Here is a 288,358-nt window from a genome sequence, read left to right on the forward strand (position 1 = left end):
AGGTAGACTACCTACATGATACATTCCTGTTATGGTGCAGGTAGACTACCTACATTAATAGATTCCTGTTATGGTGCAGGTAGACTACCTACATTAATAGATTCCTGTTATGGTGCAGGTAGACTACCTACATTATGATTCCTGTTATGGTGCAGGTAGACTACCTACATGAAGATTCCTGTTATGGTGCAGGTAGACTACCTACATAATAGATTCCTGTTATGGTGCAGGTAGACTACCTACATTAATAGATTCCTGTTATGGTGCAGGTAGACTACCTACATTAATAGATTCCTGTTATGGTGCAAGTAGACTACCTACATTATATATTCCTGTTATGGTGCAGGTAGACTACCTACATTAATAGATTCCTGTTATGGTGCAGGTAGACTACCTACATGATGACATTCCTGTTATGGTGCAGGTAGACTACCTACATGATGACATTCCTGTTATGGTGCAGGTAGACTGACCTACATTAATAGATTCATGTTATGGTGCAGGTAGACTACCTACATTAATAGATTCCTCTTATGGTGCAGGTAGACTACCTACATTAATAGATTCCTGTTATGGTGCAGGTAGACTACCTACATTAATAGATTCCTGTTATGGTGCAGGTAGACTACCTACATGAATAGATTCCTGTTATGGTGCAGGTAGACTACCTACATGATGACATTCCTGTTATGGTGCAGGTAGACTACCTACATGATGACATTCCTGTTATGGTGCAGGTAGACTACCTACATGATAACATTCCTGTTATGGTGCAGGTAGACAACCTACATTAATAGATTCCTGTTATGGTGCAGGTAGACTACCTACATGAATAGATTCCTGTTATGGTGCAGGTAGAGTACCTACATGATGACATTCCTGTTATGGTGCAGGTAGACTACCTACATGATGACATTCCTGTTATGGTGCAGGTAGACTACCTACATGATGACATTCCTGTTATGGTGCAGGTAGACTACCTACATTAATAGATTCCTGTTATGGTGCAGGTAGACTACCTACATGATGAGATTCCTGTTATGGTGCAGGTAGACTACCTACATGATACATTCCTGTTATGGTGCAGGTAGACTACCTACATTAATAGATTCCTGTTATGGTGCAGGTAGACTACCTACGTGATGACATTCCTGTTATGGTGCAGGTAGACTACCTACATTAATAGATTCCTGTTATGGTGCAGGTAGACTACCTACATTAATAGATTCCTGTTATGGTGCAGGTAGACTACCTACATTATGACATTCCTGTTATGGTGCAGGTAGACTACCTACATTAATAGATTCCTGTATGGTGCAGGTAGACTACCTACATGACATTCCTGGTATGGTGCAGGTAGACTACCTACATGAATAGATTCCTGTTATGGTGCAGGTAGACTACCTACATGATGACATTCCTGTTATGGTGCAGGTAGACTACCTACATTAATAGATTCCTGTATGGTGCAGGTAGACTACCTACGCGATGACATTCCTGGTATGGTGCAGGTAGACTACCTACGCGATGACATTCCTGGTATGGTGCAGGTAGACTACCTACATGAATAGATTCCTGTTATGGTGCAGGTAGACTACCTACATGATGACATTCCTGTTATGGTGCAGGTAGACTACCTACATTAATAGATTCCTGTTATGGTGCAGGTAGACTACCTACATTAATAGATTCCTGTTATGGTGCAGGTAGACTACCTACATGATGACATTCCTGTTATGGTGCAGGTAGACTACCTACATTAATAGATTCCTGTTATGGTGCAGGTAGACTACCTACATTAATAGATTCCTGTTATGGTGCAGGTAGACTACCTACATGATGACATCTATTAATGCAGGTAGACTACCTACATTAATAGATTCCTGTTATGGTGCAGGTAGACTACCTACATTAATAGATTCCTGTTATGGTGCAGGTAGACTACCTACATGATGACATTCCTGTTATGGTGCAGGTAGACTACCTACATGATGACATTCCTGTTATGGTGCAGGTAGACTACCTACATTATAGATTCCTGTTATGGTGCAGGTAGACTACCTACATTAATAGATTCCTGTTATGGTGCAGGTAGACTACCTACATTAATAGATTCCTGTTATGGTGCAGGTAGACTACCTACATGATGACATTCCTGTTATGGAAAAAAGAGGAAGATTGATCTTTATGGGATAATAATGATTACAAAACCCTGTGAGTTTTTATTTTGAATTCTGTGGTCACACATTGAGATTCATGGTTGCAAGTATGATTCCTCTTCAAGCTACTTCCTGAGATTTAGTGAGTTTGAGTTTACCGACATATCAGGCCCGTCTTTAGAAATTGTATCCGAGATGTACTTTACCGGCATAAAAGGTTTTATGGAAGCCTGGTTACATCCATGTGTTTCTCAACCTCTACTTTACACACACGTTTGTGGTCGACCTCCATTAACTTTTTTCACTCTCAATCGTTAATGAAAATTCTTCCCTGCAGCATCTCTGCATGCCAACCAGTTGATCTCAATCAGTTCTTGAGTTTTGTACAGTGCTGTGTCGTGTCTTTGGCATCATTAAACTGAAGACTTATTTGTAGTTTATTAAATCAATTCTCTGTAATTATTAGTACGTGATTAATCAGGCAGATGTCATTTATTTATTTATTTATTTATTTATTATTTCACCTTTATTTAACCAGGTTGGCAAGTTGAGAAAAAGTTCTCATGTACAATTGCGACCTGGCCAAGATAAAGCAAAGCAGTTCGACAACATACCACAACACAGAGTTACCCACTGGAGTAAAACAAACATACAGTCATAATACAGTAGAAAAATAAGGCTATGTTACAATGTGAGCAAATGAGGTGAGGTAAGGGAGGTAAAGGCAAAAAAAGGCCATGGTGGCAAAGTAAATACAATATAGCAAGTAAAACACTGGAATGGTAGATTTGTAGTAGAAGAAGTGCAAAGTAGAAATAGAGATAATAGGACACGCGGAGTCAATCACCACCTCCGGAGACACCTGAAAACCCCACCTCTTTAAGGAATACCTGGGATAGGATAAAGTAATCCTTCTAACCCCCCCCCCCCCCCCCCCCCAAAAAGATTTAGATGCACTATTGTAAAGTGGTTGGTTCCACTGGATATCATGTAAATGTAATGTAAATAATGGGGTGCAAAGGAGCAAAATAAAATAAATAAATACAGTAGGGGAAGAGGGTAATTGTTTGGGCTAAAGTATAGATGGGCTATGTACAGGTGCAGTGATCTGTGAGCTGCTCTGACAGCTGGTGCTTAAAGCTAGTGAGGGAGATAAGTGTTTCCAGCTTCAGAGATTTTTGTAGTTCGTTCCAGTCATTGGCAGCAGAGAACTGGAAAGAGAGACGGCCAAAGGAGGAATTGGCTTTGGGGGTACCAGAGAGATTTACCTGCTGGAGCGGCGTGCTACAGGTGGGTGCTGCAATGGTGACCAGTGAGCGGAGGATAAGGGGGGACTTTACCTAGCAGGGTCTTGTAGATGACCTGGAAGCCAGTGGGTTTGGCGATGATTATGAAGCGAAGGCCAGCCAACGAGAGCGTACAGGTCGCGTGGTGGGTAGTATATGGGGGCTTTGGTGACAAAATGGATGGCACTATGATAGACTGCATCCAGTTGTTGAGTAGGGTATTGGAGGCTATTTTGTAAATGACATCGCCGAAGTCGAGGATCAGTAGGATGGTCAGTTTTACGAGGATATGTTTGGCAGCATGAGTGAAGGATGCTTTGTTGCGAAATAGGAAGCCAATTCTTGATTTAACTTTGGATTGGAGATGTTTGATGTGAGTCTGGAAGGAGAGTTTAGTCTAACCAGACACCTAGGTATTTTGTAGTTGTCCACATATTCTAGGAATTAACTAGGAAGTCGGGGCACCAAGGAAAAAATTCAGATTACAAAGTTGTCATTTCCTAATATAACTTTCAGATATTTTAATATCTGATCAATTAGTCTTCTCATTAATTAATTAGTCTTAACCCACGTTAGTCTCATTCCGAATGTCGTAAATTGTTGGTTATCTGCACGAACCCAGTCCTTCCACTATGAGTCATCCATACATAAATTGTCTTAGTTAGTAAATCATTTATTTACTAAATAAATCACAGAAATGCTCAAAGAAACAGTAGATATAGTTACAAGGAAATGATAGCGGATGTGGGCTAAACCGGCATCGCAGCTTGGTGGACAAAAGGGAAGTGGGGGTCCACTGAGATAAGACACCACAAAGTTGATAATTATAACAATTGAAATGCTAACCCTTTGCACATGAACGCTCACTCATTCGGGAATAATTGCAATCAATATATATATTTACGCTCAGTGTGTCGTCCTGATCTCTGTTGGAAAGTTAGTTTCTGTTGGAGAGTTTGTCCGCCCTCTCTCTCTCTGCCGTGGTTAGGATGGATAGTTCAGAGTAACATTCAGCAATGTCGTTATAGAATAGATGTTTCGACAGTTGTCGGTCTTTCGCGTTCACTGATATCGAATTCCTAGCTGCAGACTAGTAATTAGTATCAAAGATTTGTTCTTATTCTGTCGGTTAGATAGTCTAAGAGTTTAACCACGTGGTATGGTTAAGAATTCAGAAATGGGCTCAAACCTTAGCCCTCTCGTAATTGAGGTAAGCTTGTCTCTACTCAAACCTTAACCCTCTCGTAATTGAGAAAAGCATGGTCTGAAGATAAAATCCCAAGTTAGGGTTATATTCGGAGGAGCAGAAAGGGGCGGTCCCATGACGCCAGCTCAATGTCTGCGCTCATGGGCGGGCCTCTGATTTAGTTAAACTCCAAAAAGAATTGGAGTTTCCTTCATTAAACAGTCTAAAATCCCATTACATAATTTCACAAATAGTTTCATCTTTACTCATTCATTTTATACAACAACTAGATGTAAGCCTCATAACTGAGACTCTTGTATAAACAGGGTTATGGTAATGTGGCTGTATTGTCTCTCATGAGTTTCACAAAATTGTACCAAACTGACCAGTTCGTAGCTGGCTACGTCACCAACCTTTTATACATTCTCCAGAACATGAATATTGTTCGGTTCTCAAGTTCTGTGAGGTGGAAGAAATTCCTTTTGTTCTCTCTATGAAAACTCTCTTATACTTTGGCCATGAGGAGAGAATCTCCTCCAGGAATATATGACCTGCCTAACAGAGCCTGGTGTAGGGAGTATAGAGAGAGGGGGGATGGTGCTCACTGTACCCAAAGAGGGCAACGTCATGACAGCTGTTTTGAGTGAAGTACAGTGAGTGAATTTTAGAGGAGATGGTGTTAACAACCTGCAGCATACGTGTGTTTTGATTCAATCACAGCACATATTTTGTCTAGTGGTGCTCTGTTGGGTTTTGGGCGCATGAGAAATTTGACCATTCGCACAGTCATCTTAAAATCTCATAAGAAATGTGGTGTTTTTTGTCTTCCAGTAATGTTATGCTATTATATTATATCTGTAGAATACTATCAGTATGTAGACATAGATCTGAATCAAACTTTATTTTTTAACATTCATCACTGAAATCACCAGAGTACTCTGTTTTCTGGGCAGTGAATGAGTCGAACAGAGACTACGTCAAGTACAGAATCACATACATACGTACGTAGGAGCTTCTGTTGTTTTGCGATCTAGAAAAGGCTTCCAGAGGATTCAGAACAGCAGCCACTCAGTTTTAAGATACATTAGGACTTAAGTTAAGCTATGTAGTTGTTGATGTGATATTGATGCTCTATTGATGAAGTGATCTGTCTCCCTGTTTTGTTGAAAGTGTCCAGAAGCCCAGAGCAGAGTCACCTTCATCCAGCCAGGAACCTCTGAGACATGACAAAATGTCTGAACAACAATGAAAAGCTTTGACTACCAGTTGGACTATGAAAATGTTCAGAATTCAGTTGAGACGATGGAGAGGACTGGCAACGAGGGTGCTGTAATGTTCACCCACAGGCCTCTGGATATGAGAAGTAAGACTGGGAGTTACAACATCCCCCCCCGTCCACACCAACACACACCTTTTATATCTTTCTCTATTGATCAAATTAATATTAGATCATGTTGATAAGTTTTAACTGTCAAAAGCTAAACCTTTTAGGGCTAGGGGGCAGTATTTTCACTTTTGGATGAAAATCGTGCCCAGAGTAAATGGCCTAATACTCCGGCCCAGAGTCAAATATTTGCAAATGATTAGTAGATTTGGATAGAAAACACTCTAAAGTTTCCAAAACTGTTTGAATGATGTCTGTGAGTATAACAGAACTCATATGGCAGGCAAAAACCTGAGAGAAATCCTTAGAGGAAATGAAAGTCTGGTTCCTGTAGTTTTCTTAAGTCCTTGCCTTTCTGACACACACATAGGACTCAAATAGCACTTCCTAAGGCTTCCACTAGATGTCAACAGTCTTAGAAAGTTGTTTGAGCCTTTTGCGGTAAACACAGACCAAAGGAGAACGCTGGTAAGCAGGTGCCCTGAAAATCCATTGAGTTCATAGGGCGCGTTCATGTGAGAAGTCCACTTTGTTTCAAAAACGTTTTTCAAGGCAATGCATGGGTCCGGTTGGAATATTACTGAAGTTTCACGTTCTCAAGGCCCTAAAGATTGATGCTATACAACGTTTGACATGTTGAACGAACGTAAATAGAACTTTTTCTTGACTTTCGTCGTCACATTTCCCTCGCGCGTCCTACATTTTGAGTAGCCTACTGAACGCGCAAACAACATGGAGTTATTTGGACATAAATTATGAACTTTATCGAACAAAACAACATTTATTGTGGACCTGGGATTCCTGGAAGTGCCTTCTGATGAAGATTAAAGGTAAGTGAATATTTCTAATGCTATATATGAATTTAGAGTCTCCAAGATGGCCGGTGTCTATAATTGCCTGCTGTTTTTTTTCTGAGCACAATACTCAGATTATTGCAAAGTGTGCTCTCCCAGTAAAGTTATTTTGAAATCTGTCAGCGCGATTGCATTCAGGAGATGTTAATCTATAATTCTTTGAATAACAGTTTAATATTTAATCAACGTTTATGACGAGTATTTTTGTAGATCTTTGTGCTGATTCACCGGCATTTTTGGAGGCAAAATATTTTCTGAACATCACCTCCATTGTAAAATGCTGTTTTTGGATATACATATGAACTTGATAGAACAAATAATGCATGTATTGTCTAACATAATGTCCTAGGAGTGTCATCTGATGAAGATTGTCAAAAGTTAGTGCATAATTTTAGCTGGTTTTCTGCTTTTGGTGACGCCTGTTCTTGCATAAAAAATGGCTGTGTGTAATGTTTTGTCTATGTACTGTCCTAACATAATCTAACTTTATGCTTTCGCCGTAAAGCCTTTTTGAAATCGTACAACGTGGTTGGATTAAGGAGATGTTTATCTATAAAATGGTGTAAAATAGTTGTATGTTTGAGAAATTTGAATTATGACATTTTGTTGTTTTCAAATTTGGCGCTCTGATATTTCACTGGCTGTTGATAGTGTGTACCGCGGGTGGGACGGTGGCGTCCCACGTTGCCCATAGAAGTTAATCTTCTAGTTTTATGGTATTCATATCAATCTCATTGTTTTCCTACAGGTGAAACTCTGCTGACAGTCCAACAAGACATTAAGGCTAAACTGAAACACAAGTATCAACACATATCTGAAGGAATTGGACACCATGGAAACCAAAGTCTGTTAAAGGACATCTACACAGAGCTCTACATCACAGAGGGTGGAAGTGGAGGGCTCAATAATGAACATGAGGTTAGACAGATAGAGATGGCATCCAAGAAACAAACCACACAAGAGACACCAATCAAATGCAATGACATCTTCAAGCCTTTACCTGGACAAGACAAACCTATCAGAACTGTGCTGACAAAAGGAATCGCTGGCATTGGAAAAACAGTCTCTGTGCAGAAGTTCCTCCTTGACTGGGCAGAGGGAAAAGCAAATCAGGACGTTCATTTCATGTTTCCTCTTCCTTTCCGTGATCTGAACCTGAAAAAGGACCAATACAGTCTGATGCAACTTCTTTCCCACTACTTCTCAGAGCTGAAAGAGATTGACAGCATTGAAGATGGTGAAACCAAAACTGTTTTCATTTTTGATGGTCTGGATGAGTGTCGACTTCCTCTAGACTTCAAAAACAATGAGAAGTGCTGTGATGTCACGAAGCCAACCTCAGTGGACGTGCTACTGACAAATCTCATCGAGGGGAATCTGCTTCCCTCTGCTCTCCTCTGGATAACCACACGACCTGCAGCAGCCAATCAGATCCCTCCTGTGTGTGTTGACCAGGTGACAGAGGTACGAGGGTTCAATGATCCACAGAAAGAGGAATACTTCAGGAAGAAAATCCCAGATCAGAATCTGGCCAATGAAATCATCAAACACATGAAGACATCAAGGAGCCTCCACATCATGTGCCACATGCCAGTCTTCTGTTGGATATCAGCCACTGTCCTTGAGATGATGCTGAAAGAGGCAGAGAATGATGAAGTCCCCAAAACTCTGACCCAGATGTACTCACACTTCATTCTCATCCAAATCATTGTGAAGAACAGGAAGTACAACACATCCACAGAAACAAACCCAAAGGACCTGTCTCAGTCAGACAAAGAGATGATCCTGAAACTGGCCAAGCTGGCTTTCCAACAGCTGCAGAAGGGCAACCTGATCTTCTATGAGGAGGACCTGAGAGAGTGTGGCCTTGATGTCACAGAGGCATCAGAGTACTCAGCATTGTGTACAGAGATCTTTAAAGAAGAATCTGGGCTGTACCAAGAGAAGGTCTACAGCTTTGTGCATCTGAGCATTCAGGAGTTTCTAGCAGCACTGCATGTTTTAGAATCATGTCTGGACAAGAAGGAAAATGTTTTCTCCCCCACTAGTGATGAAGAGAAGGAGTCAATCCAGTTGTCTGACTTACACAGGAGAGCAGTGGACCAGGCCTTGAAGAGTGAGAATGGACACCTGGACCTGTTCCTCCGCTTCCTTCTGGGCCTCTCACTGGAGTCCAATCAGCATCTGTTACGAGGCCTTCTGACACAGACAGGAAGTACAACACAGAACAATAAGGAAACAGTTGAGAGAACAGTCAGGTACCTTTCAGACATGATCGAGGAGGAATCCTCACCAGAAAGGATCATCAACTTGTTCCACTGTCTGAATGAACTTGGTGCCAACTCTCTAGTTGAAGACATGCAGACCTCCCTGCGATCAGGAACTCTTTCAGGAACAAGACTAAAACCTGACCAATGTTCAGCCCTGGCCTACCTGTTTCTGATGTCAGAGGAGGTGCTGGAGGAGTTTGACCTGAAGACATACAACACATCAGAGGAAGGTTATCAGAGGTTGCTGCCGGTAGTGAAAACCTGCAAGAGAGCACTGTAAGTTCTGTTATTGAGTTGATGTATATATTATCATTATAATGAAGGATTTGTACATATAACAGATTATCTCCTCTCTTCAGACTGGATGGCTGTCATCTCACATATAAATCCTGTGAGACTCTGGCCTCAGCTCTGCAGACACCAAACTCCCCCCTGAGAGAACTGGACCTCAGCAACAATGACCTGGAAGACAGAGGAGTGGAGCTGCTCTGTGTTGGACTAACCAGTCCACTCTGCAACATACAGACACTAGTGTGAGTTAAATATCTTCAGTATTAGTTATTATGTGGATGTTTTAAACATGTGTTAATCATGTTGTCGTGTCTTTGGCTATGCCGGATTAAGTGATATGACATGCTAACTTATAAAATGATTTCTCTGTAATTAATATTACCTGATTAAGCTAATCATGTAAATGTAATTAACTAGAAAGTCGGGGCACCACAGAAGAACGTTTATAGAGCTGTTATCTTCCGAATAAACTCTTAAAATACTTAGTAATATTTTACATCGATAGCAGTCAATATTAACCCTTAACTTATTTTCAGTCTCATAATGAAAGTTGTAAATTCTTGGTTATCTTCACGAACCCTGGCTAACAAGTTGAATCAGCAATACAAAATTGGGTTTAATTATTTATTTACTAAATACCTAACTAATCACACAGAATTACAAATACACAGAATACCAATGATGTCATACAGAAAACGTCCCGGTGGACGGAACCTGGTAACACAAAGGAAAGGGGGTTGGGCTTGAATGAAAGAGCGGGAAGATTTAGGAACAGAGAAACAGCAGCTATGCCATCGTAAATACATTATCTTATGCATTCTAAATTACCGCCCATTTGGAAAAGGAATATGCAATAAATATTTACTCTGAGCTGCGCTTCGGTAGATTGGTCGTAGATGCTGGCCGGGTTGGCCAACAGATCTTCCTGTACTCGGAACAATGTCTCTGGTGGTAAATTGGATACGTGGTGGTATCTTCGTCCGTCTGTTAGACTGGATCCGTCGTCCGTCCTTTCCTAGCCCCCGTCAACAGCGGCCGCTGCTAACTCAACGGCTAGGAAGTATCACTTCTGTAGTGAATAAGCTCAAAGTTCATACCAGTTCATACCATAGCACACGCCGAGGTTGGCTTAGTTCTGTCCTTGTCATGTGTGTCCTTCTAACGTAGAGGCTGCAGACCTCCCGTACTGGAACTACTGGTTATCTTTTCATCAAAGGCTTATATAGTGGAGAGGGGGGAAGGAGGTGTTTCATCGTTTATAACCCCTGTCTCTTCACAGGGTTGGGCCACTGATCGAGCAGGGCACTTTCCTTATGAAAACCCAATTCTCTCATTTGGAAGCTAAAATTACATTTAATCTCCTAACAAACAATTTCAATATCAAACATTTCAATTGCATAACAATTCCATGTGACTCTGATAACTAGAGGGTGTATACTTTCTCAGGTACAGTTTATGTCGTCCTGTCATCAATCATAATGTCCCAGATAACAATGAACTGACCTCCATACTCATTACGTTATCAAGCATATTTCCAACTGGTTTTATTACCAAAATATGGTTCCTTTCCCCATTTGTTTGATGTTCCCAGACTCTCTATATTTAACAGGACAGCAGTCCTTCAGTAGGGTCAGTAAGAGAGGGGAAGGGAGAAAGGTATTTATGGGGGGGGGGTCATAAACCTTACCCACAGGCCAACGTCATGACAATGTGATCTTCTGCCCTCTAGTCTAGGTCAGTGTGGTCTGACAGAGGGTTGCTGTTCAGATCTGGCCTCAGTCCTGAGTTCACCCAACTCACAACTGAAACAACTGGAGCTGAGAGACAATGACCTGCAGGACTCAGGAGTTATACTGCTGTCTGCTGGACTGGAGGATCCAGACTGTAAACTACACACACTGGGGTAAGTACAGCTGTTTCAGTCAGCTCTGTACTGAGCTGAGTTACACTGCTGTCTGCTGGACTGGAGGATCCAGACTGTAAACTACACACACTGGGGTAAGTACAGCTGTTTCAGTCAGCTCTGTACTGAGCTGAGTTACACTGCTGTCTGCTGGACTGGAGGATCCAGACTGTAAACTACACACATTGGGGTAAGTACAGCTTTTTCAGTCAGGTCAGTACTGAGCTTAGTAAAACAAATACTCTGAAAATCGGATGTTTCATGTCAATGTTTGTGTCATGGACAAATGAATGGGTGACCTACAACATGATTGACACCAGTACATCAACCTAGACAGCTGTTGTGTCTCTCTCTGTAGGCTGTCTGGCTGTCTGGTCACAGAGGAGGGCTGTGCTGCTCTGTCTTCAGCTCTGAGGTCAAACCCCTCCCACCTGAAAGAGCTGGACCTGAGCTACAATCACCCAGGAGACCCTGTAGGGGGACTGCTTTCAGCTGCTCTGGTGGATCCCACATATAAACTGATGAAGCTGAAGTAAGTCAGAATAGATGTCCTAATAGTGTGAGCAGTGGTTGTGTCATAAGTAGTGTAGTAGGGTCAGTAACATGAGGACATGATGGTAGAATTAACCCCTCTAGGACCGGCGGGACGAATTCGTCCCACCTACGTAACAGCCAGTTGAATCCTGTGGCGCGATTTTCAAAACCTTTGAAATGCTATTACTTCAATTTCTCAAACATATGACTATTTTACAGCTATTTAAAGACAAGACTCTCGTTAATCTAACCACACTGTCCGATTTCAAAAAGGCTTTACAACGAAAGCAAAACATTAGATTATGTCAGCAGAGTACCCAGCCAGAAATAATCAGACACCCATTTTTCAAGCTAGCATATAATGCCACAAAAACCCAGAAGACAGCTAAATGCAGCACTAACCTTTGATGATCTTCATCAGATGACACACCTAGGACATTGTGTTATACAATACATGCATGTTTTGTTCAATCAAGTTCATATTTATATCAAAAACCAGCTTTTTACATTAGCATGTGACGTTCAGAACTAGCATACCCACCGCAAACTTCCGGGGAATTTACTAACAATTTACTAAATTACTCACGATAAACGTTCACAAAAAGCATAACAATTATTTTAAGAATTATAGATACATTACTCCTCTATGCACTCGATATGTCCGATTTTAAAATAGCTTTTCGGATGAAGCACATTTTGCAATATTCTGAGTAGATAGCCCGGCATCACAGGGCTAGCTATTTAGACACCCACCAAGTTTAGCCTTCACCAAAATCACATTTACTATAAGAAAAATGGTCTTACCTTTCCTGTTCTTCGTCAGAATGCACTCCCAGGACTTCTACTTCAATAACAAATGTAGGTTTGGTCCAAAATAATCCATAGTTATGTTCCAACAGCGACGTTTTGTTTGTGCGTTCTAGACACTATCCCAATGGTAAATAACGGTCAAGCGCACGGCACATTTCGTGACAAAAGATTTCTAAATATTTCATTACCGTACTTCGAAGCATGTCAACCGCTGTTTAAAATCAATTTTTATGCCATTATTCTCGTAAAAAAGCGATAATATTCCGACCGGGAATCTGCAATTGGCTAAACAGCCGAAGGAAAATACTGCCTGCCATAGAGTTTTTGCCTGCCATAGAGTTCTGTTATACTCACAGACACCATTCAAACAGTTTTAGAAACTTTAGGGTGTTTTCTATCCAAAGCCAATAATTATATGCATATTCTAGTTACTGGGCAGGAGTCGTAAACAGATTAAATCGGGTACGTTTTTTATCCGGATGTGAAAATACTGCCCCCTAGCCCAAAGAAGTTAAGGGGAAGTATATTCAGCAGGCTGAGCACTCCAACACAGCATACATCACCACATGAATACTCTTCTTCTGCATCTCTGATATCCTGTTGGAATTGTACTCTGTTCTGTATGCAGTAGGTAGGGTAGAATACCTGTATGTCTCTAGTAATGAATTATACTCTGTTCTGTATGCAGTAGGTAGGATATAATACCTGTATGTCTAGTAATGAATTGTACTCCGTTCTGTATGCAGTAGGTAGGATAGAATACCTGTATGTCTCTTGTAATGAATTGTACTCCGTTCTGTATGCAGTAGATAGGATAGAATACCTGTATGTCTCTAGTAATGAATTGTACTCCGTTCTGTATGCAGTAGTAGGTGCAACGGTTGTCGTATGTAGTTACACAAAACAAGAAAACGAACAAACTTGACAGTCTTGTCAGGCACACAGCAAAACAAGAAACAACTTCCCACAAAAGACAGGTGAAAAAAGGGCTACCTAAGTATGACTCCCAATCAGCAACAACGATGTACAGCTGTTCCTGATTGAGAGCCATACCAGTCCAACAAAGAAATACACAACAGAAAAAACATAGAACAATACCCAAAAACCCCGACAACACAAAACAAACACACCCCTGCCACACCCTGACCAAACTACAATAACAAATAACCCCTTATACTGGTCAGGACGTGACAGTACCCCCCCCCAAAGGTGAAGACCCCGGATGCACCTGACACAAAAACTAGCAAAACAATAACCCACAACAAAAAAAACCCAAAACTACAGGGGAGAGAAGGGAGGGTGGCCAGCGTCACCGACGGTTCTTCTGCAACACCCCCCCTTCCCAATACTCCCCCTACGGAGGTGGCTCAGGAGCGGGACGCAGACCCCGCTCCACCACTGGCTCACCCCACTTCAGTGTCGCCTCTAGAGCGAGGTCCCTCTCCGTCGACCCCGGACTGGAGGGCGACACTCTGGCTGCGTCGGACTGGAGGGCGACACTCTGGCTGCGTCGGACTGGAGGGCGACACTCTGGCTGCGTCGGACTGGAGGGCGACACTCTGGCTGCGTCGGACTGGAGGGCGACACTCTGGCTGCGTCGGACTGGAGGGCGACACTCTGGCTGCGTCGGACTGGCTTAGGAGGTGCCAGACTAGGGACACGCACCACAGGGCTAGTGCGAGGAGCAGGAGCAGGACGAGCTGGTCTGGGCTGACGCACTGGAGGCCTGGTGCGTGGGGCTGGTACTGGAGGTATCAAACTGGAGACACGCACCCCAAAGCTAGTGCGAGGAGCGGGAACAGGACGTACTGGACTGAAGGCCTGGTGCGTGGTGCTGGCTTTGGAGACGCCAGACTGGAGACACGCACCTCAGGGCCAGTGCGGGGAGCGGGAACAGGATACACTGGACCGCGGAAGCGTACTGGCGGTCTCAAGCGCAGGACTGGCACCACCCTTACTGGCTGGGTGCCCGGGTCCCCCCGGCAAATGCGGGATGCTGGCACCGAGCACACCGGCCTGTGGATGCTTGGCCTCGACGCCGTGCACATCACCCCATAGCACGGGGCCTGACCAGTACCACACTGCCTCTGGTAAGCACGGGGAGTTGGCTTAGGGCTCAACCCTGGCCCAGCCAAACTACCCGTGCCCAGCCAAACTGCCTCTCAGGCTTCCATGCCAACTGTGTTCCAACATAACACTCCCGGTCCTCTCCAGCCTTCCTTCATGGTCCCTCTCCGGCTAGGATCTCCTCCCAGGTCCACGACTCCCGATAGCTCCTCTCCAGCTCCTTACCCCGCTGCTTGGTCCGGTGGTGGTGGGAAGTTCTGTAACGGTTGTCGTATGTAGTGGACCAAGGCGCAGCGGGTTGAGTGCTCATTATTAACTTTATTATGAACACTTACACAAAACAAGAAAACGAACGAACTAGACAATCTTGTCAGGCACACAGCAAAACAAGAAACAACTTCCCACAAAAGACGGGTGAAAAAGACAGGTGAAAAAAGTAAAAGGCTACCTAAGTATAACTCCCAATCAGCAACAACGATGTACAACTGTTCCTGATTGAGAGCCATACCAGGCCAACAAAGAAATACACAACATAGAAAAACCATAGAAATACAGAACATAGAACAATACCCAAAAACCCCGACAACACAAAACAAACACACCCCTGCCACGCCCTGACCAAACTATAATAACAAATAACCCCTTATACTGGTCAGGACGTGACAGTAGGATAGAATACCTGTATGTCTCTAGTAATGAATTGTACTCCGTTCTGTATGCAGTAGGTAGGATAGAATACCTGTATGTCTCTAGAAATGAATTGTACTCTGTTCTGTATGCAGTAGGTAGTGTGTAATACCTGTATGTCTCTAGTAATGAATTGTACTCTGTTCTGTATGCAGTAGGTAGGATAGAATACCTGTATGTCTCTAGTAATGAACTTGGATAGTGCACCAGAACACAACAATGTGGTTTAAATGTTGACTGCTTTATTAGGTCTTTGTCAGTCAATAACCTGTTTGTCCTACAGTGTGGATCATGGTGGAGAGTGCAGGCTGAAATCAGGGCTGAGGAAATGTAAGTCTCTTCAGTCCTAATTAACTGCATTTTCAGAACTGTAGTAACATAGTAACTAATCAATACTTGCACTGTTCCTACAAAACCACATTTTATATGAAGATGTGGTTTGATTAAACTCTCCTTTTGTCTACAGATGCCTGTTATCTCACCCTCGACCCAAATACAGCAAACCCACACCTGATTCTGTCTGAGGGGAACAGGAAGGTGACATGTGTGGAAGCGAAGCAGCATTATGAAGACCATCCAGACAGATTTGACTGTCTTTACCAAGTTCTCTGCGGAGAAGGCTTATCTGGATCTCGTTATTACTGGGAGGTGGAGAGGGATGGTGACATGGCTGATATTGGTGTGGTGTACAAAGGAATGAAGAGGAAGGGATGTGAGGATGACCGTTGGATTGGAGGCAATGGGGAGTCCTGGTGTTTAGCCTGCTCTGATAGAGGCTATCGATTTTACCATGCTGGAGTCAGCAGATCCATCTCTGATGCTGTTCCTTACAGAGTTGGAGTGTATCTGGACTGGCCAGCTGGTACTTTGTCCTTCTATAGTGTGTCCTCCTCTGGTACACTGACACACCTTTACACAGAACACACCACATTCACTGAACCCCTCTATCCTGGGTTTGGGATTTCCTTCTCCTCAGTGACCTCAGTGACCTTGTGTCAGATGGATTACCTACACACTCAAAGGTGAGTCATAGCAATGTTTCATCATGTGTTTTCCTCTGGAATCATTTGTATAATTACATTAGTAGTGGTGTGTTTTAATGTGTTCTGTTGGACCTACAGACAGTTAGATTAGTAGTAGTGGTGTGTTTTAATGTGTTCTGTTGGACCTACAGACAGTTAGATTAGTAGTAGTGGAGTGTTTTAATGTGTTCTGTTGGACCTACAGACAGTTAGATTAGTAGTAGTGGTGTGTTTTAATGTGTTCTGTTGGACCTACAGACAGTTAGATTAGTAGTAGTGGAGTGTTTTAATGTGTTCTGTTGGACCTACAGACAGTTAGATTAGTAGTAGTGGAGTGTTTTAATGTGTTCTGTTGGACCTACAGACAGTTAGATTAGTAGTAGTGGTGTGTTTTAATGTGTTCTGTTGGACCTACAGACAGTTAGATTAGTAGTAGTGGTGACTTCACATCTCTAGGGGTTTTCCTCAAGATATGCAATGTCACCATCAGTATTGATTTTATCAAAGTTGACATAGAGGGTTATGTCACATTTACATAATTTAGCATATGCTCTACCCCGGTGGGAATCGAACCCACAACCCTAACATTGCAAGCACCGTGCTCTTCCAACTGAGCTACACAGGACCACATTTTGAAGTTGACATAGTATGTTATGTCACATTTGACAATGCACCCTACATAGGGAGCTGTTCTGTCACCATTTATACACATTTTGTATTGCTTATGAAGACTGTATGTATGCTATATAAAGCCTTTATAAGTTGTAATTAGTTTTATCACAGTCTATCCTTCTGCTTTACCAACACCAGAGACCATGGTGGAGAGAGTTGTATCAAGCCTGGACCTGAGAACACCAGAGACCATGGTGGAGAGAGTTGTATCAAGCCTGGACCTGAGGACACCAGAGACCATGGTGGAGAGAGTTGGATCAAGCCTGGACCTGAGAACACCAGAGACCATGGTGGAGAGAGTTGTATCAAGCCTGGACCTGAGGACACCAGAGACCATGGTGGAGAGAGTTGGATCAAGCCTGGACATGAGAACACCAGAGACCATGGTGGAGAGAGTTGGATCAAGCCTGGACCTGAGAACACCAGAGACCATGGTGGAGAGAGTTTTATCAAGCCTGGACCTGAGAACACCAGAGACCATGGTGGAGAGAGTTGTATCAAGCCTGGACCTGAGAACACCAGAGACCATGGTGGAGAGAGTTGTATCAAGCCTGGACATGAGAACACCAGAGACCATGGTGGAGAGAGTTGGATCAAGCCTGGACCTGAGAACACCAGAGACCATGGTGGAGAGAGTTTTATCAAGCCTGGACCTGAGAACACCAGAGACCATGGTGGAGAGAGTTTTATCAAGCCTGGACCTGAGAACACCAGAGACCATGGTGGAGAGAGTTGGATCAAGCCTGGACATGAGAACACCAGAGACCATGGTGGAGAGAGTTGTATCAAGCCTGGACCTGAGAACACCAGAGACCATGGTGGATATAGTTGTATCAAGCCTGGACCTGAGAAATGTGAGTGTTAACTGATAATTGTTTGTTAAATCAAAATACTTTTAAAGCGTTCATTATAGTTGAGTCCCAGACAAAGAACACAATCCACAATCATGATCTATTGTCAAAACAAACTTAAAGGTAGAGTCAGCGATATGACGTAGATGCACAAATCAAACAGCTTAGAGGGTCAATTTCTACAACAACTAAGAGCGTTGTACCGCAAGGCTAGACGACTGTTTTGTTTCCGTGGTTACCACTCTGTGAGAGAGTGAAGAGAACCTTTCCACATGGGCAGGTACTGTGTGTGACTGTGTGAGAGAGAAGTCAGGCATCTTGCTCATCACAATATCTGTGGTGCTGCTCATACGTCATCATTTAGCTGACTCTACCTTTAAGCTCTCATCCTAGGATCTACCAGAAATCAGACCCCCAACATCTACAAAACATGGACCAGAACGATGTTGTTTCCTGCTTCCACAAACATTCATTAATATAACACTAATGTCAGATTATTGTATGCTAATGAGTGTACATTCTGAGACTGTTGATCACTTATATTTATTTTATTAGAAGTCTATTTAATAATTATTAATTCATTATTACATGAGATTGTCCATTTTAAATAACAACTTATTTTCACTTTAGGGATTCCTCAGAGCTGTAAGACTTGTGACCATGTTGAGGTAAGTCATAATGTCAATTCTTACTTTTACATACCTGCAGGAGTCAAGCACAGTCTCAAAGCCAGGTGGGTACTGACCAACCATTCATACTGGGATATAGACAGTCCTGTGTTCTGCTTTAGTAATATAAACACAGTCTCAAAGCCAGGTGTGTACTGACCAACCATTCATACTGGGATATAGACAGTCCTGTGTTCTGCTTTAGTAATATAAACACAGTCTCAAAGCCAGGTGTGTATTGACCAACCATTCATACTGGGATATAGACAGTCCTGTGTTCTGCTTTAGTAATATAAACACAGTCTCAAAGCCAGGTGTGTACTGATCAACCATTCATACTGGGATATAGACAGTCGAGTGTTCTGCTTTAGTAATATAAACACAGTCTCAAAGCCAGGTGTGTACTGACCAACCATTCATACTGGGATATAGACAGTCCTGTGTTCTGCTTTAGTAATATAAACACAGTCTCAAAGCCAGGTGTGTACTGACCAACCATTCATACTGGGATATAAACAGTCCTGTGTTCTGCTTTAGTAATATAAACACAGTCTCAAAGCCAGGTGTGTACTGACCAACCATTCATACTGGGATATAGACAGTCCTGTGTTCTGCTTTAGTAATATAAACACAGTCTCAAAGCCAGGTGTGTACTGACCAACCATTCATACTGGGATATAGACAGTCCTGTGTTCTGCTTTAGTAATATAAACACAGTCTCAAAGCCAGGTGTGTACTGACCAACCATTCATACTGGGATATAGACAGTCCTGTGTTCTGCTTTAGTAATATAAACACAGTCTCAAAGCCAGGTGTGTACTGACCAACCATTCATACTGGGATATAGACAGTCGAGTGTTCTGCTTTAGTAATATAAACACAGTCTCAAAGCCAGGTGTGTACTGACCAACCATTCATACTGGGATATAGACAGTCCTGTGTTCTGCTTTAGTAATATAAACACAATCTCAAAGCCAGGTGTGTATTGACCAACCATTCATACTGGGATATAGACAGTCCTGTGTTCTGCTTTAGTAATATAAACACAATCTCAAAGCCAGGTGTGTACTGACCAACCATTCATACTGGGATATAGATATAGTCCTGTTTTCTGCTTGTAGGCATGCAGGATTTTAGATGTTGTCACCTTTGTTCATTAGACAGTGTAATCAATATATCACCAGCATTCTATGTAACATTGAATAAATACATTAGATAAATTACTGTTTATTTAATGGGCCAGTTTCCCAGACACAGATTAAGCCTAGTCCTGGACCTTAAAGAACTTTCTATTGAAACTTCCATTGAGCATGTTTTAAGTCCTGCACTAGACTCAATCTGTGTCCAGGAAACAGGCCCCATATATATTACTGACATGCTTGTCCTTGTTCAGGACTCCACACACTGGCTTCAGATTGAGCCCTTGACTTCCACTGTCCAGGGAGTGACAATGTTCAGGTAAAATAACTACTTTTAACATTTCATTCCACCTGCTAGTGTATTTCCCCATTACCTTTGGGAATAGTCTTCTAATCCAACCTCTCCATTTGACCATTGACCCTCTCTACCATATCTTGTTGTTGCCCTCAGACACAGGACACCCAAAGGGAGTTATGAGTGCACAGTGTCTGGGCTCCGCTGGCTGTGTGAGAGAGATGTCATTCTGAAGTATCACTTCAGGAACTGGGATCCCTACAGTCAACTTCTGAAAGACATGCAGTACACACAAGGTGGTCCATTGCTGGACATCACTATGGAGTTAGGTGAACTGGAGGAAGTTCATCTGCCACACTGTGTCTGTTTAGGTAAAACCATATAGAAATAGTATTCAGAAAGACATTTCCATGTAACTGAGTTTCACTTCCTGAATGAATGAATGAATGAGCTATTCTGGGAGTTTGAGTTTACTGTGATCTGGTACTGCATATTCTTTGTGTTTTAGTTGGATGAATAATACAATATTTGTCTTTCTGTCTCCTTTTTATTGTGTTGTTCAGGGACCAACCCTTCCCTGAGGAATGAGATGAAGATTCTTCATGTAGAGGAACATGGAGTGTCTTTAGAGGAAGTGCATGAGGTCACCAGATTCCATGCTAAGATTCTCCATCCCAAGTTCTCAACTCTCTCTGTTATACTGAGCTATGTCTTTTCTTGGAACGTAGATGTCCACTGTGACGTGGTCGTCTATATGGCAGTAAAAAAGGAAACAGTAATTTCAAGGCTGTACCTGCTCCTCAGAAACTCCAGTCAGAAAGAGGTGATACACTATCATTGAAGTGACAACATGTGTATGTTGAAACTTACAAAAGGAAAGCTGATAATCTCTAGATTACAAAGAAAACATGCAGCTCTGTGAGAAATCTATTTCTGTCTCATTAATTTGAAGAGCCAGTAGATGGCACACTTATCTCTGGGCGAAGGAGATCCCAATGCCCCGGGGCAGTGAAGGGGACATTGCCCCGGGGCAGTGAAGGGGATATTGCCCCGGGGCAGTGAAGGGGACATTTCCCTGTGTAGGGTGCTGTCTTTCACATGGGACGTTAAACAGGTGTCTGTGGCCACTAAAGATCCCATGACACTTATCGTAAGAGTAGGGATGTTAACCCCGGTGTCCTGGCTAAACTCCCAATCTGGCCTTCATACCATCAATGCAACCTAATCATCCCCAGCTTCCAATTGGCTCATTCATCCCCTCTCCTCTCCCCTGTAACTCTTCCCCAGGTCGTTGCTGTAATAGAGAATCTCTTCTCAGTCAACTTACCTGGTACACCTTTAAAATAATATCCTGCTAAAATAAAGATAATAAATCAATAACGATTATGTTGACAAAATTGGATTGCTCAGTGAGCTGCATGTTGTGTGAATTTTGAGACTACATTGTTCTGACTACTACATTGCTCATTTTGTAGGCTGTTCAGGAACGGGAGAAAAATCAGATGTCCCAAGGATATTCAGAATTTCTCCTGTCAAGTCCAAACGGGTCCTTAAAGCTGAACAGTTGGTTTGCGTTCAAGAATCCCCACTCCACTTCCATCTATCCAGAGGTGCAGTTTTAGCAGGCTGAGGACATTAATCTGTCATATTGTATATGAATAACTGGAATATCATTCTATTTCACTCTCTCTCTCTCTCTGTCTGTTGTCTCAATCGTTGCACCATATGGCCTTCTACAGAAGATTCAGCTGTTACCTGCAGACACCACACCAAGCTGTTGTCAGATGATATTGGGAAACACAGGGGTTGACATTGAGATGGAGTTAATCGGGGAAGATGAGAGGACAGTATGGAAATCAGTGGTATCAAAAGGTAAGAAATACTAGACATAAACAGTATGTCCATCATCAATGTCCTTTTCTAACAGATGCTATTAAAATGTTTTATGATATTTGCTATTGTTTGTTTTTCAGATGTATACAGCAACGACTCTCATCCAATATGTAAGTTTGTTTTTGTGGATGAGGTTCCAGAGCTAACGTCTCTTCAAGTTGTGATGAAGGACACTGATGAAGGTCTTCATGAGTCATGTTCAGTGGGGTGATGAAGGTCTTCATGAGTCATGTTCAGTGGGGTGATGAAGGTCTTCATGAGTCATGTTCAGTGGGGTGATGAAGATCTTCAATGAGTCATGTTCAGTGGGGTGATGAAGGTCTTCATGAATCATGTTCAGTGGGGTGATGAAGGTCTTCATGAGTCATGTTCAGTGGGGTGATGAAGGTTTTCATGAGTCATGTTCAGTGGGGTGATGAAGGTCTTCATGAGTCATGTTCAGTGGGGTGATGAAGGTCTTCATGAGTCATGTTCAGTGGGGTGATGAAGGTCTTCATGAGTCATGTTCAGTGGGGTGATGAAGGTTTTCATGAGTCATGTTCAGTGGGGTGATGAAGGTCTTCATGAGTCATGTTCAGTGGGGTGATGAAGGTTTTCATGAGTCATGTTCAGTGGGGTGATGAAGGTCTTCATGAGTCATGTTCAGTGGGGTGATGAAGGTCTTCATGAGTCATGTTCAGCGGGGTGTAATGATATAGAACATTGACAGTTTTGCAGGGCTCTGTATATCTATCTACATCACATTTTATTGTGTTACAAAGTGGGATTAAAAGGGATTTCATTGTCATTTCTTGTCAACAATCTACACAAAATACTCTCTAATGTCAAAGAATATATATATATATTTAGATATAAATTAAATACCTAAAATAGTGTTTCCATAAGTATTCAGCCCCCTGAGTCAATACTTAGAAACACCTTTGGCAGGGATTACAGCTGGAAGTCTTCTTGGGTACGTCTCTAAGAGTCATTACAGGTGGGAGTCTTCTTGGGTAAGTCTCTAAGAGCTTTACATACCTGGATTGTACAATATTAGCCCATTTATTATTTTCAAAGTTCTTCAAGCTCTGTCCAGATGTTGGAGATCATGGCTAGACAGCCATTTTCACATCTTGTCATAGATTTACAAGCAGATTTAAGTCAAAACTGTAACTTGGCCACTCAGGAACATTCAATGTCTTCTTGGTAAGAAACCCCAGTGTAGATTTAACCTTGTGTTGTAGGTTATTGTCCTGTTGAAAGGTGAATTCCTCTTCCTGTGTCTGGTGTAAAGCAGGCTGAACCAGGTTTTCCTCCAGAAGTTTGCCTGTTCTTATCTCCATCCTGTTTCTTTTCATCCTGAAAAACTCCCCAGTATTTGCTGATGACAAGCATACCCATACCATGATGCAGCCACCACCATGCTGGAAAATAAGGAGGCAGTTACTCAGTGATGTGTTGGATTTGCCCCAAACATGAGGCTTTGCATTTGGGCCAAAAAGTGTCTTCCTTTGTAGATGTTTTTTACAGTATTACTTTAGTACCTTGTTGCATATAAGATGTTTTGGAATATTTTTATTCTGTATTTTTTTATTCTTCTTTTCTCTCTGTCATTTAAGTCGTTATGATGGAGTCACTACAATGTTGTTGATCCATATTTTCAGTAGATTGTTGACAAAACATTACAATTAAATCCATTTTAATCCCACTACGTAACACAATAGAGAAATCCAAGGGGTGTGAATACTTTTGCAAGGCTCTGTATGTTATGTAGAATAGACAATCGTGTCAGCCAGGGTAGGCGTCAATTCCAAATAAGTCAGTCAATTCAGGAAGTTAACTGAAATTCCAATTCAATAACCGGAAAAGGGCATCAATTTTCAATGACTTATAGGAAGACCATTTTTATTTATTTGTTATTTTAATTGACTGACTTGAATGTGAATTGACTACAACCCTGGAGTCAGCTCTATTCAATAAATTACTATCAGGGGAATGATAACTGGAGAGACTGTTAGATGTAGAACCAGCTGCTGTTCACCCTAAACACATATTCATTTAATTCACCCCCCTTCAGCATTAACACTCCCTGGGATTCCTGCTGAGGAGTTTCTGAAGAAACACAGAGCTATACTCATTCAGGGAGTCAAAAACCCAATGCCAATAGCAGATGATCTGTCGTCAAAGAGCATGATTGGTGATGAAGAGTACTCCAGAATAAAAGCTGAAACAACTGAACAGGACCGAATGAGAGAACTACTGAGATCAGTCCTCCCTAAAGGACCAGAAGTGACGGGAGCTTGTCTCAAAGCTCTCATTGAACATGAATACCATCTTGTTAAGCACTTGAGTGGATCTAGGTAAGACAGTTTAATTTGATCTCTCCCTTGAATATGTGGAATGATTAAATATAGGTCAAATAAAAACATAGCTACCCAGATCAAAGAGAAAGTATTTTTCATAATGGAAGCATGTTTTTGTGTTGCTGTCCGTAATAAATGACTCTTATTATAGTTCTATCATAGAACCACCATCACATCATTATCTCAGGTGTATCATAGGACCATCATCACATCATTATCTCAGGTGTATCATAGGACCATCATCACATCATTATCTCAGGTGTATCATAGGACCACCATCACATCATTATCTCAGGTGTATCATAGGACCATCATCACATCATTATCTCAGGTGTATCATAGGACCATCACCACATCATTATCTCAGGTGTATCATAGGACCATCATCACATCATTATCTCAGGTGTATCATAGGACCATCATCACATCATTATCTCAGGTGTATCATAGGACCATCATCACATCATTATCTCAGGTGTATCATAGGACCATCATCACATCATTATCTCAGGTGTATCATAGGACCATCATCACATCATTATCTCAGGTGTATCATAGAACCACCATCACATCATTATCTCAGGTGTATCTCACTCCTCATTCTTCTCCATACTTTCTGATCTCTCTCTTCCCTTCTCCTCCATCCTCTGTCTTGTAGCACGTAATCTGAAGATGCTGAGGCCTGTCTCCTAGTCTGTGGACAAAGACACTTCCTCACCTAATCTGAAGGTGCTGAGGCCTGTCTCCTAGTCTGTGGACAAAGACACTTCTTCACCTAATCTGAAGATGCTGAGGCCTGTCTCCTAGTCTGTGGACAAAGACACTTCTTCACCTAATCTGAAGACACTGAGGCCTGTCTCCTAGTCTGTGGACAAAGACACTTCTTCACCTAATCTGAAGGTGCTGAGGCCTGTCTCCTAGTCTGTGGACAAAGACACTTCTTCACCTAATCTGAAGGTGCTGAGGCCTGTCTCCTAGTCTGTGGACAAAGACACTTCTTCACCTAATCTGAAGATGCTGAGGCCTGTCTCCTAGTCTGTGGACAAAGACACTTCTTCACCTAATCTGAAGATGCTGAGGCCTGTCTCCTAGTCTGTGGACAAAGACACTTCTTCACCTAATCTGAAGATGCTGAGGCCTGTCTCCTAGTCTGTGGACAAAGACACTTCTTCACCTAATCTGAAGGTGCTGAGGCCTGTCTCCTAGTCTGTGGACAAAGACACTTCTTCACCTAATCTGAAGACACTGAGGCCTGTCTCCTAGTCTGTGGACAAAGACACTTCTTCACCTAATCTGAAGGTGCTGAGGCCTGTCTCCTGGTCTGTGGACAAAGACACTTCTTCACCTAATCTGAAGACACTGAGGCCTGTCTCCTAGTCTGTGGACAAAGACACTTCTTCACCTAATCTGAAGGTGCTGAGGCCTGTCTCCTAGTCTGTGGACAAAGACACTTCTTCACCTAATCTGAAGATGCTGAGGCCTGTCTCCTAGTCTGTGGACAAAGACACTTCTTCACCTAATCTGAAGATGCTGAGGCCTGTCTCCTAGTCTGTGGACAAAGACACTTCTTCACCTAATCTGAAGATGCTGAGGCCTGTCTCCTAGTCTGTGGACAAAGACACTTAAATGATTGTAAGGGAAATTTTAATGTTTGCTATTCTTTTAACAAATGTCTGTGTTTTATTCATGTGCTGTTCTATAAACCAATGTGTGTGTTCATCAAGTGGCTGACTGTACAATCCTCACTATCAGTAGCTGTAATTTGGCAGTAAGCCCAGATGTTGTTTTGAGAAGGAGATATCTCAGTTTCAAGGTCTCAGCTTAGAGAGAAGAAGACTGGTGAGGTGTTGGTCTGTTAAATGCTATGAACCAGTATTGGTCTGTTAAATGCTATGAACCAGTACTGGTCTGTTAAATGTTATGAACCAGTACTGGTCGGTCACATGAATGAAACAAAACGGTAATGATTCATTAATTATCCTAAACCATGCAAATATAACTTGTCTGTGTATAGCCGTTTATAAGACAACTGCTGGGTCTGACCAGGGAGAGCTCCTGATTGACATGTGTACTATGGTACATTGAGTTGGGTCTGACCAGGGAGAGCTCCTGATTGGTTGGAACCTCTCCGGCTCGCTGACAATAAACAATGATTCATTTTAGATTGACATCGAGTGTCTCTGTGTGGAAGAATTTCATCGACATGATTTTGAAAACTGGAATGATCTCTTGTCCTATACAGATGGGGAGGCTGATAGTCAGGCTAGTCAAAGAGACACATCACCACGTTGACATCTTGACCAAAGACCTTCCTTAGATTCTTTATGGGATTACAACTCACTCTGTCTGAACGAAGTGAGGAAATGGACTCACTAAAGGGGATAGCTGAGAGGACAGAGAAGGCATGTGACATCATCGACATGGTGTTGAGAAAAGGAAATGAGTCATGTTCCAGGATGATCAACCTTCTTGGGGAGTTGGACCCCTGTCTTTGTTCACAGCCTCAGATCAACAGTTGTAGTCAACCCCTGGGTGTGGGGAGACCAGGCAGAATAGACAGGCAGGATGTTTCAACATGTTCTTACTGTCTGTTGCTTTAACCCCTGGGTGTGGGGAGACCAGGCAGAATAGACAGGCAGGATGTTTCAACATGGTCTTGCTGTCTGTTGCTTTAACCTGTTGGGGCTAGGGGGCAGTATTTGCACGGCCGGATAAAAAACATACCTGATTTAAACTGGTTACTACTCTTGCCCAGAAACGAGAATATGCATATAATTAGTATATTTGGATAGAAAACACCCTAAAGTTTGTTTCTAAAACTGTTTGAATGGTGTCTGTGAGTATAACAGAACTCATATGGCAGGCCAAAAACCTGAGAAGATTCCATACAGGAAGTGCCCTGTCTGACAATTTGTTCTCCTTCTGTGGCATCTCTATCGAAAATACAGCATCTCTGCTGTAACGTGACATTTTCTAAGGCTTCCATTGGCTCTCAGAAGGCGCCAGAAAGTGGAATGACGTCTCTCCTGTCTCTGGGCGAAAAACAGCAGGAGATTTTGTGAGTGGTCAGGCTGAGAATAGTGACACTGGAGATGCACGTTCATGTGAATTCTCAAAAAAAATTCTTTCAGCCTTTGAATGAATTCAACGTCGCCCGGTTGGAATCTTATAAAAATATATCTATTTTTTTTTCTTCTCTGTGGATTATTCTGTACATATGTTGAGTGTATCTGTACCTGGTATGTTTGCACAGTGTGGTTTTGTATTTTTGTTATTTTTCTTTGCAAGTGGAATTCAGTAGGGGGGAGTGTGACAGGGTTATATTGGTGATTCCCCTTGCCACTTTATTGTTAAGCCAATGGGTTTTTGTGTTTTATTTTTGTCTTGCCTTCACCTACTCAACATGGCATCTTATTGGCTGGTTTGCGTAGCTTGCTTACGAGGGAGGATGTTTCAGTTAGAATCGTCCCAGTGAACAAGCACCAAACCAGCGGTAAGTTGTTGGTTGCAAAGCACTGTACGTCAAAAGTGATTTTTATACTCCCAAGTGATGATTTAAATGTACAATTTATATCAATTTGTTTGGAAATGTTATTGGAACATCACACATAAGATGCAGTGTTTTTTTAGGGAATATTTGTTGTGCATTTTGTTGTAGAGAATTCCAGCTAATGCTAGCTAGCAACTTACTGTGTCTGGTGGGGGGGTTGTATATTTTGTACAGTGCCTGAGTGCAGAGTTGGATGGTGAGCCGTGCATTACATGACGTGCAATTTTGTGCTGTTCCTATCAGAATAAAGCTCCATGACTGGTGCTACAAGTTGGAGTTCGTGTCGATGATTGATTGTACACAACGTCAGAAGAGTACTGTTACATATGCATGTTATAAAGTTAGCGGGAAGGAGAGTGTGTGTGCGTCAATGTGTCTGTCTGTGTCTGCACTTGTGTGCGTCCGTCTGTCTGTCTGTCTGTCTGTCTTCACATATTTCTATATTTCTTAATTCCAATCTTCTACTTTTAGATTTGTGTGTATTGTTGTGTATTGTTAGATACAGCTGCACTGTTGGAGCTAGGAACACAAGCATTTCACTGCACCCACAATAACATCTGCTTAATATGTGTATGTGACCGATAAAATTTGATTTAAATAATAACAACCATACCCAAAGGCACAATATCCACAACCCAGGGAAGGTAGTGTAGGAGGGGAGCCGTTTTAAAATCGATACCCAAACTCACACAGTGCCCAAGGGCAGAATGAGCACAGAGTTCGCGTAAGGGAGGCTCAGGGTGGCCCGGGTTCGCGTAGGGGAAGCCCCTGGAAATTGACTCCACTTAGGACTTGATGATGACGGTTACTGTTCTGTTTTATGTTGTTATACTCTGACTTCCTGAATGTCTGTGCTATCCATGCCAGAGGTAATATAGTCTGTTGTGAAATACAGTGATGATATTGAAATGTGAAAATTAGGGGCTTCCCTTACAGGGGCTTCCCCTACAGAACCCGGGCCACCCTGAGCCTCCCCTACACGTCGCCTATACACAAACGAGTGCACTCCAAGTGAAAGCTGGGCGCTCTGGTGTTTGCTACGCAAACTAAACCGAAATGTTTTGTACCCTGACATGTATCTATGTATGTGTATGTATACAATGTGCTTTGTTGAATAAAACACCAAAATACCAACCAGAATATCGTTATGTCTTTTATTTCACATTTCAATATCATCACTGTATATCACAACAGACTATTACCTTTGGCATGGATAGCACAGAGATTCAGTAAGGCAGAGTATAACAATATAAAACACAACAGTAACCATTGCTGACAGTGCTCTGTTGGAATCCCAGACGTTGGAGCATATGATCCCAGTGCTCTGTTGGAATCCCAGACGTTGGAGCATATGATCCCAGTGCTCTGTTGGAATCCCAGACGTTGGAGCATATGATCGCATGTGTCTTCATCAAGTCGTATATCCTCTGGGGTTCTTGACATTGAACTGTTATCATCTTGGTCAATGACCCAGTCAGTACAGCAGTGACAACTAGCCTTTCCTAGGGGTGACACATACAAACAATTGTTAACAAAGGACAACATAACACATTTCATGTTTACTGTGATTACAGTGTTTAAGAACTTCCGTTCTTTAAGAACTTACGTGTTGACAGTACAGCTTTATATTTGTCCCATTGACTGCAACAGTTGAACCCTTCCGTATTGTCCAGTCGTACCCTTTCACTAATGCCACTGTGTTACTCAAATGTTTATAGAAACTGAGTCCTGGTCTACTGGCAGTGTAGGTGACACAGTAGGTGTTGCTAACAAGACCCAAAGCATTTTTGTTTCCCAACAATGTATCCACATCTCCACACTCCATCATATTGACATTCGGTTCAACCCAGAGATTTTGCATCAAACATACTAACTTGGTTATGTAGCTGGTAGCCCTTTTAGGTTCAACCTCAATGCAGATAACTGTCAGATGTCTAGTACCTGTTCATATACCACTTTGTGATGTTATCCGTGATGAGGTTGATATGGTCCAGTGGGGTACAACACCATCGAATGACTATGGTAAGGTACAACATGGTAATAGTGCTGAATGTAATGGACGGACATTGTAGCTGAGCTACACTTCTTATACACAGACGAGCACCACTTGTCCAACATGGATCATTATTTCACCCAATGGTGATGCTCCGTGGTTGTAGTATCCACCAATGCTCAGTCATCACAGCACAGCTGACCCCTCCGAACACAACACCAGTATACGACAGTGCAGGAGTCCAATATGACAGTGCAAGACTCCAACTGTGTCTAACCTATCCAGGCACTGTTAGGAATCTATGATTTTTAGTGTCCATTTATGCCTACGCCACCCGAAAACAGCTGACTCTTCCAACCAAAACTCCAGTATACGACAGTGCAGGAGTACAACCTTGTCTAACCCATCCACAGTCAATGAACTACTATATTTATGTGGTAGTAACAAACAGGGCTATGGTCAGACAGCTCATATTGATGGTGAGCGTTCACCAGTTTGAAAAGGGTCAAAGTGCCATAGCCTGAAGCTATTGTCAGCTCTAGAACTGAGATTTAAATGTCAGTGTAGATTGAATTGAGATAAGTAGGTGAGCATTTACCTTCCTATATTATCTATAACACATAGACACAAAGGGAACTCACGCTATGTGTCCTTGACACTATACCACAACATCAAATGACATATACTGTGTTAGAGTGATCAGACTACAATTACAGCATGCCTTTACCTTATCATTGTTGATGTCCAATATCAAGGCCTAGGTACTAGTGTGAAGGTACCAAGCTGATACAGCAGGTTCTGAGGCTCATTCGAATGAATGAAAGTGGTGCTGTGGAACCGCGGTGGCTCTAAGAAAACACTCATCCTATACAGAGGCAGTCTGTCGAGGAAGGAGGACAAGCCATGTCTGCCACTATAAGCAGCTTTCCTAATAACAGTACTTTCTACCACTCAGACATGGGTCTTAATAACAAAGATCTGTGCATATGGAGCATGGCCATGGTCCTAATAGTGGTTTTGCTGTCACTTATCTATGGCTTGTGTTACTTCTATGGGCTATGTGCAAGGAAGATAAGATACAGCAGCCTGCCTTTGATTTCGGTGTGATTCTATTATGTGCATCATGTCATGTTACTCAGATGACCTGCTAATAAACAGTCACGTGGTTTTGTGGTAGTGTTCTTTATTTGGTCAGCCAAACAAACAACACATGAACTATACAATGAAATAGGACATGTGTCTAGATATTATATTATATTAGTTACACAGCTGAAGTGATGAAGCGTGTTGTCTAGAGATGACCTAATGTCACATGTTGCAGAAGGGCTCCTCTGTCACTCTAGCTGGGTCCCGGTGTCACAGGCCCGTTGCGGATCGGTTCTGGTTCTATTCAGATGTAGAGGATGAGTAAGAAACAAACAGTAGAACCCAGTTGTATGTTTCAGATGTAGTTGTAGATGTAGCAAGGCTATGGTTTATATATATATATACGGACTGGAGATGTAGTTACCTTGTTCCACAACGCTAATCACAGAAGCCTCTGAGGTCTCCACGACATTACCGTCACACCGACAGTTCCCATTGTAGCTCATCCCGTCACAGGAGCACGTTGTGGGCACATACACGGTGTCATACTGTAGCGAATGTACACGCGAACATGGTGTGTAAATAAAGGACGATGAATGGCCTTCTGCTACAGGTCCTGTGAGTTATCAGTATCGCCAACCCAAAAACAATCATCAACGGAGCCCCCATCAAGGACATGTTATTAAGCCAATCGTCCTTGTTGCTAATCCACCAGTAACTACTACTGTAGTACTCCTCATAGTCGACCATTGTGACGGAGAGGTGGGTAACCGATCCGTTGATGTACTCTACTGTGTAGTGTACGGTTATCCACAGATCACTAGCTAGAGGTAAATGTGTGTTTTAGCAAATGACTTTCCTTTAACACTTCTTTCTTGGGTATCATCAAGAGGGAACGTGGTTACATTTGTATAGCACAATGAACAGACACAATGCACAGACTCAATAAACAACAAGTATCACTACATAACACTGGTATTGTGTTTATTTCACATACACAAACCATGGGTTACATATAATAGTTACATGACAGAGAATTAAACATGTTTCAGTTATGTGGAGAGCAGTCCAATAGGTTGTCACTGGTGATGATCACTCTGGGGTTCTGATAGGCTGGTTCTTGCCTCCTTCCGGTTGATGCTGAGGTTTAGTTCCACCACCAGGTCCATTTGCTCTATGTGTGTCAGGATCAGAGTCATCACCAAAGTAGGAGTGCATTATATTTATCAGAGTCTCGGGGTATTTCACATAGGTGTCTGATCTCTGCCTCTTGAGCATCAGGCGTAGTGTTTTTCTTAGTCCACTATCTAGTGTCAGGTTTTTGTGGTCTTGTATTGCTGCCATGAGCTTCTGGAAGATGTCTTTGTTTCTCATGAGGTAGTTGGCCATCTTAAATTTATTAGTCAGCTCCATTTTGTGGCTCTACTCTGGTCTCTCTCTGATCTGTGGCGATGTGTAAGTGTATATGCCCTTTGTGACTGTGTGTATATATATGCTTTCACCAAGGTCTATCAGATGGACATTGCATCTCGGATCACGGCTCATGTCTTCAAATACGGCTGAATCAGCCAACCCACGATGTGTCTATGGGAGCTGTAATATTCAATCCGAGCTGAATCATTGACCAGGTCTATGACATCCGACTGGAGCCGACTCACCGACTCGTCTAAACAATCTGACCGGGTCTACCTTGTTCAATCTTGGCTGATGTCTCCAACCAGGACATTGTAGTCAAAGTGGATAAAATCTACATATCCCAGAGATAGTTTCTATTTAACATTGTATACATCTCAACATAGGTTCCTATACATTAGCCTCATCTGCAAGTCATGGCTGTACAGTCCTATCTGACGGAATGGGACCAATGTTGTCACTGTGACAACTTCAAGCATGTCACCTTGGATAGGTTTCTAGCCATCCCACACAGAAAGCTGAGGGATGACTACGGAGCATCTTTCGCTACACAACATCGGAACCTGTGCGACACTCTATGAAAGGTGTTGATGAAGAAACTACTGGTAGATCGGATGCAACGTACTCCACCTGCCCCAAGGACAGCACGACCCTTGGAAGTCGATAGCCTATCCTGCAAGATAAAGAGCCTATCATTAAGGGATCGAGTGGGAGTCAAGAGCAAAGCTTTGAACTGTTCTCCCTGTATCACAGCCCTAAGTGTCTCCAAGTGCTAGGAACGTGTCTCCGTTAAGGATCACCTGGGCGTCCCTGTGAGAGCAAAGAAAAGGAGACAAGGGGTGCGATTCCCATTGAGAGCTGTGCACAGGATGTATAACGGGGAGTCTGAGTGTCCTGGTACCAGCAGGCCCACCCCTGCACACTGCAGCTATCAAGCCAAAGGAAATCGAGACGATTCAAGCAGAATCGACTACCCTGTGTCCGGAGCTACCTCTTTCAAGAACGCTTACAAATGTCGCCGCACTCTGGTGTATGTGTGAACTGTTCCTTGTGATGTTATGTAATGTGACAATAAAAAAGCATAGTCTAACACTTTGTCAATGTCCGGACTTTATTTTTATATGATACATCGACACAATAACCATAATACCAGGTATACCAAATAGCAAGTAGTATCAAAGAGAGACAAAGGTGATATAATTGTAGGAATAAAGGACTTTGCATGTACAATATATGACAACAAATGCCTATTACCAATAAAGACAGTCCATTCCTAGGTTGTGGCTTTGTCAATGATAGCCATAGCTCTAAACGCAGCAGAAGTGTAATAGGCTGAATATGTTCAATTGTCATCAGCCAGCAACATGAGCAACATTTGATTCAGGTAAAGCGGGTACCCGGTCTCCTCTTGTTCGGTCTCAGATGGCAATGGCCAGGTGTAACCGTTCTCGGTCCACACCATCGTCCACATTGGATGGGACTGGAAGTTTCCAGTCTGGGACTGGAAACTGTGGGTCTGGACTCCATCCTGGACTCCCTCCTGGACTCCCTCCTGCCAGTGGTGTTTGTAGAAGCACTTTGAGCCGAAGTGGCACTTCCCAGGACCTTGATGAAAGTATCGACACGGTTTACTGGCCAGGAAATCTTTGTACATATGTTTCAGTTTCAACTTGCCGTCTTTATCTTCGACCCAGTAATCACACGGGATGAAAAAGTGCGATCTAGTTCGGCACTCCGGGCACAATTTAACGGTTTTGATATCGCGACATTTCACCGTTCTCCACGTGCGGATACACTCCAGGCAATAACAGTTAGGCAGAATTCCGAATCGGCGCTCCCTCGGATTGTCCTTTTCAAGCACCACCTCCAAACACACACCACACACCATGTCGCTACTGCACTTGGTGGCAACGGTGGGACCAGCTGCAGCCTTGATATGTGAGGTAATGTAATCTGTGTTCTGTCTCTCCACCCTTATCACCTCACTAGTACAGTCCATTGCCTCTGGTCCTGTGGATGCTGCTGCCATTGCAATCTGTGGTGATTAGCCTCACTGAGGTGGGCAGCACCACTGCTAGTGTTCTTAAAGAAACAATATCCTCCAAACACGGACCGTGTCTCCAACCATGCTAACTCCGGGACTGATATTGTAAACTGTTTGATATTACATAAAACACTGACCGTTTTATTAACCAGGTTAGCCCAGGGACTGATATTGTACAATGCTTGCTATTACATTCCCTACCATGGTGTAGAGGGTGCGTTGTGTCAGTAAGGTATATAATTGTCCATACACACTCCACTACTAAGTATCAGAACTATGGTTGCAATGGTCTACATACTGTCAAATGTCCTGGTAAGTAAGGCATATGGTGGTCTACAACACTCAATAATCCTCTTCACTGTTAATGTTTGAGACACTCTATTACAGAGCACAGGTACTATGGTTATGTGGTGTACACACACACACACACACACACACACACACACACACACACACACACACACACACACACACACACACACACACACACACACACACACACACACACACACACACACACACACACACACACACAGTCAATAATCCTCCTCACTATTAATGTTTGACACCACTCAATACTCCTCCTCACTGTCAACGTTGGAGTCATAACACCCTTTCCTAAACAGATTCTTTGGTCTAGGCTTAGTACCTGGACACCTCATGGGCTTCATGTGTGAGGATTCACTAGCTTGGTGCTCAGTCAGAGCTGGATATAACTATTTCGTGGTGCATTGCAAAGGGAGGCGTTGATCCTGCGGCTTGGTACAGTCAACCTCTCCATTATACTGTCGAACATGCTGCTGTGGCCCAGGCTGAAGATGTTGCTGCTGGGGATACCGATGATTCTCTAGAGGTTGAGGTGAATTCTGTGGCTGTGGCTCGGGAAGGTAATACGGGAACCTCTTCGTGAAGCTGCCTTCTTGGCTAGGTGGAGCTGAGGGGAGGTTTGTTGACACTGTAGACAGGAGCCAGCTCCTGTGTATATCGCCTAAGGGAAATGTGGTTGTCTTTGGTTCACACGGTCATGCGGTTACTCATCATAGCCTGGTGGTTGTATGTCGTTGGGCCAGCTGAAGTGATACAGTAACGAAACAACAGATATATGTAGTATCTGGAGAATTTGCCAGGCTCCGATAATATCTGATCAGGGATAGGTGCTCCGCAACACGCAGTGCTACAGCATTCCATGTGATGGAGAGATTCTACATCACCTCTGGGTATATACAAGGCATCTGCCCTCTTCCACATATCTCTCAAGACCTGCAATGTCATCTGGAGAGTTTCTCCACTCTTCAATCCACTGTCTTGGAACAGCCCCGTAGCTGGCGCGCCTGCCACGATCAGGCACTCGAACAGTGATACGGAAGCGTGTTCAGAGAACACGATCTCGCTACGAGCCAAACCATTCATCTCCTATTTACGACACCTGATGTGTTACAGATCAATAGTCTATGTCATAGATGTCACAACTATCGGAAGGAAATGGCCCAGCTAAGGATCCAAACCACAAGCAACACCGAAAGGCTGCTAGGACTGGTAGAGCATTGCAATTTGTTTCACGTTAAGACCTTGTGTTATAACGACGTGCAAAGCGTGCTGTCGTGGCTTGGGATAAAACCTGGAGACTTCACCTTCAGACAGGACGAGGACAGAGTCACAGTTCTCAACAATGTTATCACAGAGCATAGTCGCACAACTGTCGAAGTGATGAGAATCTCTGAAGAACCTCGGATAGAGGGTAAAGATCACGTAGTGGTGTACATAAAACGATACTCCGACCCAGCGATCATGAGCTGTAAATACGACTCAATCGTATTGTTCAGGGTGATACGATGCCATGTGAGGGCCCCTTACTCTCCAGAGCTGACCAAGTTGATAAAGGACACACGGATCTTAGTCGGCAGCCGCAGGACGTCCATATTCCCCAAGTTCGCAAGTGTTACACCGCAGGTCATCCAAGCAATGCCTCACCAGGAACGGCCAGTGATAGATGGATGCCCGACTATGAGCTACAACACTCAACCCAGGACACTCAAAGTGACCATAGACAACTTTGTGTGAATATTCAAGCCTCAACACTCTACAGCAAAAGGCAATCTGTGGAGCATATACGCAAACATAGCGGGGCCGAGGGGGTCAAAATGTAATTTTGTATCCAGACCGGACATGGTGCTAGGTCGAGGAGGCTTTGGGGTGACCGTTTCGGTTAACGATCACCTAGTTGCAAAGACCAACCTGTTTCCGGAAATGGTGGACTGGAGTGTTCCTTTCATAGACAATGAATTTAGTCGCTACGCGCACATTGCCTCCCAGGTGGAGGAGGTGATGATCGGCGTGTCAATACAACACGCCAACATCCTCCGCACATTCGGAGGTTTTTGGTGTGACATCCCCGGCTACCAATTGGGAGGTAGAGCAGTTATCATCATGGAACGAGCACTGTTCTCCATGTGGCGTATAGATGACACCTCAATAGTCCCCATGGTAGAACTGGACACTCTCCGAGGGCTTGAATACTTGCGATCGAGAACCATCCAGCACAGGGACTTCACACACAGGAACGTGTTGGTCTGTCACCAGCCTGATAGAAAGGCCATACCTTTTGCTTTCAAGATCAGCGACTTTGGCATGTCATGCAACTTCTCTACCCCAGATCAGCCTCGGGGCAACTGCACTAACATGGCTCCCGAAGTGCTGTGGTGCTTGAACTCAGCCACGGGGAGTGACATATTCAGCTGGTACTGTGTGATGTGGGAGTTACACAGCAACCTGCCCTTGTTCAATTACAAAGGTTCGGAGCAAAGTTATTGTAAGACGACATACGCTGACAATCTTTCTAAAATGGTAGGGGTGTACAGATCGGATTACGATGATAGTTTGGACATACGCTACATGAGATCGATAAACGCTAGCTCCCTCCAAGCTAAATACAAACACACAAGGCCCACCGCAGCAGATATAGGCAATACACTCTCTCTCATAGGCTCCCACATAGTGGACAAAGCGTTTGTCTATATGGGAGTGCTATGCATTACCCTGTTTCCTCAAGAGAGATGGTCTCCTTCCACACTGCTTAGTCTCACACGATACCAGTGTTTGGCGCAAGATGTCACGGATGCGCAGGTACCTTCCCCACAGATGCCCTTGTCCGCACAGGTAGGGGACTACAGGTCAACCGATATGATAGTGGACAAGGAATGTGCCCCCAAGGAACTCACTAAACTGGTGGAAGAGAGATCTGCGTCACAATCCCTGGTTACAGTGATCGGGTCCGATTCGAAAGTGTACTACGGAATAGACCTGATCAGGTTGGCTCCTGGTCTTATCCAGCCGTACAGCTGGTACTCGAGCAAGGTCAGAGATCTCGACTGAGTATACAAGAGCAAGTATAGCAAATGCAAGGTTGCTGAAACAGACAACCAGATCGGGGTCAGACCTTGCAAGATGGCTCCCGGAGTGTACCTAGGCTTTCCAGATGTGGGTACTTCGATCCTAAACTGTCCACAGCATCAGCGCCATCCTCAACCATCCACACTGGCAAACGATCTTCCTCCTGTCCAATCGAAGGAGGCTTATGGTATGGAAAGCTCAGTCACACCCGATGCAGGGCACGTGTCAAGGGAGGTATCTCTCCTAGATCTCAAGAACCTTGAATGGAGTGACAACTCAGCCGAAATGTTGAGCTGTAGCAATTTGGGTGATGGGATAGTCATCAGCGGCGATTGTAATATAGCGTCTGTGAGTAATAACTCTAACAGGGCTCTAGACCTCACCACAGGCCAAGCGGGAGCCAGTGTGGCCAACCTCATTGTCAGCCTGACCCAGGGGCACATTACTGAAGCCAGTGGCAAGGACGCACCAAACCCACCCAGCTGCATACCAGCAGCAGAGACAGTCCAGGCTATCGTTGATGCTATAGAGGGTGGAGTGATTATGAGAGGCAAGACGATCGAGGCGCTAGACCTCACCACAGGCCAAGCGGGAGCCAGCGTGGACAACCACATTGTCAGCCAGTCCCAGGGGCACATTACTGACGCTAGTTGCCAGGGCACACCGAAACAACCCAGCAGCATACCAGCAGCAGAGCCAGTCAAGGATATCTGTGATGATATAGAGGATAGGGTGATAATGAGAGGCAAGATGATCGAGGGGGAGATAAACACAACCATTGTCATTCTGAAGAGTAAGAACGAGCAGGAGATAGCACGCTTCAAAGAGAGCGTGGTAATCCAGTCACAGAGCATAACCAGAATGCACCCTCTTGTTTTTGCTGGTCCCAGGGACGGCTTGTGTAAGTGCTCTAGTCGCAGGGATCTTTTCATCTTCCAATACGCTCAGTTGTTCGATGACTGCAAGCAAGTGTGTAACTGGACCATTGCGGACTCACCTAACTCGGTATATGCCTTCCTGCTACAAGTGTTTCTCACGCTCAAAGCGGCCCTAGACATGCATGTGTTGCCTACTCACATGACCGAATGGAGATATATCCTGATTGGTAAAGGAGCTGTGATGATCGACATTGTCCCTTAAAAAAGCCTGAAAGCCTCTGCTCTCTCTGGGAGTACCACGTTAGATCAACTTGACCGGTCAAAGTTACTCACTGACCAGGGCAGCTGTTTCACACACGACTTAGTGTCCCAGACCGATTCCAAGTGGACCCCTGTCATAATGTTCTCAAAGTGTAAGCAACAGGGACCCGTGTAGGAGTTCACCTTTGACTATTACAAGATGTCAATAATCTACTGAGCCCGCAGGGGTCTGACATATCGCTCAGAGAACTGTTCAATAGCGTGACTACATTCAGCGTGACCGAGTACTAAAGGTCATCAACTGCTGTTGACCGTGCCACATTGGACTCCGTGCCGTTGTTCTACCAAGCCTGATTGGGCTCCCTGTCCACCTTACACCATGCGTGGCTTGATCAATTACGGGGCCCACTGCAGCATCAACAGCGTTGTCCAAGTGCTGTGTGGGACACATGAGCTACGGGACCTCATTTGGCTGGTCGATGAACACCACCACCGGTCTTCTAATACGGTGGCAGTGAGGCTTAAGCGTCTCATCTACGATATGACCAAAGGCAACACTTACTAGTATACGCAATGGCATTTTACAGAGGAGCCCCCTTCGACGGTCAGGAGGACTCAGACGTGGTCTTCAAGTGCATCATCAACGCTTTAGCAGACGACTGTGGGATAAGTAACAAGATAGGGCGGTTGTGGGACATTGAGAATGAGGATCGTATGCGCTGCCTCCATTGTAACACCGTCCAGTCCACGCTCAATAAGTCCAACACGATCACCGTGTTGATAGGCGATAATCTCCCCACAGAGCTGCAGGACTACATCAAACTGTACACTGACAACACGTTCACCACCTGTGACTACCATTGTACACACTGCCACACAGGAACTCAGATTGAAATCACCAGCAAGGTAGTGACATTGCCGCAGGTTGTGTGTATCAGGATCGAACGTGTTAGGAACATTGGCAGAGATACCACTGATATAGTCAAGACAGGCACAAGGTTTGCTTTCCCTGAGAAACTGGACCTGAAATATATCATGAAAGACCCTGAAGCACCGGTAGCTACTGTATACAAACTGTACACTGTTGTAGCCCACCGTGGTACTCACTACTGTGGATATTACACAGCTTATGTGCGAGACGACGACATTTGGTACCTCGCAGACGACTCTCACGTCAGAGTGTGCTCTTGGGAAGATGTCAAGTCAACGTACGAAGCAGGATCTATGTTATCCTGTTGGGGACCCCTTCCCGCTCTGATCCCGGTAACGGGATTGCTTGACAAGATACCATGGCGGGAAATTCAAAACTGCAAGAATCTAATAATTTCAATTTCTCAAACAATCAACTATTTTTCACCATTTGAAAGATAAACATCTCCTAAATCCAACCACATTGTCCGATTTCAAAGAGGCTTTACGGTGAAAGCATAAAGTTAGGTTATGTTAGGAGAGTACATTGAAAATAGCTGTGTGTAGTGTTTTGTCAATGCAAAGACAGGCGTCACCAAAAGCAGAAAACCAGCTAAAATTATGCACTAACCTTTGACAATCTTCATCAGATGACACTCCTAGGACATTATGTTAGACAATACATGCATTTTTTGTTCCATCAAGTTCATATTTATATCTAAAAACAGCATTTTACATCGTCGCGTGACGTTCAGAAAATGTATCTCCCCCAAAAACTGCCAGTGAATTTTCAAAAATACTCATTATAAAACGTGGATAAAATATTAAACTGTTATTCAAAGAATTATAGATTAATATCTCGTGAAGCAACCGCATTGACAGATTTCAAAATAACTTTACTGGAAAAGCACACTTTGCAATAATCTGACTACTGCGCTCAGAAAAATACACTAGGCTAAACAGTTAGCCGGCATGTTGGAGTCATCTAACATCATAAATAACATTAGAACTATTCCCTTACCTTTAATAATCTTCATCAGAAGGCACTTCCAGGAATCCCAGGTCCACAACAAATGTTGTTTCTTTCGACAAAGTTCATAATTTATGTACAAATAACTCCAAGTTGTTCCATGTTGTTAGCGTGTTCAGTAGGCTACTCAAAATGTAGGGCGGGGGAGGGAAAAGTCACGATGAAAAGTAAAAAAAATATCTATTTACGTTCGTTCAAACATGTCAAACGTTGTTTAGCATCAATCTTTAGGGCCTTGAGAACATGAAACAGATAAATATTTCAACAGGACCTCTCCTGTGTCTTGATAAACGTTTGAAATACAAAGTCTCATCTCACATGAACGCGCATGTGCGCACAATAATGAAGTGACGACATCCCAGGGACATCAACTTCCCTTCCTTCTCATCCGGTCTCTGTTCATCATAGACGCTTCAAACAACTTTATAAAGATCGTTGACATCTAGTGGAAGCCGTAGGAAGTGCAAAATGAATCCTTTGTCACTGTGTGTTCTATTGGCAATGACTCGAAAATAGTACAGCCACAAAATTCTAATTTCCTGCTTGTATTTTTCTCAGGTTTTTGCCTGCCATATGAGTTTTGTTATACTTACAGACACCAGTCAAACAGTTTTAGAAAATTCAGAGTGTTTTCTATCCAAATATGTTAATAATATGCATATCCTAGCTTCTGAGTTGGTGTAGGAGGCAGTTAAAAATGGGCACATATTGTTTTCAAAGAATTCTCAATACTGCCCCCTAGCCCAAACAGGTTTAAACAATAGCGTAGCTTATGAAATTAAGTTAGAATCAAGCAAAAAATATGTACACAGTCACATCTTTAAAAATAAACTTTATATGTACAATTTCAACATGAATAAAATCTTTACTCTGCATAACGTCTAATGAGGTGTTGCAGCAGGTCCTCTTGTTGAGGAACAAGAGGACCAGCTCATGTACCATAAACAGCTGTCAGTGAACCCCGCTGTGACATGAAGGATCTGTACATATATAATACTACATATCAGCATGTACCTATTATTTCCCTAGATGAAGTAATACAAATTGTCATAACAGTATACTTGTAAGTACCATAAACAGCTGTCAGTGAACCCCGCTGTGACATGAAGGATCTGTACATATATAATACTACATATCAGCATGTACCTATTATTTCCCTAGATTAAGTAATACAAATTGTCATAACAGTATACTTGTAAGTGTCAATTGTTATAATATAGAAGGACCATAACTAAATGCAGGTACAGACAGATGCAAAGACAATCACAAAGACATCCTGATACATGTATCGTGTTTAACTCAAGTTTATTATGTCACACAAGGATGGTATAACATTCGGTATAGGGCAGTCAAACAGGGCAGTCAACACATTGCTTTAACTTACATAGCAAACTAAACACATTGTTATAATTTCTTCACAAGATACCTATCCAGGGTATTGACAACTACCTTGGGTTCCTTTGCTTTACACCTCAAGGTTGAATACGTAGCTGACAGCACTGCAGAAGACGTGCACGGTTTGTCTAACTGTGAGACTGAGACACTGTTAGCCAGCCCCTCTAAATATCGTATCACGTAAGCGCTTTGTGGTCCACGTATAGGCTGCTTCTTTGTTATATGGGAAGACATAACTGCTCTCACATAGAAACAAAATATTCAGGCTCGCCAGAGTCCGTGTCAGAAGCGCTGTACCTTGTCCTTGTACTTCTTTTGTCCAGTTGAGCATTAAATTCTGATTGGGAATCGTCCTCTGACTGAGACCCTGTGTCGTCTGACTGACACTCTGACTCGGCAGCGGATGTAGGCTCACCCGGACGGGTAGGGTGATCCTCGCTGTTTAGTCTTGTACGGTCACATCCCCAATCTACGTATTCCTCCTGATCTGAACACTCCTGTTGAGTGGTGTCCGCTGGCCAGGCAGCTTGATCGGTAACACTGGCTGCTTTCCCAGCCTCTACATGTAATCTGTGTCCTTTGAATTGTGACACCTCAGACCTCTGATGTGAAACTTTAACACCTGTGAGGGTGCCGGGTTGCTGGTTCTTGGAATCGTCCTGCTGGACTAGGGCTTTATTGACAATTTTGCCTTTTTGTGTCTTCTTCAGCGTGCATTTATCCTCCTGCTCTGATTCGGTCTCGATAACCGGAGAGCGAGTGCCTTTTGGCTTGGAACAGGGTAACCTTTTTATACTTTGCCTGGGGGTTCCCTCCTCTTCGTAGTCATAGTCTTCATTATCGGACACTTTGTTTTTGTATTGGTGTGACTCTCGATTGTGGGTTTGTATCTTCTTAGCAGTCTTTTCAGCTTCACACCTTTTCTTAGACTTGTCCAGTCTGTTTTTAGCACAGGCTTTATCTTGCCTTCCTAAGACATTGGGATCCATCTCTTTAACCCCCTTGTCACTCCTGCTCCATTTAGATTCTCCCTTGTGGGACCTGCGGGTGTCTTTCGTGCGTTTGACACGCTTGTACTCTGGCTTGATAGAATCGTCTGAGTCGGATAGCAGTGCGCGCTTGTAGATGCTCCTTTCCTCTCTCAAACCCCTACAGCCAGGCATAGCGGTGTGGGCATCCTTGTCGGACTCTGAATGTGACCTGCTCCTATGGCTACATCCACGATTAACATTCTTGGTTTTAGACTAACCCTCCTTTTCACCTGAGCACAGAATGCATCATCCTCCTCTTCCTCTTCACTGCTATATTCAGCACCACTAGATCCGTAGTTTATGAATTTGTCACTGTAATCGTATTCGTCAACAGCCTCACTGTTATCGTAGCACATTGTAGCCTCCATCTCGTCCCCGGGGATGTTACCTTCATCCACATTACACTCTTCCCCTTCACTTGTGGCTTCCTCGGCCTGGCTCAGCCAAGGGTGGTCATCGTCGCCACTGTACTTGGGGTGCGGTCTGTTCACTCTTGATTCTCGGTGTTTTATGTAACGCTTCCACCTGGATGACTTAGTGCCCAATGACTTATTTGACTTATAAGCAGAGCGATCCCGATTTACCACTTTGGTCTTGTGAAAGGGCCTTTCTTTCTTAGTACATTTGTCAATAATGTGTGCGCTACCCGAATCACTTTTCAAATCGTTTTTCTTCCTCTCAGCTCCAGGCTTCATCCCTCTGGACAGTTTGGCCACCGGTTGAGCTGAACCACCCCTCGATTGACACCGGCTACCCTGGAAGGATAATAATATCTTGTGTCTCCAGTTGTCCGTGGCTATAAACTCTAAGCTATCAATCAGGCCTTTGCTGAGTCTGTCCTGCAAGCCGTGACTCTGAAGTGTATTGACAATGGCTTGGTTGTTGCTGACCCAATCGGCGAGGATGTCCCCGTGTTTTTTTCCAACAGGGTGTTATCCAATCCGAGGAGAGTACAAACAGCATCTCTCCTGAGACTATCCTCTTTCAACCAAGGTTCACTCAGCAGCAGAGTGGGAAGGTTCTTGATCCATGTCGAAATGGGAATAGTTTCGGGTGTGACTATTGAGAACGCAGTGTCAGTTGTCTCACTGGCAGCGGGCACAGCTTCGTCTTTGCTGTACTCATCAACATGTGCCGGACTCTTAGAGAACATATCAGGGTCTTGCACTTCGATAGAGGGTGGTGAGTTTGATTCACTCTCTAGATCACCTCTCTCTCCCTCTCCTACCTTCAGGTATTTCTTTAATTTGTTGTGATAAGTGCGAAGTTTTAAAAAGAGCACCTTGGCAGTGTCATACATCTGTACCAACTCCTTGTCCTTGATCTTGCTTGTATCATGTTTGATCAGGGAGTGCCAGGTCTTCTGGGCTTTGGCTACAATTGTTGGGTGTGTTGGGGTTGAACAACTCTTCACAAGCTGAAGCCATTTCAGGATTCCCATCGTTACCATATCTCTGTCGCCTGTATCTGGACGTAATTTGAGCCAACTCTAACCAGTCCTTTCTCATCTGCTGCTCCACCATGCTGGCACGCTTCTTTTTTACGGCCGTGTGAATGATCATGTCAGAGGAGTACATGTCCCAGAACCGTACGTAGTCTTTCACCTTCTGAAGTGGGCAATGTAGTAGCTCTGCCACAGCAAAAGCGTTGGGGAACTTACAGTCCATATATATATAATGGCCAATTCTACCACTTCGACCATGATGGAGTCACTAATCATACTCTCCACATGCTTTGGTATGTAATTGCACCAGCTGGTTGGATTCACACGCTTGATGAACGCTGCCAATGTGGGATTGTGTATCTCCTGATACATTACAGGGCCAGTGATAAACGTGTCTCTCCCCAGTTCCTTTAGCGTGTAATTCCAACAGCTCACCAGTTGACCATTGCCCTTGACGCATGATTGCTTCACGGCCCTGCAAAACCTCACAGTAGTAGACACGTACAATTCATGAGCCAGAGTCTGGCCCTTTCTCAGTACGACAACAGGTACCAGGTTCACCCGCTTGCCATCCAGGAACTTGCTGCTCCTTCTAAAGTAGACAGTACGAGTGTCATGGTTCTCATAATGGAAGTGCTTCAGGTCACATATCACTTCACTTTCCGTGAAACAATCAACCCTTGTCTCCCTCTTTTTCTTCAGCATGACCGCGGACGCAGTGCCTAGTACGCAGCACATGGGGGCTATCTCTTCCATGTGAGAGACTAGAACATGGGTGGACATTGTGTTGTCCTCCGTGCGTAACAACTGGACAGGCTGTATCTGTTGAAAGGAAGGGGTGAGTGCTGTGGAGTGCGTGGGCACCTCCAGGGTCATGTCCCAGAATTCAAATGTGCTACCGGTGACAGTTTTCAGCAATTCGAGGCTCCCAAGTCCTGGGACAAACAGTACCTCTTGAACGAAGTATGACTTCGCATTGCCTTTCCTGGTTGTCGGGATAACGACGGTGTACGTTCCCGATCATGGACCTGCTGCTGTCGCAGTAGACAAAGTTGTCTTTTTCAGAGTACTGGGTGACCACTGGAATCACCTTCTTACCTTTGGTACTTATCAGTTCGCTAGTCGGTATATAGAAGTTCGTGTAGTTACCGTATGCCAGTAGCACGTGCTTGAGACCAGCCTTGGACTCAAAGCCTGTCCCGCTTTCAATGTCCACTAGGTCCATCAGTGCAAGAAGTAAAGAACGTGACGGTTGTTGCTGTATAGTGTTAGAGTCCTTGATTACCATATCCCTGACAATCTGGAATAAGGTTTTTGGTTTGTACCTTTTCTCTCTCTCCGAAAGTGCCTGTTGCTTACACATCATCAGGTGGACAACTTTATCAAACAGTCCTTGTGTACTTGTACAAGCGAAGACATCTTTGTAATCTGATTTGTAATACCAAGGAGGGTGGTCAGCGACAATATATTTGGTGGTTACACCGGCCATCTTCGGTGTGTTGAGTATGTATCGATGACTATCACCTCTCATAGACAGGTCTTGTTATCATATGAACCAGCTTTTAAACAAGTGTAGTCTATGGGGTAGAATGGGAGCCTGTTAGACATCTCTCAGAGACTCCAGGGTTGTGAAGTGGATGTGCCTTGAGTAGGGGCTTTTACATGGCAGTCTGTAATGACATCACCTACCATTGGCTGGATAACATAACCTTCAACCACAGTAAACTCAACACTGGGTGGTTATTGGACCATGACTGATATACCCCACAAAGACTATGTTATCAGAGCATGACTGTATTATCCTGATACCGCTGAGCTATCCAACCATGCCTCATGTGTCCTACTGGACTTCTATTATACATTTGTAACCACAAATTAACCTGTAACCCAAGCTGCACTATTTATCCAATCGTGACTCATGTATCCATGGGAGCTCTGTTGTCTAACTGTGACCAGCGCAAAGTTTACCAAGCGTGACTGATGTGTCCAACGGGGACAAGGTTCATGTATCCAACGGGTGCTCTGTTGCCCTCCCTTTCTCTTTCTCTCGCTCTCCCTGTTTCCATCTTGCTCTCACTCTCTCTATTCTGAAGATTAGGCAGCTGGAACATACAGATTCTCAGCAGACCGAGATAACGGGCGATCTATCTTTGGCTGACATGGAAACGAACACGGTGTTAAACTGTGAAGAGAAGCTAACCACCAAGTGCTGCTCGGGGTCCGGTGCACTTGAAAAACTTCAAGCTTTGACAATTTTTTAATAATTAGACAAGGGAGAAGTTCACCCTAGCCCGGTCAAAACTAAATGGTTTGTACTCTGACATGTAACTATGTGGCTCACTTGGTAGAGCATGGTGTTTGCAACACCAGCATGATGTGTGCAACGCCAGGGTTGTGGGTTCGATTCCCACAGGGGGCCAGTACAAAAAAAATTACAACATGCCTAACCTGAGATTGGGCTTGTCCTCAGACATGAACGTAGGTGCTCCTTTACCCGTTAGTGAACACATCATCCGGAATGCTATCGAGAGGGTTAAGTTTATACCCTACGGTGCACAGGCTATCAACTTGAATTATAAGGATACTGTAGCCTTCATTGATCAGGATAGGGACATGATATGCATCCATTCACATTCTACCATTGTAAGGAGCAATGGCCTCCGGTTCCCTTCATTTGGTATACAGAGTGAAGCACACGAGAACCTTACAAAAGGTTGCGACAGCTACATTAGCGGGGCTGAGCATCGTGCTAGGCTATTGGTGTCATTACCTGTCACCAGACACTCGAGACAGGCTGTTATCCAGAATATAGTTGACTGGAGCCGCTGGCTCGGAACACCTTCACTGACTAGAGAGGAAGAAGATTGGCTGTCCAGCAAGCAAGTAATGACAAGTAGCATCACCCTGCCCTCTCACCAAGGCTCAAAGGGCTTGTCAGCAATCATTGACAGTATGTACTTGATATCGAAACCTGTTGAGTGCATCAGAGGCTCCAGTTCTTGCATGGAGCTGGGAGACTACGTTGATAACAATTGGCCACAAGGGGGCACCGGGTATCCGATTGCAATCTCTAGCCATATGGAATCATCAGAGGAAATCTTTATTAAAATCAGAATCCATGTTAACCACAGTGCGAAACGCATTACAATCCCATGTGAACTCAAACCATTCTCCTTTGTATCGGAGAAAATGTCCTTGCCTCAGCCCAGGCCGGGTTACTACATGCACACAGAAGAGCCTCTCGTCTCCAAGGTGAAAAGGTATATTACAACAGTGGGACAGCTCACCACACAGATTGTGCAACCCCTAGCGTTACTCTATTGCCCTGAAATGGACCTGATTCTTGCTGACCACTTACCGTACTCAGATGAGTTCTTTCAGAACACCTACAATTGCATGAACATGATGAACCACACAGTCAAGGCTAGGAGTGATGTCTTCTCTCAACTCAGTACCTTGATCGAAGAGAATGAGCTGATGACAGTGCAGACAGTGAAGAACGTAATGTCTATATCAACCCGCACCTCTGCACTATGTCTGAGCTCGACTGTACTAGCTGTACTAATCAACATTAGCATACTCACAATGCTTTGCTGGATGTGTCAAGGGAGTCTCTATAGCCAACAACGCTATAGGAAAGTGCAGTGAACCCCACCACCATCGCCATGATGAACCCCAGTGCAACCTTGTTCAGATCCATGTATATGCTACTGTTAGCTCTGCTTCCTATTGTTTACCCTGTGTCTAGTCAAGAATCACCTTTAACCGCAGGTGCCGGGAACCCCAGGAGGCAAGGTCTAGCTTCACGACCGGGTTGTTTAATCAGAAACGGTAACGTGTCTCCCGACACCCTCGACCACAGGGTGATACTCAACCCAGGCAGATGGAAGATACGCACATGGGAGAGGCGCAGCTCCTATACTGCCTCCCATTTCTTTATAGGCCTCAACTGGACCCAACTTGAAGTAAAGTACCCAAACTGTTCCCAGGTGGCCTGCAGAGGGTTACCTCACTCTCATAAAGGTTGTGATCAATTGTGTTCCTCTGGCACCTGGCACGTTGCAACTAGTACATTGTCAACAACCACACTGGAATATAATAGGGTCATGCCATTGCTCAACTCAGCCTTTAACGATCTGGCTGCTGTCATGGACACGCATATCAGCAACAACCAGAACTTGGCCATGTCTGATCCCGTGTCCAAATTCTTGTCATACCACGGTAAGGTCTTAACTTCGGATCCTCACGTGGTGGATGTGATGCAATACTACAGGACCCTGATCGAAGGAGCACTGGAAAATGTAGTTAACAATTTTCCCAGCACCTTATCATACGCTCCCCTAAATGCAGATCCTCTCCCGTACAATCAGCAGCAGCAGGAGTCCAACGATACCATTAGGTTAAATGGGTTGCTTGACACCTGGAAGAGCGGAGCCTTCAATTTGGCCATACAGCTCAATGCCATCACGTTCGCCTTCCAGGGAGCCCATCAGCGCTTACTCTCATGCGCTCAAGGTGTACTGAGGTCAGATATGACTGGGTGCGAACCGGGCTTCATAACAGAATCTTACACCGATATACCAGTTGCAAGCCGTTCCCTGTCCTCCTCTAGGCTAGTGATGGTAGTCAGGAGGGACACTTGGAAACCCGTTGTGCTCTCGCAATGGTACATGGCCTTCATAGATTCCTCACGGGGCAACAGGATTTGTTGGCTGGACAGGCACATGAAAAACGACACAAACTACAACTACAGGATGCCCCAGTGTGACCTGAGGGGAGTATTTGAACATCTGAACCCGGAGGAGGCTATTGTGTCAGCCTGTGAAGTGAACTACAAGGGCGAGATAGACTTGGAGTGTCCCCTGGTGTGTGGCGCCCAGACCTGGTGTGTGGCGCTTCGGACCTATCTGCTACAAGGCAAAAGCAGACATGTCCACCCTGAGGAGCACATCAGCTGGAAACCCTGATACCAACACAGTAAACGATGTGAGTGTGGTCCGGATGACCAACAGTCCTAGGATACTATCGAAGGTCTACGCTCTCTCCGATTTAGACATTCTCAAGTCTATCGCTAGCATTCGAAACCAGGAAAGCAGTTTGATGTCGCTGTTGGAAAAGCTGGAGCCTGGCGAGTTCACACAAAACGAGCTGTGTGACCTTAGTAAGATATTGACTCAGGGCTGTGTGGTATGCAGCAGTTCCTTTGTCAACCCTGATGTTTACAAGGCTCTACGCAAGATATCATCTATGTCTTGCTCCAAGTGAAGGAAGATCGCTCTTGTCAGGGGAAAGAGCGGTGACTATTGGACTAGGCAAACAAAGGGCAAAGGGGTACCTGATAATAAAGTGGCACGGTACTCTGTGTAGTGTAATGACACTTGGTCTATACTGTGACTATGTAACCTATGTAGCTAATGATGATATATGTCAATGTCTATATTCCTATGAAATAAAGTCATGTCATAACAGACCCTTACACAATGTTTCAAATAGAATATTTTATTATTCCCAAAGTACAATACAGTCACATCACATGTATATAGATAGTGTCAACAACTCCAGGGAGGAAAGTTGCACCCTGACATCCCTCAGACCTGTGTACCTTTGTCAACATATATAGTGCCTAGGTGTGTTCGAATAAAATAGCTCAGTTGGATGCCCACCCTGAGTGTGATATTGGCTCCGTGGTTGTACGTTCCGTTCCCAGTCCTATGGCTTGCCTTAGGTTGGATATCACGCTCTTGGTTTGATTCACCCTCCTCACCGAGAGCCCTATATAAGCAACTAGGATTGCCACTTGTGGACAATGTAACCAAGGGATACTAACACTAAGTCTACAACTGATTTAGCTGTACCCGAGCCTCAACAGAGAGATGGGTCTATACACAGTGCCATGCTCTGCAGTAGCACTGACTGTGATTCTAGCCCTAGTGTCTACGGGACTGACCCAAACTCAAGACACGTTATACTTCACTACGTGGACAGGTAACTCGGAAAATCTAATGCCCCACATGAATGCTATCAAGGAACAGGCAAACTTCTTCCATAAGAACAGACTGGTTTTGGACGCTGGGACAATGGATCACCTGAAAAAGACCGGTGTTGTGGAAGACAGTAGAGTTGTCATGGAACTGGATACAGATGTGTTCACTAAAGCTAAAGAAAGGATGATAACGATGAAGGGGCCCAAAACAACCAAGGCATTTGAACATCTGAACGACAATCTACATGCGGCTTACCAAGAGTTGAGAGGCAACCACTTTTACACCTCTGCCTCTGATATCATGCGCTTTGTCGCTTTCACGGCATACTCCGATCAAGCTGATCACTTGGTGTATCACGATGCCGATGTTCGTTTCAAACCCTTAGACCAGGATCATCAAACGGACCTGGGATCGGGTGCAGACATGAAGGTGGTCATGGTAACCTCAACCAAGCGTACCAATGAAGCCCTAGCCAATCAGCTCTCGTTTGTGGAACCGAGTTATTTCTATGACCACAAACCGTACGAGTACCCACAATACACCCAGTTCAACTCCGATTTGATCTTCATGCGGAAGGCAGCTGCTACACGGTCCGCCGTCGATGTTGGAGTGATGCAGTGGAAGACTATAACTGCAAGCCGAAGAAGAAAAGTTGAGAAAACCCTCGGGACCGAAACAACTACAATGACCTTACATGAAGCACTTGTGACACCTCACCCTGAAGAGACTATATTTGCAATACCCCCGGAAACATCTATGTTGCTCTACAGACGACGTGACCCCTTATGGACTGAGTACACTCCAACAGAGCTGAAAAGTGCCTACATTGGCGCTGTAGGGCTGAACCCTTTGGACGTTCTCCTCGAAAGAAAGATGGATGCCTCGTACAGAGCTACCGGTCCACAATCGCCCTATGTAGAGATGGGAGGCGAGAGCTACTTTAGAATGGAAACGAGTCCTTTACTTCGTACCCTAGAACTGAAAGGCGATAAGGATACCAGGCAGATGTTCCTATCCGAATCTGCACTCAACCCAGCCGATGTCGGAGCCGTAACACGTCAAGACGCTCAAAATTTGTACGGAGCTGGGAAGTGTGATCATCCCGATGTGCCAGTGTACACTCTGAAAGAAGAAGCCACCATCACCGGCTCAGACGGCTCCCCGTTATCTTCTCTGGAACAGTCGAGACCCGCCAGTCTCGAACTGCTTGAAGTCGATACCCCTGTCGAAGTTAATCGTCTGCTCGAGGCCGGTCCCGTCGACGGCCCCGCACCTGGAGTGGACGGTCCTGCACCTGGAGTGGACGGCCCCGCTCCCGAAGTAGACGGTCCCGCTGTGGTCGAGTTAAACGTGGACATGAGCATGCTCTCATTCGGTTCCAACAGACAGCCCCACCATGTTGATCCAGAGACGGAACCCGAAGCGTTCAAGCACAGCATAGGAGCTTGTGGGCGCCACAGCAAGCGTAGACGCAGGGCAGCGGCGCGCTGTTCCCTCTATGACGAGGAGAACTTCTCTACCACGCATGATGGTGAGTTCTTGTTTAAAGACAAATGGCCCGTGAAATTTACAAGAGAGGAAGGGTCTCTGAGGATGATAGTGAAATCCATGTTGAATGCGAAGAATCTCTTTACTCGAGTCGTTACCAAGATTCCAGCCGCTCTGGTCAAAGCGTTTATACAGAAGTGGAAGGCAATTGTGGAAATGGCCCGCACTCAGTTGGAGTCAATGATGAACAACCCCGAAGTGGAAGCCGCAGTGAACACCATGATGTCTGAGGCTCACAGTGCCATTCCCAGTGATCAACGCCGAGCGGTGAAGCGAATGGGCGCTGCTTACGCTCACGCTGCCACAACCGGTCCTAAGTGGCAACTAGCAATCAAAACCTGGGTCCTTGGAGCACGGGCCTACGGGGTGTTCACTAACATTGGAGCCCTGGTGTACGGAGACCCCTTGGTGAAGACGTTTGCTGCCATAGATCTTAGTCAAATAGTAAACGGTTACATGGCTCACAAATTGGGCCAGTACGCAAAGACCAAGGCTCTATCTGAGACTTTGGAGCTGTTGGCTAACAACCCTGTCATGAATATCGCCGGTGCAGCAGCTAACATCTTCTTCTTTGCTCAGAACATCCGCAACGTCGCCAACGGACACCACAGTCCTAGTGACTACTATTGGCTGACAAGATCCTCTATGCAGATGATAACTCTGGTATTTGAAGGTCTGAACCCTGCAATGTTACCCATGGTCTCGGTGGATGTTCTAGTCACGCTCATAACACAGGGGGAATATGCGACTCACGCGGTGAGGTCAGTTGCTAACAAACTGCCTCTTAGCACAAAGGAGATGTGGACATTGGGGGCAACGAGTTTCTTTGGCTCTACATCGTGGTTGGACTACTATGAGAAGGTGGCCGACCTGGAGCGTGTCAACAGTGGACTTGCAAACTCTTTGCTTCAAGCCTTACGCACGGTAAACGTGGTAGTTGGCTTCCCTGTATCTACAGTCATCAATGAATTTCATAATCAGCAAGGCCACCAATGTGTGGAGAGTGCAGTCGAGGTGTGGCCCGCTATTTTGGATGCAGCTACACCAGACCTGTCTCCACACCACGAAATATTTCAGGTGAAATTTTCAATGGAGCACAGTGTGCCCCTGAAAGCGGTATACATAGGGAACATTGAGACTCAGCAACTGTGTTACCAATTGGCCCGTATACACTGTAACAACCCCAAACAATCCCGGATCCAGATGTTCATGGAGGCATTGAGTCGACAGGTGGCTGCATTGCCGACCAACGAAGAATGTGCGTTTTACGACCGGACTATACCCAACGCCACTGATCCCTGTGGCAACATGGATAGATATATAGAAGACGCGATCGAGAGAAAGAGGTTCGTGGCAGTAACCACAGAAGTAGGTGATCCTCTTATGGAACCGCAACTGAGAGCCCTGACCGTCAATGCGTACAAAGCCGAAATGATTTCACGGCCTCTCGGATGGATGAAGGAATCACGCAAATGTTCCAGATACATTGATGTACCGGGAAACGGCCGTCCATCCTTCCTCACAACCAGAACCACAGATGCTAACATCTTCAAGGGTAAATGTAGGAGCTTGAGACAGTGTATTACTCGCAGGTATATTGGCACAGACAAAGAGGAGGTCGTCAAGCCCTATGTTTTTAGGAAACGGGGCCCAGTAAGCCAAGACATAGTGCTGTACGCAAATGCTCCTAGCGTGAAGATGCCCACACGTAAAGAGAGGAAGCTTGATGACATAAGTAACTATGTTAAGATGTTGGTGGCTAAGACCGATATGCCTGCCTTGATTATAGTGGATGGTGCAGGCATTTATAAAGGTGCCACAAACGCTACCAACGTCTTCCTGGTATCCGAACACACTAAGGCTTGCATAGTTGGCGGCCTAGGTGTCGATACCGTGATAATCGGGAGTCCAGAGAAGAAGCTGCGGATAAGTATGATGGGAGATGTGAAGAGGAATAAGATAACAGGCCGTGATATTACAGTCAGACCCGTGTCCATAGAGTGCATCAAGGCAGCCAAATCATCTGCTAACGTGGTGTTGGAAACCCGAATGGACCTGCATCTAGGTGACAATTCCCACGTAGAGTTAAAGCAGGGGAGTCAGTTCAGTACACTGGAACTGGGTACAAATTCATCTGTTACGGTGAAGGATCATATGACCCTGTCTCTTCTGGTAGCACATGGCACTACGGGGGTGACCGTGAGTGCTGCTCAACAGTTGGATGTGGACGAGATTACATTACTCCTACGACCACAGACTAGATTGGTGCCTGAACCAGAGTACGTAAAGCGTGCATGCTCGGTGGCGGACAATGGACTGCTGTTGCACGGAGCGGTGCTGTACAGGAAGGGGAGCTCAGTCGTGTCCATTGACCCAGAAGGTATTATGTTGACCTGCAGTGTGACCGGTGACACAGTATATCGAAGTGCCTACAAGGATCTCACTACCAAGGAAGGAGAGAACTTTAACGCCCAGGTGTGGAGGGAGAAACTGGATTCCCTAGTTCGTGCTGGTCTGGATGAAATGACTGTAACTACACCTAATGGGGTTAAAGTTGTGTCCACAGCATCCCAGCAAACAATACTCAGGGTGGATAATAACACTAAAAGTATCCACCAGAGCCTTGCTCGGGGCTCGGTTGTAATGGACTTGGTAGTGGATCATGACATATCCCACAGTGAGATACACTTGCACGGGTCTGGGTCAACTATTACTTATTGCTGTACAGGGTTAGACTGTTTCCCGGTTGAGGGTAGGAATGTAAGTCACTGTGACCTGTTGATGTCCGGGCTATACCACACGGGGTCCAATTCTACTACCAAGGTGACCATTACAGCTAAAGGGTTCGGGCTAGTTGCCTTAAAGGTTAGAGAAAGTGGTCTGTATGAAACACCAGCGGAGTTGGAACTTCATTCAAGGTTCGACAATGCCAATAGCCTTCGAATGGTGTTATATGAAAATGTGATTGTGGTGTTCCGAGATTACTTTTCAGGAATGGAAAGGGCTATACCCGCTCACTATGGAGAAATAGTTTTGAAGAGGGAGTATGATGAGGAAGACATGTTGATGTACGGTGTGGAAATGATGACACCTAGTTGGTAGTAGTAGCCACAATGCGTTGATCTATGTACCGTACACCCACACTGACCTAATGTCATATTGTGCCATAGTGTTTGTGTCACATTGCCAATAAATGTAATAAACATTGACCCACTATTGTCATCCTTTATTATGGTTCATGTACACATGTCACACATTGTATCATACCTGAAACCCCCTAGGGTACCAATCCCAGGTTTCATCAGGCCAGTGTTGCTCACCAGAGTCCTTGTTATCCTCCCATTCTCCTTTATCCACCAGTGTCCTTTATCCACCAGTGTTGTTATATCCAACCAGAGTCCGTATATCCAACCCGAATACCCTTAGACAACCTAGGGACATGGCTACTTGTGGAGTTGTATAAAGGACCGGAGTATGACCCCTCGATACACCACTCCCAAACACTGTTGCAAAGGTTCAAGGAATGAATATGACTTACTGGAAGACCCTAATGTCATGATGCACGTGGATGGGACGTACGACACGTATAAGTGTATCGATTGTAACATAGTACTCTCCGGATACAAAAGAGGTGACCCTGGTTTAAATGAACACGTGCAGAGCGGGGTATGACAGTATCGCTATGTGAAGCTCAAGTGCAGGGGGCGTGAAAAGGAGCGTATCATCCTACAAGGGATGCTGAGGTTCCAAAGCGGGCTGCTAGCATTCCCCGAGTTCAAGTTGTACTCGAATGTTGGGTACGTTACAATCGCAGGTACAAAACATTGCATTATCTGTGCATCGCCACCAGGCCAAGATCATTACATCGCGTGCCCTGAGATTGGTAACCTCCTCAAAACAAAGTTGAAGCATCTGAAACTGTCAGGGTCTATCGACAGCACTCCTTTGTTCACTAGGAGAGGACCCGGACATGAGTACAGCTGGGGAGGCCTCGAACCCGATAGCGCCTTAGCTTACGACACCACAAACTTCGGTGTACTCCTTCCACATACGGTTGACACACACAAATGTTTCATGTGTAACCTCGAAATCAACAACTTTGTTGAGAACGATATCCTACTCGGTGAGCACATCTACCACGTATACAACACAAGAGGACGCTGTAAGTACTTTGCAGATAGGTACACCAATCGAGAAGACGAGATAATGCTCATACTGGGGAAGGAACGGTACAGGAAGGGAACAATCGCGTTCCCTGATACCATCGTCACCGAATCGGCTTACGGGTACACTTCAATCAGCGGCCTGAACCACTGCGTTTTCTGCAGCGCCCTCACCATCCAGGGAAGGTACCTACCCTCCCAGGGACATCACCCGCACTGCGATGAAATGACCAAAGAACTTCGGATGAGGCTGAAGACTTTCACATTTATACCTTGACATGATACCTTTCTATGTTGTTGCAAATTACTTTTTACTGTAACAAACATAACACATTCTATGAGCCTGTTTGATATCGCGTACGGTGGTGTGTAGTGTTGCTGTATTTAAATAAACGTAACATGAAGTACGCCTTTGATATCGTCTTTTCTCTTTTGACGTTGCAGACTGCATAAGGCATATGTTACCCCGGTGTAATAGTTGCACTCTGTCAGTGCTAGAGCTAGGGTGAATAACTCCCATCTTGTGTATATAAGTGTCAACACTGTAAAGGTATCCTGTGTTGTTGTGAGCCTTCAGACTATCATTGAAGACATAGGTTACCATCCACGCGTAAATGCACACAATGAAGATATCACATCAGGAAACATACCATCACCAGACCGGAGCCCTGGACACCGACACCAGGCAACTCATTAAATGTGTCCTAGGACAATGTACGGGACTTCTGAAACCTAGGTGGAACGAAAGCAAAGCTCTGTCAACAATGAGTAGAGTTGTTGGTCAATTACTGGAGAAGCACAGATACACATACAATGGTAGGTATTGCGTTATGACACCAACAGCTAACACTAGCCAGTGACAAAGTCATTTAACATGTTTGCGCTATGGACGTTAAAGGTATGATCAACACACTCTATGTGGATGACAGAGGGGATGACGTGAAGTTCCTCAGTGCAGTAGCCCATATCATCTTTCAAGACGGGACCGTCAACTGGGGCCGTGTTGCCAGCCTGACATCTTTTGGAGCTGCGGTGTGCCAGTACTTGAAAGACAAGGGGAGAGACAACTGTGTGGAGGTGGCGGGAGAGGAGATATCAGCGTACCTGGTCACACACCACAAGGACTGGCTAGTCAAACATAACTCCTGGGTATGTTCAGTAATGACTGAGAGATGCCACCATTGTCCTGGTCTACCTGTAATCTAATATTTCTTTTGAAGTGTTTCCAGAATGGGTTCGTGGAGTTCTTTCCAGTAGCAGAACCGGAGTCCAGATCTAGGAACATTATTATGACCCCTGTTGGATTGGCTGGTATTGGAGCAGCAATGACCTTGTTGGTTATGTGACCTTCACAAGAGTCCTTTACCTGTTACTACTTCCTGGTTGATGCTTCTCATCATAAAAGAGATTTGATTGAGAATGATGTTAGGAATATGTACCGTAAAGGCTAATAAATGAGTCAACCACATTTGTGTTTGGTGTCTAACATAAGCCGGTGTCATTGGTACAAATAACACATGAGTACAGTACACAACTACACAAGACAAATACATCAAGGTATAGAATTGCCATTGTAGACGAAAATACGCCTCACATCAAAGTCTTGATCCAGAGCACCTCTGATAACATAGGTGAAATAACCGGGCATCTCCATCACCATAATCCACGGAACAACACTCTCGGACATATACACCAAACTCATCCATGGGCTGAGGCTTGCGGAGGGATGTGAGGAAGAAGACATTGACAGTCTTGCTACTGTCACACAGTTAAGCACCGAGGTGTTGATCAGGAGAACCCAGTTGAAGTTTATGTTGAATAATCATATGTCCTTAAAGGATTGGTATAACTTTTACTATGGGGCGACATGTATGGGTTAACACCAATGGCGTGATATGTGCAGGAGCACTATGTTATACAGTCATGTTTCATATATATTATGAATAAAAGCACAACACACATCTCTGACTGATCATTAATTTGGTTTTATTCATGTCAAGGCAAACTACACTCTAGCTGTAATGGCATAATACAATGCCATTGTATAATAGCTTACAGAGTATGGTATGAAAAGAGTTCACTATTCATAACCGGAACACGGCTGCATTACGACACCAGCGAAATCGATGAGCAGCTCTACTATCTCGGTTGTAGCTCGGCGGACGAGAGTATTTCACTTCTTATTTCTGCATTTCTTCTGAATCTCTCTCCCCACTCAGCTATGCAGGTGTGTAGGGGGTGAAGTTCTCAATGGGAGCAGAGACTATCGCACAGTGCCAGTAGAGAGACACCGATGAAGTGTCAGTCATGCTGGTGGCTGGCAGCGACGGCAGAGCAGAGCGTGACATGCCAGTGTTTTTTCCTGAGGGGATGTGTGTTTTCTTGGTGTTGGATCCACGGAGTGATAGCAGAATGTTCCATTTATTCTATGGTTCTTTCCTTCCCTTGTTCTTTCTGCCACCATGGCATGATCCAGAGCAGGGCGGTGTAACTGGGGGATTCAACATCACTGTTATAGTGATAGGAAGAGACACGGAGGATTTTGCAACAAGTGCAAGTATGAAAACCGTAAAGGTTATTTTCCCCTTCATAATCAACGCAGTTCTCTCTGGCAGTGTTCAAGCCTTAGCAGCAGTCAATCTGAGTGTTTCTGACTTCTGGCTGATTTGTTCTTCTTCTGATGATGACAGTTGGCAGCTCTCTTCTGGTTTCTTCGGACAGCTCAGTGTCAGTGAGTAGAGAGGCAGTGCTGGTTTTATGGTGACTTGTATTTCCATTCACTTACAAAAGTGAGACATACATTTCTCCAGTAGATTAGTAGTATGCTTCGTCAGGGTAGGATAACTTACTGTCTACTATTTTCTATCCAATACAGCTTGGTTTTATAGTGACTTGTATTTCCATTCACTTACAAAAGTGAGACACATTTCTCCAGTAGATTAGTAGTATGCTTCGTCCGGGTAGGATAACTTACTGTCTATTTTCTATCCAATACAGCTTGGTTTTATAGTGACTGACTTGACTTTCCATTTCATATCCTAATTTATTCGGATAACCTTCCTAATAAGTGTTATTGTAGATATTGAGAGATGACTGTATCCTACTAGAGCACTGTCGAGTAGGGAGTCTTGTCAGACCGAGACACGGTGCTGTGATAATACAGACATACAGCATCCTGAATATCTAAACATATTATTTGAAAGACTGAAGACGGAGCGTTCTGCATGAAATATGTACATTATTGTCAGTGACATGGCACACAACCATTGGTTGATGCAATGTGGCGTGTCAATTGTAGGCGGCCTCGTAAAAATTCAGTGGGCTGGGCTGCAGAGGAGCTCAGCATTTTTTCCGTTTTATGCAACCAAGGATGTTTTATCCAGCCAAGCGCGTTTTATCCAGCCGAGGTCGTTTTATCCAGCCTAGCGCATTTTATCCAGCCGAGGACGTTTTATCCAGCCGAGGATGTTTTATCCAGCAGAGGTCGTTTTATCCAGCCGAGTGCGTTTTATCCAGCCGAGGTCGTTTTATCCAGCCGAGTGCGTTTTATCCAGCTGAGTGCGTTTTATCCAGCCGAGGACGTTTTATCCAGCCTAGCGCATTTTATCCAGCCGAGGACGTTTTATCCAGCCGAGGATGTTTTATCCAGCAGAGGTCGTTTTATCCAGCCGAGTGCGTTTTATCCAGCCGAGGTCGTTTTATCCAGCCGAGTGCGTTTTATCCAGCTGAGTGCGTTTTATCCAGCCGAGGACGTTTTATCCAGCCGAGGTCGTTTTATCCAGCCGAGTGCGTTTTATCCAGCCGAGGTCGTTTTATCCAGCCGAGTGCGTTTTATCCAGCCGAGTGCGTTTTATCCAGCTGAGGTCGTTTTATCCAGCCGAGTGCGTTTTATCCAGCTGAGTGCGTTTTATCCAGCCGAGTGCGTTTTATCCAGCCGAGTGCGTTTTATCCAGCCGAGGTCGTTTTATCCAGCCGAGTGCGTTTTATCCAGCTGAGTGCGTTTTATCCAGCCGAGGACGTTTTATCCAGCCGAGGTCGTTTTATCCAGCCGAGGACGTTTTATCCAACCGAGGTCGTTTTATCCAGCCGAGGTCGTTTTATCCAACCGAGGACGTTTTATCCAACCGAGGTCGTTTTATCCAGCCGAGGTCGTTTTATCCAACCGAGGACGTTTTATCCAGCCGAGGACGTTTTATCCAGCCGAGGTCGTTTTATCCAGCCGAGGACGTTTTATCCAGCCGAGGCCGTTCGTTCCTGCCTCTGACTACCATCATTCTCACAGAGCCCAGCCTCTCTTCTCCGTGCCGGCAACACTACAGCTGCTCCTCGGAGTGAAGCCGCTTTTTGAGCGTCAAACCAGCAGACTAATCCAAGTAGCATAACCATGTCCCTGTGTCCTCTGTCCACTTTTCTTAAATATCATAATATCATCGTACGTACAAAATATCATTATCTAGTGTAACGACCCTGGGTTTATAAGCGCGGATAGCGATAATTCCGCTTGAGCATGTTTTGGGGGCGCAGTCGATGACGCGCTGGACTTTTGTGTTTGTGTTTTATTCAAGTAGTTTAATCAATTTTATTGAAGTAGTATATTTGCCTTTTGCAAGGACCTATTAAAAGTTATACATTGGAATTATTGTTTGGAGCTCTCTCACATATAATAGGCCTACACAGCACACAGAGGTACACAGTAAAACAGTCAAATGGAAGAAATAAAACATTTCTAAAATCCTCTATGATGTTCTTTCTTTTCTTTGTGTTCAGCTCCAGGTTGTTTCCACTGCACATCGCTGTTAGACACTGCGCTTCTTGTCTGTCTATAGGCTGTCTCGTCGTTGTTATTGACGAGCCTCATGAAGTTTTTAGTCTCACAATGGATTTTGAGGAGCCCCTTTTATTATAGTGCTGTGATAATACAAACATACAGCCTCCTGAATATCTAAACATATTATTTGAAAGACTGAAGACGGAGCGTTCTGCATGAAATATATACTTTATTATTGTCAGTGACATGGCACACAACCATTGGTTGATGCAATGTGGCGTGTCAATTGTAGGCGGCCTCGTACAAATTCAGTGGGCTGGGCTGCAGAGGAAGTCAGCATTTCTTCAGAATCTCTCTCCCCACTCAGCTATGCAGGTGTGTAGGGGGTGAAGTTCTCAATGGGAGCCGAGACTATCCCACAGTGCCAGTAGAGAGACACCGATGAAGTGTCAGTCATGCTGGTGGCTGGCAGCGACGGGCAGAGCAGAGCGTGACATGCCAGTGTTTTTTCCTGAGGGGATGTGTGTTTTCTTGGTCTTGGATCCACGGAGTGATAGCAGAATGTTCCATTTATTCTATGGTTCTTTCCTTCCCTTGTTCTTTCTGCCACCATGGCATGATCCAGAGCAGGGCGGTGTAACTGGGTGATTCAACATCACTGTTATAGTGATAGGAAGAGACACGGAGGATTTTGCAACAAGTGCAAGTATGAAAACCGTAAAGGTTATTTTCCCTTTCATAATCAACGCAGTTCTCTCTGGCAGTGTTCAAGCCTTAGCAGCAGTCAATCTGAGTGTTTCTGACTTCTGGCTGATTTGTTCTTCTTCTGATGATGACAGTTGGCAGCTCTCTTCTGGTTTCTTCGGACAGCTCAGTGTCAGTGAGTAGAGAGGCAGTGATGGTTTTATAGTGACTTGTATTTCCGTTCACTTACAAAAGTGAGACATACATTTCTCAGGTAGATTAGTAGTATGCTTCGTCCGGGTAGGATAACTTACTGTCTACTATTTTCTATCCAATACAGCTTGGTTTTATAGTGACTGACTTGACTTTCCATTTCATATTCTAATTTATTCGGATAACCTTCCTAATAAGTGTTATTGTAGATATTGAGAGATGACTGTATCCTACTAGAGCACTGTCGAGTCGGGAGTCTTGTCAGACCGAGACACGGTGCTGTGATAATACAGACATACAGCCTCCTTCATATCTAAACATATTATTTGAAAGACTGAAGACGGAGCGTTCTGCATGAAATATATACTTTATTATTGTCAGTGACATGGCACACAACCATTGGTTGATGCAATGTGGCGTGTCAATTGTAGGCGGCCTCGTACAAATTCAGTGGGCTGGGCTGCAGAGGAAGTCAGCATTTCTTCAGAATCTCTCTCCCCACTCAGCTATGCAGGTGTGTAGGGGGTGAAGTTCTCAATGGGAGCCGAGACTATCCCACAGTGCCAGTAGAGAGACACCGATGAAGTGTCAGTCATGCTGGTGGCTGGCAGCGACGGGCAGAGCAGAGCGTGACATGCCAGTGTTTTTTCCTGAGGGGATGTGTGTTTTCTTGGTCTTGGATCCACGGAGTGATAGCAGAATGTTCCATTTATTCTATGGTTCTTTCCTTCCCTTGTTCTTTCTGCCACCATGGCATGATCCAGAGCAGGGCGGTGGAACTGGGGGATTCAACATCACTGTTATAGTGATAGGAAGAGACACGGAGGATTTTGCAACAAGTGCAAGTACACAGTAAATTTATCTGAGTACATTTTTACTCAAATTGAATACAATTATACTTTACAAAAGACAACATTTGGTCCCAGTCTAAATACAGTTTAAAGTACTCGTTGCAGAGTTCAATGTTTAGAGTTATTTCTACTCTATTCAGTGTTAATTTAACTTTACAAACTGTAATTTACTCTATTTAGAGTAACATAGAAACAACTCTACTTCAATCAGTCAAGAGTAGCATAACTAAACGTCAACAAATCAGAAGTAAATATTTAACAAACCACTTTATTCTTAAATGTAAGACATTTGCAATACATACATCACAATACTGATAAATAAAATAGTGGACTGAAATGAAGGCCTTTGTTCAATTTAATACACGTTCATAAAAAAAAGCTCAATATTGCAATTCAATACATCTAACAATGATATGGAGGATTTCCTCTAAAATGACATTTTGGCATCTGTCCCCCTTTATTAAAAGTAAAAAAATAATAATAAACTTCACCTCCAAAAAGCCAACATTGCAATACATCTTGGTTTTAAAGAGCTTACTATGCAGTTTTGAGTCACAGGAAACAGTATGGCACAATAAAAAAAACTTGAATCATCACAACTGTAAGACATCTGTATATCAAATGCTTTGTGACAGAAAAGCTCTTTAACAACAACTAGTGAGGGAAAAAAGTATTTGATCCCCTGCTGATTTTGTACGTTTTCCCACTGACAAAGAAATGATCAGTCTATAATTTTAATGGTAGGTTTATTTGAACAGTGAGAGACAGAATAACAACAAAAACACATGTCAAAAATGTTATAAATTTATTTGCATTTTAATGAGGGAAATAAGTATTTGACCCCCTCTCAATCTGCATGATTTCTGGCTCCCTGGTGTCTTTTATACAGGTAACGAGCTGAGATTAGGAGCACACAAAAGACCTGTCCACAGAAGCAATCAATCAGATTCCAAACTCTCCACCATGGCCAAGACCAAAGAGCTCTCCAAGGATGTCAGGGACAAGATTGTAGACCTACACAAGGCTGGAATGGGCTACAAGACCCTCGCCAAGCACTGTATGGATGAATGTGAAGCTCTAAGCAACTCACCATCAGGATTTGTGTCTTGGGGTAAACAAATCTCCAGCACACCAAGGTCTTGTTTCTTTAGAAGAACCTCAAACACCTCATCAACTTCAGTCTTCGATTCATCATAGACTTTTAAGTCCAAGTTAGGAATGTCAAATTTATTGGCAACTGTGAAGACAAAATAAGATTGCACAACCTAATTGATTAAATAAGTTGTCTATTTTTTAGAGAAAAACCAGAACAGAAGACAGAAATCAAGAGGTCATCTTTACGTGAACATCGTAATCCCAAAACTGACTTAGTGCTCCTTTCCACGGCAATTCCAATTATATACAGTCTACAGGCTGTCTACTACTGCCACATACTGAATTATTATAACAGCAGTCTGAGTATTATAGCAATACACCACAGATAGCTATCAACACTGAGATTGTAGCGACATACAAATGTTAGTATCACTTATTCTTTAAAACCATTAATAACCGGCAAAGACAATGAGCGCAGCTACAAATGAGCATAATTAGACAACTCCCAAAACATAAACCAATCTTTGACTGATCTGGGATTTGGGTAGGTGCAAGTTTGCTTTGTATTCATTATCAGCAAGGAAATCGGCAATCAATTTGACAGTAAATATAAAGTAAGTATATTTAAAGTGTGTCAGTATAAGTATGTTGTTCCATAGGATATTGTGTGAAATTTGAAACTTTTCAGTCACCACAATGCAAAAAGGATTTGAAGGTCAGTTGCCCCTCATAACAAATGTACTTCTGACAAGCCCTGTACTTCACGCGTACAGCCTGCATCCTTGATGACAAGAAACAGTTCATTCAAATCGCATTAACACAAATACGTACAAATTACAAGAGAGCAGTGCTCTGTTTAGAGTAAAACACATGTTGCACTGACTAACCTGCTGGCAGTAGTCAGTAAAGTCCGCTGGCTACGGATAATAGCTAATACCACTCTGTTGAAAATGTAAAACAGGCGATGCACCGATCCACCGGGCGTACATACGGTCCATAAAACACTACAAGTGGTATAACTTAATGTTACTGTAGCTAGCTAATTAGCTCTAGCTAGATGCTGACATTAGCATCTGACTATGCAAATCGTGCAGTAACAGTAAGCCTACACTACAATGCCAGCTAGCTGTAATGTTGCTCAACAGTTTTAATTTGCACACAAAGTTCACCAATAACAGTGAACTTACCTGGAATTCTAATTAAATTTAGAAATGAAGAAGTTCTGTGAATGACTTCTGATGTTGGACGGATCCAGTTGTCGATCTGTCCATTCTTCCATTCACCAGACACTTGACAATGGCGGCAACATCTAAATTTAACCAACATTAGTGAGCGTGGTCATGCTGTTTTACTGCAATATAAATTCATCTGTATTTTTGCTCCCACTCTAGAGGCCGCTGGTAATAATTACACTCTAAAATGATTTCATTTCACTACTTGAGAGGAAAATAATTTTAACTCCAGAAAAAAACTCTCTCCAGTTTTTACTGTGTGTCAAACCTGGTTGGTGTCACACTGTCCTCTGCTGGTAGCACTGAAAAACATCACCCAATCAAATCTTGAAATAAAATCTAAATTCACTTTTACCAGAAATTCATATTATATGGGCTGAATACTTGCATTAAGTGAATGAAGACTTTATATGACATAAATATGAATATATAATATAAAAACCAACACCTGCTGAACCCGCCCACTGTGTTGAAACAGGAAGTACATTTAGATGAATAAATAAACACCATCGGTCAAAGAAAAATGTTTCTGAGGTTTGTAGCGTTCTTTTACAATTTGATGTAGAAACGTGTTTTGGAGAAGTTAGGCCAGGATTTGTCAACTAGGTTTTTCTGAGCTAATAGTCGGGGCGCCAGAACATAATTATTATATAATATTACCACAATTAATTGGCCTACACTACAAATTGACCAACATTTAACACATCTGATTAGTACATAATAAATTCACTGATAACATCATTTCGATCTGATTACGCTCATAAAATCACCATGTCTCTATTCAATTCTTATGTTGTCTATTTCTCTGTGCGCTGATTGGTGGGGAAAAACAGGTCTACGGGCCAACTGTAGGCTACACTACTTTTTTTAAGGTCAACATTCGTTCAGAACAATTTGCTTGATAGCAAGAGAAAATGTCGCTCTCAAAAAGTATCAAAAGAAAGGTGGATAATGAAAATCGAATATATGACTGTATTCAGTCAATTCTCACATTATTGTGAGTGTTTATCCAGGGATATTTAGGTCTCAAGCTGACAGTATTTTCTGTTTGTTCTGTCGTTAAAGGAGCAGGCTATCCCGATACAGACATTCAGAAACCCTTTTTCTTTAAATGACTGTTTAATGTAGGATGCTACATTTCTGCTTTACGTTTCAGCACCACTAAATGGTCCGCTACCTGCTTTATCAGTCAACCGTCTCCTGCATTCTCTCTCCTCATGAATGAAGTTAAAATATAACTTTTTCTTTATTTAGGTAGAGTGACTTCCTTCTTGGGACATTGCATTTGGGAGTTTTTGCATCTCGGTCCGAGATTTTTTATTTAAAAAAATAGTCATAATTCATTTGGGGGGCCAAATAATATTACTGGAGGGCCAGATTTGGATGTGGGTACGCAGAACCATGAGACACTGCGGCAAAAACTCGGAAAAGGAAGTACATTTTCTGAGAAATATAACTTTGCACTGTGCTTCTCCGAGCATGTATAGGCTTTGGATGATTTTATTGAGACCACACTAGGACCACATGATACTGCTGCCCAGCAGAGAATCAGAGATGAGCGGCAGCATCGTACACACAACTTATAATTATCATTATCATTATTATTAAACACACATCTCCCTCACTAGCTTTAAGCACCAGCTATCAGAGCAGCTCCCAGATCACTGCACCTGTACATAGCCCATCTATAATTTAGCCCAAACTACTACCTCTTCCCCTACTGTATTTATTTATTTTGCTCCTTTGCACCATATTATTTATATTTTAACTTTGAACTTTCTTCAAACTACAAATCTACCATTCCAGTGTTTTTCTTGCTATACTTTATTTACTTTGCCACCATGGCATTTTTTGCTTTTACCTCCCTTATCTCACATCATTTGCTCACATTGTATATAGTCTTATTTTTTTCTACTGCATCATTGATTGTATGTTGTTTTATTCCATGTGTAACTCTGTGTTGTTGTATGTTGTCGAACTGCTTTGCTTTATCTTGGCCAGGTCGCAATTGTAAATGAGAACTTGTTCTCAACTTGCCTACCTGGTTAATTAAAGGTGAAATAAAAAAATAAAATAAAATAAAAATTATCATTTCGACCACTCCCTAATTTAATTCAGTCATGAAATACAAAATAAACAGCGACTTTTACTAGATAGAATATGAACGTAACGGCTGGATACTTGAAGCGTATGAAGACTTTACATGACCTAAATATCAATATATAGGCTATAAACCTATAAGAGTATTTTTGGTGAGCCGGTTCATTTGACTCCGTTCACGAAAGACAGAGAGCTCATTTGGCTTCCAAATGGCTCTTCATTCAACATGCTTAAAAATCGATCTAGAACCAAGGCCAAATTGCAAATCTACATTATGAAGGCCAAAATGTAGTCTACCATTATGTCAGATAGTGTAATGCACGTTCAAATACATTTTTACCTGGATAAATTATTAGATCACCTGCTTCAAAAATACATTCATTTTTAACGCACTACAAAGCCTGGACCAGAATGACGCGCTCTCCCCACGATTTATTGTTTCTGCAGTCAGGATTCACCCTCTTTAGAGAATTATTGTGTCACTTATCTGCAGGTAATCGTTGTTTTTAAGTCATAAAGCATCTCATAGTTGTATGTAAAGTAGGGGGACAAATTAACGGCCCTTTAACCGATGCAATTAGATTCCCGACGTTCACCAAAAAGATCCGTTCAAAAAGAGCCGTTCTTTCGCGAACGACCCATCACTAGTTGAAACAGGAAATACTAGTATAAGGAAATAGCTGAAGTAACGGGCGTTATCGTCGAAGAAAAATGTTTGAGGTTTGTAGCGTTCTTTTACAATTTAATGTAGAAAATGTAGCAAAGTATTTTTGAGAAATTAGGCTATCATAAAGGGAGAGGTGATTTAGGGGGTAAGACATCCACCATGTTATTACAATATTGATTTAAACTTTCAAGAATGATTATTTTAGGCTTATTTACATTGGTGTTGATTCATAGTAAATAAATAAAATAGTGATTTAGCCTAGTCAATAACATCCAATGTGATGTGATATAGGCTACAGGGCTATGAGGTATGGAATTATTGTTATAGGCGATTGACAGCACATTAAAGTGATTATCATCCTCATGAAAGACTGTGTGGAAACTGTCTCACTTTCACTTCCTGAAAGAGGACGTGCATCGGAATTATGTATAGCTGTCACTAAATAAAATAGTCTGTCTCGTCAAGTAAATGTGACGTTCAACAATGTGCATAAAAACTAGTTAAATGTAAGCAAAGCTTTCTGGTGACAGATCAGGAAGGCGGTGGTCCGTTTGGTGAACTGCAGGTGCGCTCGATATAACGTCACCAGCTCATCTATGCGCATTGTGAACCACGGGTCCCGGTTCACCCCGGTTCACAGAAGTAACAAGTAGACCTATGTCACGTCCTGGCCAGTATAAGGGTTAATTAGTATTGTAGTTTGGTCAGGACGTGGCAGAGGGTATTTGTTTTATGTGGTTCGGGGTGTTGTATGAGTTAGGAGGGCATTTGATTTAGTATTCCGGGGTTTTGGGCACTGGGTGAGTTTCATGAATTCTATGTTGAGTCTAGTGTGTCGTTTTCTATGTTTGGTTAATTGGGGTTGGGACTCTCAGTTGAAGGCAGGTGTTGTCTATCTGCCTTTGATTGAGAGTCCCATATATTAGGGTGTGTTTGTTATTTGTGGGTGATTGTTCTGTGTTTCGCCTTGTGCCTTACCAGACTGTTTTTGTTGATCGTTCGTGTTTTTGTTATTTTTGTACGTTCATTTTGTAGTTAATAAAAGTCAAGATGAGCCTGCACATACCTGCTGCGTTTTGGTCCTCCTTAACCGACGACAACCGTGACAATCTACCAATTAGTTAGTGTTTTTACTGATGTACATTTTTATTTATGAATTATTAAGTAATTATGTTACCAAATCTGAAAGTAAAATAATTAAGAAACCCATTTGAAAAACTTAAACTATACTGAAACTATTATCATTGACTCCAAAACTAAAATAAAATAAAAACCATCATAAATTATGTTCAGTTCATTTTTATTCTTCTATACTTTGGGCAAAAATCTAATGGGGTTTTTAAGCTTCTGAATCTATCTGGTAAATGCTGCCAGGAGAAGGCGATGTTTCATCCTACATAAAACAGTCATTTAAAGAAAAAAAGGCTTAGTCTGTTTCTGAATGTCTGTATTGGGATAGCCTGCTCCTTTAACGACAGAACAAACAGAAAATACTGTCAGTTTGAGACCTAAATATCCCTGGATAAGCACTCACACTAATGTGAATATTTACCAAATACAGTCATAGCCACTAAGTGACTTACTTAATGGGAAAACTTGCATTTCCCCTCGGATGTGATTTTGTGAATTTTGCTTGAGATGGAAGTGATTTTGATGCGCAGGCAGTCCTCGATTGAAAGCCGGTTCCTGTCGTGAATCTACGTTGCGTTCATAGTGTCACGTCCTGACCAGCAGAGGGAGTAGTTGTTTAGTATTTGGTCAGGACGTGGCAGAAGTTGTATGTTGTATGTAGTTTCCAGTTGTTCTGTTTCTGTGTTAGTCTTGTGACTCCCGATCAGGAACAGCTGGATATCGTTGTTCCTGATTGGGAGTCATATATTAGATGTGTGTTTTTCTCTTGGGGTTGTGGGTTGTTTTATTTCGCACTGCTGTAAGAATTTGAATAGCCTGTAAAACTGTCACGCTTTCATTTCGTGTTTATTGTTGTCTGTGTACATCATAGTTAATAAAAATGATGTTGAGCACGCAATCCGCTGCGTATTGGTCCACTTTTTCTGACAGTGATTTTGAGAAATCTTCAGACGAAGGAGCAAACTGTGACAAATAGTGGAAAATGAGGACTCACACCTGTAAATCGATCCAAACATTGTTAGCACATATTGACCAGGTTCTATAGTGACTGCTGTATCAGATTATCCATTATATTGACCAGGTACTATAGTGGCTGCTGTATCAGATTATCCATTATATTGACCAGGTACTATAGTGGCTGCTGTATCAGATTATCCATTATATTGACCAGGTACTATAGTGGCTGCTGTATCAGATTATCCATTATATTGACCAGGTTCTATAGTGGCTGCTGTATCAGATTATCCATTATATTGACCAGGTACTATAGTGGCTGCTGTATCAGATTATCCATTATATTGACCAGGTACTATAGTGGCTGCTCTATCAGATTATCCATTATATTGACCAGGTACTATAGTAGCAAATAAGCCATGTATTTCTTTGCTGACCAATTTCGCCACTCTTTCATTGACCTCCATACAAAAAAATCCTCACTTGGTGGGTGAAAAAACAAAACACTACCCCCTGCTGGAGGGAGAGATTTTCTTACCCCTATCGCTCCATCTCTTCCTTTCTGCATAACGTAAACATCCCTGTCATACACAAAGTAGTAGCTAGCTAGCAAGATGGAGAACACTGGAGTTATTTTTAATTAGTTAATTTTGCAATTGGCTAGTTTCCATCATCTACCTTAAACCACTTCAAAGGTTTTGCCTGCAAACTTTGGTTTCCAATCACAACGTTCTGCACCGCCTACAAAAGCTAATGATTTGTTGGGAGAGTTGTCTGTCTGAACTCTTTTTTTTCCATTTTCAAATGTCCAATAGAATCACTTTCCACTATCTAGCACAGCCACAGGATGTCAAAACGACATCCTTACCAGCCCTCGTGCTGCTGTTTTGATTAGGTCTGGGATTTCAGAGACTAGTGTATCACTATCACTAGCTAACAAATGTGCCATGACTTCATTAGTTGTTTTTTCCTTTCTGTTTCTGTCAGATAAAGGTAAAGGTACTTGATTCTTCTTACATCTGCTACTAAAGTTGAAAAGCATTGGATTGGTATAGACATGGGAAAGAGAGTTTCCTTCCACCATATTGACTTTATACTTTAAATCTAGAGTCCTTAATCTAAACAATAACAAAGCAAACACCCCACCTCTGTTTTGGTAAAAGCTGATGGATGGACCTGGAGCAGTGTAACCACACTTAACCCTCTAGAATCTAAGGCCTGTCTAAGCCGGGGTGTTTGCTTGGAATTGTTTTAAGATGGTCATATCAAGCATTATTTAGCGATTTGGTTTAGAATTTTAAGACCCCTTAAGGTATCAACAAAAATATTATTTATTTTTTGGGATGGAACATTGAATTTGCATGATTTACTAGCTTTACTGCTATTAGCCAATAGAAACACATTGAATAACAGATAAAACAAAATGTAAAGGAAGTCTGTTCTGGAGTGTCTGCTCTCTATCTGAGAGAAAGAAAGATCAGGAAACGTGTATCTTTTTACATGTATTTATCCCCTTATTTTTGTGGCTAAAGTATCTCCATATATACTTCCATTCATATTTTAAAACTGGTACTGCGGACCTTCAGATGAGGCTTGAGGGCATCCTAGAGGAAAACAGAGAACACCATCATGTTCTCCCAGAGACTCTCATCTATCAATAGAGTGGTCATAATAGTTTGTAGGCCAAACCGTTCGGACGCTACATAAGATTTTGTGAGAAGAACGATTTTCAGGATGTCTCATGGTCTGACATACACCCCTCTAGCTCTGCCACATTTCACCACAGATGTGGAAGGGTGATATCGACAGATGGTGTGGATTGAGACGCAGCCCATGCAAACGAAACTATATCTCTAGATTAAACAGACTGATTTTGATGGGGATTGTTGTATTATGTTAATTAGATTTCCGGGGGTGCAACCATTGTAGGCTAAGGGTTTTTCAATTCGTAGACGGAGCTATGGATGTAAGGACTGACCATACATGATATCAACATTAAATTATAGTTTTAACCATGTTTTAAGGCTATGGTGCTTGTTTACGAACACTGGAGTAAAACAAGCTTATATTTTTGGTTCTGATGGGGTAGGACAGCTGAACTAAACTCATGAGGCATTTATAAGTTAGAATGTTAAAGAATGAATCAGTATACAGTATATCATTCATTTTTAAGTCCAAAAATATTTCTATAAACTATTTCAAATCATTTCTGGTTAACAATTAACGAAGACTTTACTGTAATATATTTCCATTCAAATGGGAAAAAATTTATTTTTAGAAAAAAAACGTTCTCAAGCAACGATTTAGCTGGGACTGTCTGGGAGTGGTCTAAGTGGGGAGGGGAACACTGAAAACTGTTAACAGGCTTAGTAGATCTTAGAGGTTTTGTTCTATAATAAAATATCAGTCAGTTAACATGACCTTTATGAATTATGAAGTCTGTGCTTTCTTTTTTTATTACAAATGCTTAAAAATTCACAAAGTGACGTTAGCTGATGAAGATGATGTCATAGAACAAAACCTATCAGGTCTCCTAAGCCTGTGTTTACCACAGACCTTATCTTCAGCAGTTTATCCAAAACCACCACATAAACTCCATTCATTTCCCCATAGGCTTCGTCTAATGAACCATGATGGAGATAGTGCCTACAAAAATACACTATTACTATTGTTCTCTATTGGTAGAGAGGTTTGTTATTGGTCTGTAAAACAATTTATAATTTAAACCTAACCTGACCTATCGCCTGCCGCATCACCTTCTATATTACTGCCCCCCAGTGGCAAGAACTGACTTCCCCAAAAACATAACTATAAAATGCATTCTGAAAGTATTCAGACCCCTTGATTTTTTTCCACATTTTGTTACGTTACAGCCTTATTCTAAAAATGGGTTCAATGTTTTTTTCCCCCTCACAAATCTACCCAGAATCCCCCGTAATGACAAAGCAAAAACAGGTTTTAAGAAATGTTGGCTAATTTATAAAAAATAAAAACTGGATATATCACATTTACATAAGTATTTAGACCGTTTACTCAGTACTTTATAGGCGCAACATTGTAAGACTTCCAGGAATTCTTGAGAACAGACCAGTTTGAGAAGTCAATGAGAGAAGTAAAAAATTCTTCATTAGTTGTTAATTTTCTTGCAATCTAAAGGCACAACCTAGATATGAGCCAATGTCTTCAGTAGTTGATCATGTTGTTACTACAACCTTGTGAAAGTGACAAACTGATACGTTTTCATTTTTGTCAAAAACAACTTTATATCGAAGGATAACTTTATATCGTTTAAAAGGACTAATTTCAACGTGCAGGTGACGATCACCACGCTGGAAGGATGAATTTTGTCTAGACCAGCCAGAATACAGCACGAGCTGAGTATGGCAAAATGGTATGAACTTTGAACTCTTATTCACTATAGAAGTGATACATCCTAGAAGTCAAGTTATCAGCTGCAGCTGAAAACGTACGTGGTCTAGGAGAGGACAGACAATCTCCTGAGAAGACAGGGTACTCTTCAACGTATCCGCTCTACAACACTACGACCAGACAGATTCTAAAAGGACAAGGGCAATCTCTGCTGGGCAAACCAGTCTTCCATCTTCCACCCATCTATCGAAGCGCAGCTCAGAGTAAATATATATCATGCATTTTCCTTTTCCGAATGGGTGGTGATTAGAATGCATAAGATACTGTATTTACGGTAGCATAGCTTCTCAAGGTCCGATAGAGACCCAATTCCTTTGTCCCTCAATCTTCCCGCTCTTTCATTCAAACCCAACCCCCTTTCTTTGTGTAACCAGCCGTCATATCGGTTTAGTCCGCTAGGGACTTTTTCTTTTATGACATTATTAGGAGTCAATGAATGATCCATCCTGTGTATATGTAATTCTGTGTGATTATTTCGGTATTTAGTAAATAAATAATTAAACAAATTTTTGTATTGCTGATTCAACTTGTTAACCAGGGTTCGTGAAGATAACCAAGAATTTTACGATATTCAGATGAGACTGAATAAGGTGACGATTAATAATTGACTGCTATTGATATAAAAGATCTTCAAGAGTGGATTCGGGGATAGCCGCTCTATATAAACGAATGCTTCCATGGTGCCCCAGGTTATTAACGAGTTAATTGTTGCATGGTTTAATCACCACATAAACAATCAAACGTTAGGTAATCGATTTGATAAAATACCATGTCGTATAATTTAATCAGTCAGAGACACGACACCTCTCTCTTCTCTCTCCGGGTAATGACAACCCCTCTGTCTCTCTCTCTCTCTCTCTCTCTCTCGCTCTCTCTCGCTCTCTCTCTCTCTCTCTCTCTCTCTTGGCTCTCTCTTCTCTCTCCAGGTAATGACAACCCTCTCTCTCTCTCTCGCTCTCTCTCTCTTGCTCTCTCGCTCTCTCTCTCTCGCTCTCTCTCACTCTCTCTCTCTCTTGCTAGCTCTTCTCTCTCCCGGGTGGTAATGACAACACCTCTGTCTCTTCTCTCTCCTCTCTCTTCCTCTTCTCCTCCGCTCTCTACACTCTACTCTCGCCTCTCTCTCTCTCTCTCTCTGCCTCTCACTTTCTGGGCTCTCTCTTCTCTCTCAAGGTTTAAATCGACACCTCTCTCTCTTCTCTCTCTCTCTCTCTCTCTCTCTCTCTCTCTCTCTCTCTCTTCTCTCTCTCTCTCTCTCTCGCTCTCTCTCTAGCTCTCTCTCTCGCCTCTCTCGCTCTCCTCTCTCTCTCTCCAGGTAATGACAACCTCTCTCACTCTCTCTCTCTCTCTCTCGCTCTCTCTCTCGCTCTCTCTCTCTCTCCAGGTAATGACAACCTCTCTCACTCTCTCTCTCTCTCTCTCGCTCTCTCTCTCGCTCTCTCTCTCTCTCCAGGTAATGACAACCTCTCTCTCTCTCTCTCTCTCTCTCTCTCTCTCGCTGTCTCTCTCTCTCGCTCTCTCTCTCTCTCTCTCTCTCTCTTCTCTCTCCAGGTAATGTCGCCTCTCTTGGCTCTTACTGACACCTACCCATGAGCCCCCTCTCTTTCCATCTACTGTAACCATCATCCACATACACTGAGCACCGACCAACACCGTACTTCCATAGACGTGGAAATTTGGTGAATCTGCCCTGGTAGAGATCAGTTCAGTATAGTAGATTAGAGTTCAGTACAGTACAGGATAGTTCAGTACAGGAGAGATGGGTACAGTAGAGCACACTAGACTACAGTATAATGTCTACTGAACTGTACTCTACTACAGCGATTTTTAATTAGCGGGTCGCAAACCATCCGGGACGTTTTGAATGGGTCACGGGTGTCTGAGTAAAAACATTATATATATATAATGTTTTTAGATTGTTGTGGTCTCTAACCAGTGAGTTTATTAACATTCTATTAGCAGAATGTTGGTAGATTGTTGTGGTCTCTAACCAGTGAGTTTATTACCATTCTTCATCAAGAATATGGGCAAAATGTAATTATTGACAATGAAAGAAGTGGGAATGTTGATCCCTTGTCATATAATTGCTAAATTTACTATCAATATAACATAAACATTTTTTTACAGATTGTATTTTGACGATTATTTTTTGCGATGCGAATATTGGGTTGCGACAGAAAACCTGGTTCAATTTGGGTCCCGAAGCAAAACAAGTTGAGAACCACTGTACTGTACTGTACTCCGCTGTACTCTGCTGTACTCTGCTGTACTGTACTGTATTTTACTCTACTCTACTGTACTCTACTCAACTGTACTCTGCTGTGCTGTACTATACTGTACTGTACTTTACTCTACTCTACTCTACTGTACTCTACTTAACTGTACTCTGCTGTACTCTACTGTGCTGTACTATACTGTACTGTACTCTACTGTGCTGTACTATACTGTACTGTACTCTACTGTGCTGTACTATACTGTACTGTGCTCTACTGTGCTGTACTGTAGTCTACTGTACTGTAGTCTACTCTGCTGTACTGTACTGTGTTGTACTCTACTGTTCTGTACTCTGCTGTACTGATCTGTACTCTACTGTGCTGTACTGTACTCTACTGTACTCTACTGTACTGTACTGTGTTGTACTCTACTGTTCTGTACTCTACTGTGCTGTACTGTACTCTACTGTACTCTACTGTACTCTACTGTGCTGTAATGTACTCTACTGTACTTTACTTTGCTGTACTGTACTCTACTCTACTCTACTCTACTCTACTCTACTGTACTGTACTGTACTGTACTCTACTCTACTCTACTCTACTCTACTCTACTCTACTCTACTCTACTGTACTCTACCAGGTAGACCAGCTGTTGTTATGGAGTCAGGGGATCCAACCAGGTAGACTAGCTGTTGTTATGGAGACAGGGGATCCAACCAGGTAGACTAGCTGTTGTTATGGAGACAGGGGATCCAACCAGGTAGACTAGCTGTTGTTATGGAGACAGGGGATCCAACCAGGTAGACTAGCTGTTGTTATGGAGTCAGGGGATCCAACCAGGTAGACTAGCTTTTGTTATGGAGTCAGGGGATCCAACCAGGTAGACTAGCTGTTGTTATGGAGTCAGGGGATCCAACCAGGTAGACTAGCTGTTGTTATGGAGTCAGGGGATCCAACCAGGTAGACTAGCTGTTGTTATGGAGTCAGGGGATCCAACCAGGTAGACTAGCTGTTGTTATGGAGTCAGGGGATCCAACCAGGTAGACTAGCTGTTGTTATGGAGTCAGGGGATCCAACCAGGTAGACTAGCTGTTGTTATGGAGTCAGCTAATGGGGATCCAAACAGGTAGACTAGCTGTTGTTATGGAGTCAGGGGATCCAACCAGGTAGACTAACTGTTGTTACGGAGTCAGTGGATCCAACCAGGTAGACTAGCTGTTGTTATGGAGTCAGAGGATCCAACCAGGTAGACTAGCTGTTGTTATGGAGTCAGGGGATCCAACCAGGTAGACTAGCTGTTGTTATGGAGTCAGGGGATCCAACCAGGTAGACTAGCTTTTATTATGGAGTCAGGGGATCAACCAGGTAGACTAGCTGTTGTTATGGAGTCAGAGGATCCAACCAGGTAGACTAGCTGTTGTTATGGAGTCAGGGGATCCAACCAGGTAGACTAGCTGTTGTTATGGAGTCAGCTAATGGGGATCCAACCAGGTAGACTAGCTGTTGTTATGGAGTCAGGGGATCCAACCAGGTAGACTAGCTGTTGTTATGGAGTCAGAGGATCCAACCAGGTAGACTAGCTGTAGTTATGGAGTCAGGGGATCCAACCAGGTAGACTAGCTGTTGTTATGGAGTCAGCTAATGGGGATCCAACCAGGTAGACTAGCTGTTGTTATGGAGTCAGCTAATGGGGATCCAACCAGGTAGACTAGCTGTTGTTATGGAGACAGCTAATGGGGATCTAAATCAAACTAATAACAGATTGGACTGTTTAAATGCAACATGAAGTCTATGTTTGAACTCTGACCTCAGACAGTAAAAGTGTTGTCATTGTTAATGGTTCCTCAACAATGTTCAGAAATATTGACTGTTCTGTTATTTCTTATTGTAGCTGAGTGAGCTGTGACTTACATCTAAAATGGGGGCCTCTTTATGTGAAATGCATTACTCTGGGAAGAGAGAGGAGAAGACCACTGCCTCTAAAATGAGTCTCTCTGGGGAGAGAGAGGAGGAGACCACTGCCTCTAAAATGAGTCTCTCTGGGGAGAGAGAGGAGGAGACCACTGCCTCTAAAATGAGTCTCTCTGGGGAGAGAGAGGAGGAGACCACTGCCTCTGAAATTAGTCTCTCTGGGGAGAGAGAGGAGGGGACCACTGCCTCTAAAATGAGTCAAGACACCAGTTTTAAGAGGTAAGAGATTAGTTGTGAAATATACAGTTCTCTTAAAAATATAAAACTAATGAAGAGAGAAAAGTGTTCACAAATTACATAGAATGTAGGTGTATATCATTCATTTATAAAAGTCCCCAAATCGATTACCAATTGCAGACTGTAGCTTTAAAAGAAACATCAAGACTTCTAGAAGTTCCACTATACAGTTGTTAACTTCTTTGGGGTAGGGGGCAGTATTTTTATGTCCGGATGAAAAGCGTGCCCAGAGTAAACATCCTGCTACTCAGGCCCAGAAGCTAGGATATGCATATTATTAGTAGATTTGGATAGAAACCTGAGAAAAACCCAACCAGGAAGTGGGAAATCTGAGGTTTGTAGTTTTTCAAGTGATTGCCTATCCAATATACAGTGTCTGTGGGGTCATATTGCACTTCCTAAGGCTTCCACTAGATGTCAACAGTCTTTCAAACGTTGTTTCAGGCTTCTACTGTGAATGGGGAGAGAATAAGAGCTCTTGGAATCAGGTGTCTGAAAAAATGACATGAGCTCAGTCACGTGCGCGGCCGAGAGAGCGAGCTGAGTTCCTTTACATTTCTGAAGACAAAGGAATTGTCCGGTTGGAATATTATTGAAGATTTATGATAAAAACATCCTAAAGATTGATTCTATACATCGTTTGACATGGTTCTACAAACTGTAATGCAACTTTTTTGACTTTTCGTCTGGACTCTACTGCATTTGGAATAGTGAACTGAACGCGCGAACAAAAAGGAGGTATTTGGACATAAATATGGACTTTATCGAATCAAAACGAACATTTATTGTGGAACTGGGAATATTGATAATGCTATTTCTGAGTTTTATTGACTCCACAACATGGCGGGTATCTGTATGGCTTGTTTTGGTGTCTGGGCGCTGTACTCAGATTATTTCAAAGTGTGCTTTTGCCGTAAAGCTTTTTTGAAATCTGACACAGCGGTTGCATTAAGGAGAAGGTTATCTTTAATTCTATGCATAACAGTTGTATATTTTATCAACGTTTATGATGAGTATTTTTGTAAATTGATGTGCTCATTCACCGGTTGTTTTGGAGGCAAAACATTTCTGAACATCACGCGCCAATGTAAAATGGGGTTTTTGGATATAAATATGAACTTTATCGAGCAAAACATACATGTATTGTGTAACATGAAGTCCTATGAGTGCCATCTGATGAAGATCATCAAAGGTTAGTCATTAATTTTAGCTGTATTTCTGGTTTTTGTGACACCTTTCCTTGCTTGGAAAATGGCTGTGTGGTTTTTCTTGTCTAGGTGCTGTCCTAATATAATCTAATGTTATGCTTTCGCCGTAAAGCCTTTTTGAAATCGGACACTGTGGTTGGATTAACGAGATGTTTATCTTTAAAATGGTGTATAATACTTGTATGTGTGAGAAATTTGAATTATGAGATTTTTGTTGTTTTGAATTTGGCGCTCTGCTATTTCACTGGCTGTTGGCGAGTTGGAAGCTAGCGTCCCACATAACCCAAAGAAGTTAAAGGACATCTACACAGAGCTCTACATCACAGAGGGTGGAAGTGGAGGGCTCAATAATGAACATGAGGTTAGACAGATAGAGATGGCATCCAAGAAACAAACCACACAAGAGACACCAATCAAATGCAACGACATCTTCAAGCCTTTACCTGGACAAGACAAACCTATCAGAACTGTGCTGACAAAAGGTATCGCTGGCATTGGAAAAACAGTCTCTGTGCAGAAGGTCATCCTTGACTGGGCAGAGGGAAAAGCAAATCAGGACGTTCATTTCATGTTTCCTCTTCCTTTCCGTGATCTGAACCTGAAAAAGGACCAATACAGTCTGATGCAACTTCTTTCCCACTACTTCCCAGAGCTGAAAGAGATTGACAGCATTGAAGATGGTGAAACCAAAACTGTTTTCATTTTTGATGGTCTGGATGAGTGTCGACTTCCTCTAGACTTCAAAAACAATGAGAAGTGCTGTGATGTCACGAAGCAAACCTCAGTGGACGTGCTGCTGACAAACCTCATCGAGGGGAATCTGCTCCCTCTGCTCTCCTCTGGATAACCTCACGGCCTGCAGCAGCCAATCAGATCCCTCCTGAGTGTGTTGGCCAGGTGACAGAGGTACGAGGGTTCAATGATCCACAGAAGGAGGAGTACTTCAGGATGAAAATCACAGATCAGAATTTGGCCAATGAAATCATCAAACACATGAAGACATCAAGGAGCCTCCACATCATGTGCCACATACCAGTCTTCTGTTGGATATCAGCCACTGTCCTTGAGATGATGCTGAAAGAGGCAGAGAAGGATGAAGTCCCCAAAACTCTGACCCAGATGTACTCACACTTCATACTCATCCTAATCATTGTGAAGAACAGGAAGTACAACAAAGCCACAGAAACAAACCCAAAGGAACTGTCTCAGTCAGACAAAGAGATGATCCTGAAACTGGCCAAGCTGGCTTTCCAACAGCTGCAGAAGGGCAACCTGATCTTCTATGAGGAGGACCTGAGAGAGTGTGGCCTTGATGTCACAGAGGCATCAGAGTACTCAGCGTTGTGTACAGAGATCTTTAAAGAAGAATCTGGGCTGTACCAAGAGAAGGTCTACAGCTTTGTGCATCTGAGCATTCAGGAGTTTCTAGCAGCAGTGCATGTTTTAGAATCATGTCTGGACAAGAAGGAAAATGTTTTCCCCCCGAAGCAGACACTAGTGATTATGACTATGATGATGATGATGCAGTCACCCAACATTCATTCATACAACAGTACAGAGAGATGAGTCAATCCAGTTGTCTGACTTACACAGGAGAGCAGTGGACCAGGCCTTGAAGAGTGAGAATGGACACCTGGACCTGTTCCTCCGCTTCTTTCTGGGCCTCTCACTGGAGTCCAATCAGAATCTGTTACGAGGCCTGTGGCGGATAAATCAGAATTAGTTGGGTAACATAGATGATTAAGATGTTTTATTAGTATAATATGCTTATGTGAGATACTTGTCATTAGAATGTATACCTTTGGATAGAAAATGTTGGCAGTTTACTTTTCCCTTAGCTAGGGCTCAGTCACTTGGGGCCCAGAGAGGGAAGAGGTCAGGCTTGTCTTTCACATGTCCCTGGTGCTATGCAGAATATCAGAAAGTGAAGAGGACAGAATGGAACATTGTCTACATATGTGTGTGTGTTTTACTGAGGATGGGCCTCTATGAGACAGCACTGACAGAGGAGATTTACAATGTCTTTGGGTAATAAAGCCTAAAGAGCATTCCAGAGGACATGAGCTTATGGTTCTGTTCTATACCGTACCAGGGAGAGACGGTTCCAGTTTGGAGTAGGAGGACCAGACACTGGTCTATACAATGAAAACTGTTGACACAGCAGTTGCTGTCTGCTATGTTTTATAGATATCTTTCATTCAAATCTTGACCTTGTGACCCATTCTATGTATCTGTGGTTCGTCATGTACGTTGAGAGGGGTGTATCTTGTCTATAAAAGATCTTTTGTACTTTTGTGTTGTCACTTTCAATGGTTCATTAGAGAGAGCGCATCATTAAAAGTCAAGTGCTTTTGCAAAGCTCTTATTATTAAAGATGTAGTTTAAGTATAACTCTGACTGGTGTGTGAAGTTTAACTCTCCTCATTTGGTAATGCAAAAATTAGCCACCACAGGCCTTCTGACACAGACAGGAAGTACAACACAGAACAATGAGGATACAGTTAAGAGAACAGTCAGGTACCTTTCAGACAAGATGGAGGAGGAATCCTCACCAGAAAGGATCATCAACTTGTTCCACTGTCTGAATGAACTTGGTGCCAACTCTCTCGTTGAAGACATGCAGACCTCCCTGCGATCAGGAACTCTTTCAGAAACAGAGCTAAAACCTGACCAATGTTAAGCCCTGGCCTACCTGTTACTGATGTCAGAGGAGGTGCTGGAGGAGTTTGACCTGAAGACATACAACACAACAGAGGAAGGTTATCAGAGGTTGCTGCCGGTATTGAAATTCTGCAGGAGAGCACTGTAAGTTCTGTTATTGAGTTGATGTATACAGTATCATTATAATGAAGGATTTGTATGTCTAACAGATTATCTCCTCTCTCCAGACTGGATCGCTGTGAACTCACATATAAATCCGGTGAGACTCTGAGTTAGTATGTTTTTAACATTGTTATTGTCTTAATGCATCTCATTATTCTTAAAGGTATTATTCTTATTCTTCAGGGATTCCTCAGAGCTGTAAGACTTGTGACCATGTTGAGGTAAGTCATAATGTAAATTCTTACTTTTACATACCTGCAGGAGTCAGGCACAGTCTCAAAGCCAGGTGTGTACTGACCAACCATTCATACTGGGATATAGACAGTCCTGTGTTCTGCTTTAGTAATATAAACACAGTCTCAAAGCCAGGTGTGTACTGACCAACCATTCATACTGGGATATAGACAGTCCTGTGTTCTGCTTTAGTAATATAAACACAGTCTCAAAGCCAGGTGTGTACTGACCAACCATTCATACTGGGATATAGACAGTCCTGTGTTCTGCTTTAGTAATATAACACAGTCTCAAAGCCAGGTGTGTACTGACCAACCATTCATACTGGGATATAGACAGTCCTGTGTTCTGCTTTAGTAATATAAACACAGTCTCAAAGCCAGGTGTGTACTGACCAACCATTCATACTGGGATATAGACAGTCCTGTGTTCTGCTTTAGTAATATAAACACAGTCTCAAAGCCAGGTGTGTACTGACCAACCATTCATACTGGGATATAGACAGTCCTGTGTTCTGCTTTAGTAATATAAACACAGTCTCAAAGCCAGGTGTGTACTGACCAACCATTCATACTGGGATATAGACAGTCCTGTGTTCTGCTTTAGTAATATAAACACAGTCTCAAAGCCAGGTGTGTACTGACCAACCATTCATACTGGGATATAGACAGTCCTGTGTTCTGCTTTAGTAATATAAACACAGTCTCAAAGCCAGGTGTGTACTGACCAACCATTCATACTGGGATATAGACAGTCCTGTGTTCTGCTTTAGTAATATAAACACAGTCTCAAAGCCAGGTGTGTACTGACCAACCATTCATACTGGGATATAGACAGTCCTGTGTTCTGCTTTAGTAATATAAACACAGTCTCAAAGCCAGGTGTGTATTGACCAACCATTCATACTGGGATATAGACAGTCCTGTGTTCTGCTTTAGTAATATAAACACAGTCTCAAAGCCAGGTGTGTACTGACCAACCATTCATACTGGGATATAGACAGTCCTGTGTTCTGCTTTAGTAATATAAACACAGTCTCAAAGCCAGGTGTGTACTGACTAACCATTCATACTGGGATATAGACAGTCCTGTGTTCTGCTTTAGTAATATAAACACAGTCTCAAAGCCAGGTGTGTACTGACCAACCATTCATACTGGGATATAGACAGTCCTGTGTTCTGCTTTAGTAATATAAACAGTCTCAAAGCCAGGTGTGTACTGACCAACCATTCATACTGGGATATAGACAGTCCTGTGTTCTGCTTTAGTAATATAAACACAGTCTCAAAGCCAGGTGTGTACTGACCAACCATTCATACTGGGATATAGACAGTCCTGTGTTCTGCTTTAGTAATATAAACACAGTCTCAAAGCCAGGTGTGTATTGACCAACCATTCATACTGGGATATAGACAGTCCTGTGTTCTGCTTGTAGGCATGCAGGATTTTAGATGTTGTCACCTTTGTTCATTAGACAGTGTAATCAATATATCACCAGCATTCCATGTAACATTGAATAAATACATTAGATTAGTTACTTTGGTTAATGGGCCAGTTTCCCAGACACAGATTAAGTCTAGTCCTGGACCTTAAAGATCTTTCTATTGAAACTTCCATTGAGCATGTTTTTTAGTCCAGCACTAGACTCAATCTGTGTCCAGGAAACAGGCCCCATATGTATTACTGACATGCTTGTCCTTGTTCAGGACTCTACACACTGGATTCAGATTGAGCCCTTGACTTCCACTGTCCAGGGAGTGACAATGTTCAGGTAAAATAACTACTTTTAACATTTCATTCCACCTGCTAGTGTATTTCCCCATTACCTTTGGGAATAGTCTTCTAATCCAACCTCTCCATTTGACCATTGACCCTCTCTACCGTATCTTGTTGTTGCCCTCAGACACAGGACACCCAAAGGGAGTTATGAGTGCACAGTGTCTGGGCTCCGCTGGCTGTGTGAGAGAGATGTCATTCTGAAGTATCACTTCAGGAACTGGGAACCCTACAGTCAACTTCTGAAAGACATGCAGTACACACAAGGTGGTCCATTGCTGGACATCACTATGGAGTTAGGTGAACTGGAGGAAGTTCATCTGCCACACTTTGTCTGTTTAGGTAAAACCATATAGAAATAGTATTCAGAAAGACATTTCCATGTAACTGAGTTTCACTTCCTGAATGAATGAATGAACTATTCTGGGAGTTTGAGTTTACTGTGATCTGGTACTGCATAATCTGTGTGTGTTAGTTGGATGAATAATAAAATATTTGTCTTTCTGTCTCCTTTTTATTGTGTTGTTCAGGGACCAACCCTTCCCTGAGGAATGAGATGAAGATTCTTCATGTAGAGGAACATGGAGTGTCTTTAGAGGAAGTGCATGAGGTCACCAGATTCCATGCTAAGATTCTCCATCCCAAGTTCTCACCTATCGGTCCGATACTGAGATTACTGTCTTGGGACGTAGATGTCCACTGTGAGCTGATGCTCTATCTGACAGTGAAAAGGGAAACATTAATTTCTCGCCTATACCTGTTCCCCTGGAACCCCAGCCAAATACAGGTGAGGGACCATTATTTTAGAGATGACCTTAACTAACCAGTGGTGCAGTTTATGTTGACACTCATTAAATGAAGAGAATAGTGTGTTGCTAGTTTTCTGAATAATGTTTGAATTAGACTATACATTGACTGGCTGTGTATTCCATGCCTCGTGTCGCAGGCTGTGAAACAACAGGAAATGTCTGAAGGGTCTAAAAGGATTCTCATCACAAATCCAGAGCAGTCCCTAAAACTGAATAGTTCCTTCAGACTGAACATTCCCTTTTCTACCGCCATCAATCCACAGGTACAGTTTCAGTAGAATAAGAACATGAATCTGACATTTAAGTCACATCTCTCTGTCTCTCTCTCTGTCACATCTGTCACATCTCTCTCTCTGTCACATCTCTGTCTCTCTCTGTCACATCTCTCAGTCTCTCTCTGTCACATCTCTCTCTCTCTGTCTCGTTCTCTCTGTCACATCTCTCTCTCTCTCTATGCTGGCAGTGTTTGGTGCATGCTGGGTATTGTATGAGCGAGTGTGAGTGTTGTCTGGCCTGTGGTTTCTTTCTAGTTGCATTTTTTTTGTGTTTTTTCTTTTTCTGCTGATTCAGGTTTTTTTCAGTGGTAGAATTAGATATATTGTATTTCTTGTTGAATTGTCCTGGTGTTGGTGGGGATGGCGACCCACATGTGGTCGGCGTCCCTGCCACTTGGGCACGGCTTGAGGTGTGTTACTGAAGCTACTGTCACTGTGGAGGAGTATCTGGTCTCAGTAGGAGAGAAGGTAGGCTATGAAAAAGTTACACCGCTGTTTCTCCGTCAACAAGGGTTACGATTTTGAATTTACCACCTTTTATTACAAATGAGCGATTGGAGCATGAGTTATTGCGGTTTGGGAAGTTGGGTTTCAAACACTCGGCTCTGAAAAAGGTTGTCGTTTCGGGCGACAGGTGTTTATGTTTTTGGATTCACCGGAGCAGACTTTGGAGTTCTCGTTTAAAGTCAAGTATGACAACAGACTGTATATGGCTTATGCTGGTACGGGTAGTCAACAGTGATTTGAGTGTGGGGATGTTGGCCATAAGCAACATGCTTGCAGGTGGTCCTCGTAACGCCTGGGCTCACTAATGTAGGGATAGGTGGGCTGACAGTGGTAGAGCAGCCACAAGCACCTGTTGCTGAGGAACAAGTTGTTTGTGTTGAGGGTACTGAGTTGCAGTTTGTACCAGAGCGGAACATAGCGTCTCATGTGCAGCAGAAAAATATTGTTGTAGGAGCTCAGGATGGATCAGGGGAGTCATTTCCCCAGACTGCTGAGAAGATGCCCAGTACGCATGATGGGGTACAGGAGGGGGTTCAGGTGGGGCTAGTCTCTCAGGTAGTGGAGATGCCCAGTACGCGTGATGGGGTACAGGAGGGGGTTCAGGTGGGGCTAGTCTCTCAGGTAGTGGAGGAGATGCCCAGTATGAGTGATGGGGTACAGGAGGGGGTTTAGGTGGAGCTAGTCTCTCAGATAGTGGAGGAGATGCCCAGTATGAGTGATGGGGTACAGGAGGGGGTTCAGGTGGAGCTGGTCTAACAGGTAGTGGAGGAGATGTCCACTACTAGTAATGGGGTACAGGAGGGGGTTCAGGTGGAGCTAGTCTCCCAGGTAGTGGAGGAGATGACCGGTACTAGTGATGTGATACAAGTGGGGAGGTTTTATTTTATTTTTATTTAACCTTTATTTAACCAGATAGGCCAGTTGAGAACAAGTTCTCATTTACAACTGCGACCTGGTCAAGATAAAGCAAAGCAGTTCGACACATACAACAAGACAGAGTTACACATGGAATAAACAAACATACAGTCAATAATACAGTAGAAAAAGTCTATATACAGTGTGTGCAAATGAGGTAGGATAAGAGAGGTAAGGCAATAAATAGGCCATGGTGGTGAAGTAATTACAATATAGCAATTAAACACTGGAATGGTAGATGTACAGAAGATGAATATGCAAGTGTAGATACTGGGGTGCAAAGGAGCAAGATAAATGAATAAATACAGTATGGGGATGAGGTGTTGGGTGGGCTATTTACAGATGGGCTATGTGCCGTGATCTGTGAGCTGCTCTGACAGCTGGTGCTTAAAGCTAGTGAGGGAGATATGAGTCTCCAGCATCAGTGATTTTTGCAGTTCGTTCCAGTCATTGGCAGCAGAGAACTGGAAGGAAAGGCTGCAAAAGGAAGAATTGGCTTTGGGGATGACCAGTGAGATATACCTGCTGGAGCGCGTGCTACGGGTGGGTGCTGCTATGGTGACCAGTGAGCTGAGATAAGGCAGGGCTTTACCTAGCAGAGACTTATAGATGACCTGGAGCCAGTGGGTTTGGCGGCGAGTCTGAAGCGAGGGCCAGCCAACGAGAGCGTACAGGTCGCAGTGGTGGGTAGGATATGGGGCTTTGGTGACAAAACGGATGGCACTGTGATAGACTGCATCCAGTTTGCTGAGTAGAGTGTTGGAGGCTATTTTATAAATGACATCACCGAAGTCAAGGATCGGTAGTATGGTCAGTTTTACGAGGGTGTGTTTGGTAGCATGAGTGAAGGATGCTTTGTTGCGGAATAGGAAGCCAATTCTAGATTTAACTTTGGATTGGAGATGCTTAATGTGAGTCTGGAAGGAAAGTTTACAGTCTAACCAGAGAGAGTCGGCCCAAGAATTTAACCCTGTGCCACCCCCATAGAGACTGTCAGAGGTCCGGACAACAGGCCCTCCGATTTGACACACTGAACTCTATCAGAGAAGTAGTTGGTGAACCAGGCAAGGCAAACATTTGAGAAACCAAGGCTGTTGAGTCTGCCAATAAGAATGTGGTGATTGACAGAGTCGAAAGCCTTGGCCAGGCAGGGCTGATGATCGAGGTAGGGGTAGCCAGGTGGAAAGCATGGCCAGCCGTAGAAAAATGCTTATTGAAATTCTCAATTATAGTGGATTTATCGGTGGTGACAGTGTTTCCTAGCCTCAGTGCAGTGGGCAGCTGGGAGAAGGTGCTCTTATTCTCCATGGACTTTACAGTGTCCCAGAACTTTTTTGAGTTTATGCTACAGGATGTACATTTCTGTTTGAAAAAGCTAGGCTTAGCTTTCCTAACTGCCTGTGAATATTGGTTCCTAACTTCCCTGAAAAGTTGCATATCGCGGGGGCTATTCGATGCTAATGCAGAACACCACAGGATATTTTTGTGCTGGTCAAGCAGAGGGGAGTCAGGGGTCTGTGGCCTCAGTTGAGGAGGATCAGAAGAAGGATATGGATATTTCAGCTGATAGCAGCTGGCGATGACTCAATTCACAATCTAGGTGAGGTAAATGGGTTTCTGGACCAGACTTTTGGGAAATCTGTTAAATTGGCCTGGGTATTAGAAGTAATAAAACAGAAAAGGCTTCATGTAGTTTTCCAACAGGAGATACATAGTGATGAGGCTAATGAGGTTGACTGGGGAATATGGTGGGAGGGGCAGCATATACTCAGTCATAGTACTACTTTCAGTGCTGGGACGGCAATTTAGTTTTCCTCAGGCTTAAGGGTGACTGTGGTATCTAGAGATTGTCACGGGTTGGGTTTTATTGGTCAATGTTTTTTTGTAATGTTTCTGCTCCTAATGAGGGTAGAGAGCGTATTGCTGGATTTGATCAAATAAAGGAAACCTTAAGACAATGTGACCAAGAGGGGTGTATGGTTTTAGGGTTGGACTGGAACGGTACACTGGATTTTACTGTTGATCACACTGCTGAAGAACCTCACCTGCGGTCAGCTACTTGTCTGTCTGGTCTTCTAACCGAGTTTGAGATTTCTGATATGTGGAGAGTAAGAAATGAAAAAGTTAGGCAGTACACATGGTTAAAAGTTAATGAAGGTGGTGTCAGTGCAGCAAGGTTAGACAGGTTGTATGTATCTGATCACTACTGTAGTAGTTAATGAAGGTGGTGTCAGTGCAGCAAGGTTAGACAGGTTGTATGTATCTGAGCTCTACTGTAGTAGTTAATGAAGGTGGTGTCGGTGCAGCAAGGTCAGACAGGTTGTATGTATCTGAGCTCTACTGTAGTAGTTAATGAAGGTGGTGTCGGTGCAGCAAGGTCAGACAGGTTGTATGTATCTGAGCTCTACTGTAGTAGTTAATGAAGGTGGTGTCAGTGCAGCAAGGTCAGACAGTTTGTATGTATCTGAGCTCTACTGTAGTAGTTAATGAAGGTGGTGTCAGTGCAGCAAGGTTAGACAGGTTGTATGTATCTGAGCTCTACTGTAGTAGTTAATGAAGGTGGTGTCGGTGCAGCAAGGTCAGACAGTTTGTATGTATCTGAGCTCTACTGTAGTAGTTAATGAAGGTGGTGTCGGTGCAGCAAGGTCAGACAGGTTGTATGTATCTGAGCTCTACTGTAGTAGTTAATGAAGGTGGTGTCGGTGCAGCAAGGTCAGACAGGTTGTATGTATCTGAGCTCTACTGTAGTAGTTAATGAAGGTGGTGTCAGTGCAGCAAGGTCAGACAGTTTGTATGTATCTGAGCTCTACTGTAGTAGTTAATGAAGGTGGTGTCAGTGCAGCAAGGTTAGACAGGTTGTATGTATCTGAGCTCTACTGTAGTAGTTAATGAAGGTGGTGTCGGTGCAGCAAGGTCAGACAGGTTGTATGTATCTGAGCTCTACTGTAGTAGTTAATGAAGGTGGTGTCGGTGCAGCAAGGTCAGACAGTTTGTATGTATCTGAGCTCTACTGTAGTAGTTAATGAAGGTGGTGTCGGTACAGCAAGGTCAGACAGGTTGTATGTATCTGATCACTACTGTAGTAGTTAATGAAGGTGGTGTCGGTGCAGCAAGGATAGACAGGTTGTATGTATCTGATCTCTACTGTAGTAGGGTTGTAAGGTGACATTACTGCTGAGGGTTTTTCTGATCACCATATTGTTACTGTTGATATTCACTTGTCCTGTCCATGAAGGTCATCACCTTATTGGTATTTTAATGTGCCGATATTACATGACGCCATGTTTTGGGAAAAGTTTTTGTTGTTTTGGGAAGAATTGAGGGTTATTATTTCTAATAAGAGATGTTTTAGACGTTTGTAAACTGTCTGATGTGAATGTGGGTTTACTTTCTTTGGATCAGGAGAAGGCTTTTGACCATGTGGACCACCAGTACATGTTCAAAACAATGAAAGCCTTTGGGTTTGGGGATGTTTTTTTGTCTTGGATGAGTTTACTGTATGCTGGGGCCTCATGTATGATGAAGGTGGGGGTGGTTTGAGTTGCCCCATCCCTGTCCAAAGGGGTATTAGGCAGGGATGCCCAACTTCAGGACAGTTATATTGTCTGGCAATTGAACCAATACTTTGTTTTTTAAGAGCGAGGCTTACTGGTTTCTCTGTGCCAGGGGTTATGAAGGGTCCCGCGATAGCACGGTCTGCGTATGCTGATGACGTGACAGTTTTTATTACAGGGGGTGAGGATGTTAAGGTTCTCTCAAACGCTCTAAAGGTGTGTGAGGGGGTCTCCTCAGGTAGAGTTAATTGGGGAAGGAGTGAATCACTGTGGGCAGGTCAGCTTCAGATAGGGTCCACTCCACGGTTGGGATGAAGACTTTTTCTAGGCTCCGATGTCTTTCAGAAAAATAACTGGGATTGTGTAGTGGAGAAGGTGTGTGCCAGATTGTCTAGGTGGAAATGGGTGCTACCCCAGCTGTCTTATAGGGGAAGGGTGCTGGTAGATAATAACCTAGCCACCTCTACGCTGTGGCACAGACTAATGATTTTACAGCCACCTGATACAAGAGCTTCACAGGACCCTTGTCCATTTCTTCTGGTCGGGACAACATTGGATTAAAGCTGCAGCCCTGTACCTGCCACTGCACCAGGATGGACAAGGCCTGGATGGACAAGGCTTTCTGGCTTCAAGCAGCCCAGAGACTGTTGTACAGTGACGGTTCTAGCTGGGTGGATACAGTCTACACATTGATGAGGAGAGCAGGCTGTTTGGGCTTAGACAAGCACCTTTTCCTCTTAAAGCTGGAGGGGGATGATTTGTCTGGCCTGACTCCATTCTATGGGTCTGTTATGCAGACTTGGAGAGTTTGTCATGTTGGGGAGGGGTGTCCATTCTGTGCTGAGTCTGAAACTCTGGTACATCTGTTCTTACAGTGTCCCAGGTTGGTCGGGATGATTGACCTGATCACTGGTTGGTTCTCAGCTCTAGGAGAGGTTTTCTCTTCCCAAATGTTTATATTTGGGACAAAGTCCAGGTTTAGTAGAAGGGGTGTAGTTCTCTTAACTTTGTGTCAGGGGCAGCTAAATTAGCAATTTGGAAAACATGAAAGAACAGTATTCGGGGACAGGGGTCTGTGGACGTGGTGGGAAGGCTGGAGGGGATGTTGGCAGCCAGACTGAGGGTTGAGTTTGCCTGGACAGGGGTCTGTGGACGTGGTGGGAATGCTGGAGGGGATGTTGGCAGCCAGACTGAGGGTTGAGTTTGCCTGGACAGGGGTCTGTGGACGTGGTGGGAATGCTGGAGGGGATGTTGGCAGCCAGACTGAGGGTTGAGTTTGCCTGTTACAAAATGGTTAACATTGATCTGTTTGAGTATATGGGGTATTCAGAGGCTGTTGTGTTGAGTTAATGTGGAGGAAGATTTGGTGTTGTGTTTTTAATTGATGTTTAACCTCCCTCCCTCTCTCTCTCTCTCTCTCCAGAGGATTCATCTCATACAAAGAGACAGCACAACAAGCTTTTTCAGGGCGATTGTGAAAATGACAGGGGTTGACATTGAGATGGAGTTATTCAGTGAGGATGAGAGGACAGTATGGAAAGAAATGGTATCACACGGTAGGAGCACATGTCAATCATCACTTTGTACTTTAGTACCAGATGCTTTTTAGAGTGATATAACCTCATGTTGTTTATCTTTCAGATGAATTCGTCACTGAAACCCATTCAACTAGTAAGTAAACATGAGAGATACAAACCAATGACTTGAGGGTCAGTCAACATGGTTTGCTGTAGGACCTGGACTAGTCCTGATTATAAAAGACTGTCTTCAAGAACAATGACATCTCCTCCAGGACTTGATGTAGATTAGTCTGGTTCTGAATGACCCAATGACATCTCCTCCAGGACTTGATGTAGATTAGCCTGGTTCTGAATGACATCTCCTCCAGGACTTGATGTAGATTAACCTGGTTCTGAATGACCCAATGACATCTCCTCCAGGACTTGATGTAGATTAGCCTGGTTCTGAATGACCCAATGACATCTCCTCCAGGACTTGATGTAGATTAGCCTGGTTCTGAATGACCCAATGACATCTCCTCCAGGACTTGATGTAGATTAGCCTGGTTCTGAATGACCCAATGACATCTCCTCCAGGACTTGATGTAGATTAGCCTGGTTCTGAATGACCCAGCCTGTTTTTCTATGTCTGTGAAACCGGCCCTAAATGTGAATATGTGATATGTTCAGGTCGTTATTGTGAAAGATCATGTTTTCTCAATACTTTTATTTTAGGAGTCTGTTTCTAAATGACTGAAATGTAAATGTACAAATGTAGTTATTTTGTAACCTGACTCTCAGGTGCTGTGTTGGGGGCAGGAGGTCCGGCTGAGAGCAGTCTGACTGGTTCTGCAGAGCAGCAGCTGCGTTCTGTACGGACAGAGTTTGTGAAACGAGTGTCAGGACCTGTCCTGAATGAACTGCTGGACGGACTCCTGCAACACACAGTCATCAACCAGGAGGAAATGGAGTCAGTGAAGGTGATAGCTGAGAGGACAGAGAAGGCACGTGACATCATCGACATGGTGTTGAGAAAAGGAACTGAGTCATGTTCCAGGATGATCAACCTTCTTGTGGAGCTGGACCCCTGTCTTTGTTCACTGCTTCAGATCAACACTGTTGGAGTACCAACCTAATGGTAGAATGGATAGTAACAGTGTTGGAGTACCAACCTAATGGTAGAATGGATAGTAACAGTGTTGGGGTACCAACCTAATGGTAGAATGGATAGTAACAGTGTTGGGGTACCAACCTAATGGTAGAATGGATAGTAACAGTGTTGGGGTACCAACCTAATGGTAGAATGGATAGTAACAGTGTTGGGGTACCAACCTAATGGTAGAATGGATAGTAACAGTGTCGGGGTACCAACCTAATAGTAGAATGGATAGTAACAGTGTTGGGGTACCAACCTAATGGTAGAATGGATAGTAACAGTGTCGGGGTACCAACCTAATGGTAGAATGGATAGTAACAGTGTTGGGGTACCAACCTAATGGTAGAATGGATAGTAACAGTGTTGGGGTACCAACCTAATGGTAGAATGGATAGTAACAGTGTTGGGGTACCAACCTAATGCTAGAATGGACAGTAACAGAGTCAACAAACTCTGTCACACACTCTGTTACTGTGACGACCCTCCCACTTTGCAGAATTCTTTCTCTTCGCTCTTGTTTTCCTTAATAGGATGATGGTGGGCGGAGCTGGGAGGGTCGTCAGCGAAATGGGACATCTGGTGTCATGACGTTGCCCTCTTTGGGTACAGCGAGCACAGTTGACCCCCCCTCCCTCTGCACCAGCCTTTTCTATGTACCATCCCCCGACCTCTATACTCCTGACCCAGGCTGCTGTGGTCAGAAGAGGTCGTAAATTCCCATGAGGAGAATCTCTCCTCATGGCCACAGTATAGAGACAGAGTGGTTTTCATAGAGAACAAAGGAGTTCTTCCACCTCACAGAACTGGAGAACCGAACGACATCTATGTTCTGGAGAAGGTATAAAAGATCGGTGAAGAATCCAGCTACGAACTGGTCCGTTTGGTACAATTTTGTGAAACTCATGAGAGACAATACAGCCACATTACCATGGCGCTGTTTATATAATAGCCTAATGTTGTGAGACTTACATCTAATGGTTGTATAAAATGAATGAATAAGGATAAAGCTATTTGTGATATGATGGGATGCTATGTAATGATGTTAATTTGAGAGATATATATTGATTGCAATTGTTCCCGAATGAGTGAGCGTTCATGTGCAAAGGATTAGCATTTCAATTGTTATAATTATCAACTCTGTAGTGCCTTCTCAGCTGACCCCCACTCCCTTTTGTCTAACAAGCCGGCATTCCGGTTTAGCCCACTAGGGCACATTCCTCTAGCATTTCTTTGTAAACATATCTACCATTTGTTATGCATTTCTGTGAATTACTTAGTTAGTAAATAAATAATTTTAAGACAATTGATGTATGGATGACTCATAGTGAAGACTGGGTTCGTGCAGATAACCAACAATTTACGACGTTTGGAATGAGACTGACGAGGTAAAGAATACGTCATTAATCAGAAGTCTAATTGATCAGATATTAAAAATATCTGAAAGTTATATTAGGAAAATTATAACTTTGTAATCTGAATATTTTCCTTGGTGCCCCGACTTCCTAGTTAATTACAGTTACACGATTAATCAGTTAATCGCGTAATAATAATTACAGAGAGTTATAAATATGTCTTCAGTTTTAATGATGCCAAAGACACTGGGCTCCCCCCATACATCGAGGAGACTCAATGCAGACACACTGTTGGTTTTGGCATTTTGGGGCTTCTTTGTGTTCATTTATTTTGGCACCCCTCAACACCTATCATTATCATCATCATCTATGAACACATCCACTCACGCTACTGACTACACACACACCAAAGAATATAAAAGGGGTGACCAAGATCCAATCAGATTCCAGTTGACAACATCACTACCCACACAGGAAATCTGCTTATGGCATTAAACTTGCTTTATATGTGAGGTAACCAATCAGAAAGCTAGTTGATGAGGTATGAACCTAAGTGATCTTGGTGATACCAACCCTCCTCCCAGAGAGCTACTGGGTCTGCAGGCTTTTTCTTCAGCCCTGCTCTAACACACCTCATTCTGCCAGTCAAGGTTCTGATTAGACTGATTAGTAGAATCAGGTGTGTTAGAGCAGGGTCAGAGCAAAAGCCTGCACTGCCAGTAGTATCTCTCCAGGAGCAGGATTGGCCATCCTGTTTTAACTCTACATATTCCTCTATCTCCATAGTAACCCCCTGAGCATGACCATCGACCTTTACTGATCAGCCAAAGCTGTCCCAAATGGCATCCTATTCCCTATACAGAGCCCTATGGGCCCTGGTCTAAAGTAGTGCACTACATAGGGAATAGGGTGCCATTTGGGACAGACAGAGACTCAAGGCTGAGTGTTTAACAGTAAAAGAGTTTGAGAAATGACAACAGAGAAGTAGGTTAAAAGTAGGGAGAGCACTGATGGAGAGAGAGAGTACTTTTGATTGGTACTGAATGTGTTGTGAATTATATACAGTCCCAGTCAAAAGTTTGCACACACCTACTCATTCAAGAGTTTTTCTTTATTTTTTGCTATTTTCTACATTGTAGAATAATAGTGAAGACATCAAACTATGAAATAACATGTGGAATCACGTAGTAGAATCCCTGTCATATACATGTAGTACATGTCAATTAAATGGAATGTGTGTGTGTGTGTGTGTCTTTGTATATACGGTGTGTGTGTCTGTCTGTATGTGTCTATCTGTGCATGTGAGTTGGTATCTGATTACTGTGATTAGTTCAATGTAACATCATATACTATACATTCTAATCAGTCTGTTTTGGGGCTGCAGAATCATTGTGCACTGCTCAAAAAAATAAAGGGAACACTTAAACAACACATCCTAGATCTGAATGAATGAAATAATCTTATTAAATAATTTTTTCTTTACATAGTTGAATGTGCTGACAACAAAATCACACAAAAATAATCAATGGAAATCCAATTTATCAACCCATGGAGGTCTGGATTTGGAGTCACACTCAAAATTAAAGTGGAAAACCACACTACAGGCTGATCCAACTTTGATGTAATGTCCTTAAAACAAGTCAAAATGAGGCTCAGTAGTGTGTGTGGCCTCCACGTGCCTGTATGAACTCCCTACAACGCCTGGGCATGCTCCTGATGAGGTGGCGGATGGTCTCCTGAGGGATCTCCTCCCAGACCTGGACTAAAGCATCCGCCAACTCCTGGACAGTCTGTGGTGCAACGTGGCGTTGGTGGATGGAGCGAGACATGATGTCCCAGATGTGCTCAATTGGATTCAGGTCTGGGGAATGGGCGGGCCAGTCCATAGCATCAATGCCTTCCTCTTGCAGGAACTGCTGACACACTCCAGACACATGAGGTCTAGCATTGTCTTGCATTAGGAGGAACCCAGGGCCAACCGCACCAGCATATGGTCTCACAAGGGGTCTGAGGATCTCATCTCGGTACCTAATGGCAGTCAGGCTACCTCTGGCGAGCACATGGAGGGCTGTGCGGCCCCCCAAAGAAATGCTAGCCTACACCATGACTGACCCACCGCCAAACCGGTCATGCTGGAGGATGTTGCAGGCAGCAGAATGTTCTCCACGGCGTCTCCAGACTGTCACGTCTGTCACGTGCTCAGTGTGAACCTGCTTTCATCTGTGAAGAGCACAGGGCGCCAGTGGCGAATTTGCCAATCTTGGTGTTCTCTGGCAAATGCCAAACGTCCTGCACGGTGTTGGGCTGTAAGCACAACCCCCACCTGTGGACGTCGGGCCCTCATATACCACCCTCATGGAGTCTGTTTCTGACCGTTTGAGCAGACACATGCACATTTGTGGACTGCTGGAGGTCATTTTGCAGGGCTCTGGCAGTGCTCCTCCTGCTGCTGGTAGCGGTCCTGCTGCTGGTTTGTTGCCCTCCTACGGCCTCCTCCACATCTCCTGATGTGCTGGCCTGTCTCCTGGTAGCACCTCCATGCTCTGGACACTACGCTGACAGACACAGCAAACCTTCTTGCCACAGCTCGCATTGATGTGCCATCCTGGATGAGCTGCACTACCTGAGCCACTTGTGTGGGTTGTAGACTCCGTCTCATGCTACCACTAGAGTGAAAGCACCGCCAGCATTCAAAAGTGACCAAAACATCAGCCAGGAAGCATAGGAACTGAGAAGTGGTCTGTGGTCACCACCTGCTGAACCACTCCTTTATTGGGGGTGTCTTGCTTATTGCCTATAATTTCCACCTGTTGTCTATTCCATTTGCACAACAGCATGTGAAATTTATTGTCAATCAGTGTTGCTTCCTAAGTGGACAGTTTGATTTCACAGAAGTGTGATTGACTTGGAGTTACATTGTGTTGTTTAAGTGTTCCCTTTATTTTTTTGAGCAGTGTATATCACTGGTTACCCATCCTATCATGTTACCACACAGATGTGACTGTCTAGCTCAGCGGTTCCCAAACTTTTCCATTCTGGAGACCATCAAATCACCGTCAAAAGCTCTTGAGGACAACCATTCACAGAGTCGCTGATTATATTGATGGTCAAATCCTATCAATACATGTGAATGTAACAAGGCCTGTACAGGCCTATTATTATTATTATTGTTATTATTATTATTATTATAATAAACTATTTGCATTGTGAAAAATAACGTAAAATAGATTATAATACCATTAATACTCCATACTGCTATTATTTTTTAATAATAAAATACTACAATCTAAAAATAATTGTGGACCAGCTGCACCACCCCCAGGGACCACAGGTTGAGAACCACTGGTCTGGAGTCCATCAGCCAAACCTGGTTGTTGTGTCACACTGCCCCCTCCTGGTAGCACTGCAAAACATCACCTAATTAAAGCAAAAAGTTAAATAAAAAATGTAACTGCACTTTTACGAGATAGAATCTTAATTTATAGGCTGAATACTGGTATTAAGTGTATGAAGACTTTGCATGACATAAATATCAACAAATAAACCTATAGGTGTTGAATCCGCCAACTGTGTTGAAACAGGAAGTCCATTTATAAGGAAGCAGAGGAAAGGGTCTCTCTTATTATAGATCAATGGTGCCGCTACTTCGCTTCACCTCCGTTCTGCCAGTAAGAAGACCTAGCAAGAATAAGGCCCGTGGCCTCAGAGATATCCCTTCAAAATAAAAGTCCCAAAATGATGAGTGTGATTTTTTTCAAACTGAAATTCATAACATTTTATGAGGAAATATTAGCAGACTTAGAATGCATGAAAAAAAGCAAAAAAGTCCATCGTATTTATATCACAAATAATATTATAGCTTTGACATTTGTTAACAGCATTAAAAGTCATGGCTCATGGCAGCTCCTTCCAGTCAGCCCTGGGGGCGCTACGGTGTGTGATGGAGAGGGTGGCTGCCACAGGCCTGAAGCTCCACCCCGAGAAGTGACACTTCATGAGGAGAGAGGTGTCCTTCTTGGGCCACCAAGTGGGGGAGGAGGGTATCAGCACAGCTGTCCGAGACTGGCCCACCCCCAACGATCAGCAACAGCTGAAGAGCTTCCTGGGCCTGGCCTCGTACTACAGGAGGTTTGTACGGGGCTTCTTGGGCCTGGCCTCGTACTACAGGAGGTTTGTACGGGGCTTCCTGGGCCTGGCCTCGTACTAACAGGAGGTTTGTACGGGGCTTCCTGGGCCTGGCCTCGTACGACAGGAGGTTTGTACGGGGCTTCCTGGGCCTGGCCTCGTACCACAGGAGGTTTGTACGGGGCTTCTCAAGCGTCGCTGCTCCCCTGAACCACCTGCTGCCAAAGGACAAGGCCTTCACCTGAACAGTGGAGTGGGAGGAGGCCTTCACCTGGACAGTGGAGTGGGAGGCCTTCACCTGGACAGTGGAGTGTGAGGAGGCCTTCACCTGAACAGTGGAGTGTGAGGAGGCCTTCAACACCCTCAAACGTGCACTGATCTCGTCTGTGTCCAGGATAAAGGGCAAGCTCGCCCTCTCCCCCTGACCTCACCTTGCCCTTTATCCTGGACACAGACGTGAGCAATGTGGGCATGGGTGGGGTGCTGGCCCAGGTGGGGTCAGAAGGGGAGAGAGAGGAGCAATGTGGGCATGGGTGGGGTGCTGGCCCAGGTGGGGCCAGAGGGGGAGAGAGGGGAGCAATATGGGCATGGGTGGGGTGCTGGCCCAGCTGGGGCCAGAGGGGGAGAGAGGGCGTACTTCAGAAAAACATTCAACAAACATGAGCGCCGCTACTGTGTCTTCCGGCGGGAGCACCTCGTTGTCGTGGCTTCCATCAAACACTTCAAGTACTACCTGGGTGACCTGCCCTTTACTGTAAGGACTGACCACTCTGCTCTCCAGTGGCTCATGTCTTTCAGAGAGCCAGAGGGGCAGGTGGCTTGCTGGTTGGAGGAGCTTCAGCTATACAATTTCAACGTGGTGCACAGGGCAGGGGCACGCCACTCCAACGCCATGTCCCGTCGGCCCTGTACTGTAGACGGCTGCCGCCACTGTGAGCGGGAGAGCGGGCCGGTCTGCTGTGAGCTGCAGACTGTCGACGTGGCTGAATGGGGGCAGCAGCAGGGACGGGACACAGACCTACAGCCAGTGCTACAGTGGGTAGAGGTGCAGCTGAGGCCACCGTGGGAAGAGGTGACAGCGCTCTCACTCGCGACCAAAGGGTTGCGGTCAAAGTTTGAGAGACTGCGGCTGGCTGATGGCGTGCTACAGCGGGCATGGAAGGAGCCAATTACGGGAGAGGAGAGGTGGCAGGTGGTGGTCCCAAAAGCACTGTGGGAGGCAGTGCTCCAGAGTACTCATTGGGGGTTGGGGACTGGACGCTTTGGGGTCACAAAAACCCTCTGCTGCCTCCATCAGGGCTTTTACTGGGGCAGCACAAGAGGGATGTGGAGGACTTTTGCCGCCGCTGTGACAACTGCACAGCGAGAAAGCGCCCTCCAGGCCGCTCTCATGCTCAGCTCCGACAGTTCCCAGTTCTGGCTCCCATGAGGAGGGTGGGAGTGGATGTAGTTGGACCGTTCCCCACCACAGACAGTGGAAACTCCTCTCCATCCTCAAAGTGATGGCCTTGTGGAGCGCTTCAACAAAACGCTTGGAAAGCAGCTGGCCATCATCTCTGCCAAACACCAGCGTGACTGGGACAAGCACCTGCCCATAGTCCTCATGGCATGCCTCCAGTACGCCGGCATGCCTCCAGAGAGATCCGCACCCCTGCAGAGATGGCGTTTGGTCGGCCCCTGCATAGCCCTCCTGTTCCCCCGGGGCCGGAGTATGCCCGGAGACTCCAGGACCGCCTGGAGACAGCCCACACCTTCGCCAGAGAGCAGCTGGTGAATGCAGATGTGAGGCAGAAGAGGAACTATGACGTGCACACCCGGGGAAGGCACTTTGTGGCTGGGGAGCTGGTCTGGGAAAGATAGGCAGATGCCCCAAGTTGGACAGCCACTGGGTGGGGCCCTGCAGCGTCCTGGAGAGGGTAGGGGAGGTTGTGTACCGGGTGCAGCTTCCTCCCAGGGTGGCGCCTCTTCAAACTCAGGAGGCTGAAGAAATATGGCTTGTCACCTAAATCCCTCACAAACTTTTACAGATGCACAATTGAGAGCATCCTGTCGGGCTGTATCACCACCTGGTACAGCAACTGCACCGCCCGCAACCGCAGGGCTCCCCAGAGGGTAGTGAGGTCTGCACAACGCATCACCCGGGGCAAACTACCTGCCTTCCAGGACACCTACAGCACCCGATGTTACAGGAAGGCCAAAAAGATCATCAAGGACAACAACCACCCGAGCCACTGCCTGTTCACCCCGCTACCATCCAGAAGGCGAGGTCAGTACAGGTGCATCAATGCTGGGACCGAGAGACTGAAAAACAGCTTCTATCTCAAGGCCATCAGACTGTTAAACAGCCATCACTAACACAGAGAGGCTGCTGCCAACATACAGACTTAAAATCATTGGCCACTTTAATAAATGGATCACTAGTCACTTTAATAATGTTTACATATCTCGCATTACTCATCTCATATGTATATACTGTATTTTATACCATATATATATATATATATATATATTGCATCTTGCCTATGCCGCTCGGTCATCGCTCATCCATATCTTTATATGTATATATTCTTATTCCATCCCTTAGATTTGTGTGTATTATTTATTATTATTCTTGTTGTCGAATTGTGAGATTAGATTAGCCCCCAGGTACCCATCTAATAATTAAATTTATATTACAGCTGTCCACCAATAAAGCATCAGAACCAGAGACTCTGATACCGCCTGTTTTAAATGGAAGAGTCTATCTGGTAAGAACACTTTTTATTTACCGGCGCTGTTGAGTGGAACAAACTACCACAGTAACTCCATGCCGAGCATAACTTCATTTAAATCATGTGTAAAGCTGACTAATGATGGTTTATATTCCATGTCAGTATGTAAGGCTCTACGCTATGACAATGTCCTCCTGTCCTTTGTATTGTGTTGTGTGGAGCCGAGGTCTACTATGACTAGAAAAACATTTAAGAGGACCACAATGGAAATATGTTTTCAAACATATTTTTGTGTCATTCTCGATGATTGTAAATGCTTTATCAACGTGTGGTTGCATTGACAGGCATAATCACCAGTGCTACAATAACAGATGTCAAACATTGGGGTTTTTAAAAGACAAAATGACTGTTTCAGGCCTTACTAAGCTTTTAAATTGATCCTACATTCTAACACCATTCACCTGATAAGAAAATGTAAATAAACTTATTTTTCGACGAAAAACTAAATATAATTCAAGAATTAAACCTCTGAATATTACTTTAACATCAAGATCAGGGGAGAGCGCGAACGCAGTCCCCCACTACCAGAAATTATGCAATCGAGATTTCCACATTTGGGAAATTCGCAGGGGTCAGCACAGCCGGAGTGCAATGGCTGAGCCTCGCCCTGGGTGAACCGCCTTCTTGATCACGGTGTCTCCCTTGCCAGGTAAGTATGAGTTGTACACGTTGGTAGAGGGGCACTCATTCCAGGACAAAGGTGTTTGTCTAACGGTTACCACTTCTACTACTGACAATACCACATCATATCGACCAGGGTCTAATAACGTTTACTAATATAGTTGCGGACAAAGCGGTGGAAAAGCGATGCACTTTGTTTTATTATATTATATCGCTGTCTGACTATTTTCCCATCATGCAACACGGTAGACATTCTACACACATTGAACTGTTTGTCTAAATGTCCGTCTGATTACACACAAGTAGGCGATGTACCAAAATGCTGAAATCCCATTCGTGCTCCCACGAAAGACACCAACTATTTCTGGTGTTTTGTAGCGTTCCAGACATTGTAGGAATATTTTCATCACATACGACCCCAGATATAAAGGAGAAACAGTCGCCTACTACTTCATCAACAACAAGACATAGCAGCTACTCGGGGTGTGCTCACATGGACATACTCGTATTTGTAATTGTATCTGTAAATTGACAGTTGATAGTCGTTTTTAATATGCCTAAATAGATGTTGGCAAAATAACTTCCTGCAAATTCTCACTGCAAAAACAAACCTGGTGATTATGAGCAGCGCGCTGAGGTGTGCGGCGTGTGTGTGTGTGTGTGTGTGTGTGTGCGTGCGTGCGTGCGTGTGCGTACGTACGTGCGTGTGTGCGTGCGTGTGTGTGTGTGTGTGTGTGTGCGCACAGCCACGTTTGCTGTCACTCAGTCAGAATACGCATTAGCATCTCAACTTTATTCCCTACCCTTTACCTGCTAGTGAGATATTCTGCACCACAAGATGCTGCTGAGAGGAGAACTGCTCATAAGAGTAAAGGTTGCAAGGTTATCATGTCAAAGTGGGTTATCATGTCAAAGTGGGTTATCCTCTCTTGGGTAGGGGGCAGTATTTTGACATCCGGATGAAAAGCGTGACCAAAGTAACACTGCCTGTTACTCAGGCCCAGATGCTAGGATATGCATATAATTGGTAGATTTGGATAGAAAACACTCTAAAGTTTCTAATAATGTCTGTGAGTATAACAGAACTGATTTGGCAGGTGAAACCCCGAGGACAAACCATCCAGGGGGGAAAATATTGAGGTCATAGGATTTTCCAATGTTTTCTCTGGGATACCCTTATTATTAGGAACCCGGTTGCAGTGCCTATGGCTTCCACTAGACGTCAACAGTCTTTAGAAATTCTTCAATGTTTTTTTTTTTGTCTTTATTTAACTAGGCAAGTCTGTTAAGAACAAATTCTTATTTTCAATGACGGCCTAGGAACAGCGGGTTAACTACCTTGTTCAGGGGCAGAATAACAGATTTGTACCTTGTCAGCTCAGGGATTTGAACTTGCAACCTTTCGGTTACTGGCCCAACTCTCTAACCACTAGTGATACAGCCCGACATGATGCTTTCGATTGTGCATCTGTAAAAGTTTGAGGGTTTTAGGTGACAAGCCAATTTTCTTTAGCCTCCTGAGTTTGAAGAGGCTCTGTTGCGCCTTCTTCACCACGCTGGTAGCGAAACGAGTAGAGACCACACCTCCCAGGCAGTGGCCATGGTAGCCACGGAACCCCGTTTTTCTTTTGAGGAATGAAGAAGTAGTCCTATTCATTGTAAGTGTCACTCCAGGTGGACGCTACTGTTTTGGTGCGCGTGAACAGGAGCTCGTTCCACGTTGTTTTTATCCGGTATTAGAAACAGTTTATTCTGTCTTAAATTTGATCGATTATTTACGTTTTAGGGTACCTGAGGTTGGATTAGGAACGTTGTTTGAAATGTTTGGACCAAGTTTACAGGTAACTTATTAGATACTTTGTAGGCATGTTGGGCGAGTTGAAACCGGTGTATTTCTGAATCAAACACGCCAAATAAATTGACCTTTTGGGACATAAAGAAGGACATTATCGAAAAAAAGGACCGTTTGTGATGTTTCTGGGACATTTTGGAGTGCCAACAGAAGAAGATCGTCAAAGGTAAGGCATTAATTATATCGCTATTTCTGACTTTTGTGTCGCACCTGCCTGGTTGAAAAATTATTTTCATGTGTTTGTATGCGTGGCACTGTCCTCAGATAATCGCATGGTGTGCTTTCGCCGTAAAGCCTTTTTGAAATCTGACACAGCGGCTGGATTAACAAGAAGATAAACTTTATTTTGATGTATAACATATATTTTCAAGAATGTTAAATATTTGAATTTAGTATTTTTGAATTTCGCGCTCTGCAATTTCACCGGATGTTGGCCAGGTGGGACGTGTCGTGTCTTTGGGCATCATTAAACTGAAGACATGTTTAGCAAATAACTCTCTGTAATTATTATTACGCAATTAAACTGATTAATCATGTAACTGTAATTAACTAGAAGTTCGGGGCACCAAGGAAAATATTCAGATTACAAAGTGATAATTTTCCTAATATAACTTTCCAGATATCATAATATCTGATCGATTATCTTCTGATTTAATGATGTATTTTTACCTCGCGTCAGTCTCATTCCAAACGTCGTAAACGTTGTTATCTGCACGAACCCAGTCTTCACTAAGTCATCCATACATCAATTGTCTTAAAATCATTTATTTACTAAACTAAGTAATTCACAGAAAGCATACAAAACAGTAGGTATTCTTACAAAGAAATGGTAGAGGAATGGTCCCTAGTGGGCTAAACCGGCATGGCGGCTTGTTAAACAAAGGGGGGGGGGGGCGCGCAGCGGAGAAGACACTACAGAGTTGATAAATATTAACAATTGAAATGCTAGTCCTTTGCACATGAACGCTCACTCATTCGGGAACAATTGCTATCAATATATATATTTACGCTCAGTGTGTCGTCGGGATCTTTGTTGGAGAGTTCTGTTCTGTTGGAGAGTTCTGTTCTGTTGGAGAGTTCTCTCTCTCTCTCTCTCTTTCTCTGTTAGAATGGATCTTTCAAAGCAACATTTGTTCATGTCGTTATAGAATGCATGTTTCGTCGGTCTTCGCGTTCAATGATACCGAATTCCTAGCTGCAGACTAGTAATTAATATCAAAGACTTGTTATTATTCTGTCGGTATCGATAGTCTAAAAAGTTAACCACGTGGTATGGTTAAAGTTCAGTAGAGGGATGCATGGTCAAACCTATTGGCCAACTCGTAATGGAGTGGAGGCCTGGTCTAAAGAAAGAAACCCTGGGTGGGGGTTCATATACTGAACGTAGAAAAGGCTGTCACATGACGCCTTGTCCTGTCTGTGTCCCTGGGGGCGTGCCGGTGACTTGGTAAAACTTTAAGTAAAAAATACAATTCTCTCACTAATATCTTACAAGCATCCCAACATATTCCAAATAGGTTTATCCTTATTCATTAATTTTATACAACCATTTAGATGTAAGTCTCATAGCTGAGGCTATCATATAAACATTATTATGGTAATATGGCCGTATTGTCTCTCATGAGTTTCACAACATTGTACCAAACGGACCAGTTCGTAGCTGGATTCTTCACCAATCTTTTATACCTTCTCCAGAACATAAATGTCGTTCGGTTCCCCCGTCCTGTGCGGTGGAAGAATTCCTTTGTCTCCCTATGAAACCACTCTGTCTCAAAACTGGGGCCATGAGGCAGGACATTCCCTTTGGAATTTACGACCGCCTTCTGACCACAGCAGCCTGGGTGTAGGAGACAGAGGGAGATGGTGCAGAAGTAGGGGGATGGTAGAGGGGGAGGGGGTCAACTGTGCTCGCTGTACTCAGAGGGCAACATCATGACAGACGCCACCGTCCCACCTGCCCATAAGAAGTTAACAAAAGTAAAATATTTTTAAGACATGAAAACATGTTAAAAAGTAACTGTTAAAAAGCTGTCTTCTGTCCTTTGTACAGGAACAGGGTGAGTCCTTATCAAGCTCGCCTCTTCCTGCTCTTCTGAATCAATAACCGTCCTGTCCTTCGGGGCCCAGAGGAGATCCCTCCCCTAGGCGCAGCAGCACTGTCAGGCCGTGGCCGCCGGGACCTTGGGTGTTGTGGGGGATCCTTCGTTTGAGGTGGAGGCCTCTTTTCTTCTGTACCACCCCAGGGCTTCCGTGGCTACCATGGCCACTGCCTGGGGGGTGTGGTCTCTACTCGTTTCGCTACCAGCGTGGTGAAGAAGGCGCAACAGAGCCTCTTCAAACTCAGGAGGCTAAAGAAATGTGGCTTGTCACCTAAAACCCTCAAACTTTTACAGATGCACAATCGAAAGCATCATGTCGGGCTGTATCACCGCCTGGTATGGCAACTGCAGTGCCCGCAACAGCATGGCTCTTCAGAGGGTGGTGTTGTCTACCCAATGCCGGGGGTAAACTACCCACCCTCCAGGACACCTACAGCACCTGATGTCACAGGAAGGCCAAAAAGATCATCAAGGACAACAACCACTCGAGCCACTGCCTGTTCACCCCGCTATCAGAAGACAACATGTATCTGTAAGGCCTTAGTTCACACTGTTTGATGCTTATTTATAAAACCCTTTTAAGCCTCACTCCCCCCTATCTGAGATACCTACTGCAGCCCTCATCCTCCACATACAACACCCGTTCTGCCAGTCACATTCTGTTAACCTCTCTGGGAAATGTGGGACGCTAGCGTCCCACCCGCGGGACACACTATTCAACAGCCAGTGAAATAGCAGGGCGGCAAATTCAAAACCACAAAAATCTCATAATTCAAATTTCTCAAACATACAACTTTATATCCCATTTTAAAGATACATTTCTAGTTAATCCAACCACATTGTCCGATTTCAAAAAGGCTTTACGGCGAAAGCATAACATTAGATTATGTTAGGACAGCGCCGAGACAAGAAAAACCACACAGCCATTTTCCAAGCAAGGAGTGGCGTCACAAAAACCAGAAATACAGCTAAAATGAATCACTAACCTTTGATGATCTTCATCAGATGGCACTCATAGGACTTCATGTTACACAATACGTGTATGTTTTGCTCAATAAAGTTCATATTTATATCCAAAAAACCCATTTTCATTAGCGTGTAATGTTCAGAAATGTTTTGTCTCCCAAAACTTCCGGTGAATGAGCACATCAATTTACAGAAATACTCATCATAAACGTTGATAAAATATTAAACTGTTATTCAATGAATTATAGATACACTTCTCCTTAATGCAACCGATGTGTCAGATTTTAAAAAAACTTTACAGCGAGTCAACTAAAATCAGAAATAGCATTATAAATATTCAGTTACCTTTGATGATCTTCAGCAGAATGCACTCCCAGGAATCCTAGTTCCACAATAAAAGTTTGTTTTGTTCGATAAAGTCCATCATTTATGTCCAAATACCTCCTTTTCGTTCACGCGTTTAGTCCACTATTCCAAATGCAGGAAGCGCGCGCAAAATGTCACGACAAAAAGTCTAAAAAAGTTATATTTACGTTCGTAGAAACATGTCAAACGATGTATAGCATCAATCTTTAGGATGTTTTTATCATAAATCTTCAGTAAAGTTCCAACCGGACGATTCCTTTGTCTTCAAAAAAGAAAAGGAACACAGATAACTCTCACGGGAGCTCGCGCCACTGAACTCATGTCATTCTCTCAGTCATCTGACTCTAGGACCTCTTATTCTCTCCCCAGTCACAGTAAAAGCATGAAACAACGTTCTAAAGACTGTTGACATCTAGTGGAAGCCTTAGCAAGTGGAAGCCTTAGCATGACCCCACAGACACTGTATACTGGATAGGGAATCACTTGAAAAACTACATACCACTTCCTGGTTGGATTTTTTTCTCAGGTTTTTGCCTGCCATATGAGTTCTGTTACACTCACAGACATCATTCAAACAGTTTTAGAAACTTCAGAGTGTTTTCTATCAAAATCTACTAATGATATGCATATGTACCTTCTGGGCCCGAGTAGCAGGCAGTTTAATTTGGGCACGTTATTCATCTGAATTTCCGAATACTGCCCCCTGTCACCATGAGGTTTTAAAGGTCCCCAAAGAACCCAGATCGCTGCTCTTTTCGGATCGCTGCAGCTAGTGACTGCAGAAACACTCCAACTTGACCATCAGACAATGAAAATAATATTAAATGTGTTTATTTTTCACAAATAAATCAGGGGAGAGCGCGAACGCAGTCCCCCACTACCAGAAATTATGCAATCGAGATTTCCACATTTGGGAAATTCGCAGGGGTCAGCACAGCCGGAGTGCAATGGCTGAGCCTCGCCCTGGGTAAACCGCCTTCTTGATCACGGTGTCTCCCTTGCCAGGTAAGTATGAGTTGTACACGTTGGTAGAGGGGCACTCATTCCAGGACAAAGGTGTTTGTCTAACGGTTACCACTTCTACTACTGACAATACCACATCATATCGACCAGGGTCTAATAACGTTTACTAATACAGTTGCGGACAAAGCGGTGGAAAAGCGATGCACTTTGTTTTATTATATTATATCGCTGTCTGACTATTTTCCCATCATGCAACACGGTAGACATTCTATATACATTGAACTGTTTGTCTAAATGTCCGTCTGATTACACACAAGTAGGCGATGTACCAAAATGCTGAAATCCCATTCGTGCTCCCACAGCCAACCGAAAGACACCAACTATTTCTGGTGTTTTGTAGCGTTCCAGACATTGTAGGAATATTTTCATCACATACGACCCCAGATATAAAGGAGAAACAGTCGCCTACTACTTCATCAACAACAAGACATAGCAGCTACTCGGGGTGTGCTCACATGGACATACTCGTATTTGTAATTGTATCTGTAAATTGACAGTTGATAGTCGTTTTTAATATGCCTAAATAGATGTTGGCAAAATAACTTCCTGCAAATTCTCACTGCAAAAACAAACCTGGTGATTATGAGCAGCGCGCTGAGGTGTGTGTGTGTGTGTGTGTGTGTGTGTGTGCGTGCGTGCGTGCGTGCGTGTGTGTGTGTGTGCGCACAGCCACGTTTGCTGTCACTCAGTCAGAATACGCATTAGCATCTCAACTTTATTCCCTACCCTTTACCTGCTAGTGAGATATTCTGCACCACAAGATGCTGCTGAGAGGAGAACTGCTCATAAGAGTAAAGGTTGCAAGGTTATCATGTCAAAGTGGGTTATCATGTCAAAGTGGGTTATCCTCTCTTGGGTAGGGGGCAGTATTTTGACATCCGGATGAAAAGCGTGACCAAAGTAAACTGCCTGTTACTCAGGCCCAGATGCTAGGATATGCATATAATTGGTAGATTTGGATAGAAAACACTCTAAAGTTTCTAATAATGTCTGTGAGTATAACAGAACTGATTTGGCAGGTGAAACCCCGAGGACAAACCATCCAGGGGGGAAAATATTGAGGTCATAGGATTTTCCAATGTTTTCTCTGGGATACCCTTATTATTAGGAACCTGGTTGCAGTGCCTATGGCTTCCACTAGACGTCAACAGTCTTTACAAATTGTTCAATGTTTTTTTTATTTTTTTATTTTATCTTTATTTAACTAGTCTGTTAACTAGGTAAGTCTGTTAAGAACAAATTCTTATTTTCAATGACAGCCTAGGAACAGTGGGTTAACTGCCTTGTTCAGGGGCAGAACAACTGTGTTGTACCTTGTCAGCTCAGGGATTCGAACTTGCAACCTTTCGGTTACCGGCCCAACTCTCTAACCACTAGGCTACCCTGCTGTCCGAGGCGGTGATACAGCCCGACATGATGCTTTCGATTGTGCATCTGTAAAGTTTGAGGGTTTTAGGTGACAAGCCAATTTTCTTTAGCCTCCTGAGTTTGAAGAGGCTCTGTTGCGCCTTCTTCACCACGCTGGTAGCGAAACGAGTAGAGACCCCCCCCCCAGGCAGTGGCCATGGTAGCCACCGAACCACCCCGTGTGTCTGTCTTTGCTCTTCCTTCCTCTATGACTGACGGAGGGCCAGCGGCTGACTGAGAGGTAATGACGCAATAAGGCCCGAGGGGGTGTGGTATATGATAGCAGATTATAGGCTTTGAGGCTTTTAAAGGCAACGTTCCCACGCTGTCGGAGACGGCGTTCACGGTAAACGCTGCATGTTGGCTCAATCAGAAATGACCTTGACATTTCTATGGTGGAATCTGTAACGCTTCAGCGATAACATATTAAATAGTGCCCTCAATCTAGGCCAAAGGCTTTGTCCTGTTAATGTTTAACTACAGTAAGGGATACATAGACTACAATAGAAGCCATAAGGGATACATAGAGACTACATTAGAAGCCATAAGGGGTACATAGAGACTACATGACAAGTCATGTCATACAGTGCATTCGGAAAGTATTCAGACACCTTGACTTTTCCCACATTTTGTTACGTTACAACCTTATTCTAAACTGCATTACATTGTTTCCCCCCTCATCAATCTACACACAATACCACATAATGACAAAGCAAAAATAAGTTTTTAGAATTTTGGGCAAAATAATTTGGGGTATGATCCAAGACTGTGTCGCAGTCGGCCCTCCAAAGGGCGATGCAGGTTAGGAGAATTAATGTAGCAGGTTAGGGGATTTAACATAGCAGGTTGGGAGAATTAGGTTAAGGTTATGAAAAGGGTTGGGTTAGCTAAAATGCAACACATTTCAACTTTTGACGTTAATTTGACAGAAGCTTTATCCCTTCTAGCCATGACCTGTTTCCTCCGACACATTGGTACGGATGACTTCCGGGTTAAGTGAGCAGTGTGTTAAGTAGGCAGTTTGGCGGGTCATGTTTCGGATGATACGTCACTACCATCAACTCTCCCGAGCCCAGCATTGCCTGAAATCGGCACTTTGGTGCACATTTTTAAGGATACACCTCAGATATTGTCACTCCTCCCACCTTCGTGCAGGCAAGCTTAAAACGGGTAAATTACCGATCCTTGCGCACAGATTGAAAAATAGTAGCGCGCGGGTCATAACTGCCAATGAGCACGCGTTTGACAATTGTGCTGACTTAACAGCAGCCAAAAATAGAGCTATAGTTTTAACAACTTCACTGTGAACCCTAACAAGTCTTCTAATGGTTTAGTGTTCAGTATCTTCTGTCATTATTGGTACATGTTGACTGGTGAAATTTTGGGGGGGTATTTGAAATTGTCAAATAAAACAAAATACAATTACAGAGATCAGACTGCATAGTAACCATATATGTTATCACACACACACACACACACACACCCTCAAAACACACACATGCATCATAGGGTGGTATAAAGTAAACCAACTGGTTCCTACAGGGAGGAGATGTATCAGGGAAACACTTTGTACGAAGACTCTCCCTTCAGTATCAGTGATAACTCAACTCTCCCTTCAGTATCAGTGATAACTCAACTCTCCCTTCAGTATCAGTGATAACTCAACTCTCCCTTCAGTATCAGTGATAACTCAACTCTCCCTTCAGTATCAGTGATAACTCAACTCTCCCTTCAGTATCAGTGATAACTCAACTCTCCCTTCAGTATCAGTGATAACTCAACTCTCCCTTCAGTATCAGTGATAACTCAACTCTCCCTTCAGTATCAGTGATAACTCAACTCTCCCTTCAGTATCATTGATAACTCAACTCTCCCTTCAGTATCATTGATAACTCAACTCTCCCTTCAGTATCAGTGATAACTCAACTCTCCCTTCAGTATCAGTGATAACTCAACTCTCCCTTCAGTATCAGTGATAACTCAACTCTCCCTTCAGTATCAGTGATAACTCAACTCTCCCTTCAGTATCAGTGATAACTCAACTCTCCCTTCAGTATCATTGATAACTCAACTCTCCCTTCAGTATCATTGATAACTCAACTCTCCCTTCAGTATCAGTGATAACTCAACTCTCCCTTCAGTATCAGTGATAACTCAACTCTCCCTTCAGTATCAGTGATAACTCAACTCTCCCTTCAGTATCAGTGATAACTCAACTCTCCCTTCAGTATCAGTGATAACTCAACTCTCCCTTCAGTATCAGTGATAACTCAACTCTCCCTTCAGTATCATTGATAACTCAACTCTCCCTTCAGTATCATTGATAACTCAACTCTCCCTTCAGTATCATTGATAACTCAACTCTCCCTTCAGTATCAGTGTTGACTCTCCCTTCAGTTCACCAGACAGCAGGATGGAGAGCAGAGATCAACACAGAGGGGAGAAATAGATTACTACTGTAAGTTGCTGTTGTGAGGGTGTGGTGTGTCTTATTTCATTTTTATGTAACCTTTATTTAACCTTTTTTTATCTAGGCAAGTCAGTTAAGAACAAATTGTTATTTACAATGACGGCTTAAAGGGGAACAGTGGGTTAACTACCTTGTTCAGGGGCAGAACGAAAGATTTTGACCTTGTCAGCTCGGGGATTCAAGCCAGCAATCTTTCGGTTACTGGCCCAACGCTCTAACCACTAAGCTAGCTACCTGCCACCCCAGTCTCAGTGTGTGTGTGTGTGTGTGTGTGTGTGTGTGTGTGTGTGTTGTAACAGAATGCTACATGTGACTAAGAGGAGGTCAGTAACAGCAGATAATTGACAGGCTCATCACACAGTAACAGGTTTATACCGGTGTGAACTGGAAGTAGCCTAAACCTATGGATGTTACATTGAACTGGGTGAATGGAATATGAATGACAGTAACCTAAACCTATGGATGTTATATTGAACTGGCTGAATGGAATATGAATGACAGTCATCCAACATGCTGTAATAGAAATAAGGCCATGCTCATGAAAAAAGGAATTGTCCTCCCTCATCTTAAACGGCACTGTCCGCCACTGGGCAGGACCTTTTTCTATGGAAGAAGCCCTTTGTTATTCTAAGCTTTTTAACTAACTCATCAATATGCTTTTTAACCTTGTACTGCAGTGGGCTGAATCAGGCTCACACAGAGTGATTCTGGGTAGTCTTAACACATCTACTTTGAATGAAAAGTATACACCTTACACACATGGTTATGGGCTTAGATAAAAGAATACACCTGTATCATGTCAGATACAGAGATGAAATGTATTACATTTAGAGTTTTTATCCCAATATTACCAGTGGTGGAAAAAGTACTCAATTGTCATACTTGAGTAAAAGTAAAGATACCTTAACAGAAAATGTCTCAAGTAAAAGTGTAAGTTACCCAGTAAAACACTACTTGATTAAAAGTCTAAAAGTATCTGGTTTTACATGTACTTAAGTACAGTGGTAGAAAAAGTACTCATGTTTCATACTTGAGTAAAAGTACAAAGTAAAAGTAAATGCTATACATCAGATCAGAGGCAGTAGGGATGACAAAGCGTTATATTGATAGGTGCCATAATTCTGTCCTGCCTGAGCCTTTTTGATGCTCCCAAACTTGATGTTTTAATACAGCTTTGGTGATTAAGATTTATTTTTAAAAGTGGTCTCACGAGCAAAACCCTTTATCGATAGTCTTGAGTAAATTGGCAATTGCATTGGGCAAGACAAAGAAGGGGAATCTGTGCTTGGTTTGTAATCAAATGAAACAAAATGGTAAAAAAACATTTGTTTTTATGTTTCTAAATACCAGGTTTACTGGCACGAAAAACACATCTCTCTTGTTCCATGAGCATATGGGTACTGTGTGTCACGGCTGGAAAGGCTGCCATTCCTCTGTCAAAATCCATGCCACAACAGAGGCCTCCTGAGTGGCCCAGCGGTCTAAGGCACTGCATGCAGTGCTGAGGTGTCACTACAGCTTGGTGTATGATCCAAGGCTGTTGTAGCTGGGAGCTCCAAAGGGCGGTGCACAATTGGCCCAGCGCTGTCAGGGTTAGGTGCTGGTGGGTTTTTTTTTTTGGCTCAAATGAATGTCACATTTTACTTTTCATAGCAGGTTAGGAGAATTAACATATTAGGAGAATTAACATGGCAGGTACGGAGAATTAACATGGCAGGTTAGGAGAATTAACATAGTAGCTTAGGAGAATTAACATAGTAGGTTAGGAGAATTAACATGGCAGGTACGGAGAATTAACATAGTAGGTTAGGAGAACTAACATGGCAGGTTAGGAGAATTAACATGGCAGGTTATGAGAATTAACATAGTAGGTTAGGAGAATTAACATGGCAGGTACGGAGAATTAACATGGCAGGTTAGGAGAATTAACATGGCAGGTACGGAGAATTAACATGGCAGGTACGGAGAATTAACATAGCAGGTTCGGAGAATTAACATGGCAGGTTAGGAGAATTAGGTTAAGGTTATGAAAAGGGTTGGGTTAGCTAAAATGCAACAAATTTCAAATTTTGACGTTAATTTGACAAAAGCTGTATCCATTCTAGCCATGTCCTGTTTCCTCCGACACATTGGTACGGCTGACTTCCGGGTAAAGTGAGGAGTGTGTTAAAAAGTAGGCAGCTTGGCGGGTCATGTTTCGGAGGACACATGTCACCACCATCGCCTCTCCCGAGCCCAGCGCCGCCTGAAATTGATATATGGTGCACGTTTTTAAGGACACACCTCAGATATTGTCACCCCTCCTACCTCAGATATTGTCACCCCTCCCACCTCAGATATTGTCACCCCTCCTACCTCAGATATTGTCACCCCTCCTACCTCAGATATTGTCACCCCTCCCACCTCAGATATTGTCACCCCTCCTACCTCAGATATTGTCACCCCTCCCACCTCAGATATTGTCACCCCTCCTACCTCAGATATTGTCACCCCTCCTACCTCAGATATTGTCACCCCTCCCACCTCAGATATTGTCACCCCTCCTACCTCAGATATTGTCACCCCTCCCACCTCAGATATTGTCACCCCTCCCACCTCAGATATTGTCACCCCTCCTACCTCAGATATTGTCACCCCTCCCACCTCAGATATTGTCACCCCTCCCACCTCAGATATTGTCACCCCTCCCACCTCAGATATTGTCACCCCTCCCACCTCAGTGCAGGTGAGCTCATATAAAACGGGTAAATTACCAATCCTGGCGCACAGATTGGAAAATAACAGAGTGCCGGTCATAATTGCCAACAAGCATGCATTTGACAATTGTGCTGACTTAACGTCAGCCAACAATAGAGCCCTAATTAACAGCTTCACTGTGAACCCTTTCATTTTTATTTACTTCACCTTTATTTAACCAGGTAGGTCAGTTGAGAACAAGTTCACATTTACAACTGCGACCTGGCCAAGATAAAGCAAAGCAGTGCGACAAAAACAACAACACATATGGGATATACAAACGTACAGTCAATAATACAATGGAAAAATCTATATACAGTTTGTGAAAATGTAGTAAGATTAGGGAGGTTAAGGCAATTAATAGGCCATAGTGGCGAAATAATTACAATTTAGCATTAACACTGGAGTGATAGATGTGCAGATGATGATGTGCAAGTAGAGATACTGGGGTGCAAAAGAGCAGAAAATAAATAACAATATTGGGATGAGGTAGTTGGGTGGGCTATTTACAGATGGGCTGTGTACAGGTGCAATGATCGGTAAGCTGCTCTGACAGCTGATGCTTATAGTTAATGAGGGAGATATAAGTCTCCAGCTTCAGTGATTTTTGCAATTCGTTCCAGTCATTGGCAGCAGAGAACTGTAAGGAAAGGCGGACAAAGGAAGTGTTGATTTTGGGGATGACTAGTGAAATAAACCTGCTGGAGCGCGTGCTACGGGTGTTGCTATGGTGACCAGTGAGCTGAGATAAGGCGGAGCTTTACCTAGCAAAGACTTATAGATGACCTGGAGCCAGTGGGTTTGGCGACGGACATGTAGCGAGGGCCAGCCAACGAGAGCATACAGGTCACAGTGGTGGGTAGCATATGGGGCTTTAGTGACTAAACGGATGGCACTGTGATAGAACTCTAACAAGTCTTCTGATGGTTTAGTGTGTGGTATCTTCTGTCATTGTTGGTTCATAATGCCTGGTGAAACATTGTTAGGTATTTGAAATTGTCTAATTAAATTAAATACAATTATAGTGATCAGACTGCATAGTAACCATATATGTTATCACACACACACACGCACACACACACACACACACACACACACACACACACACCCTCAAAACAAAAAATCTATCAATAATGACTGCAAAAGGGAGAAGTGTCAGTCACATGCGTCATTGGGTTATATAAAGTAAACCAACTGGTTCCTACAGAGAGGTGGTGTTTCAGGGAAATACTTTGTACTGCGACGCTTCCTTCAGTATATGGAAATACTTTGTACTCTCCCTTCAGTTCACCAGACAGATAATCACCAGACAGCAGGATGGAGAGCAGAGATCAACACAGAGGGGAGAAATAGATTACTACTGTAAGTTGCTGTTGTGTGTGGGTGGGTGGGTGTGTGTGTTGTGTGTCTTAATATGTGTGTGTGTTGTAACAGAATTCTACATGTGACTAAGAGGAGCGCAGTAATGACAGATAATTGACAGGCTCACAACACAGTAACAGGTTTAAACCGGTGGGCTATTTACAGATGGGCTGTGTACAGGTGCAGTGATCGGTAAGCTTCTCTAAAAGCTGATACCTCTAGTTAGTGAGGGAGAGAGCCGGTCCTAATTGCCAATGAGCATGCATTTTACAATTGTGCTGACTTAATGTCAGTGTGACGCTTCTCGTTGGGAATAGAATGGGACCAAAGCGCAGCGTGGAAAGTGTTCATGATTTTATTCGATCAACAAAACACTCAAACAAAGTAACAAAACAAAAAGCGAACAGTTCTGTCAGGTGACAGAAACTAAACAGAAAATAACTAACCACAAACACAGGTGGGAAAAGGCTGCCTAAGTATGATTCCCAATCAGAGACAACGATAGACAGCTGCCTCTGATTGGGAACCATACTCGGCCAAAACAAAGAAATAGACAACATAGAATGCCCACCCCACATCACACCCTGACCTAACCAAAAGGAGAAATAAACGGCTCTCTCAGGTCAGGGCGTGACAGTCAGCCAATAATAGAGCCCTAGTTTTAACAGCTTCACTGTGAACCCTTTCATTTTTATTTACTTCACCTTTATTTAACCAGGTAGGTCAGTTGAGAACAAGTTCACATTTACAACTGCGACCTGGCCAAGATAAAGCAAAGCAGTGCGACAAAAACAACAACACATATGGGATATACAAACGTACAGTCAATAATACAATGGAAAAATCTATATACAGTTTGTGAAAATGTAGTAAGATTAGGGAGGTTAAGGCAATTAATAGGCCATAGTGGCGAAATAATTACAATTTAGCATTAACACTGGAGTGATAGATGTGCAGATGATGATGTGCAAGTAGAGATACTGGGGTGCAAAAGAGCAGAAAATAAATAACAATATTGGGATGAGGTAGTTGGGTGGGCTATTTACAGATGGGCTGTGTACAGGTGCAATGATCGGTAAGCTGCTCTGACAGCTGATGCTTATAGTTAATGAGGGAGATATAAGTCTCCAGCTTCAGTGATTTTTGCAATTCGTTCCAGTCATTGGCAGCAGAGAACTGGAAGGAAAGGCGGACAAAGGAAGTGTTGATTTTGGGGATGACTAGTGAAATAAACCTGCTGGAGCGCGTGCTACGGGTGTTGCTATGGTGACCAGTGAGCTGAGATAAGGCGGAGCTTTACCTAGCAAAGACTTATAGATGACCTGGAGCCAGTGGGTTTGGCGACGGACATGTAGCGAGGGCCAGCCAACGAGAGCATACAGGTCACAGTGGTGGGTAGCATATGGGGCTTTAGTGACTAAACGGATGGCACTGTGATAGAACTCTAACAAGTCTTCTGATGGTTTAGTGTGTGGTATCTTCTGTCATTGTTGGTTCATAATGCCTGGTGAAACATTGTTAGGTATTTGAAATTGTCTAATTAAATTAAATACAATTATAGTGATCAGACTGCATAGTAACCATATATGTTATCACACACACACGCACACACACACACACACACACACACACACACACACCCTCAAAACAAAAAATCTATCAATAATGACTGCAAAAGGGAGAAGTGTCAGTCACATGCGTCATTGGGTTATATGAAGTAAACCAACTGGTTCCTACAGAGAGGTGGTGTTTCAGGGAAACACTTTGTACTGCGACGCTTCCTTCAGTATATGGAAATACTTTGTACTCTCCCTTCAGTTCACCAGACAGATAATCACCAGACAGCAGGATGGAGAGCAGAGATCAACACAGAGGGGAGAAATAGATTACTACTGTAAGTTGCTGTTGTGTGTGTGTGTGTGTGTGTGTGTGTGTGTGTAGTGTGTCTTATTTCTTTTTTATGTAACCTTTATTTAACCTTTTTTTATCTAGGCAAGTCAGTTAAGAACAAATTGTTATTTACAATGACGGCTTAAAGGGGAACAGTGGGTTAACTACCTTGTTCAGGGGCAGAACGACAGATTTTTACCTTGTCAGCTCAGGGATTCAAGCCAGCAATCTTTCGGTTACTGGCCCAACGCTCTAACCACTAAGCTAGCTACCTGCCACCCCAGTCTCAGTGTGTGTGTGTGTGTGTGTGTGTGTGTGTGTGTGTTGTAACAGAATGCTACATGTGACTAAGAGGAGGTCAGTAACAGCAGATAATTGACAGGCTCATCACACAGTAACAGGTTTATACCGGTGTGAACTGGAAGTAGCCTAAACCTATGGATGTTACATTGAACTGGGTGAATGGAATATGAATGACAGTAACCTAAACCTATGGATGTTATATTGAACTGGCTGAATGGAATATAAATGACAGTCATCCAACATGCTGTAATAGAAATAAGGCCATGCTCATGAAAAAAGGAATTGTCCTCCCTCATCTTAAACGGCACTGTCCGCCACTGGGCAGGACCTTTTTCTATGGAAGAAGCCCTTTGTTATTCTAAGCTTTTTAACTAACTCATCAATATGCTTTTTAACCTTGTACTGCAGTGGGCTGAATCAGGCTCACACAGAGTGATTCTGGGTAGTCTTAACACATCTACTTTGAATGAAAAGTATACACCTTACACACATGGTTATGGGCTTAGATAAAAGAATACACCTGTATCATGTCAGATACAGAGATGAAATGTATTACATTTAGAGTTTTTATCCCAATATTACCAGTGGTGGAAAAAGTACTCAATTGTCATACTTGAGTAAAAGTAAAGATACCTTAACAGAAAATGTCTCAAGTAAAAGTGTAAGTTACCCAGTAAAACACTACTTGATTAAAAGTCTAAAAGTATCTGGTTTTACATGTACTTAAGTACAGTGGTAGAAAAAGTACTCATGTTTCATACTTGAGTAAAAGTACAAAGTAAAAGTAAATGCTATACATCAGATCAGAGGCAGTAGGGATGACAAAGCGTTATATTGATAGGTGCCATAATTCTGTCCTGCCTGAGCCTTTTTGATGCTCCCAAACTTGATGTTTTAATACAGCTTTGGTGATTAAGATTTATTTTTAAAAGTGGTCTCACGAGCAAAACCCTTTATCGATAGTCTTGAGTAAATTGGCAATTGCATTGGGCAAGACAAAGAAGGGGAATCTGTGCTTGGTTTGTAATTAAATGAAACAAAATGGTAAAAAAACATTTGTTTTTATGTTTCTAAATACCAGGTTTACTGGCACGAAAAACACATCTCTCTTGTTCCATGAGCATATGGGTACTGTGTGTCACGGCTGGAAAGGCTGCCATTCCTCTGTCAAAATCCATGCCACAACAGAGGCCTCCTGAGTGGCCCAGCGGTCTAAGGCACTGCATGCAGTGCTGAGGTGTCACTACAGCTTGGTGTATGATCCAAGGCTGTTGTAGCTGGGAGCTCCAAAGGGCGGTGCACAATTGGCCCAGCGCTGTCAGGGTTAGGTGCTGGTGGGTTTTTTTTTTGGCTCAAATGAATGTCACATTTTACTTTTCATAGCAGGTTAGGAGAATTAACATATTAGGAGAATTAACATGGCAGGTACGGAGAATTAACATGGCAGGTTAGGAGAATTAACATAGTAGCTTAGGAGAATTAACATAGTAGGTTAGGAGAATTAACATGGCAGGTACGGAGAATTAACATAGTAGGTTAGGAGAACTAACATGGCAGGTTAGGAGAATTAACATGGCAGGTTATGAGAATTAACATAGTAGGTTAGGAGAATTAACATGGCAGGTACGGAGAATTAACATGGCAGGTTAGGAGAATTAACATGGCAGGTACGGAGAATTAACATGGCAGGTACGGAGAATTAACATAGCAGGTTCGGAGAATTAACATGGCAGGTTAGGAGAATTAGGTTAAGGTTATGAAAAGGGTTGGGTTAGCTAAAATGCAACAAATTTCAAATTTTGACGTTAATTTGACAAAAGCTGTATCCCTTCTAGCCATGTCCTGTTTCCTCCGACACATTGGTACGGCTGACTTCCGGGTAAAGTGAGGAGTGTGTTAAAAAGTAGGCAGCTTGGCGGGTCATGTTTCGGAGGACACATGTCACCACCATCGCCTCTCCCGAGCCCAGCGCCGCCTGAAATTGATATATGGTGCACGTTTTTAAGGACACACCTCAGATATTGTCACCCCTCCTACCTCAGATATTGTCACCCCTCCCACCTCAGATATTGTCACCCCTCCTACCTCAGATATTGTCACCCCTCCTACCTCAGATATTGTCACCCCTCCCACCTCAGATATTGTCACCCCTCCTACCTCAGATATTGTCACCCCTCCCACCTCAGATATTGTCACCCCCCCCACCTCAGATATTGTCACCCCTCCTACCTCAGATATTGTCACCCTCCCACCTCATATTGTCACCCCTCCCACCTCAGATATTGTCACCCCTCCCACCTCAGATATTGTCACCCCTCCCACCTCAGTGCAGGTGAGCTCATATAAAACGGGTAAATTACCAATCCTGGCGCACAGATTGGAAAATAACAGAGTGCCGGTCATAATTGCCAACAAGCATGCATTTGACAATTGTGCTGACTTAACGTCAGCCAACAATAGAGCCCTAATTAACAGCTTCACTGTGAACCCTTTCATTTTTATTTACTTCACCTTTATTTAACCAGGTAGGTCAGTTGAGAACAAGTTCACATTTACAACTGCGACCTGGCCAAGATAAAGCAAAGCAGTGCGACAAAAACAACAACACATATGGGATAAACAAACGTACAGTCAATAACACAATGGAAAAATCTATATACAGTTTGTGAAAATGTAGTAAGATTAGGGAGGTTAAGGCAATTAATAGGCCATAGTGGCGAAATAATTACAATTTAGCATTAACACTGGAGTGATAGATGTGCAGATGATGATGTGCAAGTAGAGATACTGGGGTGCAAAAGAGCAGAAAATAAATAACAATATTGGGATGAGGTAGTTGGGTGGGCTATTTACAGATGGGCTGTGTACAGGTGCAATGATCGGTAAGCTGCTCTGACAGCTGATGCTTATAGTTAATGAGGGAGATATAAGTCTCCAGCTTCAGTGATTTTTGCAATTCGTTCCAGTCATTGGCAGCAGAGAACTGTAAGGAAAGGCGGACAAAGGAAGTGTTGATTTTGGGGATGACTAGTGAAATAAACCTGCTGGAGCGCGTGCTACGGGTGTTGCTATGGTGACCAGTGAGCTGAGATAAGGCGGAGCTTTACCTAGCAAAGACTTATAGATGACCTGGAGCCAGTGGGTTTGGCGACGGACATGTAGCGAGGGCCAGCCAACGAGAGCATACAGGTCACAGTGGTGGGTAGCATATGGGGCTTTAGTGACTAAACGGATGGCACTGTGATAGAACTCTAACAAGTCTTCTGATGGTTTAGTGTGTGGTATCTTCTGTCATTGTTGGTTCATAATGCCTGGTGAAACATTGTTAGGTATTTGAAATTGTCTAATTAAATTAAATACAATTATAGTGATCAGACTGCATAGTAACCATATATGTTATCACACACACACACGCACACACACACACACACACACACACACACACACACCCTCAAAACAAAAAATCTATCAATAATGACTGCAAAAGGGAGAAGTGTCAGTCACATGCGTCATTGGGTTATATAAAGTAAACCAACTGGTTCCTACAGAGAGGTGGTGTTTCAGGGAAACACTTTGTACTGCGACGCTTCCTTCAGTATATGGAAATACTTTGTACTCTCCCTTCAGTTCACCAGACAGATAATCACCAGACAGCAGGATGGAGAGCAGAGATCAACACAGAGGGGAGAAATAGATTACTACTGTAAGTTGCTGTTGTGAGGGTGTGGTGTGTCTTATTTCATTTTTGTGTAACCTTTATTTAACCTTTTTTTATCTAGGCAAGTCAGTTAAGAACAAATTGTTATTTACAATGACGGCTTAAAGGGGAACAGTGGGTTAACTACCTTGTTCAGGGGCAGAACGACAGATTTTGACCTTGTCAGCTCGGGGATTCAAGCCAGCAATCTTTCGGTTACTGGCCCAACGCTCTAACCACTAAGCTAGCTACCTGCCACCCCAGTCTCAGTGTGTGTGTGTGTGTGTGTGTGTTTGTGTGTGTGTGTGTGTTGTAACAGAATGCTACATGTGACTAAGAGGAGGTCAGTAACAGCAGATAATTGACAGGCTCATCACACAGTAACAGGTTTATACCGGTGTGAACTGGAAGTAGCCTAAACCTATGGATGTTACATTGAACTGGGTGAATGGAATATGAATGACAGTAACCTAAACCTATGGATGTTATATTGAACTGGCTGAATGGAATATGAATGACAGTCATCCAACATGCTGTAATAGAAATAAGGCCATGCTCATGAAAAAAGGAATTGTCCTCCCTCATCTTAAACGGCACTGTCCGCCACTGGGCAGGACCTTTTTCTATGGAAGAAGCCCTTTGTTATTCTAAGCTTTTTAACTAACTCATCAATATGCTTTTTAACCTTGTACTGCAGTGGGCTGAATCAGGCTCACACAGAGTGATTCTGGGTAGTCTTAACACATCTACTTTGAATGAAAAGTATACACCTTACACACATGGTTATGGGCTTAGATAAAAGAATACACCTGTATCATGTCAGATACAGAGATGAAATGTATTACATTTAGAGTTTTTATCCCAATATTACCAGTGGTGGAAAAAGTACTCAATTGTCATACTTGAGTAAAAGTAAAGATACCTTAACAGAAAATGTCTCAAGTAAAAGTGTAAGTTACCCAGTAAAACACTACTTGATTAAAAGTCTAAAAGTATCTGGTTTTACATGTACTTAAGTACAGTGGTAGAAAAAGTACTCATGTTTCATACTTGAGTAAAAGTACAAAGTAAAAGTAAATGCTATACATCAGATCAGAGGCAGTAGGGATGACAAAGCGTTATATTGATAGGTGCCATAATTCTGTCCTGCCTGAGCCTTTTTGATGCTCCCAAACTTGATGTTTTAATACAGCTTTGGTGATTAAGATTTATTTTTAAAAGTGGTCTCACGAGCAAAACCCTTTATCGATAGTCTTGAGTAAATTGGCAATTGCATTGGGCAAGACAAAGAAGGGGAATCTGTGCTTGGTTTGTAATTAAATGAAACAAAATGGTAAAAAAACATTTGTTTTTATGTTTCTAAATACCAGGTTTACTGGCACGAAAAACACATCTCTCTTGTTCCATGAGCATATGGGTACTGTGTGTCACGGCTGGAAAGGCTGCCATTCCTCTGTCAAAATCCATGCCACAACAGAGGCCTCCTGAGTGGCCCAGCGGTCTAAGGCACTGCATGCAGTGCTGAGGTGTCACTACAGCTTGGTGTATGATCCAAGGCTGTTGTAGCTGGGAGCTCCAAAGGGCGGTGCACAATTGGCCCAGCGCTGTCAGGGTTAGGTGCTGGTGGGTTTTTTTTTTGGCTCAAATGAATGTCACATTTTACTTTTCATAGCAGGTTAGGAGAATTAACATATTAGGAGAATTAACATGGCAGGTACGGAGAATTAACATGGCAGGTACGGAGAATTAACATGGCAGGTTAGGAGAATTAACATAGTAGCTTAGGAGAATTAACATAGTAGGTTAGGAGAATTAACATGGCAGGTACGGAGAATTAACATAGTAGGTTAGGAGAACTAACATGGCAGGTTAGGAGAATTAACATGGCAGGTTATGAGAATTAACATAGTAGGTTAGGAGAATTAACATGGCAGGTACGGAGAATTAACATGGCAGGTTAGGAGAATTAACATGGCAGGTACGGAGAATTAACATGGCAGGTACGGAGAATTAACATAGCAGGTTCGGAGAATTAACATGGCAGGTTAGGAGAATTAGGTTAAGGTTATGAAAAGGGTTGGGTTAGCTAAAATGCAACAAATTTCAAATTTTGACGTTAATTTGACAAAAGCTGTATCCCTTCTAGCCATGTCCTGTTTCCTCCGACACATTGGTACGGCTGACTTCCGGGTAAAGTGAGGAGTGTGTTAAAAAGTAGGCAGCTTGGCGGGTCATGTTTCGGAGGACACATGTCACCACCATCGCCTCTCCCGAGCCCAGCGCCGCCTGAAATTGATATATGGTGCACGTTTTTAAGGACACACCTCAGATATTGTCACCCCTCCTACCTCAGATATTGTCACCCCTCCCACCTCAGATATTGTCACCCCTCCTACCTCAGATATTGTCACCCCTCATACCTCAGATATTGTCACCCCTCCCACCTCAGATATTGTCACCCCTCCTACCTCAGATATTGTCACCCCTCCCACCTCAGATATTGTCACCCCTCCCACCTCAGATATTGTCACCCCTCCTACCTCAGATATTGTCACCCCTCCCACCTCAGATATTGTCACCCCTCCCACCTCAGATATTGTCACCCCTCCCACCTCAGATATTGTCACCCCTCCCACCTCAGATATTGTCACCCCTCCCACCTCAGTGCAGGTGAGCTCATATAAAACGGGTAAATTACCAATCCTGGCGCACAGATTGGAAAATAACAGAGTGCCGGTCATAATTGCCAACAAGCATGCATTTGACAATTGTGCTGACTTAACGTCAGCCAACAATAGAGCCCTAATTAACAGCTTCACTGTGAACCCTTTCATTTTTATTTACTTCACCTTTATTTAACCAGGTAGGTCAGTTGAGAACAAGTTCACATTTACAACTGCGACCTGGCCAAGATAAAACATAGCAATATGCGTCATTGGGTTATATAAAGTAAACCAACTGGTTCCTACAGAGAGGTGGTGTTTCAGGGAAATACTTTGTACTGCGACGCTTCCTTCAGTATATGGAAATACTTTGTACCGCGACGCTTCCTTCAGTATATGGAAATACTTTGTACCGCGACTCTTCCTTCAGTTCACCAGACAGCAGGATGGAGAGCAGAGCTCAACACAGAGGGGAGAAATAGATCACTACTGTAAGTTGCTGTTGTGTGTGTGTGGGTTTGTGTGTGTGTGTTGTAACAGAATTCTACATGTGACTAAGAGGAGCGCAGTAATGACAGATAATTGACAGGCTCACAACACAGTAACAGGTTTAAACCGGTGGGCTATTTACAGATGGGCTGTGTACAGGTGCAGTGATCGGTAAGCTTCTCTAAAAGCTGATACCTCTAGTTAGTGAGGGAGAGAGCCGGTCCTAATTGCCAACGAGCATGCATTTTACAATTGTGCTGACTTAATGTCAGTGTGACGCTTCTCGTTGGGATTAGAATGGGACCAAAGCGCAGCGTGGAAAGTGTTCATGATTTTATTCGATCAACAAAACACTCAAACAAAGTAACAAAACAAAAAGCGAACAGTTCTGTCAGGTGACAGAAACTAAACAGAAAATAACTAACCACAAACACAGGTGGGAAAAGGCTGCCTAAGTATGATTCCCAATCAGAGACAACGATAGACAGCTGCCTCTGATTGGGAACCATACTCGGCCAAAACAAAGAAATAGACAACATAGAATGCCCACCCCACATCACACCCTGACCTAACCAAAAGGAGAAATAAACGGCTCTCTCAGGTCAGGGCGTGACAGTCAGCCAATAATAGAGCCCTAGTTTTAACAGCTTCACTGTGAACCCTTTCATTTTTATTTACTTCACCTTTATTTAACCAGGTAGGTCAGTTGAGAACAAGTTCACATTTACAACTGCGACCTGGCCAAGATAAAGCAAAGCAGTGCGACAAAAACAACAACACATATGGGATATACAAACGTACAGTCAATAACACAATGGAAAAATCTATATACAGTTTGTGAAAATGTAGTAAGATTAGGGAGGTTAAGGCAATTAATAGGCCATAGTGGCGAAATAATTACAATTTAGCATTAACACTGGAGTGATAGATGTGCAGATGATGATGTGCAAGTAGAGATACTGGGGTGCAAAAGAGCAGAAAATAAATAACAATATTGGGATGAGGTAGTTGGGTGGGCTATTTACAGATGGGCTGTGTACAGGTGCAATGATCGGTAAGCTGCTCTGACAGCTGATGCTTATAGTTAATGAGGGAGATATAAGTCTCCAGCTTCAGTGATTTTTGCAATTCGTTCCAGTCATTGGCAGCAGAGAACTGTAAGGAAAGGCGGACAAAGGAAGTGTTGATTTTGGGGATGACTAGTGAAATAAACCTGCTGGAGCGCGTGCTACGGGTGTTGCTATGGTGACCAGTGAGCTGAGATAAGGCGGAGCTTTACCTAGCAAAGACTTATAGATGACCTGGAGCCAGTGGGTTTGGCGACGGACATGTAGCGAGGGCCAGCCAACGAGAGCATACAGGTCACAGTGGTGGGTAGCATATGGGGCTTTAGTGACTAAACGGATGGCACTGTGATAGAACTCTAACAAGTCTTCTGATGGTTTAGTGTGTGGTATCTTCTGTCATTGTTGGTTCATAATGCCTGGTGAAACATTGTTAGGTATTTGAAATTGTCTAATTAAATTAAATACAATTATAGTGATCAGACTGCATAGTAACCATATATGTTATCACACACACACACGCACACACACACACACACACACACACACACACACACCCTCAAAACAAAAAATCTATCAATAATGACTGCAAAAGGGAGAAGTGTCAGTCACATGCGTCATTGGGTTATATAAAGTAAACCAACTGGTTCCTACAGAGAGGTGGTGTTTCAGGGAAATACTTTGTACTGCGACGCTTCCTTCAGTATATGGAAATACTTTGTACTCTCCCTTCAGTTCACCAGACAGATAATCACCAGACAGCAGGATGGAGAGCAGAGATCAACACAGAGGGGAGAAATAGATTACTACTGTAAGTTGCTGTTGTGTGTGGGTGGGTGGGTGTGTGTGTGTTGTGTGTCTTAATATGTGTGTGTGTTGTAACAGAATTCTACATGTGACTAAGAGGAGCGCAGTAATGACAGATAATTGACAGGCTCACAACACAGTAACAGGTTTAAACCGGTGGGCTATTTACAGATGGGCTGTGTACAGGTGCAGTGATCGGTAAGCTTCTCTAAAAGCTGATACCTCTAGTTAGTGAGGGAGAGAGCCGGTCCTAATTGCCAACGAGCATGCATTTTACAATTGTGCTGACTTAATGTCAGTGTGACGCTTCTCGTTGGGAATAGAATGGGACCAAAGCGCAGCGTGGAAAGTGTTCATGATTTTATTCGATCAACAAAACACTCAAACAAAGTAACAAAACAAAAAGCGAACAGTTCTGTCAGGTGACAGAAACTAAACAGAAAATAACTAACCACAAACACAGGTGGGAAAAGGCTGCCTAAGTATGATTCCCAATCAGAGACAACGATAGACAGCTGCCTCTGATTGGGAACCATACTCGGCCAAAACAAAGAAATAGACAACATAGAATGCCCACCCCACATCACACCCTGACCTAACCAAAAGGAGAAATAAACGGCTCTCTCAGGTCAGGGCGTGACAGTCAGCCAACAATAGAGCCCTAGTTTTAACAGCTTCACTGTGAACCCTTTCATTTTTATTTACTTCACCTTTATTTAACCAGGTAGGTCAGTTGAGAACAAGTTCACATTTACAACTGCGACCTGGCCAAGATAAAGCAAAGCAGTGCGACAAAAACAACAACACATATGGGATATACAAACGTACAGTCAATAATACAATGGAAAAATCTATATACAGTTTGTGAAAATGTAGTAAGATTAGGGAGGTTAAGGCAATTAATAGGCCATAGTGGCGAAATAATTACAATTTAGCATTAACACTGGAGTGATAGATGTGCAGATGATGATGTGCAAGTAGAGATACTGGGGTGCAAAAGAGCAACAAAATAAATAACAATATGGGGATGAGGTAGTTGGGTGGGCTATTTACAGATGGGCTGTGTACAGGTGCAATGATCGGTAAGCTGCTCTGACAGCTGATGCTTATAGTTAATGAGGGAGATATAAGTCTCCAGCTTCAGTGATTTTTGCAATTCGTTCCAGTCATTGGCAGCAGAGAACTGTAAGGAAAGGCGGACAAAGGAAGTGTTGATTTTGGGGATGACTAGTGAAATAAACCTGCTGGAGCGCGTGCTACGGGTGTTGCTATGGTGACCAGTGAGCTGAGATAAGGCGGAGCTTTACCTAGCAAAGACTTATAGATGACCTGGAGCCAGTGGGTTTGGCGACGGACATGTAGCGAGGGCCAGCCAACGAGAGCATACAGGTCACAGTGGTGGGTAGCATATGGGGCTTTAGTGACTAAACGGATGGCACTGTGATAGAACTCTAACAAGTCTTCTGATGGTTTAGTGTGTGGTATCTTCTGTCATTGTTGGTTCATAATGCCTGGTGAAACATTGTTAGGTATTTGAAATTGTCTAATTAAATTAAATACAATTATAGTGATCAGACTGCATAGTAACCATATATGTTATCACACACACACACGCACACACACACACACACACACACACACACACACACCCTCAAAACAAAAAATCTATCAATAATGACTGCAAAAGGGAGAAGTGTCAGTCACATGCGTCATTGGGTTATATAAAGTAAACCAACTGGTTCCTACAGAGAGGTGGTGTTTCAGGGAAATACTTTGTACTGCGACGCTTCCTTCAGTATATGGAAATACTTTGTACTCTCCCTTCAGTTCACCAGACAGATAATCACCAGACAGCAGGATGGAGAGCAGAGATCAACACAGAGGGGAGAAATAGATTACTACTGTAAGTTGCTGTTGTGTGTGGGTGGGTGGGTGTGTGTGTGTTGTGTGTCTTAATATGTGTGTGTGTTGTAACAGAATTCTACATGTGACTAAGAGGAGCGCAGTAATGACAGATAATTGACAGGCTCACAACACAGTAACAGGTTTAAACCGGTGGGCTATTTACAGATGGGCTGTGTACAGGTGCAGTGATCGGTAAGCTTCTCTAAAAGCTGATACCTCTAGTTAGTGAGGGAGAGAGCCGGTCCTAATTGCCAATGAGCATGCATTTTACAATTGTGCTGACTTAATGTCAGTGTGACGCTTCTCGTTGGGAATAGAATGGGACCAAAGCGCAGCGTGGAAAGTGTTCATGATTTTATTCGATCAACAAAACACTCAAACAAAGTAACAAAACAAAAAGCGAACAGTTCTGTCAGGTGACAGAAACTAAACAGAAAATAACTAACCACAAACACAGGTGGGAAAAGGCTGCCTAAGTATGATTCCCAATCAGAGACAACGATAGACAGCTGCCTCTGATTGGGAACCATACTCGGCCAAAACAAAGAAATAGACAACATAGAATGCCCACCCCACATCACACCCTGACCTAACCAAAAGGAGAAATAAACGGCTCTCTCAGGTCAGGGCGTGACAGTCAGCCAACAATAGAGCCCTAGTTTTAACAGCTTCACTGTGAACCCTTTCATTTTTATTTACTTCACCTTTATTTAACCAGGTAGGTCAGTTGAGAACAAGTTCACATTTACAACTGCGACCTGGCCAAGATAAAGCAAAGCAGTGCGACAAAAACAACAACACATATGGGATAAACAAACGTACAGTCAATAACACAATGGAAAAATCTATATACAGTTTGTGAAAATGTAGTAAGATTAGGGAGGTTAAGGCAATTAATAGGCCATAGTGGCGAAATAATTACAATTTAGCATTAACACTGGAGTGATAGATGTGCAGATGATGATGTGCAAGTAGAGATACTGGGGTGCAAAAGAGCAGAAAATAAATAACAATATTGGGATGAGGTAGTTGGGTGGGCTATTTACAGATGGGCTGTGTACAGGTGCAATGATCGGTAAGCTGCTCTGACAGCTGATGCTTATAGTTAATGAGGGAGATATAAGTCTCCAGCTTCAGTGATTTTTGCAATTCGTTCCAGTCATTGGCAGCAGAGAACTGTAAGGAAAGGCGGACAAAGGAAGTGTTGATTTTGGGGATGACTAGTGAAATAAACCTGCTGGAGCGCGTGCTACGGGTGTTGCTATGGTGACCAGTGAGCTGAGATAAGGCGGAGCTTTACCTAGCAAAGACTTATAGATGACCTGGAGCCAGTGGGTTTGGCGACGGACATGTAGCGAGGGCCAGCCAACGAGAGCATACAGGTCACAGTGGTGGGTAGCATATGGGGCTTTAGTGACTAAACGGATGGCACTGTGATAGAACTCTAACAAGTCTTCTGATGGTTTAGTGTGTGGTATCTTCTGTCATTGTTGGTTCATAATGCCTGGTGAAACATTGTTAGGTATTTGAAATTGTCTAATTAAATTAAATACAATTATAGGGATCAGACTGCATAGTAACCATATATGTTATCACACACACACGCACACACACACACACACACACACACACACACACACCCTCAAAACAAAAAATCTATCAATAATGACTGCAAAAGGGAGAAGTGTCAGTCACATGCGTCATTGGGTTATATAAAGTAAACCAACTGGTTCCTACAGAGAGGTGGTGTTTCAGGGAAACACTTTGTACTGCGACGCTTCCTTCAGTATATGGAAATACTTTGTACTCTCCCTTCAGTTCACCAGACAGATAATCACCAGACAGCAGGATGGAGAGCAGAGATCAACACAGAGGGGAGAAATAGATTACTACTGTAAGTTGCTGTTGTGTGTGTGTGTGTGTAGTGTGTCTTATTTCTTTTTTATGTAACCTTTATTTAACCTTTTTTTATCTAGGCAAGTCAGTTAAGAACAAATTGTTATTTACAATGACGGCTTAAAGGGGAACAGTGGGTTAACTACCTTGTTCAGGGGCAGAACGACAGATTTTTACCTTGTCAGCTCAGGGATTCAAGCCAGCAATCTTTCGGTTACTGGCCCAACGCTCTAACCACTAAGCTAGCTACCTGCCACCCCAGTCTCAGTGTGTGTGTGTGTGTGTGTGTGTGTGTGTGTGTGTTGTAACAGAATGCTACATGTGACTAAGAGGAGGTCAGTAACAGCAGATAATTGACAGGCTCATCACACAGTAACAGGTTTATACCGGTGTGAACTGGAAGTAGCCTAAACCTATGGATGTTACATTGAACTGGGTGAATGGAATATGAATGACAGTAACCTAAACCTATGGATGTTACATTGAACTGGGTGAATGGAATATGAATGACAGTAACCTAAACCTATGGATGTTATATTGAACTGGCTGAATGGAATATGAATGACAGTCATCCAACATGCTGTAATAGAAATAAGGCCATGCTCATGAAAAAAGGAATTGTCCTCCCTCATCTTAAACGGCACTGTCCGCCACTGGGCAGGACCTTTTTCTATGGAAGAAGCCCTTTGTTATTCTAAGCTTTTTAACTAACTCATCAATATGCTTTTTAACCTTGTACTGCAGTGGGCTGAATCAGGCTCACACAGAGTGATTCTGGGTAGTCTTAACACATCTACTTTGAATGAAAAGTATACACCTTACACACATGGTTATGGGCTTAGATAAAAGAATACACCTGTATCATGTCAGATACAGAGATGAAATGTATTACATTTAGAGTTTTTATCCCAATATTACCAGTGGTGGAAAAAGTACTCAATTGTCATACTTGAGTAAAAGTAAAGATACCTTAACAGAAAATGTCTCAAGTAAAAGTGTAAGTTACCCAGTAAAACACTACTTGATTAAAAGTCTAAAAGTATCTGGTTTTACATGTACTTAAGTACAGTGGTAGAAAAAGTACTCATGTTTCATACTTGAGTAAAAGTACAAAGTAAAAGTAAATGCTATACATCAGATCAGAGGCAGTAGGGATGACAAAGCGTTATATTGATAGGTGCCATAATTCTGTCCTGCCTGAGCCTTTTTGATGCTCCCAAACTTGATGTTTTAATACAGCTTTGGTGATTAAGATTTATTTTTAAAAGTGGTCTCACGAGCAAAACCCTTTATCGATAGTCTTGAGTAAATTGGCAATTGCATTGGGCAAGACAAAGAAGGGGAATCTGTGCTTGGTTTGTAATTAAATGAAACAAAATGGTAAAAAAACATTTGTTTTTATGTTTCTAAATACCAGGTTTACTGGCACGAAAAACACATCTCTCTTGTTCCATGAGCATATGGGTACTGTGTGTCACGGCTGGAAAGGCTGCCATTCCTCTGTCAAAATCCATGCCACAACAGAGGCCTCCTGAGTGGCCCAGCGGTCTAAGGCACTGCATGCAGTGCTGAGGTGTCACTACAGCTTGGTGTATGATCCAAGGCTGTTGTAGCTGGGAGCTCCAAAAGGCGGTGCACAATTGGCCCAGCGCTGTCAGGGTTAGGTGCTGGTGGGTTTTTTTTTTGGCTCAAATGAATGTCACATTTTACTTTTCATAGCAGGTTAGGAGAATTAACATATTAGGAGAATTAACATGGCAGGTACGGAGAATTAACATGGCAGGTTAGGAGAATTAACATAGTAGCTTAGGAGAATTAACATAGTAGGTTAGGAGAATTAACATGGCAGGTACGGAGAATTAACATAGTAGGTTAGGAGAACTAACATGGCAGGTTAGGAGAATTAACATGGCAGGTTAGGAGAATTAACATAGTAGGTTAGGAGAATTAACATGGCAGGTACGGAGAATTAACATGGCAGGTTAGGAGAATTAACATGGCAGGTACGGAGAATTAACATGGCAGGTACGGAGAATTAACATAGCAGGTTCGGAGAATTAACATGGCAGGTTAGGAGAATTAGGTTAAGGTTATGAAAAGGGTTGGGTTAGCTAAAATGCAACAAATTTCAAATTTTGACGTTAATTTGACAAAAGCTGTATCCCTTCTAGCCATGTCCTGTTTCCTCCGACACATTGGTACGGCTGACTTCCGGGTAAAGTGAGGAGTGTGTTAAAAAGTAGGCAGCTTGGCGGGTCATGTTTGGGAGGACACATGTCACCACCATCGCCTCTCCCGAGCCCAGCGCCGCCTGAAATTGATATATGGTGCACGTTTTTAAGGACACACCTCAGATATTGTCACCCCTCCTACCTCAGATATTGTCACCCCTCCCACCTCAGATATTGTCACCCCTCCTACCTCAGATATTGTCACCCCTCCTACCTCAGATATTGTCACCCCTCCCACCTCAGATATTGTCACCCCTCCTACCTCAGATATTGTCACCCCTCCCACCTCAGATATTGTCACCCCTCCCACCTCAGATATTGTCACCCCTCCTACCTCAGATATTGTCACCCCTCCTACCTCAGATATTGTCACCCCTCCTACCTCAGATATTGTCACCCCTCCCACCTCAGATATTGTCACCCCTCCCACCTCAGATATTGTCACCCCTCCTACCTCAGATATTGTCACCCCTCCCACCTCAGTGCAGGTGAGCTCATATAAAACGGGTAAATTACCAATCCTGGCGCACAGATTGGAAAATAACAGAGTGCCGGTCATAATTGCCAACAAGCATGCATTTGACAACTGTGCTGACTTAACGTCAGCCAACAATAGAGCCCTAATTAACAGCTTCACTGTGAACCCTTTCATTTTTATTTACTTCACCTTTATTTAACCAGGTAGGTCAGTTGAGAACAAGTTCACATTTACAACTGCGACCTGGCCAAGATAAAGCAAAGCAGTGCGACAAAAACAACAACACATATGGGATATACAAACGTACAGTCAATAACACAATGGAAAAATCTATATACAGTTTGTGAAAATGTAGTAAGATTAGGGAGGTTAAGGCAATTAATAGGCCATAGTGGCGAAATAATTACAATTTAGCATTAACACTGGAGTGATAGATGTGCAGATGATGATGTGCAAGTAGAGATACTGGGGTGCAAAAGAGCAGAAAATAAATAACAATATTGGGATGAGGTAGTTGGGTGGGCTATTTACAGATGGGCTGTGTACAGGTGCAATGATCGGTAAGCTGCTCTGACAGCTGATGCTTATAGTTAATGAGGGAGATATAAGTCTCCAGCTTCAGTGATTTTTGCAATTCGTTCCAGTCATTGGCAGCAGAGAACTGTAAGGAAAGGCGGACAAAGGAAGTGTTGATTTTGGGGATGACTAGTGAAATAAACCTGCTGGAGCGCGTGCTACGGGTGTTGCTATGGTGACCAGTGAGCTGAGATAAGGCGGAGCTTTACCTAGCAAAGACTTATAGATGACCTGGAGCCAGTGGGTTTGGCGACGGACATGTAGCGAGGGCCAGCCAACGAGAGCATACAGGTCACAGTGGTGGGTAGCATATGGGGCTTTAGTGACTAAACGGATGGCACTGTGATAGAACTCTAACAAGTCTTCTGATGGTTTAGTGTGTGGTATCTTCTGTCATTGTTGGTTCATAATGCCTGGTGAAACATTGTTAGGTATTTGAAATTGTCTAATTAAATTAAATACAATTATAGTGATCAGACTGCATAGTAACCATATATGTTATCACACACACACACGCACACACACACACACACACACACACACACACACCCTCAAAACAAAAAATCTATCAATAATGACTGCAAAAGGGAGAAGTGTCAGTCACATGCGTCATTGGGTGATATAAAGTAAACCAACTGGTTCCTACAGAGAGGTGGTGTTTCAGGGAAACACTTTGTACTGCGACGCTTCCTTCAGTATATGGAAATACTTTGTACCGCGACTCTTCCTTCAGTTCACCAGACAGCAGGATGGAGAGCAGAGCTCAACACAGAGGGGAGAAATAGATCACTACTGTAAGTTGCTGTTGTGTGTGTGTGGGTTTGTGTGTGTGTGTTGTAACAGAATTCTACATGTGACTAAGAGGAGCGCAGTAATGACAGATAATTGACAGGCTCACAACACAGTAACAGGTTTAAACCGGTGGGCTATTTACAGATGGGCTGTGTACAGGTGCAGTGATCGGTAAGCTTCTCTAAAAGCTGATACCTCTAGTTAGTGAGGGAGAGAGCCGGTCCTAATTGCCAACGAGCATGCATTTTACAATTGTGCTGACTTAATGTCAGTGTGACGCTTCTCGTTGGGAATAGAATGGGACCAAAGCGCAGCGTGGAAAGTGTTCATGATTTTATTCGATCAACAAAACACTCAAACAAAGTAACAAAACAAAAAGCGAACAGTTCTGTCAGGTGACAGAAACTAAACAGAAAATAACTAACCACAAACACAGGTGGGAAAAGGCTGCCTAAGTATGATTCCCAATCAGAGACAACGATAGACAGCTGCCTCTGATTGGGAACCATACTCGGCCAAAACAAAGAAATAGACAACATAGAATGCCCACCCCACATCACACCCTGACCTAACCAAAAGGAGAAATAAACGGCTCTCTCAGGTCAGGGCGTGACAGTCAGCCAACAATAGAGCCCTAGTTTTAACAGCTTCACTGTGAACCCTTTCATTTTTATTTACTTCACCTTTATTTAACCAGGTAGGTCAGTTGAGAACAAGTTCACATTTACAACTGCGACCTGGCCAAGATAAAGCAAAGCAGTGCGACAAAAACAACAACACATATGGGATATACAAACGTACAGTCAATAACACAATGGAAAAATCTATATACAGTTTGTGAAAATGTAGTAAGATTAGGGAGGTTAAGGCAATTAATAGGCCATAGTGGCGAAATAATTACAATTTAGCATTAACACTGGAGTGATAGATGTGCAGATGATGATGTGCAAGTAGAGATACTGGGGTGCAAAAGAGCAGAAAATAAATAACAATATTGGGATGAGGTAGTTGGGTGGGCTATTTACAGATGGGCTGTGTACAGGTGCAATGATCGGTAAGCTGCTCTGACAGCTGATGCTTATAGTTAATGAGGGAGATATAAGTCTCCAGCTTCAGTGATTTTTGCAATTCGTTCCAGTCATTGGCAGCAGAGAACTGTAAGGAAAGGCGGACAAAGGAAGTGTTGATTTTGGGGATGACTAGTGAAATAAACCTGCTGGAGCGCGTGCTACGGGTGTTGCTATGGTGACCAGTGAGCTGAGATAAGGCGGAGCTTTACCTAGCAAAGACTTATAGATGACCTGGAGCCAGTGGGTTTGGCGACGGACATGTAGCGAGGGCCAGCCAACGAGAGCATACAGGTCACAGTGGTGGGTAGCATATGGGGCTTTAGTGACTAAACGGATGGCACTGTGATAGAACTCTAACAAGTCTTCTGATGGTTTAGTGTGTGGTATCTTCTGTCATTGTTGGTTCATAATGCCTGGTGAAACATTGTTAGGTATTTGAAATTGTCTAATTAAATTAAATACAATTATAGTGATCAGACTGCATAGTAACCATATATGTTATCACACACACACACGCACACACACACACACACACACACACACACACACCCTCAAAACAAAAAATCTATCAATAATGACTGCAAAAGGGAGAAGTGTCAGTCACATGCGTCATTGGATTATATAAAGTAAACCAACTGGTTCCTACAGAGAGGTGGTGTTTCAGGGAAATACTTTGTACTGCGACGCTTCCTTCAGTATATGGAAATACTTTGTACTCTCCCTTCAGTTCACCAGACAGATAATCACCAGACAGCAGGATGGAGAGCAGAGATCAACACAGAGGGGAGAAATAGATTACTACTGTAAGTTGCTGTTGTGTGTGGGTGGGTGGGTGTGTGTGTGTTGTGTGTCTTAATATGTGTGTGTGTTGTAACAGAATTCTACATGTGACTAAGAGGAGCGCAGTAATGACAGATAATTGACAGGCTCACAACACAGTAACAGGTTTAAACCGGTGGGCTATTTACAGATGGGCTGTGTACAGGTGCAGTGATCGGTAAGCTTCTCTAAAAGCTGATACCTCTAGTTAGTGAGGGAGAGAGCCGGTCCTAATTGCCAACGAGCATGCATTTTACAATTGTGCTGACTTAATGTCAGTGTGACGCTTCTCGTTGGGAATAGAATGGGACCAAAGCGCAGCGTGGAAAGTGTTCATGATTTTATTCGATCAACAAAACACTCAAACAAAGTAACAAAACAAAAAGCGAACAGTTCTGTCAGGTGACAGAAACTAAACAGAAAATAACTAACCACAAACACAGGTGGGAAAAGGCTGCCTAAGTATGATTCCCAATCAGAGACAACGATAGACAGCTGCCTCTGATTGGGAACCATACTCGGCCAAAACAAAGAAATAGACAACATAGAATGCCCACCCCACATCACACCCTGACCTAACCAAAAGGAGAAATAAACGGCTCTCTCAGGTCAGGGCGTGACAGTCAGCCAATAATAGAGCCCTAGTTTTAACAGCTTCACTGTGAACCCTTTCATTTTTATTTACTTCACCTTTATTTAACCAGGTAGGTCAGTTGAGAACAAGTTCACATTTACAACTGCGACCTGGCCAAGATAAAGCAAAGCAGTGCGACAAAAACAACAACACATATGGGATATACAAACGTACAGTCAATAATACAATGGAAAAATCTATATACAGTTTGTGAAAATGTAGTAAGATTAGGGAGGTTAAGGCAATTAATAGGCCATAGTGGCGAAATAATTACAATTTAGCATTAACACTGGAGTGATAGATGTGCAGATGATGATGTGCAAGTAGAGATACTGGGGTGCAAAAGAGCAACAAAATAAATAACAATATGGGGATGAGGTAGTTGGGTGGGCTATTTACAGATGGGCTGTGTACAGGTGCAATGATCGGTAAGCTGCTCTGACAGCTGATGCTTATAGTTAATGAGGGAGATATAAGTCTCCAGCTTCAGTGATTTTTGCAATTCGTTCCAGTCATTGGCAGCAGAGAACTGTAAGGAAAGGCGGACAAAGGAAGTGTTGATTTTGGGGATGACTAGTGAAATAAACCTGCTGGAGCGCGTGCTACGGGTGTTGCTATGGTGACCAGTGAGCTGAGATAAGGCGGAGCTTTACCTAGCAAAGACTTATAGATGACCTGGAGCCAGTGGGTTTGGCGACGGACATGTAGCGAGGGCCAGCCAACGAGAGCATACAGGTCACAGTGGTGGGTAGCATATGGGGCTTTAGTGACTAAACGGATGGCACTGTGATAGAACTCTAACAAGTCTTCTGATGGTTTAGTGTGTGGTATCTTCTGTCATTGTTGGTTCATAATGCCTGGTGAAACATTGTTAGGTATTTGAAATTGTCTAATTAAATTAAATACAATTATAGTGATCAGACTGCATAGTAACCATATATGTTATCACACACACACACACACACACACACACACACACACACACACACACACACCCTCAAAACAAAAAATCTATCAATAATGACTGCAAAAGGGAGAAGTGTCAGTCACATGCGTCATTGGGTTATATAAAGTAAACCAACTGGTTCCTACAGAGAGGTGGTGTTTCAGGGAAATACTTTGTACTGCGACGCTTCCTTCAGTATATGGAAATACTTTGTACTCTCCCTTCAGTTCACCAGACAGATAATCACCAGACAGCAGGATGGAGAGCAGAGATCAACACAGAGGGGAGAAATAGATTACTACTGTAAGTTGCTGTTGTGTGTGGGTGGGTGGGTGTGTGTGTGTTGTGTGTCTTAATATGTGTGTGTGTTGTAACAGAATTCTACATGTGACTAAGAGGAGCGCAGTAATGACAGATAATTGACAGGCTCACAACACAGTAACAGGTTTAAACCGGTGGGCTATTTACAGATGGGCTGTGTACAGGTGCAGTGATCGGTAAGCTTCTCTAAAAGCTGATACCTCTAGTTAGTGAGGGAGAGAGCCGGTCCTAATTGCCAACGAGCATGCATTTTACAATTGTGCTGACTTAATGTCAGTGTGACGCTTCTCGTTGGGAATAGAATGGGACCAAAGCGCAGCGTGGAAAGTGTTCATGATTTTATTCGATCAACAAAACACTCAAACAAAGTAACAAAACAAAAAGCGAACAGTTCTGTCAGGTGACAGAAACTAAACAGAAAATAACTAACCACAAACACAGGTGGGAAAAGGCTGCCTAAGTATGATTCCCAATCAGAGACAACGATAGACAGCTGCCTCTGATTGGGAACCATACTCGGCCAAAACAAAGAAATAGACAACATAGAATGCCCACCCCACATCACACCCTGACCTAACCAAAAGGAGAAATAAACGGCTCTCTCAGGTCAGGGCGTGACAGTCAGCCAACAATAGAGCCCTAGTTTTAACAGCTTCACTGTGAACCCTTTCATTTTTATTTACTTCACCTTTATTTAACCAGGTAGGTCAGTTGAGAACAAGTTCACATTTACAACTGCGACCTGGCCAAGATAAAGCAAAGCAGTGCGACAAAAACAACAACACATATGGGATATACAAACGTACAGTCAATAACACAATGGAAAAATCTATATACAGTTTGTGAAAATGTAGTAAGATTAGGGAGGTTAAGGCAATTAATAGGCCATAGTGGCGAAATAATTACAATTTAGCATTAACACTGGAGTGATAGATGTGCAGATGATGATGTGCAAGTAGAGATACTGGGGTGCAAAAGAGCAGAAAATAAATAACAATATTGGGATGAGGTAGTTGGGTGGGCTATTTACAGATGGGCTGTGTACAGGTGCAATGATCGGTAAGCTGCTCTGACAGCTGATGCTTATAGTTAATGAGGGAGATATAAGTCTCCAGCTTCAGTGATTTTTGCAATTCGTTCCAGTCATTGGCAGCAGAGAACTGTAAGGAAAGGCGGACAAAGGAAGTGTTGATTTTGGGGATGACTAGTGAAATAAACCTGCTGGAGCGCGTGCTACGGGTGTTGCTATGGTGACCAGTGAGCTGAGATAAGGCGGAGCTTTACCTAGCAAAGACTTATAGATGACCTGGAGCCAGTGGGTTTGGCGACGGACATGTAGCGAGGGCCAGCCAACGAGAGCATACAGGTCACAGTGGTGGGTAGCATATGGGGCTTTAGTGACTAAACGGATGGCACTGTGATAGAACTCTAACAAGTCTTCTGATGGTTTAGTGTGTGGTATCTTCTGTCATTGTTGGTTCATAATGCCTGGTGAAACATTGTTAGGTATTTGAAATTGTCTAATTAAATTAAATACAATTATAGTGATCAGACTGCATAGTAACCATATATGTTATCACACACACACACGCACACACACACACACACACACACACACACACACCCTCAAAACAAAAAATCTATCAATAATGACTGCAAAAGGGAGAAGTGTCAGTCACATGCGTCATTGGGTTATATAAAGTAAACCAACTGGTTCCTACAGAGAGGTGGTGTTTCAGGGAAATACTTTGTACTGCGACGCTTCCTTCAGTATATGGAAATACTTTGTACTCTCCCTTCAGTTCACCAGACAGATAATCACCAGACAGCAGGATGGAGAGCAGAGATCAACACAGAGGGGAGAAATAGATTACTACTGTAAGTTGCTGTTGTGTGTGGGTGGGTGGGTGTGTGTGTGTTGTGTGTCTTAATATGTGTGTGTGTTGTAACAGAATTCTACATGTGACTAAGAGGAGCGCAGTAATGACAGATAATTGACAGGCTCACAACACAGTAACAGGTTTAAACCGGTGGGCTATTTACAGATGGGCTGTGTACAGGTGCAGTGATCGGTAAGCTTCTCTAAAAGCTGATACCTCTAGTTAGTGAGGGAGAGAGCCGGTCCTAATTGCCAACGAGCATGCATTTTACAATTGTGCTGACTTAATGTCAGTGTGACGCTTCTCGTTGGGAATAGAATGGGACCAAAGCGCAGCGTGGAAAGTGTTCATGATTTTATTCGATCAACAAAACACTCAAACAAAGTAACAAAACAAAAAGCGAACAGTTCTGTCAGGTGACAGAAACTAAACAGAAAATAACTAACCACAAACACAGGTGGGAAAAGGCTGCCTAAGTATGATTCCCAATCAGAGACAACGATAGACAGCTGCCTCTGATTGGGAACCATACTCGGCCAAAACAAAGAAATAGACAACATAGAATGCCCACCCCACATCACACCCTGACCTAACCAAAAGGAGAAATAAACGGCTCTCTCAGGTCAGGGCGTGACAGTCAGCCAATAATAGAGCCCTAGTTTTAACAGCTTCACTGTGAACCCTTTCATTTTTATTTACTTCACCTTTATTTAACCAGGTAGGTCAGTTGAGAACAAGTTCACATTTACAACTGCGACCTGGCCAAGATAAAGCAAAGCAGTGCGACAAAAACAACAACACATATGGGATAAACAAACGTACAGTCAATAACACAATGGAAAAATCTATATACAGTTTGTGAAAATGTAGTAAGATTAGGGAGGTTAAGGCAATTAATAGGCCATAGTGGCGAAATAATTACAATTTAGCATTAACACTGGAGTGATAGATGTGCAGATGATGATGTGCAAGTAGAGATACTGGGGTGCAAAAGAGCAGAAAATAAATAACAATATTGGGATGAGGTAGTTGGGTGGGCTATTTACAGATGGGCTGTGTACAGGTGCAATGATCGGTAAGCTGCTCTGACAGCTGATGCTTATAGTTAATGAGGGAGATATAAGTCTCCAGCTTCAGTGATTTTTGCAATTCGTTCCAGTCATTGGCAGCAGAGAACTGGAAGGAAAGGCGGACAAAGGAAGTGTTGATTTTGGGGATGACTAGTGAAATAAACCTGCTGGAGCGCGTGCTACGGGTGTTGCTATGGTGACCAGTGAGCTGAGATAAGGCGGAGCTTTACCTAGCAAAGACTTATAGATGACCTGGAGCCAGTGGGTTTGGCGACGGACATGTAGCGAGGGCCAGCCAACGAGAGCATACAGGTCACAGTGGTGGGTAGCATATGGGGCTTTAGTGACTAAACGGATGGCACTGTGATAGAACTCTAACAAGTCTTCTGATGGTTTAGTGTGTGGTATCTTCTGTCATTGTTGGTTCATAATGCCTGGTGAAACATTGTTAGGTATTTGAAATTGTCTAATTAAATTAAATACAATTATAGTGATCAGACTGCATAGTAACCATATATGTTATCACACACACACACGCACACACACACACACACACACACACACACACACACCCTCAAAACAAAAAATCTATCAATAATGACTGCAAAAGGGAGAAGTGTCAGTCACATGCGTCATTGGGTTATATAAAGTAAACCAACTGGTTCCTACAGAGAGGTGGTGTTTCAGGGAAATACTTTGTACTGCGACGCTTCCTTCAGTATATGGAAATACTTTGTACTCTCCCTTCAGTTCACCAGACAGATAATCACCAGACAGCAGGATGGAGAGCAGAGATCAACACAGAGGGGAGAAATAGATTACTACTGTAAGTTGCTGTTGTGTGTGGGTGGGTGGGTGTGTGTGTGTTGTGTGTCTTAATATGTGTGTGTGTTGTAACAGAATTCTACATGTGACTAAGAGGAGCGCAGTAATGACAGATAATTGACAGGCTCACAACACAGTAACAGGTTTAAACCGGTGGGCTATTTACAGATGGGCTGTGTACAGGTGCAGTGATCGGTAAGCTTCTCTAAAAGCTGATACCTCTAGTTAGTGAGGGAGAGAGCCGGTCCTAATTGCCAACGAGCATGCATTTTACAATTGTGCTGACTTAATGTCAGTGTGACGCTTCTCGTTGGGAATAGAATGGGACCAAAGCGCAGCGTGGAAAGTGTTCATGATTTTATTCGATCAACAAAACACTCAAACAAAGTAACAAAACAAAAAGCGAACAGTTCTGTCAGGTGACAGAAACTAAACAGAAAATAACTAACCACAAACACAGGTGGGAAAAGGCTGCCTAAGTATGATTCCCAATCAGAGACAACGATAGACAGCTGCCTCTGATTGGGAACCATACTCGGCCAAAACAAAGAAATAGACAACATAGAATGCCCACCCCACATCACACCCTGACCTAACCAAAAGGAGAAATAAACGGCTCTCTCAGGTCAGGGCGTGACAGTCAGCCAATAATAGAGCCCTAGTTTTAACAGCTTCACTGTGAACCCTTTCATTTTTATTTACTTCACCTTTATTTAACCAGGTAGGTCAGTTGAGAACAAGTTCACATTTACAACTGCGACCTGGCCAAGATAAAGCAAAGCAGTGCGACAAAAACAACAACACATATGGGATAAACAAACGTACAGTCAATAACACAATGGAAAAATCTATATACAGTTTGTGAAAATGTAGTAAGATTAGGGAGGTTAAGGCAATTAATAGGCCATAGTGGCGAAATAATTACAATTTAGCATTAACACTGGAGTGATAGATGTGCAGATGATGATGTGCAAGTAGAGATACTGGGGTGCAAAAGAGCAGAAAATAAATAACAATATTGGGATGAGGTAGTTGGGTGGGCTATTTACAGATGGGCTGTGTACAGGTGCAATGATCGGTAAGCTGCTCTGACAGCTGATGCTTATAGTTAATGAGGGAGATATAAGTCTCCAGCTTCAGTGATTTTTGCAATTCGTTCCAGTCATTGGCAGCAGAGAACTGGAAGGAAAGGCGGACAAAGGAAGTGTTGATTTTGGGGATGACTAGTGAAATAAACCTGCTGGAGCGCGTGCTACGGGTGTTGCTATGGTGACCAGTGAGCTGAGATAAGGCGGAGCTTTACCTAGCAAAGACTTATAGATGACCTGGAGCCAGTGGGTTTGGCGACGGACATGTAGCGAGGGCCAGCCAACGAGAGCATACAGGTCACAGTGGTGGGTAGCATATGGGGCTTTAGTGACTAAACGGATGGCACTGTGATAGAACTCTAACAAGTCTTCTGATGGTTTAGTGTGTGGTATCTTCTGTCATTGTTGGTTCATAATGCCTGGTGAAACATTGTTAGGTATTTGAAATTGTCTAATTAAATTAAATACAATTATAGTGATCAGACTGCATAGTAACCATATATGTTATCACACACACACGCACACACACACACACACACACACACACACACACACACCCTCAAAACAAAAAATCTATCAATAATGACTGCAAAAGGGAGAAGTGTCAGTCACATGCGTCATTGGGTTATATGAAGTAAACCAACTGGTTCCTACAGAGAGGTGGTGTTTCAGGGAAACACTTTGTACTGCGACGCTTCCTTCAGTATATGGAAATACTTTGTACTCTCCCTTCAGTTCACCAGACAGATAATCACCAGACAGCAGGATGGAGAGCAGAGATCAACACAGAGGGGAGAAATAGATTACTACTGTAAGTTGCTGTTGTGTGTGTGTGTGTGTGTGTGTGTGTGTGTGTAGTGTGTCTTATTTCTTTTTTATGTAACCTTTATTTAACCTTTTTTTATCTAGGCAAGTCAGTTAAGAACAAATTGTTATTTACAATGACGGCTTAAAGGGGAACAGTGGGTTAACTACCTTGTTCAGGGGCAGAACGACAGATTTTTACCTTGTCAGCTCAGGGATTCAAGCCAGCAATCTTTCGGTTACTGGCCCAACGCTCTAACCACTAAGCTAGCTACCTGCCACCCCAGTCTCAGTGTGTGTGTGTGTGTGTGTGTGTGTGTTGTAACAGAATGCTACATGTGACTAAGAGGAGGTCAGTAACAGCAGATAATTGACAGGCTCATCACACAGTAACAGGTTTATACCGGTGTGAACTGGAAGTAGCCTAAACCTATGGATGTTACATTGAACTGGGTGAATGGAATATGAATGACAGTAACCTAAACCTATGGATGTTATATTGAACTGGCTGAATGGAATATAAATGACAGTCATCCAACATGCTGTAATAGAAATAAGGCCATGCTCATGAAAAAAGGAATTGTCCTCCCTCATCTTAAACGGCACTGTCCGCCACTGGGCAGGACCTTTTTCTATGGAAGAAGCCCTTTGTTATTCTAAGCTTTTTAACTAACTCATCAATATGCTTTTTAACCTTGTACTGCAGTGGGCTGAATCAGGCTCACACAGAGTGATTCTGGGTAGTCTTAACACATCTACTTTGAATGAAAAGTATACACCTTACACACATGGTTATGGGCTTAGATAAAAGAATACACCTGTATCATGTCAGATACAGAGATGAAATGTATTACATTTAGAGTTTTTATCCCAATATTACCAGTGGTGGAAAAAGTACTCAATTGTCATACTTGAGTAAAAGTAAAGATACCTTAACAGAAAATGTCTCAAGTAAAAGTGTAAGTTACCCAGTAAAACACTACTTGATTAAAAGTCTAAAAGTATCTGGTTTTACATGTACTTAAGTACAGTGGTAGAAAAAGTACTCATGTTTCATACTTGAGTAAAAGTACAAAGTAAAAGTAAATGCTATACATCAGATCAGAGGCAGTAGGGATGACAAAGCGTTATATTGATAGGTGCCATAATTCTGTCCTGCCTGAGCCTTTTTGATGCTCCCAAACTTGATGTTTTAATACAGCTTTGGTGATTAAGATTTATTTTTAAAAGTGGTCTCACGAGCAAAACCCTTTATCGATAGTCTTGAGTAAATTGGCAATTGCATTGGGCAAGACAAAGAAGGGGAATCTGTGCTTGGTTTGTAATTAAATGAAACAAAATGGTAAAAAAACATTTGTTTTTATGTTTCTAAATACCAGGTTTACTGGCACGAAAAACACATCTCTCTTGTTCCATGAGCATATGGGTACTGTGTGTCACGGCTGGAAAGGCTGCCATTCCTCTGTCAAAATCCATGCCACAACAGAGGCCTCCTGAGTGGCCCAGCGGTCTAAGGCACTGCATGCAGTGCTGAGGTGTCACTACAGCTTGGTGTATGATCCAAGGCTGTTGTAGCTGGGAGCTCCAAAGGGCGGTGCACAATTGGCCCAGCGCTGTCAGGGTTAGGTGCTGGTGGGTTTTTTTTTTGGCTCAAATGAATGTCACATTTTACTTTTCATAGCAGGTTAGGAGAATTAACATATTAGGAGAATTAACATGGCAGGTACGGAGAATTAACATGGCAGGTTAGGAGAATTAACATAGTAGCTTAGGAGAATTAACATAGTAGGTTAGGAGAATTAACATGGCAGGTACGGAGAATTAACATAGTAGGTTAGGAGAACTAACATGGCAGGTTAGGAGAATTAACATGGCAGGTTATGAGAATTAACATAGTAGGTTAGGAGAATTAACATGGCAGGTACGGAGAATTAACATGGCAGGTTAGGAGAATTAACATGGCAGGTACGGAGAATTAACATGGCAGGTACGGAGAATTAACATAGCAGGTTCGGAGAATTAACATGGCAGGTTAGGAGAATTAGGTTAAGGTTATGAAAAGGGTTGGGTTAGCTAAAATGCAACAAATTTCAAATTTTGACGTTAATTTGACAAAAGCTGTATCCCTTCTAGCCATGTCCTGTTTCCTCCGACACATTGGTACGGCTGACTTCCGGGTAAAGTGAGGAGTGTGTTAAAAAGTAGGCAGCTTGGCGGGTCATGTTTCGGAGGACACATGTCACCACCATCGCCTCTCCCGAGCCCAGCGCCGCCTGAAATTGATATATGGTGCACGTTTTTAAGGACACACCTCAGATATTGTCACCCCTCCTACCTCAGATATTGTCACCCCTCCTACCTCAGATATTGTCACCCCTCCCACCTCAGATATTGTCACCCCTCCCACCTCAGATATTGTCACCCCTCCCACCTCAGATATTGTCACCCCTCCTACCTCAGATATTGTCACCCCTCCTACCTCAGATATTGTCACCCCTCCCACCTCAGTGCAGGTGAGCTCATATAAAACGGGTAAATTACCAATCCTGGCGCACAGATTGGAAAATAACAGAGTGCCGGTCATAATTGCCAACGAGCACGCATTTGACAATTGTGCTGACTTAACGTCAGCCAACAATAGAGCCCTAATTAACAGCTTCACTGTGAACCCTTTCATTTTTATTTACTTCACCTTTATTTAACCAGGTAGGCCAGTTGAGAACAAGTTCACATTTACAACTGCGACCTGGCCAAGATAAAACATAGCAACATGCGTCATTGGGTTATATAAAGTAAACCAACTGGTTCCTACAGAGAGGTGGTGTTTCAGGGAAATACTTTGTACTGCGACGCTTCCTTCAGTATATGGAAATACTTTGTACCGCGACGCTTCCTTCAGTATATGGAAATACTTTGTACCGCGACGCTTCCTTCAGTATATGGAAATACTTTGTACCGCGACGCTTCCTTCAGTATATGGAAATACTTTGTACCGCGACTCTTCCTTCAGTTCACCAGACAGCAGGATGGAGAGCAGAGCTCAACACAGAGGGGAGAAATAGATCACTACTGTAAGTTGCTGTTGTGTGTGTGTGGGTTTGTGTGTGTGTGTTGTAACAGAATTCTACATGTGACTAAGAGGAGCGCAGTAATGACAGATAATTGACAGGCTCACAACACAGTAACAGGTTTAAACCGGTGGGCTATTTACAGATGGGCTGTGTACAGGTGCAATGATCGGTAAGCTGCTCTGACAGCTGATGCTTATAGTTAATGAGGGAGATATAAGTCTCCAGCTTCAGTGATTTTTGCAATTCGTTCCAGTCATTGGCAGCAGAGAACTGTAAGGAAAGGCGGACAAAGGAAGTGTTGATTTTGGGGATGACTAGTGAAATAAACCTGCTGGAGCGCGTGCTACGGGTGTTGCTATGGTGACCAGTGAGCTGAGATAAGGCGGAGCTTTACCTAGCAAAGACTTATAGATGACCTGGAGCCAGTGGGTTTGGCGACGGACATGTAGCGAGGGCCAGCCAACGAGAGCATACAGGTCACAGTGGTGGGTAGCATATGGGGCTTTAGTGACTAAACGGATGGCACTGTGATAGAACTCTAACAAGTCTTCTGATGGTTTAGTGTGTGGTATCTTCTGTCATTGTTGGTTCATAATGCCTGGTGAAACATTGTTAGGTATTTGAAATTGTCTAATTAAATTAAATACAATTATAGGGATCAGACTGCATAGTAACCATATATGTTATCACACACACACACGCACACACACACGCACACACACACACACACACACACACACACACACACCCTCAAAACAAAAAATCTATCAATAATGACTGCAAAAGGGAGAAGTGTCAGTCACATGCGTCATTGGGTTATATGAAGTAAACCAACTGGTTCCTACAGAGAGGTGGTGTTTCAGGGAAACACTTTGTACTGCGACGCTTCCTTCAGTATATGGAAATACTTTGTACTCTCCCTTCAGTTCACCAGACAGATAATCACCAGACAGCAGGATGGAGAGCAGAGATCAACACAGAGGGGAGAAATAGATTACTACTGTAAGTTGCTGTTGTGTGTGTGTGTGTGTGTGTGTAGTGTGTCTTATTTCATTTTTGTGTAACCTTTATTTAACCTTTTTTTATCTAGGCAAGTCAGTTAAGAACAAATTGTTATTTACAATGACGGCTTAAAGGGGAACAGTGGGTTAACTACCTTGTTCAGGGGCAGAACGACAGATTTTTACCTTGTCAGCTCAGGGATTCAAGCCAGCAATCTTTCGGTTACTGGCCCAACGCTCTAACCACTAAGCTAGCTACCTGCCACCCCAGTCTCAGTGTGTGTGTGTGTGTGTGTGTGTGTGTGTGTGTGTGTTGTAACAGAATGCTACATGTGACTAAGAGGAGGTCAGTAACAGCAGATAATTGACAGGCTCATCACACAGTAACAGGTTTATACCGGTGTGAACTGGAAGTAGCCTAAACCTATGGATGTTACATTGAACTGGGTGAATGGAATATGAATGACAGTAACCTAAACCTATGGATGTTACATTGAACTGGGTGAATGGAATATGAATGACAGTAACCTAAACCTATGGATGTTATATTGAACTGGCTGAATGGAATATGAATGACAGTCATCCAACATGCTGTAATAGAAATAAGGCCATGCTCATGAAAAAAGGAATTGTCCTCCCTCATCTTAAACGGCACTGTCCGCCACTGGGCAGGACCTTTTTCTATGGAAGAAGCCCTTTGTTATTCTAAGCTTTTTAACTAACTCATCAATATGCTTTTTAACCTTGTACTGCAGTGGGCTGAATCAGGCTCACACAGAGTGATTCTGGGTAGTCTTAACACATCTACTTTGAATGAAAAGTATACACCTTACACACATGGTTATGGGCTTAGATAAAAGAATACACCTGTATCATGTCAGATACAGAGATGAAATGTATTACATTTAGAGTTTTTATCCCAATATTACCAGTGGTGGAAAAAGTACTCAATTGTCATACTTGAGTAAAAGTAAAGATACCTTAACAGAAAATGTCTCAAGTAAAAGTGTAAGTTACCCAGTAAAACACTACTTGATTAAAAGTCTAAAAGTATCTGGTTTTACATGTACTTAAGTACAGTGGTAGAAAAAGTACTCATGTTTCATACTTGAGTAAAAGTACAAAGTAAAAGTAAATGCTATACATCAGATCAGAGGCAGTAGGGATGACAAAGCGTTATATTGATAGGTGCCATAATTCTGTCCTGCCTGAGCCTTTTTGATGCTCCCAAACTTGATGTTTTAATACAGCTTTGGTGATTAAGATTTATTTTTAAAAGTGGTCTCACGAGCAAAACCCTTTATCGATAGTCTTGAGTAAATTGGCAATTGCATTGGGCAAGACAAAGAAGGGGAATCTGTGCTTGGTTTGTAATCAAATGAAACAAAATGGTAAAAAAACATTTGTTTTTATGTTTCTAAATACCAGGTTTACTGGCACGAAAAACACATCTCTCTTGTTCCATGAGCATATGGGTACTGTGTGTCACGGCTGGAAAGGCTGCCATTCCTCTGTCAAAATCCATGCCACAACAGAGGCCTCCTGAGTGGCCCAGCGGTCTAAGGCACTGCATGCAGTGCTGAGGTGTCACTACAGCTTGGTGTATGATCCAAGGCTGTTGTAGCTGGGAGCTCCAAAGGGCGGTGCACAATTGGCCCAGCGCTGTCTGGGTTAGGTGCTGGTGGGTTTTTTTTTTGGCTCAAATGAATGTCACATTTTACTTTTCATAGCAGGTTAGGAGAATTAACATATTAGGAGAATTAACATGGCAGGTACGGAGAATTAACATGGCAGGTTAGGAGAATTAACATAGTAGCTTAGGAGAATTAACATAGTAGGTTAGGAGAATTAACATGGCAGGTACGGAGAATTAACATAGTAGGTTAGGAGAACTAACATGGCAGGTTAGGAGAATTAACATGGCAGGTTATGAGAATTAACATAGTAGGTTAGGAGAATTAACATGGCAGGTACGGAGAATTAACATGGCAGGTTAGGAGAATTAACATGGCAGGTACGGAGAATTAACATGGCAGGTACGGAGAATTAACATAGCAGGTTCGGAGAATTAACATGGCAGGTTAGGAGAATTAACATAGTAGGTTAGGAGAATTAACATGGCAGGTACGGAGAATTAACATGGCAGGTTAGGAGAATTAACATGGCAGGTTAGGAGAATTAGGTTAAGGTTATGAAAAGGGTTGGGTTAGCTAAAATGCAACAAATTTCAAATTTTGACGTTAATTTGACAAAAGCTGTATCCCTTCTAGCCATGTCCTGTTTCCTCCGACACATTGGTACGGCTGACTTCCGGGTAAAGTGAGGAGTGTGTTAAAAAGTAGGCAGCTTGGCGGGTCATGTTTCGGAGGACACATGTCACCACCATCGCCTCTCCCGAGCCCAGCGCCGCCTGAAATTGATATATGGTGCACGTTTTTAAGGACACACCTCAGATATTGTCACCCCTCCTACCTCAGATATTGTCACCCCTCCTACCTCAGATATTGTCACCCCTCCCACCTCAGATATTGTCACCCCTCCCACCTCAGATATTGTCACCCCTCCTACCTCAGATATTGTCACCCCTCCCACCTCAGATATTGTCACCCCTCCCACCTCAGATATTGTCACCCCTCCCACCTCAGATATTGTCACCCCTCCTACCTCAGATATTGTCACCCCTCCCACCTCAGTGCAGGTGAGCTCATATAAAACGGGTAAATTACCAATCCTGGCGCACAGATTGGAAAATAACAGAGTGCCGGTCATAATTGCCAACAAGCATGCATTTGACAATTGTGCTGACTTAACGTCAGCCAACAATAGAGCCCTAATTAACAGCTTCACTGTGAACCCTTTCATTTTTATTTACTTCACCTTTATTTAACCAGGTAGGTCAGTTGAGAACAAGTTCACATTTACAACTGCGACCTGGCCAAGATAAAGCAAAGCAGTGCGACAAAAACAACAACACATATGGGATATACAAACGTACAGTCAATAACACAATGGAACGAGAGGGCGGGGTCAGAGCTCCAATCTCCAATGGGGCCGACCAATCAGCTGCTTGGAATCCAGGAAGCCATCCTGAAACACACACATACAAACACACAACAACACAGAAACTGGGGAACGTAATACTGTTTCGCTGCCAGACAAGGCTCCGCTGATAGCCAGGTGTAGCAGTGGTAAGATGTTGGGACTGCTGTTGGGACAGCTTTATGTAGGCCCTAACAGCTTGTGGGTACCGTTTGTTACCATTATAATGCAATTAATGTATTGTGGCTTTGCTGGCATGCATCCCACTTTTTATATTTTTTTGCCCCACCAAGATTTACATGCTAAAATTGCCACTGCACCAGGGGAAAGAGAAGAAGCAAGTAAGTACGTTTTTCCCAAGGAAGAGGAATTGAGAAGGCCATGGACACCCCCTACCAAAAGATCATCACACTCTTTCACAGGCAGGGATGGACCACATGCAGAGGACATGTGAAATGCTATGTGTCAAACACAGTGTGGCGTGAGATACACTACATGACCATACACTACTGCTCGTTGAACATCTCATTCCAAAATCATGGGCATTAATATGGAGTTGGTCCCCCCTTTGCTGCTGTAACAGCCTCCACTCTTCTGGGGCTTTCCACTAGATGTTGGAACATTGCTGTGGGGACTTGCTTCCATTCAGCCACGAGCATTAGTGAGGTCGGGCACTGATGTTAGGCAATCAGGCCTGACTCACAGTCGCCATTTAAATTCATCCCAAAGGTGTTTGATGGGGTTGAGGTCAGGGCTCTGTGCAGGCCATTCAAGTTCTTCCACACCGATCTCGACGGAACTGGGGCACTGTCATGCTGAGACAGGAAAGGGAACGCGTTTTTAGTGCTCCAGAGTCCAATGGCGGCAAGCTTTACACCACTCCAGCCGATGATTGGTATTGCGCATGGTGATCTTAGGCTTGTGTGCAGCTGCTCGGCCATTGAAACTCATTTCATGAAGCTCCCCACAAACAGTTATTGTGCTGATGTTGTTTCCAGAGGAAGTTTGGAACTTGGTAGTGAGTGTTGCAACCGAGGACAGATGATTTTTACGTGCTTCAGCACGTAGGCAGTCCTGTTCTGTGAGCTTGTGTGGCCTACCACTTTGCGGCTGAGCCATTGTTGCTCCTAGACGTTTCCACTTCACAATAGAAGCACTTACAGTTGACTGGAGCAGCTCTAGCAGGGCAGGAATTTGATGAACTGACTTGTTGGAAAGGTGGCATCCTATGATGGTGCCATGTTGAAGGTCGCTGAGCTCTTCAGTAAGGCGTTTCTACTGCTAATGTTTGTCTATGGAGATTGCATCAATGTGTGCTTGATTTTATACACCTGTCAGCAACAGGTGTGGCTGAAATAGCCGAATCGACTAATTTGAAGGGGTGTCCACATATTTTTGTGTGTATATAGATATTTGTGTACCTTGTTGTCAGGGACCCTAGGGCAGAATGGAGGAGGATAGCGTGTGCGGGTCGTTCCACCTATTGAGTACCTTTTGAGTAGTGTAACTTTTACTTCACCTAAATTTAACATTCTGTCAAAGAGTTCAACTTAATAAAAACATGTTTTCTCAACTCAAGATCTTTAAATATGTAAAATGAATAAATTACCATAGTTAGTGCCAAATAAAGTGTTGAAGTTTTAATCTTCAGTAAGCCTATTTCAAAACTTAAAATTTCGGGTGAAACTGTGTACATTTACTTGTGAATAAAAAAATTAAAAAAATGAAATCAAGGTGTGTCAATTTGTTTGTCAACGTGCCGTTTTAAAAACAATGCCGCTATTGTGGAGTAAACCTATTTTGGGTGAAGACGAGTAACTATGAGTAAGGGCAAACATCATGATATGCTTGATAGATGATTTTAACAAGACATCCGATTACCATTTAGAACGGTTGGTTCTTTTATAGTTAATCAGATCAATGATGGATCACTGGATACAAGAAATGTACGTCTCTCGTCTGCCCCTGCAAATCGGTCGGCATATGCGTCATCACACTCATCTGATTGGAGGTTTCCTGCAATCCGGCATATGCATCATCACACTCCCTCATTGACTTCGTGGCTGCGGTAACTAGTGACGACGCTGCACTTGATTTAACTTAGCCGGGTTCAATGATTGTCAGAACACATTTCCTCTTAATTCAAACCCCGGTGCGCCGGGCAACATAAACTGATTCCACCTCAAGTGAACTCAAGCACATTCAGCAATAGCGCTGCATGGGTCTATTGACTAAATGGAACAAAACGGGGAGGGACCTACCTGAATTTGTCAAATAGAAATGTATTTGCTAAGTTTTGCTATGGTTGGCTACAGTGTGTACTAATGAATACACCCAAGCTCAGGTTCAATATTGTAACCAATTAAACGTACTTGCTTTAAACCAAACACACCAAATGTTCTTATCATCATTGGACATTTTCCTGCATAACAAATACATTCGTTTCACCTTGGCTGCATTTACACAGGCAGCCCAATTCTGATATTGTTTTCCACTAATTGGTCTTTTGACCAATCACATCAGATCTTTTTAACATCCAATCTTTTTCAGAGTCAATCTGATTGGTCTGTCTAAACGCAGTCCTTGTAGGCTATTTCTAAACCAGAATAAGAAAAATGGTGTGTATGCTGCAGTCTCTTAAAGGGTTGGATTATTTAGGAATAAATACCTGTCAGCTATTTTAACTGTCTGTAATGTCTAATTGTTACATTTTTACATGCCTACTATTGCCTTTTAATTTAAACTGGAAAGCTGTTTGTCTGAAATGTCTTTTTAGTTTGTGTGTGTAAACCCCAGGTAGACTAGCTGTTGTTATGGAGACAGATGATCCAACCAGGTAGACTAGCTGTTGTTATGGAGACAGATGATCCAACCAGGTAGACTAGCTGTTGTTATGGAGTCAGAGGATCCAACCAGGTAGACTAGCTGTTGTTATGGAGTCAGTGGATCCAACCAGGTAGACTAGCTGTTGTTATGGAGTCAGGGGATCCAACCAGGTAGACTAGCTGTTGTTATGGAGTCAGAGGATCCAACCAGGTAGACTAGCTGTTGTTATGGAGTCAGGGGATCCAACCTGGTAGACTAGCTGTTGTTATGGAGTCAGGGGATCCAATCAGGTAGACTAGCTGTTGTTATGGAGTCAGGGGATCCAACCAGGTAGACTAGCTGTTGTTATGGAGTCAGGGGATCCAACCAGGTAGACTAGCTGTTGTTATGGAGTCAGGGGATCCAACCAGGTAGACTAGCTGTTGTTATGGAGTCAGGGGATCCAACCAGGTAGACTAGCTGTTGTTATGGAGTCAGAGGATCCAACCAGGTAGACTAGCTGTTGTTATGGAGTCAGGGGATCCAACCAGGTAGACTAGCTGTTGTTATGGAGTCAGTGGATCCAACCAGGTAGACTAGCTGTTGTTATGGAGTCAGGGGATCCAACCAGGTAGACTAGCTGTTGTTATGGAGTCAGGGGATCCAATCAGGTAGACTAGCTGTTGTTATGGAGTCAGGGGATCCAATCAGGTAGACTAGCTGTTGTTATGGAGTCAGGGGATCCAACCAGGTAGACTAGCTGTTGTTATGGAGTCAGGGGATCCAACCAGGTAGACTAGCTGTTGTTATGGAGTCAGTGGATCCAACCAGGTAGACTAGCTGTTGTTATGGAGTCAGGGGATCCAACCAGGTAGACTAGCTGTTGTTATGGAGTCAGGGGATCCAACCAGGTAGACTAGCTGTTGTTATGGAGTCAGGGGATCCAACCAGGTAGACTAGCTGTTGTTATGGAGTCAGGGGATCCAACCAGGTAGACTAGCTGTTGTTATGGAGTCAGGGGATCCAACCAGGTAGACTAGCTGTTGTTATGGAGTCAGGGGATCCAACCAGGTAGACTAGCTGTTGTTATGGAGTCAGTGGATCCAACCAGGTAGACTAGCTGTTGTTATGGAGTCAGTGGATCCAACCAGGTAGACTAGCTGTTGTTATGGAGTCAGTGGATCCAACCAGGTAGACTAGCTGTTGTTATGGAGACAGATGATCCAACCAGGTAGACTAGCTGTTGTTATGGAGTCAGGGGATCCAACCAGGTAGACTAGCTGTTGTTATGGAGTCAGGGGATCCAACCAGGTAGACTAGCTGTTGTTATGGAGTCAGTGGATCCAACCAGGTAGACTAGCTGTTGTTATGGAGTCAGGGGATCCAACCAGGTAGACTAGCTGTTGTTATGGAGTCAGGGGATCCAACCAGGTAGACTAGCTGTTGTTATGGAGTCAGTGGATCCAACCAGGTAGACTAGCTGTTGTTATGGAGTCAGGGGATCCAACCAGGTAGACTAGCTGTTGTTATGGAGTCAGGGGATCCAACCAGGTAGACTAGCTGTTGTTATGGAGTCAGGGGATCCAACCAGGTAGACTAGCTGTTGTTATGGAGTCAGCTGACATATTGGGCTGTCTTAATTGTTTGTGACCATGGACAGTAAATTAAGAAAAGTATCTCTCGTCACGTCGACCAAGTAAAAGTGACATGCAACAAAAGGAAAATGATCTACTGGTAGTTAAATATAGGGCTAAATAAAATGTCAAAAGATTGAGAATGCTTTCTGGTTACACAGATCGGAAAGGCGGTGGTCCGTTTTGCTCACTTCAGGTGCACTTGATTTAACGTGAGCCAATGAGTTCAATGATTGTCAGCACACACCATTGTCTTAATGCAAACCCCACCAGCCAGTGTGCAGGAGTAGATAATCTGATCGCACCTCAAGTGAACTCAAGCAGTGGGTGTAGGCCTTTTCAGTAAACGGAACAAAACGGAGAGCGACCTACCTGAATATGTCTAATAGAAACGCTTGTTTCTGTTGCTAAACATTTTGCTACGGTTTTCTACAGTGTGCACTGTGAACTAATGAAAACACCCCAGCTCTAACTCAATCGAACGTACTTGCCTTTCGCCTCACGTCCACCAGATGCTTCAAACTCTTTGTGTTCCACAACGCTACGTTAGGGATGCCGCACTAAACTGTGGTGTGTTCTGTGTACTGCATGCATTCAATATTTTCAATTTGTGCGTTGCTTTACCATGCGATGGTACAAATGGAAGTACACGCAGACTCCAACTAGCTAGCTTTTAGCGAGTTGAAAAGCAAACCACACGTGTGTCAAGTATGGAAAATGCTGGCTAGACATCCGGCAAAACAAAACCTCATATGCATCTGGTGGACGTCGGGCATTATGTTGTGTTCATAACCAAGCGGGAAGGTAGTTGTGCTTGTAAACAAATTATAGTGTTCAAAAACCATATGAATCAGTGGAGGCTGCTGAGGGGAGGACAGCTCATAATAAATGGAATGAAGTGCAATGGATGGAATAGAGTGAATGGTATCAAACACATGAAAACCCCTGTTTTTGATACCATTCAATTTACTCCATTCCAGACATTATTATGAGCCGTTCTCCCCTCAGAAGCCGCCACTGATATTCATATATTGCTTTTTTATAAATAGTGTTTTGTTGTTACCAACAACGGTTGGAACCGGTTCAGGGAATAATAATTAACATTTTTCGAGGAACAGAATCAGAACTAAATCTATACTGCTCCAGAACAGAACCGTTATTTTAAAAGCGTGGAAACCAGTTAATAACATTATTTTGCGTTCCGGGCATCTTTTTTTCCAGTCACACAAAAACCCTCACTCTGTCACTCAGAAATGTATTCCAGTGTCTGCCTGCCAGCTGAACATCTTTGCCAGTGTGCAAAGTCTACTGTAGCGTGATTCAGAAATTAGGGAGAGATAATTCATTACAGGAGAATGTATTAACTTTTCCAATGCTAGTTAAGGATACTATGGTTATTAAGTTTCACAGTGGATTTATTAACTCCAAAAAGGTAAGACGTGTTTTTATTTTAATTTTGGTGGGTCTCTGCACACACAAGCTAACTAACTAACTAGCGTTGGCCGAACATTAGTTAAGCCAACTCTGAAGTTAAAAAACATTCAAAGTTCCTTCATAGACGCCGGTCCAAAGTAGGTATAATTCTGTAGACGCAATTCAGATAATTCATGTCGTAACAACAAGATGCCAAGCCTCCTCCTCCAAGCCTCCTCCTCCAAGCCTCCTCCTCCAACCTCTCACTCTTTCTACACGCTCAAAATGTCAGTCGCATCTTGCGACATACACTGTCCAATGCATTTTATTAGCTTGCCCGCTCCATAGCAAGCTGCTCTATCAGCACTGATTGGTGAAGTAATTTAATGTCGAGCTAAATAAATGTTGATTTCAGAGGTTTTAAAAAAGGAACGATATAAACTGTTACTTTTGTTTTGTTTTAAACCGGTTCATAACTTAATTTTGCTGGTCTGAACAGTGGAACGGAACGGAAAAAAATAATGGTTCTGTTCAGAACGAAACAATTGGAAAAGAATTTCAGTTCCAACTCCTGGTTGTTACATTTAACTGACAAATGCTGTTATCGAGGTAATTTCCTTTTAGTAGGTGACGTCGTTGTGGGAACTCTGTGACCATGGACACTAAAAGTCTTGTCATTGTTAATGGTACTTCAACAATGTTCAGAAATATTGACTGTTCAGTTATTTCTTATTGTAGCTGAGTGAGCTGTGACTGACATCTAAAATGAGTCTCTCTGGGGAGAGAGAGGAGGAGACCACTGCCTCCAAAATGAGTCTCTCTGGGGAGAGAGAGGAGGAGACCACTGCATCTAAAATGAGTCTCTCTGGGGAGAGAGAGGAGAGGACCACTGTCTCTGAAATGAGTCTCTCTGGGGAGAGAGAGGAGGAGACACCTGCCTCTAAAATGAGCCTCTCTGGGGAGAGAGAGGAGGAGACCACTGCCCCTAAAATGAGTCTCTCTGGGGAGAGAGAGGAGGGGGCCACTGCCTCTAAAAAGAGTCTGCCTCAAGACACCAGTTCTAAGAGGTAAGAGATCAATTGTAAATATAGTTATTTTAAAGATATACAACACATTTTAAGAGAAGTGTTTCCAAATTACATAACATGTAGGCCTATATCATTAAGTTAAAAAATCCTAGGACCAACTGCAAACACAAGCTAGGTTTCTTTCCAGCTGGTGAAACATATTTTAATGTCAATATTCTAAAATCAGCAGAAAAATTACATTAATATTTTCCCACCAGGGATGTAGACTCCCTACGTGATGACATTCCTGTTATGGTGCAGGTAGACTACCTACATTAATAGATTCCTGTTATGGTGCAGGTAGACTACCTACATGATGACATTCCTATTATGGTGCAGGTAGACTACCTACATTAATAGATTCCTGTTATGGTGCAGGTAGACTACCTACATGATTACATTCCTGTTATGGTGCAGGTAGACTACCTACATTAATAGATTCCTGTTATGGTGCAGGTAGACTACCTACATTAATATATTCCTGTTATGGTGCAGGTAGACTACCTACATTAATAGATTCCTGTTATGGTGCAGGTAGACTACCTACATTAATAGATTCCTGTTATGGTGCAGGTAGACTACCTACATTAATAGATTCCTCTTATGGTGCAGGTAGACTACCTACATTAATATATTCCTGTTATGGTGCAAGTAGACTACCTACATTAATAGATTCCTGTTATGGTGCAGGTAGACTACCTACATTAATAGATTCCTGTTATGGTGCAGGTAGACTACCTACATTAATAGATTCCTGTTATGGTGCAGGTAGACTACCTACATTAATAGATTCCTGTAATGGTGCAGGTAGACTACCTACATTAATAGATTCCTGTTATGGTGCAGGTAGACTACCTACATTAATAGATTCCTGTTATGGTGCAGGTAGACTACCTACATTAATAGATTCCTGTTATGGTGCAGGTAGACTACCTACATTAATAGATTCCTGTTATGGTGCAGGTAGACTAGCTACATTAATAGATTCCTGTTATGGTGCAGGTAGACTACCTACATTAATAGATTCCTGTTATGGTGCAGGTAGACTACCTACATGATGACATTCCTGTTATGGTGCAGGTAGACTACCTACATTAATAGATTCCTGTTATTGTGCAGGTAGACTACCTACATTAATAGATTCCTGTTATGGTGCAGGTAGACTACCTACATTAATACATTCCTGTTATGGTGCAGGTAGACTACCTACATGATGACATTCCTGTTATGGTGCAGGTAGACTACCTACATTAATAGATTCCTGTTATGGTGCAGGTAGACTACCTACATTAATAGATTCCTGTTATTGTGCAGGTAGACTACCTACATGATGACATTCCTGTTATGGTGCAGGTAGACTACCTACATGAATAGATTCCTGTTATGGTGCAGGTAGACTACCTACATTAATAGATTCCTGTTATGGTGCAGGTAGACTACCTACATTAATAGATTCCTGTTATGGTGCAGGTAGACTACCTACATTAATAGATTCCTGTTATGGTGCAGGTAGACTACCTACATTAATAGATTCCTGTTATGGTGCAAGTAGACTACCTACATTAATATATTCCTGTTATGGTGCAGGTAGACTACCTACATTAATAGATTCCTGTTATGGTGCAGGTAGACTACCTACATGATGACATTCCTGTTATGGTGCAGGTAGACTACCTACATGATGACATTCCTGTTATGGTGCAGGTAGACTACCTACATTAATAGATTCCTGTTATGGTGCAGGTAGACTACCTACATTAATAGATTCCTGTTATTGTGCAGGTAGACTACCTACATGATGACATTCCTGTTATGGTGCAGGTAGACTACCTACATGAATAGATTCCTGTTATGGTGCAGGTAGACTACCTACATTAATAGATTCCTGTTATGGTGCAGGTAGACTACCTACATTAATAGATTCCTGTTATGGTGCAGGTAGACTACCTACATTAATAGATTCCTGTTATGGTGCAGGTAGACTACCTACATTAATAGATTCCTGTTATGGTGCAAGTAGACTACCTACATTAATATATTCCTGTTATGGTGCAGGTAGACTACCTACATTAATAGATTCCTGTTATGGTGCAGGTAGACTACCTACATGATGACATTCCTGTTATGGTGCAGGTAGACTACCTACATGATGACATTCCTGTTATGGTGCAGGTAGACTGACCTACATTAATAGATTCATGTTATGGTGCAGGTAGACTACCTACATTAATAGATTCCTCTTATGGTGCAGGTAGACTACCTACATTAATAGATTCCTGTTATGGTGCAGGTAGACTACCTACATTAATAGATTCCTGTTATGGTGCAGGTAGACTACCTACATTAATAGATTCCTGTTATGGTGGAGGTAGACTACCTACATGATGACATTCCTGTTATGGTGCAGGTAGACTACCTACATGATGACATTCCTGTTATGGTGCAGGTAGACTACCTACATGATGACATTCCTGTTATGGTGCAGGTAGACAACCTACATTAATAGATTCCTGTTATGGTGCAGGTAGACTACCTACATGAATAGATTCCTGTTATGGTGCAGGTAGAGTACCTACATGATGACATTCCTGTTATGGTGCAGGTAGACTACCTACATGATGACATTCCTGTTATGGTGCAGGTAGACTACCTACATGATGACATTCCTGTTATGGTGCAGATAGACTACCTACATTAATAGATTCCTGTTATGGTGCAGGTAGACTACCTACATGAATAGATTCCTGTTATGGTGCAGGTAGACTACCTACATGATGACATTCCTGTTATGGTGCAGGTAGACTACCTACATTAATAGATTCCTGTAATGGTGCAGGTAGACTACCTACGTGATGACATTCCTGGTATGGTGCAGGTAGACTACCTACATTAATAGATTCCTGTTATGGTGCAGGTAGACTACCTACATTAATAGATTCCTGTTATGGTGCAGGTAGACTACCTACATGATGACATTCCTGTTATGGTGCAGGTAGACTACCTACATTAATAGATTCCTGTAATGGTGCAGGTAGACTACCTACGCGATGACATTCCTGGTATGGTGCAGGTAGACTACCTACATGAATAGATTCCTGTTAGGGTGCAGGTAGACTACCTACATGATGACATTCCTGTTATGGTGCAGGTAGACTACCTACATTAATAGATTCCTGTAATGGTGCAGGTAGACTACCTACGCGATGACATTCCTGGTATGGTGCAGGTAGACTACCTACATTAATAGATTCCTGTTATGGTGCAGGTAGACTACCTACATTAATAGATTCCTGTTATGGTGCAGGTAGACTACCTACATGATGACATTCCTGTTATGGTGCAGGTAGACTACCTACATTAATAGATTCCTGTTATGGTGCAGGTAGACTACCTACATTAATAGATTCCTGTTATGGTGCAGGTAGACTACCTACATGATGACATTCCTGTTATGGTGCAGGTAGACTACCTACATGAATAGATTCCTGTTATGGTGCAGGTAGACTACCTACATTAATAGATTCCTGTTATGGTGCAGGTAGACTACCTACATTAATAGATTCCTGTTATGGTGCAGGTAGACTACCTACATTAATAGATTCCTGTTATGGTGCAAGTAGACTACCTACATTAATATATTCCTGTTATGGTGCAGGTAGACTACCTACATTAATAGATTCCTGTTATGGTGCAGGTAGACTACCTACATGATGACATTCCTGTTATGGTGCAGGTAGACTACCTACATGATGACATTCCTGTTATGGTGCAGGTAGACTGACCTACATTAATAGATTCATGTTATGGTGCAGGTAGACTACCTACATTAATAGATTCCTCTTATGGTGCAGGTAGACTACCTACATTAATAGATTCCTGTTATGGTGCAGGTAGACTACCTACATTAATAGATTCCTGTTATGGTGCAGGTAGACTACCTACATTAATAGATTCCTGTTATGGTGGAGGTAGACTACCTACATGATGACATTCCTGTTATGGTGCAGGTAGACTACCTACATGATGACATTCCTGTTATGGTGCAGGTAGACTACCTACATGATAACATTCCTGTTATGGTGCAGGTAGACAACCTACATTAATAGATTCCTGTTATGGTGCAGGTAGACTACCTACATGAATAGATTCCTGTTATGGTGCAGGTAGAGTACCTACATGATGACATTCCTGTTATGGTGCAGGTAGACTACCTACATGATGACATTCCTGTTATGGTGCAGGTAGACTACCTACATGATGACATTCCTGTTATGGTGCAGGTAGACTACCTACATTAATAGATTCCTGTTATGGTGCAGGTAGACTACCTACATGAATAGATTCCTGTTATGGTGCAGGTAGACTACCTACATGATGACATTCCTGTTATGGTGCAGGTAGACTACCTACATTAATAGATTCCTGTAATGGTGCAGGTAGACTACCTACGTGATGACATTCCTGGTATGGTGCAGGTAGACTACCTACATTAATAGATTCCTGTTATGGTGCAGGTAGACTACCTACATTAATAGATTCCTGTTATGGTGCAGGTAGACTACCTACATGATGACATTCCTGTTATGGTGCAGGTAGACTACCTACATTAATAGATTCCTGTAATGGTGCAGGTAGACTACCTACGCGATGACATTCCTGGTATGGTGCAGGTAGACTACCTACATGAATAGATTCCTGTTATGGTGCAGGTAGACTACCTACATGATGACATTCCTGTTATGGTGCAGGTAGACTACCTACATTAATAGATTCCTGTAATGGTGCAGGTAGACTACCTACGCGATGACATTCCTGGTATGGTGCAGGTAGACTACCTACATTAATAGATTCCTGTTATGGTGCAGGTAGACTACCTACATTAATAGATTCCTGTTATGGTGCAGGTAGACTACCTACATGATGACATTCCTGTTATGGTGCAGGTAGACTACCTACATTAATAGATTCCTGTTATGGTGCAGGTAGACTACCTACATTAATAGATTCCTGTTATGGTGCAGGTAGACTACCTACATGATGACATTCCTGTTATGGTGCAGGTAGACTACCTACATTAATAGATTCCTGTTATGGTGCAGGTAGACTACCTACATTAATAGATTCCTGTTATGATGCAGGTAGACTACCTACATGATGACATTCCTGTTATGGTGCAGGTAGACTACCTACATTAATAGATTCCTGTTATGGTGCAGGTAGACTACCTACATTAATAGATTCCTGTTATGGTGCAGGTAGACTACCTACATGATGACATTCCTGTTATGGTGCAGGTAGACTACCTACATGATGACATTCCTGTTATGGTGCAGGTAGACTACCTACATTAATAGATTCCTGTTATGGTGCAGGTAGACTACCTACATTAATAGATTCCTGTTATGGTGCAGGTAGACTACCTACATTAATAGATTCCTGTTATGGTGCAGGTAGACTACCTACATGATGACGTTCCTGTTATGGTGCAGGTAGACTACCTACATTAATAGATTCCTGTAATGGTGCAGGTAGACTACCTACGTGATGACATTCCTGGTATGGTGCAGGTAGACTACCTACATTAATAGATTCCTGTTATGGTGCAGGTAGACTACCTACATTAATAGATTCCTGTTATGGTGCAGGTAGACTACCTACATGATGACATTCCTGTTATGGTGCAGGTAGACTACCTACATTAATAGATTCCTGTAATGGTGCAGGTAGACTACCTACGCGATGACATTCCTGGTATGGTGCAGGTAGACTACCTACATGAATAGATTCCTGTTATGGTGCAGGTAGACTACCTACATGATGACATTCCTGTTATGGTGCAGGTAGACTACCTACATTAATAGATTCCTGTAATGGTGCAGGTAGACTACCTACGCGATGACATTCCTGGTATGGTGCAGGTAGACTACCTACATTAATAGATTCCTGTTATGGTGCAGGTAGACTACCTACATTAATAGATTCCTGTTATGGTGCAGGTAGACTACCTACATGATGACATTCCTGTTATGGTGCAGGTAGACTACCTACATTAATAGATTCCTGTTATGGTGCAGGTAGACTACCTACATTAATAGATTCCTGTTATGGTGCAGGTAGACTACCTACATGATGACATTCCTGTTATGGTGCAGGTAGACTACCTACATGAATAGATTCCTGTTATGGTGCAGGTAGACTACCTACATTAATAGATTCCTGTTATGGTGCAGGTAGACTACCTACATTAATAGATTCCTGTTATGGTGCAGGTAGACTACCTACATTAATAGATTCCTGTTATGGTGCAAGTAGACTACCTACATTAATATATTCCTGTTATGGTGCAGGTAGACTACCTACATTAATAGATTCCTGTTATGGTGCAGGTAGACTACCTACATGATGACATTCCTGTTATGGTGCAGGTAGACTACCTACATGATGACATTCCTGTTATGGTGCAGGTAGACTGACCTACATTAATAGATTCATGTTATGGTGCAGGTAGACTACCTACATTAATAGATTCCTCTTATGGTGCAGGTAGACTACCTACATTAATAGATTCCTGTTATGGTGCAGGTAGACTACCTACATTAATAGATTCCTGTTATGGTGCAGGTAGACTACCTACATTAATAGATTCCTGTTATGGTGGAGGTAGACTACCTACATGATGACATTCCTGTTATGGTGCAGGTAGACTACCTACATGATGACATTCCTGTTATGGTGCAGGTAGACTACCTACATGATAACATTCCTGTTATGGTGCAGGTAGACAACCTACATTAATAGATTCCTGTTATGGTGCAGGTAGACTACCTACATGAATAGATTCCTGTTATGGTGCAGGTAGAGTACCTACATGATGACATTCCTGTTATGGTGCAGGTAGACTACCTACATGATGACATTCCTGTTATGGTGCAGGTAGACTACCTACATGATGACATTCCTGTTATGGTGCAGGTAGACTACCTACATTAATAGATTCCTGTTATGGTGCAGGTAGACTACCTACATGAATAGATTCCTGTTATGGTGCAGGTAGACTACCTACATGATGACATTCCTGTTATGGTGCAGGTAGACTACCTACATTAATAGATTCCTGTAATGGTGCAGGTAGACTACCTACGTGATGACATTCCTGGTATGGTGCAGGTAGACTACCTACATTAATAGATTCCTGTTATGGTGCAGGTAGACTACCTACATTAATAGATTCCTGTTATGGTGCAGGTAGACTACCTACATGATGACATTCCTGTTATGGTGCAGGTAGACTACCTACATTAATAGATTCCTGTAATGGTGCAGGTAGACTACCTACGCGATGACATTCCTGGTATGGTGCAGGTAGACTACCTACATGAATAGATTCCTGTTATGGTGCAGGTAGACTACCTACATGATGACATTCCTGTTATGGTGCAGGTAGACTACCTACATTAATAGATTCCTGTAATGGTGCAGGTAGACTACCTACGCGATGACATTCCTGGTATGGTGCAGGTAGACTACCTACATTAATAGATTCCTGTTATGGTGCAGGTAGACTACCTACATTAATAGATTCCTGTTATGGTGCAGGTAGACTACCTACATGATGACATTCCTGTTATGGTGCAGGTAGACTACCTACATTAATAGATTCCTGTTATGGTGCAGGTAGACTACCTACATTAATAGATTCCTGTTATGGTGCAGGTAGACTACCTACATGATGACATTCCTGTTATGGTGCAGGTAGACTACCTACATTAATAGATTCCTGTTATGGTGCAGGTAGACTACCTACATTAATAGATTCCTGTTATGGTGCAGGTAGACTACCTACATGATGACATTCCTGTTATGGTGCAGGTAGACTACCTACATTAATAGATTCCTGTTATGGTGCAGGTAGACTACCTACATTAATAGATTCCTGTTATGGTGCAGGTAGACTACCTACATGATGACATTCCTGTTATGGTGCAGGTAGACTACCTACATGATGACATTCCTGTTATGGTGCAGGTAGACTACCTACATTAATAGATTCCTGTTATGGTGCAGGTAGACTACCTACATTAATAGATTCCTGTTATGGTGCAGGTAGACTACCTACATTAATAGATTCCTGTTATGGTGCAGGTAGACTACCTACATGATGACATTCCTGTTATGGAAAAAAGAGGAAGATTGATCTTTATGGGATAATAATGATTACAAAACCCTGTGAGTTTTTATTTTGAATTCTGTGGTCACACATTGAGATTCATGGTTGCAAGTATGATTCCTCTTCAAGCTACTTCCTGAGATTTAGTGAGTTTGAGTTTACCGACATATCAGGCCCGTCTTTAGAAATTGTATCCGAGATGTACTTTACCGGCATAAAAGGTTTTATGGAAGCCTGGTTACATCCATGTGTTTCTCAACCTCTACTTTACACACACGTTTGTGGTCGACCTCCATTAACTTTTTTCACTCTCAATCGTTAATGAAAATTCTTCCCTGCAGCATCTCTGCATGCCAACCAGTTGATCTCAATCAGTTCTTGAGTTTTGTACAGTGCTGTGTCGTGTCTTTGGCATCATTAAACTGAAGACTTATTTGTAGTTTATTAAATCAATTCTCTGTAATTATTAGTACGTGATTAATCAGGCAGATGTCATTTTATTTATTTATTTATTTATTTATTTCACCTTTATTTAACCAGGTTGGCAAGTTGAGAACAAGTTCTCATGTACAATTGCGACCTGGCCAAGATAAAGCAAAGCAGTTCGACAACATACAACAACACAGAGTTACACATGGAGTAAAACAAATATACAGTCAATAATACAGTAGAAAAATAAGGCTATGTACAATGTGAGCAAATGAGGTGAGATAAGGGAGGTAAAGGCAAAAAAGGCCATGGTGGCAAAGTAAATACAATATAGCAAGTAAAACACTGGAATGGTAGATTTGTAGTAGAAGAAAGTGCAAAGTAGAAATAGAGATAATAGGACAGCGGAGTCAATCACCACCTTCCGGAGACACCTGAAACCCCACCTCTTTAAGGAATACCTGGGATAGGATAAAGTAATCCTTCTAACCCCCCCCCCCCCCCCCCAAAAGATTTAGATGCACTATTGTAAAGTGGTTGTTCCACTGGATATCATGTAAATGTAAATGTAAATAATGGGGTGCAAAGGAGCAAAATAAAATAAATAAATACAGTAGGGGAAGAGGTAATTGTTTGGGCTAAAGTATAGATGGGCTATGTACAGGTGCAGTGATCTGTGAGCTGCTCTGACAGCTGGTGCTTAAAGCTAGTGAGGGAGATAAGTGTTTCCAGCTTCAGAGATTTTTGTAGTTCGTTCCAGTCATTGGCAGCAGAGAACTGGAAAGAGAGACGGCCAAAGGAGGAATTGGCTTTGGGGGTGACCAGAGAGATTTACCTGCTGGAGCGCGTGCTACAGGTGGGTGCTGCAATGGTGACCAGTGAGCGGAGATAAGGGGGGACTTTACCTAGCAGGGTCTTGTAGATGACCTGGAGCCAGTGGGTTTGGCGATGATTATGAAGCGAAGGCCAGCCAACGAGAGCGTACAGGTCGCAGTGGTGGGTAGTATATGGGGCTTTGGTGACAAAATGGATGGCACTATGATAGACTGCATCCAGTTTGTTGAGTAGGGTATTGGAGGCTATTTTGTAAATGACATCGCCGAAGTCGAGGATCAGTAGGATGGTCAGTTTTACGAGGATATGTTTGGCAGCATGAGTGAAGGATGCTTTGTTGCGAAATAGGAAGCCAATTCTTGATTTAACTTTGGATTGGAGATGTTTGATGTGAGTCTGGAAGGAGAGTTTAGTCTAACCAGACACCTAGGTATTTGTAGTTGTCCACATATTCTAGGAATTAACTAGGAAGTCGGGGCACCAAGGAAAAAATTCAGATTACAAAGTTGTCATTTTCCTAATATAACTTTCAGATATTTTAATATCTGATCAATTAGTCTTCTCATTAATTAATTATTCTTTAACCCACGTTAGTCTCATTCCGAATGTCGTAAATTGTTGGTTATCTGCACGAACCCAGTCTTCACTATGAGTCATCCATACATAAATTGTCTTAGTTAGTAAATCATTTATTTACTAAATAAATCACAGAAATGCTCAAAGAAACAGTAGATATAGTTACAAGGAAATGATAGCGGATGTGGGCTAAACCGGCATCGCAGCTTGGTGGACAAAAGGGAAGTGGGGGTCCACTGAGATAAGACACCACAAAGTTGATAATTATAACAATTGAAATGCTAACCCTTTGCACATGAACGCTCACTCATTCGGGAATAATTGCAATCAATATATATATTTACGCTCAGTGTGTCGTCCTGATCTCTGTTGGAAAGTTAGTTTCTGTTGGAGAGTTTGTCCGCCCTCTCTCTCTCTGCCGTGGTTAGGATGGATAGTTCAGAGTAACATTCAGCAATGTCGTTATAGAATAGATGTTTCGACAGTTGTCGGTCTTCGCGTTCACTGATATCGAATTCCTAGCTGCAGACTAGTAATTAGTATCAAAGATTTGTTCTTATTCTGTCGGTTAGATAGTCTAAGAGTTTAACCACGTGGTATGGTTAAGAATTCAGAAATGGGCTCAAACCTTAGCCCTCTCGTAATTGAGGTAAGCTTGTCTCTACTCAAACCTTAACCCTCTCGTAATTGAGAAAAGCATGGTCTGAAGATAAAATCCCAAGGTAGGGTTATATTCGGAGGAGCAGAAAGGGGCGGTCCCATGACGCCAGCTCAATGTCTGCGCTCATGGGCGGGCCTCTGATTTAGTTAAACTCCAAAAAGAATTGGAGTTTCCTTCATTAAACAGTCTAAAATCCCATTACATAATTTCACAAATAGTTTCATCTTTACTCATTCATTTTATACAACAACTAGATGTAAGCCTCATAACTGAGACTCTTGTATAAACAGGGTTATGGTAATGTGGCTGTATTGTCTCTCATGAGTTTCACAAAATTGTACCAAACTGACCAGTTCGTAGCTGGCTACGTCACCAACCTTTTATACATTCTCCAGAACATGAATATTGTTCGGTTCTCAAGTTCTGTGAGGTGGAAGAAATTCCTTTTGTTCTCTCTATGAAAACTCTCTTATACTTTGGCCGTGAGGAGAGAATCTCCTCCAGGAATATATGACCTGCCTAACAGAGCCTGGTGTAGGGAGTATAGAGAGAGGGGGGATGGTGCTCACTGTACCCAAAGAGGGCAACGTCATGACAGCTGTTTTGAGTGAAGTACAGTGAGTGAATTTTAGAGGAGATGGTGTTAACAACCTGCAGCATACGTGTGTTTTGATTCAATCACAGCACATATTTTGTCTAGTGGTGCTCTGTTGGGTTTTGGGCGCATGAGAAATTTGACCATTCGCACAGTCATCTTAAAATCTCATAAGAAATGTGGTGTTTTTTGTCTTCCAGTAATGTTATGCTATTATATTATATCTGTAGAATACTATCAGTATGTAGACATAGATCTGAATCAAACTTTATTTTTTAACATTCATCACTGAAATCACCAGAGTACTCTGTTTTCTGGGCAGTGAATGAGTCGAACAGAGACTACGTCAAGTACAGAATCACATACATACGTAGGAGCTTCTGTTGTTTTGCGATCTAGAAAAGGCTTCCAGAGGATTCAGAACAGCAGCCACTCAGTTTTAAGATACATTAGGACTTAAGTTAAGCTATGTAGTTGTTGATGTGATATTGATGCTCTATTGATGAAGTGATCTGTCTCCCTGTTTTGTTGAAAGTGTCCAGAAGCCCAGAGCAGAGTCACCTTCATCCAGCCAGGAACCTCTGAGACATGACAAAATGTCTGAACAACAAATGAAAAGCTTTGACTACCAGTTGGACTATGAAAATGTTCAGAATTCAGTTGAGACGATGGAGAGGACTGGCAACGAGGGTGCTGTAATGTTCACCCACAGGCCTCTGGATATGAGAAGTAAGACTGGGAGTTACAACATCCCCCCCCGTCCACACCAACACACACCTTTTATATCTTTCTCTATTGATCAAATTAATATTAGATCATGTTGATAAGTTTTAACTGTCAAAAGCTAAACCTTTTAGGGCTAGGGGGCAGTATTTTCACTTTTGGATGAAAATCGTGCCCAGAGTAAATGGCCTAATACTCCGGCCCAGAGTCAAATATTTGCAAATGATTAGTAGATTTGGATAGAAAACACTCTAAAGTTTCCAAAACTGTTTGAATGATGTCTGTGAGTATAACAGAACTCATATGGCAGGCAAAAACCTGAGAGAAATCCTTAGAGGAAATGAAAGTCTGGTTCCTGTAGTTTTCTTAAGTCCTTGCCTTTCTGACACACACATAGGACTCAAATAGCACTTCCTAAGGCTTCCACTAGATGTCAACAGTCTTAGAAAGTTGTTTGAGCCTTTTGCGGTAAACACAGACCAAAGGAGAACGCTGGTAAGCAGGTGCCCTGAAAATCCATTGAGTTCATAGGGCGCGTTCATGTGAGAAGTCCACTTTGTTTCAAAACGTTTTTCAAGGCAATGCATGGGTCCGGTTGGAATATTACTGAAGTTTCACGTTCTCAAGGCCCTAAAGATTGATGCTATACAACGTTTGACATGTTTGAACGAATGTAAATAGAACTTTTTCTTGACTTTCGTCGTCACATTTCCCTCGCGCGCCCTACATTTTGAGTAGCCTACTGAACGCGCAAACAACATGGAGTTATTTGGACATAAATTATGAACTTTATCGAACAAAACAACATTTATTGTGGACCTGGGATTCCTGGAAGTGCCTTCTGATGAAGATTAAAGGTAAGTGAATATTTCTAATGCTATATATGAATTTAGAGTCTCCAAGATGGCCGGTGTCTATAATTGCCTGCTGTTTTTTTTCTGAGCACAATACTCAGATTATTGCAAAGTGTGCTTTCCCAGTAAAGTTATTTTGAAATCTGTCAGCGCGATTGCATTCAGGAGATGTTAATCTATAATTCTTTGAATAACAGTTTAATATTTAATCAACGTTTATGACGAGTATTTTTGTAGATCTTTGTGCTGATTCACCGGCATTTTTGGAGGCAAAATATTTTCTGAACATCACCTCCATTGTAAAATGCTGTTTTTGGATATACATATGAACTTGATAGAACAAATAATGCATGTATTGTCTAACATAATGTCCTAGGAGTGTCATCTGATGAAGATTGTCAAAAGTTAGTGCATAATTTTAGCTGGTTTTCTGCTTTTGGTGACGCCTGTTCTTGCATAAAAAATGGCTGTGTGTAATGTTTTGTCTATGTACTGTCCTAACATAATCTAACTTTATGCTTTCGCCGTAAAGCCTTTTTGAAATCGTACAACGTGGTTGGATTAAGGAGATGTTTATCTATAAAATGGTGTAAAATAGTTGTATGTTTGAGAAATTTGAATTATGACATTTTGTTGTTTTCAAATTTGGCGCTCTGATATTTCACTGGCTGTTGATAGTGTGTACCGCGGGTGGGACGGTGGCGTCCCACGTTGCCCATAGAAGTTAATCTTCTAGTTTTATGGTATTCATATCAATCTCATTGTTTTCCTACAGGTGAAACTCTGCTGACAGTCCATCAAGACATTAAGGCTAAACTGAAACACAAGTATCAACACATATCTGAAGGAATTGGACACCATGGAAACCAAAGTCTGTTAAAGGACATCTACACAGAGCTCTACATCACAGAGGGTGGAAGTGGAGGGCTCAATAATGAACATGAGGTTAGACAGATAGAGATGGCATCCAAGAAACAAACCACACAAGAGACACCAATCAAATGCAATGACATCTTCAAGCCTTTACCTGGACAAGACAAACCTATCAGAACTGTGCTGACAAAAGGAATCGCTGGCATTGGAAAAACAGTCTCTGTGCAGAAGTTCCTCCTTGACTGGGCAGAGGGAAAAGCAAATCAGGACGTTCATTTCATGTTTCCTCTTCCTTTCCGTGATCTGAACCTGAAAAAGGACCAATACAGTCTGATGCAACTTCTTTCCCACTACTTCCCAGAGCTGAAAGAGATTGACAGCATTGAAGATGGTGAAACCAAAACTGTTTTCATTTTTGATGGTCTGGATGAGTGTCGACTTCCTCTAGACTTCAAAAACAATGAGAAGTGCTGTGATGTCACGAAGCCAACCTCAGTGGACGTGCTACTGACAAACCTCATAGAGGGGAATCTGCTTCCCTCTGCTCTCCTCTGGATAACCACACGACCTGCAGCAGCCAATCAGATCCCTCCTGTGTGTGTTGACCAGGTGACAGAGGTACGAGGGTTCAATGATCCACAGAAAGAGGAATACTTCAGGAAGAAAATCCCAGATCAGAATCTGGCCAATGAAATCATCAAACACATGAAGACATCAAGGAGCCTCCACATCATGTGCCACATGCCAGTCTTCTGTTGGATATCAGCCACTGTCCTTGAGATGATGCTGAAAGAGGCAGAGAATGATGAAGTCCCCAAAACTCTGACCCAGATGTACTCACACTTCATTCTCATCCAAATCATTGTGAAGAACAGGAAGTACAACACATCCACAGAAACAAACCCAAAGGACCTGTCTCAGTCAGACAAAGAGATGATCCTGAAACTGGCCAAGCTGGCTTTCCAACAGCTGCAGAAGGGCAACCTGATCTTCTATGAGGAGGACCTGAGAGAGTGTGGCCTTGATGTCACAGAGGCATCAGAGTACTCAGCATTGTGTACAGAGATCTTTAAAGAAGAATCTGGGCTGTACCAAGAGAAGGTCTACAGCTTTGTGCATCTGAGCATTCAGGAGTTTCTAGCAGCACTGCATGTTTTAGAATCATGTCTGGACAAGAAGGAAAATGTTTTCTCCCCCACTAGTGATGAAGAGAAGGAGTCAATCCAGTTGTCTGACTTACACAGGAGAGCAGTGGACCAGGCCTTGAAGAGTGAGAATGGACACCTGGACCTGTTCCTCCGCTTCCTTCTGGGCCTCTCACTGGAGTCCAATCAGCATCTGTTACGAGGCCTTCTGACACAGACAGGAAGTACAACACAGAACAATAAGGAAACAGTTGAGAGAACAGTCAGGTACCTTTCAGACAAGATCGAGGAGGAATCCTCACCAGAAAGGATCATCAACTTGTTCCACTGTCTGAATGAACTTGGTGCCAACTCTCTAGTTGAAGACATGCAGACCTCCCTGCGATCAGGAACTCTTTCAGGAACAAGACTAAAACCTGACCAATGTTCAGCCCTGGCCTACCTGTTTCTGATGTCAGAGGAGGTGCTGGAGGAGTTTGACCTGAAGACATACAACACATCAGAGGAAGGTTATCAGAGGTTGCTGCCGGTAGTGAAAACCTGCAAGAGAGCACTGTAAGTTCTGTTATTGAGTTGATGTATATATTATCATTATAATGAAGGATTTGTACATATAACAGATTATCTCCTCTCTTCAGACTGGATGGCTGTCATCTCACATATAAATCCTGTGAGACTCTGGCCTCAGCTCTGCAGACACCAAACTCCCCCCTGAGAGAACTGGACCTCAGCAACAATGACCTGGAAGACAGAGGAGTGGAGCTGCTCTGTGTTGGACTAACCAGTCCACTCTGCAACATACAGACACTAGTGTGAGTTAAATATCTTCAGTATTAGTTATTATGTGGATGTTTTAAACATGTGTTAATCATGTTGTCGTGTCTTTGGCTATGCCGGATTAAGTGATATGACATGCTAACTTATAAAATGATTTCTCTGTAATTAATATTACCTGATTAAGCTAATCATGTAAATGTAATTAACTAGAAAGTCGGGGCACCACAGAAGAACGTTTATAGAGCTGTTATCTTCCGAATAAACTCTTAAAATACTTAGTAATATTTTACATCGATAGCAGTCAATATTAACCCTTAACTTATTTTCAGTCTCATAATGAAAGTTGTAAATTCTTGGTTATCTTCACGAACCCTGGCTAACAAGTTGAATCAGCAATACAAAATTGGGTTTAATTATTTATTTACTAAATACCTAACTAATCACACAGAATTACAAATACACAGAATACCAATGATGTCATACAGAAAACGTCCCGGTGGACGGAACCTGGTAACACAAAGGAAAGGGGGTTGGGCTTGAATGAAAGAGCGGGAAGATTTAGGAACAGAGAAACAGCAGCTATGCCATCGTAAATACATTATCTTATGCATTCTAAATTACCGCCCATTTGGAAAAGGAATATGCAATAAATATTTACTCTGAGCTGCGCTTCGGTAGATTGGTCGTAGATGCTGGCCGGGTTGGCCAACAGATCTTCCTGTACTCGGAACAATGTCTCTGGTGGTAAATTGGATACGTGGTGGTATCTTCGTCCGTCTGTTAGACTGGATCCGTCGTCCGTCCTTTCCTAGCCCCCGTCGACAGCGGCCGCTGCTAACTCAACGGCTAGGAAGTATCACTTCTGTAGTGAATAAGCTCAAAGTTCATACCAGTTCATACCATAGCACACGCCGAGGTTGGCTTAGTTCTGTCCTTGTCATGTGTGTCCTTCTAACGTAGAGGCTGCAGACCTCCCGTACTGGAACTACTGGTTATCTTTTCATCAAAGGCTTATATAGTGGAGAGGGGGGAAGGAGGTGTTTCATCGTTTATAACCCCTGTCTCTTCACAGGGTTGGGCCACTGATCGAGCAGGGCACTTTCCTTATGAAAACCCAATTCTCTCATTTGGAAGCTAAAATTACATTTAATTTCCTAACAAACAATTTCAATATCAAACATTTCAATTGCATAACAATTCCATGTGACTCTGATAACTAGAGGGTGTATACTTTCTCAGGTACAGTTTATGTCGTCCTGTCATCAATCATAATGTCCCAGATAACAATGAACTGACCTCCATACTCATTACGTTATCAAGCATATTTCCAACTGGTTTTATTACCAAAATATGGTTCCTTTCCCCATTTGTTTGATGTTCCCAGACTCTCTATATTTAACAGGACAGCAGTCCTTCAGTAGGGTCAGTAAGAGAGGGGAAGGGAGAAAGGTATTTATGGGGGGGGGGTCATAAACCTTACCCACAGGCCAACGTCATGACAATGTGATCTTCTGCCCTCTAGTCTAGGTCAGTGTGGTCTGACAGAGGGTTGCTGTTCAGATCTGGCCTCAGTCCTGAGTTCACCCAACTCACAACTGAAACAACTGGAGCTGAGAGACAATGACCTGCAGGACTCAGGAGTTATACTGCTGTCTGCTGGACTGGAGGATCCAGACTGTAAACTACACACACTGGGGTAAGTACAGCTGTTTCAGTCAGCTCTGTACTGAGCTGAGTTACACTGCTGTCTGCTGGACTGGAGGATCCAGACTGTAAACTACACACACTGGGGTAAGTACAGCTGTTTCAGTCAGCTCTGTACTGAGCTGAGTTACACTGCTGTCTGCTGGACTGGAGGATCCAGACTGTAAACTACACACATTGGGGTAAGTACAGCTTTTTCAGTCAGGTCAGTACTGAGCTTAGTAAAACAAATACTCTGAAAATCGGATGTTTCATGTCAATGTTTGTGTCATGGACAAATGAATGGGTGACCTACAACATGATTGACACCAGTACATCAACCTAGACAGCTGTTGTGTCTCTCTCTGTAGGCTGTCTGGCTGTCTGGTCACAGAGGAGGGCTGTGCTGCTCTGTCTTCAGCTCTGAGGTCAAACCCCTCCCACCTGAAAGAGCTGGACCTGAGCTACAATCACCCAGGAGACTCTGCAGGGGGACTGCTTTCAGCTGCTCTGGTGGATCCCACATATAAACTGATGAAGCTGAAGTAAGTCAGAATAGATGTCCTAATAGTGTGAGCAGTGGTTGTGTCATAAGTAGTGTAGTAGGGTCAGTAACATGAGGACATGATGGTAGAATTAACCCCTCTAGGACCGGCGGGACGAATTCGTCCCACCTACGTAACAGCCAGTTGAATCCTGTGGCGCGATTTTCAAAACCTTTGAAATGCTATTACTTCAATTTCTCAAACATATGACTATTTTACAGCTATTTAAAGACAAGACTCTCGTTAATCTAACCACACTGTCCGATTTCAAAAAGGCTTTACAACGAAAGCAAAACATTAGATTATGTCAGCAGAGTACCCAGCCAGAAATAATCAGACACCCATTTTTCAAGCTAGCATATAATGCCACAAAAACCCAGAAGACAGCTAAATGCAGCACTAACCTTTGATGATCTTCATCAGATGACACACCTAGGACATTGTGTTATACAATACATGCATGTTTTGTTCAATCAAGTTCATATTTATATCAAAAACCAGCTTTTTACATTAGCATGTGACGTTCAGAACTAGCATACCCACCGCAAACTTCCGGGGAATTTACTAACAATTTACTAAATTACTCACGATAAACGTTCACAAAAAGCATAACAATTATTTTAAGAATTATAGATACATTACTCCTCTATGCACTCGATATGTCCGATTTTAAAATAGCTTTTCGGATGAAGCACATTTTGCAATATTCTGAGTAGATAGCCCGGCATCACAGGGCTAGCTATTTAGACACCCACCAAGTTTAGCCTTCACCAAAATCACATTTACTATAAGAAAAATGGTCTTACCTTTCCTGTTCTTCGTCAGAATGCACTCCCAGGACTTCTACTTCAATAACAAATGTAGGTTTGGTCCAAAATAATCCATAGTTATGTTCCAACAGCGACGTTTTGTTTGTGCGTTCTAGACACTATCCCAATGGTAAATAACGGTCAAGCGCACGGCACATTTCGTGACAAAAGATTTCTAAATATTTCATTACCGTACTTCGAAGCATGTCAACCGCTGTTTAAAATCAATTTTTATGCCATTATTCTCGTAAAAAAGCGATAATATTCCGACCGGGAATCTGCAATTGGCTAAACAGCCGAAGGAAAATACTGCCTGCCATAGAGTTTTTGCCTGCCATAGAGTTCTGTTATACTCACAGACACCATTCAAACAGTTTTAGAAACTTTAGGGTGTTTTCTATCCAAAGCCAATAATTATATGCATATTCTAGTTACTGGGCAGGAGTCGTAACCAGATTAAATCGGGTACGTTTTTTATCCGGATGTGAAAATACTGCCCCCTAGCCCAAAGAAGTTAAGGTGAAGTATATTCAGCAGGCTGAGCACTCCAACACAGCATACATCATCACCACATGAATACTCTTCTTCTGCATCTCTGATATCCTGTTGGAATTGTACTCTGTTCTGTATGCAGTAGGTAGGGTAGAATACCTGTATGTCTCTAGTAATGAATTATACTCTGTTCTGTATGCAGTAGGTAGGATATAATACCTGTATGTCTAGTAATGAATTGTACTCCGTTCTGTATGCAGTAGGTAGGATAGAATACCTGTATGTCTCTTGTAATGAATTGTACTCCGTTCTGTATGCAGTAGATAGGATAGAATACCTGTATGTCTCTAGTAATGAATTGTACTCCGTTCTGTATGCAGTAGTAGGTGTAACGGTTGTCGTATGTAGTTACACAAAACAAGAAAACGAACAAACTTGACAGTCTTGTCAGGCACACAGCAAAACAAGAAACAACTTCCCACAAAAGACAGGTGAAAAAAGGGCTACCTAAGTATGACTCCCAATCAGCAACAACGATGTACAGCTGTTCCTGATTGAGAGCCATACCAGTCCAACAAAGAAATACACAACAGAAAAAACATAGAACAATACCCAAAAACCCCGACAACACAAAACAAACACCCCCCTGCCACACCCTGACCAAACTACAATAACAAATAACCCCTTATACTGGTCAGGACGTGACAGTACCCCCCCCCCAAAGGTGAAGACCCCGGATGCACCTGACACAAAAACTAGCAAAACAATAACCCACAACAAAAAAAACCCAAAACTACAGGGGAGAGAAGGGAGGGTGGCCAGCGTCACCGACGGTTCTTCTGCAACACCCCCCCTTCCCAATACTCCCCCTACGGAGGTGGCTCAGGAGCGGGACGCAGACCCCGCTCCACCACTGGCTCACCCCACTTCAGTGTCGCCTCTAGAGCGAGGTCCCTCTCCGTCGACCCCGGACTGGAGGGCGACACTCTGGCTGCGTCGGACTGGAGGGCGACACTCTGGCTGCGTCGGACTGGAGGGCGACACTCTGGCTGCGTCGGACTGGAGGGCGACACTCTGGCTGCGTCGGACTGGAGGGCGACACTCTGGCTGCGTCGGACTGGAGGGCGACACTCTGGCTGCGTCGGACTGGCTTAGGAGGTGCCAGACTAGGGACACGCACCACAGGGCTAGTGCGAGGAGCAGGAGCAGGACGAGCTGGTCTGGGCTGACGCACTGGAGGCCTGGTGCGTGGGGCTGGTACTGGAGGTATCAAACTGGAGACACGCACCCCAAAGCTAGTGCGAGGAGCGGGAACAGGACGTACTGGACTGAAGGCCTGGTGCGTGGTGCTGGCTTTGGAGACGCCAGACTGGAGACACGCACCTAAGGGCCAGTGCGGGGAGCGGGAACAGGATACACTGGACCGCGGAAGCGTACTGGCGGTCTCAAGCGCAGGACTGGCACCACCCTTACTGGCTGGGTGCCCGGGTCCCCCCGGCAAATGCGGGATGCTGGCACCGAGCACACCGGCCTGTGGATGCTTGGCCTCGACGCCGTGCACATCACCCCATAGCACGGGGCCTGACCAGTACCACACTGCCTCTGGTAAGCACGGGGAGTTGGCTTAGGGCTCAACCCTGGCCCAGCCAAACTACCCGTGCCCAGCCAAACTGCCTCTCAGGCTTCCATGCCAACTGTGTTCCAACATAACACTCCCGGTCCTCTCCAGCCTTCCTTCATGGTCCCTCTCCGGCTAGGATCTCCTCCCAGGTCCACGACTCCCGATAGCTCCTCTCCAGCTCCTTACCCCGCTGCTTGGTCCGGTGGTGGTGGGAAGTTCTGTAACGGTTGTCGTATGTAGTGGACCAAGGCGCAGCGGGTTGAGTGCTCATTATTAACTTTATTATGAACACTTACACAAAACAAGAAAACGAACGAACTAGACAATCTTGTCAGGCACACAGCAAAACAAGAAACAACTTCCCACAAAAGACAGGTGAAAAAAGTAAAAGGCTACCTAAGTATAACTCCCAATCAGCAACAACGATGTACAGCTGTTCCTGATTGAGAGCCATACCAGGCCAACAAAGAAATACACAACATAGAAAAACCATAGAAATACAGAACATAGAACAATACCCAAAAACCCCGACAACACAAAACAAACACACCCCTGCCACGCCCTGACCAAACTATAATAACAAATAACCCCTTATACTGGTCAGGACGTGACAGTAGGATAGAATACCTGTATGTCTCTAGTAATGAATTGTACTCCGTTCTGTATGCAGTAGGTAGGATAGAATACCTGTATGTCTCTAGAAATGAATTGTACTCTGTTCTGTATGCAGTAGGTAGTGTGTAATACCTGTATGTCTCTAGTAATGAATTGTACTCTGTTCTGTATGCAGTAGGTAGGATAGAATACCTGTATGTCTCTAGTAATGAACTTGGCTAGTGCACCAGAACACAACAATGTGGTTTAAATGTTGACTGCTTTATTAGGTCTTTGTCAGTCAATAACCTGTTTGTCCTACAGTGTGGATCATGGTGGAGAGTGCAGGCTGAAATCAGGGCTGAGGAAATGTAAGTCTCTTCAGTCCTAATTAACTGCATTTTCAGAACTGTAGTAACATAGTAACTAATCAATACTTGCACTGTTCCTACAAAACCACATTTTATATGAAGATGTGGTTTGATTAAACTCTCCTTTTGTCTACAGATGCCTGTTATCTCACCCTCGACCCAAATACAGCAAACCCACACCTGATTCTGTCTGAGGGGAACAGGAAGGTGACATGTGTGGAAGCGAAGCAGCATTATGAAGACCATCCAGACAGATTTGACTGTCTTTACCAAGTTCTCTGCGGAGAAGGCTTATCTGGATCTCGTTATTACTGGGAGGTGGAGAGGGATGGTGACATGGCTGATATTGGTGTGGTGTACAAAGGAATGAAGAGGAAGGGATGTGAGGATGACCGTTGGATTGGAGGCAATGGGGAGTCCTGGTGTTTAGCCTGCTCTGATAGAGGCTATCGATTTTACCATGCTGGAGTCAGCAGATCCATCTCTGATGCTGTTCCTTACAGAGTTGGAGTGTATCTGGACTGGCCAGCTGGTACTTTGTCCTTCTATAGTGTGTCCTCCTCTGGTACACTGACACACCTTTACACAGAACACACCACATTCACTGAACCCCTCTATCCTGGGTTTGGGATTTCCTTCTCCTCAGTGACCTCAGTGACCTTGTGTCAGATGGATTACCTACACACTCAAAGGTGAGTCATAGCAATGTTTCATCATGTGTTTTCCTCTGGAATCATTTGTATAATTACATTAGTAGTGGTGTGTTTTAATGTGTTCTGTTGGACCTACAGACAGTTAGATTAGTAGTAGTGGTGTGTTTTAATGTGTTCTGTTGGACCTACAGACAGTTAGATTAGTAGTAGTGGTGTGTTTTAATGTGTTCTGTTGGACCTACAGACAGATTAGTAGTAGTGGTATGTTTTGTGAGCGGACCAAGTCATTTGGTGTCACTCTAAAGCGGAAAGGTGGAATAAACGAGTCCAGAGTAGGTTATCTTGATTCAACACAGTTCTCTATTGAGGGATTTCTGACAATACAAACACTCCAACACAGTCAATGAGAATCTCCAAAGGAACAACATACATCTTCTTTAGATGACACAGGATCACATTACGATTATCTTCAAACTATAACAACAATCACATATTCATCACCGTCTTAATGGCTCTTCATGGATAGCACCTCTCTCTCCGTAGCCATTCTCCAAAGATAGTTTATCTTCTCCCCCTCTTGCTGGTTCCATCCTCTCTCTTGTAGGGGAAAGAGAATATCTCATTAGTACCGTCAGCTGTGCTTAATTGACTCTGGTTACCTGGTCTCACATGCCTTGTTGGGCTACTATCAGTGAGCCCAGCCTGCCCTCTGGTGGTCCTTCCACAGTTTTAATGTGTTCTGTTGGACCTACAGACAGTTAGATTAGTAGTAGTGATGGCAGGAAGCTTGGCCCCAGTGATGTACTGGGCCGTACGCACTACCCTCTGTAGTGCCTTGCGGTCGGAGGCCGAGAAGTTGCCAAAGCAGGCAGTGATGCAACCAGTCAGGATGCTGGTGATGTTGCAGCTGCAGAACCTTTTGAGGATCTGAGGACCCATGCCAAATCTTTTCAGTTTCCTGAGGGGGAATAGATTTTGTCGTGCCCTCTTCACGACTGTCTTGGTGTGCTTGGACCATGTTAGTTTGTTGGTGATGTGGACGCCAAGGAACTTGAAGCTCTCAACCTGCTCCACTACAGCCCCGTCGGTGAGAATGGGGGCATGCTCGGTCATCCTTTTCCTGTAGTTCACAATCATCTCATTTGTCTTGATCACATTGAGGGAGAGGTTGTTGTCCTTGCACCACACGGTCAGGTCTCTGACCTCCCTATAGGATGTCTCATCGTTGTTGGTGATCAGGCCTACCACTGTTGTGTCATCAGCAAACTTAATGATGGTGTTGGAGTCATGCCTGGCCGTGCAGTCATGAATGAACAGGGAGTACCGGAGGGGACTGAGCACACATCCCTGAGGTGCCCCCGTGTTGAGGATCAGCGTGGCGGATGTGTTGTTACCTACCCTTACCATCTGGGGTCAGCCCGTCAGGAAGTCCAGGATCCAGTTGCAGAGGGAGGTGTTCAGTCCTAGGGTCCTTAGCTTAGCAATGAGCTTTGAGGGCACTATGGTGTTGAACACTGAGCGGTGGTCAATGAATAGCATTCTCACATAGGTGTTCCTTTTGCCCAGTTGAAAAGGGCAGTGTGGAGTGCAATAGAGATTACATCATCTGTGGATCTGTTGGTGCAGTATGCAATTTGGAGTGGGTCTAGGTTTTCTGGGATAATTGTGTTGATATGAGCCATGACCAGCCTTTCAAAGCACTTCATGGCTACAGAGGTGAGTGCTATGGGTCGGTAGTCATTTAGGCAGGTTACCTTAGTGTTCTTGGGCACAGGGACTATGGTGGTCTGCTTGAAACATGTTGGTGTTACAGACTCGAACAGGGAGAGGTTGGAAATGTCAGTGAAGGTACGTGCCAGTTGGTCAGTCCATGCTCGGAGTACACGTCCTGGTAATCCATCTGCCCCAACGGCCTTGTGTATGTTGACCTGTTTAAAACTGAGTGGCTGCTGTTCTTCCACTGGAAGCCTTTTCCAGATAGCGAAACAATCTGAAGCTCCTGAAGTTAAAGGTCTTACTCACATCGGCTGCGGAGAGCGTGATCACACAGTCGGAACAGCTGATGCTCTCATGCATGTTTCAGTGTTATTTGGCTCGAAGCGAGCCTAGAAGTTATTTAGCTCATCTGGTAGGCTCGTGACACTGGGCAGCTCTCAGCTGTGCTTCCCTTTGTAGTCTGTAATAGTTTGCAAGCCCTGCCACATCCTACGAGCGTCTGAGCCGGTGTAGTACGATTCGATCTTAGTCCTGTATTGACGCTTTGCCTGTTTGATGGCTTGTCTGAGGGCATAGCGGGATTTCTTAAAAGCTTCCGGGTTAAAGTCCCGCTCCTTGAAAGCGGCCGCTCTACCCTTTAGCTCAGTGCGAATGTTGCCTGTAATACATATCTTCTGGTTGGGGTCTGTACGTACAGTCACTGTGGGGACGACGTCCTCAATGCACTTATTGATAAAGCCAGTGACTGATGTGGTGTACTTCTCAATGTCATCAGAGGAATCCCGGAATATATTCCAGTCTGTGCTAGCAAAACAGTCCTGTAGTTTAGCATCTGCTTCATCTGAACACTTTCATGAATTCTGTTATTGTGTTGATGTTTACAGTATCATTATAATTAAGGTTTTGTATATCTAACAGATTATATCCTCTCTCCAGACTAGCTAGCTGTAAACTCACATATGAATCCTGTGAGACTCTGGCCTCAGCTCTGCAGACACCAAACTCCCCCCTGAGAGAACTGGACCTCAGCTACAATGACCTGGGAGACAGAGGAGTGAAGCTGCTCTGTGTTGGACTAACCAGTCCACTCTGCAACATACAGACACTAGTGTGAGTTAAATATCTTCAGTATTAGTTATTATGTGGATGTTTTAAACATGTGTTAATCATGTGCTCTTCTGCCCTCTAGTCTAGGTCAGTGTGGTCTGACAGAGGGTTGCTGTTCATATCTGGCCTCAGTCCTGAGTTCACCCAACTCACAACTGAAACAACTGGAGCTGAGAGACAATGACCTGCAGGACTCAGGAGTTACACTGCTGTCTGCTGGACTGGAGGATCCAGACTGTAAACTACACACACTGGGGTAAGCACAGCTGTTTCAGTCAGGTCTGTACTGAGCTGAGTTACACTGCTGTCTGCTGGACTAGAGGATCCAGACTGTAAACTACACACACTGGGGTAAGTACAGCTGTTTCAGTCAGGTCTGTACTGAGCTTAGTAAAACAAATACTCTGAAAATCTGATGTTTCACGACAATGTTTGTTTCATGGACAATTGGATGGGTGACCTACAAGATGATTGACACCAGTACATCAACCTGTGTGTCTCTCTGTAGGCTGTCTGGCTGTCAGGTCACAGAGGAGGGCTGTGCTGCTCTGTTCTCAGCTCTGAGGTCAAACCCCTCCCACCTGAAAGAGCTGGACCTGAGCTACAATCACCCAGGAGACTCTGCAGGGATACTGCTTTCAGCTGCTCTGGTGGATCCCACATATAAACTGATGAAGCTGAAGTAAGTCAGAATAGATGTCCTAATAGTGTGAGCAGTGGTTGTGTCATATGTAGTGTAGTAGGTTCAGTAACATGAGGACATGATGGTAGAATTAAGGGGAAGTTTACCCAGCAGGCTTAGCACTCCAACACAGCATACATCATCACCACATGAATACTCTTCTTCTGCATCTCTGATATCCTGTTGGAATTGTACTCCGTTCTGTATGCAGTAGGTAGGATAGAATAACTGTATGTCTCTAGTAATGAATTGTACTCCGTTCTGTATGCAGTAGGTAGGATAGAATACCTGTATGTCTCTAGTAATGAACTGTACTCCGTTCTGTATGCAGTAGGTAGGATAGAATACCTGTATGTCTCTAGTAATGAATTGTACTCCGTTCTGTATGCAGTAGGTAGGATAGAATACCTGTATGTCTCTAGTAATGAACTTGGATAGTGCACCAGAACACAACAATATGGTTTAAATGTTGACTGCTTTATTAGGTCTTTGTCAGTCAATAACCTGTTTCTCCTACAGTGTGGATCATGGTGGAGAGTGCAGGCTGAAATCAGGGCTGAGGAAATGTAAGTCTCTTCAATCCTAATTAACTGCATAATCAGAACTATAGTAACATAGTAACTAATCAATACTTGCACTGTACCTACAAAACAACATTTTAAATGAAGCTGTGGTTTGATTAAACTCTCCTTTTGTCTACAGATGCCTGTCATCTCACCCTGGACCCAAATACAGCAAACCCAAACCTGATTCTGTCTGAGGGGAACAGGAAGGTGACATGTGTGGAAGAGAGGCAGCATTATGAAGACCATCCAGACAGATTTGACTGTCTTTACCAAGTTCTCTGCAGAGAAGGCTTATCTGGATCTCGTTATTACTGGGAGGTGGAGAGGGATGGTAGCATGGCTGATATTGGTGTGGTGTACAAAGAAATGAAGAGGAAGGGATGGGAGGATAACAGTTGGATTGGAGGCAATGGGGAGTCCTGGTGTTTAGCCTGCTCTGATAGAGGCTATCGATTTTACCATGCTGGAGTCAGCAGATCCATCTCTGATGCTGTTCCTTACAGAGTTGGAGTGTATCTGGACTGGCCAGCTGGTACTTTGTCCTTCTATAGTGTGTCCTCCTCTGGTACACTGACACACCTTTACACAGAACACACCACATTCACTGAACCCCTCTATCCTGGGTTTGGGATTTCCTTCTCCTCAGTGACCTCAGTGACCTTGTGTCAGATGGATTACCTACACACTCAAAGGTGAGTCATAGCAATGTTTCATCATGTGTTTTCCTCTGGAATCATTTGTATAATTACATTAGTAGTGGTGTGTTTTAATGTGTTCTGTTGGACCTACAGACAGTTAGATTAGTAGTAGTGGTGTGTTTTAATGTGTTCTGTTGGACCTACAGACAGTTAGATTAGTAGTAGTGGTGACTTCACATCTCTAGGGGGGAATGTAACTCATGATACCTGGTGACTTCACATCTCTAGGGGCTTCCCTCAAGATAAGCAATGTCACGTGTAATGTCACCATCAGTATTGACTTTATGGAAGTTGACATAGGGGGTTATGTCACATTTACATAATTCGACTCCCAACCCACAACCCTAACATTGCAAGCACCATGCTCTTCCAACTGAGCTACACAGGACCACATTTTGAAGTTGACATAGTATGTCATGTCACATTTGACAATGCACTCTACATAGGGAGCTGTTCTGTCACCATTTATACACATTTTGTATTGCTTATGAAGACTGTATGTATGCTATATAAAGCCTTTATAAGTTGTATATAGTTTAATCACAGTCTATCCTTCTGCTTTACCAACACCAGAGACCATGGTGGAGAGAGTTGTATCAAGCCTGGACCTGAGGACACCAGAGACCATGGTGGAGAGAGTTGTATCAAGCCTGGACCTGAGAACACCAGAGACCATGGTGGAGAGAGTTGTATCAAGCCTGGACCTGAGGACACCAGAGACCATGGTGGAGAGAGTTGTATCAAGCCTGGACCTGAGAACACCAGAGACCATGGTGGAGAGAGTTGTATCAAGCCTGGACCTGAGGACACCAGAGACCATGGTGGAGAGAGTTGTATCAAGCCTGGACCTGAGAACACCAGAGACCATGGTGGAGAGAGTTGTATCAAGCCTGGACCTGAGAACACCAGAGACCATGGTGGAGAGAGTTGGATCAAGCCTGGACCTGAGAACACCAGAGACCATGGTGGAGAGAGTTGTATCAAGCCTGGACCTGAGAACACCAGAGACCATGGTGGAGAGAGTTGTATCAAGCCTGGACCTGAGGACACCAGAGACCATGGTGGAGAGAGTTGTATCAAGCCTGGACCTGAGAACACCAGAGACCATGGTGGAGAGAGTTGGATCAAGCCTGGACCTGAGAACACCAGAGACCATGGTGGAGAGAGTTGGATCAAGCCTGGACCTGAGAAATGTGAGTGTTAACTGATAATTGTTTTGAACTCAAAATACGTTTAAAGCATTCATTGTACTTGAGTCCCAGACAAGGAACACATTCATGATATATTTGGTCAAAACAAACTTAAAGGTAGAGTCAGCGATATGATGTAGATGCACAAAGTAAACAGCTTAGAGGGTCAATTTCTACAACAACTAAGAGCGTTGTACCGCAAGGCCAGATGACTGTTTTGTTTCCGTGGTTACCACTCTGTGAGAGAGTGAAGAGAACCCTTCCACATGGGCAGGTACTGTGTGACTGTGTGAGAGAGAAGTCAGGCATCTTGCTCATCACAATATCTGTGGTGCTGCTCGTACAACATAATTTATCTGACTCTACCTTTAAGCTCTCATCCTAGGATCTACCAGAAATCAGACCCAGAACGATGTTGTTTCCTGCTTCCACAAACATTAATTAATATAACACTAATGTCAGATTATTGTATGCTAATGAGTGTACATTCTGAGACTGTTGATCACTTATATTTATTTTATTACAAGTCTATTTAATAATTATTAATTCATTATTACATGAGATTGTCCATTTTAAATAACAACTACTTTTGACTTTAGGGATTCCTCAGAGCTGTAAGACTTGTGACTATGTTGAGGTAAGTCATAATGTCAATTCTTACTTTTACATACCTGCAGGAGTCAAGCACAGTCTCAAAGCCAGGTGTGTACTGACCAACCATTCATACTGGGATATAGACAGTCCTGTGTTCTGCTTTAGTAATATAAACACAGTCTCAAAGCCAGGTGTGTATTGACCAACCATTCATACTGGGATATAGACAGTCCTGTGTTCTGCTTGTAGGCATGCAGGATTTTAGATGTTGTCACCTTTGTTCATTAGACAGTGTAATCAATATATCACCAGCATTTCATGTAACATTGAATAAATACATTAGATCAGTCACTTTGGTTAATGGGCCAGTTTCCCAGAGACAGATTAAGTCTAGTCCTGGACCTTAAAGAACTTTCTATTGAAACTTCCATTGATCATGCTTTAAGTCCAGCACTAGACTCAAACTGTGTCCAGGAAACAGGCCCCATATGTATTACTGACATGCTTGTCCTTGTTCAGGACTCCACACACTGGATTCAGATTGAGCCCTTGACTTCCACTGTCCAGGGAGTGACAATGTTCAGGTAAAATAACTACTTTTAACATTTCATTCCACCTGCTAGTGTATTTCCCCATTACCTTTGGGAATAGTCTTCTAATCCAACCTCTCCATTTGACCATTGACCCTCTCTACCGTATCTTGTTGTTGCCCTCAGACACAGGACACCCAAAGGGAGTTATGAGTGCACAGTGTCTGGGCTCCGCTGGCTGTGTGAGAGAGATGTCATTCTGAAGTATCACTTCAGGAACTGGGATCCCTACAGTCAACTTCTTAAAGACATGCAGTACACACAAGGTGGTCCATTGCTGGACATCACTATGGAGTTAGGTGAACTGGAGGAAGTTCATCTGCCACACTGTGTCTGTTTAGGTAAAACCATATAGAAATAGTATTCAGAAAGACATTTCCATGTAACTGAGTTTCACTTCCTGAATGAATGAATGAGCTATTCTGGGAGTTTGAGTTTACTGTGATCTGGTACTGCATATTCTTTGTGTTTTAGTTGGATGAATAATACAATATTTGTCTTTCTGTCTCCTTTTTATTGTGTTGTTCAGGGACCAACCCTTCCCTGAGGAATGAGATGAAGATTCTTCATGTAGAGGAACATGGAGTGTCTTTAGAGGAAGTGCATGAGGTCACCAGATTCCATGCTAAGATTCTCCATCCGAAGTTCTCACCTATCGGTCCGATACTGAGATTACTGTCTTGGGACGTAGATGTCCACTGTGAGCTGATGCTCTATCTGACAGTGAAAAGGGAAACATTAATTTCTCGCCTATACCTGTTCCCCTGGAACCCCAGCCAAATACAGGTGAGGGACCATTATTATAGAGGTGACCTTAACTAACCAGTGGTGCAGTTTATGTTGACACTCATTAAATGAAGAGAATAGTGTGTTGCTAGTTTTCTGAATGTTTGAATAAGACTATACATTGACTGGCTGGGTATTCCATGCCTCGTGTCGCAGGCTGTGGAACAACAGGAAAAGTCTCATGGGTCTTCAAGGTTTCTCATCTCCAGACCAGAGCAGTCCTTCAAACTGAATAGTTCCTTCAGACTGAACATTCCCTGTTCTACCTCCATCAATCCACCGGTACAGTTTCAGTAGAATAAGAACATGAATCTGACATTAAAGTCACATTTCTATCCATTGCTCTCTGTCTGTCTCTCGCTGTTGCCTTCTCACTCTCAATTCAATACAAATGGCTTTATTGGCATGGGAAACATAAGTTTACATTGCCAAAGCAATCTCTCTCTCTCCCTCCAGAGAATTCATTTCATACAAAGAGACACCACACCAAGCTTTTTCAAGGCGATTGTGAAAATGACAGGGGTTGACATTGAGATGGAGTTATTCAGTGATGATGAGAGGACAGTATGGAAAGAAATGGTATCACACGGTAGGAGCACATGTCAATCATCACTTTGTACTTTAGTACCAGATGCTTTTTAGAGTGATATTATAACCTCATGTTGTTTATCTTTCAGATGAATACGTCACTGACACCCGTTCAACAAGTAAGTAAACATGAGTTACAGTGCCTTCAGAAAGTATTCAGGCCACTTGACTCCTGAGCACTCTGGAGCAGGTTTTCATCAAGGATCTCAGTACTTTTCTCCGTTCATCTTTCCCTCAATCCTGACTAGTCTCCCAGTCCCTGCCGCTGAAAAACATCCCCACGGCATGATGCTGCCACCACCATGCTTCACCATAGGGATGGTGCCAGGTTGGCATTCAGGCCAAAGAGTTCAATCTTGGTTTCATCATACCAGAGAATTTTGTTTTTTTAGGTGCCTTTTGGCAAACTAAGCAGGCTGTCATGTGCCTTTTACTGAGGAGTGGCTTCCGTCTGGCCACTCTTCCATAAAGGCCTGATTGGTGGAGTGCTGCAGAGATGGTTGTCCCATCTCCACAGAGGAACACTCACCTCCCTGACCGAGGCCCTTCTCCCCCGATTGGTCAGTTTGGCCGTGCAGCCAGGAAGTTTGGTGGTTCCAAACTTCTTCCATTTCAGAATGATGGAGGCCACTGTGTTCGTGGGGACCTTCAATGCAGCAGAAATGTTTCGGTACCCTTCCCCAGATCTGGGCCTCGACACAATCCTGTCTCAGAGCTCTACGGACAATTCCTTCGACCTCATGGCTTGGTTTTTGCTCTGACATGCATTGTCAACTGTGGGACCTTTATATAGACAGGTGTGTGCCTTTCCAAACACGTGAATTTACCACAGGTGCACTCCAATCAAGTTGTTAACATCAAGGATGATCAATGGAAACAGGATGCACCTGAGCTGAATTTCGAGTCTCATAGTAAAGGGTCTAAGTACTTATGTAAATAAGGTATATTTATTTTTAATACATTTGTAAACGTCTAAAAACCTGTTTTCAATTTGTCATTATGGGGTATTGTGTATGTAGATTGAGGGAAAAACACTTAATCAATTTTAGAATAAGGCTGTAACGTAACAAAATGTGGGAAAAGTCAAGGGGTCTGAATACTTTCCAAATGCACTGTACAAACCAATGACATGAGGGCCAGTCAACATGGTTTACTGTAGGAACTGGACTAGTCCTGATTTTAAAAGACTGTCTTCAAGAACAATGACATCTCCTCCAGGACTTGATGTAGATTAGCCTGGTTCTGAATGACCCAATGACATCTCCTCCAGGACTTGATGTAGATTAGCCTGGTTCTGAATGACCCAATGACATCTCCTCCAGGACTTGATGTAGATTAGCCTGGTTCTGAATGACCCAATGACATCTCCTCCAGGACTTGATGTAGATTAGCCTGGTTCTGAATGACCCAATGACATCTCCTCCAGGACTTGATGTAGATTAGCCTGGTTCTGAATGACCCAGCCTGTTGTTCTGTCAGTGAAACCGGCCTTAAATATGTTCACTGATGCAGGTCGTTATTGTTAAAAAAAAAAACATTTCTCGATACTTGTTATTTTAGGTCGCTTTTTTAAAAATGTTGTAACCTCTCTCAGGTGCTGTGTCGGGGGCAGGGCGTCCGGCTGAGAGCAGTCTGACTGGTTCTCCAGAGCAGCAGCTGCGTTCTGTACGGACAGAGTTTGTGAAACGAGTATCAGGACCTGTCCTGAATGAACTGCTGGACAGACTCCTGCAACACACAGTCATCAACCAGGAGGAAATGGAGTCAGTGAAAGTGATAGCTGAGAGGACAGAGAAGGCACGTGACATCATCGACATGGTGTTGAGAAAAGGAACTGAGTCATGTTCTAGGATGATCAACCTTCTTGGGGAGTTGGACCACTGTCTTTACACAGAGCTTCAGATCAACAGTGTTGGGGTACCAACCTAATGGTAGAATGGATAGTAACAGTGTCGGGGTACCAACCTAATGGTAGAATGGATAGTAACAGTGTCGGGGTACCAACCTAATGGTAGAATGGATAGTAACAGTGTTGGGGTACCAACCTAATGGTAGAATGGATAGTAACAGTGTTGGGGTACCAACCTAATGGTAGAATGGATAGTAACAGTGTTGGGGTACCAACCTAATGGTAGAATGGATAGTAACCCTCCTATTCAACACCATGGGGTGTATTCACTAGGAAACAGACCTGATCCTAGATCAGGACTACTACTCAACCAACATGAATTTGTCCAAAATAAACACTTTTTTTTTTGCAAAACGTTATGCTACGGTGGGCAACTAATAAATACACCCCTGATCTGACTGGGCTGTAATTCTTTGTCAATAAATGTTTGTTTCTGGGTAGTTTACTGTCCATACACCTGTCCATATGCCTCATATATATATATACACACACACACACACACGTCTGCTACGATCAGAACACACCTGTTCAGAAATACTATACAAATATAAAAGGGGTGACCAAGATCCAATCATGGACTGAGATAACAGTTAAACTACACACACAGGAAATCTGCTTATGGAATTAAACTTGCTTTATACAGTTGAAGTCTGAAGTTTACATACACTTAGGTTGGAGTCAAAACTCGTTTTTCAACCACTCCACAAATTTCTTGTTAACAAACTATAGTTTTGGCAAGTCGGTTATGACATCTTCTTTGTGCATGATAAGTAATTTTTCCAACAAATGTTAAGACAGATTATTTCACTTATTCACTGTATCACAATTCCAGTGGGTCAGAAGTTTACATACACTAAGTTGACTGTGCCTTTAAACAGCTTGGAAAATTCCAGAAAATGTCATGGCATTAGAAGCTTCTGATAGGCTAATAGACATAATTTGATCAATTGGAGGTGTACCTGTGGATATATTTCAAGACCTACCTTCAAAATCAGTGCCTCTGCTTGACATCATGGGAAAATGAAAATAAATCAGCCAAGACCTCAGAAAAACAATCGTAGACCTCCCAAGGATGAACCAGAGTTGTGGAGAACTGTCAAAATGCCTGAAGGTACCACGTTCATCTGTACAAACAATAGTACGCAAGTATAAACATCATGGGACCACACAGCCGTCATACCGCTCAGGAAGGAGACGCTTTCTGTCTTCTAGAAATGAACGTACTTTGGTGCAAAAAGTGCAAATCAATCCCAGAACAACAGCAAAGGACCTTGTGAAGATGCTAGAAGAAACAGGTACAAAAGTATCTATATCCACAGTAAAACGAGTCCCTATATTGACGTAACCTGAAAGGCCGCTCAGCAAGGAAGAAGCCACTGCTCCAAAACCGCCATAAAAGAGCCAGACTACAGTTTGCAACTGCACATGGGAACAAAGATCGTAAAAATAGAACTGTTTGGCCATACTGACCATCGTTATGTTTGGAGGAAAAAGGGGGATGCTTGCAAGCTGAAGAACACCATCCCAACCGTGAAGCATGGGGGTGGCAGTATCATGTTGTGGGGGTGCTTTGTTGCAGGACGGACTGGTGCACTTCACAAAATAGATGGCATCATGAGGAGAGAAGCAACATCTCAATACATCAGTCAGGAAGTTAAAGCTTGGTGGCAAATGGGTCTTCCAAATGGACAATGACCCCAAGCATACTTCCAAAGTTGTGGCAAAATGGCTTAAGGACAACAAAGTCAAGGTATTGAAATGGCCATCACAAAGCCCTGACCTCAATCCTATAGAAAATTTGTGGGCAGAACTGAAAAAGCGTGTGCGAGCAAGGAGGCCTACAAACGTGACTCAGTTACACCAGCTCTGTCAGGAGGAACGGGCCAAAATTCACCCAACTTATTGTAGGAAGCTTGTGGAAGGCTACCTGAAACGTTTGACCCAACTTAAACAATTTAAAGGCAATGCTACCAAATACTAATTGAGTGTATGTAAACTTCTGACCCACTGGGAATGTGATGAAAGAAATAAAATCACTACTATTATTCTGACATTTCACATTCTTAAAATAAAGTGTTGATCCTAACTGACCTAAGACAGGGAATTTCTACTAGGATTAAATGGCAGGAATTGTGAAAAACTGAGTTTTAATGTATTTGGCTAAGGAGTATGTAAACTTCCGACTTCAACTGTATGTGCGGTAACCAATCAGAAAGCTAGTTGATGGCCGGTAAACCAATCAGAAAGCTAGTTGATTCCGTATGAACCTAAGTGGTCTTGGTGAGACCAACCCTCCTCCCAGAGAGCTACTGGGTCTGCAGGCTTTTGCTTCAGCCCTGCTCTAACACACCTCATTCTGCCAGTCAAGGTTCTGATTAGACTGATTAGTAGAATCAGGTGTTAGAGCAGGGTCGGAGCAAAATCCTGCACTGCCAGTAGTAGGTTTGGCCGTCCTGTTTTAATTCTACATGGTAACCCCTTGAGCATGACCCTCGACCTTTACTGATCAGCCAATGCTGTACCAAATGGCATCCTATTCCCTATACAGAGCCCTATAGGCCCTGGTCTAAAGTAGTGCACTACATAGGGAATAGAGTACCATTTGGGACAGACAGAGACTCAAGGCTGAGTGTATAACAGTAAAAAGAGATTGAGAAATGACAACAGAGAAGTATGTTAAAAGTAGGGAGAGCACTGATGGAAAGAGACACTAGTGGAAAAGCGAGAGCTACCAGTGAAGAAGAGAGATAGATACCAGTGATTAAAGACTAACCAAAACCCAGCCATTAGTGATAAAGACTAACCAAAACCCAGCCATTAGTGATTAAAGACTAACCAAAACCCAGCCATTAGTGATAAAGACTAACCAAAACCCAGCCATTAGTGATAAAGACTAACCAAAACCCAGCCATTAGTGATAAAGACTAACCAAAACCCAGCCATTAGTGATAAAGACTAACCAAAACCCAGCCATTAGTGATAAAGACTAACCAAAACCCAGCCATTAGTGATAAAGACTAACCAAAACCCAGCCATTAGTGATAAAGACTAACCAAAACCCAGCCATTAGTGATAAAGACTAACCAAAACCCAGCCATTAGTGATAAAGACTAACCAAAACCCAGCCATTAGTGATAAAGACTAACCAAAACCCAGCCATTAGTGATAAAGACTAACCAAAACCCAGCCATTAGTGATAAAGACTAACCAAAACCCAGCCATTAGTGATAAAGACTAACCAAAACCCAGCCATTAGTGATAAAGACTAACCAAAACCCAGCCATTAGTGATAAAGACTAACCAAAACCCAGCCATTAGTGATTAAAGACTAACCAAAACCCAGCCATTAGTGATTAAAGACTAACCAAAACCCAGCCATTAGTGATAAAGACTAACCAAAACCCAGCCATTAGTGATTAAAGACTAACCAAAACCCAGCCATTAGTGATTAAAGACTAACCAAAACCCAGCCATTAGTGATTAAAGACTAACCAAAACCCAGCCATTAGTGATTAAAGACTAACCAAAACCCAGCCATTAGTGATTCAAGACTAACCAAAACCCAGCCATTAGTGATTAAAGACTAACCAAAACCCAGCCATTAGTGATTAAAGACTAACCAAAACCCAGCCATTAGTGATTAAAGACTAACCAAAACCCAGCCATTAGTGATAAAGACTAACCAAAACCCAGCCATTAGTGATTAAAGACTAACCAAAACCCAGCCATTAGTGATAAAGACTAACCAAAACCCAGCCATTAGTGATAAAGACTAACCAAAACCCAGCCATTAGTGATAAAGACTAACCAAAACCCAGCCATTAGTGATTAAAGACTAACCAAAACCCAGCCATTAGTGATTAAAGACTAACCAAAACCCAGCCATTAGTGATTAAAGACTAACCAAAACCCAGCCATTAGTGATTCAAGACTAACCAAAACCCAGCCATTAGTGATTAAAGACTAACCAAAACCCAGCCATTAGTGATAAAGACTAACCAAAACCCAGCCATTAGTGATTAAAGACTAACCAAAACCCAGCCATTAGTGATAAAGACTAACCAAAACCCAGCCATAAGTGATTAAAGACTAACCAAAACCCAGCCATTAGTGATAAAGACTAACCAAAACCCAGCCATTAATGATTAAAGACTAACCAAAACCCAGCCATTAGTGTTTGAGCAACAACAAGGGTCATGAGGAGTGTAGCTTGGTTTGACTTCCAAATGGCCCCCTAGTCACTATCTAGTGTATTACTGGTCAAAGGTAGTCCACTACACAGGGTACCATTTAGGACGTCGCCTTTAACTCAGGTGAGTATTAATCCACCACGGTTATGTCTGTTCACCACTGGTTGGCTGGGAAGCCTGTTAGCATTCATCTAATATACACACATTCAAAATGAGACGAACACACACACGCACATACACACACTGAGAGCAGTAACGCAGAAACATCCACTGCCCCTTGTCGCAGAACAGACAAAACAAAACAAGGTGTAGAAAAACAATCAGTTGCCTTCCTTCTGCATCGCTGATCATCAGTCCTCTAGGCCTGTCGCTAGGCAACGGTTGCTAGGCTGACACTACAACCCAGCGTCATGGATACAGGAAACCGGCCCATGTCCATGTGTGTAGCATACGGGTCCATACAAATAGGCTCTAATCCCAACTGGCACCCTGTTCCCTATGAAGTGCACTACTTTAGACCAGAACCAAAATGGTGCCGGAAGAAATGGCAGCAGTTTTATGGGCGTCCAACCAATTTTGCTCTGCTGCTACTCTCTGTTTATCATATATGCATAGTCACTTTAATTATACATTCATGTACATACTACCTCAATTGGGCCGACCAACCAGTGCTCCCGCACATTGGCTAACCGGGCTATCTGCGTTGTGTCCCGCCACCCGCCAACCCCTCTTTTACGCTACTGCTACTCTCTGTTCATCATATATGCATAGTCACTTTAACCATATCTACGTGTACATACTACCTCAATCAGCCTGACTAACCGGTGTCTGTATATAACCTCTCTACTGTATATAGCCTCTCTACTGTATATAGCCTCTCTACTGTATATAGCCTCTCTACTGTATATAGCCTCTCTACTGTATATAGCCTGTATTTTTACTTCTTTACTTACCTATTGTTCACCTAATACCTTTTTTGCACTATTGGTTAGAGCCTGTAAGTAAGCATTTCACTGTAAGGTCTACACCTGTTGTATTTGGCACACTTGACAAATACATTTTGATTTGTTTTGAGCTGTGGGGGAAGTAGTAGCAGTACACTATATAAGGAGAAGGGTTACCATTTGAGGGTACGACCATAGAGGACAGTCAGACAGTTTGTGTGATTGTCTCTGGTTTAGAGGTGACAGTCTAGTGTGCAGAGATGAGGAGAGTCTAGGATTACCATCTGAAATGACATCCTATTGGAGGAGATGAGGAGAGTCTAGGATTACCATCTGAAATGACATCCTATTGGAGGAGATGAGGAGAGTCTAGGATTACCATCTGAAATGACATCCTATTGGAGGAGATGAGGAGAGTCTAGGATTACCATCTGAAATGACACCCTATTGGAGGAGATGAGGAGAGTCTAGGATTACCATCTGAAATGACATCCTATTGGAGGAGATGAGGAGAGTCTAGGATTACCATCTGAAATGACACCCTATTGGAGGAGATGAGGAGAGTCTAGGATTACCATCTGAAATGACACCCTATTGGAGATGAGGAGAGTCTAGGACTACCATCTGAAATGACATCCTATTGGAGGAGATGAGGAGAGTCTAGGACTACCATCTGAAATGACACCCTATTGGAGGAGATGAGGAGAGTCTAGGATTACCATCTGAAATGACACCCTATTGGAGGAGATGAGGAGAGTCTAGGACTACCATCTGAAATAGCAGTCTATTCTCTAGTCTAGATAGTACCCTAATTTTGGCCAGACCCTGTTAGGTATTAGGGTACCATTGCAGACGTAGCCCCTAGGAGGGGGGAGGAACAGGGCGCCATTTGGGATGAAGACTAGTTTGAGTGGATGCAGAGAGATTCAGGGGTTTCATGTAGCTGATCCACTGCGGTTAGTTTGGCTGTTCTCTCTACTGATCCACTGCGGTTAGTTTGGCTGTTCTCTCTACTGATCCACTGCGGTTAGTTTGGCTGTTCTCTCTACTGATCCACTGCGGTTAGTTTGGCTGTTCTCTCTACTGATCCACTGCGGTTAGTTTGGCTGTTCTCTCTACTGATCCACTGCGGTTAGTTTGGCTGTTCTCTCTACTGATCCACTGCGGTTAGTTTGGCTGTTCTCTCTACTGATCCACTGCGGTTAGTTTGGCTGTTCTCTCTACTGATCCACTGCGGTTAGTTTGGCTGTTCTCTCTACTGATCCACTGCGGTTAGTTTGGCTGTTCTCTCTACTGATCCACTGCTGTTAGTTTGGCTGTTCTCTCTACTGATCCACTGCTGTTAGTTTGGCTGTTCTCTCTACTGATCCACTGCGGTTAGTTTGGCTGTTCTCTCTACTGATCCACTGCGGTTAGTTTGGCTGTTCTCTCTACTGATCCACTGCGGTTAGTTTGGCTGTTCTCTCTACTGATCCACTGCTGTTAGTTTGGCTGTTCTCTCTACTGATACTATGACCAGTCAAAGGCAGATGATGCTGCAAGTTCCACAACTGTTCTACCAATGTTCCATTTTTATTTAACCTTTATTTAACTAGGCAAGTCATTTAATAAGAACAAATTATTATTTACAATGACGGCCTACCCCGGCCAAACCCGGACGACGCTGGGCCAATTGTGCGCCGCCCTATGGGACTCCCAATCACGGCCAGATGTGATGCAGCCTGAATTTGAACCAGGTACTGCAGTGACGCCTCTTGCACTGAAATGCAGTGTCTTAGACGGCTGCGCCACTCGGGAGCCCAATGACGTTCTGTTGGGAGTCCCATAGCTGTTCTAATGATGTTCTGTCAGTCCCATAGCTGTTCTAATGATGTTCTGTCAGTTCCACAGCTGTTCTAATGATGTTCTGTCAGTTCCACAGCTGTTCTAATGATGTTCTGTCAGTTCCACAGCTGTTCTAATGATGCTCTGTCAGATCCATAGCTGTTCCGTTGCTAATCCATTGAAGTTCTGTCAATGTTCTATATTAGTTCCATTGAAGTTCTGTAGAAGTTCCGTAGCTAATCCATTGATTGTTACCTCAGCGGTTCCATAGAGGTTCTAGAACAGCGTATAATATAAACTGTTCCAACAGCACAGAGTGTCTCATAGTTCAGGTTGGGGTACAATATACGGGGGTATAAATCTGAGTAAAGATTGTGCCTCGTGTACAGGGAAGGGCTGTGAAGAGGAGGTTCATCTTTGCAGGTCCAAAATTAGGAGTCCACTTTCTCCAGTTCCACAGTTCTATGGTACCGTTACACCCTTTCTGAGCTGGGTCTCCCATGATGACCCACAGACCGATGACAGTCAACGTGGCCACCCCAGAGGGTCAAAAGGTCACGGCTCCTCCAACAGATCAGGGGTCAAAGGTTGATATCAGAGAAGGGGGGGGCTTTAGGGTGTAAACAGGTGTTTTCTGGGTATATAGAGGGGCTAGATAGAGAAGTTAGATAATGTCCAGTAAACACTAAATGGTGGTGTAGTTTTAGGGGGATGGGCCTGGTTAGGGGAGGAAAGAGGAGGCCATTTTGGAGAGGTGACTGGGCCGAGTGAAGAGAGGCACCATGGGAGGATGTGTGTGGGGCCGCGGAGAGCTAGTCCGGTCTGAAGATGGGGATCTTGGGTAGGAACTCTATCAGGATTACCTGAGGGGGGAAGAGAGAGAGGTTATTCAAAGTGTGTGTGTGTGTGTGTGTGTGCGTTACTCAAGTACTCCATCATGTGTGTGTGTGTGTTCTCACATATTCCATCATGTTGTTGGTTTCACACTTCCTCTTGCTCAGCCTCCAATGCAAACATAGCTGAGAGAGAGAGAGAGAGAGAGAGAGAGAGAAAAAGAGAGATCAGTCAAACTTAACTACCTCTCCCAGCCCTCCTCCAACCCCTACACACCTTGTGGTACAGTCTGCTGTTCTCCCAATCCAACAGCTTCTCCATGGATCTCTGTGTCTGAGGAGGAGAAAGACAGGTAACCTTGAGTATAGTACGCAGAGGGATGGTCTGTGTGTGTGTGTGTGTGTGTGTGTGTGTGTGTGTGTGTGTGTGTGTGTGTGTGTGTATCTCAGTGTGTGTGTGTGTGTCTCCCACCCTCTTGCTCAGACAGATGACGGGCCAGAGACTGAAGCCCAGTGTACAGCAGCAACAGAGACAGCCACACAGCAGCCAACGCACATTCACTGGCAGCGTCTTCTTCAGACAGCCGTTAACACGGTTTATACTGGCCTTGAACTCCTCTGGCGCCACCTAGGAACACAGAGGACAGACAAAGGAAATACTCAAATCAGGTCATATTCATGAAACAAGTAGGGAGAGTGAGCTTGTCCGAGGATGGAATCAAACACACAAGATTCTGCTGGGGAGACCTGCACACTTTCAACGTCTCCAGGAAAGCTAGTTAGCTGTCCTGGCAGAGTCAATATTACTTGCTAATAAACATGATTATTACAATGAATTCAGGTGGATCTTTATATTTTAAAGCGGCAAATACAATACTACAAAGTTACAATATTGTAAAAGTGCCGTTTGCAAGGTATTCTCTCAGTCTGTAGCTAGCTGGAAATGCAGGGTTGCCAGGTATGATAGTTGTTCCCAACAAATGTACCTCAACGCTATCCCAACACAAATAATATATACAATCATGATTGATGCACACCTGGCAACCGCCCTGACCACCTGCACTCGTTAAAACTCTGAGGGACACACGTCGAAAATGGCAGATTTACAGGAAATGTATGTACTTTCCGTCGACTCACCTTCCCTGTAAGTGCCGATGGGAACTCTGACTCAAACTTGTTACTGAGTCCAAACCTTCGGGGACAAGAACATGGTAAGTAAATGCATTATTTCATGCACACAACACTAGATAGATCGTCACTCAAGGGATATGAGGCTATTTAACTGTTTGACTAGACCACATATGGAAAGTATATTTAGTTAACCAGGTAACGTTAGTCACGGTGTGTATAGTCATTTTATGGCTAGTTAATAGCTACGTTGACATGCTAATAGGCTAGCTTCTTGGCCCTGTTATCGTAAATACACCGACCTGATTACGTTAGCTAGCTTTCCGCTAACAAGCTAGTTAATGCCGTAGTGTAACTTTCGTTATCTAGTTAGCGTTATTTTATGACAACCGGCCACCTACGGGTGCTCGGGTCTTTCCCCCCAACCCCCCCTTGAGCCCTGCCGGTTTCTTACACAGTGACGTGGCCAGATCCTCGGACGACCACCGGGTCTGGAGCGTACTTTAGCAGCTGTTCCTCCGCGGCCCTCTCCTCGTCCTCCTCCTCGTCCTCTTCCTCCTCCTCGTAGATCTCGTCGAAGTCCTCCATCATCGCACGACTCGGCCTCGCGCTTCCCCGGTGAGGCGCCGGGAGAGACACGGTGCCGTCGTTGGGGAGTGGATCCTTCCCTGGTTGAAAACGATTTAAAAACGTCAGACAACAACCAAACAACAACAAACAATAAAAAAAACTCCGACAACGACGAAGGCTCGCTAGCTAGCTCTGGTTGTGGTCTCCAAAACAGAATATCAACATCCGCCGCAGTGCCTGACGAAACCGGAAGGGGAGAGACGTTCTTTCGTCACCGATTCAGGAATTCCACAGAAAGTATTCTGTATTCAAATTGGCATTATATTCTACTTATAAATATCTCAACATATTTATCCGACAGTAACTAGCTATCGTATGTTCTTGCTTAAACTATGTAGCTATTTGTAATTTATTTCTGGTTGCGGTAAAGAACAGACATGTGATTCAGTTGAGATTATTTGGCCAACTTGTACCGTGATCACACATGAGCTAAACCTCTTCCTTCTGTCCAAACCACTAAAGCTGTATTATATGAAACAACCGTATATATAGGAAAGCAATCGTTTCCATTAGTTGTACCTACTGAGCTAATGTGGCTTTTATGGTTTCCTGAGTGGCGCAGCGATCTAATGCATTGCAGTGCTAGTGGCGTCTCTACAGACCCTGGTTCGTTCCCAGGCTGTTTCACAACCGGCCGTGATCGGGAGTCCCATAGGGCGAAGCACAATTGGGCCAGCATCGTCCGGGGTAGGAGAGGGTTTGTCCAGGGTGGTAGGCCGTAATTGTAAATAAGAATTTATTCTTAACTGACTTACCTAGTTAAAAAATATATATATGCATATTTTTGGTGCCATTTGAAAGTAAACAATTTGAAGTTTGTGGAAATGTGAAATGAATGTAGGATAATATAACACGTTAGATCTGGTAAAAGATAATACAAAGAAAAAAACATGTTTTCTATTTTTTATTTTTTTCATCATCTTTAAAATCCAAGAGAAAGGCCATACAGTCAGACAGTGTAGTTGTAATTTAGAGTTTGGCCACCAGACAGCAGCAGTGTGTGTGCAAAGTTTCAGACTGATCCAGTGAAGCATTTCATTTTCTACACAATATTTTGTATCAGGTCTGCCAGGAGTTTGCTCAAATGTGCCGAATTGGCCAATTGATACATTTTCAAGTACATAACTATAGGGAACATACAAAAATGCTATGGTAATAATTTTTTTTTTAAGTTTACACACCCCCATGGATAATTAGCTTCCCTACAGAAAAAACACTAACCTTCACACATCTAGATGGCCGAGCGGGGTGGTTGTGGGGCCAGAGACAGCAGGGGTTCAAACTGTAGAACCCAGTTCCTATATTTGAATATAAAAATTCATTTTATCAAACAAAACCATGCTACATTTTATCTCTGGAACCCTCATGATGACAAATCAGAGCAAGACTACTGAATGTAAGTACATTATTTACCTTCAGAGGTGAATGTATCAAACCAGTGTCTGTGATAAGTGTTTTGTGTTTAGCTACTGTAAATTGGACACTGTAGGTGGATTAACTAGAATTGAAGCTTTCTGCCTATATAAGACATGTCAATGTCCTGGAAAGTTGGCTGTTACTTACGTCATTCTAGTCACATTAGGGCCAGTTTAGGGACACTGATCCCATAGAGGTTAAATAAAAATGTGCAGTTAAAAACGACACATTTCAATCCATACTGTTTATTGGTTTATTGACCCTAGGTCGGCAGTTTGCAGCCATATAGATAGAGGACTTATCTTGTGCCATTATTGCTTCTGTGGCAGCACTATTGAGGCCATCTCATTTTTGTTTGTAGATTTTCTTCACGATTGGCTGATCCATCCTGATGACGCGGTTGGACATGACTCCTACAGGGTCACCAGGTGTCAGTTGATAATATTCCTACAAAATAATCTGCTTTTTATAGACAAGTATTCTTAGCGTGGTTAATATATACAAAAAAATTCCCCTCATAGGTATTTCATTTGGAACAATACAGATATTTCATATAGAAACAAGTCTTTCTTTTTTAAGAACTGGTTCAATAATCACATCCTGCTGATGAGTCAGCTTTTTAATGCAGCAGGATTGTTACTCAGTTATGAGGAATTTTTATTTTGTTACAATATCCTTTACACACCTAGAGAATTCGTCATAGTCTTTGATGCTATTCCATCTGGAACTCTCATGTTGTTTAGAGGTGTAACCAGATTTCACCTTCTTGACCTACCCCCAATTAATCCAGTTGACTCTCCAATAGGAAAAATGTGTTTCTCCTTGCTCCCTCAGAACGGGATATTTTGAATCCATTCCTTATGTCACAACTTACTGGAATACATTCGTCAATAATGTCTGTTGGGGAAAAAAAGTCTGGTTATTACCACACATACCTGCTTGTTAACAAGGTGAAAGAGGTCTCTTTCAGAATGATCCATCAGTATGACCCTGTGAATCACTACCCGCAGAAACGAAAAAAAAGACATTAACATGAACCGTGTTTTTGTGTTGAGCATCCAGAAACAGTTATTATTGCATTGTCTACATGTAAAGAAATGGCAACATTAGTTTTTGATTACTTTTGGGGGGGGGGGGTTTAATGGGAGAATGTGCTGCTCGGTATCCTTAACTATAATAAGGAAAAACTATTTTACCTCAAATCTAATTGTGCTAATGGCAAAATATCATAAAATTCACTAATAACAAACCACACATCCATATTTTCTAGAAGGAATTCGAGCAGTACATTAAGGCCATTCTACATTCTGATAAGAAATCTGTTAAAACAATCAATGTGTATCTTTTAAGGTGTTTGTATAATTTGTTGTACCCCCCCAGCACATGTTATCATTGTGTTTGTATGTGTAATTTGTTGTACCCCCCCAGCACATGTTATCATTGTGTTTGTATAATGTGTAATTTGTTGTACCCCCCCAGCACATGTTATCATTGTGTTTGTATAATGTGTAATTTGTTGTACCCCCCCAGCACATGTTATCATTGTCTGTTTGTATACTGATTTTTCTGCAATAAAAAACAGGTGTTTGAGGTGGAAAGGCCATTTGGTCACTAGAGGCCTCTATCATTCTCTAATTGACAGACACACAAAGACAACGTTATTCAATTTCAAAACCAATTGGGTTTATTGACATGTTTTTTTCAAAAGACAGAATCAGACAGACAATGGGAGAATCTCAATTACATTTCCTTGAATCCTCGCGGGGGGGGGGGGGGGTAATTTTTTTAATATATTTGAGTAATTATCGAGAGCAACTTACAGGAGCAATTAGGGTTAAATGCCTTGCTCAAGGGCACATCGACAGATTTTTCACCTAGTCGGTTCAGGGATTTGAACCAGCGACCTTTCGGTTACTGGCCCAATGCTCTTAACCACTAGGCTACCTGCCTACCCCTCTGACCTTCTCATCCAATGGGTTTTGAGAAGACGAGGAGAGAGGACGCAAGGCATCAAGGAAATGCAATAGAGATTATCCCATACATTCATAAATTGAGACGTAAATAATAGCAAAGCAACCACCGGGGTTTGTGGGTATTGTAGTCCAATCAGCACTGTCAGTGATAACAGATGGAGAGACTCACTCCTCCAAGCTGTCTCCGTAGACATTCTTCTTCCCTGCTAAAAGAGAGGAGAGGATGAAGGGATGATAAACACCATTATTATTTCTGTAACATTACACCCTAATGAACACGACCCTATTGGCTTGATTATCAGCTGTTGTCAGACAAGTGGGTCTGATCTTCTCTTTCTCAGTAATGTGCAGCCAATCAGACTTCCCTTCCTCAGTAACGTGCAGCCAATCAGACTTCTCTTCCTCAGTAACGTGCAGCCAATCAGACTTCTCTTCCTCAGTAACGTGCAGCCAATTCATACTAGATGAAAAGCCTGAATGAGTATGACATACTGGCATTTAAAATATTATAATTATAAACTGGGTGGTTCAAGCCCTGAATTCTGATTGGCTGACAGCCGTGGTATATCAGACCGCATACCACTTGTATTTATTTTTAATTCTCTAACTACGTTGGTAACTAGTCTATAATAGCAATTAGGCACCTCAGGGTTTTGTGGTATATAGCCAATATACCCCGGCTAAGGGCTGTATCTAGGCACTCCACGATGCATCGTGCCTAAGAACAGCCCTTAAATGTGGTATATTGGCCATATACCACACCCCCTCTGGCCTTATTGCTTAATTATAATACACATACTAGGAAACATTCTATTCTCACACATAAGACAAGGATCAGAACAAATGGCACACAGAAGCCTATAGGCTCTGGTCTAAAGTAGTGCACTATATAGGGAATAGGGTGCCATAGGGCTCTGGTCTAAAGTAGTGCACTCTATAGGGAATAGGGTGCCATTTGGGACACATCCACTGACTCACCGTCCTTCTTGGGGGCAGTTCTCCCTGGCCGGTCAGACTCTGGTTTGAGCAGCGTCTCAGCCTTCTGGGTAAGCGTGACCTCATAGGTTTCTCGGTTCTTGTTCCTTAGGTCCTCGTACATGATGGGCTTCCTCCTGGGCTCCTCGTCATCCAGGAACGACTGGGCTGGAGGGGGCAGAGGTTAAAGGGTAAAGGTTAGAAGTCCTCGTACATGATTGGCTTCCTCCTGGGCTCCTCGTCATATTGGAACAACTGGGCTTCAGGGGTCAGAGGTGACGGGTCAGGAAAAAGAACACAAGCACTTTTTACTTGACAAATTCAGGTAGGCCCATCCCAGTTTGCACAATTGTATTTTATGGATGGCAATCTGAATGCACAGAGATACCGTGACGAGATCCTGAGGCCCGTTGTCGTGCCATTCATCCACCGCCATCACCTCATGTTTCAGCATGATAAAGAACTGCCCCATGGCACAAAGATCTGTAAACAATTCTTGGAAGCTGAACATGTCCCAGTTCCATGACCTGCGTACACCATACATTGAGCATGTTTAGAATGCTCTGGAAAGACCGTGTACGACAGTCGTGTGTTGCAGTTCCCGCCAATTTCCAGCAACTTTGCACAGCCATTGAAGAGGCAAATGGTGGTCACACCAGAGTGGTTTTCTGATATAAGGTATCTGTATTCCCAGTCATGTGAAATCCATAGATTAGGGCCAAATGAATTTATATCAACTGACTGATTTCCTTACAGGAACTGTAACTCAGAAATTGTTGCATGTTGCTTTTTTAAAATATTTTTGTTCAGTGTAGATAGATATCTACTTGGAAATAACTTGTTTTAACATGGACATTGTCATTGAGGACTTCCACCATTCTAAAGAGGTCAACTGAGTGGGACTTCCTATGAGTTAGTTAAAGGAAAGATAACACCATTCCATCCAGGTCATCAGGAGGGATCAGCCAATGAATTATCTACTTGTGAATAAACATTCCATAACTCCAGGGGGCAGTAAATCACCAACCTTGACTTTATACCTGTTCAGACAACATCCTCCTGGGGGCAGTAAATCACCAACCTTGTCTTTATACCTGTTCAGACAACATCCTCCTGGGGGCAGTAAATCACCAACCTTGTCTTTATACCTGTTCAAACAACATCCCCCAGGGGGCAGTAAATCACCAACCTTGACTTTATACCTGTTCAAACAACATCCTCCAGGGGGCAGTAAATCACCAACCTTGACTTTATACCTGTTCAGACAACACCCTCCAGGGGGCAGTAAATCACCAACCTTGACTTTGAAGAAAGATGGACTACTTCAATCTGGAGATGACCTTTAATGGTCCTGCTCGTGCCCTCAGACGCCACAATGGGACAGATACAAATGATGTCATCTATCTAAGTCTATCGTGCAGCTCTAGGATCAGCTTCTCCGTCCCCCCCAATGGTAACTTTAACCACTAGTGGGGGGGGGAGAGAATGCAACTGACCTGAGATCAGTGTCTAGGGGCAACTTAACCCTGCACCCTTCCGCTCGGTTCCTAGTGAAAACGACCCTGGGCTGCAGGGGACAGACATCCAAGAAATACAGGTTAGAGGTCAGAGGTTGGGCTGCAGGAGAGGTGGAGGGGGGGGGGGGGGTCAGACTGAGGTTAAATCAGGCAGTTAACTAGGAGGATACCGTTGGAGGGTTGTCATGGTTAACGCTGTAGTTAGGTTACTACTTGCTGTCACGGTTACCTGGCATGTTGTAGTCGATGTCTGCAGCGGTGCGGCTGGTCTGTGCTGCGGTGGGGGCGTCACTGTATCCATAGTCTCTGGCGTGGGGTGGGACCTGACACACAGAATCAAACGGGAACACAGAACACATGGTGTTGGAATGAATGGAGATCAGGTGGACACGGACTGATATGCAAACTGAGCCAGTGACTGCCTTGGATGCAGTTGTGGCAGACTGCAGTGTTGTTGTAGAAGCTCATCCTACAACCAGGACAACACTCCTCGGTATCACACGGATGCAGCTGCTACAACACTAGACTGGCCTGAGGCTGCTCTGGACTGACCACTCTGTCTCCCAGCTACTACAACACTAGTACTGACCACTCTGTCCCCCAGCTACTACAACACTAGACTGGCCTGAGGCTGCTCTGGACTGTACTGACCACTCGGTCTCCCAGCTACTACAACACTAGACTGGCCTGAGGCTGCTCTGGACTGTACTGTCCACTCTGTCTCCCAGCTACTACAACACTAGACTGGCCTGAGGCTGCTCTGGACTGACCACTCTGTCTCCCAGCTACTACAACACTAGTACTGACCACTCTGTCTCCCAGCTACTACAACACTAGACTGGCCTGAGGCTGCTCTGGACTGTACTGACCACTCGGTCTCCCAGCTACTACAACACTAGACTGGCCTGAGGCTGCTCTGGACTGACCACTCTGTCTCCCAGCTACTACAACACTAGTACTGACCACTCTGTCTCCCAGCTACTACAACACTAGACTGGCCTGAGGCTGCTCTGGACTGTACTGTCCACTCTGTCTCCCAGCTACTACAACAATCTAGCACTCTGCAAACCATGACCCATTTGTATTCTACATGAGTCAAATGTAATGCCCATGTTGTGAATGGTTGCTGTTCATACAAGGATTTGTACATTGCTAGACATGACCTCCTTGTTGACCTGATAGCCAGCGAGGTCGGACCGGTAGTCTCACCAACGGCACACATTTTGATTTAACTAGGCAAGTCAGTTAAGAACAAATTCTTATTTACAATGACAGCTTAGGAACAGTGGGTTAACTGCCTTGTTCAGGGGCAGAACGACAGAGATTTTTACCTTGTCAGCTTGGGGATTCAATCTAGCAACCTTTCGGTTACTGACCCAACACTCTAACCACTAGGCTAGCTGCCGCCCCACATCCATTAACAGTCTTGTGTAATAGGAAGCTGGTTTGATGATGATGTCTTTTCCTGTGTGTCAAATACACCATATTTTGTTGTTGTGTGGAGAGGCCAGGAGGGCCAGAGAGAACAGGAGGGCCAGGGAGAACAGGGGGGCCAGGGAGAACAGGGGGGCCAGGGAGAACAGGGGGGCCAGGGAGAACAGGGGGGCCAGGGAGAACAGGGGGGCCAGGGAGAACAGGGAGGCCAGGGAGAACAGGGGGGCCAGGGAGAACAGGGAGAACAGGGGGGCCAGAGAGAACAGGGGGGCCAGAGAGAACAGGGGGGCCAGGGAGAACAGGGGGGCCAGAGAGAACAGGGAGGCCAGGGAGAACAGGGGGGCCAGGGAGAACAGGGGGGCCAGGGAGAACAGGGGGGCCAGAGAGAACAGGGGGGCCAGGGAGAACAGGGAGGCCAGGGAGAACAGGGGGGCCAGGGAGAACAGGAGGGCCAGGGAGAACAGGGGGGCCAGAGAGAACAGGAGGGCCAGGGAGAACAGGGGGGCCAGAGAGAACAGGAGGGCCAGGGAGAACAGGGGGGCCAGAGAGAACAGGGGGGCCAGGGAGAACAGGGGGGCCAGAGAGAACAGGAGGGCCAGGGAGAACAGGGGGGCCAGAGAGAACAGGGGGGCCAGAGAGAACAGGGGGGCCAGGGAGAACAGGGGGGCCAGGGAGAACAGGGGGGCCAGGGAGAACAGGGGGGCCAGGGAGAACAGGGGGGCCAGGGAGAACAGGGGGGCCAGGGAGAACAGGGGGGCCAGGGAGAACAGGGGGGCCAGGGAGAACAGGGGGGCCAGGGAGAACAGGGGGGCCAGGGAGAACAGGGGGGCCAGAGAGAACAGGGGGGCCAGGGAGAACAGGGGGGCCAGGGAGAACAGGGGGGCCAGGGAGAACAGGGGGGCCAGGGAGAACAGGGGGGCCAGGGAGAACAGGGAGGCCAGGGAGAACAGGGGGGCCAGGGAGAACAGGGAGAACAGGGGGGCCAGAGAGAACAGGGAGGCCAGGGAGAACAGGGAGAACAGGGGGGCCAGAGAGAACAGGGGGGCCAGGGAGAACAGGGAGGCCAGGGAGAACAGGGGGGCCAGGGAGAACAGGGGGGCCAGGGAGAACAGGGGGGCCAGGGAGAACAGGGGGGCCAGGGAGAACAGGGGGGCCAGAGAGAACAGGGAGGCCAGAGAGAACAGGGGGGCCAGGGAGAACAGGGGGGCCAGGGAGAACAGGGGGGCCAGAGAGGCCAGGGAGGCCAGGGAGAACAGGGGGGCCAGGGAGAACAGGGGGGCCAGGGAGAACAGGGGGGCCAGAGAGAACAGGGGGGCCAGGGAGAACAGGGGGGCCAGGGAGAACAGGGGGGCCAGGGAGAACAGGGGGGCCAGGGAGAACAGGGGGCCAGAGAGAACAGGGAGGCCAGGGCGAGGTGACGATAACCTTGGCAGACCAGTTGGCTAGGTACCGCTCTGTTTCAGCTGTCGTGGGCAGCCTAGCTGTTTGGTGAAGGAGACCAGTTGGCTAGGTACCGCTCTGTTTCAGCTGTCGTGAGCAGCCTAGCTGTTTGGAGAAGGAGACCAGTTGGCTAGGTACTGCTCTGTTTCAGCTGTCGTGGGCAGCCTAGCTGTTTGGAGAAGGAGACCAGTTGGCTAGGTACTGCTCTGTTTCAGCTGTCGTGGGCAGCCTGGCTGTTTGGAGAAGGAGACCAGTTGGCTAGGTACTGCTCTGTTTCAGCTGTCGTGGGCAGCCTAGCTGTTTGGAGAAGGAGACCAGTTGGCTAGGTACCGCTCTGTTTCAGCTGTCGTGGGCAGCCTAGCTGTTTGGAGAAGGAGACCAGTTGTCTAGGTACCGCTCTGTTTCAGCTGTCGTGGGCAGCCTAGCTGTTTGGAGGAGACCAGTTGGCTTGGTACTGCTCTGTTTCAGCTGTCGTGGGCAGCCTAGCTGTTTGGAGAAGGAGACCAGTTGGCTAGGTACTGCTCTGTTTCAGCTGTCGTGGGCAGCCTAGCTGTTTGGTGAAGGAGACCAGTTGGCTTGGTACTGCTCTGTTTCAGCTGTCGTGGGCAGCCTGGCTGTTTGGAGAAGGAGACCAGTTGGCTAGGTACTGCTCTGTTTCAGCTGTCGTGGGCAGCCTAGCTGTTTGGAGAAGGAGACCAGTTGGCTAGGTACTGGTCTGTTTCAGCTGTCGTGGGCAGCCTAGCTGTTTGGAGAAGGAGACCAGTTGGCTTGGTACTGCTCTGTTTCAGCTGTCGTGGGCAGCCTAGCTGTTTGGTGAAGGAGACCAGTTGGCTAGGTACTGCTCTGTTTCAGCTGTCGTGGGCAGCCTAGCTGTTTGGTGAAGGAGACCAGTTGGCTAGGTACTGCTCTGTTTCAGCTGTCGTGGGCAGCCTAGCTGTTTGGAGAAGGAGACCAGTTGTCTAGGTACCGCTCTGTTTCAGCTGTCGTGGGCAGCCTGGCTGTTTGGAGAAGGAGACCAGTTGGCTAGGTACTGCTCTGTTTCAGCTGTCGTGGGCAGCCTAGCTGTTTGGTGAAGGAGACCAGTTGGCTAGGTACTGCTCTGTTTCAGCTGTCGTGGGCAGCCTAGCTGTTTGGAGAAGGAGACCAGTTGGCTAGGTACTGCTCTGTTTCAGCTGTCGTGGGCAGCCTAGCTGTTTGGAGAAGGAGACCAGTTGGCTAGGTACTGCTCTGTTTCAGCTGTCGTGGGCAGCCTAGCTGTTTGGTGAAGGAGACCAGTTGGCTAGGTACTGCTCTGTTTCAGCTGTCGTGGGCAGCCTAGCTGTTTGGTGAAGGAGACCAGTTGGCTAGGTACCGCTCTGTTTCAGCTGTCGTGGGCAGCCTAGCTGTTTGGAGAAGGAGACCAGTTGGCTAGGTACTGCTCTGTTTCAGCTGTCGTGGGCAGCCTGGCTGTTTGGAGAAGGAGACCAGTTGGCTAGGTACTGCTCTGTTTCAGCTGTCGTGGGCAGCCTAGCTGTTTGGAGAAGGAGACCAGTTGGCTAGGTACTGGTCTGTTTCAGCTGTCGTGGGCAGCCTGGCTGTTTGGAGAAGGAGACCAGTTGGCTAGGTACTGCTCTGTTTCAGCTGTCGTGGGCAGCCTAGCTGTTTGGAGAAGGAGACCAGTTGGCTTGGTACTGCTCTGTTTCAGCTGTCGTGGGCAGCCTAGCTGTTTGGTGAAGGAGACCAGTTGGCTAGGTACTGCTCTGTTTCAGCTGTCGTGGGCAGCCTAGCTGTTTGGAGAAGGAGACCAGTTGGCTAGGTACTGCTCTGTTTCAGCTGTCGTGGGCAGCCTAGCTGTTTGGAGAAGGAGACCAGTTGGCTAGGTACTGCTCTGTTTCAGCTGTCGTGGGCAGCCTAGCTGTTTGGTGAAGGAGACCAGTTGGCTAGGTACTGCTCTGTTTCAGCTGTCGTGGGCAGCCTGGCTGTTTGGAGAAGGAGACCAGTTGGCTAGGTACTGCTCTGTTTCAGCTGTCGTGGGCAGCCTAGCTGTTTGGAGAAGGAGACCAGTTGGCTAGGTACCGCTCTGTTTCAGCTGTCGTGGGCAGCCTAGCTGTTTGGAGAAGGAGACCAGTTGGCTAGGTACCGCTCTGTTTCAGCTGTCGTGGGCAGCCTAGCTGTTCGGAGAAGGAGACCAGTTGGCTAGGTACCGCTCTGTTTCAGCTGTCGTGGGCAGCCTAGCTGTTTGGAGAAGGAGACCAGTTGGCTAGGTACTGCTCTGTTTCAGCTGTCGTGGGCAGCCTAGCTGTTTGGAGAAGGAGACCAGTTGGCTAGGTACTGCTCTGTTTCAGCTGTCGTGGGCAGCCTAGCTGTTTGGAGAAGGAGACCAGTTGGCTAGGTACTGCTCTGTTTCAGCTGTCGTGAGCAGCCTAGCTGTTTGGAGAAGGAGACCAGTTGGCTAGGTACTGGTCTGTTTCAGCTGTCGTGGGCAGCCTAGCTGTTTGGAGAAGGAGACCAGTTGGCTAGGTACTGCTCTGTTTCAGCTGTCGTGGGCAGCCTAGCTGTTTGGAGAAGGAGACCAGTTGGCTAGGTACTGCTCTGTTTCAGCTGTCGTGGGCAGCCTAGCTGTTTGGAGAAGGAGACCAGTTGGCTAGGTACCGCTCTGTTTCAGCTGTCGTGGGCAGCCTAGCTGTTTGGAGAAGGAGACCAGTTGGCTAGGTACTGGTCTGTTTCAGCTGTCGTGGGCAGCCTGGCTGTTTGGAGAAGGAGACCAGTTGGCTAGGTACTGGTCTGTTTCAGCTGTCGTGGGCAGCCTGGCTGTTTGGTGAAGGAGACCAGTTGGCTAGGTACTGCTCTGTTTCAGCTGTCGTGGGCAGCCTAGCTGTTTGGAGAAGGAGACCAGTTGGCTAGGTACTGCTCTGTTTCAGCTGTCGTGGGCAGCCTAGCTGTTTGGAGAAGGAGACCAGTTGGCTAGGTACTGGTCTGTTTCAGCTGTCGTGGGCAGCCTAGCTGTTTGGAGAAGGGGACCAGTTGGCTAGGTACTGCTCTGTTTCAGCTGTCGTGGGCAGCCTAGCTGTTTGGAGAAGGAGACCAGTTGGCTAGGTACTGGTCTGTTTCAGCTGTCGTGGGCAGCCTAGCTGTTTGGAGAAGGAGACCAGTTGGCTAGGTACTGCTCTGTTTCAGCTGTCGTGGGCAGCCTAGCTGTTTGGAGAAGGAGACCAGTTGGCTAGGTACTGGTCTGTTTCAGCTGTCGTGGGCAGCCTAGCTGTTTGGAGAAGGAGACCAGTTGGCTAGGTACTGGTCTGTTTCAGCTGTCGTGGGCAGCCTAGCTGTTTGGAGAAGGAGACCAGTTGGCTAGGTACTGCTCTGTTTCAGCTGTCGTGGGCAGCCTAGCTGTTTGGAGAAGGAGACCAGTTGGCTAGGTACTGGTCTGTTTCAGCTGTCGTGGGCAGCCTAGCTGTTTGGAGAAGGAGACCAGTTGGCTAGGTACTGGTCTGTTTCAGCTGTCGTGGGCAGCCTAGCTGTTTGGAGAAGGAGACCAGTTGGCTAGGTACTGCTCTGTTTCAGCTGTCGTGGGCAGCCTAGCTGTTTGGAGAAGGAGACCAGTTGGCTAGGTACTGCTCTGTTTCAGCTGTCGTGGGCAGCCTAGCTGTTTGGAGAAGGAGACCAGTTGGCTAGGTACTGCTCTGTTTCAGCTGTCGTGGGCAGCCTGGCTGTTTGGAGAAGGAGACCAGTTGGCTAGGTACTGCTCTGTTTCAGCTGTCGTGGGCAGCCTAGCTGTTTGGAGAAGGAGACCAGTTGGCTAGGTACTGGTCTGTTTCAGCTGTCGTGGGCAGCCTAGCTGTTTGGAGAAGGAGACCAGTTGGCTAGGTACTGGTCTGTTTCAGCTGTCGTGGGCAGCCTAGCTGTTTGGAGAAGGAGACCAGTTGGCTAGGTACTGCTCTGTTTCAGCTGTCGTGGGCAGCCTAGCTGTTTGGAGAAGGAGACCAGTTGGCTAGGTACTGCTCTGTTTCAGCTGTCGTGGGCAGCCTAGCTGTTTGGAGAAGGAGACCAGTTGGCTAGGTACTGCTCTGTTTCAGCTGTCGTGGGCAGCCTAGCTGTTTGGAGAAGGAGACCAGTTGTCTAGGTACCGCTCTGTTTCAGCTGTCGTGGGCAGCCTAGCTGTTTGGAGAAGGAGACCAGTTGGCTAGGTACTGCTCTGTTTCAGCTGTCGTGGGCAGCCTAGCTGTTTGGAGAAGGAGACCAGTTGGCTAGGTACCGCTCTGTTTCAGCTGTCGTGGGCAGCCTGGCTGTTTGGAGAAGGAGACCAGTTGGCTAGGTACTGCTCTGTTTCAGCTGTCGTGGGCAGCCTGGCTGATTGGAGAAGGAGGTGCTTCCTGTACTATTGGTTGCCATGCATACAGGGACCTTTGAAATGTTTGGTTCCATTTTCTATGTACATTTGATGGGTGGATTCAAAGAAAGTATTTAAACGTGTGTTTGTACCTGGCTCTGGGGGTCAGAGGCCTGGAACATGGGGTCAAAGGTCACCTGGTCGGGGTCACTCATCTCTGACTGGGGGCCCTGAGACGACCTGAGAAAGAAGAAGAAGAAGGTGAGTGAATGTATGTACGTACGTACGTACGTACGTACGTACGTACGTATGTATGTATGTATGTATGTATGTATGTATGTGTTACTGACTGTGCGTTGGGTCTGGTCCTCTGTCTCAGCGCTTCTCCTAGAGGGGAGTGCTCCAGCCTCTTGAACTTCTCCTGACAATGCTTCATGTACGATATCTTCCCTGCCAGGTAGCCACACAGCCCCGCAACTGGACACACATCTGTATTACATTCTCATAATAACAATGCGCACACACTTTATACACAAACACACACTTTATACACAAACATCTGGGTTCAGTGAACTCACAGGCCACTTTAGGGAGAGATCCAAACTTGGATGACGACGTCAGAGCTCCTAAAACACAGGAAGGAACACAGAAGAGTCAGTCTTGATGTCACTAGTCCAATTCATGGTAGAAAAGGCAAGTGTCGACCAGGTGGGTTGCAGACACTCAAATGTATAGGTGTGATACATCTGCAGCCCTCTGCAGCAAACACCTTCATCTATTTGGCTGCTTTCTATGAAGTTTCATCTTGGACGGCACTTGTCATTAAGGTATCTCTAACTGGAAGCTACTATTCTATATCAGAGTATTGAGATGCTCCCTTGGATGCGCTCCTAGATCATACATGTACACTAAGATATAGTGATGATGGAAATGGGAGGTGGGCCTACCTCTATGGATGAGGCCTTGAGTGACAAGCATGCTGACCACTGAGAAGGGCACGGCTGTAGGAAGGGAGGGGAGAAACAAGGTTAGAATCACATGCGCACCAATACCTGTACATAGAATGAATGATATATTGAGCATGAACCTGACTCCTGTAAAATACAGACTTCTGTAAAATACAGACTTCTGTCAAATCTATTGCTATTTTGTTAGTCTGTGTTACCCATGGTAACTTACATCTGTACCAGAAACTCTCCTGGTTGCATTCTCTGAAGACTCTCCTCTCATCTTCTGTGGGGATGTAATCCATTCCTACAGGACTCTATACACACACACACTCACACACACACACACACACACACACACACACACAGGTTAGCTGTCCCAAAAACTAACCTCCATTGATTTTATCAATACATATCAATTGAAGTAACCGGTTTGTGGGTTTTTTTGTCAAGAATTCGAGTGCATAGAAAACGTTAACTAGCTAGCCTACAGCAAGCATGCTAACTGACTGCAAGTGACAGGTGAGGCTAGCTAGGGTACAGTAGCTTAGTTAGTTACTGTAGCAGCTTACTGTTATGTGTTTACCTGTGCTTCGCCCTGTCGCTCTTCAGTGAATCCCGTAGACATTGGTGTCATATTGTAAAACTATGTCGGTCAACTTTGTCTTTCAGAGCACGTATAGCAACAACGTGCACAGACACACTCCCCGTATTGATTTCGTAAATAGCGGGTACAAATTCATAGCATGTATAGCAAAAACGTGCACAGACACACTCCCCGTATTGATTTCGAAAATATTTGGTTACAATGTCATTGCATGGAGCGAAGCTGACCCGGAAGTAGTAGTAGCCATGGAACGGGAAGTTTGACGAGGACTTTTAATTTTGAATGTTTTCCTTAGCAGTAAAATCGCATTCACAGAGGAACAACATTATATGAGGAAATGTATTCCAGCTCTTTAAAAAAAAACATCTAAATCCATTTATTGAATTATTAACCCCAAGGGGTGTGGTATATGGCCAATATACCACGGCTAATGGCTGTTCTTATGCACGACACAACATGCGAGGTCAATTTTCCTGGCATGTTTTTGGTCTGCCTGTTGCTATGATACAAACCACACGACGAGGACGTTTGCTATCAATGTGCATAATATCTCACAAGCGGTAAAGGCTTGGGAACAAAGATGAAACGCTAATGCGTATTCTGACTGAGTCATAGCAAATTTAGCTGCACACACACACACACACACACACCTCAGTGCGCTGCTCCGAATCTGCAGTTTTTTTTGCAGTGAGAATGTGAAGTGAGGTATTTTGCAAAAATGTATTTAGGCATATTAAAACACTTCAGTTTATCCCCGATCACGAGTATCATCCTGTCAATTTACAATTACACGTCACTGTACATAGATTACATGTCACTGTAAATATATCTTTCTATTTTTATTTTCTATTGTGTTATTGACTGTACGTTTGACTGTACATTTGATACTGCCATCCCAAATTGTTTATGAAAATGTATAACACTCCAAAATATACCGTAACCATAAAGATCTTTATTTATTAAATGCATTTAAGTTATTATGTCTCCTTGTTCTCAACTGGCCTACCTGGTTAAATAAAGGTGAAATAAAATATAAACAACACCCCTAATAGCTACTACTATGTCTTGTTGTTGATGAAGTAGTAGGCGACTGTTTCTCCTCCATATCTGGGGTCGTATGTGATGAAACTATTCCTACAATGTCTGGAACGCTACAAAACACCAGAAATAGTTGGTGTCTTTCGGTTGGCTGTGGGAGCACGAATGTGATTTCAGCATTTTGGTACATCGCCTACTTGTGTGTAATCAGACGGATATTTAGATAAACAGTTCAATGTATATAGAATGTCTACCGTGTTGCATGATGGGAAAATAGTCAGACAGCGATATAATATAATAAAACAAAGTGCATCGCTTTTCCACCGCTTTGTCCGCAACTGTATTAGTAAACGTTATTAGACCCTGGTCGATATGATGTGGTATTGTCAGTAGTAGAAGTGGTAACCGTTAGTCAAACACCTTTGTCCTGGAATGAGTTCCCCTCTACCAATGTGTACAACTCATACTTACCTGGCAAGGGAGACACCGTGATCAAGAAGGCGGTTCACCCAGGGCGAGGCTCAGCCATTGCACTCCGGCTGTGCTGACCCCTGCGAATTTCCCAAATGTGGAAATCTCGATTGCATAATTTCTGGTAGTGGGGGACTGCGTTCGCGCTCTCCCCTGATTTATTTGTGAAAAATAAACACATTTAATATTATTTTCATTGTCTGATGGTCAAGTTGGAGTGTTTCTGCAGTCACTAGCTGCAGCGATCCGAAAAGAGCAGCGATCTGGGTTCTTTGGGGACCTTTAAAACCTCATGGTGACAGGGGGCAGTATTCGGAAATTCAGATGAATAACGTGCCTAAATTAAACTGCCTGCTACTCGGGCCCAGAAGGTACATATGCATATCATTAGTAGATTTTGATAGAAAACACTCTGAAGTTTCTAAAACTGTTTGAATGATGTCTGTGAGTGTAACAGAACTCATATGGCAGGCAAAAACCTGAGAAAAAAATCCAACCAGGAAGTGGTATGTAGTTTTTCAAGTGATTCCCTATCCAGTATACAGTGTCTGTGGGGTCATGCTAAGGCTTCCACTTGCTAAGGCTTCCACTAGATGTCAACAGTCTTTAGAACGTTGTTTCATGCTTTTACTGTGACTGGGGAGAGAATAAGAGGTCCTAGAGTCAGATGACTGAGAGAATGACATGAGTTCAGTGGCGCGAGCTCCCGTGAGAGTTATCTGTGTTCCTTTTCTTTTTTGAAGACAAAGGAATCGTCCGGTTGGAACTTTACTGAAGATTTATGATAAAAACATCCTAAAGATTGATGCTATACATCGTTTGACATGTTTCTACGAACGTAAATATAACTTTTTTAGACTTTTCGTCGTGACATTTTGCGCGCGCTTCCTGCATTTGGAATAGTGGACTAAACGCGTGAACAAAAAGGAGGTATTTGGACATAAATTATGGACTTTATCGAACAAAACAAACATTTATTGTGGAACTAGGATTCCTGGGAGTGCATTCTGATGAAGATCATCAAAGGTAAGTGAATATTTATAATGCTATTTATGATTTTAGTTGACTCCAAAATGGCGGGTGTCTGTATTGCTTGTTGTTGTTGCCTGAGCGCTGTACTCAGATTATTTCAAAGTGTGCTTTCGCTGTAAATTTTTTTTTAAATCTGACACAGCAGTTGCATTAAGGAGAAGTGTATCTATAATTCATTGAATAACAGTTTAATATTTTATCAACGTTTATGATGAGTATTTCTGTAAATTGATGTGCTCATTCACCGGAAGTTTTGGGAGACAAAACATTTCTGAACATTACACGCTAATGTAAAATGGGGTTTTTGGATATAAATATGAACTTTATTGAGCAAAACATACACGTATTGTGTAACATGAAGTCCTATGAGTGCCATCTGATGAAGATCATCAAAGGTTACTGATTCATTTTAGCTGTATTTCTGGTTTTTGTGACGTCACTCCTTGCTTGGAAAATGGCTGTGTGGTTTTTCTTGTCTCAGCGCTGTCCTAACATAATCTAATGTTATGCTTTCGCCGTAAAGCCTTTTTGAAATCGGACAATGTGGTTGGATTAACGAGAAATGTACCTTTTAAAATGGGATATAAAGTTGTATTTTTGAGAAATTTGAATTATGAGATTTTTGTGGTTTTGAATTTGCCGCCCTGCTATTTCACTGGCTGTTGAATAGTGTGTCCCGCGGGTGGGACGCTAGCGTCCCACATTTCCCAGAGAGGTTAACAGAATGTGACTGGCAGAACGGGTGTTGTATGTGGAGGATGAGGGCTGCAGTAGGTATCTCAGATAGGGAGGTGTGAGGCCTAAAAGGGTTTTATAAATAAGCATCAAACAGTGTGAACTAAGGCCTTACAGATACATTTTGTCTTCTGATAGCGGGGTGAACAGGCAGTGGCTCGAGTGGTTGTTGTCCTTGATGATCTTTTTGGCCTTCCTGTGACATCAGGTGCTGTAGGTGTCCTGTAGGGTGGGTAGTTTACCCCCGGCATTGGGTAGACAACACCACCCTCTGAAGAGCCATGCTGTTGCGGGCACTGCAGTTGCCATACCAGGCGGTGATACAGCCCGACATGATGCTTTCGATTGTGCATCTGTAAAAGTTTGAGGGTTTTAGGTGACAAGCCAATTTTCTTTAGCCTCCTGAGTTTGAAGAGGCTCTGTTGCGCCTTCTTCACCACGCTGGTAGCGAAACGAGTAGAGACCACCCCCCAGGCAGTGGCCATGGTAGCCACGGAAGCCCTGGGGTGGTACAGAAGAAAAGAGGCCTCCACCTCAAACGAAGGATCCCCCACAACACCCAAGGTCCCGGCGGCCACGGCCTGACAGTGCTGCTGCGCCTAGGGGAGGGATCTCCTCTGGGCCCCGAAGGACAGGACGGTTATTGATTCAGAAGAGCAGGAAGAGGCGAGCTTGATAAGGACTCACCCTGTTCCTGTACAAAGGACAGAAGACAGCTTTTTAACAGTTACTTTTTAACATGTTTTCATGTCTTAAAAATATTTTACTTTTGTTAACTTCTTATGGGCAGGTGGGACGGTGGCGTCTGTCATGATGTTGCCCTCTGAGTACAGCGAGCACAGTTGACCCCCTCCCCCTCTACCATCCCCCTACTTCTGCACCATCTCCCTCTGTCTCCTACACCCAGGCTGCTGTGGTCAGAAGGCGGTCGTAAATTCCAAAGGGAATGTCCTGCCTCATGGCCCCAGTTTTGAGACAGAGTGGTTTCATAGGGAGACAAAGGAATTCTTCCACCGCACAGGACGGGGGAACCGAACGACATTTATGTTCTGGAGAAGGTATAAAAGATTGGTGAAGAATCCAGCTACGAACTGGTCCGTTTGGTACAATGTTGTGAAACTCATGAGAGACAATACGGCCATATTACCATAATAATGTTTATATGATAGCCTCAGCTATGAGACTTACATCTAAATGGTTGTATAAAATTAATGAATAAGGATAAACCTATTTGGAATATGTTGGGATGCTTGTAAGATATTAGTGAGAGAATTGTATTTTTTACTTAAAGTTTTACCAAGTCACCGGCACGCCCCCAGGGACACAGACAGGACAAGGCGTCATGTGACAGCCTTTTCTACGTTCAGTATATGAACCCCCACCCAGGGTTTCTTTCTTTAGACCAGGCCTCCACTCCATTACGAGTTGGCCAATAGGTTTGACCATGCATCCCTCTACTGAACTTTAACCATACCACGTGGTTAACTTTTTAGACTATCGATACCGACAGAATAATAACAAGTCTTTGATATTAATTACTAGTCTGCAGCTAGGAATTCGGTATCATTGAACGCGAAGACCGACGAAACATGCATTCTATAACGACATGAACAAATGTTGCTTTGAAAGATCCATTCTAACAGAGAAAGAGAGAGAGAGAGAGAGAACTCTCCAACAGAACAGAACTCTCCAACAGAACAGAACTCTCCAACAAAGATCCCGACGACACACTGAGCGTAAATATATATATTGATAGCAATTGTTCCCGAATGAGTGAGCGTTCATGTGCAAAGGACTAGCATTTCAATTGTTAATATTTATCAACTCTGTAGTGTCTTCTCCGCTGCGCGCCCCCCCCCCTTTGTTTAACAAGCCGCCATGCCGGTTTAGCCCACTAGGGACCATTCCTCTACCATTTCTTTGTAAGAATACCTACTGTTTTGTATGCTTTCTGTGAATTACTTAGTTTAGTAAATAAATGATTTTAAGACAATTGATGTATGGATGACTTAGTGAAGACTGGGTTCGTGCAGATAACAACGTTTACGACGTTTGGAATGAGACTGACGCGAGGTAAAAATACATCATTAAATCAGAAGATAATCGATCAGATATTATGATATCTGGAAAGTTATATTAGGAAAATTATCACTTTGTAATCTGAATATTTTCCTTGGTGCCCCGAACTTCTAGTTAATTACAGTTACATGATTAATCAGTTTAATTGCGTAATAATAATTACAGAGAGTTATTTGCTAAACATGTCTTCAGTTTAATGATGCCCAAAGACACGACACGTCCCACCTGGCCAACATCCGGTGAAATTGCAGAGCGCGAAATTCAAAAATACTAAATTCAAATATTTAACATTCTTGAAAATATATGTTATACATCAAAATAAAGTTTATCTTCTTGTTAATCCAGCCGCTGTGTCAGATTTCAAAAAGGCTTTACGGCGAAAGCACACCATGCGATTATCTGAGGACAGTGCCACGCATACAAACACATGAAAATAATTTTTCAACCAGGCAGGTGCGACACAAAAGTCAGAAATAGCGATATAATTAATGCCTTACCTTTGACGATCTTCTTCTGTTGGCACTCCAAAATGTCCCAGAAACATCACAAACGGTCCTTTTTTTCGATAATGTCCTTCTTTATGTCCCAAAAGGTCAATTTATTTGGCGTGTTTGATTCAGAAATACACCGGTTTCAACTCGCCCAACATGCCTACAAAGTATCTAATAAGTTACCTGTAAACTTGGTCCAAACATTTCAAACAACGTTCCTAATCCAACCTCAGGTACCCTAAAACGTAAATAATCGATCAAATTTAAGACAGAATAAACTGTTTCTAATACCGGATAAAAACAACGTGGAACGAGCTCCTGTTCACGCGCACCAAAACAGTAGCGTCCACCTGGAGTGACACTTACAATGAATAGGACTACTTCTTCATTCCTCAAAAGAAAAACGGGGTTCCGTGGCTACCATGGCCACTGCCTGGGAGGTGTGGTCTCTACTCGTTTCGCTACCAGCGTGGTGAAGAAGGCGCAACAGAGCCTCTTCAAACTCAGGAGGCTAAAGAAAATTGGCTTGTCACCTAAAACCCTCAAACTTTTACAGATGCACAATCGAAAGCATCATGTCGGGCTGTATCACTAGTGGTTAGAGAGTTGGGCCAGTAACCGAAAGGTTGCAAGTTCAAATCCCTGAGCTGACAAGGTACAAATCTGTTATTCTGCCCCTGAACAAGGTAGTTAACCCGCTGTTCCTAGGCCGTCATTGAAAATAAGAATTTGTTCTTAACAGACTTGCCTAGTTAAATAAAGACAAAAAAAAAAACATTGAAGAATTTCTAAAGACTGTTGACGTCTAGTGGAAGCCATAGGCACTGCAACCGGGTTCCTAATAATAAGGGTATCCCAGAGAAAACATTGGAAAATCCTATGACCTCAATATTTTCCCCCCTGGATGGTTTGTCCTCGGGGTTTCACCTGCCAAATCAGTTCTGTTATACTCACAGACATTATTAGAAACTTTAGAGTGTTTTCTATCCAAATCTACCAATTATATGCATATCCTAGCATCTGGGCCTGAGTAACAGGCAGTGTTACTTTGGTCACGCTTTTCATCCGGATGTCAAAATACTGCCCCCTACCCAAGAGAGGATAACCCACTTTGACATGATAACCCACTTTGACATGATAACCTTGCAACCTTTACTCTTATGAGCAGTTCTCCTCTCAGCAGCATCTTGTGGTGCAGAATATCTCACTAGCAGGTAAAGGGTAGGGAATAAAGTTGAGATGCTAATGCGTATTCTGACTGAGTGACAGCAAACGTGGCTGTGCGCACACACACACACACACACGCACGCACGCACACACGCACGTACGTACGCACACGCACGCACGCACACACACACACACACACACGCCGCACACCTCAGCGCGCTGCTCATAATCACCAGGTTTGTTTTTGCAGTGAGAATTTGCAGGAAGTTATTTTGCCAACATCTATTTAGGCATATTAAAAACGACTATCAACTGTCAATTTACAGATACAATTACAAATACGAGTATGTCCATGTGAGCACACCCCGAGTAGCTGCTATGTCTTGTTGTTGATGAAGTAGTAGGCGACTGTTTCTCCTTTATATCTGGGGTCGTATGTGATGAAAATATTCCTACAATGTCTGGAACGCTACAAAACACCAGAAATAGTTGGTGTCTTTCGTGGGAGCACGAATGGGATTTCAGCATTTTGGTACATCGCCTACTTGTGTGTAATCAGACGGACATTTAGACAAACAGTTCAATGTGTGTAGAATGTCTACCGTGTTGCATGATGGGAAAATAGTCAGACAGCGATATAATATAATAAAACAAAGTGCATCGCTTTTCCACCGCTTTGTCCGCAACTATATTAGTAAACGTTATTAGACCCTGGTCGATATGATGTGGTATTGTCAGTAGTAGAAGTGGTAACCGTTAGACAAACACCTTTGTCCTGGAATGAGTGCCCCTCTACCAACGTGTACAACTCATACTTACCTGGCAAGGGAGACACCGTGATCAAGAAGGCGGTTCACCCAGGGCGAGGCTCAGCCATTGCACTCCGGCTGTGCTGACCCCTGCGAATTTCCCAAATGTGGAAATCTCGATTGCATAATTTCTGGTAGTGGGGGACTGCGTTCGCGCTCTCCCCTGATCTTGATGTTAAAGTAATATTCAGAGGTTTAATTCTTGAATTATATTTAGTTTTTCGTCGAAAAATAAGTTTATTTACATTTTCTTATCAGGTGAATGGTGTTAGAATGTAGGATCAATTTAAAAGCTTAGTAAGGCCTGAAACAGTCATTTTGTCTTTTAAAAACCCCAATGTTTGACATCTGTTATTGTAGCACTGGTGATTATGCCTGTCAATGCAACCACACGTTGATAAAGCATTTACAATCATCGAGAATGACACAAAAATATGTTTGAAAACATATTTCCATTGTGGTCCTCTTAAATGTTTTTCTAGTCATAGTAGACCTCGGCTCCACACAACACAATACAAAGGACAGGAGGACATTGTCATAGCGTAGAGCCTTACATACTGACATGGAATATAAACCATCATTAGTCAGCTTTACACATGATTTAAATGAAGTTATGCTCGGCATGGAGTTACTGTGGTAGTTTGTTCCACTCAACAGCGCCGGTAAATAAAAAGTGTTCTTACCAGATAGACTCTTCCATTTAAAACAGGCGGTATCAGAGTCTCTGGTTCTGATGCTTTATTGGTGGACAGCTGTAATATACATTTAATTATTAGATGGGTACCTGGGGGCTAATCTAATCTCACAATTCGACAACAAGAATAATAATAAATAATACACACAAATCTAAGGGATGGAATAAGAATATATACATATAAAGATATGGATGAGCGATGACCGAGCGGCATAGGCAAGATGCAATATATATATATATATATATATATGGTATAAAATACAGTATATACATATGAGATGAGTAATGCGAGATATGTAAACATTATTAAAGTGACTAGTGATCCATTTATTAAAGTGGCCAATGATTTTAAGTCTGTATGTTGGCAGCAGCCTCTCTGTGTTAGTGATGGCTGTTTAACAGTCTGATGGCCTTGAGATAGAAGCTGTTTTTCAGTCTCTCGGTCCCAGCATTGATGCACCTGTACTGACCTCGCCTTCTGGATGGTAGCGGGGTGAACAGGCAGTGGCTCGGGTGGTTGTTGTCCTTGATGATCTTTTTGGCCTTCCTGTAACATCGGGTGCTGTAGGTGTCCTGGAAGGCAGGTAGTTTGCCCCGGGTGATGCGTTGTGCAGACCTCACTACCCTCTGGGGAGCCCTGCGGTTGCGGGCGGTGCAGTTGCTGTACCAGGTGGTGATACAGCCCGACAGGATGCTCTCAATTGTGCATCTGTAAAAGTTTGTGAGGGATTTAGGTGACAAGCCATATTTCTTCAGCCTCCTGAGTTTGAAGAGGCGCCACCCTGGGAGGAAGCTGCACCCGGTACACAACCTCCCCTACCCTCTCCAGGACGCTGCAGGGCCCCACCCAGTGGCTGTCCAACTTGGGGCATCTGCCTATCTTTCCCAGACCAGCTCCCCAGCCACAAAGTGCCTTCCCCGGGTGTGCACGTCATAGTTCCTCTTCTGCCTCACATCTGCATTCACCAGCTGCTCTCTGGCGAAGGTGTGGGCTGTCTCCAGGCGGTCCTGGAGTCTCCGGGCATACTCCGGCCCCGGGGGAACAGGAGGGCTATGCAGGGGCCGACCAAACGCCATCTCTGCAGGGGTGCGGATCTCTCTGGAGGCATGCCGGCGTACTGGAGGCATGCCATGAGGACTATGGGCAGGTGCTTGTCCCAGTCACGCTGGTGTTTGGCAGAGATGATGGCCAGCTGCTTTCCAAGCGTTTTGTTGAAGCGCTCCACAAGGCCATCACTTTGAGGATGGAGAGGAGTTTCCACTGTCTGTGGTGGGGAACGGTCCAACTACATCCACTCCCACCCTCCTCATGGGAGCCAGAACTGGGAACTGTCGGAGCTGAGCATGAGAGCGGCCTGGAGGGCGCTTTCTCGCTGTGCAGTTGTCACAGCGGCGGCAAAAGTCCTCCACATCCCTCTTGTGCTGCCCCAGTAAAAGCCCTGATGGAGGCAGCAGAGGGTTTTTGTGACCCCAAAGCGTCCAGTCCCCAACCCCCAATGAGTACTCTGGAGCACTGCCTCCCACAGTGCTTTTGGGACCACCACCTGCCACCTCTCCTCTCCCGTAATTGGCTCCTTCCATGCCCGCTGTAGCACGCCATCAGCCAGCCGCAGTCTCTCAAACTTTGACCGCAACCCTTTGGTCGCGAGTGAGAGCGCTGTCACCTCTTCCCACGGTGGCCTCAGCTGCACCTCTACCCACTGTAGCACTGGCTGTAGGTCTGTGTCCCGTCCCTGCTGCTGCCCCCATTCAGCCACGTCGACAGTCTGCAGCTCACAGCAGACCGGCCCGCTCTCCCGCTCACAGTGGCGGCAGCCGTCTACAGTACAGGGCCGACGGGACATGGCGTTGGAGTGGCGTGCCCCTGCCCTGTGCACCACGTTGAAATTGTATAGCTGAAGCTCCTCCAACCAGCAAGCCACCTGCCCCTCTGGCTCTCTGAAAGACATGAGCCACTGGAGAGCAGAGTGGTCAGTCCTTACAGTAAAGGGCAGGTCACCCAGGTAGTACTTGAAGTGTTTGATGGAAGCCACGACAACGAGGTGCTCCCGCCGGAAGACACAGTAGCGGCGCTCATGTTTGTTGAATGTTTTTCTGAAGTACGCCCTCTCTCCCCCTCTGGCCCCAGCTGGGCCAGCACCCCACCCATGCCCATATTGCTCCCCTCTCTCCCCCTCTGGCCCCACCTGGGCCAGCACCCCACCCATGCCCACATTGCTCCTCTCTCTCCCCTTCTGACCCCACCTGGGCCAGCACCCCACCCATGCCCACATTGCTCACGTCTGTGTCCAGGATAAAGGGCAAGGTGAGGTCAGGGGGAGAGGGCGAGCTTGCCCTTTATCCTGGACACAGACGAGATCAGTGCACGTTTGAGGGTGTTGAAGGCCTCCTCACACTCCACTGTTCAGGTGAAGGCCTCCTCACACTCCACTGTCCAGGTGAAGGCCTCCCACTCCACTGTCCAGGTGAAGGCCTCCTCCCACTCCACTGTTCAGGTGAAGGCCTTGTCCTTTGGCAGCAGGTGGTTCAGGGGAGCAGCGACGCTTGAGAAGCCCCGTACAAACCTCCTGTGGTACGAGGCCAGGCCCAGGAAGCCCCGTACAAACCTCCTGTCGTACGAGGCCAGGCCCAGGAAGCCCCGTACAAACCTCCTGTTAGTACGAGGCCAGGCCCAGGAAGCCCCGTACAAACCTCCTGTAGTACGAGGCCAGGCCCAAGAAGCCCCGTACAAACCTCCTGTAGTACGAGGCCAGGCCCAGGAAGCTCTTCAGCTGTTGCTGATCGTTGGGGGTGGGCCAGTCTCGGACAGCTGTGCTGATACCCTCCTCCCCCACTTGGTGGCCCAAGAAGGACACCTCTCTCCTCATGAAGTGTCACTTCTCGGGGTGGAGCTTCAGGCCTGTGGCAGCCACCCTCTCCATCACACACCGTAGCGCCCCCAGGGCTGACTGGAAGGAGCTGCCATGAGCCATGACTTTTAATGCTGTTAACAAATGTCAAAGCTATAATATTATTTGTGATATAAATACGATGGACTTTTTTGCTTTTTTTCATGCATTCTAAGTCTGCTAATATTTCCTCATAAAATGTTATGAATTTCAGTTTGAAAAAAATCACACTCATCATTTTGGGACTTTTATTTTGAAGGGATATCTCTGAGGCCACGGGCCTTATTCTTGCTAGGTCTTCTTACTGGCAGAACGGAGGTGAAGCGAAGTAGCGGCACCATTGATCTATAATAAGAGAGACCCTTTCCTCTGCTTCCTTATAAATGGACTTCCTGTTTCAACACAGTTGGCGGATTCAACACCTATAGGTTTATTTGTTGATATTTATGTCATGCAAAGTCTTCATACACTTAATACCAGTATTCAGCCTATAAATTAAGATTCTATCTCGTAAAAGTGCAGTTACATTTTTTATTTAACTTTTTGCTTTAATTAGGTGATGTTTTGCAGTGCTACCAGGAGGGGGCAGTGTGACACAACAACCAGGTTTGGCTGATGGACTCCAGACCAGTGGTTCTCAACCTGTGGTCCCTGGGGGTGGTGCAGCTGGTCCACAATTATTTTTAGATTGTAGTATTTTATTATTAAAAAATAATAGCAGTATGGAGTATTAATGGTATTATAATCTATTTTACGTTATTTTTCACAATGCAAATAGTTTATTATAATAATAATAATAATAACAATAATAATAATAATAGGCCTGTACAGGCCTTGTTACATTCACATGTATTGATAGGATTTGACCATCAATATAATCAGCGACTCTGTGAATGGTTGTCCTCAAGAGCTTTTGACGGTGATTTGATGGTCTCCAGAATGGAAAAGTTTGGGAACCGCTGAGCTAGACAGTCACATCTGTGTGGTAACATGATAGGATGGGTAACCAGTGATATACACTGCTCAAAAAAATAAAGGGAACACTTAAACAACACAATGTAACTCCAAGTCAATCACACTTCTGTGAAATCAAACTGTCCACTTAGGAAGCAACACTGATTGACAATAAATTTCACATGCTGTTGTGCAAATGGAATAGACAACAGGTGGAAATTATAGGCAATAAGCAAGACACCCCCAATAAAGGAGTGGTTCAGCAGGTGGTGACCACAGACCACTTCTCAGTTCCTATGCTTCCTGGCTGATGTTTTGGTCACTTTTGAATGCTGGCGGTGCTTTCACTCTAGTGGTAGCATGAGACGGAGTCTACAACCCACACAAGTGGCTCAGGTAGTGCAGCTCATCCAGGATGGCACATCAATGCGAGCTGTGGCAAGAAGGTTTGCTGTGTCTGTCAGCGTAGTGTCCAGAGCATGGAGGTGCTACCAGGAGACAGGCCAGCACATCAGGAGATGTGGAGGAGGCCGTAGGAGGGCAACAAACCAGCAGCAGGACCGCTACCAGCAGCAGGAGGAGCACTGCCAGAGCCCTGCAAAATGACCTCCAGCAGTCCACAAATGTGCATGTGTCTGCTCAAACGGTCAGAAACAGACTCCATGAGGGTGGTATATGAGGGCCCGACGTCCACAGGTGGGGGTTGTGCTTACAGCCCAACACCGTGCAGGACGTTTGGCATTTGCCAGAGAACACCAAGATTGGCAAATTCGCCACTGGCGCCCTGTGCTCTTCACAGATGAAAGCAGGTTCACACTGAGCACGTGACAGACGTGACAGTCTGGAGACGCCGTGGAGAACATTCTGCTGCCTGCAACATCCTCCAGCATGACCGGTTTGGCGGTGGGTCAGTCATGGTGTAGGCTAGCATTTCTTTGGGGGGCCGCACAGCCCTCCATGTGCTCGCCAGAGGTAGCCTGACTGCCATTAGGTACCGAGATGAGATCCTCAGACCCCTTGTGAGACCATATGCTGGTGCGGTTGGCCCTGGGTTCCTCCTAATGCAAGACAATGCTAGACCTCATGTGTCTGGAGTGTGTCAGCAGTTCCTGCAAGAGGAAGGCATTGATGCTATGGACTGGCCCGCCCATTCCCCAGACCTGAATCCAATTGAGCACATCTGGGACATCATGTCTCGCTCCATCCACCAACGCCACGTTGCACCACAGACTGTCCAGGAGTTGGCGGATGCTTTAGTCCAGGTCTGGGAGGAGATCCCTCAGGAGACCATCCGCCACCTCATCAGGAGCATGCCCAGGCGTTGTAGGGAGGTCATACAGGCACGTGGAGGCCACACACACTACTGAGCCTCATTTTGACTTGTTTTAAGGACATTACATCAAAGTTGGATCAGCCTGTAGTGTGGTTTTCCACTTTAATTTTGAGTGTGACTCCAAATCCAGACCTCCATGGGTTGATAAATTGGATTTCCATTGATTATTTTTGTGTGATTTTGTTGTCAGCACATTCAACTATGTAAAGAAAAAATTATTTAATAAGATTATTTCATTCATTCAGATCTAGGATGTGTTGTTTAAGTGTTCCCTTTATTTTTTTGAGCAGTGCACAATGATTCTGCAGCCCCAAAACAGACTGATTAGAATGTATAGTATATGATGTTACATTGAACTAATCACAGTAATCAGATACCAACTCACATGCACAGATAGACACATACAGACAGACACACACACCGTATATACAAAGACACACACACACACACACATTCCATTTAATTGACATGTACTACATGTATATGACAGGGATTCTACTACGTGATTCCACATGTTATTTCATAGTTTGATGTCTTCACTATTATTCTACAATGTAGAAAATAGCAAAAAATAAAGAAAAACTCTTGAATGAGTAGGTGTGTGCAAACTTTTGACTGGGACTGTATATAATTCACAACACATTCAGTACCAATCAAAAGTACTCTCTCTCTCCATCAGTGCTCTCCCTACTTTTAACCTACTTCTCTGTTGTCATTTCTCAAACTCTTTTACTGTTAAACACTCAGCCTTGAGTCTCTGTCTGTCCCAAATGGCACCCTATTCCCTATGTAGTGCACTACTTTAGACCAGGGCCCATAGGGCTCTGTATAGGGAATAGGATGCCATTTGGGACAGCTTTGGCTGATCAGTAAAGGTCGATGGTCATGCTCAGGGGGTTACTATGGAGATAGAGGAATATGTAGAGTTAAAACAGGATGGCCAATCCTGCTCCTGGAGAGATACTACTGGCAGTGCAGGCTTTTGCTCTGACCCTGCTCTAACACACCTGATTCTACTAATCAGTCTAATCAGAACCTTGACTGGCAGAATGAGGTGTGTTAGAGCAGGGCTGAAGAAAAAGCCTGCAGACCCAGTAGCTCTCTGGGAGGAGGGTTGGTATCACCAAGATCACTTAGGTTCATACCTCATCAACTAGCTTTCTGATTGGTTACCTCACATATAAAGCAAGTTTAATGCCATAAGCAGATTTCCTGTGTGGGTAGTGATGTTGTCAACTGGAATCTGATTGGATCTTGGTCACCCCTTTTATATTCTTTGGTGTGTGTGTAGTCAGTAGCGTGAGTGGATGTGTTCATAGATGATGATGATAATGATGGGTGTTGAGGGGTGCCAAAATAAATGAACACAAAGAAGCCCCAAAATGCCAAAACCAACAGTGTGTCTGCATTGAGTCTCCTCGATGTATGGGGGGAGCCCAGTGTCTTTGGCATCATTAAAACTGAAGACATATTTATAACTCTCTGTAATTATTATTACGCGATTAACTGATTAATCGTGTAACTGTAATTAACTAGGAAGTCGGGGCACCAAGGAAAATATTCAGATTACAAAGTTATAATTTTCCTAATATAACTTTCAGATATTTTTAATATCTGATCAATTAGACTTCTGATTAATGACGTATTCTTTACCTCGTCAGTCTCATTCCAAACGTCGTAAATTGTTGGTTATCTGCACGAACCCAGTCTTCACTATGAGTCATCCATACATCAATTGTCTTAAAATTATTTATTTACTAACTAAGTAATTCACAGAAATGCATAACAAATGGTAGATATGTTTACAAAGAAATGCTAGAGGAATGTGCCCTAGTGGGCTAAACCGGAATGCCGGCTTGTTAGACAAAAGGGAGTGGGGGTCAGCTGAGAAGGCACTACAGAGTTGATAATTATAACAATTGAAATGCTAATCCTTTGCACATGAACGCTCACTCATTCGGGAACAATTGCAATCAATATATATCTCTCAAATTAACATCATTACATAGCATCCCATCATATCACAAATAGCTTTATCCTTATTCATTCATTTTATACAACCATTAGATGTAAGTCTCACAACATTAGGCTATTATATAAACAGCGCCATGGTAATGTGGCTGTATTGTCTCTCATGAGTTTCACAAAATTGTACCAAACGGACCAGTTCGTAGCTGGATTCTTCACCGATCTTTTATACCTTCTCCAGAACATAGATGTCGTTCGGTTCTCCAGTTCTGTGAGGTGGAAGAACTCCTTTGTTCTCTATGAAAACCACTCTGTCTCTATACTGTGGCCATGAGGAGAGATTCTCCTCATGGGAATTTACGACCTCTTCTGACCACAGCAGCCTGGGTCAGGAGTATAGAGGTCGGGGGATGGTACATAGAAAAGGCTGGTGCAGAGGGAGGGGGGGTCAACTGTGCTCGCTGTACCCAAAGAGGGCAACGTCATGACACCAGATGTCCCATTTCGCTGACGACCCTCCCAGCTCCGCCCACCATCATCCTATTAAGGAAAACAAGAGCGAAGAGAAAGAATTCTGCAAAGTGGGAGGGTCGTCACAGTAACAGAGTGTGTGACAGAGTTTGTTGACTCTGTTACTGTCCATTCTAGCATTAGGTTGGTACCCCAACACTGTTACTATCCATTCTACCATTAGGTTGGTACCCCAACACTGTTACTATCCATTCTACCATTAGGTTGGTACCCCAACACTGTTACTATCCATTCTACCATTAGGTTGGTACCCCGACACTGTTACTATCCATTCTACCATTAGGTTGGTACCCCAACACTGTTACTATCCATTCTACTATTAGGTTGGTACCCCGACACTGTTACTATCCATTCTACCATTAGGTTGGTACCCCAACACTGTTACTATCCATTCTACCATTAGGTTGGTACTCCAACACTGTTACTATCCATTCTACCATTAGGTTGGTACTCCAACAGTGTTGATCTGAAGCAGTGAACAAAGACAGGGGTCCAGCTCCACAAGAAGGTTGATCATCCTGGAACATGACTCAGTTCCTTTTCTCAACACCATGTCGATGATGTCACGTGCCTTCTCTGTCCTCTCAGCTATCACCTTCACTGACTCCATTTCCTCCTGGTTTATGACTGTGTGTTGCAGTAGTCCGTCCAGCAGTTCATTCAGGACAGGTCCTGACACTCGTTTCACAAACTCTGTCCGTACAGAACGCAGCTGCTGCTCTGCAGAACCAGTCAGACTGCTCTCAGCCGGACCTCCTGCCCCCAACACAGCACCTGAGAGTCAGGTTACAAAATAACTACATTTGTACATTTACATTTCAGTCATTTAGAAACAGACTCCTAAAATAAAAGTATTGAGAAAACATGATCTTTCACAATAACGACCTGAACATATCACATATTCACATTTAGGGCCGGTTTCACAGACATAGAAAAACAGGCTGGGTCATTCAGAACCAGGCTAATCTACATCAAGTCCTGGAGGAGATGTCATTGGGTCATTCAGAACCAGGCTAATCTACATCAAGTCCTGGAGGAGATGTCATTGGGTCATTCAGAACCAGGCTAATCTACATCAAGTCCTGGAGGAGATGTCATTGGGTCATTCAGAACCAGGCTAATCTACATCAAGTCCTGGAGGAGATGTCATTGGGTCATTCAGAACCAGGTTAATCTACATCAAGTCCTGGAGGAGATGTCATTCAGAACCAGGCTAATCTACATCAAGTCCTGGAGGAGATGTCATTGGGTCATTCAGAACCAGACTAATCTACATCAAGTCCTGGAGGAGATGTCATTGTTCTTGAAGACAGTCTTTTATAATCAGGACTAGTCCAGGTCCTACAGTAAACCATGTTGACTGACCCTCAAGTCATTGGTTTGTATCTCTCATGTTTACTTACTAGTTGAATGGGTTTCAGTGATGTATTCATCTGAAAGATAAACAACATGAGGTTATAATATCACTCTAAATAGCATCTGGTACTAAAGTACAAAGTGATGATTGACATGTGCTCCTACCGTGTGATACCATTTCTTTCCATACTGTCCTCTCATCATCACTGAATAACTCCATCTCAATGTCAACCCCTGTCATTTTCACAATCGCCCTGAAAAAGCTTGTTGTGCTGTCTCTTTGTATGAGATGAATCCTCTGGAGAGAGAGAGAGAGAGAGGGAGGGAGGTTAAACATCAATTAAAAACACAACACCAAATCTTCCTCCACATTAACTCAACACAACAGCCTCTGAATACCCCATATACTCAAACAGATCAATGTTAACCATTTTGTAACAGGCAAACTCAACCCTCAGTCTGGCTGCCAACATCCCCTCCAGCATTCCCACCACGTCCACAGACCCCTGTCCAGGCAAACTCAACCCTCAGTCTGGCTGCCAACATCCCCTCCAGCATTCCCACCACGTCCACAGACCCCTGTCCAGGCAAACTCAACCCTCAGTCTGGCTGCCAACATCCCCTCCAGCATTCCCACCACGTCCACAGACCCCTGTCCCCGAATACTGTTCTTTCATGTTTTCCAAATTGCTAATTTAGCTGCCCCTGACACAAAGTTAAGAGAACTACACCCCTTCTACTAAACCTGGACTTTGTCCCAAATATAAACATTTGGGAAGAGAAAACCTCTCCTAGAGCTGAGAACCAACCAGTGATCAGGTCAATCATCCCGACCAACCTGGGACACTGTAAGAACAGATGTACCAGAGTTTCAGACTCAGCACAGAATGGACACCCCTCCCCAACATGACAAACTCTCCAAGTCTGCATAACAGACCCATAGAATGGAGTCAGGCCAGACAAATCATCCCCCTCCAGCTTTAAGAGGAAAAGGTGCTTGTCTAAGCCCAAACAGCCTGCTCTCCTCATCAATGTGTAGACTGTATCCACCCAGCTAGAACCGTCACTGTACAACAGTCTCTGGGCTGCTTGAAGCCAGAAAGCCTTGTCCATCCAGGCCTTGTCCATCCTGGTGCAGTGGCAGGTACAGGGCTGCAGCTTTAATCCAATGTTGTCCCGACCAGAAGAAATGGACAAGGGTCCTGTGAAGCTCTTGTATCAGGTGGCTGTAAAATCATTAGTCTGTGCCACAGCGTAGAGGTGGCTAGGTTATTATCTACCAGCACCCTTCCCCTATAAGACAGCTGGGGTAGCACCCATTTCCACCTAGACAATCTGGCACACACCTTCTCCACTACACAATCCCAGTTATTTTTCTGAAAGACATCGGAGCCTAGAAAAAGTCTTCATCCCAACCGTGGAGTGGACCCTATCTGAAGCTGACCTGCCCACAGTGATTCACTCCTTCCCCAATTAACTCTACCTGAGGAGACCCCCTCACACACCTTTAGAGCGTTTGAGAGAACCTTAACATCCTCACCCCCTGTAATAAAAACTGTCACGTCATCAGCATACGCAGACCGTGCTATCGCGGGACCCTTCATAACCCCTGGCACAGAGAAACCAGTAAGCCTCGCTCTTAAAAAACAAAGTATTGGTTCAATTGCCAGACAATATAACTGTCCTGAAGTTGGGCATCCCTGCCTAATACCCCTTTGGACAGGGATGGGGCAACTCAAACCACCCCCACCTTCATCATACATGAGGCCCCAGCATACAGTAAACTCATCCAAGACAAAAAAACATCCCCAAACCCAAAGGCTTTCATTGTTTTGAACATGTACTGGTGGTCCACATGGTCAAAAGCCTTCTCCTGATCCAAAGAAAGTAAACCCACATTCACATCAGACAGTTTACAAACGTCTAAAACATCTCTTATTAGAAATAATAACCCTCAATTCTTCCCAAAACAACAAAAACTTTTCCCAAAACATGGCGTCATGTAATATCGGCACATTAAAATACCAATAAGGTGATGACCTTCATGGACAGGACAAGTGAATATCAACAGTAACAATATGGTGATCAGAAAAACCCTCAGCAGTAATGTCACCTTACAACCCTACTACAGTAGAGATCAGATACATACAACCTGTCTATCCTTGCTGCACCGACACCACCTTCATTAACTACTACAGTAGTGATCAGATACATACAACCTGTCTGACCTTGCTGTACCGACACCACCTTCATTAACTACTACAGTAGAGCTCAGATACATACAAACTGTCTGACCTTGCTGCACCGACACCACCTTCATTAACTACTACAGTAGAGCTCAGATACATACAACCTGTCTGACCTTGCTGCACCGACACCACCTTCATTAACTACTACAGTAGAGCTCAGATACATACAACCTGTCTAACCTTGCTGCACTGACACCACCTTCATTAACTACTACAGTAGAGCTCAGATACATACAAACTGTCTGACCTTGCTGCACTGACACCACCTTCATTAACTACTACAGTAGAGCTCAGATACATACAACCTGTCTGACCTTGCTGCACCGACACCACCTTCATTAACTACTACAGTAGAGCTCAGATACATACAACCTGTCTGACCTTGCTGCACCGACACCACCTTCATTAACTACTACAGTAGAGCTCAGATACATACAAACTGTCTGACCTTGCTGCACCGACACCACCTTCATTAACTACTACAGTAGAGCTCAGATACATACAACCTGTCTAACCTTGCTGCACTGACACCACCTTCATTAACTACTACAGTAGAGCTCAGATACATACAAACTGTCTGACCTTGCTGCACTGACACCACCTTCATTAACTACTACAGTAGAGCTCAGATACATACAACCTGTCTGACCTTGCTGCACCGACACCACCTTCATTAACTACTACAGTAGAGCTCAGATACATACAACCTGTCTGACCTTGCTGCACCGACACCACCTTCATTAACTACTACAGTAGAGCTCAGATACATACAACCTGTCTAACCTTGCTGCACTGACACCACCTTCATTAACTACTACAGTAGTGATCAGATACATACAACCTGTCTAACCTTGCTGCACTGACACCACCTTCATTAACTTTTAACCATGTGTACTGCCTAACTTTTTCATTTCTTACTCTCCACATATCAGAAATCTCAAACTCGGTTAGAAGACCAGACAGACAAGTAGCTGACCGCAGGTGAGGTTCTTCAGCAGTGTGATCAACAGTAAAATCCAGTGTACCGTTCCAGTCCAACCCTAAAACCATACACCCCTCTTGGTCACATTGTCTTAAGGTTTCCTTTATTTGATCAAATCCAGCAATACGCTCTCTACCCTCATTAGGAGCAGAAACATTACAAAAAAACATTGACCAATAAAACCCAACCCGTGACAATCTCTAGATACCACAGTCACCCTTAAGCCTGAGGAAAACTAAATTGCCGTCCCAGCACTGAAAGTAGTACTATGACTGAGTATATGCTGCCCCTCCCACCATATTCCCCAGTCAACCTCATTAGCCTCATCACTATGTATCTCCTGTTGGAAAACTACATGAAGCCTTTTCTGTTTTATTACTTCTAATACCCAGGCCAATTTAACAGATTTCCCAAAAGTCTGGTCCAGAAACCCATTTACCTCACCTAGATTGTGAATTGAGTCATCGCCAGCTGCTATCAGCTGAAATATCCATATCCTTCTTCTGATCCTCCTCAACTGAGGCCACAGACCCCTGACTCCCCTCTGCTTGACCAGCACAAAAATATCCTGTGGTGTTCTGCATTAGCATCGAATAGCCCCCGCGATATGCAACTTTTCAGGGAAGTTAGGAACCAATATTCACAGGCAGTTAGGAAAGCTAAGCCTAGCTTTTTCAAACAGAAATGTACATCCTGTAGCATAAACTCAAAAAAGTTCTGGGACACTGTAAAGTCCATGGAGAATAAGAGCACCTTCTCCCAGCTGCCCACTGCACTGAGGCTAGGAAACACTGTCACCACCGATAAATCCACTATAATTGAGAATTTCAATAAGCATTTTTCTACGGCTGGCCATGCTTTCCACCTGGCTACCCCTACCTCGATCATCAGCCCTGCCTGGCCAAGGCTTTCGACTCTGTCAATCACCACATTCTTATTGGCAGACTCAACAGCCTTGGTTTCTCAAATGTTTGCCTTGCCTGGTTCACCAACTACTTCTCTGATAGAGTTCAGTGTGTCAAATCGGAGGGCCTGTTGTCCGGACCTCTGACAGTCTCTATGGGGGTGGCACAGGGTTAAATTCTTGGGCCGACTCTCTCTGGTTAGACTGTAAACTTTCCTTCCAGACTCACATTAAGCATCTCCAATCCAAAGTTAAATCTAGAATTGGCTTCCTATTCCGCAACAAAGCATCCTTCACTCATGCTACCAAACACACCCTCGTAAAACTGACCATACTACCGATCCTTGACTTCGGTGATGTCATTTATAAAATAGCCTCCAACACTCTACTCAGCAAACTGGATGCAGTCTATCACAGTGCCATCCGTTTTGTCACCAAAGCCCCATATCCTACCCACCACTGCGACCTGTACGCTCTCGTTGGCTGGCCCTCGCTTCAGACTCGCCGCCAAACCCACTGGCTCCAGGTCATCTATAAGTCTCTGCTAGGTAAAGCCCTGCCTTATCTCAGCTCACTGGTCACCATAGCAGCACCCACCCGTAGCACGCGCTCCAGCAGGTATATCTCACTGGTCATCCCCAAAGCCAATTCTTCCTTTTGCAGCCTTTCCTTCCAGTTCTCTGCTGCCAATGACTGGAACGAACTGCAAAAATCACTGATGCTGGAGACTCATATCTCCCTCACTAGCTTTAAGCACCAGCTGTCAGAGCAGCTCACAGATCACGGCACATAGCCCATCTGTAAATAGCCCACCCAACACCTCATCCCCATACTGTATTTATTCATTTATCTTGCTCCTTTGCACCCCAGTATCTACACTTGCATATTCATCTTCTGTACATCTACCATTCCAGTGTTTAATTGCTATATTGTAATTACTTCACCACCATGGCCTATTTATTGCCTTACCTCTCTTATCCTACCTCATTTGCACACACTGTATATAGACTTTTTCTACTGTATTATTGACTGTATGTTTGTTTATTCCATGTGTAACTCTGTCTTGTTGTATGTGTCGAACTGCTTTGCTTTATCTTGACCAGGTCGCAGTTGTAAATGAGAACTTGTTCTCAACTGGCCTATCTGGTTAAATAAAGGTTAAATAAAAATAAAATAAAACCTCCCCACTTGTATCACATCACTAGTACCGGTCATCTCCTCCACTACCTGGGAGACTAGCTCCACCTGAACCCCCTCCTGTACCCCATTACTAGTAGTGGACATCTCCTCCACTACCTGTTAGACCAGCTCCACCTGAACCCCCTCCTGTACCCCATCACTCATACTGGGCATCTCCTCCACTATCTGAGAGACTAGCTCCACCTAAACCCCCTCCTGTACCCCATCACTCATACTGGGCATCTCCTCCACTACCTGAGAGACTAGCCCCACCTGAACCCCCTCCTGTACCCCATCACGCGTACTGGGCATCTCCACTACCTGAGAGACTAGCCCCACCTGAACCCCCTCCTGTACCCCATCATGCGTACTGGGCATCTTCTCAGCAGTCTGGGGAAATGACTCCCCTGATCCATCCTGAGCTCCTACAACAATATTTTTCTGCTGCACATGAGACGCTATGTTCCGCTCTGGTACAAACTGCAACTCAGTACCCTCAACACAAACAACTTGTTCCTCAGCAACAGGTGCTTGTGGCTGCTCTACCACTGTCAGCCCACCTATCCCTACATTAGTGAGCCCAGGCGTTACGAGGACCACCTGCAAGCATGTTGCTTATGGCCAACATCCCCACACTCAAATCACTGTTGACTACCCGTACCAGCATAAGCCATATACAGTCTGTTGTCATACTTGACTTTAAACGAGAACTCCAAAGTCTGCTCCGGTGAATCCAAAAACATAAACACCTGTCGCCCGAAACGACAACCTTTTTCAGAGCCGAGTGTTTGAAACCCAACTTCCCAAACCGCAATAACTCATGCTCCAATCGCTCATTTGTAATAAAAGGTGGTAAATTCAAAATCGTAACCCTTGTTGACGGAGAAACAGCGGTGTAACTTTTTCATAGCCTACCTTCTCTCCTACTGAGACCAGATACTCCTCCACAGTGACAGTAGCTTCAGTAACACACCTCAAGCCGTGCCCAAGTGGCAGGGACGCCGACCACATGTGGGTCGCCATCCCCACCAACACCAGGACAATTCAACAAGAAATACAATATATCTAATTCTACCACTGAAAAAAACCTGAATCAGCAGAAAAAGAAAAAACACCAAAAAAATGCAACTAGAAAGAAACCACAGGCCAGACAACACTCACACTCGCTCATACAATACCCAGCATGCACCAAACACTGCCAGCATAGAGAGAGAGAGAGATGTGACAGAGAGAACGAGACAGAGAGAGAGAGATGTGACAGAGAGAGACTGAGAGATGTGACAGAGAGAGACAGAGATGTGACAGAGAGAGAGATGTGACAGATGTGACAGAGAGAGAGACAGAGAGATGTGACTTAAATGTCAGATTCATGTTCTTATTCTACTGAAACTGTACCTGTGGATTGATGGCGGTAGAAAAGGGAATGTTCAGTCTGAAGGAACTATTCAGTTTTAGGGACTGCTCTGGATTTGTGATGAGAATCCTTTTAGACCCTTCAGACATTTCCTGTTGTTTCACAGCCTGCGACACGAGGCATGGAATACACAGCCAGTCAATGTATAGTCTAATTCAAACATTATTCAGAAAACTAGCAACACACTATTCTCTTCATTTAATGAGTGTCAACATAAACTGCACCACTGGTTAGTTAAGGTCATCTCTAAAATAATGGTCCCTCACCTGTATTTGGCTGGGGTTCCAGGGGAACAGGTATAGGCGAGAAATTAATGTTTCCCTTTTCACTGTCAGATAGAGCATCAGCTCACAGTGGACATCTACGTCCCAAGACAGTAATCTCAGTATCGGACCGATAGGTGAGAACTTGGGATGGAGAATCTTAGCATGGAATCTGGTGACCTCATGCACTTCCTCTAAAGACACTCCATGTTCCTCTACATGAAGAATCTTCATCTCATTCCTCAGGGAAGGGTTGGTCCCTGAACAACACAATAGAAAGGAGACAGAAAGACAAATATTTTATTATTCATCCAACTAACACACACAGATTATGCAGTACCAGATCACAGTAAACTCAAACTCCCAGAATAGTTCATTCATTCATTCAGGAAGTGAAACTCAGTTACATGGAAATGTCTTTCTGAATACTATTTCTATATGGTTTTACCTAAACAGACACAGTGTGGCAGATGAACTTCCTCCAGTTCACCTAACTCCATAGTGATGTCCAGCAATGGACCACCTTGTGTGTACTGCATGTCTTTCAGAAGTTGACTGTAGGGATCCCAGTTCCTGAAGTGATACTTCAGAATGACATCTCTCTCACACAGCCAGCGGAGCCCAGACACTGTGCACTCATAACTCCCTTTGGGTGTCCTGTGTCTGAGGGCAACAACAATATATGGTAGAGAGGGTCAATGGTCAAATGGAGAGGTTGGATTAGAAGACTATTCCCAAAGGTAATGGGGAAATACACTAGCAGGTGGAATGAAATGTTAAAAGTAGTTATTTTACCTGAACATTGTCACTCCCTGGACAGTGGAAGTCAAGGGCTCAATCTGAAGCCAGTGTGTGGAGTCCTGAACAAGGACAAGCATGTCAGTAATACATATGGGGCCTGTTTCCTGGACACAGATTGAGTCTAGCGCTGGACTTAAAGCATGCTCAATGGAAGTTTCAATAGAAAGATCTTTAAGGTCCAGGACTAGACTTAATCTGTGTCTGGGAAACTGGCCCATTAACCAAAGTAACTAATCTAATGTATTTATTCAATGTTACATGGAATGCTGGTGATTTATCAATTCAACTGTCTGACAAAATATAACATCAGCTAAAATCCTGCATGACTACAAGCAGAACACAGGACTGTCTATATCCCAGTATGAATGGTTGGTCAGTACACACCTGGCTTTGAGACTGTGTTTATATTACTAAAGCAGAACACAGGACTGTCTATATCCCAGTATGAATGGTTGGTCAGTACACACCTGGCTTTGAGACTGTGTTTATATTACTAAAGCAGAACACAGGACTGTCTATATCCCAGTATGAATGGTTGGTCAGTACACACCTGGCTTTGAGACTGTGTTTATATTACTAAAGCAGAACACAGGACTGTCTAAATCCCAGTATGAATGGTTGGTCAGTACACACCTGGCTTTGAGACTGTGTTTATATTACTAAAGCAGAACACAGGACTGTCTAAATCCCAGTATGAATGGTTGGTCAGTACACACCTGGCTTTGAGACTGTGTTTATATTACTAAAGCAGAACACAGGACTGTCTATATCCCAGTATGAATGGTTGGTCAGTACACACCTGGCTTTGAGACTGTTTATATTACTAAAGCAGAACACAGGACTGTCTAAATCCCAGTATGAATGGTTGGTCAGTACACACCTGGCTTTGAGACTGTGTTTATATTACTAAAGCAGAACACAGGACTGTCTATATCCCAGTATGAATGGTTGGTCAGTACACACCTGGCTTTGAGACTGTGTTTATATTACTAAAGCAGAACACAGGACTGTCTATATCCCAGTATGAATGGTTGGTCAGTACACACCTGGCTTTGAGACTGTGTTTATATTACTAAAGCAGAACACAGGACTGTCTATATCCCAGTATGAATGGTTGGTCAGTACACACCTGGCTTTGAGACTGTTTATATTACTAAAGCAGAACACAGGACTGTCTAAATCCCAGTATGAATGGTTGGTCAGTACACACCTGGCTTTGAGACTGTGCCTGACTCCTGCTGTTTTCAACTCTCTAGAGACAGCAGGAGCGGTAGAGATACTCTGAATGATCGGCAATGAAAATCCAACTGACATTTCCTCCTGAGGTGCTGACCTGTTGCACCCTCGACATCCACTGTGATTATTATTATTTGACCCTGCTGGTCATCTATGAACATTCGAACATCTTGGCCATGTACTGTTATAATCTCCACCCGGCACAGCCAGAAGAGGACTGGCCACCACTCATAGCCTGGTTCCTCTCTAGGTTTCTTCCTAGGTTCTGGCCTTTCTAGGGAGTTTTTCCTAGCCACCGTGCTTCTACACCTGCATTGCTTGCTGTTTGAGGTTTTAGGCTGGGTTTCTGTACAGCACTTTGAGATATCAGCTGATGTAAGAAGGGCTTTATAAATACATTTGATTTGATGTAAAAGTAAGAATTGACTTTGACTTACCTCAACATGGTCACAAGTCTTACAGCTCTGAGGAATCACTAAAGTCAAAAGTAGTTGTTATTTAAAACAGAATCTTATTGTAATAAAAATAAATATAAGTGATCAACAGTCTCAGAATGTACACTCATTAGCATACCATAATCTGACATTAGTGTTATATTAATGAATGTTTGTGGAAGCAGGAAACAACATCGTTCTGGTCCATGTTTTGTAGATGTTGGGGCCTGATATCTGGTAGATCCTAGGATGAGAGCTTAAAGGTAGAGTCAGATAAATGATGATGTACGAGCAGCACCACAGATATTGTGATGAGCAAGATGTCTGACTTCTCTCTCACACAGTCAAACAGTATCTGCCCATGTGGAAAGGTTCTCTTCACTCTCTTACAGAGTGGTAACCACGGAAACAAAACAGCGGTCTAGCCTTGCGGTACAACGCTCTTAGTTGTTGTAGAAATTGACCCACTATACGGACCTGTTAATGGTGGGTCACGACGTGTCAGAGTAAATGTATAATTATTTCATTAATTACTGGAATTGATTCGGCCAAGTGCATCTGCGCTCTCTGCCTTTTAACAGCGGTCTCTGCTCCGTTTGGCAGCTGCGTGAGTGGGAAAAGGAGATGCCCGTGTGCTTCGCGGTTCACCGGATATTTTTTCTGCAGTTTTCTTGAAGGACACATCGTTCAGCAGCAGATGATGCCCTGTCAGCCACTGACTTGTCATTCCCACTCAACATCACTCACCGCTATCATCAAATGGACTCATGCTAGCCACAAGTTCTGAATGAGCTCAATTGTCATAAAACGCAAATACAGGGATGAGTTGCTCTCGCTTTCATACAAACGGAGAAATAACGAGGAGCGCCCACTGTGTGTTTTGTGCGGGGACGTGTTTAACGGTAGTAATGTTGTGGATGGGTTTACCATCCACAACATGATGGTGAACCCAGGGAGGTCTTTCAGAACAAGGCAGAATGCTTCAGGATGCTTCAAGTCAGCTAGCAAGGCATTGTTGTCATTTTATAACAGGCGATGATAAGCAGAAATAAGGGAGTACTAACTCTCATTGTAGTAGAAGTGAGTTTCTCTTTCAAACAATCCCCTGGCCTTGTACACAGCTATTAGCTCAAATTAGCCAAAGCAAGCTAGCTAGTTAGTGATGGTGCAACCCTTAGTAACAGTACAGATGAATATAAAAAATGATCAGGCCTGTAGATATTATTGTTGAAACCTAGTCTAGGTTGGAACTGTTGCTGTTTAAATACAAGTAATAAATTAGTATTCTGAACTGGAATAAACTTATTGAAGCAAGTTGATTTGAGGTAAACACTCATCTACAGCAGGAAGCGGTCTCCTGTCTGACTGAGAAAGGCAAACACTCATCTACAGCAGGAAGCGGTCTCCTGTCTGACTGAGAAAGGCAAACACTCATCTACAGCAGGAAGCGGTCTCCTGTCTGACTGAGAAAGGCAAACACTCATCTACAGCAGGAAGTGGTCTCCTGTCTGACTGAGAAAGGCAAACACTCATCTACAGCAGGAAGCGGTCTCCTGTCTGACTGAGAAAGGTAAACACTCATCTACAGCAGGAAGTGGTCTCCTGTCTGACTGAGAAAGGCAAACACTCATCTACAGCAGGAAGTGGTCTCCTGTCTGACTGAGAAAGGCAAACACTCATCTACAGCACGAAGCGGTCTCCTGTCTGACTGAGAAAGGCAAACACTCATCTACAGCAGGAAGCGGTCTCCTGTCTGACTGAGAAAGGCAAACACTCATCTACAGCAGGAAGCGGTCTCCTGTCTGACTGAGAAAGCAGTAGATGTTCTGATCCAGTTTGGTTCCACATACCCATGTGAGTCAGGGTTCTCAACTCTGACATACTTAAAACAAGTACAGAAACAAGGCTGAGTATGACCTCAGTGTTGCATTGATAAACACGGAGCCCAGAATAGACCTGCTCGTTGAAGACTTCAACCAGTCACACACCTCTCATTAGGACTGTGTGTGTTTTCTAGTCTACACCTGTGTGATGTGATCAATCACTTTATTCCAGTTAAGGATGAAAATTATTTATTGTATTTTAGCAGCAACAGTTACATCCTACACAGATATGTAAGAGTGTTTTTAATGGGGGAAAATGAACATTAATATATATTTATTTAATTTCATTGTTTTTTGTTTTTGTCTATATTGCATCTGTTTTAGGCATAAGGTCAGTGAAATGTACCGATATTTACGTATAGTTGCATATTTTCCTAAGCTTGGGTCCCAGGAAAACACAACATTTGTAATTTGGGTCCCAGGCTGAAAAAGTTTAAGAACCCCTGCACTATGGTGTTTACTTTGTGCATCTACGTCATATTGCTGACTCTACCTTTAAGTTTGTTTTGACCAAATAGATCACGATTGTGGATTGTGTTCCTTGTCTGGGACTCAACTATGATGAACGCTTTAATCATATTTTGACTTAAAAACAATTATCAGTTAACTCACATTTCTCAGGTCCAGGCTTGATACAACACTCTCTACCATGGTCTCTGGTGTTCTCAGGTCCAGGCTTGATACAACTCTCTCTACCATGGTCTCTGGTGTTCTCAGGTCCAGGCTTGATACAACTCTCTCCACCATGGTCTCTGGTGTTCTCAGGTCCAGGCTTGATACAACTCTCTCCACCATGGTCTCTGGTGTTCTCAGGTCCAGGCTTGATACAACTCTCTCCACCATGGTCTCTGGTGTTCTCAGGTCCAGGCTTGATACAACTCTCTCCACCATGGTCTCTGGTGTTCTCAGGTCCAGGCTTGATACAACTCTCTCCACCATGGTCTCTGGTGTTCTCAGGTCCAGGCTTGATACAACTCTCTCCACCATGGTCTCTGGTGTTCTCAGGTCCAGGCTTGATACAACTCTCTCCACCATGGTCTCTGGTGTTCTCAGGTCCAGGCTTGATACAACTCTCTCTACCATGGTCTCTGGTGTTCTCAGGTCCAGGCTTGATACAACTCTCTCTACCATGGTCTCTGGTGTTCTCAGGTCCAGGCTTGATACAACTCTCTCCACCATGGTCTCTGGTGTTCTCAGGTCCAGGCTTGATACAACTCTCTCCACCATGGTCTCTGGTGTTCTCAGGTCCAGGCTTGATACAACTCTCTCCACCATGGTCTCTGGTGTTCTCAGGTCCAGGCTTGATACAACTCTCTCCACCATGGTCTCTGGTGTTCTCAGGTCCAGGCTTGATACAACTCTCTCCACCATGGTCTCTGGTGTTCTCAGGTCCAGGCTTGATACAACTCTCTCCACCATGGTCTCTGGTGTTCTCAGGTCCAGGCTTGATACAACTCTCTCCACCATGGTCTCTGGTGTTGGTAAAGCAGAAGGATAGACTGTGATTAAACTATATACAACTTATAAAGGCTTTATATAGCATACATACAGTCTTCATAAGCAATACAAAATGTGTATAAATGGTGACAGAACAGCTCCCTATGTAGAGTGCATTGTCAAATGTGACATGACATACTATGTCAACTTCAAAATGTGGTCCTGTGTAGCTCAGTTGGAAGAGCATGGTGCTTGCAATGTTAGGGTTGTGGGTTGGGAGTCGAATTATGTAAATGTGACATAACCCCCTATGTCAACTTTGATAAAATCAATACTGATGGTGACATTACATGTGACATTGCATATCTTGAGGAAAGCCCCTAGAGATGTGAAGTCACCAGGTATCATGAGTTACATACCCCCCTAGAGATGTGAAGTCACCACTACTACTAATCTAACTGTCTGTAGGTCCAACAGAACACATTAAAACACACTACTACTAATCTAACTGTCTGTAGGTCCAACAGAACACACCACTACTACTAATCTAACTGTCTGTAGGTCCAACAGAACACATTAAAACACACCACTACTACTAATCTGTCTGTAGGTCCAACAGAACACATTAAAACACACCACTACTACTACTAATCTAACTGTCTGTAGGTCCAACAGAACACATTAAAACCCACCACTACTACTACTAATCTAACTGTCTGTAGGTCCAACAGAACACATTAAAACACACCACTACTAATGTAATTATAGAAATGATTCCAGAGGAAAACAAATAATAAACATTGCTATATGACTCACCTCTGAATGTGTTGGTCATCTATCTGACACAGGGTCACTGAGGAGGAGGAGGAAACCCCAAACCCAGGATAGAGGGGTTCAGTGAATGTGGTGTGTTCTGTGTAAAGGTGTGTCAGTGTACCAGAGGAGGACACACTATAGAAGGACAAAGTACCAGCTGGCCAGTCCAGATACACTCCAACTCTGTTAGAAACAGGACCTGGGATGGATCTGTTGACTCCAGCATGGTTAATGTGATAGCCTCTATCAGAGCAGGCTAAACACCAGGACTCCCCATTGCCTCCAATCCAACTGTCATCTTCCTCTCCCTTCCTCTTCATTCCTTTGTACACCACACCAATATCAGCCATGTCACCATCCCTCTCCACCTCCCAGTAATAACGAGATCCAGATAAGCCTTCTCTGCTGAGAACTTGGTAAAGACAGTCAAATCTGTCTGGATGGTCTTCATAATGCTGCTTCTCTTTCACACATGTCACCTTCCTGTTCCCCTCAGACAGAATCAGGTGTGGGTTTGCTGTATTTGGGTCGAGGGTGAGATGACAGGCATCTGTAGACAAAAGGAGAGCTTAAGCAAACCCCATCTTGATATAAAATGTTGTTTTGTAGATACAGAACAAGTATTGATTAGTTACTATAGTTCTGAATATGCAGTTAATTAGGATTGCAGAGACTTACATTTCTTCAGCCCTGATTTCAGCATGCACTCTCCACCATGATCCACACTGTAGGAGAAACAGGTTATTGACTGACAAAGACCTAATAAAGCAGTCAACATTTAAACAATATTGTTGTGTTCTGGTGCACTATCCAAGTTCATTACTAGAGACATACAGGTATTCTATCCTACCTACTGCATACAGAACAGAGTACAATTCATTACTAGAGACATACAGGTATTCTATCCTACCTACTGCATACAGAACAGAGTACAATTCATTACTAGAGACATACAGGTATTCTATCCTACCTACTGCATACAGAACAGAGTACAATTCATTACTAGAGACATACAGGTATTCTATCCTACCTACTGCATACAGAACGGAGTACAATTCATTACTAGAGACATACAGGTATTCTACCCTACCTACTGCATACAGAACAGAGTACAATTCATTACTAGAGACATACAGGTATTCTATCCTGCCTACTGCATACAGAACAGAGTACAATTCCAACAGGATATCAGAGATGCAGAAGAAGAGTATTCATGTGGTGATGATGTATGCTGTGTTGGAGTGCTAAGCCTGCTGGGTAAACTTCCCCTTAATTCTACCATCATGACCTCATGTTACTGACCCTACTACACTACATATGACACAACCACTGCTCACACTATTAGGACATCTATTCTGACTTACTTCAGCTTCATCAGTTTATATGTGGGATCCACCAGAGCAGCTGAAAGCAGTCCCCCTGCAGAGTCTCCTGGGTGATTGTAGCTCAGGTCCAGCTCTTTCAGGTGGGAGGGGTTTGACCTCAGAGCTGAAGACAGAGCAGCACAGCCCCCCTCTTTGACCAGACAGCCAGACAGCCTACAGAGAGACACAACAGCTGTCTAGGTTGGTGTACTGGTGTCAATCATCTTGTAGGTCACCCATACATTTGTCCATGACACAAACAATGTCATGAAACATCAGATTTTCAGAGTATTTGTTTTTACTAAGCTCAGTACAGCTTCTACCCCCAAGCCATCAGACTGCTGAACAATTAGCCAAATGGCCACCTGGACTATTTACATTGACACCCCCCCCTTTTGTTTTTACACTGCTGCTACTCACTGTTTATTATTTATCACTTTACCCCCAAATTACCTCGACTAACCTGTACCCCCACACATTGACTCGGTACCGGTACCCCCTGTATGTAGCCTCATTACTAACCTGTACCCCCACACATTGACTCGGTACCGGTACCCCCTGTATATAGCCTCATTACTAACCTGTACCCCCACACATTGACTCGGTACCGGTACCCCCTGTATATAGCCTCATTACTAACCTGTACCCCCACACATTGACTCGGTACCGGTACCCCCTGTATATAGCCTCATTACTAACCTGTACCCCCACACATTGACTCGGTACCGGTACCCCCTGTATATAGCCTCATTACTAACCTGTACCCCCACACATTGACTCGGTACCGGTACCCCCTGTATATAGCCTCATTACTAACCTGTACATCCACACATTGACTAGGTACCAGTATCCCCTGTATATAGCCTCATTACTAACCTGTACCCCCACACATTGACTCGGTACCGGTACCCCCTGTATGTAGCCTCATTACTAACCTGTACCTCCACACATTGACTCGGTACCGGTACCCCCTGTATATAGCCTCATTACTAACCTGTACCCCCACACATTGACTCGGTACCAGTATCCCCTGTATATAGCCTCATTACTAACCTGTACCCCCACACATTGACTCGGTACCAGTATCCCCTGTATATAGCCTCATTATTGTTAAGTCATTTTATTGTTTTACTTTTTACTTCGTAAATATTGTCTTAACTATTTATTGAACTGCATTGTTGGTTAAAGGCTTGTAAGTAAGCATTTCACTGTAAGGTCTACACCTGTTGTATTCGGCGCATATGACAAATAAAATTGGATTTGAGTACCGACCTGACTGAAACAGCTGTACTTACCCCAGTGTGTGTAGTTTACAGTCTGGATCCTCCAGTCCAGCAGACAGCAGTGTAACTCAGCTCAGTACAGACCTGACTGAAACAGCTGTACTTACCCCAGTGTGTGTAGTTTACAGTCTGGATCCTCCAGTCCAGCAGACAGCAGTGTAACTCAGCTCAGTACAGACCTGACTGAAACAGCTGTACTTACCCCAGTGTGTGTAGTTTACAGTCTGGATCCTCCAGTCCAGCAGACAGCAGTGTAACTCAGCTCAGTACAGACCTGACTGAAACAGCTGTACTTACCCCAGTGTGTGTAGTTTACAGTCTGGATCCTCCAGTCCAGCAGACAGCAGTGTAACTCCTGAGTCCTGCAGGTCATTGTCTCTCAGCTCCAGTTGTTTCAGTTGTGAGTTGGGTGAACTCAGGACTGAGGCCAGAACTGAACAGCAACCCTCTGTCAGACCACACTGACCTAGACTAGAGGGCAGAAGATCACATGATTAACACATGTTTAAAACATCCACATAATAACTAATACTGAAGATATTTAACTCACACTAGTGTCTGTATGTTGCAGAGTGGACTGGTTAGTCCAACACAGAGCAGCTCCACTCCTCTGTCTCCCAGGTCATTGTAGCTGAGGTCCAGTTCTCTCAGGGGGCAGTTTGGTTTCTGCAGAGCTGAGGCCAGAGTCTCACAGGATTCATATGTGAGGTAACCATTCAGTCTGCAGAGAGGAGATAATCTGTTAGCTATGCAAATCCTTCATTATAATGATACTGTATACATCAACACAATAACAGAACTTACAGTGCTCTCTTGCAGGTTTTCACTACCGGCAGCAACCTCTGATAACCTTCCTCTGATGTGTTGTATGTCTTCAGGTCAAACTCCTCCAGCACCTCCTCTGACATCAGTAACAGGTAGGCCAGGGCTGAACATTGGTCAGGTTTTAGTCTTGTTTCTGAAAGAGTTCCTGATCGCAGGGAGGTCTGCATGTCTTCAACTAGAGAGTTGGCACCAAGTTCATTCAAACAGTGGAACAAGTTGATGACCCTTTCTGGTGAGGATTCGTACTTGATCTTGTCTGAAAGGTACCTGACTGTTCTCTTAACGGTTTCCTCATTGCTCTGTGTTGTACTTCCTGTCTGTGTCAGGAGGCCTCGTAACAGATTCTGATTGGACTCCAGTGAGAGACCCAGAAGGAAGCGGAGGAACAGGTCCAGGTGTCCATTCTCACTCTTCAAGGCCTGGTCCACTGCTCTCCTGTGTAAGTCAGACAACTGGATTGACTCCTCCTCTTCATCATCACTAGTGGAGGAGAAAACATTTTCCTTCTTGTCCAGACATGATTCTAAAACATGCACTGCTGCTAGAAACTCCTGAATGCTCAGATGCACAAAGCTGTAGACCTTCTCTTGGTACAGCCCAGATTCTTCTTTAAAGATCTCTGTACACAATGCTGAGTACTCTGATGCCTCTGTGACATCAAGGCCACACTCTCTCAGGTCCTCCTCATAGAAGATCAGGTTGCCCTTCTGCAGCTGTTGGAAAGCCAGCTTGGCCAGTTTCAGGATCATCTCTTTGTCTGACTGAGACAGTTCCTTTGGGTTTGTTTCTGTGGCTTTGTTGTACTTCCTGTTCTTCACAATGATTTGGATGAGAATGAAGTGTGAGTACATCTGGGTCAGAGTTTTGGGGACTTCATCCTTCTCTGCCTCTTTCAGTATCATCTCAAGGACACTGGCTGATATCCAACAGAAGACTGGTATGTGGCACATGATGTGGAGGCTCCTTGATGTTTTTATTTGGGAGATGATTTCATTGGCCAGATTCTGATCTGGGATTTTGTTCCTGAAGTACTCCTCCTTCTGTGGATCATTGAACCCTCGTACCTCTGTCACCTGGTCAACACACTCAGGAGGGATCTGATTGGCTGCTGCAGGTTGTGTGGTTATCCAGAGGAGAGCAGAGGGAAGCAGATTCCCCTCGATGAGGTTTGTCAGCAGCACGTCCACTGAGGTTGGCTTTGTGACATCACAGCACTTCTCATTGTTTTTGAAGTCTAGAGGAAGTCGACACTCATCCAGACCATCAAAAATGAAAACAGTTTTGGTTTCACCATCTTCAATGCTGTCAATCTCTTTCAGCTCTGGGAAGTAGTGGGAAAGAAGTTGCATCAGACTGTATTGGTCCTTTTTCAGGTTCAGATCACGGAAAGGAAGAGGAAACATGAAATGAACGTCCTGATTTGCTTTTCCCTCTGCCCAGTCAAGGAGGAACTTCTGCACAGAGACTGTTTTTCCAATGCCAGCGATACCTTTTGTCAGCACAGTTCTGATAGGTTTGTCTTGTCCAGGTAAAGGCTTGAAGATGTCGTTGCATTTGATTGGTGTCTCTTGTGTGGTTTGTTTCTTGGATGCCATCTCTATCTGTCTAACCTCATGTTCATTATTGAGCCCTCCACTTCCACCCTCTGTGATGTAGAGCTCTATGTAGATGTCCTTTAACAGACTTTGGTTTCCATGGTGTCCAATTCCTTCAGATATGTGTTGATACTTGTGTTTCAGTTTAGCCTTGATGTCTTGTTGGACTGTCAGCAGAGTTTGACCTGTAGGAAAACAATGAGAGTTGGGACTCATCAGTTAATGTGTGTGTTTTATAAAGGGCCTTTGTACCATTCTTTGTGATATTGTATGAAACACAGTCTTACTTCTTCTGTCCAGAAGGTTGTATGTGATCTTTAATACATCCTCACTGTCCAAACTCTCCACTTCCTTATTGTCATCTGGTAATGGTTCCTGGCTGAAAGCAGGTGGCTGATCGCTCTTCATTGATAGCAGGCTGGTTGTAGGTGACTCTGCTCTGGGCTTCTGCACACTGAACAAAACAGGGAGACAGATCACCTCATCAATATCTCATCAATATCTCATCAATACCTCATCTACTTCATGTTAACAACTGTATAATGGAACTCATAGAAGTCCTGAAGTTAGTTTTAAAACTACAGTCTGCTATTGGTAAATCGATTTGGGGACTTTTAAATGAATGATGTAGACCTACATTTCATGTAATTTGGGAACACGTTTCTCTTTAGTTTCATATCTTTAAAACATGTTATGGACGCCAACAGCCAATGTAATAGCAGGGCGCGAAATACAAAACAGCAAAAATCTCATAATTCAATTTTCTCAAACATAGAACTATTATACACCCTTTTAAAGATAATCTTCTCGTTTATCCAACCACATGGTCCGATTTCAAAAAGGCTTTACGGCGAAAGCAAAACATTAGATTATGTTAGGACATCAACTTCACAAGAAAAACCACACAGCCATTTTCCAAGCAAGGAGAGGTATCACAAAAACCAGAAATACAGCTAAAATGAATCACTAACCTTTGACGATCTTCATCAGATGACACTCCCAGGACTCAATGTTACACAATACATGTATGTTTTGTTAGATAAAGTTAATATTTATATAAAAAAAAAAACATTTTACATTGGCGCGTGATGTTCAGAAAATGTGTTGCCACCTAAAACTTCCGGTGAATGAGCACATCAATTTACAAAAATACTCATCATAAATGTTGATAAACTTTAAAACAGTTATTGAAAGAATTATAGATATACTACTCCTTAATGCAACCGCTGTGTCAGATTTGAAAATAGCTTTACAGCGAAAGCACATTTTTCAATGTTCTGAGTACAGAGCTCAGCCACCAAAGCAAGCTATACAGTTACCCGCCAAGTTCTGGAGTCAACTAAAATCAGAATTAGTATTATAAATCTTCCCTTACCTTTGCTGATCTTCGTCGGAATGCACTCCTAGGACACCCACTTCCACAAATGTTATTTTTGTTCGAAATACTCCATATTTATGTCCAAATACCTCCTTTTGTTCGCGCGTTCAGATCACTATCCAAAGGCAAAATGCACGAGCGTAAAACCAGAGACAAAAAGTCAAAAATTCCATTACCATTCTTAGAAACATGTCAAACGATGTCTACAACCAATCCTTAGGGTCTTTTTAACATAAAACTTTGATAAAATTCCAACCGGTCAATAGCATATTCATTACAGATGAAAAATAAGGAGCGGCACGCCAAGTGTGCCCGTGCAGTAAACAACTTACTGCTCCCAGGCAGTCCACTGATTGACTGAGCTCCTATTCTCTGCCCAGTAACAGTAGACGGATTAAACAAGTTTCTAAAGGCTGTTGACAGCCAATGGAAGCCTTAGGAAGTGCAATGTGACCCCACAGACACTGTAGTTTCGATAGGGATTAGAAAGAAAAACTACAAGCCTCAGATTTCCCACTTCCTGGTTGGATTTTTCTCAGGTTTTTGCCTGCCATATGAGTTGTGTTATACTCACAGACATCATTCAAACAGTTTTAGAAACTTCAGAGTGTTTTCTATCCAAATCTACTAATAAAATGCAAATATTTGACTCTGGGCCTGAGTAGCAGGTAGTTTACTCTGGGCATGCTTTTCATCCGAACGTGAAAATACTGCCCCCTATCCCTAACAGGTTTAAGAGAACTGTATATTTTGCATGTTAAACAACAACTGCATGGCTGATCTCAAGTCCTTAAAACTGAGTGGCTGCTGTTCTGAATCCTCTGGAAGCCTTTTCCAGATAGCAAAACAATCTGAAGCTCCTGCACATGTCTGGGATCTCTACTTTACATAGTCTCTGCTCTAATTCACTGCCCAGAGAACAGACCACTCTGGTGATTTCAGTGATGAATGTTAAAAAATGAAAGTTAGATCTCAATCAATATCTACAAGATCACATACTGATAGTATTCTACAGAACCCAATATACAGTACAGGTCAAAAGTTTTAGAACACCTACTCATTCAAGGGTTTTTCTTTATTTTTACTATTTTCTACATTGTAGAATAACAGTGAAGACATCAAAACTATGAAATAACACATATGGAATCATGTAGTAACCAAAAAAGTGTTAAACAAATCAAAATATATTTTATATTTGAGATTCTTCAAATAGCCAACCTTTGCCTTGATGACAGCTTTGCACACTCTTGGCATTCAGACCCTGGTTCGATTCCAGGCTGTATCATAACCGGCCGTGATTGGGAATCCCATAGGGCAGTGCACAATTGGGAGTCATTGTAAATAAGAATTTGTTCTTAACTGACTTGCCTAGTTAAATACACACACACATACATATATATGTATATGTAAAAAAAAAAAAAAAGAAAGGCATGAAATGAAATGTATGCATTCACTACTGTAAGTCGCTCTGGATAAGAGCGTCTGCTAAATGACTAAAATGTAAATGCAAATGTATATATATATATATATATATATATATATACATACACACACACACACACATACATTAATAATCTATGGGATTATAATAATGACAGATCCCTGTGAGTTTGTATTCTGAATCTCATGGTAGCACATTGAGATTCATCGTTACAAGTACGATTCCTCTTCGCTACTTCCTGAGATTTGATTGATGGAACAATCCAGCCAATGGTTGCAACAATAGGCAGCTGTGGTTTTGGCTGATTGGTCAGGAGTAAAAAGATCCTGCCCCCAAAGCAGCTGAAACCGTTTTTTTTTTTTAATAGAAATCTCTTTCTATAAACTTACTAAACTGTTTACAGGTTTACAAATCTCTTGGTAACGTGACAATGACAGAACTCTGAGCGTGCACAGATAAAACATCTGCAAGTGTATTTTTGATTCACAGCAGAATGTTAATAGTAGTAAATGGGCCTGTAATAATTCTGAAAATAAATAATTCTTGCAAATCGTATTGAATTTATTCAAATGTCAAGTTCTAAGTTTGCCACCATTATTCAATTTCACACAACAAGGACTCCCGACAACAAGAACTCCCTAGCATCGCAGTTCTAGCTGTGCTACTAGAGATTCTGGGTTCGAGTCCAGGCCTGGTCGCAGCCGGCCACGACCGGGAGACCCATGGGGCGTACAATTGGCTCAGCGTCGTCCAGGTTAGGCAGGGTTTGGCCAGCAGGTGTCCCATTGCACACTAGCAACTCCTGTTTGGCGGGGTGGGCGCAGTGCACGTTGACACGGTCGCCAGGTGTACGGTGTTTCCTCCGACATGTTGGTGCGGCTGGCTTCCGGGTTAAGTGGGCGTTGTGTCAAGAAGCAGTGCGGCTTGGCTGGGTTGTGATTTCAGAGGACGCACGACTCTCGGCCTTCGCCTCTCCCGAGTCCGTACGGGAGTTGCAGCGATGAGGCAGGACTGTAACTACCAATTGGAAACCACGAAAAAGGGGTAAAAAAACAACACAACATGATACAAATGACAGATTTGTGAATCGTACTTGCAACCAAGAATCTCAATGTGTGACCACAAGATTCAAACTCACAGGGTTTTGTCATCATTATTATCCCACAAAGATCGATGCTTGGCTGCTGTTTGACCCCAAAAATTATATTCCTCTTGTTTCTACAACAGGAATGTAGGTAGTCCACCTGCACCATAACAGGAATGTCATCACGTAGGTAGTCTACCTGCACCATAACAGGAATCTATTAATGTAGGTAGTCTACCTGCACCATAACAGGAATCTATTAATGTAGGTAGTCTACCTGCACCATAACAGGAATGTCATCATGTAGGTAGTCTACCTGCACCATAACAGGAATCTATTAATGTAGGTAGTCTACCTGCACCATAAGAGGAATCTATTAATGTAGGTAGTCTACCTGCACCATAAGAGGAATCTATTAATGTAGGTAGTCTACCTGCACCATAACAGGAATCTATTAATGTAGGTAGTCTACCTGCACCATAACAGGAATCTATTAATGTAGGTAGTCTACCTGCACCATAACAGGAATCTATTAATGTAGGTAGTCTACCTGCACCATAACAGGAATCTATTAATGTAGGTAGTCTACCTGCACCATAACAGGAATCTATTAATGTAGGTAGTCTACCTGCACCATAACAGGAATCTATTAATGTAGGTAGTCTACCTGCACCATAACAGGAATGTCATCATGTAGGTAGTCTACCTGCACCATAATAGGAATCTATTAATGTAGGTAGTCTACCTGCACCATAACAGGAATGTCATCACGTAGGGAGTCTACATCCCTTGTGGGAAAATATTAATGTAATTTTTCTGCTGATTTTAGAATATTGACATTAAAATATGTCGCCAGCTGGAAAGAAACCTAGCTTGTGTTTGCAGTTGGTCCTAGGATTTTTTAACTTAATGATATAGGCCTACATGTTATCTAATTTGGAAACACTTCTCTTAAAATGTGTTGTATATCTTTAAAATAACTATATTTACAATTGATCTCTTACCTCTTAGAACTGGTGTCTTGAGGCAGACTCTTTTTAGAGGGTGTGGCCCCCTCCTCTCGGTCAGAATACTTCCTCTTAGAGGCAGTGCCTCTCTTCTCGCTCTCCCCAGAGAGACTCATTTCAGAGGCAGTGGTCCCCCTCCTCTCTCTCCCCAGAGAGACTCATCAGCTATCTGGATTTGGGTGAAGGAGAAATGGGGAGGCTTGGGCAAGTTGCTAGACTTGGGCAGCCGTAGAAAAATGCTTATTGAAATTCTCAATTATCACGGATTTATCGGTGGTGGCAGTGTTTCCTAGCCTCAGAGCAGTGGGCAGCTGGGAGGAGGTGCTCTTGTTCTCCATGGACTTTAGTGTCCCACAAGTTTTTGGAGTTTGTGCTACAGGATGCAAATTTCTATTTGAAAAAGCTAAGCTTTCCTAACTGCCTGTGTATATTGGTTCCTAACTTCCCTGAAAAGTTGCATATCGCGGGGGCTATTCGATGCTAATGCAGTACGCCACAGGATGTTTTTGTGCTGGTCAAGGGCAGTCAGGTCTGGAGTGAACCAAGGGCTATCTGTTCTTGGTTCTACATTTTTTTGAATGGGACATGCTTATTTAAGATGGTGAGGAAAGCACTTTTAAAGAATAACCAGGCATCCTCTCCTGACAGAATGAGATCAATGTCCTTCCAAGATACCCGGGCCAGGTCGATTAGAAAGGCCTGCTTGCTGAAGTGTTTTAGGGAGCGTTTGACAGTGATGAGGGGTGGTCGTTTGACCGCAGACCCATTACGGACGCAGGCAATGAGGCACCGACAGAGATGGTCACCTCGCTTCGCGTTCCTAGGAAACTATGCAGTATTTAATTTGTGTTATTTCTTATAATGTTACCCCAGGAAATCTTAGGTTTTATTACATACAGTTGGGAGGAACTATTGGATATAAGAGCAGCGTCAACTCACCAACATTACGACCAGGAATACAACTTTCCCGAAGCGGATCCTCTGTTTTGCCCACCACCCAAGACAATGGATCGGATCCCAGCCGGCGACCCAAAACAATGACGCCGTAGAAGGGGCAGACGGAGGGGTCTTCTGGTCAGGTTCCGTAGACGGGCACATCGCGCACCGCTCCCGAGCATACTACTCGCCAATGTCCAGTCTCTTGACAACAAGGTAGACGAAATCCGTGCAAGGGTAGCCTTCCAGAGAGACATCAGAGACTAACGTTCTTTGTTTCACGGAAATATGGCTCACTCGAGACACGCTTTCGGAGTCGGTACAGCCACCTGGTTTCTTCACGCATTGCGCTGACAGAAACAAGCATCTTTCTGGTAAGAAGAAGGGTGGGGGTGTACGCCTTATGATTAACGAGACGTGGTGTGATCATAACAACATACAGGAACTCAAGTCCTTCTGTTCACCTGACTTAGAATTCCTCACAATCAAATGCCGACCGCATTATCTACCTAGAGAATTCTCTTCGATTATAATCACAGCCGTATATATCCCCCCCAAGCAGACACATCGATGGCCCTGAACGAACTTCCTTTGACTATGTAAACTGGAAACCACATATTCTGAGGCTGCATTTATTGTAGCTGGGGATTTTAACAAGGCTAATCAGAAAACAAGGCTCCCAGATCATTGTTATTCTAACTTCTGCGACGCATATAAGGCCCTCCCCCGCCCTCCTTTTGGAAAAGCTGACCACGACTCCATTTTGTTGCTTCCAGCCTATAGACAGAAACTAAAACAGGAAGCTCCCGCGCTCAGGTCTGTTCAACGTTGGTCCGACCAATCGGAGTCCACGCTTCAAGATTGTTTCGATCACGTGGACTGGGATATGTTCCGCATTGCGGCAAACAACAACATTGATGAATACGCTGATTCGGTGAGCGGGTTTATTAGCAAGTGCATCGGCGATGTCGTACCCACAGCGTCTATTAAAACATTCCCAAACCAGAAACCGTGGATTAATGGCAGCATTCACGCAAAACTGAAAGCACGAACCACTGCTTTTAATCAGGGCAAAGTGACCGGATATATGACCGAATACAAACAGTGTAGCTATACCCTCCGCAAGGCAATCAAACAAGCTAAGCGTCAGTATAGAGACAAAGTAGTCGCAATTCAACAGCTCAGACACGAGAGGTAGGTGGCAGGGTCTACAGTCAATCACGGACTATAAAAGGAAAACCAGCCCTGTTGCGGACCAGGATGTCTTGCTCCCAGACAGACTAAACAACTTCTTTGCTCACTTTGAGGACAATACAGTGCCACTGACACGGCCCACTACCAAAACCTGCGGGCTCTCCTTCACTGCATCCGACGTGAGCAAAACATTTAAACGTGTCAACCCTCGCAAGGCTGCAGGCCCAGACGGCATCCCCAGCCACGTCCTCAGAGCATGCGCAGACCAGCTGGCTGGTGTGTTTACGGACATATTCAATCAATCCCTATCCCAGTCTGCTGTCCCCACATGCTTCAAGAGGGCCACCATTGTTCCTGTTCCCAAGAAAGCTAAGGTAACTGAGCTAAATGACTACCGCCCCGTAGCACTCACTTCCGTCATCATGAAGTGCTTTGAGAGACTAGTCAAGGACCATATCACCTCCACCCTACCTGACACCCTAGACACACTACAATTTGCTTACCGCCCCAATAGGTCCACAGATGACGCAATCACACTGCACACTGCCCTAACCCATCTGGACAAGATGAATACCTATGTGAGAATGCTGTTCATCAACTACAGCTCAGCATTTAACGCCATAGTACCCTCCAAACTCGTCATCAAGCTCGAGACCCCGCCCTGTGCAACTGGGATCTGGACTTCCTGACGGGCCACCCCAGGTGGTGAGGGTAGGTAACATCTCCACCCCGCTGATCCTCAACAATGGGGCCCCACAAGGGTGCGTTCTCAGCCCTCTCCTGTACTCCCTGTTCACCCACGACTGCGTGGCCATGCACGCCTCCAACTCAATCATCAAGTTTGCAGACGACACTGCAGTGGTAGGCTTGATTACCAACAACGACGAGATGGCCTACAGGGAGGAGGTAAGGGCCCTCGGAGTGTGGTGTCATTAAAATAACCTCACACTCAACGTCAACAAAACAAAGTGGATGATCGTGGACTTCAGGAAACAGCAGAGGGAGCACCCCCCTATCCACATCGACGGGACAGTAGTGGAGAGGGTAGAAAGTTAAGTTCCTCGGCGTACACATCACGGACAAACTAAAATGGTCCAACCACACAGACAGCGTGGTTAAGAAGGTGCAGCAGCGCCTCTTCAACCTCAGGAGGCTGAAGAAATTTGGCTTGTCACCAAAAACACTCAAACTTTTACAGATGCACAATCGAGAACATCCTGTCGGGCTGTATCACCGCCTGGTACGGCAACTGCTCCGCCCATAACCGTAAGGCTCTCCAGAGGGTAGTGAGGTCTGCACAACGCATCACCGGGTGCAAACTACCTGCCCTCCAGGACACCTACACCACCCGATGTCACAGGAAGGCCAAAAAGATCACGACCCGAGCCACTGCCTGTTCACCCCGCTACCATCCAGAAGGTGAGGTCAGTACAGGTGCATCAAAGCTGGAACCGAGAGACTGAAAAACAGCTTCTATCTCAAGGCCACCAGACTGGTAAACAGCCATCACTAACGTTGAGTTGCCAACATACTGACTCAACTCCAGCCACTTTCATAATGGAAAAATTGATGTAATCAATGTATCACTAGCCACTTTAAACAATGCCTCTTCATAGAATGTTTACATACCCTACATCACTCATCTCATATGTATATACTGTACTTTATACCATCTACTGCATCTTGCCATCTTGATGTAATGTACCACTAGCCACTTTAAACAATGCACTTTTATATGTTTACATATCCTACACTACTCATCTCATATGTATATACTGTACTCTATACCATCCACTGCATCTTGCCTATGCCGTTCTATACCGTCACTCATTCATATATTTTTTTATGTACATATTAATTCCTTTACACTTGTGTGTATAAGGTAATTGTTGTGAAATTGTTAGGTTAGATTACTTGTTGGATATTACTGCATTGTCGGAACTAGAAGCACAAGCATTTCGCTACACTCGCATTAACATCTGCTAACCATGTGTATGTGACAAATAAAATTTGATTTGATCGCTGAGATCCTGGTTGAAAACAGCAGAGGTGTATTTGGAGGGCAGGTTGGTTAGGATGATATCTATGAGGGTGCCCGTGTTTACGGATTTGGGGTTGTACCTGGTAGGTTCATTGATCATTTGTGTGAGATTGAGGGCATCAAGCTTAGATTGTAGGATGGCCGGGGTGTTAAGCATGTCCCAGTTTAGGTCACCTAGCAGCATGAGCTCTGAAGATAGATTGGGGGCAATCATTTCACATATGGTGTCCAGGGCACAGCTGGGGGCAGAAGGTGGTCTATAGCAAGGGGCAACCGTGAGAGACTTGTTCTGAAAAGGTGGATTTTTAAAAGTAGAAGCTCAAATTGTTTGGTCACAGACCTGGATAGTTAGCCTGCAGAGTTTTGTCAATCTCTGCAGTAGATTGCAACTCCGCCCCCTTTGGCAGTTCTATCTTGTCGGAAAATGTTAAAGTTAGGGATGGAAATTTCAGGCTTGGCTGGGTTGTGATTACGGAGAACGCACGAATCCGCACGGGAGACGCAGCGATGAGACAAGACTAATTACCAATTGGATGCCACAAAATTGGGGAGGAAAAAAAGGCTAAAAAAATAAAAAGGATAATCACAATCATGTGCAGTCAATCGCCCATACACTACCTCACAACCCTAAACCCTACCTCACAACCCTAAGCCCTACCTCACAGCCCCATACCCTACCTCATAGCCCCATACACTACCTCACAGCCCCATAAACTACCTCATAGCCCCATACCCTACCTCACAGCCCCATACCCTACCTCACAGCCCCATACACTACCTCACAGCCCCATACCCTACCTCACAATCCCATACCCTACCTCACAACCCCATACCCTACCTCACAGCCCCATACCCTACCTCACAACCCTACCTCATAGCCCCACACCCTACCTCATAGCCCCACACCCTACCTCATAGCCCCATACACTACCTCACAGCCCCATACACTACCTCACAGCCCCATACCCTACCTCACAGCACCATACCCTACCTCACAGCACCATACCCTACCTCACAGCACCATACCCTACCTCACAACCCTACCTCATAGCCCCACACCCTACCTCATAGCCCCACACCCTACCTCATAGCCCCATACCCTACCTCACAACCCCATACCCTACCTCATAGCCCCAAACCCTACCTCACAGACCCATACCCTACCTCATAGCCCCAAACCCAACCTCACAGCACCATACCCTACCTCACAGCCCCATACACTACCTCACAACCCCATACCCTACCTCACAGCACCATACCCTACCTCACAGCACCATACCCTACCTCACAGCCCCACACCCTACCTCATAGCCCCAAACCCTACCTCACAGCCCCAAACCCAACCTCATAGCCCCAAACCCAACCTCACAGCACCATACCCTACCTCACAGCACCATACCCTACCTCACAGCACCATACCCTACCTCACAGCACCATACCCTACCTCACAACCCCATACCCTACCTCATAGCCCCATACCCAACCTCACAGCCCCATACCCTACCTCACAGCCCCATACCCTACCTCACAGCCCCAAACCCTACCTCACAGCCCCATACCCTACCTCACAACCCTACCTCATAGCCCCATACCCTACCTCACAGCACCATACCCTACCTCACAGCACCAAACCCTACCTCACAGCACCATACCCTACCTCACAGCACCATACCCTACCTCACAACCCTACCTCATAGCCCCACACCCTACCTCATAGCCCCACACCCTACCTCATAGCCCCACACCCTACCTCACAACCCCATACCCTACCTCATAGCCCCAAACCCTACCTCATAGCCCCAAACCCTACCTCACAGACCCATACCCTACCTCATAGCCCCAAACCCTACCTCACAGCACCACACCCTACCTCACAGCACCATACCCTACCTCACAGCACCATACCCTACCTCACAGCCCCATACACTACCTCACAACCCCATACCCTACCTCATAGCCCCATACCCTACCTCACAGCACCATACCCTACCTCACAGCCCCACACCCTACCTCATAGCCCCAAACCCTACCTCACAGCCCCAAACCCAACCTCATAGCCCCAAACCCAACCTCACAGCACCATACCCTACCTCACAGCACCATACCCTACCTCACAGCACCATACCCTACCTCACAGCACCATACCCTACCTCACAACCCCATACCCTACCTCATAGCCCCATACCCAACCTCACAGCCCCATACCCTACCTCACAGCCCCATACCCTACCTCACAGCCCCAAACCCTACCTCACAGCCCCATACCCTACCTCACAACCCTACCTCATAGCCCCATACCCTACCTCACAGCACCATACCCTACCTCACAGCACCAAACCCTACCTCACAGCACCATACCCTACCTCACAGCACCATACCCTACCTCACAACCCTACCTCATAGCCCCACACCCTACCTCATAGCCCCACACCCTACCTCATAGCCCCACACCCTACCTCACAACCCCATACCCTACCTCATAGCCCCAAACCCTACCTCATAGCCCCAAACCCTACCTCACAGACCCATACCCTACCTCATAGCCCCAAACCCTACCTCACAGCACCACACCCTACCTCACAGCCCCATACCCTACCTCACAGCCTCATACCCTACCTCACAGCCCTGTAGACTATAATATAACCCCATACCCTACCTCATAGCCCTGTAGACTATAATATAACCCCATACCCTACCTCATAACCCTGTAGACTATAATATAACCCCATACCCTACCTCATAGCCCTGTAGACTATAATATAACCCCATACCTTACCTCATAGCCCTGTAGACCCCATACCCTACCTCATAACCCTGTAGACTATAATATAACCCATACCCTACCTCATAGCCCTGTAGACTATAATATAACCCCATACCCTACCTCATAGCCCTGTAGACTATAATATAACCCCATACCCTACCTCATAACCCTGTAGACTATAATATAACCCCATACCCTACCTCATAACCCTGTAGACTATAATATAACCCCATACCCTACCTCATAACCCTGTAGACTATAATATAACCCCATACCCTACCTCATAGCCCTGTAGACTATAATATAACCCCATACCCTACCTCATAGCCCTGTAGACTATAATATAACCCCATACCCTACCTCATAGCCCTGTAGACTATAATAACCCCATACCCTACCTCATAACCCTGTAGCCTATAATATAACCCCATACCCTACCTCATAGCCCTGTAGACTATAATATAACCCCATACCCTACCTCATAGCCCTGTAGACTATAATATAACCCCATACCTTACCTCATAGCCCTGTAGACCCCATACCCTACCTCATAACCCTGTAGACTATAATATAACCCATACCCTACCTCATAGCCCTGTAGACTATAATATAACCCCATACCCTACCTCATAGCCCTGTAGACTATAATATAACCCCATACCCTACCTCATAGCCCTGTAGACTATAATATAACCCCATACCCTACCTCATAGCCCTGTAGACTATAATATAACCCCATACCCTACCCCATAGCCCTGTAGACTATAATATAACCCCATACCCTACCTCATAGCCCTGTAGACTATAATATAACCCCATACCCTACCTCATAACCCTGTAGACTATACTATAACCCCATACCCTACCTCATAACCCTGTAGACTATAATATAACATTGACTAGGCTGATCAATATGAATCTGCATCAATGTAAAGAAGCCTAAAAATATCATTATTGAAAGTTGAAATCAGTCATGTTATAATATAAGAACTCTGCCGATGTCTTACCCCCTAAATCACCTTTCTCTGCGATGGCCTAACTTCTCCAAAACACGTTTCTACATAACATTGTAAAAGAACGCTACAAACCTCAGAAACATTTTTCTTACGACCGATGGTGTCCAGTGCTTCTTCTACTTCCTTATAAATGTACTTCCTGTTTCAACACGGTAGGCGGGTTCAACACGTATAAGTTTATATTATATATTCATATTTATGTTATGTAAAGGCTCCATACACTTCATGTAAGTATTCAGCCCATATAATATGAATTTCTGGTAAAAGTGAATTTAGATTTTATTTCAGGATTTGGTTGGGTGATGTTTTGCAGTGCTACCAGCAGAGGGCAGTGTAACAACAACCAGGTTTGGCAGAAGGACGCTAGACGGTCATATCTGTGTTGTTATGGTAACATGAGGTTGGGTAACCAACGATATACAATGATTCTGCAAACCCCCAAAAATATTGATTATAATATATAGCATATGAAGTTAAAAATATACTATTTATAATGTGAAGTTACAGTGAACTAATCACACTTATCAAAAACACATTACCACACACAGACCGACACACATTCACAGATAGACACACACACACACACACAGACCAACACAAATTCACAGATAGACACACACACACACACACAAATTCACAGACAGACACACACACACACACACACACAGACTGACTCTCATTCACAGGTAGACACACACACAGACCGACACAGAAACACACACACATAAATACATTCCATTCATCGAAAATGTATTTGACAGGGATACTGCGTATCAATCAACATTTCTGTAAATGTGACAGATTTAGCCAGCTAGCTAAACTTATTGTTGCCCCCCTAACACTTACACACCTGATTCTACCAATCAAAAGGCTTGATGATGACTTCATTAGTAGAATCAGAATCAGTTGTTCTAAAGGACAACTAAAATATACAGCTCCTTGGGGGTCCCAGAGGAGACGTTCGGAATAAACTGACCTAGAACAATGTGATACAAATTAACTCATTATTTATTATCTCAACAATTCACACACAAAGACAGAGAGAGAGAGAGAGAGACGGGGACACACACACAAAAGAGTACATACGCACACACAGACTCACAGAAAGAGATACAGACACACAGAGATTAAAAGAATACTGAAAAATAAACACAATATTTCACTTTTACAAAAAAATATAATTCAGGTCTATATTTTCATAGTGACTATGTACATGTTGGGGGCCACTTCCATTTTAATTCCAGTCAATTCAGAAAATCAACCAAATTCCAAATCTAAATTGTTTAAATTGAAAAGCATTGAGGAGAATTTGAATTAGAGTTTCAGTCTACTTCCTGAATAACTGGAATTTAAATGAAATTGACCCCAGCCCTGACTATGTATTGGTTTACCAACCTTTGTCAATATATTTTTCAATAATGAATTCTCACACCCAGGGGCCATTTAAATCAAATCACATTTTATTGGTCACATACACATATTTAGCAGATGTTATTGTGGGTGTAGTGAAATGCTTGTGTTCCTAGCTCCAACAGTGCAGCTGTATCTAACAATACACAACAATACACACACATCTAAACGTAGAAGAATGGAATTAAGAAATATAGAAATATGTGATGACAGACAGACAGACAGACAGACAGACAGACAGACAGACAGACAGACAGACAGACGCACACAAGCGCAGGCGCAGACAGACACGTTGACGAACACACACTCTCCTTCCTGCTAACTTTATAACATGCATATGGCACCGTTTCTAGTGGTTGAAGAATTGCATTTCAAGAAGGCAAGTAGATTAGTGTTTTGTGCAAATGAGGGATATGATGGACACGCTTATTCATAACAATAAAAAGGTTAATAACAAGGTGCAATCATTTGCCCTTAGTGAGAATAGAGAACATCCATTTCGTTTCTTTGCATTTTCAAATAATTAGAAATAGCGATCTATTTCCGAGGTATTTATTTATTTCGTTTCCATGATCGTTACATAATAAATCCCTCATCTTTTCTGTGATGGTTTCATACTCACAACGTAGAATATAGGCCTACGAGTTTACCATTCGTCCCATCTCTCGTTTAGTTGGACCCACTACACAGCAGTAAATAGAAAAGTTATTTCAAGTATTTTGCTCTAACACCAGATGCCTAATTTGTAAACGTTGTCTACACATGCATGTGCAAGTTTTCACGCAAATGTTGTAAGTTATAAAAACTGAACTTGACATGAGAATTTGCTAATCCAACCTTTAGACCATGTGTATGCACAGTTTCTAGTGGTTGAGGTCTTGCATTGCGACAGTAGACTAGTTTTAGTCTTGTACAGATGGGGAATATATGACGAGACTCTTATTCAGAACAAAACAACAGACAGGCCGAGCTAAATATAATGAGATGCAAATCATTTGCTGTTAGTGAGAATGGCGAAAATCGATGTATCTTTACATTCTAAAATAGTGAATAATCTTTGCTGTTATTTATTTAATGTCCTAGATCATTGCAAAAATAAATTCCTCACCTTTTCTGAATGTGTGATGGTTTCAAAGGCTACTCGCAAAATAACATACAGACCTACAAGTTAGGACTGGCTACTATTCGTCCCATCTCTCATTAAATTGGACCCACTTCACAGTAGTACATAGATAAACTACGGTATTTCAAGCACACTATTTTGCTTTATGCGCTCGGATCCAAAGCGCAGTTTAACGTTAGAACAGACCGTTCTCCTTTTCCATTGACGTGTGTAGGCTAAGCCTGAATACTGTCATGTGACATTTCTTCAGTGGACAATATTTCATTTATAAACATAATTCATTATCATAATCATTGTACAGTACATTCCTCATATTTTCTGGCCATGATGAGGTCATATTCCCGATGTAGCCGTACAACAAATGACCATGCGCATTTCTCATTGAATTGGGCCAATTAGAGGCTATTGTTTAAAATGTTTTCTCAATGCAGATGACACAGCCCAACCTCACATTCAATTCACGCATAAAAGAACATAATTAATTTCAGCAGATTTCGTGCGTTTTTGTGCATTTTTGTGTGGTATGAAAAGGAAAACTGTAATGACTGTTTTCCTACTTGCACTTGTTGCAAAATCCTCCGTGTCTCTTCCTATCACTATAACAGTGATGTTGAATCCCCCAGTTCCACCGCCCTGCTCTGGATCATGCCATGGTGGCAGAAAGAACAAGGGAAGGAAAGAACCATAGAATAAATGGAACATTCTGCTATCACTCCGTGGATCCAACACCAAGAAAACACACATCCCCTCAGGAAAAAACACTGGCATGTCACGCTCTGCTCTGCCCGTCGCTGCCAGCCACCAGCATGACTGACACTTCATCGGTGTCTCTCTACTGGCACTGTGCGATAGTCTCTGCTCCCATTGAGAACTTCACCCCCTACACACCTGCATAGCTGAGTGGGGAGAGAGATTCTGAAGAAATGCAGAAATAAGAAGTGAAATACTCTCATCCGCCGAGCTACAACCGAGATAGTAGAGCTGCTCATCGATTTCGCTGGTGTCGTAATGCAGCCGTGTTCCTGTCTCTGACTTCCTCTGCAGCCTCTTCCTTGTCTGATCAGGGCAGAATGCCCGGCTGTCTTAAATAAAAATCATTTTAAAAGGTTCTGTTCCTAGCAGAGGTGATCAAAGCAGCTTTCACGGCTGGTTTGGCAGAATTATCTGTGCTGCAGGGGCTGTGGTATCTTCCGTCTTTGCTCTGTTGTGAAACTGTGCTCAGTGTATCGGTCTGACAGTGCTCCCGACTCGACAGTGCCCTAGTAGGCTACAGTCATCTCTCAATATCTACAATAACACTTATTAGGAAGGTTATCCGAATGAATTAGGATATGAAATGGCATGTCAAGTCAATCACTATAAAACCAAGCTGTATTGGATAGAAAATAGACAGTAAGTTATCCTACCCGGACGAAGCATACTACTAATCTACTGGAGAAATGTGTCTCACTTTTGTAAGTGAATGGAAATACAAGTCACTATAAAACCAAGCTGTATTGGATAGTAAATAGACAGTAAGTTATCCGACCCGGACGAAGCATACTACTAATCTACAGGAGAAATGTATGTCTCACTTTTGTAAGTGAGTGGAAATACAAGTCACTATAAAACCATCACTGCCTCTCTACTCACTGACACTGAGCTGTCCGAAGAAACCAGAAGGGAGCTGCCAACCGTCATCATCAGAAGAACAAATCAGCCAGAAGTCAGAAACACTCAGATTGACTGCTGCCAAGGCTTGAACACTGCCAGAGAGAACTGCGTTGATTATGAAGAGGAAAATAACCTTTACTGTTTTCCTACTTGCACTTGTTGCAAAATCCTCCGTGTCTCTTCCTATCACTATAACAGTGATGTTGAACCACCCAGTTCCACCGCCCTGCTCTGGATCATGCCATGGTGGCAGAAAGAACAAGGGAAGGAAAGAACCATAGAATAAATGGAACATTCTGCTATCACTCCGTGGATCCAAGACCAAGAAAACACACATCCCCTCAGGAAAAAACACTGGCATGTCACGCTCTGCTCTGCCCGTCGCTGCCAGCCACCAGCATGACTGACACTTCATCGGTGTCTCTCTACTGGCACTGTGCGATAGTCTCTGCTCCCATTGAGAACTTCACCCCCTGCACACCTGCATAGCTGAGTGGGGAGAGAGATTCTGAAGAAATGCAGAAATAAGAAGTGAAATACTCTCGTCCGCCGAGCTACAACCGAGATAGTAGAGCTGCTCATCGATTTCACTGGTGTCGTAATGCAGCCGTGTTCCGGATATGAATAGTGAACTCTTTTCATAACATACTCTGTAAGCTATTATACATCATAGTCTCTGCTCCCATTGAGAACGTCACCCCCTACACACCTGCATAGCTGAGTGGGGAGAGAGATTCAGAAGAAACGCTGACTTCCTCTGCAGCCCAGCCCACTGAATTTGTACGAGGCCGCCTACAATTGATACGCCACATTGCATCAACCAATGGTTGTGTGCCATGTCACTGACAATAATAAAGTACATATTTCATGCAGAACGCTCCGTCTTCAGTCTTTCAAATAATATGTTTAGATATTCAGGAGGCTGTATGTCTGTATTATCACAGCACTATAAGAAAAGGGGCTCCTCAAAATCCATTGTGAGACTAAAAACGTCCTAAGGCTCGTCCATAACAACGACGAGACAGCCTATAGACAGACAAGAAGCGCAGTGTCTAACAGCGATGTGCAGTGGAAACAACCTGGAGCTGAACACAAAGAAAAGAAAGAACATCATAGAGGATTTTAGAAATGTTTTATTTCTTCCATTTGACTGTTTTACTGTGTACCTCTGTGTGCTGTGTAGGCCTATTATATGTGAGAGAGCTCCAAACGATAATTCCAATGTATTACTTTTAATAGGTCCTTGCAAAAGGCAAATATACTACTTGAATAAAATGGATTAAACTACTTGAATAAAACATAGAAAAGCTTCAGATTGAGTTTGGAACTGTCAGATAATTTCTGTACCACAGAAAAATAACGATAGTAAAATGTATCGTAATGAAACAGGCAGGGAGCAGGCCTCGAACCCTCGACCTTCTAGCACGAAGTCCAGCGCGTCATCGACTGCGCCCCCAAAACATGCTCAAGCGGAATTATCGCTATCCGCGCTTATAAACCCAGGGTCGTTACACTAGATAATGATATTTTGTACGTACGATGATATTATGATATTTAAGAAAAGTGGACAGAGGACACAGGGACATGGTTATGCTACTTGGATTAGTCTGCTGGTTTGACGTTCAAAAAGCGGCTTCACTCGGTTGGATAAAACAACCTAGGCTGGATAAAACGACCTCGGCTGGATAAAACGACCTCGGCTGGATAAAACGTCCTCATCTGCATAAAACAACCTCGGTTGGATAAAACGTCCTCATCTGCATAAAACAACCTCGTGTTTGATAAAACATCCTCGGCTGGATAAAACAACCTCGTGTTTGATTAAACATCCTCGGCTGGATAAAACAACCTCGTGTTTGATTAAACGTCCTCGGTTGGATAAAATGCGCTCGGCTGGATAAAACAACCTCGTGTTTGATTAAACGTCCTCGGCTGGATAAAACGACCTCGGCTGGATAAAACAACCTCGGCTGGATAAAACAACCTCGGCTGGATAAAATGCGCTCGGCTGGATAAAATGCGCTCGGCTGGATAAAATGCGCTCGGCTGGATAAAATGCGCTCGGCTGGATAAAATGCGCTCGGCTGGATAAAACGCGCTCGGCTGGATAAAACACGCTAGGCTGGATAAAACGCGCTCGGCTGGATAAAACAACCTCAGTTGGATAAAACAGCCTCGGTTGGATAAAACGTCCTCGTCGTCGGTTGGATAAAACGTCCTCGGCTGGATAAAACAACCTCGGCTGGAAAAAACAACCTCGGTTGGATAAAATGCACTCGGCTGGATAAAACGTCCTCGGTTGGATAAAACGTCCTCGGCTGGATAAAACGACCTCGGTTGGATAAAACGACCTCGGCTGGATAAAACGACCTCGGTTGGATAAAACGTCCTCGGCTGGATAAAACAACCTCGGCTGGATAAAATGTCCTCGGCTGGATAAAACAACCTCGGTTGGATAAAATGTCCTCGGCTGGATAAAACAACCTCGGTTGGATAAAATGTCCTCGGCTGGATAAAACGTCCTCGGCTGGATAAAATGCGCTTGACTGGATAAAATGCGCTCGGCTGGATAAAACAACCTCGGTTGGAATAAACGTCCTCGGCTGGATAAAATGCGCTCGGCTGGATAAAACAACCTAGGTTGGATAAAACGTCCTCGGCTGGATAAAATGCGCTCGGCTGGATAAAACGTCCTCGGCTGGATAAAACGCGCTCGGCTGGATAAAATGCGCTTGACTGGATAAAATGCGCTCGACTGGATAAAACGTCCTCGGTTGGATAAAACGACCACGGCTGGATAAAACAACCTCGGTTGGATAAAACGACCTCGGTTGGATAAAACGACCACGGTTGGATAAAATGCGCTCGGCTGGATAAAACAACCTCGGTCGGATAAAACGACCTCGGCTGGATAAAACGACCTCGGCTGGATAAAACGACCTCGGCTGGATAAAACGACCTCGGTTGGATAAAACGACCTCGGCTGGATAAAACGTCCTCGGTTGGATAAAACGTCCTCATCTGCATAAAACAACCTCGGTTGGATAAAACGTCCTCATCTGCATAAAACAACCTCGTGTTTGATAAAACATCCTCGGCTGGATAAAACAACCTCGTGTTTGATTAAACATCCTCGGTTGGATAAAATGCGCTCGGCTGGATAAAACAACCTCGGCTGGATAAAACAACCTAGGTTGGATAAAACAACCTCGGCTGGATAAAACGTGCTCGGCTGGATAAAACAGCCTCGGCTGGATAAAATGCGCTCGGCTGGATAAAACGTGCTCGGCTGGATAAAACGTGCTCGGCTGGATAAAACGCGCTCGGCTGGATAAAACACGCTAGGCTGGATAAAACGCGCTCGGCTGGATAAAACAACCTCAGTTGGATAAAACAGCCTCGGTTGGATAAAACGTCCTCGTCGTCGGTTGGATAAAACGTCCTCGGTTGGATAAAACAACCTTGGTTGGAAAAAACAACCTCGGTCGGGTAAAATGCGCTCGGCTGGATAAAACAACCTCGGCTGGAAAAAACAACCTCGGTTGGATAAAATGCGCTCGGCTGGATAAAACAACCTCGGTTGGATAAAATGCACTCGGCTGGATAAAACGTCCTCGGCTGGATAAAACGACCTCGGCTGGATAAAACGACCTCGGCTGGATAAAACAACCTCGGCTGGATAAAACGACCTCGGCTGGATATAACGCGCTCGGCTGGATAAAACAACCTCGGTTGGAATAAACGTCCTCGGCTGGATAAAATGCGCTCGGCTGGATAAAACATCCTAGGTTGGATAAAACTTCCTCGGCTGGATAAAATGCGCTCGGCTGGATAAAACAACCTCGGTTGGATAAAACGACCTCGGCTGGATAAAACGTCCTCAGTTGGATAAAACAACCTCGGCTGGATAAAACAACCTCGGCTGGATAAAACATCCTAGGTTGGATAAAACTTCCTCGGCTGGATAAAATGCGCTCGGCTGGATAAAACAACCTCGGTTGGATAAAATGTCCTCGGCTGGATAAAACAACCTAGGTTGGATAAAACGTCCTCGGCTGGATAAAACGACCTCGGTTGGATAAAATGTCCTCGGCTGGATAAAACAACCTAGGTTGGATAAAACGTCCTCGGCTGGATAAAACGCGCTCGGCTGGATAAAATGCGCTTGACTGGATAAAATGCGCTCGACTGGATAAAACGTCCTCAGTTGGATAAAACGACCACGGTTGGATAAAACGACCTCGGCTGGATAAAACGACCACGGCTGGATAAAACGCGCTCGGTTGGATAAAACGACCACGGCTGGATAAAACGACCTCGGCTGGATAAAACAACCTCGGCTGGATAAAACAACCTCGGCTGGATAAAACAACCTCGGTTGGATAAAACGACCTCGGTTGGATAAAACAGCCTCGGTTGGATAAAACGACCTCGGCTGGATAAAACAACCTCGGCTGGATAAAACGTCCTCGGCTGGATAAAACGACCTCTGTTGGATAAAACGACCTCGGCTGGATAAAACGTCCTCGGCTGGATAAAACAACCTCGGCTGGATAAAACGACCTCGGCTGGATATAACGCGCTTGGCTGGATAAAACATCCTTTGTTGCATAAAACGGAAGAAATGCTGAGCTCCTCTGCAGCCCAGCCCACTGAATTTGTACGAGGCCGCCTACAATTGACACGCCACATTGCATCAACCAATGGTTGTGTGCCATGTCACTGACAATAAAGTACATATTTCATGCAGAACGCACCGTCTTCAGTCTTTCAAATAATATGTTTAGATATGAAGGAGGCTGTATGTCTGTATTATCACAGCACCGTGTCTCGGTCTGACAAGACTCCCGACTCGACAGTGCTCTAGTAGGATACAGTCATCTCTCAATATCTACAATAACACTTATTAGGAAGGTTAACCGAATGAATTAGGATATGAAATGGAAAGTCAAGTCAGTCAATATAAAACCAAGCTGTATTGGATAGAAAATAGTTGACAGTAAGTTATCCTACCCGGACGAAGCATACTACTAATCTACTGGAGAAATGTGTCTCACTTTTGTAAGTGAATGGAAATACAAGTCACTATAAAACCAAGCTGTATTGGATAGTAAATAGACAGTAAGTTATCCTACCCGGACGAAGCATACTACTAATCTACTGGAGAAATGTGTCTCACTTTTGTAAGTGAATGGAAATACAAGTCACTATAAAACCAAGCTGTATTGGATAGTAAATAGACAGTAAGTTATCCTACCCGGACGAAGCATACTACTAATCTACCTGAGAAATGTGTCTCACTTTTGTAAGTGAATGGAAATACAAGTCACTATAAAACCATCACTGCCTCTCTACTCACTGACACTGAGCTGTCCGAAGAAACCAGAAGAGAGCTGCCAACCGACATCAGAAGAAGAACAAATCAGCCAGAAGTCAGAAACACTCAGATTGACTGCTGCTAAGACTTGAACACTGCCAGAGAGAACTGCGTTGATTATGAAGAGGAAAATAACCTTTACGGTTTTCCTACTTGCACTTGTTGCAAAATCCTCCGTGTCTCTTCCTATCACTATAACAGTGATGTTGAATCCCCCAGTTCCACCGCCCTGCTCTGGATCATGCCATGGTGGCAGAAAGAACAAGGGAAGGAAAGAACCATAGAATAAATGGAACATTCTGCTATCACTCCGTGGATCCAACACCAAGAAAACACACATCCCCTCAGGAAAAAACACTGGCATGTCACGCTCTGCTCTGCCCGTCGCTGCCAGCCACCAGCATGACTGACACTTCATCGGTGTCTCTCTACTGGCACTGTGCGATAGTCTCTGCTCCCATTGAGAACTTCCCCCCCTACACACCTGCATAGCTGAGTGGGGAGAGAGATTCAGAAGAAATGCAGAAATAAGAAGTGAAATACTCTCGTCCGCCGAGCTACAACCGAGATAGTAGAGCTGCTCATCGATTTCACTGGTGTCGTAATGCAGCCGTGTTCCGGTTATGAATAGTGAACTCTTTTCATAACATACTCTGTAAGCTATTATACAATGGCATTGTATTATGCCATTACAGCTAGAGTGTAGTTTGCCTTGACATGAATAAAACCAAATTAATGATCAGTCAGAGATGTGTGTTGTGCTTTTATTCATAATATATATGAAACGTGACTGTATAACATAGTGCTCCTGCACATATCACGCCATTGGTGTTAACCCATACATGTCGCCCCATAGTAAAAGTTATACCAATCCTTTAAAGGACATATGATTATTCAACATAAACTTCAACTGGGTTCTCCTGATCAACACCTCGGTGCTTAACTGTGTGACAGTAGCAAGACTGTCATTGTCTTCTTCCTCACATCCCTCCGCAAGCCTCAGCCCATGGATGAGTTTGGTGTATATGTCCGAGAGTGTTGTTCCGTGGATTATGGTGATGGAGAGATGCCCGGTTATTTCACCTATGTTATCAGAGGTGCTCTGGATCAAGACTTTGATGTGAGGCGTATTTTCGTCTACAATGGCAATTCTATACCTTGATGTATTTGTCTTGTGTTGTTGTGTACTGTACTCATGTGTTATTGTGTACCAATGACACCGGCTTATGTTAGACACCAAACACTTTACGGTACATATTCCTAACATCATTCTCAATCAAATCTCTTTTATGATGAGAAGCATCAACCAGGATGTGGTAACAGGTAAAGGTCTCTTATGAAGGTCACATAACCAACAAGGTCATTGCTGCTCCAATACCAGCCAATCCAACAAGGGTAATAATAATGTTCCTAGATCTGGACTCCGGTTCTGCTACTGGATAGAACTCCACGAACCCATTCTGGAAACACTTCAAAAGAAATATTAGATTACAGGTAGACCAGGACAATGGTGGCATCTCTCAGTCATTACTGAACGTACCCAGGAGTTATGTTTGACTAGCCAGTCCTTGTGGTGAGTGACCAGGTATGCTGATATCTCCTCTCCCGCCACCTCCACACAGTTGTCTCTCCCCTTGTCTTTCAAGTACTGGCACACCGCAGCTCCAAAAGATGTCAGGCTGGCAACACGGCCCCAGTTGACGGTCCCGTCTTGAAAGATGATATGGGTTACTGCACTGAGGAACTTCACGTCATCCCCTCTGTCATCCACATAGAGTGTGTTGATCATACCTTTAACGTCCATAGCGCAAACATGTTAAATGACTTTGTCACTGGCTAGTGTTAGCTGTTAGGTGTCATAACGCAATACCTACCATTGGATGTGTATCTGTGCTTCTCCAGTAATTGACCAACAACTCTACTCATTGTTGACAGAGCTTTGCTTTCGTTCCACCTAGGTTTCAGAAGTCCCGTACATTGTCCATTTAATGAGTTGCCTGGTGTCGGTGTCCAGGGCTCCGGTCTGGTGATGGTATGTTTCCTGATGTGATATCTTCATTGTGTGCATTTACGCGTGGATGGTAACCTATGTCTTCAATGATAGTCTGCAGGCTCACAACAACACAGGATACCTTTACAGTGTTGACACTTATAAACACAAGATGGGAGTTATTCACCCTAGCTCTAGCACTGACAGAGTGCAACTATTACACCAGGGGTAACATATGCCTTATGCAGTCTGCAACGTCAAAAGAGAAAAGAAGATATCAAAGGCGTACTTCATGTTACGTTTATTTAAATACAGCAACACTACACACTACCGTACGCGATATCAAACAGGCTCATAGAATGTGTTATGTTTGTTACAGTAAAAGGTAATTTGCAACAACATAGAAAGGTACCATGTCCAGGTATAAATGTGAAAGTCTTCAGCCTCATCCGAAGTTCTTTGGTCATTTCATCGCAGTGCGGGTGATGTCCCTCGGAGGGTAGGTACCTTCCCTGGATGGTGAGGGCGCTGCAGAAAACGCAGTGGTTCAGGCCGCTGATTGAAGTGTACCCGTAAGCCGATTCGGTGACGATGGTATCAGTGAACGCGATTGTTCCCTTCCTGTACCGTTCCTTCCCCAGTATGAGCATTATCTCGTCTTCTCGATTGGTGTACCTATCTGCAAGGTACTTACAGCGTCCTCTTGTGTTGTATACGTGGTAGATGTGCTCACCGAGTAGGATATCGTTCTCAACAAAGTTGTTGATTTTGAGGTTACACATGAAACATTTGTGTGTGTCAACCGTATGTGGAAGGAGTACACCGAAGTTTGTGGTGTCGTAAGCTAACCTCGAGGCCTCTTCTGTGTGCATGTAGTAACCCGGCCTGGGCTGAGGCAAGGACATTTTCTCCGATCCGAAGGAGAATGGTTTGAGTTCACATGGGATTGTATCGCGTTTCGCACCGTGGTTAACATGGATTATCATTTTAATAAAGATTCTCTGATGATTCCATATGGCTAGAGATTGCAATTGGATACCCGGTGCCCCCTTGTGGCCAATTGTTATCAACGTAGTCTCCCAGCTCCATGCAAGAACTGGAGCCTCTGATGCACTCAACAGGTTTCGATATCAAGTACATACTGTCAATGATTGCTGACAAGCCCTTTGAGCCTTGGTGAGAGGGCAGGGTGATGCTACTTGTCATTACTTGCTTGCTGGACAGCCAATCTTCTTCCTCTCTAGTCAGTGAAGGTGTTCCGAGCCAGCGGCTCCAGTCAACTATACTCTGGACAACAGCCTGTCTCGAATGTCTGGTGACGGGTAATGACACCAATAGCCTAGCACGATGCTCAGCCCCACTAATGTAGCTGTTGCAACCTTTCGTAAGGTTCTCGTGTGCTTCACTCTGTATACCAAATGAAGGGAACCGGAGGCCATTGCTCCTTACAATGGTAGAATGTGAATGGATGCAAATCATGTCCCTATCATGATCAATGAAGGCTACAGTATCCTTATAATTCAAGTTGATAGCCTGTGCACCGTAGGGTATAAACTTAACCCTCTCGATAGCATTCCGGATGATGTGTTCACTAACGGGTAAAGGAGCGCCTACGTTCATGTCTGAGGACAAGCCCAATCTCAGGTTAGGCATGTCGGGAACCAGGACAAAGCTTTGGTGAGAGGTATCCCCTGGGTGGCGTGCTGGAAAAACATTGAACCTTCCAGTTTGTACACTCCATCCACGTGACTGTACGAGTATGCTCCGTCTCCGAACGTTGAGTTTCTGGTGTACCGGTAATGTAAAGTGCGGAGCTTGGTGGCTGTCAGGTTGATTATGTTTGAGAGCTCCGTGAAGGTCGGCAGGCCTTCGGTGTTACCAAAGGTGTAGTCAAGGTATCCCAGGGAGTATCTACACACACCCCACTTGGCCATATCTGCTATTATCCCGGCAAGGTCTCGCATAGAATAATGGACCCTATTGTCATCCAAGATGACATGGTCAAAGTTGGCATGTCTGTTGAGCAACAGCGGCCACTTGCAGTCAATGTTTGGGGTGTAATCGCTCGATGGCACGGGCACCACTATCCCGGTGCGGTTGTTCGATATCTTGCAAAGCTCCTCAAATACCAATAATCCTGTCCTCTCTGGGTACTCTTCCTCACGGGGTAACCTGATTGCGTAAGGGTCACCTGAGGTGTACTCTCCTACGGTCCAAGGTCTTACCCGCTTACACCCTGTCTTATTGTGAGTGAATATGGATATAGTGTCCAGATTCAGAAAGGCTCCATGTGACGCCACGAGTAGACCCAATTGCCGTAGAGCAGTCTCTGCTTGCTCCTGCTCAGACTCCAAAGGGTATGATTGTGTGTAATTGCCATACTGATGACACGGAGTGTACTGCTGAAATGGCAAACTGTTCCCTTCTGTATCCTCAATGTCTACTGGATGTTTGATGTTGGGGCAGATGATAATTATGTCTCTATCCCTACACACTATACAGTTCATGCTTGTTATTTGTGTGTTATGACACGCTGGAATGGGGTCATCCTCAGGGCTATTGTAAAGGATGTTGTTAACGTTTTCATATATGGTTATAGGTCCAGAGCATCTCTCTGTGTTACTGCATTTAAAGTAATTGTAGTTAGTTATGTTTTCCACATTGTAATCTGTGTAGTACCTTTTGGTCCTTATGACATCGGCAATCTGGTATGCTGAGATCCCAGGTATCAACTCTAACTTTGATCCGTATAGGTTGTTGCCTCCTGGGGTTCCCGCTAATATATAGGTTGTTGATAATATCAAAGTCCGACGCCTTTACTGTCTCGACATTCACGTTGATGACTATCACCCAAGGACCTCGGTTCAACTGGGACTGCGAGGTTAATATCCAGTCAAGTACAGCAGCCAGCTCTTCCTGGTATGGGTCAGGTCGGATCGAGTGTATGAAGCTAAGCTTCACACCGATCTTACCCCCCCAGCCCTGTCGGATGATAGTTTTAAGGGTATCCTCTGCCGCAAGTGGTATATACACCTGGGACGGTTTCACAGCATTGTACTTTGATAACGATCGTACGTCTATGGGCAAGTACTGATCATTGAGAGTCGGGGGAATGTATTCCATTAGGATGTCGAAGTCGACGAGTACGACATCACATCTCATCATGTCTAGAGGAGCAGACGGGTTGTCTCGTGTTGGTCCAGACAAGAGGGCGAACAGATACATTGTGACAAGACAGAAGCGTTCAGTTTTAGGTGGGACCGAGCCATATAGGACCCTGCCCTGGTTCTTGATCGAGACATCAGGCTCCTGGCGTGTAATTTCTAGAGTCCAGTCGTTGTGGCTGCCCTCCACTCCTTTTAACAGGTGTGCGAACGGGGTCGTGATGCACGTAGGCGAGCACAGACCACCGGGCTTGGCGTAGTGTAGCAGAGCCTGGTTGCAATTGCAGGACTGGTGCAGCTTCGTTTTCCACAGGCAGTTGACATCGAGACTACTTTGTAACCCTAGCATGCTTTTCAGATGAGTGTCATGGAGTTCGAGATTGATGTGGAAGGAGTCCAATCTGCCGCAGGTGAAGTCTTCTTTGACCAGGGAGATATCGAAAACGTACACGAAGAAGCCAACCGATTCAATTGCGTTCCAGTTCCGGCCTCTAGGAATGTCGTATTGAGCCTGCCCGGAAACACGACCCGGAGTGTCTGCCCACAACACCCACTTACTCCAAGGCTTGCCCCTGAACCAATATAGCACTTTAGGTATGTACCTTTTCTCCACGCCAAAGGGGATGGTGAGTTTGGTCTCTACGAGAAGCATGTCATGTTCCCCTATCCACAAAGGATTGGTTAGGAAGTGAATGGCTAACTCAGGAACCTGAAGCTTGCAGATTATCTGGTTGAAAAGACTATAGACATCATAGAGCACTTCCATACAATCAACACTAACATGCAGTACTTTGTGGAAAACCCAGACTCCAGTCTGCTCTGGAAGAGATGGGTTTCGCACAGGCTTTACGAAGACATCGAGAATCACCCGTTGAGCGTGTTTGTGAAGCGGATGAATGATGGTGAAGGGAAGAAAACATGTCAGCAGGTCACCTAGGCCAAGAGCCAGGGGTTCAAGATGTCTTGTAAAGACCCAAGGGCTGTCAGACTCGATTATTGTCAAAGTACAGAAAGAGGACTCGGTTCATGACCAACAACCCATTCAGAGGCAAGAAGTGCAGAAAGGCCTGTAGCAGCATCAGCAACAGGAAGCACATGGAGGTAGCTCAACGAGGCCCTAGATCGTCATCGGATAGAAAGGGAGCACCACAAGGAAAGAAAGGCCATACATTTGACGAGCTACATGCCTACCCGGAATTGCCAAATTGACTCCACTTAGGAATTGATGGTGACAGTTACTTTTTTCTTTTATTTCTTTTATAATGTTACACTCTGTTTTATTGAATGTCAGTGCTATCCATGAAATAGGTAATATAGTCTGTTGTCGTATAAAGTAATGACATTGGAAATTGAAATAAAAGACACTCTGGTTGGTATTTTATTCAACAAAGAACTTTTGTATACATATATTTACATATATTTACATATATTTACATTTTAGTCAGTTAGCAGACGCTCTTATCCAGAGCGACTTAGAGTAGTGAATGCATACATTTCATGATTATTATTATTATTTTTTGTACTGGCCCCCTGTGGGAACCAAACCCACAACCCTGGCGTTGCACACATCATGCTGGTGTTGCAAACACCATGCTCTACCAAGTGAGCCACAAAGTTACATGTCAGAGTACAAACCATTTCGTTTTGACCGGGCTAGGGTGAACTTCTCCCTTGTCTAATTATTTAAAAATTGTCAAAGCTTGAAGTTTTTCAAGTGCACCGGACCCCGAGCAGCACTTGGTGGTTAGGTTCTCTTCACAGTTTAACACCGTGTTTGTTTCCATGTCAGCCAAAGATAGATCGCCGTTTTTTCTCGGTCTGCTGAGAATCTCAATGTTCCAGCTGCCTAATCTTCAGAATAGAGAGAGTGAGAGCAAGCTGGAAATACGGAGAACGAGAACGAGAGAAAGGGAGGGAGGGAGCGAGGGCCAGCCCTAAACAGAGCCAGGGACAGGAATAGAGAGAGGGAGAGCAAGATGGAAATAGGGAGAGTGAGAGAATGGGAGGAATGGCTAGCCCTAAACAGAGCCAGGGACAGGAATAGAGAGAGTGAGAGCAAGCTGGAAATAGAGAGAGCGAGAGCAACAGAAAGGGAGGGCATCAGAGCTCCTGTTGGACACATGAGGGTAGCTCCGCCCAGTTCATAGTCCCAGAACCAAAATGCTCTCAGTCTGTCAGTGACCGGGCGAGGGTGAACTTCTCCCTTGTCTAATTATTTACAAATTCTCAAAGCTTGACGTTTTTTTCAACTGACTTTTTTCTTTTATAATGTTACACTCTGTCTTATTGAATGTCAGTGTTATCCATGAAATAGGTAATATAGTCTGGTGTCATATAAAGTAATAATATTGGAAATTGAAATAAAAGACAAAGATAAAGATACTCATGTTTGTATTTTGGTGTTTTATTCAACAAAGCACTTTTGTATACAAACACATACATAGATACATGTCAGAGTACAAACCATTTAGTTTTGACCGGGCGAGGGTGAACTTCTCCCTTGTCTAATTATTTAGAAATTGTCAAAGCTTGAAGTTTTTCAAGTGCACCGGACCCCGAGCAGCACTTGGTGGTTAGCTTCTCTTCACAGTTTAACACAGTGTTTGTTTCCATGTCAGCCAAAGATAGATCGCCGTTTTTTCTCGGTCTGCTGAGAATCTCAATGTTCCAGCTGCCTAATCTTCAGAATAGAGAGAGTGAGAGCAAGCTGGAAATACGGAGAACGAGAACGAGAGAAAGGGAGGGAGGGAGCGAGGGCCAGCCCTAAACAGAGCCAGGGACAGGAATAGAGAGAGGGAGAGCAAGATGGAAATAGGGAGAGTGAGAGAATGGGAGGAATGGCTAGCCCTAAACAGAGCCAGGGACAGGAATAGAGAGAGTGAGAGCAAGCTGGAAATAGAGAGAGCGAGAGCAACAGAAAGGGAGGGCATCAGAGCTCCTGTTGGACACATGAGGGTAGCTCCGCCCAGTTCATAGTCCCAGAACCAAAATGCTCTCAGTCTGTCAGTGACCGGGCGAGGGTGAACTTCTCCCTTGTCTAATTATTTACAAATTCTCAAAGCTTGACGTTTTTTTCAACTGACTTTTTTCTTTTATAATGTTACACTCTGTCTTATTGAATGTCAGTGTTATCCATGAAATAGGTAATATAGTCTGGTGTCATATAAAGTAATAATATTGGAAATTGAAATAAAAGACAAAGATAAAGATACTCATGTTTGTATTTTGGTGTTTTATTCAACAAAGCACTTTTGTATACAAACACATACATAGATACATGTCAGAGTACAAACCATTTAGTTTTGACCGGGCGAGGGTGAACTTCTCCCTTGTCTAATTATTTAGAAATTGTCAAAGCTTGAAGTTTTTCAAGTGCACCGGACCCCGAGCAGCACTTGGTGGTTAGCTTCTCTTCACAGTTTAACACAGTGTTTGTTTCCATGTCAGCCAAAGATAGATCGCCCGTTATCTCAGTCTGCTGAGAATCTGTATGTTCCAGCTGCCTAATCTTCAGAATAGAGAGAGTGAGAGCAAGCTGGAAACAGGGAGAGTGAGAGAAAGAGAAAGGGAGGGCAACAGAGCACCTGTTGGATACATGAACCTTGGGCCCGTTGGACACATCAGTCACGCTTGGTAAACTTTGCGCTGGTCACAGTTAGACAACAGAGCTCCCATGGATACATGAGTCACGATTGGATAAATAGTGCAGCTTGGGTTACAGGTTAATTTGTGGTTACAAATGTATAATAGAAGTCCAGTAGGACACATGAGGCATGGTTGGATAGCTCAGCGGTATCAGGATAATACAGTCATGCTCTGATAACATAGTCTTTGTGGGGTATATCAGTCATGGTCCAATAACCACCCAGTGTTGAGTTTACTGTGGTTGAAGGTTATGTTATCCAGCCAATGGTAGGTGATGTCATTACAGACTGCCATGTAAAAGCCCCTACTCAAGGCACATCCACTTCACAACCCTGGAGTCTCTGAGAGATTTCTAACAGGCTCCCATTCTACCCCATAGACTACACTTGTTGTTTAAAAGCTGGTTCATATGATAACAAGACCTGTCTATGAGAGGTGATAGTCATCGATACATACTCAACACACCGAAGATGGCCGGTGTAACCACCAAATATATTGTCGCAGACCACCCTCCTTGGTATTACAAATCAGATTACAAAGATGTCTTCACTTGTACAAGTACACAAGGACTGTTTGATAAAGTGGTCAACCTCATGATGTGTAAGCAACAGGCACTTCCGGAGAGAGAGAAAAGGTACAAACCGATAACCATATGCAAGATTATCAGGGATATGGTAATCAAGGACTCTAACACTATACAGCAACAACCGTCGCGTTCTTTACTTCTTGCGCTGATGGACCTAGTGGACATTGAAAGCGGGACAGGCTTTGAGTCCAAGGCTGGTCTCAAGCACGTGCTACTGGCATACGGTAACTACACGAACTTCTATATACCGACTAACGAACTGATAAGTACCAAAGGTAAGAAGGTGATTCCAGTGGTCACCCAGTACTCTGAAAAACACAACTTTGTCTACTGCGACAGCAGCAGGTCCATGATCGGAACCTACACCGTTGTTATCCCGACAACCAGCAAAGGCAATGCGAAGTCATACTTCGTTCAAGAGGTACTGTTTGTCCCAGGACTTGGGAGTCTCGAATTGCTGAAAACTGTCACCGGTAGCACATTTGAATTCTGGGACATGACCCTGGAGGTGCCCACGCACTCCACAGCACTCACCCCTTCCTTTCAACAGGATACAGCCTGTCCAGTTGTTACGCACGGAGGACAACACAATGTCCGCCCAGGTTCTAGTCTCTCACATGGAAGAGATAGCCCCCATGTGCTGCGTACTAGGCACTGCGTCCGCTGTCATGCTGAAGAAAAAGAGGGATACAAGGGTTGATTGTTTCACGGAAAGTGAAGTGATATGTGACCTGAAGCACTTCCATTATGAGAACCATGACACTCGTACTGTCTACTTTAGAAGGAGCAGCAAGTTCCTGGATGGCAAGCGGGTGAACCTGGTACCTGTTGTCGTACTGAGAAAGGGCCAGACTCTGGCTCCTGTATTGTACGTGTCTACTACTGTGAGGTTTTGCAGGGCCGTGAAGCAATCATGCGTCAAGGGCAATGGTCAACTGGTGAGCTGTTGGAATTACACGCTAAAGGAACTGGGGAGAGACACGTTTATCACTGGCCCTGAAATGTATCAGGAGATACACAATCCCGCATAGGCAGCGTTCATAAAGCGTGTGAATCCAACCAGCTGGTGCAATTACATACCAAAGCATGTGGAGAGTATGATTAGTGACTCCATCATGGTCGAAGTGGTAGAATTGGCCATTATATATATGGACTGTAAGTTCCCCAACGCTTTTGCTGTGGCAGAGCTACTACATTGCCCACTTCAGAAGGTGAAAGACTACGTACGGTTCTGGGACATGTACTCCTCTGACATGATCATTCACACGGCCGTAAAAAAGAAGCGTGCCAGTATGGTGGAGCAGCAGATGAGAAAGGACTGGTTAGAGTTGGCTCAAATTACGTCCAGATACAGGCGACAGAGATATGGTAACGATGGGAATCCTGAAATGGCTTCAGCTTGTGAAGAGTTGTTCAACCCCAACACACCCAACAATTGTAGCCAAAGCCCAGAAGACCTGGCACTCCCTGATCAAACATGATACAAGCAAGATCAAGGACAAGGAGTTGGTACAGATGTATGACACTGCCAAGGTGCTCTTTTTAAAACTTCGCACTTATCACAACAAATTAAAGAAATACCTGAAGGTAGGAGAGGGAGAGAGGTGTGATCTAGAGAGCAAATCATCCTCACCACCCTCTATCGAAGTGCAAGACCCTGATATGTCCTCTAACAGTCCGGCACATGTTGATGAGTACAGCAAAGACGAAGCTGTGCCCTGTGCCAGTGAGACAACTGACACTGCGTTCTCAATAGTCACACCCGAAACTATTCCCATTTCGACGTGGATCAAGAACCTTCCCACTCTGCTGCTGAGTGAACCTTGGTTGAAAGAGGATAGTCTCAGGAGAGATGCTGTTTGTACTCTCCTCGGATTGGATAACACCCTGTTGGACAAAAAACACGGGGACATCCTCGCCGATTGGGTCAGCAACAACCAAACCGTTGTCAATACACTTCAGAGTCACGGCTTGCAGGACAGACTCAGCAAAGGCCTGATTGATAGCTTAGAGTCTATGGCCACGGACAACTGGAGACACAAGATATTATTATCGTTCCAGGGTAGCCGGTGTCAATCGAGGGGTGGTTCAACCCAACCTGTGGCCAAACTGTCCAGAGAGATGAAGCCTGGAGCTAAGAGGAAGAAAAACGATTCGAAAAGTGATTCGGGTAGCGCACACATTATTGACAAATGTACTAAGAAAGAAAGGCCCTTTCACAAGACCAAAGTGGTAAATCGGGATCGCTCTGCTTATAAGTCAAATAAGTCATTGGGCACTAAGTCATCCAGGTGGAAGCGTTACATAAAACACCGAGAATCAAGAGTGAACAGACCGCACCCCAAGTACAGTGGCGACGATGACCACCCTTGGCTGAGCCAGGCCGAGGAAGCCACAAGTGAAGAGGAAGAGTGTAATGTGGATGAAGGTAACATCCCCGGTGACGAGTTGGAGGCTACTATGTGCTACGGTAACAGTGAGGCTGTTGACGAATACGATTACAGTGACAAATTCATAAACGACGGATCTAGTGGTGCTGAATATAGCAGTGAAGAGGAAGAGGAGGTTGATGCATTCTGTGCTCAGGTGAAAAGGAGGGTTAGTCTAAAACCAAGAATGTTAATCGTGGATGTAGCCATAGGAGCAGGTCACATTCAGAGTCCGACAAGGATGCCCACACCGCTAGGCCTGGCTGTAGGGGTTTGAGAGAGGAAAGGAGCATCTACAAGCGCGCACTGCTATCCGACTCGGACGATTCCATCAAGCCAGAGTACAAGCGTGTCAAACGCACGAAAGACACCCGCAGGTCCCACAAGAGACAATCTAAACAGAGCAGGAGTGACAAGGGGGTTAAAGAGATGGATCCCAATGTCTTGGGAAGGCAAGATAAAAGCCTGTGCTAAAAACAGACTGGACAAGTCTAAGAAAAGGTGCGAAGCTGTAAAGACTGCTAAGAAGATACAAACCCACAATCGAGAGTCACACCAATACAAAAACAAAGTGTCCGATCATGAAGACTATGACTACGAAGGGGAGGGAACCCCCAGGCAAAGTATAAAAAGGTTACCCTGTTCCAAGCAAAAAGGCACTCGCTCTCCTGTTACCAAGACCGACTCAGAGCAGGATCCTGAAGACAATGAATACGAAGAGGAGGGGGTTCCCAGGCAAAGTATAAAAAGGTTACCCTGTTCCAAGCCAAAAGGCACTCGCTCTCCGGTTATCGAGACCGAATCAGAGCAGGAGGATAAATGCACGCTTAAGAAGACACAAAAAGGCAAAATTGTCAATAAAGCCCTAGTCCAGCAGGACGATTCCAAGAACCAGCAACCCGGCACCCTCACAGGTGTTAAAGTTTCACATCAGAGGTCTGAGGTGTCACAATTCAAAGGACACAGATTACATGTAGAGGCTGGGAAAGCAGCCAGTGTTACCGATCAAGCTGCCTGGCCAGCGGACACCACTCAACAGGAGTGTTCAGATCAGGAGGAATACGTAGATTGGGGATGTGACCGTACAAGACTAAACAGCGAGGATCACCCTACCCGTCCGGGTGAGCCTACATCCGCTGCCGAGTCAGAGTGTCAGTCAGACGACGCAGGGTCTCAGTCAGAGGACGATTCCCAATCAGAATTTAATGCTCAACTGGACAAAAGAAGTACAAGGACAAGGTACAGCGCTTCTGACACGGACTCTGGCGAGCCTGATTATTTTGTTTCTATGTGAGAGCAGTTATGTCTTCCCATATAACAAAGAAGCAGCCTGTACGTGGACCGCAAAGCGCTTACGTGATACGATATTTAGAGGGGCTGGCTAACAGTGTCTCAGTCTCACAGTTAGACAAACCGTGCACGTCTTCTGCAGTGCTGTCAGCCACGTATTCAACCTTAAGGTGTAAAGCAAAGGAACCACCCAAGGTAGTTGTCAATACCCTGGATAGGTATCTTGTGAAGAAATTATAACAATGTGTTTAGTTTGCTATGTAAGTTAAAGCAATGTGTTGAGTGCCCTGTTTGACTGCCCTATACCGAATGTTATACCATCCTTGTGTGACATAATAAACTTGAGTTCAACACGATACATGTATCAGGATGTATTTGTGATTGTCTTTGCATCTGTCTGTACCTGCATTTAGTTATGGTCCTTCTATATTATAAGAATTGACACTTACAAGTATACTGTTATGACAATTTGTATTACTTCATCTAGGGAAATAATAGGTACATGCTGATATGTAGTATTATATATGTACAGATCCTTCATGTCACAGCGGGGTTCAATGACAGCTGTTTATGGTACATGAGCATATAAGCTACGCTATTGTATAACATAGATCCTGCTTCGTACGTTGACTTGACATCTTCCCAAGAGCACACTCTGACGTGAGAGTCGTCTGCGAGGTACCAAATGTCGTCGTCTCGCACATAAGCTGTGTAATATCCACAGTAGTGAGTACCACGGTGGGCTACAACAGTGTACAGTTTGTATACAGTAGATACCGGTGCTTCAGGGTCTTTCATGATATATTTCAGGTCCAGTTTCTCAGGGAAAGCAAACTTTGTGCCTGTCTTGACTATATCAGTGGTATCTCTGCCAATGTTCCTAACACGTTCGATCCTGATACACACAACCTGTGGCAATGTCACTACCTTGCTGGTGATTTCAATCTGAGTTCCTGTGTGGCAGTGTGTATAATGGTAGTCACAGGTGGTGAACGTGTTGTCAGTGTACAGTTTGATGTAGTCCTGCAGCTCTGTGGGGAGATTATCGCCTATCAACACGGTGATCGTGTTGGACTTATTGAGCGTGGACTGGACGGTGTTACAATGGAGGCAGCGCATACGATCCTCATTCTCAATGTCCCACAATCGCCCTATCTTGTTACCTATCCCACAGTTGTCTGCTAAAGCGTTGATGATGCACTTGAAGACCACGTCTGAGTCCTCCTGACCGTCGAAGGGGGCTCCTCTGTACAATGCCATTGCGTATACTAGTAAGCTCGGATCACACGGTGACATGTTGCCTTTGATCATATCGTAGATGAGACGTTTAAGCCTCACTGCCACCGTATTAGGAGACCGGTGATGGTGTTCATCGACCAGCCGAATGAGGTCCCGTAGCTCATGTGTCCCACACAGCACTTGGACTACACTGTTGATGCTGCAGTGGGCCCCGTAATTGATCAAGCCAC

General features: G+C 43.9%; 10 protein-coding genes, 6 long non-coding RNA genes and 4 other non-coding genes across 24 annotated transcripts; 13 read left to right on the forward strand and 7 right to left on the reverse strand.

Moving 5' to 3' along the window:
• Nucleotides 1-5,881: 5,881 nt before the first annotated feature.
• LOC115190845 (protein NLRC3-like) lies at nucleotides 5,882-11,810 on the forward strand. Its single transcript, XM_029748905.1, has 6 exons — nucleotides 5,882-5,994; nucleotides 7,618-9,415; nucleotides 9,499-9,672; nucleotides 11,160-11,333; nucleotides 11,692-11,717; nucleotides 11,785-11,810. Exons 1-6 carry the CDS (start codon nucleotides 5,934-5,936, stop codon nucleotides 11,808-11,810), a joined length of 2,259 nt encoding a protein of 752 aa, XP_029604765.1. The 5' UTR covers nucleotides 5,882-5,933.
• LOC115190782 (protein NLRC3) lies at nucleotides 11,756-183,772 on the forward strand. Its single transcript, XM_029748847.1, has 13 exons — nucleotides 11,756-11,865; nucleotides 15,715-15,761; nucleotides 15,898-16,453; nucleotides 169,956-170,149; nucleotides 171,773-173,570; nucleotides 173,654-173,827; nucleotides 175,315-175,488; nucleotides 175,847-176,020; nucleotides 179,861-179,907; nucleotides 180,044-180,599; nucleotides 183,213-183,386; nucleotides 183,466-183,639; nucleotides 183,735-183,772. Exons 1-13 carry the CDS (start codon nucleotides 11,855-11,857, stop codon nucleotides 183,736-183,738), a joined length of 4,083 nt encoding a protein of 1,360 aa, XP_029604707.1. The 5' UTR covers nucleotides 11,756-11,854; the 3' UTR covers nucleotides 183,739-183,772.
• LOC115190802 (uncharacterized) lies at nucleotides 20,819-24,996 on the forward strand. 2 transcript variants are annotated; one of them, XM_029748885.1, is made up of 6 exons: nucleotides 20,825-20,901; nucleotides 21,554-21,688; nucleotides 21,818-21,950; nucleotides 22,052-22,081; nucleotides 24,028-24,310; nucleotides 24,972-24,996. In XM_029748885.1, the coding sequence occupies exons 1-6, from the start codon at nucleotides 20,833-20,835 to the stop codon at nucleotides 24,976-24,978; spliced, it is 657 nt and encodes a 218-aa protein (XP_029604745.1). In that variant the 5' UTR covers nucleotides 20,825-20,832; the 3' UTR covers nucleotides 24,979-24,996. The 2 variants fall into 2 exon arrangements, 1 of the variants encoding a protein (XP_029604745.1); XR_003877391.1 differs by lacking the exons at nucleotides 24,028-24,310; nucleotides 24,972-24,996 and adding an exon at nucleotides 22,631-22,758 and having other exon boundaries at nucleotides 20,819-20,901; nucleotides 22,052-22,562.
• Nucleotides 81,566-92,750, forward strand: LOC115190789 (NACHT, LRR and PYD domains-containing protein 1b allele 3-like). The gene is made up of 10 exons (XM_029748865.1): nucleotides 81,566-81,987; nucleotides 82,071-82,102; nucleotides 82,189-82,226; nucleotides 83,946-84,010; nucleotides 84,143-84,357; nucleotides 84,546-84,802; nucleotides 84,962-85,087; nucleotides 91,499-91,631; nucleotides 91,717-91,746; nucleotides 92,376-92,750. The coding sequence occupies exons 1-10, from the start codon at nucleotides 81,884-81,886 to the stop codon at nucleotides 92,708-92,710; spliced, it is 1,335 nt and encodes a 444-aa protein (XP_029604725.1). The 5' UTR covers nucleotides 81,566-81,883; the 3' UTR covers nucleotides 92,711-92,750.
• LOC115190851 (U1 spliceosomal RNA) lies at nucleotides 101,472-101,635 on the reverse strand. The gene has a single exon (XR_003877434.1). It is a non-coding gene; the product is annotated as a U1 spliceosomal RNA (small nuclear RNA).
• On the reverse strand, nucleotides 107,732-107,895 carry LOC115190867 (U1 spliceosomal RNA). Its single transcript, XR_003877450.1, has one exon. It is a non-coding gene; the product is annotated as a U1 spliceosomal RNA (small nuclear RNA).
• LOC115190824 (uncharacterized) lies at nucleotides 115,322-121,755 on the forward strand. Its single transcript, XR_003877424.1, has 3 exons — nucleotides 115,322-115,880; nucleotides 117,699-117,774; nucleotides 121,701-121,755. It is a non-coding gene; the product is annotated as an uncharacterized LOC115190824 (long non-coding RNA).
• LOC115190812 (uncharacterized) lies at nucleotides 124,411-127,198 on the forward strand. Its single transcript, XR_003877410.1, has 2 exons — nucleotides 124,411-124,924; nucleotides 126,722-127,198. It is a non-coding gene; the product is annotated as an uncharacterized LOC115190812 (long non-coding RNA).
• LOC115190826 (uncharacterized) lies at nucleotides 128,140-130,569 on the forward strand. Its single transcript, XR_003877425.1, has 2 exons — nucleotides 128,140-128,696; nucleotides 130,517-130,569. It is a non-coding gene; the product is annotated as an uncharacterized LOC115190826 (long non-coding RNA).
• Nucleotides 134,128-136,945, forward strand: LOC115190813 (uncharacterized). Its single transcript, XR_003877411.1, has 2 exons — nucleotides 134,128-134,673; nucleotides 136,469-136,945. It is a non-coding gene; the product is annotated as an uncharacterized LOC115190813 (long non-coding RNA).
• On the forward strand, nucleotides 137,887-157,947 carry LOC115190820 (uncharacterized). Its single transcript, XR_003877420.1, has 6 exons — nucleotides 137,887-138,443; nucleotides 140,264-140,339; nucleotides 142,162-142,237; nucleotides 144,060-144,135; nucleotides 148,126-148,201; nucleotides 157,830-157,947. It is a non-coding gene; the product is annotated as an uncharacterized LOC115190820 (long non-coding RNA).
• A 144-nt stretch (nucleotides 183,773-183,916) lies between the features above and the next one.
• Nucleotides 183,917-187,137, forward strand: LOC115190847 (stonustoxin subunit beta-like). The gene is made up of 5 exons (XM_029748906.1): nucleotides 183,917-184,065; nucleotides 184,585-184,631; nucleotides 184,768-185,323; nucleotides 185,903-185,929; nucleotides 187,119-187,137. Exons 1-5 carry the CDS (start codon nucleotides 184,055-184,057, stop codon nucleotides 187,135-187,137), a joined length of 660 nt encoding a protein of 219 aa, XP_029604766.1. The 5' UTR covers nucleotides 183,917-184,054.
• LOC115190792 (NACHT, LRR and PYD domains-containing protein 1b allele 3-like) lies at nucleotides 187,138-191,098 on the forward strand. Of its 2 annotated transcripts, XM_029748869.1 has the most exons (8): nucleotides 187,138-187,156; nucleotides 187,633-187,697; nucleotides 187,830-188,044; nucleotides 188,233-188,489; nucleotides 188,646-188,771; nucleotides 188,946-189,078; nucleotides 189,167-189,196; nucleotides 190,672-191,098. In XM_029748869.1, exons 2-8 carry the CDS (start codon nucleotides 187,690-187,692, stop codon nucleotides 191,004-191,006), a joined length of 1,104 nt encoding a protein of 367 aa, XP_029604729.1. In that variant the 5' UTR covers nucleotides 187,138-187,156; nucleotides 187,633-187,689; the 3' UTR covers nucleotides 191,007-191,098. The 2 variants fall into 2 exon arrangements, with proteins under 2 accessions (XP_029604729.1, XP_029604728.1); XM_029748868.1 differs by lacking the exon at nucleotides 187,138-187,156 and having other exon boundaries at nucleotides 187,583-187,697.
• A 7,006-nt stretch (nucleotides 191,099-198,104) lies between these two features.
• Nucleotides 198,105-200,698, reverse strand: LOC115190805 (cysteine-rich hydrophobic domain-containing protein 2). Its single transcript, XM_029748888.1, has 6 exons — nucleotides 200,360-200,698; nucleotides 199,915-199,969; nucleotides 199,250-199,405; nucleotides 199,055-199,111; nucleotides 198,904-198,963; nucleotides 198,105-198,807 (listed from the first exon to the last, which is right to left on the reverse strand). The coding sequence occupies exons 1-6, from the start codon at nucleotides 200,494-200,496 to the stop codon at nucleotides 198,757-198,759; spliced, it is 516 nt and encodes a 171-aa protein (XP_029604748.1). The 5' UTR covers nucleotides 200,497-200,698; the 3' UTR covers nucleotides 198,105-198,756.
• Nucleotides 200,699-203,928: 3,230 nt separating this feature from the next.
• On the reverse strand, nucleotides 203,929-215,397 carry LOC115190796 (OCIA domain-containing protein 1). 3 transcript variants are annotated; one of them, XM_029748875.1, is made up of 9 exons: nucleotides 215,130-215,397; nucleotides 214,776-214,860; nucleotides 214,544-214,597; nucleotides 214,175-214,222; nucleotides 213,947-214,073; nucleotides 213,749-213,836; nucleotides 206,646-206,739; nucleotides 204,903-205,067; nucleotides 203,929-204,127 (listed from the first exon to the last, which is right to left on the reverse strand). In XM_029748875.1, exons 1-9 carry the CDS (start codon nucleotides 215,178-215,180, stop codon nucleotides 204,090-204,092), a joined length of 750 nt encoding a protein of 249 aa, XP_029604735.1. In that variant the 5' UTR covers nucleotides 215,181-215,397; the 3' UTR covers nucleotides 203,929-204,089. The 3 variants fall into 3 exon arrangements, with proteins under 3 accessions (XP_029604735.1, XP_029604734.1, XP_029604736.1); XM_029748874.1 differs by having other exon boundaries at nucleotides 203,929-204,130; XM_029748876.1 differs by lacking the exon at nucleotides 203,929-204,127 and adding an exon at nucleotides 204,262-204,384.
• A 1,254-nt stretch (nucleotides 215,398-216,651) lies between these two features.
• LOC115190852 (U1 spliceosomal RNA) lies at nucleotides 216,652-216,815 on the forward strand. Its single transcript, XR_003877435.1, has one exon. It is a non-coding gene; the product is annotated as a U1 spliceosomal RNA (small nuclear RNA).
• A 6,159-nt stretch (nucleotides 216,816-222,974) lies between these two features.
• LOC115190853 (U1 spliceosomal RNA) lies at nucleotides 222,975-223,138 on the forward strand. The gene has a single exon (XR_003877436.1). It is a non-coding gene; the product is annotated as a U1 spliceosomal RNA (small nuclear RNA).
• Nucleotides 223,139-231,739: 8,601 nt separating this feature from the next.
• On the reverse strand, nucleotides 231,740-244,704 carry LOC115190794 (NACHT, LRR and PYD domains-containing protein 1b allele 3-like). Its single transcript, XM_029748872.1, has 9 exons — nucleotides 244,654-244,704; nucleotides 242,162-242,199; nucleotides 240,483-240,547; nucleotides 240,136-240,350; nucleotides 239,691-239,947; nucleotides 239,406-239,531; nucleotides 232,862-232,994; nucleotides 232,744-232,773; nucleotides 231,740-232,114 (listed from the first exon to the last, which is right to left on the reverse strand). The coding sequence occupies exons 3-9, from the start codon at nucleotides 240,488-240,490 to the stop codon at nucleotides 231,780-231,782; spliced, it is 1,104 nt and encodes a 367-aa protein (XP_029604732.1). The 5' UTR covers nucleotides 240,491-240,547; nucleotides 242,162-242,199; nucleotides 244,654-244,704; the 3' UTR covers nucleotides 231,740-231,779.
• LOC115190848 (NACHT, LRR and PYD domains-containing protein 3-like) lies at nucleotides 244,254-264,346 on the reverse strand. The gene is made up of 11 exons (XM_029748907.1): nucleotides 264,214-264,346; nucleotides 256,269-256,440; nucleotides 251,649-251,815; nucleotides 249,746-251,546; nucleotides 249,492-249,662; nucleotides 249,239-249,412; nucleotides 247,659-247,832; nucleotides 246,973-247,019; nucleotides 246,295-246,844; nucleotides 245,472-245,513; nucleotides 244,254-244,260 (listed from the first exon to the last, which is right to left on the reverse strand). Exons 2-11 carry the CDS (start codon nucleotides 256,385-256,387, stop codon nucleotides 244,254-244,256), a joined length of 3,252 nt encoding a protein of 1,083 aa, XP_029604767.1. The 5' UTR covers nucleotides 256,388-256,440; nucleotides 264,214-264,346.
• Nucleotides 264,347-268,549: 4,203 nt separating this feature from the next.
• LOC115190831 (uncharacterized) lies at nucleotides 268,550-269,159 on the reverse strand. The gene is made up of 2 exons (XR_003877431.1): nucleotides 269,118-269,159; nucleotides 268,550-268,889 (listed from the first exon to the last, which is right to left on the reverse strand). It is a non-coding gene; the product is annotated as an uncharacterized LOC115190831 (long non-coding RNA).
• Nucleotides 269,160-288,358: the final 19,199 nt, after the last annotated feature.

The sequence above is a fragment of the Salmo trutta genome, unplaced genomic scaffold (assembly GCF_901001165.1).
Source record: "Salmo trutta unplaced genomic scaffold, fSalTru1.1, whole genome shotgun sequence".
NCBI classification, from domain to species: domain Eukaryota; kingdom Metazoa; phylum Chordata; class Actinopteri; order Salmoniformes; family Salmonidae; genus Salmo; species Salmo trutta.

Bases quoted from the DNA above. Each gene is read 5' to 3' on its own strand.
- LOC115190792 (XM_029748868.1), top strand. From the start codon at position 187,615: ATGCTTGTCCTTGTTCAGGACTCCACACACTGGATTCAGATTGAGCCC. The intron at 188,045-188,232 runs GTAAAACCATAT...TGTGTTGTTCAG, and splicing joins GCCACACTGTGTCTGTTTAG to GGACCAACCCTTCCCTGAGG. The intron at 189,197-190,671 runs GTAAGTAAACAT...AACCTCTCTCAG, and splicing joins CACTGACACCCGTTCAACAA to GTGCTGTGTCGGGGGCAGGG.
- LOC115190796 (XM_029748874.1), bottom strand. From the start codon at position 215,180: ATGACACCAATGTCTACGGGATTCACTGAAGAGCGACAGGGCGAAGCA. The intron at 214,598-214,775 runs GTAAGTTACCAT...CCCTTCCTACAG, and splicing joins GGAGAGTTTCTGGTACAGAT to CCGTGCCCTTCTCAGTGGTC. The intron at 214,223-214,543 runs GTAGGCCCACCT...CCTGTGTTTTAG, and splicing joins TCAAGGCCTCATCCATAGAG to GAGCTCTGACGTCGTCATCC.
- LOC115190848 (XM_029748907.1), bottom strand. From the start codon at position 256,387: ATGAGTCTCTCTGGGGAGAGCGAGAAGAGAGGCACTGCCTCTAAGAGG. The intron at 249,413-249,491 runs GTGAGTTAAATA...TCTGCCCTCTAG, and splicing joins TGCAACATACAGACACTAGT to TCTAGGTCAGTGTGGTCTGA. The intron at 247,833-249,238 runs GTAAGTACAGCT...GTCTCTCTGTAG, and splicing joins TGTAAACTACACACACTGGG to GCTGTCTGGCTGTCTGGTCA.
- LOC115190789 (XM_029748865.1), top strand. From the start codon at position 81,884: ATGTCAGAGGAGGTGCTGGAGGAGTTTGACCTGAAGACATACAACACA. The intron at 82,103-82,188 runs GTGAGACTCTGA...CTTATTCTTCAG, and splicing joins TGAACTCACATATAAATCCG to GGATTCCTCAGAGCTGTAAG. The intron at 91,747-92,375 runs GTAAGTAAACAT...CCTGACTCTCAG, and splicing joins CACTGAAACCCATTCAACTA to GTGCTGTGTTGGGGGCAGGA.
- LOC115190794 (XM_029748872.1), bottom strand. The intron at 232,995-239,405 runs GTACAGTTTCAG...CTCTCTCTCCAG, and splicing joins CTACCGCCATCAATCCACAG to AGGATTCATCTCATACAAAG. The intron at 232,774-232,861 runs GTAGGAGCACAT...TTTATCTTTCAG, and splicing joins GAAAGAAATGGTATCACACG to ATGAATACATCACTGAAACC.
- LOC115190847 (XM_029748906.1), top strand. The intron at 184,632-184,767 runs GTAAGTCTCTTC...TTTTGTCTACAG, and splicing joins GAAATCAGGGCTGAGGAAAT to ATGCCTGTCATCTCACCCTG. The intron at 185,324-185,902 runs GTGAGTCATAGC...TACCAACACCAG, and splicing joins GATTACCTACACACTCAAAG to AGACCATGGTGGAGAGAGTT.
- LOC115190782 (XM_029748847.1), top strand. The intron at 179,908-180,043 runs GTAAGTCTCTTC...TTTTGTCTACAG, and splicing joins GAAATCAGGGCTGAGGAAAT to ATGCCTGTTATCTCACCCTC. The intron at 183,387-183,465 runs GTGAGTTAAATA...TCTGCCCTCTAG, and splicing joins TGCAACATACAGACACTAGT to TCTAGGTCAGTGTGGTCTGA.
- LOC115190845 (XM_029748905.1), top strand. From the start codon at position 5,934: ATGGAGAGGACTGGCAACGAGGGTGCTGTAATGTTCACCCACAGGCCT. The intron at 9,673-11,159 runs GTGAGTTAAATA...TCTGCCCTCTAG, and splicing joins TGCAACATACAGACACTAGT to TCTAGGTCAGTGTGGTCTGA. The intron at 11,718-11,784 runs AGGGCTGTGCTG...GCTGGACCTGAG, and splicing joins TGGCTGTCTGGTCACAGAGG to CTACAATCACCCAGGAGACC.
- LOC115190802 (XM_029748885.1), top strand. From the start codon at position 20,833: ATGGCAGTAAAAAAGGAAACAGTAATTTCAAGGCTGTACCTGCTCCTC. The intron at 20,902-21,553 runs GTGATACACTAT...CTCATTTTGTAG, and splicing joins GAAACTCCAGTCAGAAAGAG to GCTGTTCAGGAACGGGAGAA. The intron at 21,689-21,817 runs GTGCAGTTTTAG...GGCCTTCTACAG, and splicing joins CCACTTCCATCTATCCAGAG to AAGATTCAGCTGTTACCTGC.
- LOC115190805 (XM_029748888.1), bottom strand. From the start codon at position 200,496: ATGATGGAGGACTTCGACGAGATCTACGAGGAGGAGGAAGAGGACGAG. The intron at 199,406-199,914 runs GTGAGTCGACGG...CTGTGTTCCTAG, and splicing joins CATCGGCACTTACAGGGAAG to GTGGCGCCAGAGGAGTTCAA. The intron at 199,112-199,249 runs GTGGGAGACACA...TCTCCTCCTCAG, and splicing joins TCATCTGTCTGAGCAAGAGG to ACACAGAGATCCATGGAGAA.